The sequence below is a fragment of the Pseudorca crassidens genome, chromosome 7 (genome assembly GCF_039906515.1).
Source record: "Pseudorca crassidens isolate mPseCra1 chromosome 7, mPseCra1.hap1, whole genome shotgun sequence".
Classification (NCBI taxonomy): Eukaryota; Metazoa; Chordata; class Mammalia; order Artiodactyla; family Delphinidae; genus Pseudorca; species Pseudorca crassidens.
The window spans coordinates 103832488-104091120 of NC_090302.1; the positions used below are offsets into that span (position 1 = coordinate 103832488).

The following is a 258633-nucleotide window of genomic DNA, read 5'->3' on the forward strand; positions in this document are numbered from 1 at the left end:
TAATTGTAAAGGTAAACTTCTTAACAATATCTTAGCAAATAAAGATGGAATACAAGTATATGTAAAGAATTAAACGTTCTAATGTAAATATCAACTTTTTTTTTTTTTTTTTTTTTGCGGTACGCGGGCCTCTCACTGCTGTGGCCTCTCCCATTGCGGAGCACAGGCTCTGGACTCGCAGGCTCAGTGGCCACGGCTCACAGGCCCAGCCGCTCCGCGGCATGTGGGATCTTCCCGGACCGGGGCACGAACCCGCATCCCCTGCATCGGCAGGCAGACTCTCAACCACTGCGCCACCAGGGAAGCTCAGTAAATATCAACTTTTAATATGAAACTGACTCTGTCAGAGTCAGGGAAAAGACAAAGATACTACTATTATTTATGTTGTCACCAATGAAATAAGACAAAGAAAAAAAGGAATTGGGACATCATTATTGAAGGAAATAAATATCATTACTTGCATGTGATTTATTTGTGAACCTAGAAAACCCAATTAATTCAATAAAGGTATTTTAGAAATAGACAGTTCAGTTGGCTATCTGGTAAAAATAAATACAATAAATACATGAGAAGCTTTTCAACATCATTGGCCACTAAGGAAACACAAACTAAAACCACAATAATATACGAATCCATACCTATTAGAATGGTTAAAATTTAAACCAAAGGTTTAAAGGTTATGGTAGAACTGGAGCTCTCATTTAGCACTAGTGGGAATGTAAAATGACACGAGCATTTTGAAAATTGTTTGGAAAACTGTTGGACAGTTTGCTAAAAAAGTTAAAACACATCCCTCCCACAGGACCCAGCCATTCCATTTGTAGATATTTACTCAGGAGAAAAGAAATCACATGTCCACACAAAGACTTGTATGTAAATATTCATAGCACCTTTATGTGTAATTGCCAAAAACTGAGAACAATAAGCAAATTTCCACCTGCAGGTAAATGGATAAACAGATTGTGGTCTATCCACATGATAGAATACTAGGTAGCAATAAGAAGAAACGAACTACTGATACACAAAACAACATGGATGAATTTCCAAATAATTATGCTGAGCAGACAAGCAAGAAAGGGTACATACTGTAGGATTCCATTAATTTAAAATTCTAGAAAATGCAAACTATAGTGCCAGAAAGCAGATGAGTGGTTGCCTTGGGCCAGTGGAAGACAAACGGACATATAAGGAAGCTTTTGGGGGTGATAATTGTGGAGATGTTTTTATAAATGTATACTTATGTCAAAACTCATCTAAGCATCACTTTTTTTTTTCTTTTGGCCGTGCAACTTGTGGGATCTTAGTTCCCCGACCAGGGATTGAACTTGGGCCCTAGGCAGTGAATGCGTGGAGTCCTAACCATTGGACCATCAGTGAATTCCCATGTATCACTTTCAATACATGCAATTCATTGTGTATCAATTATGCCTCAATAAAGCTGAAAAAATATAAATAAATAAATAAATAAATACAGTAACCCATATACACTGTTTTTACACAGTAGGAATAACCAGCTAGAGAATACAATGGGAAAATGTCTCATTCAACATTCCAACACAAAATATGAAATAACCTATAATAAATGTAACAAGCAGTGTGGTGGGCAGTGTATGAAAAAAAACTGTCTTTATGATGGTTGGAATCTTTGAACATCTTTGGAAAAAAGCAGATTTGAATAAGTGAGGAGACACAGTATGTTCCCGTTTTGTTGTAGCAGATGCCATGATGTACCATCCAGGTTTCCCACTTAGGGAACAAGGCACTTATTCCCTGAGCTGCTGAGAGCATGGGCTACTGATGGCTCTTAGCTGTGCTGTTCTCCAGGAATTTCCCTCAACTGAAGAAAGCCACCTGCTCTCCCGGGGTAGTTCTCATCTAATGACTGGTCAGTGGTGAGGTAGGAAGTTTTACAAAGGCCTGGTCCACTGGTCTCAATATGGGACAACTACGAAGTTCCATCCTCGCTCCAGAGCTCCCCTGGGGTCAGCGGAGGCCTTTGTCATGACTTCATTACAGTTCAACCCCCTCCTCTGCCCAATCCCACTTCTTTCATGCCCAATAGGTACTGACCCTCAGAATACTCCCTAATAAACATACTGCACCTGCATCTCCTTCTCCAAGTTCATCTTCCCAGGAAACTTGACCTACAACAAAAGGTGAGGGTATCACTTATACCCAAGTATACATTTAATATAATTTCTCATCAGAATGATAGGGGAATAATTTTACTAAGTGAAAATAGCTGCAAAATTTTGGAGGGATAAAAGGAGCAGCAAAGTTGGACTTGAAACACCAGAAATTAAATTCTATTATAGAGCTATAGTAATTTAAACGATGTATGAATGGTAAATAGTAGAAAAGAGTCCATGAAACAGAAAATACCAAATGCAATATAAACAACCTTCAGAATGACATTATCCTTCTATAATTCTCTCTCTATGTCCTTGACTTCTTGAAGCCTGTTTCTTCCCTAAAAATATTCAATTCCTTAGAACCCTTTTTAGGTTCTATATGGACACCAGAGGTAGTACTAGCATTCTCTTAATTCTCTAATAATGTTACCAGGATATTATGTTTACCTCCTTATACCAAATCCCTTTTTTTGAAGTTCAGGCCATTTTATTAGTCCTCCTTTCACCCTTCTCATTAATAATTACTAAAGTGAGTGTCATGCTTCTACCTACATTCCTTGGGCACTCTGACCCCTGGTTGTCTTCCTCTCCACCTTAGCGCCTGCCATCACCTTAAATGAATTCAATATACACATGGGCAGCACATCTAACACCCTAGCCTCTTAATCCCTTAACCTCAATGGCAATAAACTGCCAACTCCCTTTCCCATCTGTAATCTACTCCCATGGCCAGTGGTGGCCCTTGTCATCATGAGGAACGGTTCTGCCTCTAAAACCTTAAACTCTAACACTTCGGTCTACACCCACCATCTCCTCGCCTTCCTGCTTTCCACTACCTCTCTTCTTCTAAGTCTACTCTTTTATTCTACAGAGATCCCAGGAGAGTCTCTGGAACCCTGAAGTTAGATACAGTCTCTCAAGCTCACCTGGAGCTTGTTCCTTTCCTTTTGAAATTGAACCCATCATTTTCAGCTCTGGTCCCTTTGTCCTTTCACCACATCCACCCATCAGATCCCCAATCCTGGGCCAATGCTGTAACCTGACTACAGACCATTGCTGAAGAAAGTGGCATTTCCATGGAAACGGGCTCCATGATTAATGATGGATGGTGTTTCCATTCTCAGGTGTACTCTCGGGGCAGCTGGAAAATGCTTTCCTTTTACTCATCCTGCTTCTTCTCTCTCTCCAGTTTCTCTTTGTAGCTGTCTCAGGTCATTCTCCTTACCTGTCCTTATACCTTATTAATAACCCTTTCTAGAGACACTTTCTTCCTGTAGCTTCCCAGACCTCACACTCCCCAGGTTTTCCTCCTAACTATTAATTTCTCATCACTCAGCATCATGAGCTCATTTTCCTCACTTTTCCCTTAATTCCCAGTGTTCCCAATGCTCGTCATTCTTTGTGCCCTGTTGTCAACCACAGACAAGACTTTACCATTTGTTGAAAATGCCGTAACCCATTACTCTAGCCCAGACCTCCCTCCTGAGCTCCAGAATCCTATTTTTGACTTTGTATTGTACGTAACCACCTGGATTTTCTAGAGTCATCTTAGACTCAGCATGTCAAAAATGAAACGATTATCATCTCCCTGTCCCAAGCCTATTTCTCCTTCTATATTTCTTCTCCAGGATACATAGAAAGGAAATTTTTGCCCCTTTTTTTTTTTCATTTACCTCCTACTTTTCCATCCACCCCACTCAAAGCGGAAGAGCTGTAAAACAGATTGATCTCAATCCAAGACATAGACTGAGCCACGTTTACTGGTGGCCTGAAATTACTATAAATTAAAAGTCTGTGTATTCTTCCCCTCTCTTGCTTTTCTACCTCACTTGTGCCTACGGCTGGATGGGCAAGTTGACTTGGCCAGCTTTCTCCCACATCTATATTGGGACTCCAATATTTGGATTCAGAAGAGGAGGAGAGAGACCCTCATCTGCACGCTCCATCCCCAACACTGGTTCCAACGGGAACGAGTTTGCTGCTGCTGCTTCCTTGGCAACTTCAATAGTGAGGCAGAAAGGGGTGTTTGCCCGGACCGATCTCTAACACTAATTTCCAGCACTAGGTAGCGGACCTATCAAGATCCCAATCACCCTACCCAGTAGCTCGAGGTTATCCTCAATTTCCCTCATCCTCCCCTCCGTCATCCAACCAATCATTACATTCTATTATGTTATAGTATTTACTTGATTGAGTCCATGGCTTTTTCTCACCATCAATGTCCTGTTTAGGCATTTATCACCCTGCATCTAGACTGTTTTTATCCTCTCTGGGGTCTCCCAGGCTTCACCCTCAACTCCTTCCAACTCCTTCTCTGCAATACTGTCAAAGGAACTTACCTAAAAGACAAATTTCATCAACTTACTTCTCTGCTAAGGTATCTCCCCCTCAGGATGAAACCCAAACTTGTTGGGTGGGCCTAGAAGGCCCACCATGATCAAACCACTCCTCTCCTCACTCCCTGCGTTCCAGCCACATAACGATCTTCTGCGCCTTCATGAGTCTGCATATACTGCTCCCTCCACCTAGAAGGCCCTCCCCACATTCACCTTATTCTTTCCAGACCTCCTTCCCCAGGTGGCATAGATTACTCCTGCCTAAAAAACCTTCATTGTCCTTTATACATACCCAAGGCCCCTGAATGGAAACTATCTCAACATCAGAATCCCCTACTAGACTGTCAACTCCTCGTGTTCAGGCAGATGTGAAGGAAGTATTCATCATGACATCACCACGCCTACAGCACAGCGTGTGGCCCAAAACAGATATTGGACAAACATGAGTCATAGCTGCTCTACAGGATGGTTTTAAGGAACAAACAAGATAATAGTGTGAGATGCATAAGATGGCTCCTGGCGTACAAAGGGCACTCAGACAGTTCTGTTTCCTTCTTGTCTCTCTTTCCTCCTTACCTTTTTCCCTTTCTCCTCCCCTGCTTTCTCTCCTCTTGATTCTCATCTCCTCTCCCTGTCGTCCTCATGCTTTTGAAAACAGCAACAGTGGGAAATAAATCAAATTTACTTGGACCCAACCATCGCCAGCTTCAAGGTGCTCCAACTCCCAACCTATGACTCAGCCAAGGCTCACCTCGCTGTTGCTCCACCTTAATAAATAGTTGACCTTTAGCTCACTTGACAAGGAAAGTCGGCCAGAAACAAACAGAATGTACTCATTGGGCTGTGTCCTTGAATCTTCCTAGTGAGGAACCACTGAGGGCCTAAGTGCCTCACCAACTCCATCCTCAATAAAGTCCTGACCATGACAAATAATGGTCATTGAAATCTAGATGCTACTTAACATTGTACCAATGACACATATAGGGAGTTTCAAATTATTCTAGTGATTCAGAAAAGAAGATGGGCTAGAAAGAGAGAAATCACCAGTTTACAGATTTCAGTCAGATCAAAGCCTTCGCCATGATTTTCTTGATGCTTACGAAAGAACATGATGTAACAGCATAGCCCTGAAGATCCTATCCTTATATAGAAATGAGGATGACATTGAAGGCTTAACAAGGAAGATAGAAGAAGTAGTAAAGATAGTTCCTGTGAGAGGTGAACTAGTAGAGCAGGGCAGGAAAGAAATTAAGGAAACAGAGGGAAAGGAAGAGACCTCCTTGCTGTCCTACCCAGCTCCCTCCTATTTTCTAAACTAGAAATAAAAATGATAACAGCTATGCAATTCTATTAATATAAGGAGTACACTCTAATTCCCATTTTACGTATTTGAAAACTGAGGCTCAGAGAGATTAAGCAACATGTACAATGTCACACAGGTAGACATGAGTCACATCAAGATTCCAAGCCAGGTCCATCCAACTCCAAAGCCTATGTCATTTCTAATCCTCCAGGCTGTCTCACATAAAGAATACTAAACACATATGAAATTAATCTACCAAGGTGAATGAGGTTTATCTAACTTTATTGGTCATAATGTGGCAGAGAAATATTTTAGAACCTCCAAAACCACAGTTATAGAGACTGGAAGTCCAAGGTCAAGGTGTCAGCAAGGTTAGTTCCTTCTGAGGGCCATGAAGGAAGGATCTGTTTCAGACCTCTTTCCTTGGCTTGTACATGGTCATTTTCTCCCTGTGTCTTCACATCGTCTTCCCTATGTACCGTGTCTGTGTCCAAATTTCCTCTTCCTGTGAGGACACCAGTCACATTGGACCTCATTTTAACTTAATTGCCTCCTTAAGGACCCTATCTCCAAATTCACTCACATTCTGAAGTCCCAGGAATTAGGATTTCAACATATGAATTTTGTTGGGGGGGGGGGCGGTGGTGGTGGTGTGATGAATTGGAAGATTGGGATTGACATGTATACACTAATATGTATAAAATGGATAACTAATAAGAACCTGCTGCATAAAAAAATAAATAAAATAAAATTCAAACAAAATAAATTAAATTTAAAAAATATATATGAATTTGGGGAGGACACAATTCAGCCCATAACAAGTATCAAGAGGAATGATGAGGCATTACGTGAGCAATTTACTCTCAGATGGTTCAGGGGAAACAAGTTTTCTGTACAGTATTTCCAACTTTTCTGTAAACTTGTTTTTGTTTAAAACAAAGGGAAAAAATGTACCTGAAGGTTGTTCTTATATTCTTTCTATAATATTCTAACACAAAATGAAGGCAAGAGAGTGATCATGTTTTATAAAGATTCTAATAAAAAAATGTTAATTTTACCCCTGACATGATAACCTTCAGTTATTTTGAAAACGTGCTTCAGTGGAATACTTCATGCCTTGGAGATACCGGATATGTGACATATGGTAAAACAGATCTACTTTAATGCCAAACAACACAATCACAATGGACTCGTCTGTTTCAGGTCTCTCCTGGATTTCCTTTACACAGTTAAGCTCAGGCCTTTTGCAGGATCAATGTGTTTATTCCTGAAGTGGCATCTTACATCATTTTATGGCTCCTTCCACAGGCTACCAGCTGTGTGAGCCTCCCTCAGAACCACAAAGTACATTAACTAGGAACAGAAGGAAAGGGAAGGGAAAGGGCAGTATAAAGGAGACTTTAATTTCACTTTACTGGTTTTTGCCAAATTATAGCATCATGCCATATGGCGTATGTATGATGGTATTGGATCTGGAAAAAGCCAGTAGAGTTAAAGGAAGAAGATGGGAGAGGAGACACATAGATGGGCACATAAATAAAGCAACTGGGGAGAAATGAAGTTCACTGGGGGATACCAAGATAAGACGTAGAGCCATCAATCCCTCCACAGGCCTCCTATACCTGCAGCCTCCTATACCTGCTCCCCAAACTCACACCCCTAGACAGAGACCCTCTTCAGTGCTCACTTATCCACTGTGATTATGTGCTCCAACAATGTTCCCTGGTCAAAAGTACGTTCCTTATAGGCTTCTTGCTCAAGGAATAAAATTCCACTGTAAAACAGCAATTCCAATAAGTGTGTTTTTAAAGTTTTTCTTTTCAAGATGTAGCTACACAGTCGGCCCTCCAGATCTGTGGGTTTCACAATACAGATTCAACCAAACCCATTTTGATGTGCGGTTGGTTGAATCCGTGGACACGGAACCTGCGGACACGGAGAGCTAGCTGTACTACGCCATTTTCTACAAGGGATTGGAGCATGCTCTGATTTTGGTATCCGAGGGAGATCCTAGAACCAATCTCCCGCGGATACTGAGGGACCACTGTATACAGGAAGAGTAGTGAATTAAGACGTTCTCTCTCAGGTCTGCAGGGCAGCTGCCTGAAATCAGTCAGGTCTGAGAGAAAAGCGAAGGGAAGAGGAATCCCATTTAGTAAGAGTGGAGACTGGTTCAGGCGTCCATTCTTTCCCATTCTCTCTCTCAGCGACTATGCTTCTACTCTTCCCCACACCAATGGTCAGGGAGACTGGTTTAGGCACCGTTTCTCCAGGATCCTCTGCGTTTTCCAGGTCTTATTCTCTTCCTTCCATCTGGATTTTCATTCTGCCTACAATCCCCAATTCAGGTAAGATTTTGTCTGCCCTTTAAAATCAAACTCAAATGTCATTTGATCTAAGTCTTCTACCATCCTCCCAGGCTACCTCTTTCCTACACTTCTCTGCTAGCACCTTATTCTGACATTTATTTGTGTGTTTGTCAATCCTATTATCAGATTGCAAACTCCTTTAGGGGAGGCACCATGTCTTACTCCGCTTCTATTTCCAGCTCCTACTACACTGCCTGGAACATACGAGTGTTTAATAAACATTTGCTGAATTAAGTAAGACGCAGAGTTAATGAGACCTTTGATTTTCCAGGGGCTTATTTACACATTCTTTTCACACTTCCATGTAGGAAGGCATTAAACCAAAAATGCAAGGGAACAAACCTCTTTGTGCAGTAAAATAAGTTCCAAAAACGCTAATTAAAAAGCATTTCCCATTAAAAGAACAGATTTAAGAACAGTAACTCCATCCTCACATACCTAGTTAGTTAAAACGCATATGCTTTTGTGCCATGGATTTGAAAGTCATGAACTTGAAAATCAGTTCCCCTTCGCTTTGTGAGCTCTGAATTGTGTTTCCTTCCCCGTTTGATTAACATCAATGACACCCAGAACAATGGCAGGAAGGGGTCTGGAGGTGCCCGTGATGTTATCAGTGGCTGCAGGAGGACCAACTTGGGAGCCTGAGCTGGGGCCTGGCCAGAAAAGAAAGTACCTTTCAGAGGACTGAATGTATCATTCTTATTTGTTATTTGAATACAGCTCTGAAAGGTTTGTTTCTGTATTGAAGAGATTTTCAAACCCATACAGTAGAATTTACAAATATAAATGAGTCCTCTCTCCCCTAAAGTCTATAGGCTTATTCCCTTGACATTGCCATCGCTGACAACGAATTTGGAATTCCTCCTTGGGAACTGCCTCTGATTCGAGGCATCCAAGACTTTCTTTTAAATCTAAAATGACATTCTCAAGTTGGGTCACTCACCTCCTTTTATCAGATTTCACTCCAGATTATTTGGAGCTGGTTTCAAAAATGAAATCTGCTCTGAAATGACACAGAGTTATGACCACTGAGGATATGTAAGGAACGTGCCTCTGATACTGACGGCCACAGCCATAGTCACCTCTGGAGCAAGCATGGAGAGTGCCATGCTGGTGCTGCAAAAGAGAGGATGCTCATTCAGACATACCGAATTCTGGCAGGTTTATTTAAAGGGCAGGTTCCTCGCCTTCATCTGTGATGATGAGCCTATCTGTAGAAGAACAATGATCTGCAGGGGCGCAAAATCTTAATTATGTGAGATGATGGAGGTGATAACTCACTTTATTGTGGTGATCATTTCACAATATATACGCATATCAAATCATCAGGTTGTACACCTTAAATGTACACAATGCTATCTACCTATTATATCTCAATAAAGCTGGAAAAAAATAAAGAGATGTAGGTTATTTTTTCAAAAAAGAAGGAAGGGAGGAAGGAAGGAAATGATCTACAGGGATTAAATAAGGAGAACGTAAAGAAGAACAGAGCATCATTTGTTCATTCACTCAACTGACATTTATTACGCACTGACTCTACAAAAGTGCTGCCCCAGGGGCTAAGGCTATAGATGCATGAGGCTCGGTTCTTACTCTCTCAAAATATTCATACACTGGTTGGGTTGAGAGACACGGATAATTTCCATACTATTTCAGTGCTTTCAGGAAAGCATGCACAGGCTGTGGAGAAAAGGGAACCCTTGTACACTGTTGGTGGGAATGTAAATCGGTGCAGCTGAAATGGAGCAGGACCCTGTGGTCCTTCCCCTCCACGTCCTCCACCTGCCTTTTGTCTGTGGAAAAACTTTAGCTAAAGAATTAATTAGAGAAGTGAGAAAATGCAGAAGCAAAGAAAGCAGTCCAACAAGACTAAATAATAATAGTGTAGTCATTCAGCAAAGTCAAGGACCTTTAGTTCCTCCTCAAGGGCTATAGATAATATTCTGAGCCATGTCCTTTGAGCTGTTTTGTAGATACTGAAGCCCCCACCAGGTAGAAGAAGTTAATTACATGATGACCAGACTGTAGCCATGACATAAGCTGCCACAATTCTGAGAACTGGTGTCAAAGAAATGGGAACAAACCAACCCTGGAACTAAAGACTAACCGTACTTAAAACCATCAAGACGACGCTGAGCAGACCACCACATGACCAATTTCAAGATGACTGTCAGAGCTGACTGTGCTGTTTCCCTCCATCAATAAAAGCTCTTGCCCCGATTGTCAGTAGGGGGGAGTCGGCCTTTGGACAGGAGTCCACCCTCCCCCACCCCATTGCTGGTATCCAAAATAAAGCAAACTTTCCTTTCCACCAAACTTGCCTCTTTACTGGCTTTTGAGCAGCGAGCATTTTTTGTGCCCAACGTGGGGCTGCACTCTCAGGACACCTGGCTCCCCAGGGTTTCCCTGAGTAGAGCCATGGCCGTGATAATGTGCCAAGATGGTTGCAATGAACTCACTGCTTGTGGCTCTCTGACCCTGAGAGAGGGATCTGGGCGGATGTTCTTAGCAGCTGCCAAAACCATTTGTTTTGGGGATCCTCCCTGCTTCTCCCCTGCTGGGCACTGGCTGCCAACTTACCCTTTTCCTTGGTGGAATGGAAAGGTGCATCTGAACGAGCTGGACATTTAGATTGCGTCCACATCTTGTCTATTGTAAATAATATTATTCTCTAATACTATACATGCGGTACGCAGGCCTCTCACTGCTGTGGCCTCTCCCGTTGCGGAGCACAGGCTCTGGACACGCAGGCTCAGCGGCCATGGCTCACAGGCCTAGCCGCTCTGTGGCATGTGGGATCTTCCCGGACTGGGGCATGAACCCGTGTCCCCTGCATCGGCAGGTGGACTCCCAACCACTGCGCCACCAGGGAAGCCCTAATACTATACATTTTTAAAGAACTTTAAGGAAGATGAATTCATGATGTTTCTTCATGGCCTACATTGATAGTAGATGAAGTTTCTCCTGATATATTCCCATTAATAAACAATGAAGTGATCCCTAATAAATTAATGTAGACATAAATCATCAACAACTGCTAGCATCACAAAAAAAGACAACCAGACATTATCTGCTTTTTGATGGATGAAAACACCACCACCTATAAACTTGTCAAAAAAAATCAAACCCAATTCTAATGTAGGCTCTAGGTCCAACTACCAATTTACAGGAAGAAGAGAAGAAAAAAGAACATGTTAAATGATACATAAACATGTGATCAGAAAAGTCCGGACAGTGGGAACTCTATGAACCTATACATTTAAAAGAAACATAATCTCACCACAAGAAAAATATTTATAACCACGTGTGGCAATAGGTGTTAACTAGACTTACTGTGGTGATCATTTTGCAATATATACAAAAATCAAATCATTAAGTTGTACATCTGAAACTAATATAATGTTATAAATCAATTATATCTCGATTAAAAAGATTTGACTGGATTAATAAAACAAAAAAAAGAGACAAACCTTAAATAAAGATCACTGAGAGGGCTTCCCTGGTGGCGCAGTGGTTGAGAGTCCGCCTGCCGATGCAGGGGACATGGGTTCGTGCCCCGGTTCGGGAAGATCCCACATGCCGCGGAGCGGCTGGGCCCGTGAGCCATGGCCGCTGAGCCTGTGCGTCCGGAGCCTGTGCTCCGCAACGGGAGAGGCCACAACGGTGAGAGGCCCGCGTAGCGCAAAAAAAAAAAATCACAGAGAAAGAATGAATAAATAAATAAAAGAGACATAAAAGACATATCAACCAACACAATAGGTGAGCCATTTGTAGATCTTGAGTCAAAGTCACAAAATTTGGGGAATTCCTGGTGGAACCCCTTCCACCCCAAGGGGCAGGGGTTCAATCCCTGGTCAGAGAACTAAGATCCCGCATGGCACACAGCGCAGCCAAAAAAAAAAAAAATAGTCAAAAATTTTTTTAAGTTCATGAAGTTTATAGAACTGGAAATTAAAAATGGATTGAATACTTGATATTAGGAAATTATCCTTTACTGTCCATGGTGTGATACAGTTATCATGGTTATAGGTTGTTTGTTTTGGGGTTTTTTTGCAGAGTCCTTATCTTTCGGAGATGAAATTTTTATGAATGAAAATGTATGATACCTGAGATTTGCATCAATATAACATGGGAAAGTAGAAGTGGGTAAGATTGGCCATGAATTCATGGTTGAATGGTAGGTACATCCATGTTCATTACAGTATTCTCCTTACTTCTGTGTTTAAAATATTCTATAATAAAAAATGTTTTTGAAAAAAATAATAATCTGTACATCCCTTGCCAAGTTAGCTAGCTCTCCATCATATATTACCATCAGAGAAAGGGATCCAGTAGCATCAATCCCCTAGGGCTGTTCATGTCTATTAATATTTAGAAAATGCTTTGATGTTTGAAGATGAAACCATACAATTATAAGGTATTATTACTATATTAGAATTAAATAAATTATACCGTAAATTTGGAAATCCAAACATGATCACCACCTAACTTAAAGTTTGGGTCAAAAAAAAAAAAAAAAAAGTTTGGGTCAGGTGGAGAAAGAGCTTCCTGAGAAATGCCCATATAGAGCCAATGATCAAATGTTGATTCAAATGACATTCTTTCCCATAGGGGACAACCCCCCAGGCAGAGCAAATCTGAGGCAAAATTGCTAAGAATTAAGTACCCCCCGATCTTACTGTTCAAGATACATCTTCTGCCTCTCCTATTCCCTCCTCGATGCCAATTAAGACTGTATTCATTCATTCATTTTACTCAACAAACATTGAGTTTCTACTCTGTGCTGGCAACGCAGATATGAACAAAGTTCACCCTGGCAGAGCTTATAGGCTATTAGGAAAGCAATCTAAATAAATCATTACAAGGCCACCACAGGAGGTATGGACAAAGTGGGAGCAGAAGAGAGGGAGTTACTAAGTCCCTGTGGGAGGATCTGGGAAAGTGTCACCAGGCCAGTGATATTTACCCTGCCTCGTAAAGGATGAGGTGCTTACAGGCGGAGTCAAAGGAGAAAGGGGCTTCCCTGGTGGCACAGTGGTTGAGAGTCCGCCTGCCCATGCAGGGGACACGGGTTCGTGCCGCGGTCCGGGAAGATCCTATATGCCGCGGAGCGGCTGGGCCCGTGAGCCACGGCCGCTGAGCCTGCGCGTCTGGAGCCTGTGCTCCGCAACTGGAGAGGCCACAACAGTGAGAGGCCCGCATACCGCAAAAAAAAAAAAAAAAAAAAGGAGAAAGGCACTCAAGATGTATTAGTCAGTGTTCTCCAGAGGAGCAGAACCAGTAGGATGTGTAGAGATACGTGGAAGAGGAAATTTATTCTAGGGATTGGCTCATGTGGTTATGGAGGCCAACAAGTCCCACAATTTGCCCTCTGCAAGCTGGAGACCCAGAAGAGCCAAGGGTGTAATTCAGGCCAAGTCCAAAAGCCCAAGAATCAGGACAGGCGAACACAGAGATCCCAGCTCAAGCGGGGAGAGCGGATTCGCCTTCCCTCATCTTTATGTTCTATTTGGGCCCTCAGTGGATAAGGTTCTGCCCATCCACCTTGGGGAGGGCACTCGCTTTACCCAGTCTCCTGATTCGAATGCTAGTCTCCTCTGGAAACACCCTCAGAGACACGCCCAGAAATAACGTTTTACCAGGTACCTAGGCATCCCTTAGCCCAGACAAACTGACACCTAAAATTAATCATCACACAAGCCAAAGGGAGTAACACAAAATCGTCAGAGGGTCTGTAGAAAACTTACTTGTGGATGGAGGAGATGAGTTTGGAAACCTGGGTGGATCGGTTCTTGAAAAGCCCTACAGGGAATTCCCTGGTGGTCCAGTGGTTAGGACTCGGGCTTTCAGTGCCAGGGGTCTGGGTTCAATCACCAGTCAGGGAACTAAGATTCTGCAAGCTACGCAGTGTGGCCAAAACAAAAACAAAGACAAGGGAAAAAAAAGAAAAAGAAAAGCCTTATACACTGTGCTAGAAACTTTATCCTGGGGACCCCTGGAAGCTTTCTAAGGAAAAAAAAAATGTCTTCAAATCTGTGTTAGACAGAACGTTTACTTGTCTTTGGAACCTGTGAGACTATAAATTCTTTGCCTGGGCTTGTTTTCTCTTGTAACCCCAGTTCCCAGGACAGATTTAGACCTTTTGCAAGGGTCAGACTTAAAGTCAGTCATTTCCATTTTTTTTAGACACAATAGCTACAAACAATGCTTTGGAAAGGAGCCTGTGGAAGAAAAAAATAAAAGAGGCCTCTTTCCCTTAAAATAATTCTAGCCTGGCAACAGGAGCTAGTGTGACCTTCATTCCCAGTCCAAAGTCTCTCCTCCAAAGTGTCCCTTGAAAGAAACTGAAAAGGGACTTAGAAGTCAGAGGTCACATGCCTGGCCATAAGTATTAAGGTTCCTATACAAAGGGGCAGAGAAAAATGTAGGCCCCAAGTTCCCTGAAAGGAAGGTAAAGGGAGTTCATCTTAAAAGAAGGACTTGCGTCCTCACTGTGGGACTTGCGTTAGAGAAGGAGCATAGAGCAGTATTTCCCAAGGTGCTTCCTTCCCAGTTCATGGGAATTTAGTTTCAGTCTGTGGCAAAGGTGGGTGGTTGGATATCTGAAAACTCAGGACTACCACTGGGAATTTGGAAAGAGTTGTAAACTCTCAGAGAGCTCAGGGGCTCAACTGCCCACAGCCAGCAGGGAGAAATCCCAGTTGGAGGGGTCTCCTTTGCTTGGGTGGAGAGAGCTCCGAGTCTTGGTCAGTGGGTTTTCAGGGGCCAGAGAACAGCAGTGACTTGGGGTGTAGCAGGGACTCATAAAGGGAAGCCTAGGGACCCTCAGCTTTCTAGCTGGACCTTTGGTGAGTTGCCCCTGGACTTGGTGGGAAACAGCTATAGAGGATGCCTGTGGATAAGGAAGCAGTTTCTAGGAGAGCTGGTGAAGTCTTAGCAAAATCAGGTGGGGGGACTTCCCTGGCAGTCCAGTGGTTAAGACTTTGTGCTCCCAATGCAGGGGGCATGGGTTTGATCCCTGGTTGGGGAACTAAGATCCCACATGCCCTGCGGCCATAAAAACAAGAATCAGTTGGGAATTCCACCTTGAGGATTGGATTTCCTGCCTCTGAATCACAGTCTCCTGATAGCAGTGCTCTGTGATGTCCCTGATTCTGGTCCCTGGCTAGAATTGGGACCACATAAATGCCAGCTCAGACCTCATTGGGTTATTGACACTTTTTATTTTATTTATTTATTTATTTATTTTTGCGGTACGCGGGCCTCCCACTGCTGTGGCCTCTCCCGTCGCGGAGCACAGGCTCCGGACGCACAGGCTCAGAGGCCACGGCTCACGGGCCCAGCCGCTCCGTGGCACGCGGGATCCTCCCGGACCAGGGCACAAACCCGTGTCCCCTACATCGGCAGGCGGACTCTCAACCACTGCACCACCAGGGAAGCCCTGACACTTTTTAGTCCTCTGACAATACGACTTTGTCTTAACTCACTCTTTCTCGAACAGACTGTTCTGCCTTTGGATTCATCCCCAGTGTCCAACCTTAGCATCTGAAGCTCCTGGGTTAAGCCATACATGAGCGAAGTTTTGTTTTTCCAAGACAATCTACTTAGGTCCTTTGACATTACTTGATTCCTATTTTCTGCCGTTTTCATCCTCCTTCTTATTCATAGACATTTTTAAGAATGTGTGTGACACCTTATGAATTTATTAGCAATTACTAGCCATGGATAATTCATTTTTTTCTATTGTTCCACCATTGACGGCCTGTCATCTACAACCACTGTAGCTTAGTTACCATTGTGTGTGTGACCAACTTGGACTTTTTTTTTTTTTTTTGCGGTACACGGGCCTCTCACTGCTGTGGTCTCTCCCATTGCGGAGCGCAGGCTCCGGACGCGCAGGCTCAGCGGCCATGGCTCACGGGCCCAGCCGCTCCGCGGCATGTGGGATCTTCCCGGACCGGGGCACGAACCCGTGTCCCCTGCATCGGCAGGCAGACTCTCAACCACTGCGCCAACAGGGAAGCCCCAACTTGGACTTTTTCATTGAATCTGTTTGTGGTCTAGTTGGTCTAAATATCAATCATGATGCACAATCGGGCATGGTGATCTCTCATAAGCTAAAGTCACGTTGCACAAAGTCTACAGTATCTTTAAAAATTCCTTTGTAAATATACTGGAGTATTTATTGTATTTGTCTGTGTTTTTTTTTTAAATTTTAATTTAAAAGTGAAAAGTATTGCTCAAATATTAAAGCAATGATTTTTTTTTTCTCCTCACTGGAGGAAGAGGAGAGTGAAATAGGAGAAGCCTCCACTTGACTGCCAGCACCCCGCCCAACCTTGCCCAAATATCAGCTTTTATCAAGCCTTGGCCCCCATTACAACTGATCCCTGCCTCTCAGCCATACAGGCCACTCTCCTGCCTTCCCTCCCCACACGCCTTGTTTACCCCTGTTTCCATACTGCTCCAGTCACCAGCCTGCTTCCTTGCAGCCCCAGTCCTGTCCCAGCTCCAGAACCCATCCTGACAGAGCCAGAAGGAGCAAAAAAAGACTTTTGTGGCTACAGCCCCTCAGCACAAAGAATACCTCTCATTGTGTAGGTTTGTAGTGTTTCAGGGCTAAGCAAGGCCCAGCTCACACCCTCTAGTGATGGTTTTCATCTTACACCTGAGTTCTTAGCATGATGCTGTGCTCCCCACCTGCATTCCCGATTCCTGCCTAAGCCCCCAACTCTATTAGACTGGACCATGCCTTGCTTTGGCCAGGCCCCCAGCTAGGATGTGCATCCTGGAGGGAGACAGGCTGGATCCCCCTGTGCTGCCCACCTGCTTAATTTTCAAGTGGAGTCTGCTTCCTGCATCCCCCAGTGCTGCTTGGAACAGTGTGCTTGGGACCTCCTGGGCCCACTCCTAACCCACACTTCTTACTGCTGTCCCTGGACTGACGTCTTCAGATTCCTTAACTAACCCTGTGCCCAGCCCTGCAACGAGTGAAGACTGTTTCCTCCCCTTGTGCACTGTTGGTGGGAATGTAAAATAGTACAGCCATTACAGAAAACATTATGGAGGTTCCTCCAAAAATTAAAAATAAGACTGCCTTATGATTCAACAATCTCACTTCTGGGTATATATTCAAAAGAAATGAAATCAGTATCTCAAAGAGATGTTTGAACTCTCATGTTCATGGCAGTATTGTTTACAATAGCCAAGACATGGAAATAGCCAAAGTGTTCATCAATGGATGAATGGATAAAGAAGATGTTGTATTGGGGATTCCCTGGCAGTCCAGTGGTTAGGACTCTGCGCTTTCACTGCCCAGGGCGAGGGTTCAATCCCTGGTTGGGAAACTAAGATCCCACAAGCTGCATGGTGTGGCCAAAAAGAAAAAAGAAAACATGGTCTATATACACAATGGAATATTGTTCAGCCTTTAAAAACATGGAAATCCTGCCATTTGTGACAATGTGGATGAACCTGGGGGACATACGCTAAATGAAATAAGGAAGAAAACTACTGCATGAGCTGGAGGGTAGATATGAAGTGTTCTCATCTCACACACACAAAGATAACTATATGAAGTGATGGATACGTTAATTAGCTTGATTGTGGTGATTATTTCAAACTGCAGAGGTATTTCAAAACATCCAGGGAATTCCCTGGTGGTTCAGTGGTTGGGATTCCATGCCCTCACTGCCGAGGGCCCGGGTTCAATCCTTGGTCAGGGAACTATGATCCCACAAACCACGCAGCTCGGCCAAGAAAAAAAAAAATCCAGTTGTACACCTTGAATATATACAATTTTTATTTTTCAACTGTACCTCAATAAAGCTGGGGGAAAAGACTGTTTCCTCTTTCTAAATTGCCTTCCCCCTTTCTAGTCCAAACCTACCCATCTTCCCTTGACTGTCCCCACCCACGAAAATTTCTCCTTCTCTCAACTCCTCCTACACTTAAAAGAAGAACCACAGTTTAGTACATAATTATATCCTTCCTTTATTTGTTCCCTGTTCCCATCTCACCGACTAATTTGTAAACTCATAAGTGCAGAGACTAAGTCTTTCTACGATGCCGTGTTCTTATTAGCCGACTCATTCATTAATTCAGCGGATATTTCAGTGACTACTCTGTCTCAGACTTTGCTGTTCAGGATACAGAGTTGCAGGAGGCAAGGTGGCAAAGATAAACAGGATGCCTGCTCTCAAAGCAGGAAGACAGGCCATCAAATAATCACACAAATCAGTGTAAAATTACATCAGAGAGCCACTATGGAAAACAATATGGCTGTTCCTCAAAATACTAATAAGCGAATTATCAGATAATCCAGCAATTGCACTTCTGGGTATTTAGTCACACGGACCGAAAGCGGGGGTCTCAAAAAGATATTTGTACACCTGTGTTCATAGCAGCATTATTCACAATGACCAAAAGGTGGAAGCAATCCAAGTGTCCATCAACAGAGGAATGCAAAAACAAAACGTGGTCTCTCCGTACAATGCAATATTATTCAACCTCAAAAAGGAAGGAAATTCTGACATATGCTGCAACATGGATGAATTCTGAGGACATTCTACTAAGTGAAATAAGCAAGTCCCAAAAGGACAAATACTACATGATTCTACTTATATAAGGTACCTAGAGTTGTCACACGCATAGAGACAAAGTAAAATGGTGGTTGCCAGGGGTTGAGGGGCAGGGGAGTGGAGATTTGCTCTTTGAATGAAAGATGCGAGATGAAAAGAGTTCTGGAGATGGATGCGGGTGACGGCTGCACAACAATGTGAATGTACTAACACTACTGAACCGTGCACTTAAAACTGGTTCAGATGGTAAATTTTATGTTATGTGTATTTTGGCACAATTAAATATAATTTTTAGAATGACAAACCAGGGGACTTCCCTGGTGGTCCAGTGGTTAAGACTCCATGCTCCCAATGCAGGGGGCATGGGTTTGATCCCTGGTTGGGGAACTAAGATCCTGCATGCCAAATGGTGCAGCAAATAAATAAATAAATAAAGCAGTGGCTATGTAAATCAACCATACTTCAAAAAAAATAAAAATAAATTTTTTTAAAAAACGACAAACCAAAAAAAAATTACAACCAGAGATGAGAGCAACAAAGGCAAGTCAAGGCTGCCTGGAGGAAGTGATCCTAGTGATATCAGCTAGTATGCTTTCATCCACAAATAACAGAAACCCTAAGTCAAATCCTTAGAAAATAAGTATATCTGTTTTTTCTCATGACAAGGAATCCAGTGGCAGGGTGGCTTCAGGTGGCTGGCTAATTCAGTGGCTCAAAAGTATTAGCAATAATCCAAGTTCTTTCCATCTTTCTGCCCTACCTAACTCGAGGCATTGCATCCAGCCACAATGGCCAGTGGAAGAAGGCTATTAATTTCTTTAAGCTTAGCTGTCTTTGTTTGTAAAATAGTCTTATCATCTGTATGTACTTTACAGAGCTGTTGGAATAATTAAACAAGATAAAATACATGACGTCCTTAGTAGAGCACTTGGCCTGTGTAGATGCTCAATATATAAAGATTGGATGCTCTGAATCCCAGAGTCTCTCAAGGGTTATAATTCAAGGGAGTAAGGATGTGGGCCCTGGATTTTAAGTCTACCTGGATTTTTTTTTTAGAGGAATTTATTTTTATTTATTTATTTATTTTTATTGCAGAAACAAAAATTTTTTTAAATTCTAATTGGAAAAAAAGAAAAAGGAAAATAGACTGTGGTGATGGCTGCACATACCTCTGAATATACTAAAAAAACATTGAATTGTACACTTTAAATGGGAGAATTATATGTTATGTAAATTATATTTCAATAAAGCTGTTTAAAAGACTAAATAAAACAAAATAAATTTTTTAAGCTTTTGAGTAAAAAAGAAAAAAAATCTACGTGGATCTAAAATCTGGCATCACTGCTTACTAGGTGAGTGACCTCGGACAAATTTACATAATGGTCCTAAGCCTGTTTCCTCACCTGTAGCATGAACATAACGTTGAGCCTGGTACCCAAGCAGTGCTCAGTAAATACCAACAGTTTTTACCTTTTGACAATCAGTGGGACAGCAAAGAGGGACTATGGCTTGATGAAGCAAGTTGAGCTTACTTAAGGACCCTAAAGATGCATTTGGGAGGGAATCTTGCTAGCATAAACAAGAACCTACTGTATAGAACAGGGAACTCTTCTCAATACTCTGTAATGGCCAATATGGGAAAAGAATCTAAAAAAGAGTGGATATATGTATGTGTATAACTGAGTCACTTTGCTGTACACCTGAAACTAACACAACATTGTAAAGCAACTATTCTCCAATAAAAATTTTTTAAAAACCCAAAAAACTAACAAACAAAAGTGCAGCGCCTCTGGTGAGAAGGTTAGCTAGATAAGATTGCTGAAGTGAGAACTGGTTTTTAGTGTGTCTTCAGCTGCCCAGGGGAAGATGAAGCCTTTGTTATGGAAATGAATAGGGAGGCCTCTGCAGGAATCCGGACTCCATCCCTAAGCCAGGCGGCTCCAGCGGAGGCAAGAGCAGGGAGGGAGGCTGAGTTGCCTCCGGAGCTCTGTAGGTGGCAGTGCGCGTGCAGCCACGAGGTGGGAGGCGGGCGTGGCCACCCCGGCGCCTCTACCAGTCTGAGACCGGGTCTACACCCTGCATCCGGGAAAATGGGTCCCTGCAACAATCCCGGAGGCCTTCCAGCCGCCCATTCACCGGCCTCCCCTTCTCCTTCAGTCAACCTGCTGTGCTGGAAACAAAATTTCTAGAGGCTAGCTTACAATTTAAAAAAAAAAAAAAATGCAGCATGGAAAAGCCTCCGCTGAGTTTGTAAAAAACACCCTCCCTCTCCGAATGGATTCTTAGATTTGTTTTTAAATACTTTAACTGATTCCAGCCTTTGGTCCTGAGAAAACCACTCTGCCGCTGAGAGATTTAAAGGAAAGTGTATGTGGCTTTAAGGGCTCCAGGTCAGGCTAATTCTTCCTCAGCGTGTTTGTCGGGCAAGCCGAAGTCACTGTTTTGCTCACTCCACCCCCGACCAGACGATTCTAGGGTTAGTGGTGACTTATACCCTCAGGGCACTCCACGAGTTATCTCCCGGAACCTCTGAAAAGCAATTCTTTCAGAGACTCAGGGTCCCAGCTGCCTTTGAAGAAGGCAGAGTGTCCCGTTCCTAAATTAGACATCGGTCCCCCAAAACCCAGCAGTTGGCTACATTCTTAAGAAAAAAGCACAAACAGTGGGGTTCCGAGTTCAAGTTGCCTCTCTACCATTTACCAGAGTAAATGCTGAGCTCTTTGGAATCACAATTTACAACATGGCCCTACCCCAAGGGTATAATGAGAGGATTAGCAGTGCCAGGCCCAGACATTTCGGAGCTGAGGCCAAAGAAAAAAATCACTAACACGGATATCCTGTCTTTATTTTAAATCTTGATATTTTTTTCATTAATTTTTAGTTTTAAAAATATTGCATTGAAATATTATTTATCTTGACTCCTGAGTTGGGGTGGGGTCTTTGGCACCCCCTTAAATTTTGCACAAGAGGCAAGTACCTCACTCCCTCACCCTAGTCTGTGACCCTGAGGATTAGATAAAGTAATGCATGTAAACTTGACAAGAACCCTATAGATTTTCCAAAATGTTTGAAGGGATGCATAGAAAATTGGGGGCTGAGTTTGGGGGCTGAGGGCCACATGTACATGCCATGGTGAACTCCACTGGACCCTTTGGCACAACTCTGCTATTTAATACGCGTAACTTTCAGTTAAGTGTTCATTTACCCATCTTCAGGTGAAAACGCAATACAGCGTTCAGTCTTATGCAATAGAGCGACTGCAGGAAAATGATGCTCTTTGGTTCTCCCCCGGCCCCAGTTTGCAGGCCCAATAGCCATGATGCTCTGAGTCATTTGAATTCTTCCTCCTGCAGCCCCTTTTCCACACACCCACTTACAAGGGAGACAGCAGGCAGCCTGGTGGGGCCGGCAAGCAGCCCCACTCTGGGTGAGTGCCTGGGAGCAGCCAGAGAACGCCTGCGTGGGAGGGAGCCTTAAATGAATGAAGGCAGGTCCAGATCCCACAGAACCCCCCATTCTTCACCCAGGAGATCCTCGTGTGTAGAGTGGTTACCCTTTCCTTAGAGCTGCCCCTCCTGAACAGGGTGAGATGCTCTGGTGCTACTGCTGGCAGTGAGTATGGAAGGGCCAGGTACACAATGCCCAATGATCCATTTCAGGACAACAAGCATTTGTTTGTAGTTCAGAGGGCAGTTTTTGGTTGTTATTTTATTTTATTTTATTTTAACTGAATGAGAGATTCTTTAAATTTTATAGTGCTTTACAATTTTCAAAAGTTTCACACACATGATTTCACCTAATCCCATAATAACCCTTTTTTTTGCCCTCTACCCGTAGATTAACACTCCCCCTTCCCTCTCCCCACTGGTAACCATTAGTTTGTTCTCTATACCTGTGAGTCTGCTTCTTTTTTGTTATATTCACTAGTTTGTTGTGTTTTTTAGATTCCACATATAAGTGATATCACACAGTAATTGTCTTTCTCTGTCTGACTTATTTCACTTAGCATCATGTCCAGAGGACAGTTTTAACATGAGCCCTGTCCATATATGTGGGGAAAGAGAGGCAGAGAATGAAACAACATGTGAGAAGAGCATGAGCGTGTAGGTGGAAGGATGATCCCATTTCTTTTTTCCTTTTGGCCCAGGATGAAACACAGTAGCGTCATCACTTGTTTCCTTCAGTTTCAGACATCAAGACATTAATGACGGGGGACTTCCGGGAAGATGGCGGAAGAGTAAGACGCGGAGATCACCTTCCTCCCCACAGATACACCAGAAATACATCTACACGTGAAACAACTCCTACAGAACACCTACTGAACGCTGGCAGAAGACCTCAGACCTCCCAAAAGGCAAGAAACCCCCCACGTACCTGAGTAGGGCAAAAGAAAACAGAATAAACAGAGACAAAAGAATAGGGACGGGACCTGCACCAGTGGGAGGGAGCTGTGAAGGAGGAAAGGTTTCCATACACTAGGAAGCCCCTTCGCGGGCGGAGACTGCGGGTGGCGGAGGGGGAAAGCTTCGGAGCCGCGGAGGAGAGCACAGCAACAGGGGTGCGGGGGGCAAAGCGGAGAGATTCCCACACAGAGGATCAGGGCCGACCGGCACTCACCAGTCCGGGAGGCTTGTCTGCTCACCGGCCGGGGCGGGCGGGGCCTGGAGTTGAGGCTCAGGCTTCGGTCGGAGCGCCGGGAGAGGACTGGGGTTGGCGGCATGAACACATCCTGTAGGGGGCTAGTGCGCCACGGCTAGTCGGGAGGGAGTCCGGGGAAAAGTCTGGACCTGCCGAAGAGGCAAGAGACTTTTTCTTCCCTCTTTGTTTCCTGGTGCGCGAGGAGAGGGGATTAAGAGCGCCGCTTAAAGGAGCTCCAGAGACGGGCGCGAGCCGCGGCTAAAAGCGCGGACCCCAGAGACGGACATGAGACGCTAAGGCTGCTGCTGCCGCCACCAAGAAGCCTGTGTGCGAACACAGGTCACTATCCACAACCCCCCTTCCGGGGAGCCTGTGCAGCCCGCCACTGCCAGGGTCCCGGGATCCAGGGACAACTCCCCCGGAAGAACGCGCGGCGCGCCTCAGGCTGGTGCAACGTCACGCTGGCCTCTGCCGCCGCAGGCCCGCCCCGCCCTCCGTGCCCCGCCCTCCCCCCCGGCCTGAGTGAGCCAGAGCCCCCGAATCAGCGGCTCCTTTAACCCCGTCCTGTCTGAGCGAAGAACAGACGCCCTCCCGCGACCTACACGCAGAGGCAGGGCCCAATCCAAAGCTGAGCCCCTGGGAACTGGGAGAACAAAGAAGAGAAAGGGAAATCTCTCCCAGGAGCCTCAGGAGCAGCGGATTAAAGCTCCACAATCATCCCAAATTAAGGAGGTGGACTTTGAGAGCAAGATTTATGGTTTTTTCCCCTTTTCCTCTCTTTGTGAGTGTGTATGTGTATGCTTCTGTGTGAGATTTTGTCTGTATAGCTTTGCTTCCACCATTTGTCCTAGGGTTCTATCCATCCGTTTTGTTTTAATTTTTTTTTAACAATTATTTTTTATTTTAATAACTTTATTTTATTTTACTTTATCTTCTTTCTTTTTTTCCTTCCTTCCTCCCTCTTGCCCTCCCTCCCTCCCTCCCTCCTTTCTTTCTACTTCTACTAATTCTTTCTTTCTACTTTTTCTCCCTTTTATTCTGAGCCATGTGGATGAAAGGCTCTTGGTCCTGCAGCCAGGAGTCAGTGCTGTGCCTCTGAGGTGGGAGAGCCAACTTCAGGACACTGGTCCACAAGAGACCTCCCAGCTCCACGTAATATCAAATGGTGAAAATCTCCCAGAGATCTCCATCTCAACACCAGCACCCAGCTTCACTCAACGACCAGCAAGCTACAGTGCTGGACATCCTATGCCAAACAACTAGCAAGACAGGAACACAACCCCACCCATTATCAGAGAGGCTGCCTAAAATCATAAGAAGTCCACACCACCAGACGTGGACCTGCCCACCAGAAAGACAAGATCCAGCCTCATCCACCAGAACACAGGCACTAGTCCCCTCCACCAGGAAGTCTACACAGCCCACTGAACCAACCTTAGCCACTGGGGACAGACACCAAAAACAACGGGAACTATGAACCTGCAGCCTGCAAAAAGGAGACCCCAAACACAGTAAGATAAGCAAAATGAGAAGACAGAAAAACACACAGCAGATGAAGGAGCAAGATCAAAACCCACCAGACCTAACAAATGAAGAGGAAATAGGCAGTCTACCTGAAAAAGAATTCAGAATAGTGATAGTAAAGATGATCCAAAATCTTGGAAATAGAATAGACAAGATGCAAGAAACATTTAACAAGGACCTAGAAGAACTAAAGGTGAAACAAACAATGATGAACAACACAATAAATGAAATGAAAAATACTCTAGTTGGGATCAATAGCAGAATAACTGAGGCAGAAAAACGGATAAGTGACCTGGAAGATAAAATAGTGGAAATAACTACTGCAAAGCTGAATAAAGAAAAAAGAATGAAAAGAACTGAGGACAGTCTCAGAGACCTCTGGGACAACATTAAACGCACCAACATTCGAATTATAGGGGTTCCAGAAGAAGAAGAGGAAAGAAAGGGACTGAGAAAATATTTGAAGAGATTATAGTTGAAAACTTCCCTAATATGGGAAAGGAAATAGTTAATCAAGTCCAGGAAGCACAGAGAGTCCCACACAGGATAAACCCAAGGAGAAATACACCAAGACACATATTAATCAAACTGTCAAAAATTAAATACAAAGAAAACATATTAAAAGCAGCAAGGGAAAAACAACAAATAACACACAAGGGAATCCCCATAAGGTTAACAGCTGATCTTTCAGCAGAAACTCTGCAAGCCAGAAGGGACTGGCAGGACATATTTATGTCAAAACAACATAATCCTATTTTGCTGGGAACTTTCTTTTCTCGATGTATAGGAAGAGGCCATGGCCAGAACGAGAAGCTGTGTGATGAATCTCACTTTTACTGCATTATTAAACTGTTACATTCATTCCAGAGGCCAGAACAAATGACTGAATGTATATTTACTCTGCATTATTAATGTGCCAGGCCTAGGAGAGACCCCGCCTGGGGATGTCTTCAGGGCGTCAACATTTGAGAAGCTCCCCCCTCCCTGCCTCCCCAGCACTGCAACAGAGAAGTGAAATAATCAGCTGTCACTGGCCCTGATTGGGGGATGGGGAGGTGGGGGGGAGAGGGGCAGAGTTTAAGTGACATTAATACACGCCAAGTTTTCGCATCCTCGCCCTTTTTTACATTTTGTGCCAGTCTGGAAATAGGTGTTATTTTCCTCATTTTATACATGTGTAAACTGAAACGCACAGAGGTGGATTTACTGGCCCTTCCACAGTGAATACTTGGGATACTGCTCCATAAATATATGTTGAAGGGAAGAATAAAAGCCCATGCTGCGTTCACTACCTTGCTGAGCATAGAAGTAAAAGGCATATGTAAAAGAAAAAAAAAGCTGACAGGACTTCCCTTGCCGTCCAGTAGTTGAGACTCCGCGCTTCCACTGCAGGGGGCATGAGTCAGGGGAACTAAGATCCCGCATGCCACAAGGCACAGCCAAAAAAACAAAAGTCTGACAAGTAACATCTTTGAATGAATGAATGAGAATGATTGTGGGTGCTTCCCTGGAGCCAGAATTGGATGAGAAGGTTTATCTGCTCCAGACTCCAGGCAAACAGCTTTATCTATCAATCCACTGACTACCTTCTAGAGTGACTTCCCTGGTGGTCCAGTGGTTAAGAATCCGCTTTCTAATGCCAGGGAAACGGGTTCGATCCCTGGTCAGGGAACTAAGATCCCACATGCTGTCGGGCAACTAAGCCCGTGTGCTCTAGAACCCACTCACCACAACTAGAGAGAAGCCCGTGTGCTGCAACTAAGACCCAGTGCAGCCAAATAAATCCATAAATAAATATTAAAAAAATATACATATGGCTCTATTGCCAGGTTCTTCCTGTGCTTGACCATGGGCTAACCATGGTACCAAACACTTGGGAAAGCATAAGACACATCCCATGCCCTGAAGGCTTTGCTGGCAAGAGCAAAGGCTCAACCCATGGACGCTTTGGCTTTTGGATATAATTTATCTACGAGATGTGTGACCTTAAGCAAGTCACTCAATTACTAGTTCTCAAATGCTTAATCAATAAAGAAGGAAGTTATTCAACAAATATAGAGGCTCAGCATTAGGCTAAGCGTGGAGGATGCAGAGAGAAAAGATAGACACTTGTTAAGAATCTGAGTCCGGGGAGGGAATTTACAGATAAACATAGTACATACAATGGTGCTGTGAATGCATAACCTGCTATAGTGTCCCTAAAGTCTCTAATTTTTTTTTTCTTTGAAAGGATCTTAGTTCCCCAGTTCCCCAGCCAGGGATCGAACCCAAGCCCCTCACATTGGGAGCGTGGAGTCTTAACCTCTGGACCACCAGGGAAGTCATTGAAGTCCGTAATCTGGGGGCATGAAAGCACTCCAGCCTGGCTCAGAAGCCAGGGTGCGAGTTTCTCTTCGCCGTAACCCACCCACCAGTACTACCTTCCTGCTGGATTTCCGGTCACCTAGGGGCTTATGAATCAATCTCCTGGTGTCACAGGGCAGTGCCTTCTCAAAGCGCCCTCGTTCTCTTAGCACTTAGTGGTGTCCCGACAGTGGCTCTTTTTCAGGATGCTGGTTTCCTAGCCCATGAGAGCCCAGGAATAGGGGCCAAACACCTGGCAGAGCCAGAGTCCCCTCTCCTGGTCCAGTTCCTCCAAACCATTGTGGTTTCTATGCACGGCCTAGTCAGTCCTCACTCCCCAAAGGCCTAATTGTACTTCTTTTTTCAAATGACAGGTTTGCATGGCCCATAGCAAAAGACACTAGGATAGAATCCAAACCTTCAGTAACGCGAAATGGAGAATCCAGATTTGAGAAACAGATGGTCTTACTTCCCAATAAGGGAGAGAAAATAATTTTACACAGGTTGGAGTGGAACCAGTGAAGACTTGCCACGGTAGGTAACATTCCAACTAAACTTTGAGGCTATGAGTTATTCTCAGACAAGAAGCGATTTCTAACATTTTTTTTTTTTTTTAGCAATTCCAGCAGTATGTGGCAGTCACTGAGTTAAATACTTTACAGCTAAGCACTTTAACCCTCCCTCTAACAACCCTACAATAGAACCTAGTATTAACTGCATTTTATAGATTTGAAAACAAAGCGTCACATGACTTTCCCAAGGTTGAGTTGAGTTGAGTCCAGCTCTTTTGACTCCAGGGCCCACACTCCTAACCACCATTGTAGATTCGATTATGAGCCTTTTATCTGTTGCTTTGAGGATCCAACCAGTTGCTCTTTCCTCTATTTTTTTTTTTTCCTCTGTTTAGAATGCGCTCCTGCCACCCCTTGGTCTAACCAGCCCCTACTTACTCCTTGTCCCCAAGTTGCATTAGTTTGCTCTGGCTGATGTAACAAAATACCATAGACTGGGTGACTTAAACAACAGACATTTATGTTCTCAGACTTCTGGAGGCTGCAAGTTCATGATCAAGGTGCTGGCAGGATTGGCTCTCCTTGGCTTCCAGAAGGCCATCTTCCCACTGTGTCTTCACATGGTCTTTCCTCTGTGTGCACATCCCTGGTGTTTCTGTGTGATCAAATTTCCTTTTTTTTGTTGTTTTTTTGTGGGGTTTTTTGGCCGTGTCTTGTGGCTTGTGGGAACTTAGTTCCCCAACCAGGGATTGGATCTGGGCCCTCGGCAGTGAGAGCACGGAGTCTTAAAGACTGGACCACCAGGGCATTCCCAAATTTCCTCTTCTTATAAGGACACAAGTCAGATTGAATTCGGGTCCACCCTAAAGACTCGTTTTAAAGTAATCACCTCTGTAAAGAGCTTGTCTCTAAATACAGTCACTTTCTGAAGTGCTGGGGGTTAGTGCTGTACCACATGAATTTGGGGGGAGGGAAAGGTGAGAAATTCAGCCCATAATACAGGTTAAATGTCATTTCCCAAGATAAGTCTTCTGTAATCTCCTGGGTGAGGTTCGTTTCTCCTGTAGTGCCTTATGTATGTTCCCGCTAGCAGTTAGAACTGCTATAAATTAATTACTTAAATGATTATTTGTTCAAGATCTATCTCCCCGCAATAATCCTGGGGATTATGTTGTTTTCTCATAATAATGAGATTTTGCCGGGAAAAGGTCTTTAGGAAAATTGACACTGGCACCTTGTGCTTTGTCTTTTGCTGGTTTGGTTTGGGGGAGCTGGGGTGGGGGGGGGGAGTTTCTTAAGCTTTTATTTTCTTTTAAAGCAATGCTGGAATCAGTTCATACCAGCTCACGAGAGCTGATTTTCAATCTTCAGGAATCTTTCAAGTCAGCTGTTAAGCATAGCCATTATTGCAACCACTATGGAAAACAGTATAGAGGTTCCTCAAAAACTTAAAGAATAGAACTGCCATACAATCCAGCAATTCCGCTTCTGCGTATTTTTTCCAAAGAAAACAAAAACACTATTTGGAAAAGATATATGCACTCCTGTGCTCATTGCAGCATTATTTCCAATAGCCAAGATATGGAAGCAACCTAAGTGTTCATCCATAGATGAATGGATGAAAAAGATGTGGTGTATAAATAAAGTGGTTTATGACTCAGCCTAAAAAAAAAGCATAGCCGTTATTAAAACTTAAATTTTATAAACATATAATTCAATAAATGGTATTAAAAACAAAGAAATACTCAAAATTCATTGCTTTCTAATTATTTTACCACATTCATTATGGACTGAATTGTGTCCCCTCTCAAAACTCATATACTGAAGTCCTAACCCCCAGCACCTGAGAATGTGACTGTATTTGGAAATAGGACCTTTACAGAAGTAATTAAGGTAAAATGAAGCCACTAGGGTGGGCCCTAATCCAATCTGAGTGGTGTCTCCTGCAAGGCAAGGAGAGGCCTCAGAGGAAACCAGCTCTGCTGACACCTTGATCTTGGACTTCCAGCCTCCAGGGTTATGAGACAATAAATTTCTGTTGTTGGAGCCTCCCGTCTGTGGTGTTTTATTATGGCAGCCCCATTAAACTAACACAGCATTTTCCCACTATCTATCGTCTTGAGGCCATTACTCCTGTCCTATCTGTCTGGTGGAAAGACGCTGTGATGGTACTATTGCAAATCTCTTCCCATCTTCGTGCTCAGTGGCATCACGCTGGTAGCTCGAAACCCACTGAGGTGGGAATATTTATGTCACAGAAACTGGCAAACATTATAAACCAGAGCTTTTCCCCCCAGATAGCCACATGGGAAACATGTATCAGGACACCACTGCTTTTAGGTTAGCAAGGAAAGAACAGTGGGAAGGAGGGACTGAATAGAGAGAAATGTGAGAATGGTTTTGAATTTTTTTCCTTTATTTATTCACTTCAACAGACTCTGCTAGTTTCCCACCCACTATTCATCTCTGTTTCTTCCTTACCAGCAATACCCTGATTTTGATTAGGATATCGCCCTCAACTAAAAATACTCGCCTTCCCAAACTCCCTGGTAGCTGAGAGCTGGCTTCTCTGCCGTTGACTACCTAAAGGCATTTCTTGTTTTTGTTTTAAGATTTTTTTTTATGGGGACCACATTTTTTAAAGTCTTTATTGAATTTGTTACAATATTGCTTCTGTTTTATGTTTTTTGGTTTTCTGGCCACGAGGCATGAGGGATCTTAGCTCCCCAACCAGGGACCGAACCCGCACAATCGCCTCTGCATTGGAAGGCAAAGTCTTAACCACTGGACCACCGGGGAAGTCCCTGAATGCATTTCTAAGTGCTTTATCTACACACTCACTACAGGAAACTGAAAACCACTGCCTTTGGGGGTAGTAGATAAGCACTAGGGAAAGAGAAAACATTCAAAAAGAACAAATGAACCACGCTCTGGATGCCCACAAGTCATCCTGGCTAAGCGTCAAAATCCCAGTTTTCAAGAATTGGAAAAACTTTAAAAACCCAAAACGTCTATAAGAAGGGTGAGATAGAAGTTGGAATTTGCAATATTAACCTAAGGGAGATAAATTCTTTATGCTTCTTATACCACTATAAAACCAAGGCAAATGTATACATTTGAGTCCAAACCAAACTACAAAACCGATAGTACTTACCGTCAGCAGTTTAGTGTGCTGGATCATGTTTTGCCAGATTAACTCACACATGTTGTGTTTCATAATAAGGCCCCATAGCCTCAGGTCCAGCTCTGTATTTAAACTGTTCTGTATTTCATCTTCGGTACGGCAGAGAACATCTGTTTGCACACTATGTTGTACAAAATGGCATTAGTGACTTCAAAGCTTTGTTTCAAGAGAATCCGACCCCATGCGTACCCAAAACTCTGCCAGTGGGCAGTCTTCAATGCCAATTTAATGTGGTGTCATTTGATCTCTACAAAGCAGTTTTGTTTCCTTGAACATGAAATTAATATTGCAGCTTTATTGAAATCTGCACTAAATAAGTATCTAATCCAATTATGACTGGAATTGGTTACAGAAAATTTCTTCATGGTGCACTTATGACTTACATGTATAGCTAATAAACTCCTGCCAAGCTGGCACGGTCTTGAGTGGCACGGGTGCACACAGAACATCTGAGCGCTCTGCCAATACAGGACTGATGTCAAGCCCGTGGATATTTGAGGGTGCAGGTGATGGTTTAAGCCTCTCCACTTTCCCTATTTGAACTCCTAAGTCCTGATTCTATCCAAACTGTTTCAGCTTCCTGCCCTTGGGTGTGATTTATCAATCCCTTTGTTTGGGGGACAGAAGTAGCCGTGTGTGGATTTTCTACTGTGTGTGTTGGGTGTTCGGGGGAGGTGTGGGCGCCCCTAACCCCCTCGTTGTTCAAAGGTCAACTGTATATCATCAACGGTTGAGATAATAGCTCTAGAGTCAGAATGCCTTGAGTTCCATCTTGACTCCACATCTTACTAGCGCTTTGGTCTTTAGCAAGTGACTTAACCTCCCTGTGCCTCAACCTTCTCATCTGATAAAAGGGTATGAAGAGTACGATCCTCATGAAGTTGCTATCAGAATTACACGAGATCATACGTGGGTCTAGAAGAACACCTGGCCCCTAGGATGTGCTCTGCGAAAACTTGCTGCTGCTCTTTTTGTTATCTCGGTTTGGCCTTTACTTGACCTGAATTCAATCGTAAACGCAAATTCAAACATGGACACTTCTGATGATTGAACTCCAGTGCCAGCATCTTCCTGAAGCCTTTCCTTATATATTCATTCCTGTATTGCATAGAATTAACCACTCTCCTCTGCATCCGACCGTGCTCCGTGCGATCTTCTACCACTGAAGAGGTAAACATTTATTGCCTTTCTATGTTGCTCTCCACCAGCTAAACCACAGGTTCCTACTGTCAGAGGTGAAGTCTGACTAGTCTTTGCATCCCAGCGTCTGGCACAATGTCCAGCAGAGTTGTCACGGGCAAATTCTCAAAGAGAGGAAAGTGAGAGGAAAAGGAAGAGGACGAAGGGGAGGAGAACACACCCCCAGCTTTTTCAGAGAGACTTCCCTTTTGAAGGGAGTCCAAACCTTATAAATAAGGCACTGCTGGTGGGCTAGTAGCTGCATCTGGCCGGAAGGGGCGTCTGGGGGTGGAGTGGGCGCAGCAGGCGCGTGTGTCCTGGAGCCAGCCACTCTAGATCCCAAGAGCGCACTGTACACGACTCTTCCCAACTCGTTCCCATTTGGGGAGCTTGAAAATCTTCCATGGCGCGGGAGCATTCATACCACTGAAACTTTCTCAACAGCCAACTTTCCCAGCACACCACCGGCAACAAGGTTTCTCTGTGACTCCGAAAGCAATGAAATTTTACATCCCGAGGGACAGAAGACTAGGTGGGGCACAGAGGGACTCTGAAAGCAAAGCCACCGCCTGCCAGGGCTGAGGCTGGCCTTGGGTGGGTGCCAGCCCTCTGTGCATTCCCAACATCACAGCCCTGGCCCCAGGACGCCTCTGGGGACAACATCTTTATCACTCTTATCAAAGTCATCATGGAAGCATCCAGGGAGATTTTTGTCTCATTACTGTTGATTGCTTGTAATCTGTTAACAGTCGGCTAATAATAAAATGCATCATGTTAATGACTTACTAGTCATAACACCAAACAATTGAATGGACTATTTGCTTAATATTTTCATGAGAGAATGTGCACGTGACCTTGCAGCTTGGTGCCAGTTACATTTCTATTTACATGGAGATTGGGGACAATTAGAACATTTATCTCACTTAGTCACTAGTCACCCTTTCTCCCAACTTTCCCCTCCCTCTTCCCCAAAGAAATGAAAAAACGTTTTCATTATAAACTGCTATCTGTTGGTGAAAGCAGCTATTTTAAAAAAATGATGTCACAGCTGCTAGAATGCTACATTGTTCTAGCTTCAGAAAACACTCAATGGATTCTTTAGTTCTAGCTGTTTCCACATGTTAAGTGAACATGAAGTAACCTCCCTTCCTTATCTCCTATCTTCTTTTATTTATTTTCAGAACTGTCATTTGACACCTAGGGAAACTTCTCTAAGTTTATTTTTTCCTACCCTTAAAATAATGTATGTTTTCATATATTGTATATGGACACAACCACCCCCATTCTTTATAGGACTTCAAATTTTCACCTTTATGACTCCAACTCAGAACTTTCCTGTTACATAAGCATATATTTATACATTTAAGCAGCTTTTACTTGTTCTACAAAACCTGAATAAGTCTCAAACACTGAATTATTTTCTATATGAAGTTTTCAGGAATAGAAAGTGCATTTTTAAATTTTTTACAAAAAGAAATAGAATAACCCCTGCAACCAAAAATAGACACCAACCATCTAGCAACAAATATTTCTTATCTACCTGTATAGAATTGGAAAACTGTCTTTAGAGGTCTGTTTTCTAGCTATATTCTTTCAAACAATGTGAAGAATAAATTGCACTTTTGCAATAACAATATTTTATGTGCAAAAAAATAAACTTCAAGTTTAATCTTAGCTGAGAAAATAGTCTCAGTGTCTTGAATGAGTGTGACTCAAATGCCATGTTTAACATGCAGAGCCTCAGCGTTTCTGAGACTCCAGCCATGCGCATACGATAGGCATGAACTACTGATAAATTGAATTAGTGCTGTGACAAGGACTGGAGGGATAGCCTAAAAACTCACAAGCCAGGGAATTAACCTTGCCTGAATCCTTCTGAATGTGCTTCAGCTTTAATTCACACTTCCTCCTCAGTCCTACACGCATGCGCGCACGCACACGCAAACACACACCCTTCCCTACTCCCTTTCTTCCCAAACCATTTACGGTACCACTCCGCGTTCCCACGCCATGGTTAAGGTACTTTCCTACATTTATACTCTTAGCGGCTCGCTTGAGTGGATCCCCAGCTCTTGGCTTTAAGTATAACGTAGCTACTTCCATGTCTCTCCTAAGTGCAGAGCTCATGCTGCCATACCACGAGGACCTGGAATCCAGAGACTGGGGTCCTCCTCACTAGCTTGTGTTGCTTTCAAATCATGAATCCCCCAGTTTTCTGTAAAGATTCCTGCTTGTGCCGTCTGACCCCGCCCACTGACGTCGTCTTCCCACATCCCCTGCTCATTCAAGACCTAGCCTGTGCTTCACGGTGTTTTCCTTTTTCTTTTCTTTTTTTTTTTTGCTGTGCGACGTGCGGGATCTTAGTTCCCCAACCAAGGATCAAACCCGTGCCCCCTGCAGTGGAAGCGCAGAGTCTTAACCACTGGACCCGCCAGGGAAGTTCCATAGTCTTTTTCTTTAAATTGCGTTCAGCCTTTATTTGGATAACTTCAGTACGTATTCAGATAGCCTGGCCAACATCTCAGTTTCTTGGAATTCTCAGCCTCGGTGTCCACCCTTCTCATCCCCTTCAGACATCCGTTGCGGTGAACCCCCAACCGTTCCACCTCTGAAGTCTGACACTCAAACATAGTGCTATCCTTTCTCATCCTCCTAGTTTTCAGCGACCATATCTACGGCAGCAAAACCAATTACCCAAAAACTAGCAGCTTAAAACAACACAAATGTATTGATTTACACAGTTTTTAAGAGTCAGGAATCCAGGAGCAGCTTAGTGGGGTGGTCCTGGCTTAAAGTCTCTCTGGAGGTTGCAGTCAAGATACCCAGCAGAGCTGCAGGCATCTATCTAGCTCCTCGGGAATTCACTTACTTGCCGGGCAGGTTCATGTGCGTGGTTGGCAGGGACCTCCGTTCCTCACCACGTGGCCCTCTCCATAGGGATTCTTTTTTCTTTTTCATTTTTTAAATAGCTCTTGTGTGTGTGTGTGTTTTTAAATTAATTAATTAATTTTCGGCTGTGTTGGGTCTTTGCTGCGCGCAGGGCTTTCTCTAGTTGCGGCGAGCGGGGGCTACTCTTCTGTGCGGTGCGCGGGCTTCTCATTGTGGTGGCTTCTCTTTGTTGTGGAGCACAGGCTCTAGGCGCACGGGCTTCAGTAGTTGTGGCATACGGGCTTCAGTAGTTGTGGCTCGTGGGCTCTAGAGCGCAGGCTCAGTAGTTGTGGCGCACGGGCTTAGCTGCTCTGTGGCATGTGGGACCTTCCCGGACCAGGGCTCGGACCCGTGTCCCCTACATTGGCAGATGGATTCTTAACCACTGTGCCACCAGGGAAGTCCCTCTTTTTCTTTCTTGTTTTTTCTTTTTGTTTCTTGTTTTTGTATTTGTTTTTCAATAGGGATTCTTTTCTTTTCATTCAGTGTTTTATTACAGTCACAACTTTTAGTCACACACTATTGTGTTTTTTATTACTCATTGTGGCCTTGTTATGAGTGTGTGTGTGTGTGTGTGTGTGTGTGTATAAAATGCCTTTGAGAAATTGATCTTTCTTTTAAATTTTTTATTGGAGTATAGTTGATGTAGTGTTGTGTTAGTTTCAGGTGTACAGCAAAGTGAATCAGTTATACATATACATATATCCACTCTTTTTTAGATTCTTTTCCCATATAGGTCATTACAGAGTATTGAGTAGAGTTCCCTGTGCTATATAGTAAGTCCTTATTAGTTATCTATTGTATATATAGTAGTGTGTATATGTCAATCCCAATCTCCCAATTTATCCCTCTCCAACCCCCCTTATCCCCTGGTAACCATAAGTTTTTTTCTACATCCATGACTCTACTTCTGTTTTGTAAATAAGTTCATTTGTACCCTTCAATAGGGATTTTTTTTTTTTTTTTTTTTGCAGTACGTGGGCCTCTCACTGCTGTGGCCTCTCCCGTTGCGGAGCACAGGCTCCAGATGCGCAGGCTCAGCGGCCATGGCTCACGGGCCCAGCCGCTCCGCGGCATGTGGGATCCTCCCAGACCGAGGCACGAACCTGTGTCCCCTGCATCGGCAGGCGGACTCTCAACCACTGCGCCACCAGGGAAGCCCCGTACTGAGAATTCTTGAACGAGGGACAGAGGGCTCTGCCCCTCCCCACTCCTCCCTTCCCTTCCCTTCCCTTCCGGTGCCCACTCAGCACCGCACTGACTCGGCTCGTGCAGAGGCCGCTTCCACGGTGCTGACACCATCTGCTCACCCCTTCACCTTCCTCAGGGTCCTCCCAGCACCGATACAGGTGGCCACACACCCCTAAAAAGCCTCCCCTCCTCTCCTCAGCGTCCCATGTCTTCCCGTGTCCAGCCCTGCTGCAGGCAGGCTCTTTGTCCATGGGCCTGTGGACTGGGCTTCCTCAGACTTCTGCCCACTGTCTTCTTTTCTTCTTAGCCTGCACGGCTTAGTCACCTCCGTGGCTTTAAATATAATCTCCAAGCTGAGAAGTCACAAGCCTGCATTCCCAGCTCGTATTTCTCACCTGAGCTTCAGTCTCAGGACTCCAGCTATATACCTCTGGACACACTGTCTTGGGGAGGCCGGAGGCCGGAGGCCCTGAACACTCAACATGGAAGCAATCTGGTCAGTGAATAAAAGCAAGGGCCCTGCCACAGACTGGTCCTAGTGTTAACTATGAGCTGTGGGGCTTGGATACATTATTTAATCAATCTGAAACTCAGTCTCTTCTTGGGTAAAATGGGGGATAATCATAACCCAACTCTTCTTTCTTTTTTCTTATTTAGGTATAGTTGTTTTACAATGTTGTGTTAGTTCCTACTGTACAGCGAAGTGGAGTTCCCTGTGCTATACAGCAGGTTCTTATTAGTTATCTATTTTATGCATATTAGTGTATGTATAAATCCCAATCTCCCAATTCATCCCATCCCACCACCCCCCCCACCCCCGCTTTCCCCCCTTGGTGTCCATACGTTTGTTCTCTACATCTGTGTCTCTATTTCTGCCTTGCAAACAGGTTCCTCTGTACCATTTTTCTAGATTCCACATATATGCATTAATATACGAAATTTGTTTTTCTCTTTCTGACTTACTTCACTCTGTATGACAGTCTCTAGGTCCATCCACGTCTCTACAAATGACCCAGTTTCGTTTCTTTTTATGGCTGAGTAATATTCCATTGTATATATGTACCACATCATCTTTATCCATTCATCTGTCAATGGGCATTTAGGTTGCTTCCATGACCTGGCTATTGTAAATAGTGCTGCAGTGAACATTGGGGTGCATGTGTCTTTTTGAATTATGATAACCCAACTCTTAAGGTAACCATGAATAAGTCAGTTCATTTAAAGTCCTTGGCATGGTGCCTGGTATATGGTACCAGGGCTCAGGAATGGGAGTTATTATTGTGAGGAATAAATGAGACAATACATGCACAGCATATGGTTCACAGTTAAGTGCTGTAGAAATACTATCTGGTATTATTATATCCCAACCTGAATGTATCTCTCCATCCTTCTCTGTCTCCCTCTGACAAGTCTGCCCCTCCTCTAGCAAGCATTTCCTCCCTCAGCCAATAGGGCCTTTATCTCCCATTTCCCTCCACTCCATATCCAAGCAACCACCAGTTCTAGCAGTTCCACCATATTATTCCCTAACTGCTCTCTAATCAGTCCACTTCTTCCACTCTGTTCCATCCCATCAGTGTCTCTTCTCTGGATGACTGCAAAGCCTCCCACCTGGTCTCCCTGCCTCTGGTCCTGCCCCTGGCCAATCCATTCTCCACACTGCAGCCAGAGCGATCAATCCAAGATGTGCGTCCAATCATGTAATTTCCCTGAGGGCTTTCCATTGCCCTCAGGCTAAAGTCCAAGGCTCTTAATTGGATGTACAAAGCCATTTAGAGTATGAACTTTGCTTTCCTCTCTGAAGTCAACTCCCAAGCTCCCGTGACTTTCAGTTTCTCTGCTTTCTCTAACCTCTGTGTCCTGTACTTTCTTCTAAAACCTGCTCACCTGGTGGGGCCTCTCGTGCTTGCCCTGTAGCTCTTAACGTGGATGACACTTCTCCAGGAAGTGTATCCAACTGTCCCCAAGCTAGATTAGGTGTTTGCCCCAATTTACTCTCCCAAAAGCATAGACTCTTCAAAGTTACAATTATCATACTGTTATAATTGCCTTTTCATTTTCTCCCCACCTTTAGACCACACGGGTCACCAAATAATGGTTGAATGTGTTTATGGGCAACAAACGAACAGCTGTCCTTCCTCCTGAATGGCCTGTGACACTGTTGATGACTCTCACCACAATGTGGGTGGCCCTTTTCCAACCTCTCCCTGACAACATATGTGCAACGCACCTGACAGTACAGGTGGGAAATTGGGAGACCTGAGTGTAAGTCCTGCCTGCCATTGACTAGCTATGCAATCTTGGTAAAGCCACTTAAGCATTTTGAGTATCAATTTCCTCATTTAAAAGACTGGGTCAATAATACCTTTCTCTTGTATTGCTGGGAAGCTCAAATAATGTATATTAAAGTGCTGTGTAAACTGTAAATCGCCACATGGTACCAATTCCAACTCTTTTTTTGCCGGGGGGGGGGCAGTTCTTGGTTTGCCCTCTTTCCTACCTGAGACTCTCCCTTTCCCCCACCTCCCCTTCTTCTCATTCCTGCTAGAGGCACCCAAGACCTGGTGACATGTTTCTCAGAACACCCAGGGTCAGGGGGTTACCAGCCATTGAGGGCAAGTGTAGAACTGGTGAACCAGGCACAGCCAGGATCATGTTGCCTCACTTTCCTTTACTGAGGGCCTCACTTTCCTTTACTGGGGTCCTCACTTTCCCACACCCTTTAGATACTGGGGGAGTTGCACATTGAAATCCTGGAGTGGCATATTGTTTCCCAACTATAAGTACACTGTATCATTATCCTTCAGACACTCCTACAGGTCCTTCCCCTTCTCAGAGTTAAATCCTCCAACAACTGATGAAGAATTTAAGATGAAAAAGTTAGGGATTTGGGGATTCCTATTAAGGTGAATGCAACAGCTCGTGACAAAAGAAACTAAGTGCTTTTCAACATTTAATATGTGCCAGGAGTGTTACATATTTTTATTTCATTTATGTTTTACAACAACTGTGGAGGTGCTATTATTGTCCAGAGAAATTAAGTAACTTGCCCAAGAATATGTGGTAGGTAAGTTGCGAATTCAAATCCAGTTCAGACTCCATATCCCAAGCTTCCTACGATAGAAAAAGTGCTTAGTTCGTTTACCGTCAAGTTTCTCCTTACCAGTAATGCAGAATTATTTTTTCCTCCTTCCATTGCATGTCCTAAACCCATCCCAACCCTACATAACCTGAATAAATTATAGAAATATTCTACTTAAACTGTAGGTTGACTAAGGGCTAGGGGAATTCATGCCAAGAAGCTGGAATCTTGAGAATGGTAAATATAAGCTACTAGCTCTCAGTAGCCACAGCGACTCCCCGTAACTACATCATTCTTAGAAATAGTGATATAGTGGCTAAAAAGCAAGCTGGTGGCCAGTAAGGAGAAGATGGGGGTAGAGAGGAAGATGATGAGGAAGGGTTTTTCAGTGTGGCCCAGAGCTGAGATGGTGGTCATAACTTCCCTGGTGGTCCAGTGGTTAGGACTCTGCACTTCCACTGCAAGGGGCACGGGTTCAATCCCTGGTCGGGGAACTAAGATCACGCAAGCTGCTCAGCACAGCCAAAAACAAAAAACAAAGCTGAGATGGTGGTTAGCAACGCATTCATCCACTGCTGCATAACTCACAATTCAGCTAGCCAAATGGAGCGTCTAACACCATAAATACAGTAGAAATTAAGAAAAGGGGAGGGCTTCCCTGGTGGTGCAGTGGTTGTGTGTCCGCCTGCCGATGCAGGGGACACGGGTTCGTGCCCCGGTCCGGGAGGATCCCGCATGCCGCGGAGCGGCTGGGCCCGTGAGCCATGGCCGCTGAGCCTGCGCGTCCGGAGCCTGTGCTCCGCAACGGGAGAGGCCACAACAGTGAGAGGCCCGCGTACCGCAAAAAAAAAAAAAAAAAAAAAGGGGGAGTTCAGTATAAGACAGGATAACCACAAATGCCTTCTGCTGGCCAAGCATTATGGCAGATGTTTTGAGTCTTCATCCTGCCTGGAGTGAATGCCTTGTTATGTAGCTTTGCAGGAACTCCCAGCAAGAGATAGAATCTGTTTCCTCACCTCTTGAATGTGGACTAGTGTCATGACCTGATTTGACCAAAAGAACAAAATGGGAGTGGCTGTGTACCAGTTCTGAGCCAAGGCTTCAGGAGACTCACTCTCTCACAGACATAGAAAACAAACTTATGGTTACCAAAGGGGAAAGGTAGGGTGGAGGGATAGATTAGGAGTTGGGGATTAACATATACACACTACTATATATTAAATAGTTAATAAACTAGGACCTACTCTGTAACACAAGGAACTCTACTCAGTATTCTGTAATAACCTATATGGGAAAAGAATCTGAAAGAGAATAGATATATGCATATGTATAACTGAATCACTTTGCTGTACACCTGAAACTAACACATTGTAAATCAACTATACTCCAGTATAAAATTAAAATTTAAAAAAAAGTGAGAGAGACAGAGAGAGACTAACTCTCTTGGAACCCTCCTGCTGCCATGTAAATAAGCCTGTGCTAGCCTGCTGGATGAGGAAAAGCACATTGCCCAGTTGCCCGCATCAGCCCAGCCAATGGCCAGAATACCCCACTGCTGACCAAAGATGCATAACAGAGTCCAGGTGAGGACTCCTGGAGCCTGGTGTCCCAGGTTCATCTGGGCCCAGCATAAACTGCTGATAAGCAAATTGGGAAGTAAATAACTTGGTGATTATTTTAAGCCTCTAGCTTTCGATGTGGTTCTCATGTAGATCTGAGCACTTCCGAGCTCAGTTTGAATTTTTCCTCATATGTAAAATTGGAATCATAACTTTTTCCCACAAGCATGTGGAACCACTAAGCAGATAGGGTGTCTTCAATACCTGTTGCATCAGAATAAACATAAAAACCTAGGGACTCCCCTGGCAGTCCAGTGGTTAAGACTCCCTGCTTCCACTGCAGGGGGCGCTGGTTCCATCCCTGGTCAGGGCACTAGGATCCCACGAGACATGTGGCCCGGCCAAAAAACAAAACAAAACAAAAAAACCTAAAAGATGGTAATCTTAAAATAAGTAAATAAATAAAAATAAAACCCCCCAAACAAAGAAGATTCATCTCTTCGAGGGTATCCCTCATCATCAATGCCTCTCATCTAGAGAAATACAGCCCTCCTGCTTTCACGCCTGGCGTGGCCTCAGATGTTCTGCTGGGGTTGTATGTGAACCAAATTCAGCAACCCCAATTACTAGATCTAATCAGTTCAGCAGCAGGCAGATTCTGCAGGGTTGAACCATTCAGTGTGCAAGCCCAAGTGAGTTTTAAGAATGACAGATTGATTTTTGCTTCCTGAAAACAAATTTAAATTGATGAGACCTTAATGAATTATTTTTCCCTTTCCTGGGGGGGGTTTCCCATAATGCTTTAATCACACTATGAATAAGAACAGTTTGCCAAGCTCTCTAATACTGAGAAGGCACTGGATTTCCCTTGCCGAAGAATTGTGCGCTTGTTCACTGAGAGCAGTTTCAGGGTCTAATGGAAACTGTCTGTTTCCACTTTAATTGTCAAGGACTCTCTCTCCAGCTTCTCAGAAGTCAACCAACCAACAGGGATTTGTTTAGTCTGAGTTATCTGTATCATCCTAGGTGCTTGGTGGGGAGTGAGAGTGTAGAATCCATCTTCTCTCATTCATTCATTCATTCATTCAACAAATATGTATTGAGGGCTTCCCTGGTGGCGCAGTGGTTGAGAATCTGCCTGCCAATGCAGGGGACACAGGTTCGAGCCCTGGTCTGGGAAGATCCCACATGCCGCGGAGCAACTAAGCCTGTGAACCACAACTACTGAGCCTGTGCTTCTGGAGCCTGTGCTCCGCAACAAGAGAGGCCGCGATAGTGAGAGGCCCGCGTGCCGCGATGAAGAGTGGCCCCCGCTCGCCGCAACTAGAGAAAGCCCTCGCACAGAAACAAAGACCCGACACAGCCAAAAATAAATTAATTAATTAATTTAAAAAAATGTATTGAGCACCACCTCTGTTCAAAGCACCATTCAAAGGATTTGGGGTACATTATTAAACAAAACCGAGAAACATCCCTACCCTCCCAGGGGCATTCTATTTGGAAGAGACAGAAAAGACAATAAATCTAATGAATGAATAAATTATATGAAATATATAAGAAAGTTTTAAGTGCTATGGAAAAACTAGAATGGAGTAAGGGAGCTCAGAATGTGGCAAGTACTATGAATATCAGTTTCAAATAGGGTACTTGGGTACGCACCTTGTCAAGCTCAGTTGATGAAACCAGGCATCCCACATTGGGTCAGTGGTAGCAGCCAAGATGGAGCAACCATTTATGGGTCCAAGAAATGAGGGAGGCCAAGAAAATCTGAAGAGGCACAAAGTGTATCTCTAATACACCATTGATATGTTGGAGCCAACTGGTACCGGCTCATTAGGGCCAATTATGCACCTCTCTTCCCAATTTGGTGTTGTCATGTTGGTAGCTTGCCATCGGTCATGATGAGACCTGGAAGCTGGCAAACCCTACAAATCAGGGCTTTAAAAAAACAAAATTAGAACTGGTTGTGAAGCATTTTTTAGCATACCACCAAGTAGGCACCCACCTCCAACCACATCCTAGGAGGAGTGCAGATGTTTGTCCTTTAACAGTAAGCATAGAGGGCAATTAAGTATAACACTTACAGGGAGAGATCACTATGGCTGATTTTCAGGGAAAAGCCTTTTGGAAGAAGGTCTCTTGGAGGAGGTAGAATTTGCATAATAGAGAGGAAAGAGAGGACACAGTGGTTAAAAGAGGAAGATTGCCTGGAGAAGTGGGCTGACAAGCAGACACCAAACTGACACTGAATTCAGCTTCTAACAAGGTGGGATGGGATGCTGTCCAAAATTGAACTAAAATTATCTTGTCTTTCACGCTCCCACCAAAATCATTCCTAGCTCTCTGAAAGCTTTGCAAACCTTGATGAACAGGGTCCACATGTATCTTTAGGAATAGAATGTGGGCTCAGCATCTGTTTGATCGGCGCTCTCTGAATTTTTCTCCATGGAAACACAAGCCGGTACATAGAAACTACAAAGCTGAACGTCTGGGTTCTTTTCCCATCTCTCTAAGTTCCTTGCTTGGTAACATCAGGCAAGTTAGCTCACTGCTCAATTTCCCCACTTTAAATTGATCAATTCACATTCTTCACTCATTGGTAGATAAAGATGTACAACATTATCTTTGGGAAATAGTCTAAGCTCTTTTAAGAAAGACATAAAGAGTGACATGCTTGTGAGAAGTGAAATCATTTTCTTTTTATTCCAAACATGAATAGAAACATCCTCGAAAAGCTCAAAAAGGAGAAAAATCTCTAGTAAATGTTTCCGTTGCTAGGAAAGCATTTTTCTCTCAAAGTGCTCCTCCTCCAGACCATAAATTTACAAAAGGAATTCCCACACCAGGCTGTGGTTAAACTGGCCTCCAATGGCTTGTTCAGAATATCAGGCTATGCAGTAGTAGAAATAATATGGTGTGAAGGGGGTGTCCTGCTCAGGTGCCTTGGTTCAGCGTGACATTCACTCTCTCTCAAATTCTCTCATCAACTCAGCACCATTCTTCTTCTGTGACACCCAACCCTAGATGAGTCCAGCAATGTGCTTTCTTCCAACTTACACTGGAGAAAAAATGGTGGGGAAAAGATCACACCACTTGGCAGATTGATTGCCCTTTAAATCCTTTTTCTTCCTTTCTTTTTCTTTCTTTCTTTCTTTCTTTCTTTCTTTCTTTCTTTCTTTCTTTCTTTCTTTCTTTCTTTCTCTCTTTCTCTCTTTCTCTCTTTCTCTCTTTCTCTCTTTCTTTCTTTCATTTTTGGCTGCATTGGGTCTTCGTTGCTGCATGCGGGCTTTCTCTAGTTGCGGCAAGCCGGGGCTACTGTTGGTTGCGGTGTGCGGGCTCTAGGCATGCAGGCTCAGTAGTTGTGGCTCACGGGTTCTAGAGCACAGGCTCAGTAGTTGTGGCTCGCAGGCTCTAGAGCGCAGGCTCAGTAGTTGTGTCACACAGGCTTAGTTGCTCCATGGCATGTGGGATCTTCCCGGACCAGGGCTCGAACCCATGTCCCCTGCATTGACAGGAGGATTCTTAACCACTGCGCGACTAGGGAAGCCCATGCCCTTTTAAATTCTTGATCAGCAGCAACAAACGGGCATTCAAGACCCACTCGACCAGGTTACTATGCTTTTCTAATGTGATTTTGATACTCCTCACCACAAAGACTACATCTTCTCCACATCTCCCTTCACTCTCAGCTAATAACTGTCTTAGTCAATTTGGACTGCTACAACGAAAATACCATAGACTGGGTGGCTTAAAGAGCAAATACCTATTTCTCACAGTTCTGAAGGCTGAGAAGTCCACGATCAAGGTGTTGGCAGATTCCATGTCTGGTGAGGACCCTCTTCCTGGTTTGTAGGTGGCCCTCTTCCTGGTTTGTAGGTGGCCTGGCTTGTAGGTGGCTGTGTCCCAGCACAGAGGAAAGAAAGAGGAAGCAAGCTCTGTGCTGTCCCATCTTATAAGGGCACTAATCCTATCATGAGGGCTCTATCCTCATGACTTAATCACCTCCTCAAAGCCCCATTACCTAATACCATCACACTGGGGCTTAAACTTCAACCTATGAATTTGGAGGGGACACAAACATTCAGTAAATAGCACTAACCTTGCCTTACTCCTAAGTTATAACATAGAATTCACCAGACAAAACTTACCTCACTTTCCCACTGCTAAATGCCCAGACCTACCTGCCACTACATCCACTTCTTTTCACTTTTCTTGCAAATAAGAGTCCCTTCTCCTGGAACCCAATTCCTCCAGGTAAGTCTATTCCATCTCCTCTACCCACTGGACTCCAGACCATTGTTTATTGTCTCTTTCCTTAATCTTCAATCTCTTCTCTTGACTTAATTATTCCTGTGAAGATCCTAGGATGCACTAGTAACTGCTATGCTTCATTTTTTTAACTTTTTATTTTGAAAATAATGTGTGTGAGTGAACATGTATGCGTGTGTGTGTATGGAGGGAGAAACAGAGGAGTAGAGAGAGAGAGAAAGCACGTGTGCAAAATGTTAAAAGTTGTTACATCTGTCGAGCAAAATGATCAAGTCATTTATAAGGGAGAGAAATCAGGCTGGTCTCAGAGTTCTCTACAGCAATATTCAGTGCCAGAAGATTGTGGTACAATACTTAAAGATCTCCAAGGGAAAAAAAGTGTTACCCAAATATTTTATATCCAGCCAAATTATCTTTCAACTATAAAGATTACAGATAGTCTTGAACATGAAAGAATTCAGGGAATATCCATTATATGAACCTTTCCTTGAGGAAACCACCAGAGGATGAATGTCAGGCAACCAAGAGATAATTGGGAAAATTATGAAAAAAATAAATTGGCAGCAAGCTTTGAATACATTTACTGTAGACTAAAACTAATTCTACACATTAGAGTGATTTAAAAGGATATGACAGTTATGTGTCCTGACAATATATAAATAAAGTAATTAACAACTACTGGGAAAGGAAGAGAGAAAGTAGAATATGAGAGGTAGAATATGTTTATTGATTGCTACATCTGTAATAATTGGAAGACAAAAAACATTCCTCCAAGCAGACAAACCAAGTAATAACTTAAGCATTTTTAAGATTTTTTTTTTTTAAATTTTGAATCCAGGTAAAGCGTATATTGGAGTTCTGTGCCATTCTTACAACTTTTCTCAAAATCTGAGATTATTTCAAATGCCGCTTCCTCAGAGAGGGCTTCCAAACTACCAAATCTTGTGTAGTTACCTAATATTAATTTCTCTCCTAGTAACCTGTCCTTTATAGAATTTACTATATCTTGGAATTCTGTATGTACAACAGCCATCTCAGCTGTGTTTAATCCATGACTCAGATATGATTAAATGTTTCTGAAGACTGATAGGAGTGGACCCAGGGCCAGGGCTAAGATGAGACAAGGGAGACACTCTCCTTGGGCACAGAATTTACAGGGGCACCAAAACCTCAGAAATCAAGATAAATAATGTTTTCATATAATATATTAAAAAGACAAAAAACATTGCAAAAAAAGTGATGAACAAAAATCACAGTTTTTTTTTTCGGCTGCACCACAAGGCATGTCGGATCTTAGTTCCCCCACCAGGGATCGAGCCTGTGCCCCCTGCAGTGGAAGCGTGGCGTCTTAACCACTAGACTGCCAGGGAGGTCCCACAATTTTAAATAAAGATCCAAACCTTTACTTTCATAACACTGCCTCACTCAACTTACCCTAATCCTGATGTTTCCAATAAAACTTTATTTATAAAACCAGGCAGCTGACTTATGGGCCATAATTTGCCGTTTTTTTTTTTTAATATGAATCTCAATTTCTGAAGATTTTTATGACTCCTTAAAATTTGCCTCACCCTAGTCCCGGCCCTGGGGGCACCCGTCTACCTCTGTCGTGAAGGTCTGCTAGGGAGCCTCCAGGATATGAGTGAGGGTGCACATTTGTTTGCAGATGATGAGCTAGCCTTGGAGAGGAGGCTCAGTTCTGAGCTCAGCAGAGTCTGTCACTCAGATTGTTGCTTCACCTCGTTGATTGCACCCCTCCTTTGTGGTTCCTCAGCACCGAGGTACAATTTGCAAGCTGCATATGCATGTATTACATTTCAGTGAAACTGTTTATAGGCTGTGCACTCCTTGAAGGCCAGACTGCCTCTTGATCCTTAAGTCTAGTGCCTGAGGTATTGTCGATGCCTGGGGTGCCTGGGGATTCAGAACCTCACATTTTTATCCATGTAATAGGTGGTCAACCAGTGGACTGAATGGTCTCAGTTCCACTGACTACCCCTCAGTCTGCAGAGCTATTTGGTGGTTGTTCTGGTTTGGAAGGGGGTAAGAGGAGATGAAATGAATGAATCTGCAAAGCATTCAAAGGCCCTTCTGGAGCACTGCAGCAAGCAAATGGATTCAGACCCCAATTCTTTTCTTTTCTAATTTATTATTTATTTATTTATTTATTTATCATTTTGGCTGCGCCGGGTCTTAGTTGCGGCACTTGGGATCTTTAGTTGCAGCATGCAGGCTTCTTAGTTGTGGCGCACAGGCTTCTTAGTTGCAGCATGCATGCGGGATCTAGTTCCCCAACCAGGGATCGAACCCAGGCCCCCTGCATGGGGAGCGCAGAGTCTTACCCACTGGACCACCAGGGAAGTCCCCCAATTCTTTTTGAAGTTCAGCATTATTTTTTGTTTATAAATTTATTTATTTTTGGCTGCATTGAGTCTTCGTTGCTGCACATGAGCTTTCTCTAGTTGCGGCGAGTGGGGGCTACTCTTTGTTGTGGTGCGCGGGCTTCTCATTGTGCTGGCTTCTCTTGTTGTGGGGCATGGGCTCTAGGCATCCGGGCTTCAGTAGTTGTGGCTCGTAGGCTCTAGAGCGCAGGCTCAGTAGTTGTGGCACACGGGCTTAGTTGCCCCATGGCATGCGGGATCTTCCCACACCAGGGCTCGAACCCGTGCCCCCTGCATTGGCAGGCGGATTCTTAACCACTGCACCACCAGGGAAGTCCTGAAGTTCAACATTATTAGAAACTCTCTGATGACGTGGATGCTGGCAGGAGAATCCCCAGAGATACACTGCCATAGGGAGAAGAATCTCAGCTAGTGGCCTGGACCTATGTTCCTGGGGAGAGCTGGTCCCTAGAAGGGTGGCAATGCTCTGAAATGCTTCCAGAACCAACCTCCTTGGCATCAGGGTTATGCCTGACCATGTAAGTGTGAGTTAAAAGAGTGTTAAACTTAGAGTCCAAAGTTGAAGCACCACTACCACTCATGAGGGGGTCTCAACAAGCAATACGTCATCAACATAATGGGCAAGCATCCAGAGTTGTGAATGGGACCAATTTTTAGAGCAATAGCGAGACTGTGGAAGAAGCAACATCAGCTGTACGCTGATTCATCTACTGTTCTCTGCCTGGCAGAACAAGGACTAGCCTAGCATTTGGCGCTGAATGGGTGTCTGAGGCTCTTAGACAAATCAGAGATGCCTCAAAAGGGAGAAGCTGTATTTCCTGCTAAGTTGGGCATGTGCAATCTTGAATGATTAATCAGAAAAATAGAAAAGATGTGATCACATTTGCACACCCAAGTTGCTGACCCAGGTCATGATAGCGTTAGTAGATATTCCATGGAAGTTTGACGAATGAATGCATGTTGTAGTCTCTTCTGCCCCATTGTCTGTGTCCACCTTTTACCCTAGAGGATACCAGTTATTCGAGGAGAAGGGGCTGGGTAATGAGGAGGAAGGAGATGTTCTCTTGGAACCATGATGACTCAATCCACCAGCTACTAACATCCATTTGATGAAAAAATTTCCTCTTTTTCAGTAGGGCCTATGTATTTACATACCATATTTCCTCAAATCAGCAAATATTTATTGTGAACTTATGCAAAGTGCACCTTTGCTCCAAAAAAATTTGCCTATTAAAGAGTTTGGAATTCATTCTCAGTCAAGCTTATTACTATGCAGGATGAATCATAGATCTGCATCTCTCTGTGGTATCAAGTAAAGAGGTTACAGTAGAATACAACCCACACATTTAAATATCCAGATTTTCTTCTTTGTTTAGACACACAAAGGTTCTTTCACACCAATAATATTCCTGGGACCAAAAAGATGTAAGGATCTAAGAGGGGTAGATCCAGGTTTTACGGAGTCTCAAGCTTATACAATTTAGGGGATTCAGAACTTCACATTTTAATACATGTGATAGAGAAAAACTATAGAAATAAAATTAGATATGAAAATAAATATTTAATCCAAATAAGAAAATAAATCACAACAAATAGCAGTTTTTTAAAGCTGATACACCTAGGAAAGTGAACCAAAAAAATCCAGAAAAGGTAATACAGTATTTTTATCAATTTGCTGCCTACTAGCCCTCTATAATACATTTTTCCTACATTTTTTACTGCATTATCTTTGATCACATCTTTACCTGACAATGATTTTGTAATATAATTTACAGAGAAAATAGAAAGATAAATTCCTCTTTTTTCTTAGCATGGTTCTTTGAATGTTTTTATTACTGATAATTCTAATTTCTAGAGCTGTTATTAGATTTTAAAAGTTCTTTATGAAAAAAATTTAAAAAAAGTCCTTTATGAAATTTATTTCATATAAGCAATAGAATTTGGAATAATTTTCCAGACTTAAATTTGACTCTGCCCTTCAAGGCTTGTTTCTCCTCCACCCTCCTCATGCTTTGGGCCTGGGTGTGGTGGGACACACTTATATCATAAGTCCTCTGGCCCCAAACCTGCACGTCATCACACCTGGATGGCCAGCAGTAACTTAAGTAGACATGAAAGTGGTTGTGAGCCAGAGAAATATATCCCACTCAACCCAGATTTAATTCCATTAAATCTGAAAATCAGTTTCCCTTTAACTGGATCCCCAAAATGCCCATGGCCATTCCAACATCACCAACGTGAGGGGACATTGACAGAGGGCAAGACCAAAGGAATGGACAGCAGTCCTAATCAACTGTGGTGAAGATGTCTCAATTTTGAAAATTTTACTAAAGCAGACGACCACATGAATGCATTGGGAGGGCGCACCACCCTGTCTTGGAAGGGAGCAGTGCGAGTAAGAGGCCCTGAAGCTTAAGGTCCTTTAGTTTGACTGTCAATCCTGCTCTGTGGTTCTGTACCATCAGCCCCTACTCTATCCCCAGGTCTAGGTGCTCTTTTGTGTTTTCATGACCTTAGAGACTGTTTTGCTGCCAAGTGGACCCATAGTCAATTTCCCCACCAACCTCATCTTTCCTACGTCCCTGGTCCAGTTTCTGCAAAGCTCTTGCTTTATCTCTGCTGTCTGCCTTACTTTTTCTTTTTTTAAATTAATTAATTTATTTATTTTTTGGCTGCTTTGCGTATTCGTTGCTGTGTGTGGGCTTTCTCTAGTTGTGGCGAGCAGGGGCTGCTCTTCATTGCAGTGCTCAGGGCTTCTTACTGCAGTGGCTTCTCTTGTTGCGGAGCACAGGCTCTAGGCGTGTGGGCTTCAGTAGTTGTGGCATGCAGGCTCAGTAGTTGTGGCTCGCAGGCTCTAGAGTGCAGGTTCAGTAGTTGTGGCTCAAAGGCTTAGTCACTCCGAGGCATGTGGGATCTTCCTGGACCAAGGATGGAACCCATGTCCCGTACATTGACAGGTGGATTCTTAGCCACTGCACCACCAAGGAAGTCCCATCTGCCTTACTCTTGACAGTTCTTTCTTCCTTGTTCTCACCATTAACCCTAGCATGGTGGTAGATCCACCTTCTTACAAAAAGGTCTGTCTGTCCAGGATGATCACAGCCCAACCGCTGGACTCTGAAGACCAGTGCCCCACCCCCACTCTCCCCTCAGTTGTACTTAATGTGCTGGATTATGACCCAGTTGCCTCCTCTTAGAAAAGCTTTGAACTATTGTTTATAGACCCATTATCTCAAAGGTTTCCTAATCACAACATTCAACATGTTAATTAATGACACTCAACTCATATCTTCTCAAATTTTCTGCAATACATAAACTATTGACCATCCCTTCTTAAAACTCTTCTTTTGGTTTCCATACTGCCTGCATCCTCTCCTACCTCCCCTTTCCTTTCCCTAATAATTCCTTAAATGTAGGCCTTCTTGGTCCTTGTCTTCCAAACAACCTCCCTTAGCTGTAACCACAACTCCTAAATCTACATTTGTGGCTCGGATATTTCTCCCCATCTCCTGACTGTATTTTCCAGCTGGTTTATAGGCATCTCACATGTCTATAAATGTCTATAATGTCTCACCTGGTTTCGAAGTCCACATACCAAAGCTGATCTTCACCCATCAAATGCTCTTCCTGTGTGTGGCCCCCTGTTTCCCTAAGGGCCTAACCACTCATCCTGGTCTAGACAGCTCTAATTTTCCCCCTCCATCCTTTAGCAAATCAGTTAGATCCAATCATGTCAAGTCCAACTCCACAACACCTCTCAAACCTGTCCCTGCCCATCCAGTTTCCAAGGCCATCACCTCAGTCCAGGCCATCAGTTCCTTGCATGCAGACTTTCACAGTGGTCCCCTAATTGATTTCCTTTCCTCCCAGGGCTCCTCAGTCTAATTTTTCCTGCATACTGTTGATGTTCATTATTCTACAATATAGATTAGTTCATGTCATTTTTCTGTGCAAAAAAACTTTTATACTTAAAAAGAAAGTTACTTAAAATCTCTATAATATGCCCCAACTTAACCTCCCTGCGTTATGTCCCACGTAAACCCCCATGCACGTCAAGATCCAGCCACCTGGGCTTCCCTGGTAGCGCAATGGTTAAGAATCCGCCTGCCAATGCAGGGGACACGGGTTGGAGCCCTGGTCCAGGAAGATCCCACGTGTCGTGGAGCAGCTAAGCCCATGTGCCACAACTACTGAGCCTGCGCTCTAGAACCCGGGAGCCACAACTACTGAAGCCTGTGCACCTAGAGCCCATGCTCCGCAACAAGAGAAGCCACCGCAACGAGAAGCCCGTGCACTGCAACGAAGAGTAGACCCTGCTCACCGCAACTAGAGAAAGCCCGCGCACAGCAATGAAGACCCAACACAGCCAAAAATAAAAATAAATAAAATTTAAAAAGATCCAGCCACCTAACCACACTGGCCCTCCCCATGCCTTGCCCACCCTGTCCCATCAGCCCCTCTCCTCCCGAACTACCTTTTCATCCTTCAAACCAGCCAATCTTCTTTTATTCCTTCCAGTTTTACTGAGATATAATCGACACATAGCACTGTATAAGTTTAAAGAGTACGGCATAACGATTTGACTTACATACATCATGAAATGATGACCGCAGTAAGATTAATGAACATCTATCAACTCATACAGACATAAAATAAAAGAAAAAATATATTTTTCTGTTGTGATGAGAACTCTGAGGGTCGACTCTCTTAACAACTTTTGTATGTAACATAGAGCAGTGTTAATTATATTCATCATGTTGTACATTACATCCCTAGTACTTCTTTATCTTATAACTGGAAGTTTGCAGCTTTTGACCACCTTTTTCCAATTACCCCTCCCTCTACTCCCCTCCAACCAACCCATCTTCTTAACTCCAGAAATCCTCCTCTCAAGGCTACAACATTTGTCTGGAATAATGTGAATTTGGGTGACTGTCCTATGCATCATATACATTTAGATGGAGACCTCTCTTCCCCATGAAGCAGTGAGTTTTCCAAGGCCAAGTCGTGGGTCCTCCTGCTACTTGTTTTTCTCCATCCCTGGCACTGTGCCTCTGCTCAGTAATCTCATGGTCATTGTGGAGGCTGTGGTTTAGAATCCCTGGGGACAGTGTGACCCACTGTGCCGTAGACAAACTGCTCAGGAGAAAGGGCCCTGAGTTTGCCATCAAAGAGACTCACATTCAGAACCAAACTACACCATTCTTTAATGGTACGACTTGGGGCAAACTCCTTAACGTACTTTTTTTTTTTTTTTTTCCTTCGGTACGCGGGCCTCTCACTGCTGCGGCCTCTCCCGTTGCGGAGCACAGGCTCCGGACGCGCAGGCTCAGCGGCCATGGCTCATGGGCCCAGCCGCTCCGCGGCATGCGGGATCCTCCCGGACCGGGGCACGAACCCATGTCCCCTGCATCGGCAGGCGGACTCCCAACCACTGCGCCGCCAGGGAAGCCCCCATTAACGTACTTCTGACCTCAGTTTCCTTATCAGCAAAATCGGAATAATCGTAACTTTGCAAAGCTTAAATGACATGACAGGCACAGGAGTGTTTGGACCTGGAAGCTTCTCAAATATTGATTGGACTTCATCATGCTGTCACTGCCAGGCCCACCTCGACTTTTGTGTTTTCAGCTTTTTAACCTGGGAAACGTATCACAGTCCAAAAGCTACTCTGGAATGAAAAAACACTTCAAAAATCTTAAAAAATCACAGTGAGGGATTAAAACTAGTAGCTAACACAGTAAGGTAATAATAAGTGTTACAAAACCCTTATTATAGTGCTTGCCACGTTGCACTGTAACAATTTATTGTCTGTCTCTCCCATGAGGTTCTCAAGGGAAAGGACTGTGACCTTTTGTCCCTAGCACCCAGCACAGTGCTTGGCATGGAGAAAGCTTTCAGTATATGTTTACTGTCTATCTGAAGAACAATTTCACAATCTTTTACATTAAATTACACATATCTTTGACCTGAATATTTCACTTCTAGGAATTTGTCTTACAAATAGGCTTGCACAAGTACAAACAAAGAAGTCCAAGAAAATGTGGTCTGTGGTATTGTTCATAGTAGCAAACCAAAAAAACAAACAAAAGGTACCTCAAACATCCAAAATTAGAGGTCCAGTTAAATAAATAAATACATGCACACCAAGGAGCACTATGTAACATTAAAAACTGTGAAGTAGACCTCTAGGTACTGGTGTGAAAAGGTGTCTAATATACATTGTTAAATGAAAACAGCGATATACACACACACATATACATACACACGTAGGCCTGTATATGCAAGAACAACTTCTTGAAGGATATACAGGAAACTGTTTATAGTGGTAACCTCTGCAGAGTGGGACCAAAGAATCAGGAGAAAGAGGAAGAATTTCCATGCTCACCGTTTACCCTCCAATACAATTTCAACTTTTACCATGAGCAGGAGCTAAGTTTAGATTTTTTTTTTTTTGGGCCACACCGCACAGCTTGAGAGATCTTGGTTCCTGACCAGGGATTGAACCCGGGCCCCAGCAGTGAAAACGCTGAGTCCTAACCACTGGACTCTCAGGAAATTCCCAAAATTTTAAAAGAATAAAGTAAACAAATAAATATTTGTTGAATGAGTCTGTGAGGTTGTCTGTGTAAAATCTGTCTGATTATTAATTTCCATCAGCCGGATAAAGAAAGTGATATGTGGAAGCTCCTTTCTTTTCCCTTGATGTGAGTTCAAAGACCATGGGAACAATTTCTGGAACATTCAGCTGCACAGCAGGCATCTCCAGTGGTTTATCAATGTCACTAAGAGCTCCAGATGCATTTATAATCCCACCCGTAAGAGTCAGTTGTGGCTTGTTCTCCATGATCAATTACAAGCCCCATCTTCCACCCTGTTAGCGAGAAAGCACATCCTCCCCAGGACAAAAGGGAAAATGGAGAAAAGGAGCTTTGCCGATTGTCTCTGCAGACTTCTTGCTCTTTCCCTGGAAGCCATGTGGCTGCCTTAACAGTTGTCTCAAAGCTGGCACTGCCTAAAGGAGAGGGATCTATAGCAGCAAGTGGTGGTGATTAATTTTAAGCTGTCATGGAAAATGTTTTTGCACTTTAATGTCAGAGAACTGTATTATTATTATAGGTCTGATGCTCCCTTGCCAAGGTGGCGTGTTTGCTCTCAGGCTACAAAATGAACACAGAAAGCTTCCTGGTTGGCTCCCAGGAGCATCTTTTGGAGAAAGGACAAATGGGAGTCTGCCAAGCCAGCCAGGTCTCCCCGAGCCCTCCCCCACCTGCCTGCCTCCCTGCCCCAGCTGGAGCAGCCCTAGCTGCTCCCCTCTGCCATTACGGTTATCCACAAGGGTCTCAGTTTGTCCTCTTGGGCCATTAGGAAACCCCAAATAGTGATAGACATCCCAGATAAGAAAAGGATACAGGAGGTCAAGATTCACTCTAAAGAAACGAAGGTGCTGACAGTGTAGAAGCAGGTTGAGGAGAGCGTTGGGGCCAAAATCAACCAGTACACAAACATCTAAAGGTCCCCCGCAACTGGGTCTGAATCAGAGACAAAAACTGTTTTTCGGGACTTCCTTGGTGGCGCAGGGGTTAAGAATCTGCCTGCCAATTCAGGGGACACGGGTTCTATCCCTGGTCCGGGAAGATCCCACATGCCACAGAGCAACTAAGCCCGGTGCGCCACAACTACTGAGCCTGCGCTCTAGAGCCCACAAGCCACAACCACTGAGCATGCGCCCTAGAGCCCGCGAGCCACAACTACTGAGTCCATGCACCGCAACTACTGAAGCCCGCACACCTAGAGCCCATGCTCTGCAACAAGAGAAGCCACCGCAACGAAAAGCCCGTGCACCGCGACGAAGAGTAGCCCCCGCTCGCTGCAACTAGAGAAAGCCCGCGTGCAACAAAGACCGAACGCAGCTAAAAATTAATTAATTAATTAATTTAAAAAAAAACCTGTTTCTCTCCCTTACCTACCTCCATGCCCACTATCACTCCTCACTCCCCAACTGCCCAGGGGAAGGGCGGGGGGAAAAGGGGGGAGCAAAAACTGACTAGCTTTTGCATTTCAATAAAATATATATTTCTTGCATAATCTGCCAGCAAATTAGATCAAAGAGCTGTCAGCTTATAAAATCATGCCATGTATGAAGGGAACAAACTTAAAATATACTCTGTTTAAAATAACAGTCACCAAGAGGCAAGATTGATTTTGGTAGCTAGAACAGATCTAGGAACTAGAAGAGAGTACAAAAGACAGAGACTCAGAACATTTCCTTTATAGCACTGTATCAAACACCTTTTTCAACACTTAAGAAAATCATAGTAATAATAGTAAACTTCTATTTATTGAGATCTTACCCTGTGCCAAGCCAGACACTTTACAAAGTTTTTATTTATAATCCTACTGCATGGGAAATATAGTTATTCTCATTTTTCAGATGAGAAATCTGAGAATCAGGGAACTTGCTAAGAATACACTACAAGGAAGCAGTGAGGACCACCCGGTTCCCCAGACCGGACTACTTCCTGGGATGTTCTACCAAGAGAGATACACGTCATGGCTAAACAGCCTACATTCTAAGCGAGTCTTGGATTCAAATGTTTCTTTTAATTGCACATTTATTCAAGGCATGGCAGAACCTAATTTGAGCTTAAAAAAAATATGGTCCTCTACTGTATAGCGCAGGGAACTCTGTTCAATATTATGTAACCACCTAATGGGAAAAGAATTTGAAAAAGAATAGATACATGTATAAGTATAACTGGATCACTTTGCTGTACACCTGAAACTAACACAACATTGTTAATCAACTATACTCCAATATAAAATAAAAAGTTTAAAAAAATAAAAATAAATTTAAAAAAATATGTTCCTTGAAGCTATTCGAATACAGGCTACAATAAACCAACAGGAGAAGCTGAACTTGTGCCCTGAGTCAAAAGCATCGCTATGTTTCATGTTAGGGTTTGATGGAAAGGGACTGAGAACCAACCTTGCATATAATACCTGCTACAGTATCCGTAGCTCTTTTCTTGTCCAGGGGCTTAAGCTCCCTCATAAGGTGGTAAGAGAATAAGAAGATGCTTTGTGCACCACCTCTGGACTAGCTCTCTCCTCTGGGCTCCAGATCATAACCAATGCCATTTGGATGCCCCAACTCATCTTGTCCAGAACTGAACTCATCACTTCCCCCCAAACTACCTCCTGGTTTCCTATCTGCATGAATAGCCTTTCCAGCCTCCCAAGGGCCCACGGCAGTAACTGGGGTGAGATCCCTAACTTCCCATCCCCCACTTCTGACACTCCCCAAGTCATGTCAGTTTTGTTCCTTAAAGTCTCAGACCTGTCCATTCCATTCTGTCTACCCTATGTCTCTCCCACTACTGCAACTGCCCACTAACCAGACTCACACTTTTCACCTTGCCCTGTCCTAACCATCCACTGCATCTATTCAGAGCAAAAGTTCTAGAGTAAATCTACGGAGTTCCCTGGCGGTCCAGTGGTTAGGACTCGGTGCTTTCACTGCCGGGGCCCGGGTTCCACCCCTGGTCAGGGACCTAAGATCCTCAAAGCTGCACGGTGTGCCCCCCCCCACAAAAAAAAGTAAATCTAATCGTGACATTTTTCTTCTTAAAACCAAATGACCTCCCTATTGCCCCTCTCCCAGATATTTTTTAACAGCTTCATTGAGATATAATTCCCATATCATACCCGTGTCAAGCACACAGTTCCATGGTTGCACTACACTAGCAGAGTTGTACAGCCACCACCAGGATTCACTTTAGAACATTTTCATCACGCAAAAAGGACCTCCATACCCATTAGCGGTCAGTTCACATTTTTCCTCAACCCCTGGCAATTAATAATCCACTTTCTGCCTCATTGAATTTGTCTGTTATTCTGACATTTTACATAAATGAAATCATACAGGATGTGGTCTCTTATGACTGCCTTCTTTCACTTATCATAATGTTTTCAAGGTTCATCCATGTTGTAGCAGGTATCAGAACTTCTTTCCTCTTTTACGGCTGAATAATATTCCATCCTATGGATAGACCACGTTTTGTTTACCTGTTCATCAGCTGATAGGCATTTGGGTGGTTTCACTTTGGGCTATTATGAATAGTGCTGCTATGAACATTCACTTGCAGGTCTTTGTATGGCTGTATGCTTTTGTTTCTCTTGGCTAGACATGAGTGGAATTACTGGGTCATATGGTAAGTTTATGTTTAACTTCTTAAGAAACTGCCAAGCCGTTTCCCTGTTTTCTAAAGTAACTGCACCACCCCCAGATACTGTAAAGCCAAGTTGTTTAACGCAGTTTATAAAGCCCTTCCTAACCTGGCTGCAGCCTACCTTTTCCCCTTCATCTCCATTGACACCCCAACTCAAACTGTGTACTGTATACAGTTCAAACTGTATGCTCGACTTAGCTGTCCCTAAAAAATACATATCCTCTCTCTCCTTTGGGCTTCTGTAAACACTGTTTCCCGTGCTTGGACTACTACTCTCCAGGCCAATGCCCACCAGTCCTCGGGCCTCAGTTTCTGTGACCCTTCCTTCTAGGACCCCCAACAAGACTATTGTCGCTTCCTTGTGTGTGTGACTTGAATTGACTGCTCTGGCAACACTTGTCACACTGCGTTATCGTTGCCTTTGCCATGAGCATTGCCACTGCTGGTCTCGATCCTTTGTTTTTTTAGATTCCATATATATGTGTTAGCATATGGTATTTGTTTTTCTCTTTCTGACTTACTTCACTGTGTATGATAGACTCTAGGTCCATCCACCTCACTACAAATAACTCAATTTCATTTCTTTTTATGGCTGAGTAATATTCCATTGTATATATGTGCCACATCTTAAAAATATGGAATGCTTCACGAATTTGCATGTCATCTTTCTACAGGGGCCATGCTAATCTTCTCTGTGTCGTTCCAATTTTAGTATATGTGCTGCTGAAGCGAGCACGCGATCCTCTTTTTTGGTTTTCTGTTTTTCTGGCCACGTGGCATGTGGGATCTTGGTTGCCCCACAAGGGATCGAGCCGGTGCCCTCTACAGTGGCAGCACCGAATCCTAATCATGGGACGGCCAGGGAAGTCCCCCTGGTCTCGATCATTTACTAACCAGTAAGCTCACTGAGGGTAAGGATTACACCTTTCTTCCCCAGCCTGGAATTGGTGTCTTGGAGGTCAATAAATGTTTGATAAACGTATAAAGTCCCTGGTCATCACTCTTCTTCCCTGGGAGATTAAAGCTGTGGTGCCGGGATCCAGAGCTCCCTCCTGCCAAAGGAAATCATTCGCAAACCATCTTGTAAATGCACAATCTGATTTTCAAAATAAAACATTTGTAGATCCTTCCTAATTCTGTTTTGCTCAGGCTAATAATAAAATGAGTTGGCATTTCTTGGGTATATATCAACTGACAGTAGAGGGAGCCCAGCCAAGAATGTGTTAGGTGACGGGTAGGCGTCTGTATGCGATTAAAAATAGACCATGTGTAATAATGAAGAACTGAAAATTACTCAAATGACCAACGATTAGGAAATAGTTAAATAAATTCCGAGATTAGATAGATAGATAATTAGATGAATAACACTGATATGAAAATTGTAAATAGGGAAGGGTCTTTTCGAAACAATCCTAAAAATAAAACCAGAACCCCAACTAGAATGAACACATTGATTACCACGATGCAGTACTGTGTATGTGCAATGACAAGAAATGTCACGTCATAGAACCAAGTGAATAGTGGGTGTTTTGTAATGAAACTTGGAATTTTGTTTTTTCGATGTTTTTTAGCTTTTGCTGCAAAAATCTAGAATAAATAATTGTGATGCATTGTATCCTAAGTGTGTATCATAAATTGAAGCCATTGAGCTTCTCTAAGGTACCTAAGGCACGGTTTATAATTTGTTGGAGATATATGATGCATTGCATCCCCTAAGTAAAAAATATATGTGTGCGTATGTATGTACGTGTATATACACATACCTATATGTGGTTTTCATATGCTCTCAGAGAAGGTAAAATGTTTTCACTTTATCATTGCCCCTCGCCTCCGTACTTCTGGGAGTCAGATAAACAAGCACTATGGTATTATCTCCTCTTTATCAGGTTAACATTAAACACAATATGAAACTGAGATTTATGAGGCCATTTGCTCAAAGTGACAAGCTAGGGCTTCCCTGGTGGCGCAGTGGTTGAGAGTCCGCCTGCTGATGCAGGGGACGCGGGTTCGTGCCCCGGTCCGGGAAGATCCCACGTGCCGCGGAGCGGCTGGGCCCGTGAGCCATAGCCGCTAAACCTGCGCGTCCGGAGCCTGTGCTCCGCAACGGGAGAGGCCGCAGCAGTGAGAGGCCTGCATACCGCAAAAAAAAAAAAAAAAAAAAAAAAAAGTGACAAGCTAGCAAGGATCAGAACCAAGACCAGAACCCAGGTGTCTTGGCACAAACACAAATTCTCAACTCTGCACAAAAACCTGAGGCAGGATGACCAGGATAAGAGCAGCACGGGCTCTCTTCACTTACTCAAGATCTTCAGTGTTCTTCCCTGAAGGACCTTGCACAGCATCCTACACAAGGAGATGCTCAGATAGCATTTGTTCAAGGGATTGATGCATCAGTGGATCCATCAATGGGCAGGAATTTAACAGGCGGACACTGATCGATGAGCAAAAATTCTTCGGTACCCTTGGTGGTATCAGTCTTCACCAGCCCTTCACTACTATTTAATATTTTTCCTCTACAAATATTCTATCCATTCATTTATTCGTTCAGCAATTGATTATTAGGCAACTACTATATGTAGGAAACTGTGTCACTAGCTTACAGAATTATAACAATAAGGTATTAGTCTTACCTTCAATATACTTACCATCTACTAAGAGAATGAGATTTGCATTTTAAAAATCACTATAATTCTTGGCAGAATATGAGATGAAGGGAGGATAGACAGTGTTCAGAGAGTCCAGAGGAGAGAGAAAAGGTATTTAGCTGAAAGAGTAAAGGCAAGCTTCACGGAAATGTGGCATTTTGTCAGGGCCTTGAGTGACAGGAACAATTTCACAAGAAGAGATGGGGGAGGACATTTCAGGAGAAGCAAAACACTTTTAAAAAGGCACGAGGTGAAAATTTTCACAAAGGTGAGGATCGAAGAAACACTCAGTTTCCTTAGAGAAACACATTTTGGCTAAAACATGTTCCTTTTTGTTCCCACAGTCGCTTTTTCCAGTCTCTTTGCCTAAAGGGAGCTGGAGGGTGCTTTAGCCAAAAATCTCATCTGACTTGGGCAGGTGCTAGAACTCGGGACCCAGTTATGTAGAAATGTACTGTGAGGGCTGGTTTGTGAATGTTCTCTCTTTTACGAACAAGGTAGAAGGTATTATTAGCCCTGTTTTAGAGCGAGTGTGAAACAAAGGTGCAGAGAGACTGGGAACTTTCTCAAGGTCACAGGATGAGTCAGCTGGAAAGAAACCCTAGAACAAGGGCTGCCCCCCTCCAAAGGAGCCCGCAGAGGCACGTCTGTGCCAGGGGACAACGTGTTCCCACCCAGAACCCCCGGCATCTTCAGTGCCTTTTCCTAGGAGTTCAGCACACACAGCAGACATGATTTCGTTCTCTCAGCACCCACTGAAGTCGGGTGAAGGCATCTTTACGTTCTTTTCTCAAGTAGACAAACTAAAAGTCCCCAGGGTATCCTAAGCAGTTCATCTGCGAGCAAGTAATATGTCAAAGTCACATTGATGATTGACTCAAGAGCAGTGCGCTTTTTGACTCTTGTCTTGGGACCAAAGGCCAGCTAGAGAGGTGGTGGTTTGAAGGTTGAAATGTGGCATTTTAAGACCTGAGTTCTGATCCCAGCTCTGTGCCTCACCTGCTGTTTGATTCTGGGCAATCACTCAACCCCACTGAACCTCAGTTTCGTCATCCATAAAATGGAAACAACATATCTTTGCAGGGGCTTCCCTGGCGGTCCAAAAAAAAAAAAAATCCGCCTACCAATGCAGGGGACATGGGTTCGAGCCCTGGTACGGGAGGATCCCACATGCCGTGGAGCAACTAAGCCCGTGCGCCACAACTACTGAGCCCACATGCCACAACTACTGAAGCCCGTGCTCCTAGAGCCCGTGCTTGGCAACAAGAGAAGCCACCGCAATGAGAAGCCCGCACACCGCAACGAAGAGTAGCCCCCGTTCACCACAACTAGAGAAAGCCTGTGTGCAGCAACGAAGACCCAATGCAGTCAAAAATAAATAAATAAATTTATTTAAAAAAATAATAATATATGTATATCTTTGTATCTGTTCTCAGCATGTATTTTTTTCTTTCATCTGATGGGGTTTGCATTCTAATGCCTCCACATGTATTTTTAAATGCTAAGAAAAACAGCTGAGAGAAAACCCACAAATCCATTAAAAATGGTTACTTTGCGGGGAGGAGAATGGAACTGATCAGCTTCTATTTGTAGCCAATGTACTTCTATTTCACTTGGAATTGCTTGAAATGACCCAGGCAAACAAATAAAGGATAAAAATAACAGCAACCTTATAAATTACTGTTTAAAAAGTACCTAGCACAGTGATTGCCAAAGACCTCCTTCTCGACAAAAGTTAGTTTTACATTTAAAAATTAATCATTATGTCATGTGGCAAAAAGGAGGCGGAATCAAGGAACAAGAAGAGAATAACACAAAGTTTCTAATAAGAGCTAAATTCCTTGGAAGACAATGAATGGAGAAGAAAGAGCACAGGCCCTGGCTTTGAAAAAGAGACTCGGTTTTGAATCCAATCACGGCCACACACGCATTCTGAGCCATGGGAGAAGTCCCAGCCTCTCTGGGCCTCAGTTTTCTTATCTGTAAATGGAAATAAAAATTCTCAGCTCATAGATTTACAGTGAGGATTCCATGAGACAAATACGTGAGGTGCTTTAGAAGGCACTGAAAGTTACATGTAGTGCGGGCCACAGAAATGAAAACACTGTACACACCCACAAACCTCCTGTTTTACCTGCTTCCGACAGGTGGAGTGTTCCTGTGGGCTATTATAGGACCGTATCATGAGGGAACGTCTAAACTGTTTAAGCCGCAAATTATCCTTTTAAAAATGTTTTGTGCTGTATCCTTAAAAGTTGCTATAAGGGTAAAGATTGAATGTTCCCATCATAAAAGCAACAGAATGGCAATCGTGTGAGGTAAAGGATGTGTGAACTAGCCTGACTGCGGTAACCATTTCGCAATATATATGTGTATCAATATATGTGTGTATTATACACCTTAAACTTACACAATAGTATGTGTCAATTATATCTCAATAAAGCTGGGGAAACAAGTTTTAACAGAACTGAATTAAAGCCAAGAAAGCACCTTGAAAACCAGCCAAAGTGGTTTCCATCTTTCTGATATAGATGGGCTTTTCAAGACCACATACTTGGCGGTCAAATGCTGACCTCGGGGATCCCCTGGTGCTTCCTGGACATACTGTGTTTAAACTCCTGCAGCCTTTGGTAACAGATGTGTTTAAAGAGCCATAAACTCAGCAACGATAGACAGAAACATACTTGCTTTCCTCCGGGCTTCTGGCTCGGAGTCAAATAATTTTTCCTGTGTAGGAATCTGACCTTCGTGCTCTGTTCTGTGTATCTGAGGGCTGTTTCTAGAGGAGACTCAAAATCAGGATGATTTTTTGTTCCCTTCGAATCAAAGCAGTTGGCTTTCTGTTTCTTCGCCTGTGAAATGAAGCAGCCTCCTTGTCACAATGGCATAAAATCGTGGCTTGTTGTGAGAGGTCAATGAGACACTCTACATGACAGTGCTTTGTAAACTGGAAACAGTAAACCATTCAGAAGAAAACACATGAGACAAGCTGAGGTCCCAAACACTACAAGTGCGGGATCAATTTTCTGGTCGAAGGAGAGACTTAATGAAAACTTTCCTAAAACTCCAAGGAAAAGAAGTACTTTTGCTTTTGAACTTTATGAATTTGTTTTGCCCCAAATCTCCCACTCCTTTTGTCCTTAATCTCAATTTTTGGCTTTCAATTTTGGTTCAGTGTTTCTGTGGTTTAATCATCTCTCCCACCTTCCCCTTCTTCTCTTTACTACCATGGGCATTTCCAGGCAGCACATGAGGTGGGAGAGCTGAATTTCTCAGAGAAAGCAGTGGTTGGTCCATCCAGCTCTCTTGTTAATTGCATCTCTGAATGATGCCACAAAGGACAACAACAATTTCCTAAGAACTCTTGTCTTCTCTGCTTCTTCTTCTTCTTTTTTTAATATTTATTTACTTACTTACTTATTTGTTCACGCCGGGTCTTGGTTGCGGTGAGTGGGCTCCTTAGTTGTGGCATGTGAACTCTTAGTTGAGGCGTGCCTGTGGGATCTAGTTCCCTGACCAGGGATTGAACCCGGGCCGCCTGCATTGGGAGCGCGGAGTCTTATCCACTGTGGCACCAGGGAAGCGCCTTGTCTTCTCTTCTTGATTGAGTGCTTCCGTGTGCCAGACATTGTGCCCAGTGCTTTAACCCCACCCGTCTCCCTTACAATCCTCACAACAGTCCACTAGAGAAGACTTTACTTATTTCACAGATAAGGAAAGTAAGGGTCTAAGTAAGAAATTACGTGACTTGTTCAAAGTCACACAACTAATGAATGACAGAGGTGGGATTCAACTTCAGCTACATCTGACATCAAAGCCTTTCGCCACTGGACCACACCGCCTCCTAGCCTGCTAAAACTTTTGTAGGACCTGGAGCAAATCCGACCCCACCGCTGCCCACCCTACCTCCCACAGTCAGCAGGGCTGGCGTCCATCAAGCCTGGGACATCCACGTCTCTCTCTCGAAAACCCTGGCTGACTCTTGCCTGCCCTTCAAGACTTACAGGAGATGCCTGTGCTGAGACAACCTCGCCAACATCCATCCCCAGGATGATTTCGAGACCCCCCTCTAGGTTCCCATAGCCCTAACCCTATGAATTTTTTTCTTTCTTTCTTTCTTTCTTTCTGGTCCCACTGCAGGGCACGTAGGATCTTAGTTCTCCGACCAGGGATGGAATCCATGCTCCCTGTGGTGTAAGTGTGGAGTCCTAACCTCTGGACCGCCAGGGAAGTCCCCAGTGAATTTTTATATTTCAATTGTGGGTTTATTTGTGCTTCGCCCTCACAACTTGACCAGCAACCAAAGGGCAGTGTCTGAAACTTTTTGTGCTTAACCAGTGCTTAACCAGAGCCTGGCACTGGAATGTAGTTGGCCCTCTGTACTTGTCTGTTGAATGAATAAATGGATTAATATATAATGACATGAACAGCAACAAAAGCTACAACGAAGAACAAGCCAAAGCTGCTCCTTACTGCTTGTACCCTCATCCATATCGATGCGACCAACCAAGCAGCATGAAATCAATTCAACAGAGATTTACTGAGCCGTAGGGCGGTGTAGCTGAGTGCTGGCACTGTGCATCGGAATATCTTAGAAGCGAGGACGCTGGGCACAGATTTCTTGTCTGTAAAAGAAGCATAATAATCATACTTTTATCACCAGATTGCCACGGGGCCAAATCGCAGAATGGATACAAAAGCACTTTGGAAACTGAGGCGTGATATGCAAATGTGGGTGGTCGTCATTTAATTGTTATTATGATGTACGAAGCACTGTGTCAGGTCCTGAAGGAGGACTTACAGAAGAGGAAACTACTGCCCACAGGACACCCACACATAATGAAGCACTCAAGGGACTGTGAAACTAGGCAGAAAATAATGAAAGAAGTTCAAAGACTTCGAGGGGCTCAAAGGAGGGAGAAATCAGGGGTCAGGGGTCAGGGGTTCAGATGGGCCATCATCTAAGGCTGTGGGATCTAAGGGAGGCTTAATGACATGGTCCCCACTCTCAAGCCATTTACGGTCATACGCATTGTCTGGTGGGACTGAAATGCGTGGTGTTTGAGCACAGACAGCTTTTCCAGTGTGTGGTCAGTGGAGGACATCAGAGACCTGGATCCTGCAGAGCGGGTGGGATTCAAGTTAGACGAGAGACGGGTAATGAGTTCCGTACAGGGAGGGGGTTGGAAACAAAGCAGGACTGAGCTTGGAGGGTTTAGGAGAGCAGAGGAGAGACCTCTGTGCTCCATCGCGTCCTCATTCCCTGACCCCGGGCACAGCATCAAAGTCGTCTGAAGCGCCGCGCTGGGTTAGATCAGTAGTCCATTCAGCACTCTATATTTGGACTGTAGCTCGGGGGGATATTTTGGGAGAGCCTCTGGTTGTCCTATTTGGGTAATCACTAATCTTTAGCGATTAGGAAGATAAATTATATGATAACCCATTATAGAATAATCATTCATGAATTTTTATTCACCCTGTCTGCATCTATAGGCAAAAATCCCCCCAGAAAGACCATCTCAAAGGAATGTTCTATAATATAAAGCTGTTTCCACAGGCTCTCAGATGGCTGATAGAAAAAAAAAAAATTTTTTTTTTTTTTATATAAGATGCAACCCTAAAAAGAAAAAATCCCCAAAACTTTAGAGACAGAAAGCAGATAAGTGGTTGCCTAGAGCTGCAGGTGGGAACGGGGAGTGTCTGCAAATTGGCACAAGGCGACCTTTTGGAGGATGGAAGTGCTTGAAATTTACATTACAATTTGTGGATTTCATGATATATATATATATTACGTCTCATAAAATTATTTTTAAAACCTATATAAATGCTTCCTCCAGTCCATTCCCATAAAATATTATTCTTTATAAAGGAAGATATGGCAAGGACAGACACGAGAATAGGAGGAAACTTAAACTTGTGTCACAAGAAAAGCATTTCAAGGACCTGGGATGTTCAGCCTGGGAAGGTGAGGGGAAAAGAGAAAATCTAGGGGCACCTGGTGGTACGTGAGAGAGAATGAGAGGTGCTTCCTAGAATCCCAAGGAGACTGAACCAGCTAAAACGGATGAAGGTTGCAGCTTGCTCTGAGAAGTAGGGAGCCACCTAACACTGGAAGGATTCAAGCCTAGGCCGAATGCCCCGTTGTTGGATGTTGCAGGTTTTTAAACAACGGATGAGGTCATGGAGTATCAGGGCTTTAAGGCCCTTTCTCACCCTCAGAGCCTCTGATGCTATAAACTGGATGAAATGTAGGTTTTCCCCATTCATTAGGAGAACAGAATGAACATACCAGGCTTTTGCTCCTTCCCTTCCCAAAGAGCCTGACTACAAAATTGTGCAAAAAGATCCAGTAACTAAACTGGGGATCTAGACATCGGCAGCTAATACTACCTTCCTCTCCCGCAGTTTATTATTTCTTTACAGTACCTAGAGATTGAGGGTCAGTTCTGTTGTATCTTTGCGTCTTAAACCCAGAAGCTTCAATGTTCCCCACAGCAAACCACCTGTTCCAGGCAAACCCGCCAACACACAGCCCCCCAAACACTTTTCACATGTTCCATTCTGCATCTTTCTTCAGATCATCCCCCCTGCATACAAGCCCTCCTCTGATCCCCACACTTGCCTAAGTCCTAAGCTGCCCACAAGGCCTGGGTCCGGTTGCTTCCCGCCCCTGCCCCACAGGTGAGATGGTCTTGGAGGTATGTCCTGGGAGGGCCTCACTGCCAGCCGTCCACCAGCAAAGGCCGAAGCTGGTTATGGGAGGCTGAGGCTACAAGAGGCCTGGGATGAACTCGGAAGTGGAGACCAGAAATCCAAAATAGGTCAAAGCCAAGGGGATGATGTCTTTGGCACAGGATTAGGGGATCCAAACAGAACACTGATTCCGTTTTTTTATTTCCTTTCCAAGTTTTAATTTATATATACTTTATATGTAATATTAAGAAGTCAATCTTGAAACAGAATAAATTATATTATCACCATTTAAATAGTTTACTTACATAATTGTCATTTTTATTTAAGTTCTAAGGGGAATTCTGCTTTCACTCTTAATGAAAATGATGCCCTTGGGACTTCCCTGGCGGTCCAGTGGTTAAGACTGCATGCTTCCACTGCAGGGGGCACGGGTTCAGTCCTTGGTCGGGGAACTAAGATCCCACATACCGTGTGGTGGCACGGCTAAAAAAAAAAAAACAACAAAATTAACTAATTAATAAAATAAAATGATGCCCTTGTTGAAAATGTAACGGTCACTGAAATGTCATTTCGTGATTTTAGGCAAACCAGAGAGGGGTATCTCAGTCCAAGGATTTTAGAAACTGACTTACTAAGCATTCTCCAAAATGTATCCTCTTGGCCTTCGAGTGTTTCTATGTTCAAACTTAACAAGAAAAATTGAAAATGAAGAACCTATTTGCTGGAGGTTTTCAAAATTAGAAAATATTATAAAAATTCAGTTTATATTTTTCATAATCATTAATCTATGGTCTATATAAAATTTTTATCTTCTTATCTTAAGATACCACTAAATAAAGGCATACCAGGCACAAAACCCACATGCAGTAAATATATAATAAGCGAAGTAAATTGATAAATGCCATTACTTACACCATTCCTACCAAAACCACCATTGCTTCCCAGCCTTTGGTGACACAGTTGTATAGCTTGTCAGATTCAAGTTCATTACATCCCTCGAAGAAATAAATGTGTCTTTTGGAGTAGAAGGCTGCATCAATTTTAGGTTCAATTCCTGGAAATTTCTCAGTAATCAATATGGGATAAACAAGATCCATAATTACCTTCTCTCATTTCTCCTCCAACATCGTTTATCCACAAAGAGGCTGGTCTTGTAGATGAGTGGCTTAAAACCAGCAACTTCAATCTTGTCACAGAGTCAGGGAAACCCAGATAATGTATACTTTTGGTATAGCTGGGTTGTGGTTTTTAAATCACTGCTTAACCAGTACTTGCAATCTTTAAAAAGAACAACTTGACTCCTGGTTCCAATTTCATATGTGGCTTAATAGCTCAGGAAGCTTCCACCAAAAGAACTCATCTTTAAAGAAAAAACTTTTTCTTCCAATTGTAATGATAGTATCAACAGTCACATTGGAGCCACAGGTGGCTGGTTCCATGGTCTAAGGCTGTGACACTGCCTTTATGAGTCCTCATTGAGAGACCAAATGTCACAAATGACCTCAGCAGAGAGGCAAAGTCTGTTGAGGTCAACATAATGTAGAGGAGGAACATGGTAGCCTTTGGATGTTTGGAATGGCCAAACTCATGACCAGCAACAAGAAACAAATTTGTGCTTTTGGTGTGTTTAAATCCAGATTTCAGCCCTATCAAAGTGCAAGCCTCCCCCAATACCAGCTCCAGGCCCATAAGCACAGGTGATGTTTCCATCTCTGCCATCTGAAGAATTAGAGTCTCTATGAGCTCCTTGTGGGAAATATATGATAATATCAGCCTCTTCAGGGTTCTTCTGTTTGAATTGCAGGGGGTCACATCACTCCGTACTTGAGAAGCCTGGGGATGGCATAGTCAACATCCTTCCACACCATGGAGGGTAATTCTTGATTCCGTAGGTGGCATGATGTTTTGTCCATACTGGTTTCCCCATCGTTGTGCCAAACTGGTGAACACTGGGCCTCCCACACCTTGGTGTGGACCTCATTGTCAGAGGAGAGGCATCCAACTGCCGGGTCACATTAGGCCCCAAGAAGAAATGCCATATTTTCTGGATTTTGCCCACCACAAAGTTGCTAATGATTCTCATTTGAGCATGGGAGTTGTTTCCACCAGGAGGCCATAAAAGGTGCCCAGGTACCTTTGTGCAAACAGCACATCATTTTCTTCTAGACTTGTACTATTAGACAGAGGAACAACTCCAGAAGCAGCAGCTTGAAGAACGAGAATTAAGAGGAGAAACTTCATTCCAAACTTCTCTTGAACAGTTTAACCCGATGAACTTTGTTCCGTTTTAGACTTCAGCTGGCTTTTGTTCCTGCCTTATACATATGCAGGTATTTCCACCCCCAGCATTCCTGAATGTCTCTGACACCAGATCTCAGCGAGCACTCCCTCCTCTAAATTCCTTATTATCTGTACCTCCTATTTAATGATACCTTATATTATTACTCAACTTTTCATAAAAATGGTCTGATTTACCAACTGTATTGTCAGACCCTTGAGGGAACACAAGCCAACCTGAGTGTCCAGATTTATTATTATTGTTGTTGTTGTTTATTTGTTATTTTTTTTCCTTTTATAGGCTGACATCTCCCTTCCCCCTCACTCTCTCCTTTGACCCTGAATTTTCAACTTTAGACCAAAAGTTTTCACAGGTGCACTCAGGTGAAAATGAGGTGAGGAACAGAGAGCTACTGGGGTTTTTTTTGCGGTACGCGGGCCTCTCACTGTTGTGGCCTCTCTCGTTGCGTAGCACAGGCTCTGGACGCGCAGGCTCAGCGGCCATGGCTCACGGGCCCAGCCGCTCTGCAGCATGTGGGATCTTCCCGGACCGGGGCCGAACCCGCGTCCCCTGCATCGGCAGGCGGACCCCCAACCACTGCGCCACCAGAGAAGCCCAGAGAGCTACTGTTTTACCAGAAGGAAGGAAGCCCCAGAACTCGGGATCTGTGTCCACAAGTATGGCATCACAATTATCTCAGATCAAACCTGAGTTCTAAAACTAGGACTCTATTTACAAAAGCATATTTAGAACTTCTAGACTTTTCTGGGCTTTTTGTTGTTAAAGCAAAGAAATGCTATGATGAGGTGTCCAGCCTACGTGTAAAAGGTTCCTTCAGAATAAAAAGACTTAATTGAAAACATTTTACTGGAAGTAATTCCACACTCTGAGTAGTACAGCTGTTATTGGTCTTACCCGTTAAATGGGCAGCAGCCAAACTTTTCTCCTGCCCCTTTTATTAATAGGAGGACCACAGACCTGTTTAGAAACAGCCCCAGTACAAGTGGAGGTGACTAGGACCACCTAACACACACCGCCTGCCATGAAGTCCTAGAGAGGAGATTGCTTTATCTTTTATTCCAATTATTTGCTCTTGCTTTGGGCATAGAATTGTGTTTAAAATCTTTGGGCTTTTTCCGGTTAGTGGCCTGAGGTGACCTCTAAAAATGGTTCGCTATTCACTTGACCCAGAAAATCCCACAAAATCATGCAAGTCGAGAGGTTCAAATCTTCGTGTTCACTTTAAGAACACTCGTGAAACAGCCCAGGCCATTAAGGGTATGCATATCCGAAAAGCCACCAAGTATCTGAAGGACGTCACTTTAAAGAAGCAATGTGTGCCGTGCTGTCATTACAATGGTGGAGTTGGTAGGTGTGCCCAGGCCAGACAGTGGGGCTGCACGCAGGGTCGGTGGCCCAAAAAGAGTGCTGAATTTTTACTGCACATGCTCAAAAATGCAGAGAGTAATGCTGAACTTAAGGGCTTAGATGTAGATTCTCTGGTCATTGAGCACATCCAGGTGAACAAAGCCCCCAAGATGTGGCACAGGACTTATAGAGCTCATGGTCGGATCAACCCATACATGAGCTCTCCGTGCCACATTGAGATGATCCTTACTGAAAAAGAACAGATTGTTCCTAAACCAGAAGAGGAGGTTGCCCAGAAGAAAAAGATATCCCAGAAGAAATTGAACAAACAAAAACTTATGGCCCGGGAATAAATGCTGCAAAAAATAAATGCAAATAAAAGTAAAAAAAAAAAGCTTATTGAGCTTGGGCTTCCCTGGTGGCGCAGTGGTTAACAATCCGCCTGCCAATGCAGGGGACACGGGTTCGAGCCCTGGTCCGGGAAGATCCCACGTGCCACGGAGCAACTAAGCCTGTGCGCCACAACTACTGAGCCGTGCTGCAACAAGAGAAGCCCGTGCACCACAAGGAAGAGTAGCCCCTGCTCGCCGCAACTAGAGAAAACCCGTGCGCAGCAACGAAGACCCAACGCAGCCAAAAATAAACAAATTAAATAAATAAATAAATAAATAAGATTATTGGGCTCAAACTCCCAATGAATTCTGGGATTCTCGTTTACATCTGGCCTCTGTCTGACCACTCCCAGTGTTGGCAGATGACTACCGGGTGAGGCCCTTCTGTCCAGTAATGCACAGCAAGGGTGGTCAGGAAACATCCCAAGGGCGAGATGGATCTTCCCAATATTTGTCTGATATTTCTGTCCCCCACACCAGTCTGCTTTCTCCATTGAGTGTAATGTCTTGAACTGCCAAGGCAGGTCCAGCTCTACAAGGCACAGGACCCATGTGTGTGTTATATATGACTGGGTAACAAAACCCAGCAGAGACAGTGTTGGAATTTACGCTGTAGCGTATCCTCTCTTTATTTCCTTCTTCCATTATTTCAGATAAGTTAAACTTACAGAGTTATACAATTGGTAAACTTACAAGGGACTTCCATCTACATCATGAATTCTCAACACGGGCCAAAAAATCTTACTCATTTTATATGTAAAGCACAAATGTACATACAGTTCATAAACAGATATACAGTATATCTGGTGGTATGAAAAGTTTATGGGAAAGGGCAGTTAGCAAAAATATATCTTGAAAAGGGTTCCTTAGGGGTGAGATAGTGAAAGAAACATTGAGAGACGCTGACAGACCAGTGTTTTCAGATCAAGTAAATCAGAATCTAGGCATGGGATCCAAGCAACACTATTTTTTTTTTCTTTTGGCCACGCTGCGTGGCTTGTGGGATCTTACTTCCCCAACCAGGAATTGAACCTGGGCCTCCAGCAGTGAAAGTGCCGAGTACTAACCACTGGACCGCCAGGGAATCCCCAACACTATTTTTTAAACTATTTTAAAAATTTTAATGAATGAATGAATGAATTTATTTATTGAAGTATAGTTGATTTACAATGTTGTGTTAGTTTCAGGTATACAGCAAATTGATTCAGTTATACATATACATATCTATTCTTTTCCAGATTTTTTCCCTTATAGGTTAGTACAAAATATTGAATGTAGTTCCCTGTGCCATCCTTGTTGGCTGTCTGTTTTATATATAGTAGTGTGTATATGTTAATCCCAAACTCCTAATTTATCCCTCCCTCCTAAACTATTTTTCTAATGCAGTAGAAAAATCCACAGCCGGGATTGCGAACCACTGACCCAGATCAACCCCCTCTTATTCCCTGGGGCAACTGAGAACCAAAAAAGAGAAATAACCAAACCAGACAGCCGTAAGTCCCTCTTGACAGCTATGCCAACGTTGTTTTCAACGTGCTATGGTGTCTTTTTCAACTTTGATTCTACAGTTTGATTATGCTTTATTACATAATAGCCTGTTGACAGTTTGGTCCATGTTTTACAACAAACTTTATCCTGGCAGTTTGAGTAGTGATTTATGGTTTTTTGTAAAAATTGAAAATATACTCCACGCATACGGTTTCGAAAAATTCAAATACAAAACGTACCTTATGAAAACTGAGTGTCTCTCTCTCAACCCCTACTTCAGTCTCCCAGTCACCGACCCCCTTCCCCAGATGCACGCTCTGTGCCATGTCTCTTGAGTGTCTGTCCGACAGATTTCTGTGCCTCCTTCTATCCCCTTTAAGTAATGCAAGCGCTTGATAATTATACAGGAAAAAATAACGCTCAAATCAGAGCGCCCAAGCATCTTTACTTCTAGCTCCATTGTATCTTTCTCAGGGTTTGGTAATGACAAGTACACATCCCTCTCCAGGAGTGAAAATAACATCATTTTGAACAGCGCTATGATTATACTTTCATTTTATACCGAATCTGCCTACACCAGAAATGTCCCAGCTATAAAATAGGACCACAACAGGCTGTCTCATGGTCCTGCTATAAGGCAGCAGTCGTGGTAAGTTACCCAGCATTTCACAGAACAATCGACGTATCAAGAGAAAACAAACAAACAAAAAACTTTGCCTATCACAGATTTCCTTTCCTTTCTTTTCTTTTTTGATTTTTGTTCTAAAAGCAAATTGCTTTAAGCACAGACTAATCAAATCCTGTATAATAAATGTATACAGTAAACTGTAAAGGGCATGGTGGGCTTTCAAATGCATACAAGCACATAGTATCCTTGCTGGATAATTTAGATTGTTTGACTATCGATTCCTCACTTTCATAAGGAGATTTATTTTTTTTAATAGAACATCTTTGTGTTTTCCTTACCAGGACATTCCTGTTATCCCAAAAGTGACCCGAGGCAGTGACAGGCAATCATCTATAGACTCTTATTCCAGGCTGATGACTAATCTCCAAAATCCTGCTTCTTTTCTCCACCCAGCCTCCAACTCTGAAGTGTTACCCTAAGGAGAAAAGCCATTTTATTTCTCTGGGAAGATAAATTTTAAAAAACTGTTCTCTTGAAATGTATCCCTACCCAGAACATGCTGACATAGAAGTGATAACAGTTAAATTTAGATAGCTCTTTCTCAAATCAAAGAATACTCAAGTTGAGAGGAAAAACAGAGCTCATGCTAGCCCGTTATTTCATTTTACAGAGAAGGTAGTTGAAGATGAAGGAGGTTAGCTGGTTTGTCCAAGGTTATGTGGGAAAACTCACTTCTTTTTCTTAGTAAATGGTTACTAGGTGCCTACCATGTGTCCAGCATGGCCCAAGCTCTGGGGCACAGCAACCGGTGGGTTCCATCAGGGGCATGTGAATGGCAGTGCCAAGGCTAGAGTTCAGGTTCTGTCCTCCTCCCCCCTCCATCACAGTCCCCTTGTGGGGGCCCTCTGGCCTGGCCTCCTCAGAGGATCAGCATTCAGAGTGATCAAAATAAGACAATTTCCAGGAAGATGGAGCTCATTTTTCTCAGTCCCTTCTGGCAGGAATCGAAGGACATTTGGGAGGAAGCCAGGGACATGAATGTGTCCTTGTTTGTGGTGATAATGCTGTGTCCCAGAGGCCATAGGACACAGGCCTTGGGTGATTTTAGAGAGAACCCTCCCATGGTCACGCACGCCCTTTGTGAATCAAGATGGGGGCAGGGTTAGAAGTGGCTATGTTGCCCACGGAACACACACTAAGCTGACCTACTAAGGGATTACAACCAAGACGCTGTCTCCCCTAGATCAGCGCTGGAGATAATTCAGTCACAAACAGAACAGCCCTGCAATCTGACTTTCAACCAACGACTCACTTGTTTCTGAAATGTCTATTTATTTTAGCTTCATGACTTAACAGGAATAGTGTGAGGTAAGATGACATGAATCACTTAGAGCCTTACAGATGGTGAAGTACCAGCCTTGACAAGAAAAATAAAACAAATCATACAGACAGGCACAAGGCATGCATGTAAGCGCATGCATACTCACACGTACACGCACATAGGCACACATGCACACAGACGCACACATGCTCAGCTAAAACTCATCCTTACAAAAATAAAATCTGACAAGAGGAAACTTCACGGGACATTGACTCTGGAATACCTCTATGAATGAGTATTCATTTTGTTAAAAACATTTCAAATAAAGGAATAAACCTTAAGGACATTATACTAAGAGAAATAAGCCAGTTACAAAATGACAACTACTGTATGATTCATGTATATGAAGCAACTAGATTATTCAAATTCATAGAGACAGAAAGTAGAATGGTGGTTGCCAGGGGCTGGGGGGACAGGGAAATGCGGAGCTGTTTGTTTTTTGGGTTTTTAAAATTATTTTGGCTGCGTTGGGTCTTCGTTGCTGCACGCGAGCTTTCTCTAGTTGCGGCGAGCGGGGGCTACTCTTCATTGTGGTGCACTGGCTTCTCATTGCGCTGCAGAGCACGGGCTCTAAGCGTGCGGGGGAACTGGTTTTTTTTTGGTTTTTGTTTTTTGTTTTTTTGCGGTACGCGGGCCTCTCACTGCTGTGGCCTCTCCCGTTGCAGAGCACAGGCTCCGGATGCGCAGCCTCAGCGGCCATGGCTCACAGGCCCAGCCGCTTCGCGGCATGTGGGATCCTCCCGGACCGGGGTACGACCGCGTGTCCCCTGCATCGGCAGGCGGACTCTCAACCACTGCGCCACCAGGGAAGCCCGGAACTGTTTTTTTTAATAGGTATAGAGTATCAGTTTTGCAAGGTGAAAAAGTCCTGGGGGTGAATCATACAACAATGTGAATACAGTAAGTCCCCTACATGAAGACCTTCAAGTTGCAAACTCGCAAAGATGCAAATGTGCACTGGTATGTCCAATAACATAAGTTAGTTCACGTGTCTGGTGTACATTGACACGTGCGTCCATCCTCTACAAGTGGTTGTGCTTTTGTGTACTTTACTGTACAGTACTGTATAGAGTACAGTAGTATAATAACTTTATTTCAAGCCCAGGATGTCCGGAAGCAAGCGTAAAAGCAGCAGTGGTGTAACTGGTACTACTGTACTTTTCAAGGTCCTGGACTGTAAGATTAAAAATGTTTTCTTTATTTTTTGTGTTTTTTGTTTGTTTGTTTGTTTTTGTTTTTGTGTGTGTGGTATGTGGGCCTCTCACCGCTGCGTCCTCTCCCGTTGCGGAGCACAGGCTCTGGACGCGCAGGCCCAGCGACCATGGCCCAGGGACCAGCCGCTCCGCGGCACGCGGGATCCTCCCGACCCAGGGCACGAACCCGTGTCCCCTGCATCGGCAGGCGGACCCTCAACCACTGCACCACTAGGGAAGCCCCTGTGTTTGTTTTTTTTATGTATTATTTGTGTGGGAAGTATTATAAACCTATTACAGGACAGTACTATACAGCCAACTGTGTTAATTGGATACCTAGGCTAACTTTGTTGGACCTATGAACGCACTCTCAGAACAGAACTCGTTCGTATATCAGGGACTTACTTTACACTTAATAATACTGAACTGTACTCAAAAAAAGGTTACAGTGGTAATTTTTATGTTATGAGTATTACACCACAATTAAAAAAATTTTTTTCAAATGGAAAAGAAGTAATACTTGCTCTCCATCAAGAGTTTTCTACCAAATATGAGGTACTATTAACAGGTGTCAGGGAGGTAAGTTAAGTTCTTGAGGGCCTGTGAATTAAATTGACAAAAGCCAGAATTTCAAGAGAAAAGACGATGTTTATTCACATAGGTACTCAGGAGCGCATATAGAAAGTAGCTCAGCTCAATACCTTAAGTTAGGGGTTTATTTAAATAATAGGGAAAAGGGAGGAGGGAGAAAAGGGCTCTTTTGGAAAGAACAAATGGGTTTCTTTAGGAAAAACAAATAAGCTTTTAGGAGAACAAAATGGGAGATAAGATAGTTTGTAATAATGTTTGTTTATGCACATATGAGTGGTCCTCTTCATCTTATCTGGGGGCATGAAACTCCCTCGGAGAAGGAATTTATGGGAGTTTCCTTCTAGGTCTCTTTCCTGGAGAAGAGAGGAATTATGACAGTCTCACTCCCAGAATTTTCTTTTAGTCGGATAAGGTGATGGGGAAGGGGGAGGTTGGGGGGTGGTCAGACAAAGCCTCTTGCTACATCTGTTGATCCTCCAATGTCTTCAGCTCAAAATAATTTTTATGCCACTGTGGATTACTTCACAGATGTTCTTCCAAATGTTAAAGGCAGTGCTGTTTGTAATAGTTCCCCAAACTTTAATCAATATATATGCCAAATGAACCTCTGCCCTCCTGACAAGAAGTCCCCAATTTTATATTTATTTATACCATATATATGTATATAATATATAAATTTGTCAGAACCTTATCTGTTTGTTAAACTTAGCCCACAAAAAGCTGAAGCTAAAAGCTCGAAAGATCTTTTGAGATCAGTTGTCGTTTGAGAGGAGCAGTGAAGTGAAAAAATTAGGAGCTGTATGTTGGTAGAAAATGTGATTTTGTACCTGAGGGGCACCTGTTGGGTGGCACAGAGGATTTCATTTTTGCTGTAGAGTCTAGAGCCCAGAAGAAATGAAGTTATAAGAACCTGCCCTCCTTGAGTGGGTGCTCACTGGTTCTCAGGTTCAGAGCATGTCTGAGGTGATTTTGGATGGGATGTTTATCGATTTCAGGGCATTTTTCAGGTGTTTTTTTTTTTTTTTTTTTTCGGTACGCGGGCCTCTCACTGTTGTGGCCTCTCCCGTTGCGGAGCACAGGCTCTGGACGCACAGGCTCAGCGGCCATGGCTCACGGGCCCAGCCGCTCCGCGGCATGTGGGATCTTCCCGGACCGGGGCACGAACCCGTGTCCCCTGCATCGGCAGGCGGACTCCCAACCACTGCGCCACCAGGGAAGCCCCTTCAGTGTTGTTTTGATTCTTAGAATTCTATGTGCTTCACTACTTTACTGCAAGTATTTGGAATAAGCCTCCTTTTTCTAAGGAGTTCTCCAGACAGGGTAAGAAATGTTCAAAGCCTTGCCATTCAAAGAGTGGTCCTGGACCAGCATCATGTGGGAGCTGTTTAGAAATGCAGACTCTCAGACCCCTTCCCTGACCTACTGCGTCAGAATCGGCATTGCAACAAGGTATTCCTATGCCCCTGAAAGCCTGGTGAGAAATGTGCGGTTCTGGGTCCCACCTCAATGAATCTCTCCTAAAGTCTGAGACGCCCCTGGCCTAGAAGTTTCAAGTTATTTTAAAAATTTCATGTGAAAATAAATAGGAAATTTCATATCCATGGAATGCCTATTATAACGGTGATTGCTTTCGGAGGAAAGTACTGGAAGAAACTTCCACATTATATCTTTGTTCGGCTTGAATTTTTTTTAGTATGTGCTCAGATTACCTTTACTATGTAAACATGTGTCTTTTCTGACTAATACATTCCTTAGACCACTGTAATTTACCAAGTACTTTCCTATACATGATTTCACAAATACTCTGAATATCCTTACCAAGAAGGCATACATTGAGATATTCCTATATTAGATGAAGATGTTGAACTATAGAAATAAAAGTCATGAAGAAGCACTGAAAATTAGAGCCAAAAGATAGGATCCAAGTGTTTAAAATATTTTTATTATGAAAAATTTCAAACAATACAAAATAAACAGAATATTATAATAGAACCTCATGTACCCATCACTCCCCACCCCCTACTCCATTAGTATGTACATAATTTTTTAAGGTAAAATGTACATACATTGAAATGCACAAATCTTATCAGGATCCTTTTTTTTCCCCTTAATTCCAGTCTCGTTTGCCAAAAAATCTGGCTCTATTGCCTCCCAGATGTAAATGCTATTGACGGATTTCCTGCTGTTTCCTACACTGTGTTGAATCATCCTTCCCTCGATTTAGGTTCGCTTGGAGAAGAGGAATGCCTTTGTTTTCAGTCGGAAAGCATATGGGGTACCAAGTCTGGCTGCTGCATTGTTACCCATTCACAAATGAAACCCCAGCATGCCTTCTTTAAATTGTCCTGTTGGCCAAGAGTCAAAAGCTTCCCTCCAAAATGGAAGCTCAAAGCCCCTTAGTGATGTTCCGTCCCCAGCCAGCCTTGCACCCCTCCCCTGAGCACTCACCACTCTCAGTGGGCTCTTGGAGCCACCATGAATACATTCAACAACACTCATTTATTCAGCCCTACTACGTGCCAGGCGCTGCCTATACTGGACCTCATCTCCAAGAGCCCCAAACTTGTAAGACTCCCATTGCCCTTTAACAGCTGGAAAAGAAAATATAAACGTGTCTTCCATCTCGTTGCAGGAGATGAGTCAGCAGAACAGGAAATTCTGCTTGCACAAGCCCTTCTGATCCCGTGGGCTGGGTGTGTGTTGTATCCAGCAAGGGCTGGGAAGGGAACCGGCTTCTCTCCTGGAAGCACTTTGAAAGGTGAACAATGCAAGCTGGCCGGTGAGTTTACATGTGTTGACACACACCTCGCCAATTAGAATGGTCCCAACATGTTTGGGGGAAAGCTCAGCGGCTTCCAAATAAGGAACAGGGCAAATAAGGAAGCTGGTTGTTGCCAAAGTCTAGGTGGCTTCAGAATGAAAGGTTGAAGGAGTTACCTCCCGTGAAACTCAAAAGGCACCTGAGTGGCAAGCCCAGCTTTCAGGATGTTTGAGGAGACAGCCATTTAAGGGGTTCAAGGAAGGCTCTCAAATGCCACAAAAGCTCTAGTGGTGCAATTATGCACACGTAGAGAATTACGGAAGGAAGAAGAGCTGTGGGCATCGGAAATGCCCGCCTGTCCAAGCCCCCTCTGGCCTGATCTCTAACAACAGAGCAAAGTCCACCGTGGGGACCCAGGCTGCAGCCTGGGTTCCACTCTTCACCAGCTGTGAGCCTGGGAATAAGTCATTTAATCTCTGCGGGCCCCAGTTTTCTCCTCTGCAGAAAGAAAGTTAAACACGATAAGCTCTTCCATTTCAAAATTACTGGAGCTCCTCTGCAAACGCAAATTGGTTTAGCATTAACCCTACTTTTTCCTTTCCTTTCACTACTTTTCCAATGAGATCACAAGGGAGAAATAGCTGAGTGGAGCTGTTAGCAAAACCAGGACTCTTTAAAATAGCTGTTCTGTGGGAACCAGGCACTGGGTGCCATGTCTGTGTGTGTGTGTGTGTGTCTGTGTGTGTGTGTGTGTACACATTTCTATTGGGTGGGGCTGTGGAGAAGGGGGGATGCATTCAGCCAGCTCTAAACGTTTCGGCTTTGCAGAAAAATAAATGCAGCCGAGATTGAGGAGTGAGATTTGCATATGAGGAGGAGGTCGAGGAGGAGTAACTGTGCTGAGATTCCAGCACTGAATTGAAAAAAGGATGAGGACGCAGTTAGAAGGGTAGGCCTCCCAGGAACGAAGCAGTAAGAATATGCCGTGGCTTTGAAATAGGGTGTAGCCAGAGCCGGTTAAACCCTACTCTTCCACTCGACTGGCCTTCCCCCTCACCCCGCCCGGCCCCATTCTAGATTCTTTCAAGGCTTGGCTCCTTCCCCCTCCTCCCCCACAGAGAAATGATATAGGAGCCAGGAGGAAGTGACACATTTTCCTGCTTGAATGGAGCAGGCCCCTGCAGCAGCCTCTCGGCAATCGTCAGCAGGCTTATCTCACACCGGCCATCGCCGGCGCCTGGTTCCTCAAACAATGCTTTCCTCTGGCTGAACCCTGGGTGATGTCTCCAATGCCTAGGAAAGCTGCATGCTTAGAGGTTCAGGGCACCCCGTGCATGGTTCACGTTCATTTCCAATGCAACTTCCAAGTCAATAATCCAGCACAGAGGGTTGTGCCTAGGGCTTTGTTAGACCAGTGACGGGAACCTCGGGAAATACAGGACCCTTGGGAGGTGGAATGGGAGAATCCCAAGGCTGGGAGTCCTGGAAAACCTGAATTTGCATGCCAGCTCTCTCGCTTAACAGCTGTGTGACTTTGGGAAAGTTTCTCAGCCTCTCTGAACCTCTGTATCTTCCTCTGTCAGAGGAGGGATGATTGGTAATAATAACTGCCTTGAAGGTTCCAATGAGGCTTTCATAAGGTAGCAGGTGTGATGTGCCCTGGGAGTATAATAGATATATAAATAAGTCCATTCCCCTTCCCCTCCCATCTTGGATTCCCTCCACCTACCAGTCCCACTCACACTATTTGTCTACCCCTCAATGGCACTTTTTGTCAGTACCTTACCAGTTTAGCAATTAATTTCACGCGGTTGTATTGTAGTTTAATCATACAGGCTTTAGTGACACCGAAAACTTAAATCAGCATTCCAGTCTTACATCTCATTAATAGCTCCCAAATGACTAACTGAATGCCATACTAACAGAATAATAAAACTGCATAAAAACAGAGGGTAACATTAAAAATCATCATGGGGGGGCTTTCCTGGTGGCGCAGTGGTTGAGAGTCCGCCTGCCGATGCAGGGGACACGCGTTCATGCCCCGGTCCGGGAAGATCCCACATGCCGAGGAGCGGCTGGGTCCATGAGCCATGGCCACTGAGCCTGCATGTCCGGAGCCTGTGCTCCGCAACGGGAGAGGCCACAACAGTGAAAGGCCCGCATATCGCAGAAAAAAAAAAAAAATCATCGTGGGCGTGAATGGCCTCTAGTCCTCCCTGTTTCCACTTGTTTTTGTCCTGCCTCATGTGTATCTCTACTATATAGAATTTATCTTATTGTGTTGTAATGATCTGTTTCCATACTTGTCTCTCACTAGACTAAAAGGTCCTTGAAGGCAGGGACAATGCCTCTTTTATCTTCATATTTCCAGAACTTAGCTTAAAAAAATACATGATGGGCAGGTGATAATTTAATGAATTACTTTGAACAAACAATTGAACTAGATTTGGTCCTATCCTGTCTGCTGATGTAGCCTCTGTACATGGAACAGTGCCTGGCACAAAGCAAACACTCCATAGGCACATGCTGAATAGCGGCCTGGGACCTTCCTGAGCTGCACATTCGTCATCTGTATAAGGCTGGTTCATCAGCATCCGTAGACTGAATTGGTGGGTCTCAAATCCTGGCTCTCCAATGGGTCATAGAAGAAATGCGACGGGATTTTAAAAGATAGAGATTCCTAGACTCCATTTCTGAATGATTCAGGAGGTCTCAGCTAGGACCTATAAATCTGTCGTTTAAAAATAAAAACAGAAAGAAAAGCTTTCCACATGATTCTGGTACAGAACGTGGGCCTCACTATACCCGGTATTTCTAACATTTCTCAGGTAGTATGATTTGATATATCATTTTGACTGTTTTCAAAAGACTACAGATCATCAGAGTGGTTTACCAGGCTGATATAATGTGATTATATAGAACTTGATGTAAACTAGTCGGCCTCAGGCAGACTAGTGATTTTGCACCCTTTAAACCAATGTATTTTTTTTTTTATATCATCTATTTAGCGGGGTTAAAGAGGAACTCATTTTTTTAAAAGAAATAATACATAGCGCACACCCCTTTATGTTCAAAATACTAGATTTATGAGATTTTTTTCCCCCTGAATTTCTGAACCAGACAGCTCCTTAGAAGGCAGAGAGCACAGTTTCCAATTTAAATAAAAATAAGTTGTTCCAGGTAAACAGCACAGCGTCATCCATTATTCAGACCACTGTCAGCTGGCTGCCTTCAAGGCTGGGGGAGGACCTGAATAACGTTGTACCTGGACCTTACATGCGTGTGCCACAAAATGCTAAAGGTACAAGGGAGAAGGGCTTTGTTTTTCTTCCAGGGCACACTCTTCTTTGGTGGTAGCGGGGCTGATTTACATTTCACCACTTCAGTGAAATAACTGGGTGCTCTAACTGGGTGGGATTGTTCAACTCTACTCTATTGATGGTTGAATACACCTTTTTTTTTTTTTTTGGCTGCACCGTAAGGCATGCAGGATCTTAGTTCCCCGACCAGGGATCAAACCCATGCCCTCCGCAATGGAAGCACAGATTTTTAACCACTGGACCGCCAGGGAAGTCCCCTGAATATACCTTTTAGATTGATGTCCTAGGTAGCCAGCTAGCTGGCGGGTCCATTAGTCCTCATCACATGTGAGACAGGCTCATCATATCACAAAAAGGTCCCTTCTACATCCCCACAAATATTTTTTCTCTCTCTCCCAGGTCAGTATTTTGGACTTCATCCATTATGTAATTGCAGGTGGGGAATGAGGAGTTCAGGGGCAGAGGAAGGAAGCAGGCTTATTTTGAACTTGATCAAATTCCCTCCCACTCAGTAGTCAGGGCATCCTCTCAGAAGCCAAGTAACTGGGTGGAAGAATCCAAGGAGACCTTCTGGAGATTCCGCATCTCTCAGCAGGTGGTCAAGAGAGAGTCAGAAACACGTGCACGTAGAAATGCAAAGCCTGGGGAATTCCCTGGCGGGCCAGTGGTTAGGACTCAGTGCTTTCACTGCTGGGGCTGGGTTTGATTTCTGGTGGGGGAACTAAGATCCCAGAAGCCACATGGTGCTGCCAAAGAAAAAAAAAAAAATGCAAAGCCTGTAAGCAGATACATAAACAAACATGGCGGTGACATCCAAGTGGGGATGGGACAACACAGGTACTGTGATCATCTGTTGACTTATACCAGTGTGTTTATAGCTACTCTTCATTTTTCTTTTCCATTTTGATGAAAAATCGTGCAGTTTTTACATTGTCACCGAACAACAAAAGACCTGTGACATTTCATAACACATAAGCTATTCAGTCAACTTTTGACAATTCTATTATGTTTCTGACACTTGGAGAAACACGTTCAACTCCTTTGGGAGGGTGCGGATGTCACATGTCTGCCTTTCCATATCCCTGTGCTTTGTTTGTGTCCTATGTGACTTCTGGTGGCAACACAGGCAGACAAGATCAGTAACATGGCTGCACAGTTTCCCCAGGATGTTCTGTTTGGTGACAGAGGAGAGCAAGTCCTCAGGGATACTGGCCTCCTAGAGGTCATTGGTAAAGCAAGTGCATGCCATTGAGTTGCAGAAGAAGGTTCAGGATTTCACAGTGAAATTCCGAATTGCAGAGCTTTGGCTGACCAAAAAAAGAATGCGACATGGATGAATATCATAGCATTTTCTATCAACGTTTAGGAGCTAGAGTGACATGATGGAGGTCACGGATAGTTTGCATTTGGCCCCAGAGTCGATTTCTCTAGAAGGACCTGAAGCTCACCCTGAAGGACATCCAAGTTCTTTCTCCTTCCAGGTCCAAAACTGTGAAGCACATCTCCAAGCACGACCTGGAGGCGGTAGCTCCCTGGGTAATCAGGAGGACCTGTATTTAGCGTGGAATCATTTATGGAGCGCCAGCAGATGGTGGTGGTATAAAATCACACGCTGATCATGACTATGCTCTCAGACTTTCTGCAGAGGAATTCAGTCTAGTGACAAAGAAGAGTGGGGATGACTGCCACATCAAACCAAAGCAGCCTGCTTGTCATCTTCAAGGTTTGCAGTAATCGGTCTGCCTTTCTTCAAAGGCATGTCTCTTAGGAGGCACTTAGGAGGAAGGTCATGTTCTCAGCAGCAACTGTAGAGTAGAAATTCTTGGTAAACAAATAGAAAAAGAGCGTATTTCACTGCCTTCAGTTCTCTCAACTACGGTGTTGTCATGCTAGTTGTATTATTGTCACCCTAAATCTCTAGCCTGGTAATAATGGTGATGAGGATAAAGTGAATGACTTGCTTTGCAGTAGTGAAAGCTTTTCAAAACATTTGTTAGTAGTCCAATCGGTCATTTCATTTCTGTGACACTTAGTTAAAGGTGGACCCTGGAGTCAGACAGCCTACATTTGAGTCTCAATTCTGCCACTTATTTGCTGAGAGATCTTGTTGAGCTACTTAGACTCTCTGCTTCCATTTTCTTACCTGTAAAAGGAGGATGGTGGTCCTTACCTCCTAGGGCTGTTGTGCAGCACAAATGAGTTAATGTATGTCAAGGGCTTAGATGGGTGTCTGGCACTGCTAGTAAGTGCAAGGTAAATATTTGCTGCTTCTGTTGCCTGTGTTATTCCCTCCTGAAAGCAATTCATTCACTTAGCACCAACAGCAAAACTGGCCATGCTGCTGCGTCACATGACACACCTGTGGGACAGAACAGGTGGCATTAACCCCATTTCATCAGAGTAGAGGACCTAATAAAAATACACCACAGGATATTGAATATGGTTCCCTGTGCTCTACATTAGGACGTTTTTGTTTATGCATTCTATATATAATAGTTTGCATCTACCAACCCCAAACTCCCAGTTCATCCCTCTCCCTCCCTACCTCCCTCATTCAATATCCTGTGATAAACCATATGGAAAAGAATATAAAGAAAGAATGTCGATATGTGTATAACTGAGTCACTTTGCTGTACAGCAGAAATTAATACAACATTGTAAATCAACTATACTTCAATAAAATAAAAAAAATTTTTAAATACATTACTTTATTGTGAGTGACACTTTTTTTTTTTTTTTTTTGAGGTACGCGGGCCTCTCACTGTTGCGGCCTCTCCCGTTGCGGAGCACAGGTTCCAGACGCGCAGGCTCAGCGGCCATGGCTCACGGGCCCAGCCGCTCCGCGGCATGTGGGATCTTCCCGGACCGGGGCACAAACCCGTGTCCCCTGCGTTGGCAGGTGGACTCTCAACCACTGCGCCACCAGGGAAGCCCTGAGTGACACTTTTTTTAACCAGGAGCACTGACTCCCAGGGACAATCCTTCAAGGACCAGTATTCAACCAATATAAGGATATTTGCTATCCCAAAGTAATCATCTCATATAATCTTTTTCTTTCCAATAAATAGTGGTTTTTAATATTTCAGGTCATGGTCTTCTTTAGAAATCTGATGAAAACTATGGGTCTTGTGCTCAGAACAATGCACATTCACATACGCAGAGACTATTTTGCATGCAGTATCATGGGGTTCACTGACCTCAAGTTAGGATTCTCCCATAGACATGGGAGGATTAGATAAAGAAAGTTCTGGAATGGATCTTCTTTCCAAAATTCTTTGAGGCCCGTCCCAATGGTGACTGTTTCAAATGCCGAATTCCAAGGCCACACCTTTATAAGATGAATCTCTGGATCCAGTTGTTTTCAGCGTAATTTTCAACTTCTCTTCTTGCAATGGTTCTCAGTCTTGACTATATGTTAGAATCCCAAGGGGAGTTTTAAACATCCCAAGGAGTGTCCAAATCCACGCCGCAGATCAATTAAATCAGAATTTCTGGAGGGTGGTAGCAAGGCATCAACAGTATTTAAAGTTCCCGGGTGATTTGGATGTTAAACCATGGTTGAGAAATACCATTCTACTGCCTCCCCATAATTAAGAGCATAATTCAGTTAATCTGGGCATTCCAGCCCCTCACAAACCCCTGTGTCTTCTGTGTCTTCCTGTGTGACTTTGTGTCTTTTCTGTGTGAGGTGTAACAACTTCCTCTTTAAGCTAATAATTGCCTTTCACCTCATGATATTTAGTATGTCACTAAGCAATGTATTGTTCAACCACCACTTAAGAAAGACTTCATCTGACTCAGAGCTTATAATGGGGAGAAAAAGAAGCAAAAGAAAACCAAAGCTGCCCTGGATTGTTAAACTCCATCCGATCTCATGAGCATGCTTTACCGAAAGCACAGAAGACAAAGAGGTGGGGGGGACCAAAAAAAATTTTTTAAAGCTGATTTTGAAGAAGTAGATGACTCAGTTAAATCTGCGTGAGTGAAGACGTCCAGAGACGAGGCAGAAACATATAAGGAGTGATGTTCCTTTCATCGTAGGAGGTGAAGAGTAAGGTGAAGACTGAGTAGGTGGGGTTGAGTAGGCAAAAAACAAAAGGTTTTTTCCTATAGTCATAATTTTAGAACTCAAAGAGACCACTGAGAGACTCAACTGCCGTTTCTTTCATTTTATAGATGAAAAAGCAATCCAAGTGGGTGATGTCCCTGCCTGAGGTCTCAGCTGTTAGTGGCAGGGTCAGGCACAGGACCCAGGTCTTCTGAATTCAGTGTTTTCTCATCTTCCATGATGCCAGGCTGACTGGGGCTCCTACGGCTGAGAGAGACCAGGTGAGTAGAGAAAGCTAATGTAACTCATTAATGAGGTGGCCATACACCTTATCAGCCAAACCTAGACACTTTTGAAAGAAAAAACAGCAACAAAAATAACAACAGCAGGCAAATCTGGACTTATTTCCCTCTAAAACCCATTTACCATTATCTGTTATTTAACATTATCTGTCACCATACTGATAATTCCACCATCAATGATCTTGTGTAGAGAGTGGCTATTAGTAGTTTTTCAATGCCCTTCAGCTCATCTGCCAGCTCTTCCCATTGAGAACACCAAATTGTCAATCAAAAGAAAAGCTGGCTGGTTCTAACTCTGGTTACTGCTCTTTTTCCATCTTTCATCTAGATCCTAGCATTCCAGTGGGGTAACACGTGGACTCTTGAGAGAACGGTTTCATGAACACACTTTCAGTGGTAGTAAGGTCTCAGATGTGTGTCCTGTATCTTGTACACCACTTCCTTCCTCGTGGGGTTTCCGATTATGAAACTTGCACTCTGTAGGAAGCTTCTCTGGGTTGACTTCTCTCCTTCCCAGAGATGCAGTGTTGCTTCCCAGTTGAGCACACTGGTTCCCTTACCCACCATAGGTTTCCTTTTTGGGAAGACGATGCTTTGATTTCTGCCGTCTTCTTTGCTTGTTAAAAGACAGACCCGGGACTTCCGTGGTGGCACAGTGGTTAAGAATCCGCCTGCCAATGCAGGGGACATGGGTTCGATCCCTGGTCCGGGAAGATCCCACATGCCGCAGAGCAACTAAGCCTGTGCGCCACAACTACTGAGCCTGCATGCCACAACTACTGAAGCCCACGTGCCTAGAGCCCATTCTCTGCAACAAGAGAAGCGACCGCAATGAGAAGCCCGCGCACCGCAACTAGAGAAAGCCCACGTGCAGCAACGAAGACCCAACGCAGCCAAAAATAAATAAATTAAATAAATAAATTCATTTAAAAAAAAAAAGACAGACCCGCCCTCTTTCCAAATTAGGCTCTGTGCGCTTAGGGCTGGATTTTTTTTTTCTGAATTTTTGAATTTTATTTAATTTATTTTTTTATACAGCAGGTTCTTATTAGTTACCCATTTAATACGTATTAGTGTATATATGTCAATCCCAATCTCCCAGTTCATCCCACCACCACCCTCCTCCCCCACCACCACCAAGGGCTGGATTTTAATATCTACCAAATCTTGGTCAGTGATATTAGTGGGACCTCCAGTCAGTTTTCCATAGGTGCAGCTCTTATGAGTTACCCTGTTACACTTTTATGCTTTGGGGACCTTCCAGGAACAGAGCGCCATCTCCTTATCTGAGAGGGATGCTGTTTCCAAATGGGCTAATTATATATCTCTCCTGCACCACCTGGGTTTTTCCCCAAGGGGTCGAATGTAGTTACCAGACTCTGAGATGTTTGGTAAGCCCTTTATGATCTCTCTGCATTGACATGGAGTGAACTCCTAGTATAAAACTCTTGAGATTGCCTTTTGGGTCTCCATTTCTCATCAAGATTGGGACCAGTTGGGAACAGGACTCAGTCAAGGCTACACAATCCCTTTAAAATATTTAGATCTCAGTTATCAATACTTCAACATCCACCCAACTGTTGCTGTCTCATCTTCAGATTTCCTAACATCGCATCTGGTTAATTCAATGATCTTAAATGAGTAGCTTACCAAGCACTGGGGCTCTTCAGTTAGTTTGCTGTTACTGTAGATTTTGCTAAATGGAAATAGCTTAAGCCCATTTATTCTTTTTTTTTTTTAATTTATTTTATTTATTTATTTTTGGCTGCATTGGGTCTTCGTTGCTGCCCGTGGGCTTTTCTCTAGTTGCGGTGAGCGGGGGCTGCTCTTCGCTGTGGTGCGCCGCCTTCCCACTGCAGTGGCCTCTCCTGTTGTGGAGCACGGGCCCCAATCGCCCGGGCTTCAGTAGTTGTGGCACATGGGCTCAGCAGTTGTGGCTCGCGGGCTCCAGAGCGCAGGCTCAGCAGTTGTGGCGCACGGGACTAGCCGCTCCGTGGCATGTGGGATCCTCCCAGACCAGGGCTCGAACCTGTGTCCTCTGCGTTGGCAGACAGATTCTTAACCACTGCGCCACCAGGGAAGTCCCAAGCCCATTTATTCTTTAGCTGTGGCACTGTCTTCCAACTTTGTTGGAGCTATTACTACCTTATCATGTTGTCTTGATTTTGATTAGCCTCCCTCTCCCGACACAAAGCAGTATTTCCCCCTAGATGAGTTGGTTGGGGCCATGAAACCTATAGTGATAAAAGAGGCTAAATTGTGGAGGCGGGTACTTGTGTTGGAGGTAAATCTTCATAGGTTGGAAAGGACTCTGGCAGGAGACATAGGTGGGGCACTCGATAGCATCCTCATGTGACCTTCCCAAGAACCATGTATTTTTCCTTCTGCAACATGGTGAGGATTGCGAAATTGCTGTGGTGGAGGAGGTTAGGTTCTGGAGGTGGGTACTTCAAATAGCATTTGCAGAGTGGTACCTCACCTAATTTCCCTTGCTGAAAGCAATTTTGAAGTTCATCTTTTGTCATAGCTTTATTGCCTTCCAAATTAAGAAGTTATTAAATTAACATTTTTATTGCAAAAAGCTACCAACACACCATGTCAGAGAGATTTTTGCAGGTCTATTAAGTGTAAGCTGGATTTGATTCATTAAGCTTTCAATTTTCTCTAAAGCCATCTTCAAGTGTTGGTGGAAGCATTCATAAGCATTTTGGAGGTGAGAGGAGAGTCTGTTCTAAAGATGAGGGGTACACTCATACCAGACTATTATTTTGGAGCTTCATAGGTGAGTTTACATGTTTTCCCCCCCAGGGAATTTTTACTCAGCCAGTTCTAGTTTGATTGTTTTTAAAATGTGTGTGTTTGAGGATGTATCTTCTGTTAAGTGCTCTGGGCCACAGTACGATACCAAGGAAAACACTAGAGAAACAAGCAGCTGGGTGGGATAACAGAATAAACATTAAATTGAGTGGATTGAGCCAAAAACTGGCTCTCAGCTCCCAGCCTCTCCACTAACCAGCTGGGTGACCTCAAGCAAGCTACCAGCATTTAATAACAAATGCCTTAATCTCTTAGAACCCCGATGTGAACTCATCTATCTTATGAACATCTTTGAGATAATATGCATGACAAAGCAAATATACTATCCAAATGCAGGATATTATTGTTGATTTTGTTGTCATGACTAATAATATGAGATCTGAAACCTGAATTGTGGTAAAAACTGAAAAGAGCAGGGCTTTGGCTCACTCAAAAATGCACAAGGCGAACACAGGAAGACCTGCAAAGGCATCTCTTTCCCTGTACCTTTCGGGGGCTTTCAGCGCTTGAAGCAGACTCAGTGTTGGACCAGTGTATGAATTCAGGAGTGCTATTGTTAAGGTAGGACATTGGGAAGTACATGTCAATATCAAAGGCTATTTTCTGGATGGTTACCTGACAAACTGTTGCTGAAGGGCCTAGAAGCAACTTGGACTGAACTTGGATATGGTTGAATAGGATCTAGTAATCAATATTAGAGGACCCCCCGGTTCTTGAATGTATCAGACCCAATAGCTTATCTAAATAGTGTGAAACTGATGAATAGGAGGTCTATTCATCCTACATCAAAGATCTAGGATTGGGGGTTGAATGTTCCATGACTAAGAATGTGCGTAAGTAAGGAAATGTGTTTAAGTAAGAAATCAGAGAAGTGCTGTTTCATCAGTGTTGTCAATGAGTCCAGTGGAACAATGAAGGACAGTGCCAAATCTCCCACCAGGGGCTTGGAAGAACTATTAGCGCTAAAGAATGTCTTGTGACTTAACTACAGAATAAACTGAGCTAGATATGAGTAGGGAGGGGATAATGGCAAGATACAATAAACCTAGTATAATGGATGTCCAAACTGAGGTTGAAGCACAGAAACAATAACTTAAATAAGTCCTAAAGTACATTATCAAACATTGGAGCAGAGCTGTGGACTGACTTCTGGGGGGAAATTATGGAAGCAGTATTAACTGGCAGTAGGGTTAGAAATGAATAAGTAACAGGTTCTAGCATATCCAAATCGATCTTTACTGCAACTCAAAAGCAACATTTATTTGTAAGCATTGATTTCTTTTGCTGTTGTTCGGTCAATCTTCATTCGTGACCACACATGTTCCAACATCACTATTTTGCCATCTTAGTAGAAAAAAGGTTCACATCCAATGTACAGGCATGTTTTAGTAAACATCCTAAAATTGAATTTTTTTTCAGCTGCACCAAGTGGCTTGTGGGATCTTAGTTCCCCGACCAGGGATCGAACCTGGGGCCCAGCAGTGAGAGCACAGAGTCCTAACCACTGGACTGCCAGGGAACTCCTTTAAAATTGAAATTTTAAAATAAAATGTTCAGACTTATCATGGAGATGAGGGTCATCATAACTGGAACATGTCAATGGGAGGAAACACTTTAGGGTAAAAATATGCTGATTAGGAAGGAAAGCAGAGTACAGCTGTAGGACAGAGATTTACTTATAGGGGAGAGTCACTGCCCAATGCATAGGCAATGATGTGCTGGTAAATGTTTAACAACTTTTTCCGGCTTTCTGATGTGGGATGGGAGGGGCCCTGATTTCTAGCATTTGCTTATTTCTGAGGTACAAATACTCCCATCGTGACCAGTTCCCACCACACAGTTACAATAGGTGTAAATAACCCCAAGAACCTAGTAAATAGTAAAATGTAGTAAAATAATTAAGAAGTGATGAGATTCGAGTATTTATTACCTTTGTTTATAACATACATGATCTAATTGTATGTTTACATAATTTAATTTCTAATAATGTGTGTTTTTTGACAACCAGCTCACAAAATTCCTAAAAAATTTAACAATCAGCTCTTAAGAGCCAGTACAATCTGGTTCCAGCAACCACAGTCTATGAGTGAAAGAACATCTTTAGAAAAAAAAAAAAAAAAAAAAGCATCTTTAGGGAAAGATTTAAAAATTTTTTAAAAATAAAAAGGAAAGAAAAAAAATGGAATTGCATATTTTCTTTATTTATAAGAAAATATGGAGAAATGTGGGTTTAGATTCTTCTTCATTTAAATTAATACTTCAGGGCTTTCCTGGTGGCGCAGTGGTTGGGAGTCCGCCTGCCGATGCAGGGGACGCGGCTTTGTGCCCCGGTCCGGGAAGATCCCATGTGCCACGGAGTGGCTGGGCCCGTGAGCCATGGCCGCTGGGCCTGCGCGTCCGGAGCCTGTGCTCCGCAACGGGAGAGGCCACGGCAGTGAGAGGCTCGCGTACCGCAAAATAAATAAAATAAAATAAAATAAATTAATACTTCACTATCGAATGATTATACTCAAATAACGCTGGCTAATGGATCAGTCTCTTGTCCCCTACGTTTGGGGAAGTGCTTCACGTTAGATCTCATCTGCTGCACATTCACAATGTACAGGTGACCCCTGAAAAACACAGGTTTGAACTGCGCAGCTCCACTTACAAGCAGGTTTTTTTCAATAGTAAATACTACAGTACAACACAATCTGTGATTTGTCGAATCTGTGGCTGGGAATCTCGGATTGGAGGAGTCGCAAATGCGGAGGGCCAACTACAAGTTACAAGCAGATTTTCAACTGTTCAGAGAGTGGGTGCCCCTCACCCCAGTGTTGTGCTAGGGTCAACTGTATATTTAAAAAATCACACAGTAAAGAACCCATTTACACCTCGTGTTCCCCAACATTTTTGACCATAGAATCCTTTTTTTTCCCCCCACAGAATACTTAATATCTTGTGGAAAATAGATTGAAGAACACTGCTTTGTGGGTGTGCTGTAAGTAGACTGCCCCTTAAAATTTCCTGTTAATAATTTCCATCAGACACCTTATAGCATGGTGATCAAATGTGTAGATATACTACGTCAGAGATTCTCAAATTTGACTGCACATCAGATTCATCTAGAAGATTGATTTATAAAAACTATGTATATATTTAAGGTATACAGCATGGCATTTTACACATAGAGTGAAATGATTACTACAACCAAGCTAATTAAGGTATCCATCTCCTCACAGTTACTGGTGTGTGTGTGTGTATGTGTGTGTGTGTGATGAGAGCATCTGAAATCTACTGTCTTAGCAAGTTTTTTTTTTTTGACTGCACGATGCAGCATGTGGGATCTTAGTTTCCTGACCAGGAGCTGCACCCCTGCCCTCTGCAGTGGAAGCTCAGAGTCCTAACCACTGGACCTCCAGGGAAACCTCAGCAAATTTTCAGTATATGGTAAATATGGTATTATTAATTATAGTCATCATGCTGTACATTAGATCTCCAGAACTCATTCATCCTACATAACTGCAACTTTGTACCCTTTTGATTAACATCTCCCCATTCCTCCCTCCCTCCCAGCCCCTGGCAACCACCACTCTATTCTCTGCTTCTATGAGTTTGACCCTTCTAGATTTACATAAGTGAAATCATGCAGTATTTTCTTTCTGTGTCTTGCTTATTTCACTTAGTATAATGTCCTCCAGTTTCATCTATATTGCTTCAAATGGCAGGATCTCCCTTTTTAAGGCGGAATAATATCCTTTTATATACGTCACATTTTAAAAATTAATTCTTCTGTTGACAGACTCTAAGATTTGTTTCATATCTTGGCTATTGTGAATAATGTTGCAACGAACATGAGAGCACAGATAATTCTTTGAGGTCTTACTTTCATTTCATTTGGATATATACCCAGAAATGGGATTGATGGATCATATGGTTGGAAGCTTCTTAAGGGACATAGTAAATTGAAATCTTTGGAGTTGGAGCCTGAAAGCTGTCTTTATTTTTTATTTATTTATTTATTTTTGGCCACGTGGCTTGTGGGATCTCAGTTCCACAACCAGGGATCAAACCCGGGCCATGGCAGCGAAAGCCCAGAATCCTAACCACTAGGCCACCAGGAAACTCCCTGAAAACTCTCTCTCTCTCTCTTTTTTTTTTTTTAAGATTTAAAAAAAAATTTTATTTTATTTTATTTTATTTTTGGCTGCTCTTGGTCTTCATTGCCGTGCGGGCTTTCTCTCGCTGAGGCAAGCGGGGGCTACTCTTCCGTTGCGGTTCGTGGGTGTCTCATCACGGTGGCTTCTCTTGTTGCAGAACATGGGCTCTAGGCACGTAGGCTTCAGTAGTTGTGGCTCGCGGGCTCTAGAGCGCAGGCTCAGTAGTTGGGGTGCACGGGCTTAGTTGCTCCGCAGCATGTGGGATCTTCCTCGACCAGGGCTCAAACCCATGTCCCCTGCATTGGCAGGCAGATTCTTAACCACTGCACCACCAGGGAAGCCCAGATTTTTGTTTTTGATGTGGACCATTTTTAGTCTTTATTGAATTTGTTACAATATTGCTTCTGTTTTATGTTTTGGATTTTTGGCCACGAGGCATGTGGAATCTTAGCTCCCCGACCAGGGATCGAACCCTCACCCCCTGCATTGGAAGGGGAAGTCTTAACTACTGGATCACCGGGGAAGTCCCGATAGCTGTTTTTTTTTTTTTTTTTGCTGTATGCACGCCTCTCACTGTTGTGGCCTGTCCCGTTGTGGAGCACAGACTCCGGACGCGCAGGCTCAGCGGCCATGGCTCATGGGCCCAGCCGCTCCTTGGCATGTGGGATCTTCCCGGACCGGGGCACGAGCCTGTGTCCCCTGCATCGGCAGGTGGACTCTCAACCACTGCGCCACCAGGGAAGCCCTCGAAAACTCTTTTTAAGAGGCATCCCCCGGGGAATTCCCTAGCGATCCAGTGGTTAGGGCTCAGCACTTCCACTGCCTGGGGCCAGGGTTCAATCCCTGGTTGGGGAACTGAGATCCCACAAGCCATGTGGTGGGGCCAAAAAAGAGAAAAAAAAAAGAGGCACCCCTGTCAGACATATGAGCTAGCACTAATATCTTTGGGTGTGGTAGTCCACTTTTTTCTAATAATTTGTTAATGTGTAATGTATAAATTTTTGAGCATGTAGTATGACTGATAATCATGGAATCAGGGGGCTCCAGATGTAAGAACTTATCAATACCTTAAGATAATATATTTGACATCCTTGTTTAAAAAGCATTTTGCGGGCTTCCCTGGTGGCGCAGTGGTTAAGAATCCGTCTGCCAATGCAGGGGACATGGGTTCGAGCCCTGGTCGGGGATGATCCCACATGACACAGAGCAACTAAGCCCGAGCACCACAACTACTCAAGCAAGTGCTCCACAACTACTGAAGCCCGCGTGCCTAAAGCCCGTGCTCCACAACAAGAGAAGCCACTGCACTGAGAAGCCCGTGCACCGCAATGAAGAGTAACCCCCACTGGCAGCAACTAGAGAAAGCCCACGCACAGCAACGAAGACCTAACGCAGGCAAAAATAAATAAGATGAAATAAATAAATTTAAAATATAATAAAAAAAAATTTTGCTACCAAATTTTAAGCTGACAAGTATTTGGAATAATTCTGTAGAAAGAATTATAACTACATGGCTTTTTAGGTTTTCTTACAAATTATTCATAATTTCTATGAACTGATCATCAAGTTATTACCAATAAAATCTCAATTATGAAGGAAACAATTAATAGAGAATAAGATAAAACCTTCTATTTGTTTATCCAAATATTTATCAAGTTCCTACTATGTTCCAGAGATTATGTATCAATCCAAAAAAAGAACCACTGGGAAAAAAGATTAAGGAACTTGTGTATGTGTTAACAACTATGCAGGGAAAAGGGCCCAGATCACAGTATGTGATTGTCAAATCCAGTGGACTCTTGGCTAATGGAAATATGGTTTGCAGAAGAGGGCAGGTAACAGTTTCACTCAGATGGGTAATTGTCAGGCTGTCATTATATGACGGTTTGGAACAGTTAGACTATATGCAGAGGATATTGACTGAGATAATACACTGATACATAGATCAAAGCTGGATCAAGGAAGGAAGCTTTGAAGAAGCTAAGTTAATTACTGTGGAGAAGAGAAAATTTGGAAGACATGATTATATTCCAATATCTAAACCACTTTTGTGTTCAAGTTGAAGAGGTCCCAGATGGGAGAGCCAGACTCTGCAGAATACAGCTGCAGTGAGGTACATTTCTGTACAATACAGGGAAGAATGACTTAGTGATTATAGCCATCTAAGAATAGAATAGATTTTAGTCCTTGGTTAGTTGGAAGTTTTTAAGCAAAGGCTGAATGAACACTGGAGGGCATCTTGAATAGGAAATTCAAGTATCCGTTGTGAGAACTGGGCTAGTTAGTGTGAATTTCCTTTCGACTTTCAGCCTATACGTTTCCGTTATTTAAGCGTAAAACGTGTACTGGTGCCATAGCTAAACTCAGATGCCACCTTGAAGATCTACAGCATGGAAATAGAGACACTTCAGGCAAATGGGCCTTTTGAATAATACTTTGTCTATGTTACAGAGCATTTATGATCATTTAATAAACAACACTGAAAGTAGATTTCAGAGATAATGTTTAATTTCATAAAGTTTACATTTCACACCAAGGAGATTTCAGGCTCTATATTTATAGACCGTACCTCCCATGAAAGCATAAGACAAGATTTTTGGTTGCAGTTTATAAACAGAAGGTAATGGCATGAATTGACTAATCTTTCCTTCATCTTTAAATATACATGATGTTAAAAGACCAAAACAGAAATTTCTCGGTTTTAGGGTAAAGCCGTGGATTAAATCACATCTGTGTATACAGTTATAATGGACTACAACCTTTACTTTAATGTGGGAAATCTGGAACATAGACTTTATCATCATGCTCTACTACCAGCATTAGAATGGATCTTAAAATTAAGTTTATTCTTTTCCCTAATGTATACAGATTATAGAATATTTGGAGAAATGCAAATGTCAAAGGAGAAAAAATTACTCATTGTGCCACTGCCCAGAGACATTTCTGTGAGCCCCTTGTGCATTTCCTTTGTATTTTCGACTCTGCATATCTCGTGTATGTTTGTTGTACTACTTTGATCATATTGTATCAGTATTTTGTATCCTTTTCCTAAAGCACAAGCAATTTCCTCTGTTTTCCCAAACGTTTGATGACATAATAATCCTCCTGGTGGATTCACCATTGTTTTTCTTAAACACCTGCTAGTGTAGGATATTTTGGTGATTTCATAGTGAGTTCTACACCTTGAACATTGTGGGGTGAATTGTCATTATAGTCTAGACTCTGCAGAGTCTTGGGAAACTGTCTTCCAGGCCGAATTTATAGATGTTAAGAAATTATGTAAAAAGCTGACATCTGCTTATAATATTCCCTGTAAAGCCCTTGAACCTGTTCCATATCAGAAAGCATGGCTCTGACGGGTTTGCCAGTGTTTTAAACCATATCATTTTCTCTTTTGAAAATTTATTTTATTCAAGTATAGTTGATTTATAATGTGTTAATTTCTGATATACAGCAAAGTGATTCAGCTATGCATATATATGTATTCTTTTTCATATTCTTTTCCATTATGGTTTATCACAGGATATTGAATATAGTTCCTAAACGATATCATTTTCTAATCAGGGACCTCTCTCTTTTATTTTTATTTTATTTATTTATTTTTTGGCCTCGCCACATGGCATGCAGGATATTAGTTCCCCGACCAGGGATTGAACCTGTGCCCACTGCAGAGGAAGTGCAGAGTCCTAGCCACGGGACTGCCAGGGAAGTCCCAGGGACCTCGCCTTTTACCTTTGAGTTGATGGTTTTTCCTAGACACCCCAAGTTCTAACTGCCTAGAGGAGAATCTAAGTGCCACTTCTACTTACTGTGGAGGAGGTTTGTGTTCATCTTAACTCCAAGGAAAAGAACAACTTTCAAGTGATTCTCCTCTCATCATATAACATTCTTTAAAAAGCCTTCTTGCAAAAACCCACGGGTGAGTCCCGTTAACTCCGTTCTGCTGGTGAGATTGTGGGTGTCCTTTAGTGCCTTTCAGCTCAGATTGGAAGCAAAACACCTCCAGGCCTTACAGACTGAAGGACGTCATCAGGAAAACCCAGAGGGAGTTTTCCTCTTGGTGTGCCTAAGCTGAACCCATCTCTGCTAGGAACTATTACTTTGTGCATCTGACACGTGGTCAGTTGTTGAAGTTCTGGCTCAGGCTCACATGGAAAAATGCTTGCATAATAGCACGTGGTTCATGTTGGTGAGGGAATGGTGTCCTATGGGATTCTCTTAGATAATATGTATTCGGGGACAAAGGACCAGTTGGAAGTAGTGTGGATGACTCTGCGTATAAGCAACTTACATCTTTAGCCAACTATTGCCTAACAAATATAGATCAGCGTGGCCAAGATAATTTGTAAAATGTCTCTTTCTTCCAGGATTAAGAAGGGTGAGGGAAAACACTTATGATACGGTAAGTGATAAGGAGCCAACATGTCAGTGGTTTTCTTCCCAAGCCAGAGAGATTTATTCACTCAGCCATCAATCCAACAAATTATGTGGCTTATGATATGGAGGTGAATATGACATACTTCCTACCCTCACAGAACTCAGTCTAGTAACAGACACATATTTAGATGATTCTAACATGATCTAGTAAGAGAGAAGTGCATTAGATTTTTTTAAATAAATTTATTATTTTTTAATTTATTTGGTTATTTTTGGCTGTATTGGGTCTTTTTTGCCACACACCGGCTTTCTCTAGTTGCGGCCAGCAGGGGCTACTCTTCGTTGCGGAGCACGGGCTCTAGGTACACGGGCTTCCGTAGTTGTGGCCCGTGGGCTCTAGGGCACAGGCTCAGTAGCTGTGGTGCACGGACTTAGTTGCTCCGCAGCATGTGGGATCTTCCCGGACCAGGGCTCGAACCCGTGTCCCCTGCACTGGCAGGCGGATTCCTAGCCACTGTGCCACCAGGGAAGCCCCAGTGCATTAGATTTTATGAGACTATTTTGGAAGCGCATCTAACACAGCTTAAGGTGGGTAGGGAATGGGGAAAATATCAGGGAAGGCTTCCTAGAGATAGTTACATCTACACTTTTTTGTTTGTTTTTAATATTTATTTATTTATTTTGGCTGCACTGGGTCTTAGTTGCGGCACGCGGGATCTTTCGTTGCGGCGTGCGGGCTTCTCTCTAGTTGTGGCACTCGGACTCTCTAGTTGTGGCGTGCAGGCTCAGTTGCCCCATGGCATGTGGGATCTTAGTTCCCTGACCAGGGATCAAACCCACGTCCCCTGTGTTGGAAGGTGGATTCTTAACCACTGGACCACCAGGGAAGTCCCCACGCAGGATCATTTAGTTGTGGGCGTTTGGTATCCTTTTAGTTGCGGCATGTGGACTCTTAGTTGTGAAATGCAGGATCTAGTTCCCTGACGAGGGATTGAACCCAGGCCCCCAGCAGTGGGAGCGCAGAGTCTTAACTGCTGGACCACGAGGGAAGTCTCTACATTGGTTTTAAAATAATCAGAAAGCGTTTCGTTGGCTGAGGAAGGAAAGAGGGATGGGCATGTGGGTGGGGGTGGGGTGAGTGGATGGTGATGTTCCAGGAAAGAGACAGTGTCTGCCAAGGTATTGAGGGGACACAGACTTATATTCTGGCAGTGCTTGTTTGAAATTTTTTTTAAAATAAATTTATTTAATTAATTAATTTATTTATTCTGGCTGCGTTGGGTCTTCATTGCTGTGCGCGGGCTTTCTCTAGTTGCGGCGAGCGGGGGCTACTCTTTCTTGCAGTACACGGGCTTCTCATTGCGGTGGCTTCTCTTTGTTGCTGAGTACGGGCTCTAGGTGCGCAGGCTTCAGTAGTTATGGCATGCAGGCGCAGTAGCTGTGGCTCACGGGCTCTAGAGCACAGGCTCAGAAGTTGTGGCACACGGGCTTAGTTGCTCTGCAGCATAAGGGATCCTCCTGGACCAGGGCTCGAACCCTAATCTCCTGCACTGGCAGGGTGGATTCTTAACCACTGCGCCACCAAGGAAGTCCCTTGTTTGAAATGTTTATTGGACATCTGTAGAAATGTCACGTAGGCAAGTAGAGGTGTGTATCTGCAGTTCCAAGGCAAGAACAGAGCTGGAGATCTAGATTTGGCAGTCACTGGTAAATACATGGCATTTATACCTGTAAATATCTGTAAATACTGAATGAAGTTGCCCAGAAGAGTGTGAAATTAGAGAAGAAGACCCAGAGAGACAGGATTGCCTTAATATTTAGAGGGTGGTCTGAGAGGAGGAGCCAGCAAGGAAGCTGAAAGGGGTGCCTAGAAAGTTTGGGGGGAACCAATAATGTGTCAAGAAAAAAAAGGGTCTCATTAAGCATGGGGTGATCAGCAGCTTCAAATGCTTTGGGGAAGGAGAGAAAGAGAAAACCAAGGAAGTGACCATTGCATTTGGTAACTTGAAGATCGTTAATGACCTTGACAGAAACTGTTTCCGTGAAGTAGCAGGGACAGAGCCATAGTGCAGAGGATGGAAGATAGAATGTAAGATAAGAACAGAGAGATGAACAAGAGCAACTCTTGTCTTTGGGCTAATGGGTCTTCTGCCCTCTCTTCCTAAGTGCCATTCAAAGGAAAGGGAGGGAGTTTGTGGTCCACCGAAAAGACTGCCCAGGGTCAAAAAGTGCCAGGTCACTCATACCAGGGCTCCAGAGGGCACTGATCCTTGCTTATTAGGCTCATCTCAGCTTCCACAGACATGTAGTATTTTCAAGACTCTATGTAATGTTCTTAGAACAGCACACAGCACATAGTCAGTGCTATGTGAACTTTTGTTAAAATTATCCCAGTTTCTAGGCAAGCTCTTTGGCGCCTAAGAAGAACAAATCATTTATGTAGACCAAATCATTTTTCAGGAAGTGTGAAGACACAAATCTTAACACATGGCAAAAAATGAAGCATAAAAAAGAAAAATGACTTGTGTATAGGGGTGCCAGTCCTCTAGTTTAATGATCTATTCTCTCTTTTCTGGTTAAGGTTTTTTAGAGAGCATAGGATTGAGCTATCGAACAAGGGCAGAGACATGAAAAGGAAAACAAAGAATAAAGGCATATCCAGAGAAATACATTTACGAAATCAACCAAAATAGAAGTCAGTACCACACACACTGCATTAAAGTTTTGTATCTTTCAGGTAGCTGAGAGATGACAGATACAGGGTGGATTTTTAGTTTTGGTTTGTTCATTGGTTAGATGAAAAATATTAACGTAGAAACGGAGGAATAATAATACAACGGTGCAGCTGTTCCACTGTGGAGGAATTTTGAAACCGAACTGCTCCGCAGATCAAGAATAAGGCAGAGGGTTTCTCTGGTGGCGCAGTGGCTGAGAGTCCGCCTGCCGATGCAGGGGACGCGGGTTTGTGCCCCGGTCCGGGAAGATCCCACATGCTGCGGAGCAGCTGGGCCCGTGAGCCATGGCCGCTGAGCCTGCGCTCCGCAACGGGAGAGGCCACAACAGTGACAGGCCCGCGTACCAGAAAAAAACAAAAAAACAAAAAAAAAAACAGAATAAGGCAGAAAGTGGAGATAATGGAGAGGAAGTGTAAATAATCATAAACTTCTCCTTGATCTCTGAATGCCTTATCACTCCTTTCTGCCTGAAGGTTAAATCCTGGATGTTTTCACAGTTTTCATGTGGAAATTGTGGTTCTCTATCTTACAGGAATATTGTGGAGATTAAGTGAGATATGTAAAGTGTACAGTATATAGTGACTGCATCTTTAGTGCGTCTTTGAAAGAAGTACACATCCCCTCTTGACTGATGACTGGTGTTTCCAGTTTATTTTTTTCCTTATACCCTTTAACTCCACTGAAGATGCTTTCAATACAAATCTAATAATAACTGCAGCTAACGTTTATCATGTACTCAAATTAAGTCATTTAATCTTTGAAACAATTCTATAAGGTAGGATTGTTACCCTCATCTCGTGCGTGGAGTCAGCATTTGGCATCCTGGCTTCAGAGCCTATCTTAACTACTATTTCTACACTTTTGGCCGGACAGACCTGGGCCACCCTTTCGGGCATATTCTGCTGCTAGCAAACTGAGTTTTCTTTTTTGAAACCATTCTTAACTGCCTTCCTTTGCCAAGGGCTCTCGCCTCAGTTCCAGGGCCCATGAGAAGGTCATTTAATTCACCCAGATGGCACCAGCCCAGCTACGTCCTCCTCAGATCCGCGAACTTTCACCTTGGCTGAGCAACGAGTCAGCGCTACCGTCCCTGTATTTCACTGGCCGCGGGGCCGCCCCGCAGTGTCATTATTTTAAGTAGCAATACAGTACGGGTATTCTCTGCAAAGACACAAGACCCCACCAATCTCTACGAGCGACCACGTTAACTGGACCACTGAGCCGGCCCCAGAGTCCAGGCACTGGCGCGACGGTGTGGGCGCCGATGTGCAGCAGGACCTCGGACTGGGACTGGCAGGGCGGGCAGAGGGGGAACCGCCTGAGACAGGGAGCGCGCGGGCCAGGCCGGAGGGGACGCAGCAGGCGGGGCGAGGCGGGAAGGGGCGGAGCGAGGCGGGAAGGGGCGTGGCCAGGAGCCCGCCGGGCCGCTCCCCGCCCCTCCCCCTCCGCTCCTCGCTCCAGCCCTCGCCCCGCCCCGCCCCTCCGGCCCAGGCCTGCGGCCCCGCCCTCCTGGTGACGTCACTGGCCAGGCCAGCCGGCGCCATTTTGAAAGTGGAGTCGCCTGCCCTGCCGCTGCCGCCGCCGCCGTCGCTGTCGTAGCCGCCGCCGCCGCCGCTGGAGAAAGAGCAAGAGTGGGGAAGACCAAGAGTGAAATCCACCATCCCGCCGGCTGGTTTGCCAGCCCCTCCTTCCTTCTCCCCCGACCCCCGCCCCCTCCCCCCACAGGTGCCATCCGCCGCCATCCGCCCTCTCTACCCCCCCATCCCCAGGTGAGGGGGGTGAGTTCAGGAAGCGGAGACCCCGAGGAACCCAGCAGGGTCACCATTTGCAGCGCAACATGGCAGGTAAAGGAGAAATCACCCTCTCCACTGACAAGGCACCGCTTCCTTCCTGCTCCCTCCATCACCGCCTAGCGACTGCTTGCGCCTCTTGGAGAGCCACGGGGCACCCCTGGGATTTCAGGGAATTGGTCAAGTGGGCTGGGGTGGGGGTGGGGCGGGTTCTGGAGAGGCGAGTGGTCGCTGTGGTATCGAAATGGCTTTGAACTGGAGGGCTGGAGCCTGGGCATGGGTGGGGGTGGGGTGTGTGCCGGCGAGCTGAGGGGTAAGGCGTGGGTGGGGCGGGGTAGGGGCGAGTGCCGATTCGTCCCTGCGCTTGGGAGCCCGGTGGAACCTCCGCCCCCGCCCCCCCAGGGGGCTTTTCTGCAGCTCTTCCTTCCTTTAGTTCCTATGTTTCTCTCTGCTGCAAGCCTTTTTGGGTGTTCCTACAAATATATTTTGCACTGAGAAGGAAGAGTGCTTTATAAGTTGAAATACAATGGGGACATAACGTGTATTTCTTTCCACTGTGGGTACGTATATTTTTGAGACTGTAAGCCTGAATTTTTTTTTTTGTTTGGAACCATCTCCCTTTCGTTTTTTTTTTACCCTTTAGGTCCAAAGAGTGCAAGGCCTCTAATACAGCGAGTTGCGTGAAAAATGTAATTTTAACTTTCCGTTTTGCATGTTAGCTTTTGTGCAGATGTCCTTTTCCCAAAAGGGTTTCATGGAGTTAGTTAAAATAGTTGTGGAGCTCAGAGATATAAATAGCCAAGAGGAGAGAGATTTAGGTAAAAGCTTGGGGCGGAGGGGGGGAGATGCAGAGAGAAAACCAGGTTGGAATATTTAGCAAGGAATGGAGGTGAAGGAAGAGAAAGGTAATTGCTTCGAGGATTATTTTTGTGTATTTTGGTGTTGCTGAATATCTTCCTTCATCTAGTAGAATCAGTCCTAGATCTAGATTCAGTTTCTTTCTCCATAGATCCAGGACATTGCCCCCTCCCTGCTTGGCAGTGAAATGGAAACATTCAGGGACTAAACCAGTTTTCCGTGCTTTTATCAATATTTAGATAGATAATTAAACCTGTAAAAAAGTTAACATATTGGATTGACTTAGGGTTTGCTATGCATAAGTTGCTTTTTGGCCTTGTTGAATGATTAAGTGAAATTAAAATTGTTCTGCACAAGATGATGACAAATGAGCGAAATTAATTCTTTGCCAGGTCCTTTGGATTCTGACGGATTAGGTGAAGGGAGGCAAACCAAGCTTCCTTTTGGCAATCTCTTCACCAACATTCAATTCAGTTTCTTTTCCTCTCTGGAGCCAGTGATTTGCTGGTAATGAACTGCAAAGAAATGGGTGGTGATGTTGTGTTTGCTGTATGTGCGCTGTGGTGATAGGGTTCATATGAATCATCGCTCCTCACCCAGGCAGTAATGTTCCTGAAGTTTTCTCTTCGTTCCGTGTTTTATGGTAGCTTAACCTTATTAACTCTCCTGCCGCCTTTTGTAGCCTTAAAGGAAAACTCTTTAACTTTCGGTATTTACTTTTTTCTGGTAGGTCTTGCTTGAAGTAAGGCTTTTACTGTGTTTGAGGGGAAGGGAAAATGGAAGGGAACTTTTGAACTGATGTACAGTGGTAACGATAGTACATGGCCTTTAACTATTTCAGACCTGGAATCTCTCTCTCTTTTTTAATGCAGTACCAACTATTGGGGACTAACCTTTTTCCAAATTAGTGCTGTGGGGTGGTGGTTGTATGTGTGGGCAGTACCAGGCTGTTAGTATCATGCCAACTATGGATGCCATCTCTGTTTATGAGAGTAAACATGAGTAGGACTCAGTTTTAATTGGTATGTTTTCTTTTTCCAGGAGCTGGAGGAGGGAATGATATTCAGTGGTGTTTTTCTCAGGTGAAAGGAGCAGTAGATGATGATGTAGCAGAAGGTAAGAAAGCATTTAATAATGCAGAATTTGGATATAGAATCTTTCCAAAATCTCTGTTGCTGAAGGATTTCCTTTCAGCTGAGTCTGTTCTAGTTTAAGAACATTTTATGTTTGTTGTCCAAGCAGGGAAAGAACAGTTTTAAAAGTCACCTTTCTGGAAGATAATCTTAAATCTTTTATTACTTATGCCGTGTTTTATTATTATTTTTTCCTGAATAAAATAAGGAGCACTAGATGATGATATATATAAAACCGTCACAAGAAAAATCTAAGGTCCATGCGGTAAAGGTGTCCTCGCTGTGTAAATTTCACGTACAAATAAATGGTGATGAATTTTCATGGTTGTACACTGCTTTTAGATAATTTAGTTGAACTAGGTGCCATCAATATTTAGCTCAGAAATATTCTTGATAGCATCTTCCATTTTGAGGGGAGATTTTTAGTTTTTTTGGACTTGCCTACTATGAGAGTGTGGTGTTGATTGGCATATTCTGTGAAGAAATGCTGGCTCAAATGATGCATTTAATTGTCTTATAAAGATTAACTTAGGTGGATAAGAAAATAACGGTGTTATAGATATATAGCATGTCTTCTGGAGAGCTTATTGTTGTGTATTTTGAAGCTGGATTTGATCAGTGGAAGGGCTTTAGTTTTCCCCCAGATTTGTTTATTAGTGTATTTCAAAATTCTAGTTTTGAAACTCTAGGATTTTACATTCATTTGAGATGGTCTTAGATGGAGGAAGTCTTGAGATGGAGGAGACATTATATTCAATAAACTAGTTTTATTATTTCATTGTTCAGAAATATTAAAGTTTGAATTTTAATAGTATTGTGTGTTTGAATTACAGTAGGAATTTTCTAATACTCAGATAATTAAAATATGTACTTTTAATTTTCAAAAATTTGTCTAGTGAAAATTTATAAATTATCTGTCTCTAGATTGTGTTGTCCTCATAATAAGATCCTATTTCTGACTTACGGTCAGTGTACTGTTTGTTTTGAGGGTTTTTCCAAGGCCACGGTAGGATGATGGCCTTGTGTTGAGCCAGTTGAATGCTTGGATTTGCTTGTGTCAGTATTACTCGTTTTTGGTTTTTTTTTTCATTTTAAAATTTATTTATATTTTTAAAATTTTGGCTGCGTTGGGTCTTCGTTGCTGCGCACGGGTTTTCTCTAGTTGCGGCGAGCGGGGGCTACTCTTCGTTGCGGTGCGCAGGCTTCTCATTGCGGTGGCTTCTCTTGTTGTGGAGCACGGGCTCTAGGCCCGCAGGCTTCAGTAGTTGTGGCACGCGGGCTCAGTAGTTGTGACTCGCAGGCTCTAGAGCGCAGGCTCAGTAGTTGTAGCACACGGGCATAGTTGCCCCGCGGCATGTGGGGTCTTTCTGGACCAGGGCTCGAACCCGTGTCTCCTACATTGGCAGGCTGATTCTTCACCACTGTGCCACCAGGGAAGTCCTCAATGTCATTCTTTTTTTTTTTTCAATGTCATTCTTAATTAAGTACCTGATCAGTTTGCTGAATTGTGTGGGGAGCCAACTGGCATACATTGTACTTCTGATACAGAGCACTCTCACATTTCTTTCTATTGAATCCTCATCTGTTTTTCAGATGAGAAACTGGAAGCTTAAAGCAGTTAAGAGACTCACTGATGGTCATACAAATAGTGTAAATCAGGGTCTTCTGATGAAGCCTGTGGTGTTTGGCTTGTTCAGAGAAATAAATCCTAAGTTGAAGGGAGGAGTCATGTGTTACTCATTTTGTAATTCCATTACCTATTGAACAGTAGGCACTCAGATATTGGATCATTAGTTCTGTGCTGTTGTGTAATACTCGCCAAGTTATGAAAGTGCTGTATACTTGAAAAACGTTCCTTTGTTGTTGTCCATTTATTCCCTTTATCAAAGATCTTCTAGGGGCCTCCTAAATGCTGAGCACTAGGGCTCCAAGGTGTCTAGAATACAAACCCTGTGCGTAGTTCACTGTTAAACAGGCAAAGACCACATGCATTTGATTTAATCAGAAGAAATTGATGATTCCAAACTTAACTGAACCAAATGATAGTTTGTGACATGTATGATGGATCAGTGGTAACTTTCTTCTGCTAATATTTAGTAACTGCATTTTGCAACTGATTCATTAAATAATTTTCATCTGTGGTTGTTAAATATTACTTTTAACATTCAGTGCATTCCTAGTATCTTATCCTGAAGCTTGGTATGTATATTTTAATAGAAACATGATTTATTCTAGTACCTATGTCTATACAAATGCAATAAGTATAAAAAGCACCCAATTTTCAAATTATGCAGCTTTAATTTGGGTTTTTTGCATACTGTAGTTTGCACATCATAGTCTATTATGTTTATTTTACTAAGAGAAGGTTTACTTTTCTGAAATAAAGTAAGATTAATACATTTCCCCCTTGGTTTAGATTATAATCTCTAAATGGGTTACATCTGGCTCAACCTTTAGTTTAGCTTGCCTGTTTTCTGTTAACAGTACATCCTAAGTTCTTTTCCATCAAAGGCACCAAATTGTCTTTCCCCTCCTACATGTATTCAGCTGTCATGGCATACTCTTTTTACTTCTGTAATGCTTTAATCTTCTTTCCATACCCACTTTTACCTTGGTTAAGGTTCTCAGTATCTCTCATCAGGATTGCTCTAACTTCCTAAATGATTCCCTGCTTCTTGTCATGTTTTGCTTCTAAGTTAATCTTAAATGCCGTCCCAGTTTTATTTTCCTCAGAAATCTTTAGTGGTCAGTGTATCCACAGGCTTATGAATTACATTCAGATATTTTAGTATAGAATGTGAGACTTCTCACTGGTATGGCCCCTACTTCTCTAAGTTTATTTGCTAGTGTGGTTTACGATCCAGCTAAATGGATACAGTTCTTCACACAAGTCCTGTACACTCTTACTTTGGGGACTTCGTGATTTTTTTTTTTTTTTTTTTTTTTTTTTGCTGTTCCTACCTTGGAAGGCCTGATACTCCTGCCACAGTTCTCTTATCAGAATCATACTTATCCTTCAGGTCATGCCTGTAACCCTTTTACTACTCATCTCCCTTTTTTGGGAGTATTTTAAGAATCTACCTTCGTAGCACTTTGTATTTATAATATTAGTACCCCAAACCTCTACTGTTGTACTGTAAGCTGTATGTGGGACATTCTATATATAAACTGCTAAGCTTAAGAGAAAGCCTGGAACACAGTAGGTATCCAGTATTTATTGAATGGAGGAAGAAAATTTACTATAATGAGGTTATGAAGGGGGACAAGTATGGGTGAAAGGTAGCATGACTGAGACATACTTTTGGCAATCATGAGTTTATTTACTTGGCAGCTTTGTAAGTGGACTGATGGTATATAGCCGTGTAGTAGAAAGAAGCGAGGAGGCCTTGGGTTTCTATCCTAGCGACAGACTAGTATATGTCACTTGTGGTAAGTACTCCTCTGAGTTCCAGTATGCTTAGCCTTAAGAAAACAGAACTGGATTAGGTGATTTCGGTTGTTCTTGTACTCTTAATCTTGTTAACTCTCAAAGATGTCTTAGAAAAGAGACAGCCCCACATTATTATTACTGGTAAGTTAAATTGTTTGAGATGTTAGACTTTCTGGGGGCCTTAATTTAAAAATAAGACAGTGGATTTAGTTACTCAAGGCTCAGAATTTTTCCTTAAATAACATTACAGAACTAAGACAGAATTTTGACATTTGATCAGATACTCTCATTGTCTTTTGGCCCATGTAAGCCCTTCAGGACAGTTACAGCCTGTGTTGGGGTACTTATTCTGTGCACACACGGCTCTTCAGGCACTTTAAGTAGTTTACCTTTGATGTAGCTGATTGTTTGGGAGAAGGATGAGGCACTAAAATCATTCTCATGTAGTTTTTATTTTAACCTTCATAGTTAACAGTAATAACATTTTATCATATCCTGTACTTTTAGTTTTTCCTTTATTGATAGCTATTCTCCCATGAGAAGGTAGGTCAGAGCACAAAGTCCATGGTTTGAATCCTGCCCAGTCACCTACTAGCTGTGTGATCTTGGGCAAGTTAACTCAACCTCTTTGTGCCTGTTTTCCCCCTCTGTAAAATGAGGATGACAGTAAAACTTGTCTTAGGATTTTGTTTTGATGATTAAATGAGTTAATATTCCTAAAACAGAAACCCAGCACATAATAAGGGTTTAGCTATTGTTATTACTTGAATATTTATGATGAGTAAGGGAGAGTAGGAGAATGAGGAAACTGGGCAATTGTCTTTAAAGGCTATTAAAAACTTCTCATCAGCCAAAGTGAGGAAAATGGTATGTGTATGTTTTATACATATTCTCTGATTCCACAGATACAAAGTTCAAAAACATTTAGAATTAAACCATAGATTTAGAGACACATATGAAGCTGGTAAAACTCTATAAAGAATAGCTACAAAGTAATTAACTGTAAAAGCCAGGATAGTGGTTATCGTTAAGCAGTGATAGGCAGTTGTGATTGCCAGGGGTTCTGGGAAGGCTCATGGGGTGGCAAATTGACCTGGATGGTGGTTGTACAAATGTTTGTAATAACTGATTAACCTGAAGATTGTTGTTTTGATTTTGATTTTCTGTATTTGTTAGACTTCACAATGAAAAAGGTTTTTAAAAAATCCCATACTATACTAAAGGGTTTAGAATGAAAAATGGCAATCCCTTCCACACTCACTCCCTAATCCTCCTTAGCCCTTCTCCTAAAGGCAATTATGTTGAACCCTTCTTCTAGCTGTTTCCCTTGGGCTTAATTACATTTTTTGTGAATAAAATTATATTTCTATTTCTTTCAATTTTAGACATTTTCAATTGACTTCCTTCCATGGTAGATGAAGATTAAGCTGTTGACGTTTTTGTGCGTTTGCCCCAGCGTTACATCACATGTTGTGGTTAAATTAGAAGTCAGTGCTTACATTGTTACGAGGATGCAGATGTTCTCTACTGAGCTGTACTACACTGTAGTGTTGCTCATTTCTTGTGCATCCCTTCATTTTCCCTGAAGCTAATAGTTGCCTGTTTTTTAATTTGCCTAGTTCTTTTGAATTTTTAAAAAAACTTCATTATGGAGATTTTGAACATTACAGGAAGAAGATGGAATAGTATAATGAACTCCCATCACCCAACATCAACATGTGGCCAGTGCTGTCCCATTTATAACTTGGCATGACTTGACTCCTTCCCAGTTCTTTGTTATTTACTAATAGAGATATTATTGGTTTTGTTTTTAAAATCTAGATTCAACAAACTAGAAAACCAAGTTCATCATTTTAATGTGAAACAGTAAGGAATTTTTCCTCATGATTTTTTGCGGTAGCAATTCTGATAATTTGTTAATTTGTTCAAATTTTACTTGTGAAAATAAAATTATTAAAAATTCAAATACACTTGGATAATCTGAAGTGTGTAATTTTGGGTGAAAGATAAGGAAAAATTAACCAATATTGGTTATTTTAATTATTTTAATGCAAATTTTCACTATTTAATATTAAGTATTAAATAATAAATTTTTATTATTTTCATTAATTAATGTAAGTATACTTTTCCTCATCTCCATATTTGATATTCTTAAACTTTCTTTTATAGGATATTATTTTAGGGTATGATTTTATTACATGAAGTCAGTGAAACTTGGATCCAGATGTATTGCATCTTTTTCAACACTGCTTCCTGTTTATTTTTGGACTTAGACTTGTGGACTGGTTCTTGGAAAAAAAACTTTAATTGGAGAGTCTAAATACTCCCCGAATAAGGACATAAATAAAATTTGAGAAGCAAATAATCTTTGGGGTATCACACAAAATTTGAGGGTTTTAAATCCATTCAGTATGTTTTATGCTACAATATAAATAGATTTTAAGATCATTTGTGTTCTGTGTTTCTTAGAGTAGTATGCATGTTCGATTTAGGCACTAGGGTCAATTTGTAGAAGAAAATAGTAGAACCCCATTTTTTGCAAATTTCAGAATATTGGTACATCAGCTGTATTCCAGAACGTAATGACTCATAGCAAAGGTATTAGTTAACATTCTTAACCTTGTTTCACATGTCACACATCTTTCTCTCAGCACTAGCATTACTGCTGACAGAAGTCTGGTACTAATGCAGTACCATCACTTAAAGTAGTGTAACTTCGCCCATTAAATAACATGAATGATCATATTTATCTAGTATTAGGCAGTATCCTTGTTTTCTTTTAAGATGCTAAAAATTTTTTCTTACCCCTTTATTGGTAAAAAAAAAAAAAAAATTACAAGAGATAATGGCATTTTGTCTCAGGTTACTAAAATAAACCAAAAATTACACTTAGGTATTTTTTAGTACTCTCTTTTAGTGAACTATATTTTAAAATTTTTGAAGATTGTGGAATAAGCAGAATGATGAGAGACTGAAGGAAAGAATTAATTTTATTAAATCAGTAAAAAGATTACCATATATTACGTATTTATACATCTATATTTGCCTAGTTGAGTTGCAGGAAGAAAGGTAAACTTTATTTTAAGCTTCTTATGCTGTTAAATAGGAAAATTAAAGGGTTGGAGATAGATGTTTTAGCTAATATTCTCAATTACAGTCTCTTTTCCCTTCTCTTAGGTGATAATGGAAATTAAAATTGAGTAATCAAAGGTCTGCAAGTTGCTTCCTTAGTAGAAGGAAAGAGAAGTAAAGTCTGGTAATATATAAATTAGATTTCTCAATTATGTGCCAGGTACTGTTTTAGGTGCTTTATTGATACTGTTATTAATCTTTGAAATAAATAGATGCTGTTGTTTTTCCATAGAGACAGGAAACTTGGCTAGGAAGCCTAGTTTACTAACTGTATCCTTGAGCAGGTGGTAGAGCTGGGATTCTTACCTCAAACCTTTAAATTTCCCTAATGTAATTTTATTTACTTAAAAACTTGAGCTGCTTCTTTTAGTTTAGGTGAAGGTGTTTGAGGTTGTTGAAATGTGACTTGTTTAGAGTTTATTTGTAATGCCAAGCAGATTATTGTTGTTTTGAAGTAATTAAATCCAACTTGGAGATTTACTGAATCTTCTGCTAATGGAATTCTTAAGCTAGGACATTCGATAAGGGGTTTTTGAACCTTCTGATGTTGTATGTAAAGTTGTAATGTGTGTGCTTGTACGTAGGTGCATTTTTCTGGTCACAGGGGGTCTGTAACCACTGTCAAAACAGCGATCATTTATTCCATTTTGACGTGTGGTCTGGCAACCCCTCAACTGTGTCAGAACGTCTCTGAAGTTGAAACTATTTTCATGATAATATTTGCCTTTTTCACTGTGTTGACATTTGCACCAATGGTACAAAAGTAAGGGTTGGTAAATCTGCAGGCAACTTAGCATGTATCAAGGCCTTGGCACCAAATGGTACCAGTAGTCATGGTAATCTTCATTGCCATGTACCAGCAGTTTTAAAATGCCAGTTTTACGTAATGTCTTTGATGAAACAGTAAAAATTAATTTTGTCAAGTCTCTGCTATTGAAAGTCTTGACTCTTGAGTACATGTGTGTTGAACATTCTGTTTGACAGAATGGAAAGTACACTTATACCATTCTGTTATAGACCAGACAGAGTACAGTGGTTGAAGGAAAAGTATGGGTGCAATTATTTGTTTCAAGCTGAAGTAGTTGCTCTTTTCATGGAACATTATTTTTACTAGAAGGAGCTACTGACAAACTACTCAGACTTGTATATTTGGCAGACATTTTCTTAAATGAACGGTGAATCTGTTACCTCAATGGACAGTATTTGTTGCCCGTGATAAAATCTGAGCTTTCAAGCAAAACTCAAAGTTTTGGAAAACGTGTATCTCCTGAGCTTGATAACTTCTGAATACTTACAGATATTTCAGATGAGATCAGTAGTAATATTAATGATTGTGATTTTTAATACTGTGTAATGAAATGTGTCAACATTTGGAAAATCTGCATAACTGAATGGCCAATGCTTGTGATGCTAAAAAGTTATGCATAAGTAAAAGTGCAAGATAGAGCAATGGATTCTAATATAACAGACAACTGGTATGGTTTCAGACTCCACAAACCTTTAAGAAACTATCACGTGTTGAGTTTTGCTGTAGTATCAAAGAGATATCCGTAGTACCTGAAAAGCCTATTAAACTATTCCTCCCAGGACTTCCCTGGTGGTCCAGTGGTAAAGAATCTGCCTTACAATGCCGGGGACACAGGTTGATCCCTGGTCAGGGAACTAAGATCCCACATGCCTCGGGGCAACTAAGCCCTTGCGCCAGAACTACTGAGCTAGCGAGCCTCAACTAGAGCCTGTGTGCTGCAAACTACAGAGCCCACACGCCCTGGTGCCTGTGCGCCACAACTAGAGAAGAGAAAACCCGCACGCCACAACTATAGAGAAGGCTGTGTGCTGCAACGGAAGATCCCACATGCTGCAACTAAGCCCCGACACAGCCAAAAATAAATAAAATTTAATAAATAAAGCTTAAAAAAAAAGTCAACATCTATTTAAAAAAAAAAAAAGGAAACTATTCCTCCCTTCCCAACTACATACCTAAGACTGGATTTCTTCATATATTTAACCTACACAACATAGTGTAGTATGTTGGATGCAGAAGCAATTAAGAGAACCTCAGCATCTTCTGTTAAGTCAGACATTAAAAAGATTTGCAGCAATGTAAAACAATGCTGTTCTTCTCACTGATTTTTTTTTGGGGGGGGGCAATAGTCTCTTTTTTTCTTTTTATAACTTTTTTGTTAATGTGTAGGGCTTTTTATTACATTCTTATTTTTTGGCTGCTTTGGGTCTTCGTTGCTGCATGTGGGCTTTTCTCTAGTTGCGGCGAGTGGGGGGCTACTCTTCGTTGTGGTGCATGGGCTTCTCACTGCAGTGGCTTCTCTTGTTGTGGAGCATGGGCTCTAGGCATGCGGGCTTCAGTAGTTGCCACACGTGGGCTCTAGGGCGCCCAGGCTTCAGTAGTTGTGGCGCATGGGCTTAGTTGCTTTGGGGCATGTGGGATCCTCCCGAACCAGGGATCGAACCTGTGTCCCCTGCATTGGCAGGCAGCTTCTCAACCACTGTGCCACCAGGGAAGTCCCCGCTTATTACATTTTTAAATAAGTAAGTATTTGAAAATTTAAAATATCTTTGAGGTCTTCAGATTTTAATAGTATAAGGAAATCCTGCCATCCAGAAATACCTCACAACTGTGGGCTTAGTCTGTTAATTTCATTGTTCTATTGCTTTAAAAGAATCTCATGGGGGCTTCCCTGGTGGCGCAGTGGTTGGGAGTCTGCCTGCCAACGTAGGGGACGCAGGTTTGTGCCCCGGTCTGGGAAGATCCCACATGCCGCGAAGCGGCTAGGACCGTGAACCATGGCCGCTGAGCCTGCGCGTCCGGAGCCAGTGCTCCGCAACGGGGGAGGTCACAGCAGTGAGAGGCCCGCGTACCGCAAACAAACAAAAAAAAAATCATGAACTATAAGTGATCAGAAAGAATCATAAAGTGCTGCTTTTGTGCGTGTGTATTTAAAGCTTTCCTATGACTTTAGATTGTTTCAGCCTACTTACTCCTTTGCTGTTCTTTAGGTACCAAATTAAATCTGCCTTCAGTTTTTCAGGGCTTTCCCCACTATCTCTGCTGAGGTCCAGCTATCATTAATACTTAATGTAGGAATACTAAATTCCTTAAAGCCTAGTCTAGTGCCATTTCTGGGTTGGCTGCCTGGTCATTAGAAATGAGTTGGTGGCCTTGACATTGTGTTTTATTTTGAACCCGACATGTAGTGGTTTGATGTGTTACTTTTTTCTTGTAAGAAAGTCACAGAATTGGCATGGTAACTATTTTCAACTCTTAACCACTAAAGGGAGGAAAGGAGAAGGAACGGTGTTTTTCTTTAAATTCTACTTTAAAATGCAGCATAATTCTATATTTAAATAGTTGCTGAGTTTCCCATTTGAAGAATGCAGTATCAACTATTTATTGCTTAGTATTTTCAGGTTTTTTTTGTGGCTACTTTTCTACCCTTTTAAAAAAATTGTCAAAGTATGTAGGACTTTTAAAACTAGCTTTACCAATTTTCCATCCATGTTTAAACATTTAAACATTTTTAAATAAACATTGAGTTTATTTTAAAAATAGCTAATTTTTTATTAATATGAACATTTTTAGTTAATGTTAGCTGTAGCTGATTAAAATGTCATCTAGATCTTTGCCTGTGGCATATGTGGAATTCCTGGCAATTCATTATTGAGTGCTTCTGTGTGCCACTATACCAAGGGTCAGGCTCTTGTAATTTTAGTTTCTATAGGTTGACTTTCTCTCTGAATGTTCAGATATCAACTGGAATTTTCTTTTCTGAAGTCCTTGAGTGATCTCTTTTATCCAGTTCAAGGGGGTTCATGGAACAATGACCCTGTTTAAGAACCTCTGCTTTAATCTAAAAATTTGTCTGTGATTATATGCCTATATGGTTAAGTTGGAGGAGTCAAGGATATTTTATATGGTAACGATAGTTTTTAGACAATAAAAGGGTATTCTTTCTTAGGAATCTTGTTAGTACTTACTGTTACTGATATAATATTAGAGGGATGAATCTTCTAACTGGACCTGACAGCTTAAGTGTATTCCCATCTTGATTTTTTTTTTTTAATTAAAAAACTGCTGTCTCCTTAACCATGGGTAAAAATATTACAGTGTATATTGGATTTTTATCTGATTGCTTGTTTATACTTCATTCAGAAGGAATCTAAATTCTTCTTCAGTAGTCTGTATTAAGAGAGAAACCGAAGTTGGTAAAAGGGATTGGTGGGAACATTTTTTAAATTATTTGAAAATCTGGAACAATGTTACTTTTTAGAACTTGCCATTGTAGTTTCAGGTCAGCTGCCTGTGAAAGTGGAAACAACCTTTTTGGTGTTTCCCCACGTCTGTTTTTTTTTTCTTTCCCAGTTTACCACAAGGTGAGAGTCTTGTGGGCCTGGAGTAGATGTGTTTTTAAGATAGCATAAGAGGAATCTTTAATATTTTCTGTTGGCTAATAGATTGGTAAGGCTGTATTTCAAGAAAACAAGCTGTTGTAGGCAATCAGTAACTCTTGTCAGATTCCTTATGTAGGGATGCAACATTAGAAATGGTTATAAGAATTGGTAGTGGGGAAGGGACTGCTCATAGTCTTCTTTTTTCCCCTTGACAAGAATTATTTTTGTCTAGCAGCAGATAAGTGAAGTACTTTTTAGCTCCCTAATGTTTTTATGTTTTTTTCATTGTAAAAAAACACAAAAACATAAAGTTTACCATCTTGACCATTTTTAAGTGTACAGCTCAGTAGTGCTAACTGTATTCAAATTACTGTGAAACAGGTCTCCAGAACTTCATCTTGCAAAACTGATACTGGACCCATTAAACAACAACTCCCCATTCTCTCCTCTACCCTGGTATCCACCACTGTGCCTTCTGTTTCTGTGAATTTGACTAGTTCAAATACCTCATACACGTGGAATCATACAGTATTTGCCTTTTTGTGACTGGCTTATTTCATATCCTCAAGGTTCATCCATGTTGTAGCATGTGACAGGATTTCCTTCCTTTTTAAGGTTGATTTCATTTTATGTATATACCACATTTTGTTTTTCCATTCATCTTTTGACAGACACTTAGTTTGTTTCCACCTCTTAGCTATTGTGTACTTCTAGCCTTTTTATATATAGCTGGGGTTCTGTGGGGAGGAACATCCTATAAGTACTTTCTGTAAGTGATTGGAGGTGGACAGGAAGAACCCTAAGCAGAACATGAAAGTATCAGATTAGAGGATATTAAAGAATACAGATCGGTACTGCTGTGATACAAGTCTGTTATCCCAGATTAACAGTTTGAGGACAAGAACTGGGTTACTTTATTTTGTAGGCTCTTTCAGGATAAGGTTAGGCAAAATCTAAATTTTTGACCAAAGTTTCACCTCATTTGCAGTTTCTGGTTAAAAATAGAAAATCCCATAGATTTTGTAAGTCACATTTCATTACTGTAAAACTAACAGTAAAGACAGTCAGTATGTTGTTTTGTGTGTACTTTAATTAGGCAAAGTCTTCACCATAATAGGAAAATTTGATAACTGCATTGCATTTCTTTATAATGAAATCGTAGATAAGGAATGACCAAGGTTGCGTTTCTTAACAATAGCCTTTGAGGTAGACATTATTGTCATTTTGTACACAAGGGCACTGAAGCTCCAAGAAGTTGAGCAATGTTAATCTAAGATTATGAGTTAGTAAAACTGTTCTATTTTTTAGGCTCCCACGTTGCTTCTGTGTGGTTCAGCTTAAAAAAAAATACTATTTGATTAAATCTAAATCTCTGGTTCTCATAGGGAATGGTGCTAGGGTGAGACCTTAGGTATTCATCTACAAGTCAACAAGTACTTTTTGAGTGCCCAATATTTTGGAGAATGTGAGAGAAATAGAAGACATGAGTCCATCACTTAGGTATATTAAGGAAGGTCAGTTTTATTACAATAAGCATTCTCCATAACACATTGTTGCCTTTGGTATTAACCAGTTCATGTCACCAGGAGATCCTTGACTAATCGTATGTAAAACTTTTATAGGTAATGCTGGGATATGAGTAGTAAATCATTTCCCCTTTTCCAAGTTGACTTGACTTTGCTTGATATTGAGATGGTGTTGTAGTACACTTACTTGGTTGCTCAAAGAATCACATATATCTCAAGTCTCTTTTTTTCTTTTATGAGATGTCTATATTTATGCTTTAGAGAAACTAGTAGTGTATAACATTAAGTAGTAGTGTTAATTCTGAGGGCTCATAACATGAGCATTTTCCACATTTTTGAAAGAGTTAACTGCAAATAAGCTGTTATCAGTTGGAGGGCCTTTATTCTGTGAAAGTAGATGACAGTTGTCACGAGTGTAGGTTGAAGGCATATGGAGATGTTTGTATATGTTATTTATAGCTATGATGGTAAGAAAATCCAATACCAACTAGAAAGAAAACCCCACTATAACTTTGAAGTGTTGTATTTTATTTATGTAACTGATGCCCAAGGACTCATGGAAATAAAGTGAGAGCTAATTGAAGTTATTTGGAAGTTTCTTTACTGTTAGAATTATAGTCCTTTAAGTTGGGAATGCTCAGTTCTACTCTGGGAGCATTCTGTTATTAACACATACTTGTTAAGCATGTCTCAAGTCTTTTTAAGACATAAATACGTCTTTCAGTGTTTTCAGATGGTCATGAGTTGAATTTACTAATGATTATAACTGGAGATTTCTCCAGGCAAATGTTTGTGGTAGTTTACAAGCCCTTTTGTCCCTTTCCTTTGTATCCTGTGTTTCAAAACCTTCATTTGAAATTTGGCAGTTCCTTAAAAAGTTAAACACCGATTTGCTGTGTAACCCAGCAATTCTACTCCTAGGTATATATCTAAGAGAATTGAAAACCTGTGTCTACAAAAACTTGAACACGAATGTTTATAGCAACATTATTTGTAATAGCCCAGAAGTAGAAACAAACCAAATGTCTGTCACCTGGTGATGTAGCCATACGGTAGAATATTAAACAGCCACAGAAAAGAACGAAGTACTGATACCTGCTGCAACGTGGATGAACTTTGAAAGCATGCTAAGTGAAGAAGCCAGTCACAGAATCCACATACTACATGATTCCATATATATGAAATGTCCAGAATAGGCAAATATATTGAGACAGAAAGTAAATTAGTGGTTGCTAGGGCTCGTGAAGGGTGGGAGTAAGGAGAGTGGCTGCCAACAGGTACAGCGTTTCTCTAAGGGGTGATGAAAATGTTCTGGAACTAGATAGGGGTGATGGTCACAAAATTCTGTGAATACAGTAAAAACTGCTGACTTGTACACTGAATTTGAAAAAATAATAATAGTTAATAAACTAAAAAATAAACAGGAGAGACAAGGTAGGATTCTGTTTCTTAAAAAAATTTCTAGAGGGACTTCCCTGGTGGCACAGTGGATAAGACTTCACGCTCCCAATGCAGGGGGCCGGGGTTCGATCCCTGGTCGGGGAGCTAGATCCCACATGCATGCCGCAACTAGGAGTTCACATGCCACAACTAAGAAGACTGCCTGCCGCAACTAAGACTTGGTGCAACCAAATAAATAAATAAATATTTAAAAAAAAAATTTCTAGAGCCAATTAAAAACTCCCATTTACAAAAGAAAAAACTTTCATTTTGTAGTACTTCTCATACAGACGACATCTACATCTGACTTTCTCCACTGTAGTAAGCAAATCTAGTCTGCATATCTTTTTTACAAACCAAACATAAGGCAATTATTTTTGTATTTTACTAACCAGAATTTAATGTAAACACAGACACACAGACATATACAGTGGTAAAGACAAACAGTACAAGAGGTATACCTAGAAAGCATGTCTCCCTCTTACCCCATTCTCCCAGGTTCTGTGTCCCCAGAGATACTGTCACAAATTTCTTATATGTTATTCCGGAAGTATTGCATATTTGCATGTTTTTAACTTAATGGCGCATGTTCATCATTTTAGATTTAAAAGAGGAAAATATATTCCAGAAATCCATGATAGGAAAGGTCTGTAGGCCCCCTTAGCTACCAATTTCTTTTAACTGGTCTGTGATTTCTATATCTTCAGCCTGAAGAGTTGCTGAGAAGGTTGTATATGTTTGGGATGTGCATCTAGGTGTGCAATTAGTGTGCAATAAAGCTAAGTAAAATTTATAATTATTAATGTCTAAGATATCAAAGTCTTTAAAAATAACAGTTTGGGTTCATTGATACCTGGGATCTGTGTCTTACCCCTTATTAAATTAGATCTTGAGCTTTCTGGAATTGAATCTTACTGTTCCTGGTAGAGTCTGAAGTGACCTGGTCTTTTTGGTGATTATTTAATTAAGATTATAGTAGATGTTATAGAGTAGGCTAGATCCCAAGGACCTAATTTTTTTTTCTACTGTGTCTTTCTGACTGTTCAATAAATACATAGGTCCCTTTGTTCACATATCCACCATCTCTAATTCTCAGATGAATTTCTTGGGAATTTGGTTAACATTGTTTAAAATGCTAAAATGTCCTGATTTGTATACTGCTCAGTTGATGAGAATACAGCTTTATCAGATTCTTGCTATGTGGTAATTTGCTAATGTCACAGATTTTTATTCTTTAAGGAAAAATAACTTTCTGAATATAAACATAAAATGTTGATATATTTTTAAAAAGTGCTCATTGGGCTTCCCTGGTGGCGCAGTGGTTAAGAGTCCACCTGCCAATGCAGGGGACACGGGTTCGTGCCCCAGTCTGGGAAGATCCCACATGCCGCGGAGCGGCTGGGCCCGTGAGCCATGGCCGCTGAGCCTGTGCGTCCGGAGCCTGTGCTCTGCAACGGGAGTAGGCCACAACAGTGAGAGGCCCGCGTACCGCAAAAAAAAAAAAAAAAAAAAAGTGCTCACAAAACTTAGCTGATTGCCTACTAGTGTAAGCATTTTGCATGCATTATCTCATTTAATCTCTGAGGATAGGTATTACCACTTTCATTTTATAGATGAGAAAATCAAGGATTAGATAAAGTAAATTGACCAAGGTCACACAATTGGTAAGTGGGGGAGCCAGGGGATGAACCTTGGTTTCTTCTGACTTCAAAACCATCATAAGTAAGTGAAAAAAATAAAACCACATATAACCTCACCATTTTAAAATAACGTCTATTAACATTTTGGCATAGATCTTTCCAGTGTACAGTCCTTTTTCTGCTGTGAATGTATATTTTCAAAGCTGGCATTACACGTATAGTTTTGTATTATGCCTTCTTCCCAGTTAACATTTCAGAAGATAAATGGCTGTATGTTATTTAATTGGATGTCTGGTATATTTAATTTGGACATTTCATTTGTTTATGATTTTTGCTATTATAAATTATGATGAACATCCTTGTGAGAATTTTATCATTACTTTAGGGTATATTTCTAGCAGTAGAACATAATAGTCAAAAGGTGTGATCTTTTTTTTTAAGGCTAATGATATGTATTACCAAATTGCCATAGAAAGGTGGTGTTGGGTTTCCCTTCCTCCACCAGTAAATGGGAGTGCCCATTTCCTGACCTGTTGACAATGTCTGGCACAATACTACCATTCAGAAAAATCTTTTCCACTTACTTGTTTGTGTGGGTTTAAGTGTGTAGATTCTGGCCCTGTCCTTTGTCTGTTGTTCTTTGGGGGTGCTTGTCTTTCTTATTCATATGTATTAGCACCCCCCCCATCATATTGTACCTGAGAGAGGTTGTATGGAAGCACAAAGAAGAAATAATTTGGGTCAAGAGTAGATGGGGAAAACTTTGTAAAAGAAGTGATTTTTGTTTGTTTGTTTTTGACAGGCAAAGGAAGGCCAAAGGGTAAGGAAACAAACATTTGAGAACTACTGTGTGTTTTCTTATCTGTAAATGGGGGTAATTAATAGACTTGCCTTGTCATTCAGAGTATTAAATGTATGTGCGTGCTCAGTTTTGACACATAATAAGTGCTCAGAAGATTTAGTAGGTGCAGTTATTTAGTTATGTAATGCTAGCAGATTAACAATTAACAGAAGAATAAAAGCCTATATGAGCCCGTTAAATTAAAAAAAATCTAGTTGGTTTTGAAATTTGGGGCAGGTTACAGGCACTTTCAGTAAGTATATGTTGCATTAATGACTACAACTGTAGTTTGCTTGGGTTAGGAATTTGGGAAATCCAAAGACAGAAGTGGGAAGATTAATTTCATCAGGATTGGGGTCAGGCTGGGGTTTGGCACTTTGCCCATTCATTTGACTAATTTAAAATTAATGTGTGGCAAAATAAACTCAAAATGGATTAAAGACCTAAATAAACTCAAAATGGATTAAAGACCTAAATGTAAGACCAGATACTATAAAACTCTTAGAGGAAAACATAGGCAGAACACTCTATGACATACATCACAGCAAGATCCTTTTTGACGCACCTCCTAGAGAAATGGAAATAAAAACAAAAATAAACAAATGGGACCTAATGAAACTTAAAAGCTTTTGCACAGCCAAGGAAACCATAAACAAGACGAAAAGACAACCCTCAGAATGGGAGAAAATATTTACAAACGAAGCAACTGACAAAGGCTTAATCTCCAAAATATACAAGCAGCTCATGCAGCTCAATATCAAAAAACAAACAACCCAATCCAAAAATGGGCAGAAGACCTCAATAGACATTTCTCCGAAGAAGATATACAGATGGCCGACAAACACATGAAAGGATGCTCAACATCACTAATCATTAGAGAAATGCAAATCAAAACTACAATGAGGTATCACCTCACACCGGTCAGAATGGCCATCATCAAAAAATCTACAAACGGTAAATGCTGGAGAGGTTGTGGAGAAAAGGGAACCCTCTTGCACTGTTGGTGGGAATGTAAATTGATACAGCCACTATGGAGAACAGTATGGAGGTTCCTCAAAAAAACTAAAAATAGAACTACCATATGACCCAGCAATCCCACTACTGGGCATATACCCTGAGAAAACCATAATTCAAAAAGAGTCATGTACCACAATGTTCATTGCAGCACTATTTCCAATAGCCAGGACACGGAAGCAACCTAACTGTCCATCAACAGATGAATGGATAAAGAAGATGTGGCCCATATATACAATGGAATATTACTCAGCCATAAAAAGAAATGAAATTGAGTTATTTGTAGTGAGGTGGATGGACCTAGAGTCTGTCATACAGAGTGAAGTAAGTCAGAAAGAGAAAAACAAATACCATATGCTAAGACATATATATGGAATCTAAAAAAAAAAAAAAAAAGTTTCTGAAGATCCTAGCAGCAGGACAGGAAATAAAGATGCAGACGTAGAGAATGGACTTGAGGATACGGGGAGGGAGAAGGGTAAGCTGGGACGAAGTAAGAGAGTGGCATGGACATGTATGCACTACCAAATGTAAAATAGATAGCTGGTGGGAAGCAGCCACATAGAACAGGGAGATGAGCTTGGTGCTTTGTGACCACCTAGAGGGGGTGGGATAGGGAGGGTAGGAGGGAGATGCAAGAGGGAGGGGATATAAGGATATATGTATACATACAGCTGATTCACTTTGTTGTACAGCAGAAACTAACACAACAATGTAAAGCAATTATACTCCAGTAAAGAAGTTTAAAAAAAAATGTGGGGCAACAAAATTTCAAGCTTTTTTTTTAAAATTTTTAATTTTTTGCATCTTCCCATTTTTCTCAAGTTCCTCCAGTGTTTTGTTCTTCCCTGTGATTGTATACTCTACATCTTCTCTCAGGAATAATATAATTCGGGAGTGAGGGGGAACTTGGAACAGGCAGTAGAGCCCAAAGCATCCTTCACCATTAGTTTCATTTTCCCTGAGCAGGTAAGAGTGGAGTTTGGGACACCTGAAGGTGTGATATCAGGAAAATCCCATTACAGGTATTGACCCCTAATTACTGAGGCTCTAAAAAAGCCCTATCGGGTACCCCCCGCCCCAATCTAAGGCAACATTATAAGTACATTATTCTTTTATATTATAAGTATTTTCCCACTCTTCTTTCCTCCACTTCTCAGCTGTTTCTATGATGATCTGAATGCTTTACCAAACCTTGAGTAGGCTGACGAGTATATGGATAGCTCATAAAAAAGGCGTCTGAAGAGAAAGCAAGTTTTATTGTACCAGTGAGCACCCTATTTCTCTCCTCCATTCCTTATTCAGAGGTGTGCTGTTTTGTTGTCAGAGGGTTGGTGTTAGCGCAATACAGGTACTTCTCAAGCTTTATGTGCTTACGAATTTCCTGGGAATCTTGTTAAAATGGAGATTATGATTCTGCATGTAGATCTCGGGTGGAGCCTATGATTTTGCACTTCTAACCAGCTCCAGTGACGGCCGTGTTGTTGCTGCTGCTGCTCTGGTGGTCTGTGGTCCACACTTTGAGCGCCAAGGCAGTTTATAGCCTTTTTTAGGGGAAGGGGAACAGGTACGGTAGTCTCTTAATTCTTTTACTCAGCATTTCTGACATACTGAATAGATCCATTGTGCTCTTCTCACATCAGTTAACAGTTGTTCAATAAATGAATAAACACCTCCTGGGAAGCTTTGTACTAGCTATTAAAAGAACAGCTTGCATCATAGTACACTACACTTTAGCCATCCCTAATTGTTAGGTTAAATCCATGTTTGCAAGTTCAGTTTAGCGCAGGCCAAGATCTTGCTATACTTATAGGCTTGCTTTTGCTAATTTGCTTTTATAAGTAGATTGTCCCCCAGTGCTGTGAAAAGGATGAGTTTAAGAAGTGAAATCTTAACTCCTTAATTGGTTGTTTCATAATCTCTAACACAGGTTTCAATAAGTATAAATGACTAACCTTTTAATTTTTATGTTTGTGATTCTTCTGTTTGTTTCATTAGCCTTGAGTGACCTTTTCAGTCTCCAGTAAGGCTTTCTCCCTCCCCGGCCACCTAATCTTAGTTTTGTTTTAGGCTGATTTTCATTTTATCCATATAGCTCATGTACATAATTTAACAAGTCATTAGTTTCAAAATGCTTTTGAGGAAGATTAATAGTTTTCTGTCTCTCCTCACCTATCCTCACCTTGACTCCCCTTCAAACTCTTCTTGCAGTTTCTTCTGGTATTTGTTTTCCTATTTCTAGGGAGATGCTCATACAGCTCTTTATCAATTTTAGACATCCTCAGGTATAAATAGTAGCTACGAATTGAGCTCTATTCTGCCCCTCTTACTGCTCCTGCTCTGTTTCCTCAGGATGGTTGTACCATTATTATTGTTTAAACCAATGTTAGAGTGAGTTTAAACAGGCTGAACAATGCCTCCCTCCCCCTCCCAAAAGAAGATACCCACTTTGTAACCCTGGGAATGAGTGAATATTATATGACGAAGGGATTTGAGATATGATTATATTAAGGATTTTTTTGAGACAGGGAGGTTATTTGGGCTTATCCTCCTAGGCCTTAAATGTAATCACAAGGGTACTTGTAAGGAAAAGAGGAGGAGATAAGAAGATCTGAGGAGGAAGGAGTAGATGTGACACCAGAAGCAAGAGGTTGAAGTGAAGCAAGGAAAGGATTACAAGCCAAGGAATGCAGGTGGCCTCCAGAAGCTCAAAAAAGGCAAGAAACCATATTCTTTCGTAGAGTCTCTAGAAGGAGCTAGCCTAGCCAATACCTTTAGTCCAGTGAAACTGATTTTGGACTTCTGGCTTCCAGAACTGTAAGCAAATACATTTTTGTTGTGTTAAGCCACCAAATTTATGGTAATTTGTTACAGCAGTCATAGGAAACAAATACAAAAGTAGACATTATTATGTCCATATAAATACTGTTCACACTGCCAGGTAATGAATTATGATTATATCCTTTCTGCTATAACATTGTTTTTTCTAGGGATAATAATTACCGTGTTTTTCCATCTGTTGTTGTTTTTTTGTTTTAATCTACCATCACTGTTTTCTTTCTACACCTTTCAGTAGCCTTTCAGTATAGTTTTCTACATGGTCAAAAGAATCAGGTAATCAATTATTTTCTCTCCCCTCGACCCCTGGAGTTCTCCATCATGCTGTTTCAGTCTGAAGTGATTTGCTTCATTTTCTGTGACTCTATCACTGAATCACCCTCAAATCCTCTGACAGGAGACTAGCTCTCCTGACAGTGTTTTGAAGCACATTGGATGTTCTACCAGTTTCACTTTTGCCTTGAGCTCTGTCCCTCTGATACTCTGGGTGTTTTCTAAGTTTATTGCTTAGCCTTGGGATTTTCCTTTGTTCTTATCATTTTCACATCACCATCGTGGGAACTCCTTTTGCCCTTCCTGTGTTGGATCTCCTTGTTCCTGGATGCCATGTTTTTTTCTTTCTTGGTTTACTCCCTCATTTTAGTGGTGTACAGCATCTGGTATGTCATGAGAAAGATTTCATGGGTGGTAGTTTTTGAGATCTTACCTACTTGGAAAAGATGTCTTTATTCTGCCTTCACACTTTTGGGTTTGGCTGGTTATTAGAAATCATTTTTCCTCAGAATTTGGAAGGCATTTCTTCTGTCTGCTACTGTCCAGTGTTGCATTTGAGAAGCCTGTTGCTCTTCTGTAGCACACTATTTTATTTTCCTCTCTGGACGATGTGCTATGGTGTGAGTCTTTTTCGTTAGTTGGGCCAATACTCGTTGGCCCCTTTAAACTTGCAGATTCATTTCCTTTAGTTTTTTTCTTCTCTGTTTGTTTCTGGAACCCCTAATATGTGAATCTTGGACTTTCTGCATTGATCCTCTAGTTTTTGTGGGGGTGTTTTCCCTTCTATTTTCCATCATCTTTACATTTTGTTCTTTCTGGGAGAGTTCCTCAATTTTGTTTCCAACTCTTTCACTGATTTTTCCAATTTCAGTTATTATATTTTTAAAAGCTTTTTGTGGAGTATTCCTTTTTCAGCAACCTCTGTTTTGTAGATGGAGTATCTTTGAGAAGATCAATCTAATCTTGGCATTCCATTTCCTTTGAGTTCCTTTGACAGCGAATCAGCTGGTGGGCTCACTGTAAGGTGATGAGCCGGGGATTCTCAGCGTCTCAACAGAAGGAACACTTTCAGAGGCAGGTGTGTGTGTGGGGTGTCATATCTTAAGCCTGGCTGCTGGCATCCTGAGAGCCAGGAAGGTCAGCTCATTGCTGAGTATGCATCCTTTCACTTGATCTCGTTTTCAGTTTGGTACTTTGCCTTCAGCTCCAACCGATATCTTCTCTGGCTCAGTTTCTTCAGAAACTAAATAGCTCTCTCCTCAAGAGTAGGACTTCTCTGCATCTTATGTAGATGTTTCAACCGGTAGCCTTGTTTTGAGCCCCATGTCTCACTGTTGTCCTGTGCTGGCCCCTTGCATGGTCTGCGGTCTGCGGGGTGAATCTCCTCGTCTCTCCTTGGCAACCCCCGCCACGTGCTTTTAGTTTTCAGTTTCCTTTATTTTGCTAAGTTACCTGCTTTCCATTTTCCAGCACATTTGTTATTGTCCTCTGCTGTTTCCCTACATGTTCCTTTGTTCTTATTGTCTTAAACTGTTTTTATTCATTTATTGTCATTTTAGTGGGATCTAAAGGGAAGAGTTAAATGAAGTGTTTGGAATCTCCATGTTTAACAGGTAGATCAATAAATATAGTTCTGTTTCCTTCATGTGGCAGGACACTTGGTAATCACTCTGCCATGGAACAGGAGAATTCACAGAATTCATATTTCTAATTCTTTTAATGTAAAGGTAGACTTAATTGTTTTCTCATATTTAAATTCTAACGTTGTATACTATTATTCTCCATATACTATAAACCTTGGAAAATTGTGGAATCTTTCCCTCAATTAGAACAAAAAATGAGATAAATTAAAGTAAAAGACACTATTTTCAAACCAAATTTTAGACATTAAGGAATCAGCCAAAAGGAGTGAGTTTTTTAAAAATTTACTATTATAATTTTTAAACTTTGAAGTGTATTTTGATACATTAAACTCTGCAAGGACCAGGTCTTTACTGTGCTACCTTCAGCATCTGCAGCAGTGTCTGCGTACATAGTAGAAGCTCATGAGATATTTGTTGACTGAATGCATATGTGAAATTGTTCACATCTTTAAAATGTCAGGAGAAAGCTTGAGCTTTATTAAATATTAATGACTTTTAAGGGTTTTTTTCTACTTCTAAAATCACTTTTAATTAGTTGAAATGTTTGTCCCAAAGTGAATAAAATAAGATTATAGTCAGTTACTGATTGCAGGGCAACTAAGTTCATAATTTTCTACTGGGAACATCACTTATTCCTGAAACCAAGACAGAATTAAGGGAGTAATAATTTTTCTCTCTTTTTATCAGGAGCACTCATCCCCTGATATTAGTACTATACCATTTGTATACTTAGTTACCAGGCTGCCTCTGCCTACCTCTGAGATCTTTTCTGTCGTCTCCTCTTTGTGTTCCATGAACATACACATACACAGTCTTGTTCTTGTTGAAGGCTTTCAACTTGCCTTTTTAACCTGGAATGTACATTACCCAAATTTTCGCATGGCCTTACTACCAGTGTAAGTTAACTCAAGTCCCCTCCCAACCCCAAAGTACACTCAGTGTTATCTGCTTTTATTCCTCTTTTTCACCCGCATTATTATTTGAAATAATCTTATTTATTGTTTGCTTGCTTATTATAGGCTTTCTCTCAAGTTTAAAGTTTTCACGCATGAGGCATTGAACTCTATTTCTACCACTTTATTCTTAGCATCTTGAATAATCTCAGGCACGTAACAGTATTTGGCACACTCAGTGGGCATTTTGTAATTATTTGTTGAAAGGGTATATAAATTGTGCAGCGTTGGGCTTCCCTGGTGGCGCAGTGGTTGAGAGTCCGCCTGCCGATGCAGGGGACACGGGTTCGTGCCCCGGTCTGGGAAGATCCCACATGCCGCGGAGCAGCTGGGCCCGTGAGCCACGGCCGCTGAGCCTGCGCGTCCGGAGCCTGTGGTCCACAACGGGAGAGGCCACAACAGTGAGAGGCCCACGTACAGCCAAAAAAAAAAAAAAAAACCCAATAAATAAATAAATCGTGCAGCGTGTTTTCACGTCATCCCATTTATTTAAACATATATAAAACTTCAGTGTTTTATTTTACTAAATGTATATACTAGTTTTTTAAAACAAAAGAAAATAACAGCCAGCTAAAGAAGTTAATAGCGTTCATATCATTCTTCTCAGTTTTGTGAACCAGTAAAATGAGGCCCAGAAAAGTACCCTGAGTCACACAAGCTATTATAGACCAAGCTGCTGTAAAAGATCCAAATACCCTGTGGTTCCCCAAATTGGAAGCTTATTTCTCTCACGTAAGCCACCAGTGGTAGAGAGGAGTCGGAAATGGATAAGCTGCTTTTTTCCTGGGATTATCCAGCACCCCAGGTTTTTTATGTCTTCGTCTTTACTCTTCCGTAGCATATTGCTCTTATCTGCATGGCCAGATCTGGTTCACATCTGTGTTCAGCCCTTGGGAGGGAGACAAAGAGAGGAGGACAAGGAGCTGCTTTTTAAGGATGTGCCGTGGAAACTTTACACTCGTATCCCCGTTGTTCAGAACTTGGTCACATGGCCTTAGAAGAGCCCAAGAAATGTAACCTCTGCTTTCCTGTTAAAACTGTGTGCGTGGTTTTGCTGGGGGTGCGGATGGAGGGCCCCCCAGTGGGGAGTATCAGGGTGTTTTGTTACTAAAAGGAGAAAGGCGGAAATGGCCACTTGCAGGGTCAGTCTTAGAACTTTTTACTCAGGCCTGATGATTCCTTAGTTCAGTGCTCTTCGTACCTCATCTGCACCTAACATTAGATATCTTCTTCAAAAAATTAAAAAATAAAAAATGCTACTGTAACTTTCATTGTCAGATAAAATGTTGGTTAATGCAGAATGGAGTAGGTTCTAGAGTAGTAACAGTTAAAATCTTCAAATTTGATTGTGTCTTGTTTGAAGTGGGGTGGAGTAGGCCTACATCTCCTTTGTAAGAGGCATGAATCCCTCTCCCCCAGTCATCGGTGCCCTATATAGATAGCTTGGTTAGAATAGGGGAGATTATCTGTTTTAGTGATGATTTGGGGGAAACATGCCAGCTTAGATCTTGGTTTTCACACTGGTTAGATAGGAAAAGGCCAGTCTGGCTTTTTTTTTTTTTTTTTTTCCCATTATAGGTGGCTTTATAGTTGTAGGACTAAGCTAAATGTGAAATGAGGTCAGACAGATAATATTAGATCTATACAATGAAATATGATGAGCTCTCTGCTGGGGGCAGGAACCAGAGGGGTGGTTCCCTGAAAGGCTTTGCAACCCATTTGAAAAGAAACCCAGAGAGGAGAGAGCTTCCTTTTTTGTTGCCATTGTACAAGAATGTATCTGGATTGCTATATTCCCTCTATCCCTTCCTTTTCCAACTTCTATTTTGAAAAATTTTAAGCCCACAAAGAAATTGAAAAATAAATATGATGATGACCATTCTTTATTTCACTTATATTCACCAGTTGTAAACATTTTGCCACATTTGCTTTATCTATACCTGTACTCCGGCCTCTAAATTTTTTGAAAGTAAATTGGAAGCAGCATGATGCTTTACTCCTAAATAACTCAGCTTTTCTCTCTTAAGAACAAGAATATTCTCTTACACAGCCACAGTACCATTATGATACCCAAGTAATTTAGCATTAATTCAGAAATGTTCTCTATTACACTGTCCATTTTTAAACTTCCCCAACTGACACAAAAACTGTCCTTAAAAAATATATATATATATATATTTTTTTCAATTCAGGATCCAACCAAAGCATTCTGTTAATTTTGAAGAGTCAAAGCTTGTTATAAAATATCTCACTTTCTGGATTTCACCAGTTGTTTCCTCATAATTAAATCCATGTTAAACATTTTTGACAAGACATATTACATAAGAGTACATAGAGTGTGCTTCCTGGTGCATCACATCATGTAATAAATTTGTCCTGTTATTGATGATTGATCTCTTGGTCATATAGTATATACTAGATCTCTCAAAAAAGGACCTTTTCCCTCCTTTGTAATTAATAAGTGAATCACTGATGGTCCTTGCCTGAGGCAGTTATTACATTGGTGGATGCAGAATGGTGATCTTCTAATTTCCCAACTCTTTTCCTTTTTAGTGTCAATATGGACTTGTAGGTTCTTTTTTGTTCCATGTATTAACAATCTATTAATGCCACCCAATCTGCTAATGCCACCATTTCTTTTGATGCTCAAATTGTCCTAAATTTGGCCAGTGAGAGACCCATCAAGTCTCTTCCCTTTACGTGTCCCAGTCAGTCTTTTAATATTCCCTATTCTTTTGACACAAGATGTTTCCAGTTGTACTTTTTCCCCCACCATACTAGGAATTATTTTTCTAAGAAATTTTGTGTTCTTTTAGTAGAGAATGGTATTTGGAAACCATCATATGTACTAAGTGTATTCTTTACTGCTGGAATATCTTTATTCCTAGGCCCTGTCATTTTTTTTCTAGACAGAACTAGGAAATTAAAAGGCGTATTTGTTTTGGCCACACTGTGAGGCATTCGAGATCTTAGTTCCCCAACCAGGGATCAAACCCGTGCCCCCTGCGTTGGGAGTGCGGAGTCTTAACCACTGGACCTCCAGGGAAGTCCTGGGTTTTGTTTTTAAATCGTGAGTTCATATAGGATGAACTACAGTACGTTGTTTTATCAAGAGATAAACTGCAAGAAAAAAAATAGAGGGGGAACCTATAGATTAAAAAAACTTAAAGGATGTATCAATCCTTTGTAGTTTGAAAACCGTATTGGATCATAATTCAGGTAGTTAAACTTTTTTTTTTGACGCAAGACAATTGGAAATTTGAACATATACTGGATATTTGATATTTGTAATACTGATTATTTTTAGGTGTGATAAAGTATTATTGATTTTTTTCAGGTATGGTGTATGGCTATATTCAAAGTGGTGGTCTTATCTTTTAGAGATAACTTCTGAAATATTTAAGGGTGAAATAATTTGATATCTGGGATGTGCAAAAAATAATATGGGATGACTTTATGGATGAAACAAGATTGGCCATGAGTTTGTGATTGCTGAAGCTGGGTACGTGGGAATTTGTTATACTATGCTCCTCTACCTACTTTCATATATGATTGAAATACTCTCATAAGATTTTTAAAATACCAGTTTATACTGATCGGCCAATTTCGATGGACTACCACAGAGTTCTTCCTTACCTCTCCCATTCCATATTTATATCTTTCTTCTCCCACACTGAGAACTCTAGATCCCAACCCTGTAGCTATCTTTTGTCAGAATGTAAAGATGAAAAGAACCTGGATCTTTAATTAAATAAGCTGGTGAATTAACTAACATTGGATTTAATTGCCCTACCTTGGAATTTCTTATGGGAGATAACTAATTTATTGTGATAAAATATACATAAGTTTACTGTTTTAACCATTTTTCTGTATAGAGTTCAGTGGCATTAAGTACATGACACATTATGGTGCAACCTTCGCCACCATCCATCTCCAGAACTTTTTTTCATCTTACCAGACTGAAACTCCATACCTATTAAATGGTAACTCCCCAGTTCTCTCCTTTCCCAGCCCCTGGTAACTCCCATTCTACTTTCTGTCTCTATGAATCTGACTACTCTAGGTACCTAATAAGAGTGGAATTATACAGTGTTTGTTCTTTTGTGACTGGCTTATTTCACTTAACATGCCCCTCTTCTTTGTCTATTCAGGCTGCCGTAACAAACTACCAGAGACTGGGTGGCTTAAATAACAATTTATTTCTCACAGTTCTTAGAAGTCCAAGATGAAGGCACCAGCAGATTCTGTGTCTGGTCACAGATTGCTGTCTTCTCACTGTGTCCTCACATGGCACAAGGGGAGAGAGAGCTCTTTGGGGCCTCTTTTATAAGGGCACACTAATCCCATCCATGAAGGCCCTACCCTCATGACCTAATCACCTCCCAGAGATCTCATCTCCTAGTGATCATCACACTGAGGGTTAGGATTTCAACATACGAATTTTGGGGGCTGGGGGGACAGAAACGTTCCATCTATAACAGTCCTCAGAGCTCATCCATGTTGTATGTCGCATGTGTCAGAATTTCTTTCCTTTTTAAAGGGTGAATAGTCATTGTATGTATATACCATTTTGTTTATCCAGTTCATCTGTCATGCACGTTTGGGTTGTTTCTACCTTTTGGCTCTTGTAAATAGCACTGCTTTGCGCACTGGTGTTCAAATATCTGTTCAAGTCTGTGCTTTGAATTCGTTCGAGTATATACCCAGAATTGCAATTGCTGGATCATAAGATAATTCTGTTTTTAACTTTTGAGGAATTACCGTACTGTTTTCCATAGTGGCTGCACCATTTTAATTCCCAACAGCAATGTTGTACAGGGTTTCAATTTCTCCATATCCTTACTTACACTAGTGATTTTCTGTTTTTGTTTTTGATAATAATAGCCATCCTCATGGATGTCAAGTGGATTTTATTTACACTGTGGTTTTGATTTACATGTCCATGATGATTACTTATACCGAGCAAATCTTCATGTGTTTATTGACCACTTGTATATCTTTAGAGAAATGTCTTTTCAGGTCCTTTGCCTGTCTTAAAATTGGGGATTTTTTTTGTTGTTTATCTGTAGGAATTCTTAATATATGCTGGATATTAATCCCTTATATGATTATGATTTGCACGTTTTTCTCTCATTCCATGTGTTGCCTTTTCACTCTGTTACTTGTGTCCTTTGCACCAAAGGTTTTAATTTTGGTGAACTTCAATTTATTTTTTCTTTTTTTGCCTGTTTTTCAGTGTCATATTCAAGAAATTGCCAAATCCAGTGCCATGATGCTTTTTCCCCTGTGTTTCTTCTAAGAGTTTTATAGTTTTAGGTGTTTTGAAAAATTTATTTATTTAATTTATTTTTGGTTGTGTTGGGTCTTCCTTGCTGCGCGCGGGCTTTTTCTAGTTGCGGCGAGTGGGGGCTACTCTTTGTGGCGGTGCCTGGGCTTCTCACTGCGGTGGTTTCTCTTGTTGCAGAGCACGGGCTCTAGGCCCGCAGGCTTCAGTAGTTGTGGCATGTGGGCTCAGTAGTTGTGGCCCACGGGCTCTAGAGCGCAGGCTCAGTAGTTGTGGTGCATGGGCTTCGTTGCTCCGTGGCACGTGGGATCTTCCCGGACCAGTGCTCGAATCCGTGTTCCCTGCATTGGCAGGCAGATTCTTAACCACTGCGCCACCAGGGAAGTCCTAGTTTTAGGTCTTACGTTGAGGTCTTTGATCCATTTTAAGTCAGTTTTTGTAAATGGTATAAGGTATGAGTCCAACTTCATTCTTTTACACGAGGATACCCAATTTTTCCAACACCATGTGTTGAAAAGACCTTGTCAGAAAGCATTTCACCATGTGTGGAAGGGTCACGTGTGATCAGATGTGGAGTAGAATAGTGTTTATTTCTGGGCTCTCTATTCCATTGGACTATATGTCTGCATTTATGCCAGTCCCATACTGTTGATTTCTTAGCTTCATAGTAACTTTTGAAATCAGGAAGTGTAAGACTTCCAACTTTGTTCTTTTTCAAGATTGGTCTGGCTTTTCAGGTCCCTTGACATTTCACATGAATTTTAGGATGAATTTTTTTATTTCTGCAAAAAACATCATCAGGATATTGATAGGGATTACATCGAGTCTGTAGAACGCTTTGGGTAATATTGAACAATACTAACTATTAACTCTCCCAATCCATGAACATGGGATGTCTTTCCAGTTATGTTTTTAATTTCTTTCAGTAACGTTTTGTAGTTTTCCTTGTGTAAGTCTTTCACCTCATTTATTAAGTTTATTCTTAAATATTTTATTCTTTTTGATACTATTGTAAAAGGAATTTCCTTTTTGTATTGCTCGTTTTTAATATATAGAAATGCCACCGATTTTTGTGCATTGGTTTTGTATCCTACAACTTTGCTAACAAGTAATTTTATTCCTTAAATGAAGTGCTAAAATGTTTGAAAATGCCGTTTGACTCAGAATATATCACCTAGAAATCTGTTGAGATCAGATACAGGGTTAAGCCTCAGGCACTGTGCCTTTTGTGTCTGTACAGGATGGTTGCTTGTGTAGTTTAGATCCTGTGCAGCAGTATGTGGTGGCCTTGTGTCTACTTAAGGTATTTCTTAATTCTGTTTTCCACATATTCATCAGCAGAAGACAAAGAACCTGAATTCCGATTATCCAGTACCAGAGTATCGCATCAGAAAATTTGTTGACATCTGATTGAGTTTTTGTTGATTCTCTTCCTACCCACTTTATTAGTATGCTAAGGAAATAGGGTGAATAAATTATCTTCCTGGGAATGAGGGTGGGGTATAGGAATAATACAGTATAGGAAAATATTTTTTTATTGTTAAACCAAAAATGGATATTTTCGTTTGTGAGTGAGGATGCTGTTGGTGTTTTTTACTTCAGATTTGTCTTTTAAGTGTTATGTCCATCTCATAGTGCTAGGTGCCCCCTGCTGGACACATAGTGGTAGAGGCTTCTTTACAACGCTCTGATTAGTTCATCCTGCTGAGCAGCTGTGTGTGTGATTCCTCTAAAGATAATGTTAAAACGTTTCTGTGTTAAGTTTTCTAATTAGTCACATCTTAAACTGAACTAAGTTTGGTGACACTGCATTTTTTAGAAATCATCAAAATTTAGTTATTTAAATTACCATAGTAGAATATATCTTGGGAACTGGTGTAGATTGAAACGTCTTTGTTTTATCCAACAACAGGATTGAATTATATGACTAAGAAAACCAACAAGTATTTCCTGTCATATTTATCAAAACAGAGTCTTTGAAGGAGTGTGTAAAGTGCTTTACTTAAACAAATCGCTGTGTTGACTTCCAGTGGAGGATGATGATCTAAGCCCATGTGTTAAAACAAACAGACAAACACACTGAAATGACCAAGAAGCATAATGGGGAGAGTTCAGTTTCCTTGGAAACCCTGGAAGAGTGCCGTAACAAAACTAAAAAGAATTTTGGCAGGAGACGGTACAGATGAGAAACATAGTGAGGGAAGTCCTTATTAGCTGACTTGGATTCATTTATGTGGTTGAGAATCCCTCCTGGGGTGTGACTAAAGGAACCTACCTTGAGCAGCCAGAGCTAGAATTGAAGGTGGTTCATGGGGCAGTTCATTGGTAAGGTATCTGGTGCTTTGAAGCAGGGTTAAACGCTGAATGACTCAGCGTGGTTCTTACCAAGGGGAATGTGACCAGTTGAGAAGGACTGGCTACCCAAGGTTGTAGGAGAGAGACTAACCATGAAGCACAATGTTAAAACTCCCTGCTCTAAAGCTTCCTTCTCTGGCCTTGTAGTCCTGCTTCCTGACCACATATTGCTGAATTGATAAGCTGACTAAGGGTAATGTGTGGCAGACAGCCTCTAAGATGGTCCCCAGTGACCCCTGCCCCCCACTCATGTCCTTGTGTACTCATGTCCCTCCCCTTGAGTATGGCCGGACCTAGTGACTTGCTTCCACAAGTGTGGCAAAAGTGATGGGATGTCACTTTCAAGGTTAGGTTACAACAAAGCTTTGGCTTCCACCAAAGCCTTTTGGGCGGCCCTGTCATTTGCTCTGAGGGAAGCCATCTCCCACTTTGTGAGCTTCCCTGTGGAGCTCATGTGGGCCAGCGGCCCTTGAAGACCCGATGCCTGCCAGCAGCCATGTGCGTGAGCTTGGTTTGCAAGCAAACCCTCCCCCACGTGTGTGAGCTTGGTTTGCAAGCAAACCCTCCCCCACCAGCCCTCATCAAGTTTGGAGATGGCAGGTGCCCTGTCTGACACATTGCTGCCTTTTGAGAGATCCTGAGTGAGATGCACCCAGCTAAGCCACACTCAGATTCCTGATCCACGGGAACTGTGAGATAATACTTGTTCACTGTTTTAAGCTGCTAAATTTGGGGTAATTTGTTAGGCAGCAGTTGAGAACTAATACAGGAAGTAACAATGTAAACATCTCCCTATCCCCAAAGATTTGAACTTGGTTCTAAATGTTTTTTGATTGAACCCAACACAGTTCCCAATATTGCATAAACATAGACCTTTCTCTTTAAAGTTGAATACACAAAAAGATAGACACAGATGCAGTCTAAGAGAAGGTGACAGACTTACTGCAAGAAACAAGAGAAGACATTGAAATTTAAAGAACTAATTAATATTCTCAAGGAGACTCTTGAGCATTTGAAGAAAAAGTATCAGAGAGCAGAAAAAGGAATTCTTAAGTGAAATATGTGATTCTTTTTTTTTTTTTTTTGCGGTACGCGGGCCTCTCACTGCTGCGGTCTCTCCCATCACGGAGCACAGGCTCCAGACGCGCAGGCCCAGTGGCCATGGCTCACGGGGCCCAGCCGCTCCGCGGCATGTGGGATCTTCCCGGACCAGGGCACGAACCCGTGTCCCCTGCATCGGCAGGCAGACTCTCAACCACTGCGCCACCAGGGAAGCCCGAAATATGTGATTCTTAACTATTGACTCTTTGGAGGCAGGAAGCAGCAGGGCTGTAGAAATACTCCTGCAATTCAGAGGAAAATATAAGATGAATATTATAGACAAAAATACAAGAAATACAAATAATAGATTCCATGTAGAGTAAAAGTGCAGAGTGAGAGGTCAGAGAGAACAGATCAAAAGGGCTCAGGGAATATATTTAACATTTATTGAGCACTTACTATGTGCCACGTGTTTGGCAAGTTGAAACTCATTTAAAAACCTCTATACAACTTCCATGTGGAAGGGTCTGTTAATACTCTTCTTTTACAGATAACTTAAGTGCATACCAAGCAAAATAAATGGGATCCACACCTAGAAATAGCCTAGTGGATTTCTAAATTTTAAGATGTGGAAATAAGTAGTACAAATATTGAGACAAGAAACAGGTTACTGGCAAAGGAAGGTATATCAAATAGTCATTGTGTTTGTCTTCTGTATGCTAGAGCTGTCCAGTTAGTGGTAGCCACTAGCCATGTGTAGCTGTTAAACTTAATTAAAATAAATTCGTCCTCTCACTGCTGGCCGTTCAAGTGCTCAGTAAATAGCTACATGTGGCTAGTGGCTACCGTATTGAACAGTGCAGAATAGAACATTTCTGTGATCACAGAAGGTTTTGTTGAACCATGCTGTGCTAAAAGACAGTGAGTGGAGTGCCATGTAGAAAACTTTGAGGAAAAAACTGTGTAAACTGAGAATCTTAAATTGGTGAAACTATCCTTCACATAGGGCAATAGAATAGCATTTTTCAGGCTTGGAATGACCCAGCGTATCAGTCAAGTGGTTTCCTTGAAAAAACACTACACTCAGTATACCCAGCCCCCTGAGAAGTCAACAACTCTGGAGCATGATGAATCAGCTTCAGTGTTTGCTTAACCCTCTGCTTCCCAGAATCATCCAAGACATATAAAAGTAAGGGAAAATCTTCATCAGTGTCAGACGTAAAGAGGATGCCCTTCACAAGCCAAATTTCCAACTGCCAGAGCAGTGATTTCAACCTAGACAGCTCAGTGCCAGAGCTGCTTCTCCTGATAACTGTAAAATAAAGCCACAGAAAATAACTTTTATTTTAAGGACACCAACCCCCTGAAACCACTTTTGTCAAAATCACCCCCAAAATCTGCATGTCACCAGATCCAAGTTTAATTCTCAGCATTCCCTTGATTTCTCTACACTTTCGGACACAGTTCATCACTGCCACCTTTTATTTATTCATTTATTTATTTTATTTTTTTCTGGATGCGCTGCGTGGCATGTGGGGTCTTAGTTCCCCGACCAGGGATCGAACCCCTGCCCCCTGCAGTGGCAGCGCAGAGTCCTAACCACTGGACCACCAGGGAATTCCCCATCACTGCCTCTTTTTAGAAAGACTGTCTTTGCCTGGCTTCCAGAAAAGCTCTTCTTACCTCACCAGTAGTACCGGTGCAATCTCCTTTCCTATTCAGCTAATGGTGGGAGAGCCTGAAGGCTCAGTCCTCAGACCAGACCTTGTTTTCTTATCTGTGCTTGCTCACTAGGAAATCACATTTAGTCCTTAAATGCCTCTACTAATTGATGACACTCTAATTTATATCTTCTCTTCCTCCCGTAAGCTGTCAAATCTGTCTAGCTGCCTGGATGACATTTCTACATGTGTGTCTGGTCGAAATCAACACCAAAGATGTGAAAATGGAATTTTTGGCTCTTTTCTTACCCCAAACCTGCTCTTTCTTGGTGTGTCTCTCCTCAGTAAATGGCACTGACTTTCCTCCATTGGACGTAGTTCTAAAACCTTGGAATCATCCTTTGACACCTCCTGTGACACCTCTTTTGAAACCTCAGCAAGTTCTGCAGTGCTGTCTTCAGATTGTATTCTGAATTCATCCATTTCTCTGGCTGCCACCTGAGTTCAGACCATCATCATCTCTTACTCAGGCTACTGCAATAACTTATGAACCAGATGAGCACTTGAAAACATAAATTAAAAACTCTCCAATGGCTTCTTATCACTTATGACAAATCCACAGTCCTACCATGGCTTACAAGGCTGAATATGGTTTGGCCTCTGTTAAATGCTCCATCTTTTCTAGCACGTTATCCTGCATTCATCTTATCAAGTTTGGCAAACTCATTTCTACTTAGGTCCTCTGCTTGGATGACTAATTCCCTGTTCATTTTGGTTTCTGCCTAAGTCGTCTCCTCAGGGAGGCTTTCTTTGACTACCCTACTGTATTTGTATAGTACTTATTAGCACTACCAGGTACATTTTATATTTATCATTCATTTGTTTATCATATGCCCTCATCACTAGAATGTATGATCCATGAGGGCAGGGATTTTTTGGTCTGTCTTATGAACTCCCATATCCCTAGCACCTAGAAATGCTGGCATAACCTGGAGTGTCTTAACATGTATTAGATGCTCAGTAAAATATTTGTTAAAGGAATGACTCTCTTAAGAATTTGTTGAAGGAATGAGCAAAACAACAAAAATATGCAGGATTTATAAAAAATAAGATCAGTTGTCAGAGGAATGAACTTTTAGTTCAAGTAAGTGGAGAAAAACTTTAATTCTTTTTGAGTAAGATTCATGAAAGAAATTGCATCTTTGAAACTGGAATCGTGAAATTAATTTCAAATTATTTGAAAAATACGATTATAATTGTTTAAAAAGTATAGCAGAAACAATGAGTTGCAGTGTAAATACAATTGAAACAAGGTCAGAGATCTATCACCTAGAGCAAACTAACCTACCAGAACCGAGAAGAAAAGGATAAAAAAGGAAAAGATGAGGAAAAAGAATGTTCTGAACGAAATTACTTTTTTTATAGTAATGTATGATGTATTCCTTTTGGTTAAGAGTTTTGGTGAAATCATTCATGACATGCTCTTTTGAACTTAGCCAATGGTGCTTAGCTTTTTTCTTTTACCTGAAGTTGGACCTGCCATTTAGATGCTATTAAAGAATACCTAAAGTAAGGTAAAATATCTGTCCATTGATGGTAATAAGTACATTCAGCCAGCATGAGAACCTGGACATTATTCTTGCTTTCATCTTCAGCTCTCCACAGCTTATTAATTATCAAGCCTTGCTTTATATACTTCATACATGAATTTTAAAGTCTGTACACTTCTGTTCCCTCTTTTGCTTCCATGCTTTAGTTTCTTCATCTGTTACATGGATATATTAATACCACCAGCTTCATAGATTTGTTATGAAGATTAAATCCCTAACATACTGTAAGTGAATTTTAAATGTTGGCTACTTATAATATTGTTACTACACTAATACTGATTCACTCAGGTCACTTTCATTGCTTAGCAGGATTTCTGGAGTAACTCTACGTTTGTCTCCAGACTTCTCTTTACTTAACCTTCTCCCAATTCCCAGTCCACTTCAGCCTGAGTAATCTAAGGTACATGTCTAATTGGATTACTCATATTTAAAACTCCCCAGTGGGCTTCCTTTTGTCATCAGAATAAATTCGATAACATTATTTGTATCGTATCTTAAAGTCCTCTAACCTCTTTTTCTAAGTATTCTGCCTCTTTGTACCCAGTTTGTAGGTGAGCTGAAGGAATTCTATCAGAAAACAAATTTGCACTGGTTGGTCAGTGAAGTGCTTTCAGGTTCTTATAGCGTGGCCATAATAATCCTAGTTTGAAAGATTTTAGGTAGATAGTAATAACCAGATACCCATCTGGTTATAAAAATATTTTAATAAGCATGCATAGATGCAGGAGCTTTGTGCAGTACTGCTTGTTTGTATAATCTCCACGAGAAACTATTTGCATTTTATTTCGATAAGGCAACCTAATGAGATGATTTGTTTAGTGGACTTAATTATGGGTCCGTTAAAAGTTGGTGAACATCTAATGAAGATGCTAACTAGGCTTAGAATGGTCAATTTAGAACTCTACTTTCTAACATTACATATAACATTAATACACCAAGGCTTGTTTGTTAAATCACCCCTGTAGACTAAATGTATTAGCAACTGTTTATCTTTCTGTTCTTTGTTGCAGGAGGGTATTGTTCCATTCCATTTTATCCAAACATGATATCAGATTATCCAGGAACAAGTAAAAAAGAAGGGAGGCTGGTTCCAGAACACATCTCTGGAAATCACCTTATGGACCCTGACTCTCATGGCAACATTACAATGTAGGTTCTGTATGAGCATCAATAGCCAGCGGTCTTTGTTGAGCTTATCTCATAATGTGTTCCCGGTCACTGAGTCAGAGGTTGAGAAAAGGTTATGATGAAGGCTGTGAGCACTTACTTTGTTCTTGGAAATCATGGTAAAATCGAGGTGATATTTTGACCAAGAGACAGAAGTACAGGATCCTATCCTCAACCAGTTGTGCTTCATTTCAACCTGAGGCCTCTTGAGTGTATCTACAAAGAAGCAGCAAGCCCGGCAGCTGCAATACTTTGTTCCTAGTTTGGGCTTTAGCCTCAGGCTCCTGGGAGCTCAGCTGGACCATTTGGGGAACTTTTTTTTACCTAGGCTAGGTTGATTCACTGGAATAGTCTAGAAACAAGGGAAACTGCTTGTTTCTGCTTTGTGCAACAGAGCCCAAACCCCAGCCCATATCTTCTTTTAACCAGTGTGCCTACTGTGTGCCTCATTCAGGGATCATTTCTTTGCATTTATGGCTTGTTTAGCCCTAAAAGCGACTCTGAGGTAGGTATTTAAAGATGAGGAAGTTAAGTCTTCAGGGGGCTGAGTTACTTCTTTAGGGTCATACAGACAGAAGAAATGGCAATTTGACAGTGGGGAAATGACCGGTCTGACTTCTGGTCATTTCCTGCACAAGTTCCCTGCCCCAAGAATGTGGTAGAGGTGTGCTAAGGTAATGATCCCTCAGTCCTTGGAGCAGACGCGAGCAGCCTCCCCTCACCTCCATGCCAGTGTGCCCTGGCGGGAGGAAGGTGGAGGTGCACTGGCTGCTACTATCAGCAGGAGTGCCACCCTCCCTGCAGCCTTTCAGGCTACAGTGATCTGCCCTAGCCAATGCAAAGTAGGAAAGAGGAGTCGGGAAGGGAGAGAGGCAGAAGTGGTTGGGGCCTGCTCACCGTAGGAGCAGGTGAGCAGGTCACGTCTTACTCACTTCTGCTGGGCAAGAAATTGCTAAAGGGATGGCACACACTTAACTTCCTTTTTGGGGTGCTGAAATAAAATGTTCTTAAGTTTTGACCGCAGCAAACTTGTGGGAGGAGTGTCCTGACCTTTGGGAAGAAGTAACAAGAACTCTGAGCTCCCTCTAGAGGTCAACAGTGACAAAGGAACATCATAGCGGTCCGCAGGGAAATAACTATACCTTCAGCTTGCCTACCCTTTATCAAAAAACTAGCATTTTATAGCTACATTATCCAGCAAAGTATTTTCTGTGCTAGGGAGTAATTAGTTACCTTTGAGAAGAAATTTGGGTGAATCATATTCTGCTTAGCTGTGTGGGGCAATCCTGAAGTTCAGTGTTCTCCGCATAGGGTATACTAAATTAAGAGAGGAGAAAAGACTGTGAAAATGGTCATGTGTCCGAACAAGGGTAACGTGCTGCTTTTTTTTTTTACATTTATTTTATTTTTTAATGTCTTTATTAAACGTTATTTGCTTTACAAGATAACAGGCTTCTTAATGAGAACTCTTAAGTGTTGAAACAAACTGGATCAAAATGAGAATTAATTTCTGTGCTGTTATGTGCCAGGATGGTTTGACAGCAGTCCCTTGACTATAACGGAGAGTAGTTTGCCTGCTGTGTTCTCACCCCACTTCCCCAACATCTGAAAAGAAAAAAAAGCAGTGAGTACAGGAAGATTAGAATTATGAAATCCAAGTTGTAGGCATGTGCTAAGACTTCTAAGAAGGCTAACACACACAGTGTCTTAACTGTTAGAACCTCAGCTGACCAAATGAGAATCTATTCCAGGATAGAAATTTCAGTCATGGTCAGATAATCCAAGGATGAGAGTTAGTTACGGTGCTCTAGTTATTCCTTTTGTTCTCAGTATATTTATACTTCTCTTCAGAACTGAGAGAATTCAGTTCTTAAAACTTAGTATGTAACTATAGAATGAGTTAGAAGTCATCTTTAATTTGTGGTAATATTAATACCTGAAAGTTACACATTAAAAAAAATATTCCAGAAGTGCTCAAAAAAACCAGAAGGATGAGAATATGTCAGAAGGACCCAGGAGCCAGTCTGAAAGAGTTCTCAGTGGCCAAATCAGGAACAGTTTGAGCAGTACAATAATTACATATTATTAGATTATAACCCAAAGTATGACATTAATGCCTGTGAGTTCCTACTGATAAATGATTGACTGGATAAACAAATGAGGGAGAAGAGACAAATTTCCTATACAGAAGAATTCCAAATAAGTTAACTAGCTATTCCCCCTCAAAGGGATGGAGCTTAACATACACGCACTCCCTCTCCCTCTCTCTCTCTGTCCCTTTAGTGATTTCTTCCGGAGTACATTCTAGGGGGGTGGAGTGACTGGAGGAACTTGGCAGACAGTACCTTGGCCAGGTCATCCAGTTGTCATCAATAAGTCATACTGGTAGGATGTACCCTTGATGTGATGTGAAAAGAATGGCACCTCCTCTCTGTGATCTTCCTGCCAGTAACCCATAATTGCAGACTGGCTGTGAGGAAAACACAGTCCCAAATGGAGAGACATGCTGCAAAGTACCTGACCAGTACTCTTCAAAGCTGTCAAGGTCATCAGAAACGAGAAAAGCCTGAGAAATTGTCACAGACCATAGGAAGCTAATGTGGTATCCTGGAACTGAAAAAGAACAGTAGGGAAAAACTAGTGAAATCTGAACAAAACTGTGGAGTTTAGTTAGTAATCATATTCAAGTGTTAATCCCTTAGTTGTGACAAATGTACCATAGTAATGTAAGATGTAAACAATAGGAGTATCTAGGTGAGTGTAGATGGGAACTCTCTGTACTGTCCTTGTAACTCTTCTGTAAGTCCAAAATTATGATAAAATAAACTTATAGAAGACGAAAAGATCCAGCTCAGTTAACTCTTGTGTTATGTAGATTTTGTTCCATGACGCTTGAAAAATGGGGAACTTTTCTGTTATGTGTACATGTATTAAGTAGTTTCTGACTTGTGTATAAAAGCGAGGAAGATACCATCTCATGAAGGTGTGCGAGTTAACGACAGATGACATGAGGATCTCTGGTGCTTTGCTGCAGCAGTGGCTGAAGTTGAGCAGAGCAGCCTCATTGTCTGGGTTCCATTCCTATTTCATCACTGATTAGCTTAAAACTAACTGGAAGTAACTTTCATTAAATCACTATTGTTGATGAGTTCCATGTTAAGAAATAAATCTGGGATCCATTTTTGTCAGAGTGAGATCTCTCGCAGAGATCCGTGGTCACGGGTAGAGTTATGCAACTGTTGCAGATGTGTTGTTCTTTTAAGTCTTCAATTTTTGCATATTAGAAGTTTATGCATCCTAACAAAAGCATGTTAATTTTCTCCAGCCATTATTCTGTTTTCTTCCTCCCTTAGATGTGTTGAGTTTAAGTGTCTGAGTATATGTTGTGTACATGCTCTGTGCAAGACAAATCCTCTGAAGAGATCATCTGTCAGTGTTTCTTTGCAGATGAGGAATTTGAAGTTCATGAAGATTAATCGACTTACTCACTGTAAAATTATTACTTAATAGCAGAGCTGAGGCTGTTTGCCCAGTTGTCTTGTTGCTCTTCCCTAATGGTTAATGAAGAGCCAGGGCTTGTAGGGAAAGGGTGAAAAGAGAGGAGGATTTCAGGGAAAATGAGAGCAGAATGTGAAAGGATATTGGCAGGATAAGCACATTGATGTTTCTCTTATATTCTCTAACATTTTAGATATTTTAAAGACATTAGTATCTTTATGCATTAAAATTTTTTTTGGATTATTTCAGTATGATGACTTATGACATGAAGTGACGCGAAGTTCCAAGGGAATGAATGCTTTGTGGCTTCTGATATAAATTATGAAGTAGTTTTCTACAGTAATAATATATACTTCTATATACAGTGTAGGCAAATACCAGCCTTATGAACAATTAGTATTTTCCCTCTAGTTTAGGAGATAGAAAATGGTGTCTTGTTAAAAATTTTATTTAATTTGATTTGACTGGCTCGTTCCTTATGTTTTACTCGTATTTCCCCTTCTGTGAATTGTTCTCCTATGTTATATGAACTGTTTCTAGAAATACAAGTATTTTTCCTAGTCCACTTGTCTTCTATTTAGTTATTGTGTAAAAATCACATTTTTATTTTATTACATCTATAGATTTTAATCTTCTGGTGTAGTTCTACCTCTCCAGAAATCTTATATGAATTAATTCTGTTTGTTTGTTTTTTTCCCCTGATGGAGCACATACAGAAGGGCTGAAGGAAGGGGGAGAGGAAAGAAGGTATTTCAGGCAAGGTAGACAATATATCCAAGCTAAAGAAGGAGTAGTTGAGGGTGGGCAAAAGTATGTATGTGGGAGGTGTAAAAACCTCAGTTTCACTAGAGAATTTGGTGAGTGCTATGGTACTAGGAAGTAGGATGGTATACCTAAGGGAGGTCTTCATACTATGGAGGAGATTGAATGCCAGGCAGTACTTCAAAAATCTTCTGTAATCCTTAGAGGACCTTGAAGGTTTTAGAGCAGGAAAGCATCTTGTAACCAGTAAGTAAAACATAAGAGACAGATTTTGGCATGTCTGAGATGAGATTCCAGTAGTTGGATTTTGTTCTTGTTTTCTTATGGTATAATTTACATACAGTGAAATTTCTCCTTTTATGTATAGTTCTTCAAGCTTTGATAAAAACCGTACAGTCACTACCATAGTCAACATAAAAAGCAGGTCCGTCACTCCAAAAAGTTTCATGTCCCCTTGTAGTCAACCTCTACCCCACGCCTATCCCTGTAGTTATACCTTTTCCAGAATGTCAGATAAATGGAATGATGTAGTGTGTAGCCTTTTGAATCTGGCTTCTATCGCTTAGCATAATGCGTTTTGAATTTTATCCATGTTACTGCTTCTATTGGTAGTTTGTTCCTTTTTCTTTTTTGCTGAGTGGTGCTTCATTGCATGGATATATACCTCATTTTGTTTATTCATTCACCAGTTGAGGATCATTTGGTTTGTGTCCAGTTTTTGGTGATTACAAATAAAGCTGCTATAAACATTTGCATTCAGATTTTTGTGTGAATATAAGTTTTCATTTGACTTGGGTAAACATCTAGTAATGTGGTTGTTGGGTTGCATGGTGTTTGTTTTTAGCTTTATGAGAAACTGCCAAATTTTTCCCCCCAAGTGGGTTGCATTCCTACCAACTGTATGTGAGGGCTCCAGTTGCTCAATACCAGCACCAGCCATTGTCAATTTTTAGATAAAAGTTTAGTCATTTGAGTGGTGTGTAGTGCTACCTCATTACTTTTTTTTACTTTGTAGAGATTCGTCTGTCATTCGTGTATCTGTTACAGGTCTCCCTGTCTACGCTCTGGTCACCAATTCCGTAATGCTCTGATCGTTTTGTTTCTGTTCAGTAGGATCAAATATGATTTGTAACTTTTTTTTAACTCAGCGATATAATGTAGATAACATTCTTTCTCAGCACAATAGATATTTTTTTGTACTGAGCATGGGAAGTACGTGTGGACAAACTATGGAAGGATATACTATACTGAAATTCTCTCAAAAGAGGGGTTAAGAGTAGATGACTGTAGTTTTTTACAAAGTAGTTATTTGTGTGATCAAAAAAAAAGAGTAAAGTTAATTTTAATTCCATTACTGAAATTGGTCTTACAGAAGTCATAACATATATAAATATCAATACATCTCATACAAATTTTGCAATTTGCATGAGTTTGCTTAAAAGATTGTTCATTCATTACCTATGGTTATCCCTTGTGGTGGGATTTCAGGTTTTTTATTCTTTCAGTTTTTATAAGTTGGTTTGTTTTATAGTGATCGTTGTATCTCTTTTTTTAAAAAAGAACAATACTATCTTAAATATTTATATACTTATGTTCCTATAAATCTTTTAAAATATTTTTATTGCAGTACTGATTTTTATCTTTGCCCTTAGAGTTTTAAGGTTACTAAGTGGTTGATTAGAACCAGTGGTTATTAATCTTTAGCTAATTTTATTGTGATTGAGAATGTGGTCTTTATAAGTAAAATTTTTTAAGGGGCTCTGTCGCTGCACCTGAGTTTTTTAAATTGCAAAGCTCTTTGGAAGAAATACGTATTTTTATATTGGTATGAAGGGGTGTGTGTGTGTGTGTGTGTGTGTGTGTGTGTGTGTGTGTGTGTGTGTGTGTGTGTGTGTGTGTGTGTGTCAATTATATTTTTCAAGTGTCTGTCCTTTCTCCCTTCCCTGCCTCCCTACTTATTTTTTTATTTTTTTTTTGTGGTATGCGGGCCTCTCACTGTTGTAGCCTCTCCCGTTGCGGAGCACAGGCTCCGGACACACAGGCTCAGCAGCCACGGTTCACGGGCCCAGCCGCTCCGTGGCATGTGGGATCTTCCCGGACCGGGGCACGAACCCGTGTCCCCTGCATCGGCAGGCAGACTCTCAACCACTGCGCCGCCAGGGAAGCCCTCCCTACCTATTTTTAATCTGTCAGGTGTGGGAAAGGATTTGTCCACCTTCTCTAATTATTGTCAACTCTTCTATTCCTAATAACTCTGAAGTATATGAAGTATAAAGTAAAAATCTTTGAGTATGAAGATTTATGACCATTATATCTTCACCATACCTTTTATCAAATATATACATATTAGTAGACTCTAGTCCTATTGAATTCTTTTTTTTACCTAATTTTACCAATGATTAAAGGCATTATTGGCACTTACTAGGCATGGGCTGAGTATGCTAGCTATTCTGCAGTTTGCAGGACAGTCTTGAACAGGAAGAAGTTGTTCCATGGTCTGCATGATTTAGAATATTCTGCCAAATGTTCTTGGTGCTGAAAAAGACTTTATTTTCTAAGCCTAAAACCCAACTCTATTTGGTACTTTTAGTATGTGTTTAATGTGTATACTAAAGTTTACTTTGTAAATCAGGGGAAGATTATGCTTTGAAATGTTGGAATTCTTCATGATTTTGCAGTCACATCACTAACAAAAAACTAATGAAGTTTATTGAGTTGCCACTACTGTATACCTTTGTAAGTCTGCATTTATCCCTTGGTTGGATTATTCTACATATACTGTCATCATGCTTGAGCACTGGTCATTTTTCCAAATATTCCCCACCTTTTTTCCTGGGACTGCAGTGATACGTATGTTAGAACACTTGATATTGTCCTACAAATCAAGACTTTGTTCTCTTTCTCCCCCCACTCTGCGTCATTTTGTTTTGATTCTGTTACTAGGCCTTCAAGTTCTTGACCTTTTCTACTGCAGCATCTAATCTGTTAATCCTATCTGGTGTATCTTTCATTTCAAATTGTGTACTTTTCATTTTCACATGTTCCTTCTTTGTCTTGAGCACGTGGAGCATATTTACAACAGCTATTTTTTTTTTTTTTACAACAGCTATTTTAAGGCCCTTGTCTTCTAAAAATGATTCTTCCATCATTTTTGTCATTTCTGGTTCTGTTTCTATTGGTTTGTTTTTCTTCTGGTTATGGGTCATATTTTCCTGCTTCCTTACATTCCTGGTGATTTTAGATGCCAGACGTGAATTTACGTTGTTGTCGGATTCCGTCCTTGCACGTGTTTAAGTTACTTGAGATCAGTTTTTCAATGTTTGCTTTTAAGCTTTGTCAGGACAAATTCAATATGGTGCTGACTTAGTCTCACCACTAAGGTGATACCCTTCTGAGGACTCTACCTCATGCCTTATTAATTATGAGGTTTCTTTACTCTGACTGAGTGGGAGACCTCTTTATTCTGAACACTTGTAAACTTTCTGATGGTTCTTTTCTAGGCCTTGTGGAGTGGCACACCACATGTCTTCAGATCAGTACTAAACCAAAGATTTTTAGTGATCTCTGTAGATCCCTTGAACTTTCTCTTTGTACTCTATCCACAAAAATCTAGCTGCTTTGGCTTTCCCTAACCCCCAGTTTCTGACTCCACAACTCGGTGAGGTTGCTGGCCTATGTTTGGATTCTTCCTGACTCACTGCACTGTCCAGGTGGTAAGTTAGGGCAAATACAGGGCTCACTTACTCTTCTCTAAGGGTTCACAGTCCTAAACTCCATGTTGTCCATTGTCTGAAAACAGTTTCATATATTTTGTTCCGTTTTCTAGTCATTCATAGCTAGAGGTTGAATCCAGATTGTCTTACTCCCGCATGGCCAGAAGCGGAAGACCAATTACAGATTTTTAATTTTGACTTCTGTCTTTCACTTCAGCCTTTTGAAAGAGGAAGTGCAAAGTTAACTTCACATTTTTATTGGTACTTTTTTGGGACATCTTCGTTTATGCAGTTAGCTGTAGTGTTCTTTGTTAACCTTTGTTTTTACTGAAATGTAACAAAAAGGAAAGGAGACTGATTACCTAGTAGAGTTTTGTGGGAAATTAAATATTATTTGCAAAAAGGCAAGATTCAGTATAGTCAACTTGCTAATAAGCTCATTTTCTTCCAGGTGTGAAAGTTTCATTTGATACCTAGAAGGCCACGCTGGCAGGTGCTCTTGCAGCAAGTCTTCGCAGACGCTTGCTTTTTTCGTCAGAGCGGTCCCTTTTGAGATAATATCAAAAATGTAGAATTTTAAGAAACAGTGGTTATTCATAGAATTTTTGTGAACCTCTTGTCATGAGATTTATGCTATCTTGTGATGCATAAAGTAGCTACGCCTGAATTTTTTAGAATTATTTGCTGCAGCAATGTTTATAGTATTTTATGAATTTTAACCTTTAAAATTTTCTTCTATGTTACTTAGCTTTAAAGACTAATCATATTGAGGGGTACTTAGCACAGTACCCAGCACTGTGTAAGTGTGAGCTGCTCTTATGGGGGGGCTCTTAATACTGATGTCTCAGTGATAGCACAGTAAGTGCTCAGTAATGTTTTTGTGAGCAAGTGAATTTGCGACACGGGTTAAAGTATATGCATTTTTTTCTGGGAGGAATAAGAATAAATAACAGGTTGGACCAGGTTAAGTTAAATTTAGGATTAAGTAAAAATATTTGTGATCTGACATAATTTTATTGAAAAAATACTGCACATTCTTGTTTCATTAAAAAGTGTATCTGTATTTAACAATAAAAATTCTCTTAGGTCAGTAAAAAAATTTTTTTTAAATAAAGACTAATCATATTGAGAAAAATACAGCATCAGGTTTGTCAGCATTCAGTGGATGCTATGTTAACTGTTTCAAGTGAAACTTTTGGGAATCTATAATCCAGATGGGTAAAAATATGTAAGCAGCTTATTCTAGTTGATTCCTCCCCATTTATTTTTAAAATGAAGGGAGCATCTTTATATATTTACTCAGTCTTTATGCTTAGAATTCATTTTATAATTGTTTATTTTGCCTTACAATATTCCTTCTTTGGTTCTCTTAAACATTTACTAAATCTTTTCTTGGTTAACTGTTTATCTGTTGTGATTACATTCTGCTTTAAGCCCCTTTAGACGGTAGAATTTCGACTGGATCACCCAGCCCCTTGAATATAGCAGGTGCTGAAAAAAATGCTCAGTTTTATGGTAGGGCTACAAGTAACTGTAATGTGGTCATTAGTAAATAGTATAAAGGTGATGTAGTTTGACTCTAAATGTTTTATTGAACACGGACATTTTGGCAATGAAAAAGAAGCAGTAAACTGAACACATATATTATTTCTTTATTCATCATCCAGTGATTTATAGGATTCTGTGCTGCCACCTTATCCATATGATTGTTCACACCTGCTAAATTTGAATCTTGGCTCTGACACTTGACAGAGGTGTGATAGGCAAGTTACTTAATCTCTCCGTGCTTTCGTACACTCCTATTAATTGAAGATGATGTCTATATCATAGTGGTATTAGAAGGATAAAATGAGGATATATGTAAATGCTCACTTAGTATAGTGCTTGGCACATTATAGTTGTACCTGTCTGTAGACAGTGTGTGCTTTGACATTAGTTTGTTGTGTCTCTGTACCCACATAAGTCATATTTGTTCATTTAATGTTAATATCCAATTATATTAATATTCTAGAGCAGGGGTTGAGGAGCATTTTTTGTAAAGGGCCAGATAGTAAATATTTTCAGTCTGTCTCTACTGTTCAACCCTGCTGTTGTCAAGTGAAAGCAGCCAAAGACAATATATAAACAAATGGTCATGGCTGGGTTCCAATAAAACATTATTTACATAAACAGCTGGTGGGCAATAATTTTCCAACCTGTGTACTAGAGGTTACTTTTATATTTCCTCATTATCGGATGTTTGAAATACGTTCAGCTTATTTCATAACAGGCACATCTCAGATATTGAGGGTTTGGCTCCAGATGACTGCAGTAAATAGAGTCACATGAAATTTTTTGGTTTCCCAACGCATATAAAAGTTGTTTGCACTACACTGTAGTCTGTTAAGTGTGTGATAGCATTTATGTCTAAAAAAAAATGTACATACCTTAATTGAAAAAACACTTTATTTAAAAAAACTGCTGTCATAATCTTTTTGCAATAGTAGTATCAAAGATCACTGATCACAGATCACTGTTAAAAATAAAATAATAATAATAATGAAAAAGTTTGGCATATTGAGAGAATAACCAAAATGTGACACAGAAAGGAAGTGAGCAAATGCTGTTGGAAAAATAGTGCTGATAGATTTCGTCCTTGCAGGGCTGCCACAAACCTCCAATTTGTAAAAAAACGCAGTACCTGCGAAGAATGGTAAAGGGAAGTGCAATAAAATGAAGTATGCCTGTATGTAAATAATTCACCTATAACCGTGTTGGTACTAATTTTAATTGGTTTCTTTCAAATTATTTATTTGGACTGTAGTCCTGAAATGGAATTATAAAATCAATGAGTAACCCCATAAAGTGTCTTACAGTGCAGGAGTTGAAGTATTTAGAGAATGTCAGAGCTAATAATAATTTGATCACTTAATATTTAGTCATTATTGTTAATTACTACCATTTATAGATACTATCTATTAATTTTCCCTCATCTGATTTTTATGCTGAGCGTGTTATACTTTTGAACCTTCGGTTGTCTGATTGATTGTGTCCTATTCTGTTTATTAGAGTACATAAGAAATAGAGAAGGTAGGTAACAAGGGGATGGTGTGGTGTGCCTGATGAAGTGAAAAAAGACCAGTAACACTGCTGTTGTCATTCCCACCACCACCAATTACCGTTCCACCCCCAAAAGAAAGTGATTATTTCACCTTCTTAGGAGGAAACCTGGGCGCTGACAGTCTAGAACGAAGAGGTTGGAAGACATTAGAGTTCCATTTTGTGTAACACATTATAAATTCCTTGGTTTTTATTAATAGTATATAGAATATCATAACAAAGGTCAAAAACATTGTGTTAAGTTTTCTTACCAAAAATCAGATTGTGCCTTTTAAATCTTGCTTTAGTGTGTGCCTAAAATGGCTGTGTGTTGACTTAAGGCACAGTAGGACCGTTGTCTGATGTTCTGATAGAGTCCTTCCTTTTTATTAACTGTATTAGAATGTTCTTTAGATGATTAACACAGGTGTTTTTTTCCATTGTGAAATAACATTTTTATTGGTCATAGGAAAGATTCTTATTTTTCTCTTTAGAAGAGGAAGTTTTTTGTTGGTTTATGAGAACAGACCTAGTTGATGTGTTATACCGGACCCTGCCTTGAGTTCAGTAATATGACTCTTAACAGTGAGGTTAATGTCTTTGCCTTTTTAAAGTATATGATAGTGACTTTAATCTCAAGAGTAAAGTGTTCTCAAGTTTTTGAGGCTTTCATTAACAGTTTGTTTTAAAAATAGTATCCAGGAATCTAAATTTTCATGAAATGCATTTATATTTTCAGCCTGCTCCTTGAGGTAACAATCTGGGTGTGTGTGTGCACGGTAGTTCTGTTTTACCCATAGTGCACTGTTTAAAGGTTCAAAATTCTCCTAGTTCCAGCATTCTTGGCTTTGCAGTAGAAGTCAGTGTCCACTCTGTAATGTTTTAGACCTAGGCTGTCCAGTATGATAGCCCCTAGACACATGGCTAAAGTTAAAAATTCAGGAGCCACATGTGGCTAGTGATTACTGTATTGAACAGCGCAGATATAGGACACCTCCATGGGAACGAGAGAGTTCTGTCGAACAGTGCTGTTGTAGACTTCCTGCAGTCATCTACTCTGTAATATTTTTCAATGGCATAGGAATCAGAACATTAGAAGAATATTTTCTAGGAGCAGAATTACTGTTACTTTCAAATACATAGATAGCAGTATTTGACCAACCTCATTTGGGTATCAGTGCACATGATGTGGGAGCACTATTTTTAGAGCCATGCATCCTCATCTTTTACACATCCTGGCACACTTGAAAACAGAAATGTTTGTATGGCACACTGAGGTAAACTGAGGTAAAGAGCTTTCTCAGAACTGGAGGTTACAGGTTTGGGTGCTTGCCGTATCCAGGCAAACCCATATCCCCTTCTTGGCACGCCAGGGTGTAGAAGCACATACAGCTCAAAGCTCAGTTTCATAGCATACTCCATAACGGATTCCTGGATATTTTTCTTGGTCTACAAAGCAGAATTTGATCTTATTCTCCCTTTCATTCATCATTTTTATATGTCATATTCTCAGTGAGACCTTGTGAGATCTAGGCATTTTACAACTCAAAAAAACTTTAAAAGCAGTCGTACACTTGGAGATTTAATAGGTGCTTGTGTATATGGTGGCTCTCTCACACATGTGTGGATGGCCAGGCATCCAGAAATCATGGTGTTTCTTTTCTCCCCTTTCTTTTATTGTGGGGAAGGAGGAGGGAACACCATGGCGTAGTACCTATTTAACTTCATCATACAAGGCAGGAAAATAATTTACTTATCTGAAATATGGCTGTATTAAATATATGCAGTATAAAAATCACAGCAAGGAGGCCATGAGTCTGCCTGCCCACCCCTCCCCCAAATAAAATTCCTCTACACTACTCACTAAGCGTCAGTGGCTTGGTTAGCTATTTCTAAAATTTTCTGTTTGTTCATTGGCTTTTGGCAAGATAGTCACAAACAGTAGTGTCTTAAAAATATCTAAAATGAGAAAATTGTATGTCTTTCACTCAATATTTCTCTCCCTCAAGGATTTAAAGTGGGTTGACTTTTATGGTATAGATCTTTGTTTCTTGTCGTTTCCTGACGTTCAGCCTCTCACTGTGTAGGCCATTTGTTTCTAGGGTTCCTCAGCCTGTCTCAAGTGTACCTCTTAGAGTTTTGTACCCTTGCTGCAAAGCTGGTTTGGTACTAAACACGTATCATTTCACTTTACTCTGCAGTTCTTGTTGTAAAATAACCATTCTTAGCATAAGAAGTGACACATTGTAAGGGCAGATGTCTTACTATTCCTGTTGCATCCTGCACTAAATTATTGGTCTTTTCCTCTTCTCCTTCCTCCCCTCCACACCCCATGCATGTGCTCCCCCCATGCACGTGCACACACGTCTCCTTCCCTTCCCCATCCGATGTTCAGTGACCTCATTATAACCAGCTATGTGAGTCAGTAACGTCTTCAGTACTTGGGGGTATTGTGCCTGCTGTTTTATTTCTTGATTCTTGTTCTGTCTCTAAGAATAATACAGGTGTGGAATCCCTACTGCCACCACCCCCATCCCAGATCTCCTCAATCCTCTTATTATAATGATCTCCTTACTGACTTAATCACCTCTAGATTTCCCCCTGTCCAGTTCACCTAAGGAAGATCGACATTTCTCCCCATTAGAAATGGAGCCCATCCTGCAGCATTCTGTCCTCCCTGCTTTTTACTACTGCCCAACAGAGAGGCCAGCCAGGCTGGTCATACCGTGATCACTGACATATGCCCTGTTAAGTCTTATCTGTAATAGTTCATCTACCTAACAAGGAATTAATTTAGGTGGTTGCAACAATTTGGACCTGGGGAAAGAGGAAATAATTTAAATACTGAGCCTACTCTTCCTGTTATTCCATTGAGTGAAAAGGAGAATGAATCTGGAGTTGGTATCGGGTGTGAGCATTTCACCAAGCCAAGAGCATACACTACAGTCGAGAGATAAGGTGTTTTTGGTGAAGCATGACTTTATATTCATATTAACTAGTTCATTTGATGAGTTAGCCAAAGAAACCACAAGCTATCAATGCTGTAGGGAAAATTGGCTGAGTTGGACTTAAAAGAACAAGAGAAAGAGTTTACATTTCCAAAGTGGTGTCTGTCTGAGGGATTTGAATTTAAAGATAATTTTTACTATGTATGGCTTTTACCTTATTCCCTGATTTTAGAATCTAACCTTCAAATAAGATGTAACTATTTGTTCTGATATTGTTAGCTCCTACTTACTTTCTCTCTGTAACTATACTATAATGTGCTTTAAGTGCAGGGACTATGTATGTTTTTAATCCTTTATTATATTTACTACAGAGGTAAATACAGTACAGAGCACCTAATAGAATGGCTTTTAAGTATTTAGATGTTGGGCTTTACAGAATAGTACAGTATATTCAGTTTTACACCGTGGTGTTGCATTTGCATGTAGTGTAAACACTAGATTTATTCTTTCCTCCTGATACCACCGGCCACGGTGAGTTGTCTGGGCTAAAGGTTTTAACCTGGAGGTGGGATGCTGTCCAAACCTTTTGAAATTATATGCAAATTTTTGTGTGGACTTAAATATGTACAGTTTCTTGGGAGAGCATGTGAACTTTCAGTAGGTTCTCAGAGTGTTCCAAAAAGGTAAGGTGCCTTGGACCTAGACAATGGAGGAGGCAAAGAAAGCTTTCTAAAATCAAGCTGAACTTGGAAAAATCACTAAAATGAAAAAATGGTAGAATGCTGTGCTGGACAGGTTATTGATATGATACAATACATTGGTCAGTAAGTTTTAAAATTTAAAGTATACAGTGTTCTTTACTATATAAAGTTACATTTTAAAATTCTTACGGTTAGCTAATATAGGCAAGAAAATGACCCTTCTCTTATGGTAAAAGTTTGATTGTTTATGTAACATGCGTATGATAGGGTCTTTCCTAATATGGCATAATGCTTGTGAAAATGGTGAATTGTTTAGTGTAATTGCTTTATCTTAATGCCCAATTCTGTAACTTAGATTTTTTTCTTTAGGAAAATGGCTCTGGTGTCAAAAAGCAAGGAAAAAAACCCTGATAATTTTATTTGAACTTGACTGTGAAGTTAGCACCGACTTTGGGTGTAACATGACTGATTCTAGTAGCCCCTGCTGTGTTTGGGAGCCACAAGAAGAGCTGTGCATGTTGAAGGTGCATAGCACAAAGCATTGCTGGTATAAGTGTGTTCTATTTGCAAACATTTGTTTAAGAAGCCATAATTTTAATTTATATATTTATGATTGTTAAATTTCCACCTGCAATTATTTTTACATTTTAAAAATTTCCCCATTTTATTTATATCTGTCTTAATTTTATAGACCATTTTTGGGTTTGCATAAAGAAGCTTATCAAAAGTATATCAGAAAGAAAATTAGCACAATAATTATCGATATTAATGTTTAATGGTGCTGTCATAGAATGTTTCACAAATTGTTGATTTCCTTACATTCATGAATTTAGTGAAATATTAATAAAGTGCTTGTGTTTATTATTTGTCGTGTTTCTGTTTGTTAAAATAGTGTCACTGGTTTACTCTGGGGAGTTTTTTTTCTTCTGGGTGAAGCAAAATATTCATGAAAGAACTTTAGATTTACTTTATTTCTGATGGCAGGTTGATATATAGACTTGGAATATATTAGGAAAAACATGCTAAGTTCTCATTAAGAAACTCTATAGTGAGTTGAGAAAGAACTAATGTCTTTTTTTCATTTTTGTTTCACTTATACAGCAGATATAATTTCTACAGTAGAATTTAATCATTCTGGAGAATTACTAGCAACCGGAGATAAAGGTGGTAGAGTCGTCATCTTTCAACAGGAGCAGGAGGTAAGTATTTAAAGTTTAATATCTAAATTTCAGTTTGCTCTTGGGACTGGAGCTTATGCTGGAGAATCTCATCAGAGGATGTTGGCAGATTTGTAAAGTGTGTTTATCGAGCAGAGTATCCAATGTATAGATGGCTCTGATTCTCTTAGCTCTGTGTGTGTGTATGTGTACGTGTGTGTGTTGTTTTGATTTAATTGTGAGAAGATTTGGTTAGAGAAAGGGGTGGGAAGTGTGGAATAAAAGATTTTAACTGGTTTTAAAGCCTTGGCCCTCTTTTTTTTTTCCTCTTAAAATTCCATAAAAGCAAAATTGCTTTGACCTCTTTTCAGTGCATAGTTTGCTTTGTGTAATTGAGGGTGGGAGCGTAGTTTAAAGAAAAAGCTGCTTAATTATTTTGACATCAGTTTATACTAATACTATTACTGTGATTTAAGTATAAAGGTTTTAAATGACAGTTGCATGTATACGCATGTAACGTAATTTATAAGCTCAGTACCCCTCTTAAAGTGGAGTTGATTTGAAAATTGTTTCCCTTTCTCTTTGAAGAAAGGAATTTCTCATTACAGAATCTGTGATTAAAGTAGGGTTTGGTTTTGTTTTGGGTACAACTTAGGCACACTTCTAAATCTGATTGACAAGATTTCTCACTAAAATTTTATGCTGAACAAAATTTGTCACAATGGATTTTCCCTTAGTCTCTCCCTCCATTTGTAGATCAAAGTTAAACCTTTATCATTTGTTTCCAAACATTCTGCCCCTGTCTATCTATAAGATATTCAAGAAGAGTTAAAAGTAATGTGGATAAAATGCAGGGTTTTACAAATAGATGTCTAAATCATAACACAGAGTTAGCTTTTAAAGGATTGTGAAATTCCTTAAATAAGCAAGAATCTAGTAATAATACTACTACTTTGCACTTCTATAGCGCCTTTGACCTGAGGATCTCAAAGTGCTTTACAAACACTAATGAATTAATCCTCACAACACCCAGTGAGGTAGGTAATTTAATTTTAAAAGAAATGATTAATAGTGTCTGATTCGAAGATGCACAAACACTAAATATGTCTCCTTTTATTTATTATTTTTTTTTTGGTTGGAAGAAAATATGAAAATAAGACTCAAGCTTTTCTTGACAGAGAATGATCATGTGGGAAGGGGGGCAAAATCAGTTTTCTGTTCCTGTTTTCAAGCAGCTAAAAAATGTGACCATAAGAATTTTGAAATACTTAAGAGTCGAAATGGAACCTTACAGGTCATTACCATTTCCCTTTATTTACAAATGAGAAAGCCAGGCTATTAAGAGATCACTTGATTTCTTCGTGGCAGAGCTAACAACCAGAACCCAGAACTTCCAACATGTTATCTCTCAGTGCGCTCTAATGTCTTTCATGTTAGGTAACCAAAATGTGAGTGTTAATTTTGTTATGCAGAATTTAGAGCTGGCTTTCCCGTAGGCATTTTCTGCCCTTCCGTGTATTTTTTTTTTTTAACTGAAAATTAATGGCAGTCTACACTTTTGTTTTAAAGAAGGGTGTTTGGAGAAAAGCATTTAAAATTAAGTTTGCTTCCTAGGCACTTCCATCTTGAAGGGCTTTACATTGAGGGTTTCTGAGAGAGCCTACATTTCAAATGGGGGCTTTGTGTTATTTAAAAGTGTAAGTTGTCTGTCATTCTTAACTGCATTTAAGAGTTAAAGACAAAAATTAATTATCTGGAAACTCAGATTAGTAGCGTGTCTTTTGAAAATTATTTAATGTAAATATCAGTGTATTTTTTAAGGGATAGATTAAATAACAAAGATGGTAATTATTGGCTTTCCCTCTTGAAACTTGATCTTGTTAATATTAATCTGATGCACTTTACCTAATATATTTTCCACATTTTTAAGCCCCGTCTTATACTGGAGCTTCTAATATAATGCTGTCTTCAGGACATTCAGCGTCTATGTCGTTGGTTATAAATGTGTGTACCTTACATTTATATCAATACCTAATATATTTAGGTTAGATTTTATGAGTTCATAGCTATACGTCTGTAAAATAGTGTTACAGTTTAAAAACTGGAAGAAAGCCTAGAGATAGTCTTTTCCTAATATTTAGGTAAATCCTAGCAAAAGTTTACATAACAAAGTTATATTGCTTAGTTTAATAGCAAAGCTCTGGGATTAGAACTTGGATCTCTAAATTTTAATCCAGCCTTTTCTAACAACCACAGCTATTATACATCCATTCCAAGGTACACTGGCGCTTAACAAGTGAGCATTTCTTAGACCCTGATGATGATGCTAGCTCTCTTTGCAAAGCACAATGATGCTTGAACTATCGCGTCTGCAGTGTCAGCGTTCCTGGCTAAAACTCACTTGACTGGAGATTTACGTATTTCCACTCACTCTTTTTATTGCCCTTAATTAAGAAGAAAAGATCATACTGTAGCAGCAGTGAACCTTGCACATCAAACTTTGACATCTTTAACCCACCTTTCTGTCTCACTTTTACCCTTCAGGTGTGGCAGGTCCCCTTCCTGTCATCCTGTCAGGCACACTTTGCTGCCTGTCCATCTGTTTCCCAGGCAGAGAAACTGGGTGGTCAATAAACAGGGTCTTCATTCAGTTCGAGTATATTTCAGCCTGGTGTTCCTGTAACATTTTCTGCTGTTATTTAATAGTATTTTTATAACTAACACGTTTGAATAGTTTTCTATTTGACAGAATCTCTGTGATAGAAGCAGGGTGTGTAGGGAAATTGAGGCACAAGGGTAAATCGATTTTAGGCATCATGTGCATCACATGGTCAGAGTCCAAAATTTCGAGTCTAATCCAGTGTTCTTTATAGCATGTCCTGAAATAACTGACCCATCTTACTAATTTTCACAGCTTGTATATAATGGCTTTTGACAACAAAGTGGATGGTGGGATACATTCCTTCTGATAATGATAATTTGGAGGGAGATTCCATGCAGCTGTTACGTTGTGGTGTTCCGTAGTTTTTAAGGGATCTTTGTTTCTGTGGGTGCTCATATTAGGTGATCAGTAGTTGTTGAGGTAGTTGATTTCCTGTTGGCTTTGGATTGCTCAGAACTTCTTCTCGTTCCTCTGAGGCTTTTTGATATACATGATAAGCTAAAGTGTTGGGGGAGGGTTGATATTTTTAAGGGACAGTTAAGGATAAAAGTGAGCAGAGAGGTGGTTCCTTTCTGATTTCTTTCTGGATCGTTATGCAGCATTTGTTTTCTGTTTTCTGTGGCTGCTGGTTACTTTCTAGGATTTCTTTCTCATTTTTTTGTTCTTAATGTGGTATTCCCAAAACTCCTTAACAGAGTACAGAAGAAAGCTTAGTGTGCTTATCTCAAAAGATGGATAGTATTGTTAATATGTTTGTATTCCCTTTCTGAATTATTTAGAAAGACTGGAATGGGACTCAAAATCAAGATGTGGTGTAACAGAATTCAATATCGTTTATAGAAAGGGCTTGGTTTAGTCAGTTGTTTAAGTGAAGGGACAGATCCTACTGTTTTAGAGTGATGTGGCACTGTTCACTTAACATAGTACTTCCCGTGCGCCAAGCAGAATAGCAGATTTAGAGACATTGGAGAGTGATGGTTGAAGGGACTAAGGCTGTAAAGCCAGGAGAAGAAGAGACTACGAAGAGTCTTGTAACTTAGGGGTTCATGTGGAAGAAGAGATTAGTTTATTTTGTGTATGGAAATAAGTACACAAGAATTGGATGCCCATCTGTCAGGAATATTGTGGAAAGAATATGAGAAGTTCAAGAAAATACTACCACTGTGGTTTCTTCCAAATCAAAATATCTATAAAATAAGCTTCCTTTTCTAAGCTACCGGGCTTTACCTGTCTTCATTTTTCATTCAATTTTTTAATCTAAGGTTGTGCTTTCAGAGTACAAAATGTTAGAATCACCTAAAAGTGCAGCTAACCACCTAAAAATTTTAACCAGAATGTTAAAATGCAGATTCCTAGATTGCACTTCAAAACCACTAAGTCAGAATTTCTGGAAGCCAGAGAGACACCATCACTTTTCCTCTTTTTATTTATTTATTTATTTATTCATTCATTTACTTACTTACTTTTAATAAACTCCTTTGGGGACTTAACCTGTTAGAAAATTAAAATTAAAATTGACTGCATTCCAATACCAGGATAATGAAGCTCCAAAATACAGCTTCAAGTCTATCTTTTCTAAAAATATGTTTAAACTGTTTTTCCAAGATAGATCATGCATATAGAAAAATGCATAGAATTATATGTGTACAGTTCTATGGATTTTCACAACAAATACATTTGTGTAACTATCATCTGGGTCAAGAAATGGGATATTACTGGCACTCCAGAAGCCTCTCTATCCTGTCACTACTAGCCCCTATCCCGAACTAACCGTGAATTTGTTTTGCCTGTTTTGAACTTTATATGTATATGGTGTGTTCATAGAAATTAAGAGCTAAAATTTATAGGGTTTGCAGGGGTTCTTAATCCTTTCTGTGCCGTAGCTTCCTTCAGTAGCCTGGTAAAGTCTGTGGACTTCTCAAGAATGTTTTAATTGCATAAAATACATAGGATTGTGAAGGAAACTATTGAAATATATTTTTCAATTTATTAAAAATACTTATTTTTGAGCAATATGTGTTTTTTTGTGACTAACAGCTGAAGTGTGATTTTAAAACATGTCATTTCTATAGTGACAAAGTCATGGTATTGCTAATACTGTGGCCTGCTGCTACATCCATAATTGAAAGAAATGCTGAATTTCAGCTAGAGATTAGTAAAAGTAACATGTAAATTTCTACCACATCCGAGTTTATAAAATCCCATGGACCCTTGGGAGTTGAGTAGTCTGTGGGCCCCAAATTTGTAACCTCTGGTAATGCAATCTCTTTTTACCAATAAAGAAACTGGGGGGCTCAGACAGCAGGTTTACTCGTGGAAAGTTGTACAGTTAACAAAGAAGTGAACCCTTGCTCTAGAACCCTTATATCCCAATTCCCTGTCCATTGCTTTTCCCATTCTGACATGGGTATAGCAACAACAGTTTATATGCCAGACCCTCTGCCAAGCTCCCTAAATCTTATTAATCTTCATAGTAAAATAACGAAGATGTTATGCACACTTACTATGTCTCAATTTATTACAGATTTATAAATGAATTGAGATTTAGCGAAGATAAATGTCTTCTCTAAGATCACACAGCTAGTCAAGTAGGTAAAAAAAAAGCTAATTCTGTATAAATTGGGATGAACATCCACAATGAAAAAAAATCTTACTCCTCTAAGTAATGAGCCTAAGTGGTATAAATCACACAAGAAAATCAGTTTCATTAACTTTATAGTAATGAGAAAAGTACTTATCAGACTTTTTAATAGTAGCCATTAAGGTATGATGTTTTCTCTATAGAGGCTTAGAGAAGGAAAAGTTGGAACGAGTTTGAAAGACCTGCACGTTTAAAGACCTGGGTTCTAGTCCTCATTTGTATTTACTCATCCAGCCAGCCACCCCTCTTGTTCAGCCATCTGTTATCCAGATTGCTAGTCTCAGTTTACCTCGTAATATTCCCAGTAATTAAAATTTTTTGCCCTATGCCCTGCTCTTATTCTGTGTCATGCTTTAGAAATAAATTATCCTGGGTAGTTAGATAATCTGAATAATAGCAGATTGACTATTTTAGATTTTGGCACCCATAACCCCCATGTTGTTCAAGGGTCAACTACATTTTGAAATATAAAACAAATGGTTGTCTCTAACAAGTAATAGAATTAAAGGAGCATTAAAAAACAGTAAGTTTTCTTAGTGCTCTATTTGGAAGCTTAAAAATGTCCTTTTTGGGGGGTTTCCCTGGTGGCGCAGTGGTTGAGAGTCCGCCTGCTGATGCAGGGGACACGGGTTTGTGCCCCTGTCCGGGAAGATGCCACATGCCGTGGGGCGGCTGGGCCCGTGAGCCATGGCTGCTGAGCCTGCGCGTCTGAAGCCTGTGCTCCGCAACAGGAGAGGCCACAACAGTGAGGCCTGCGTACCGCAAAAAAAAAAAAAAAAAAAAAATGTCCTTTTTTTTTCTCATTTTTATGTGATCAAAGGAAAATACATTTAATGTTTCCTAAAATTTTTTATGTTTTGGTCTAGGAGCAAAGTAAATATTTTCTGTATTTTCACAGAGTTTCATTTAAGGCAGAGGAAGTTAGTAAAAACACAAGGCAGTTTTTTATATATTTAGAATTAGCTGTTATAGAACATAAAGTGATGTTCCTTCAAAGAAGTCATTTTTAACTCTTGATTATTCTTAATATGTTTATCGTGGAAAATATGAAAACTGTGTATCATTTCCACAAAGAATAAGATAAAAATCCAAAATCATCCCATCACATGAATAGAGATCAATTTATGTATCTGTGTTTATTCTGGGGCTCTACTTTGTTTTGTAGAAAAAGTATCATGTTGTATGTATCATTCTGTAACTTCTAATGTTTTCTTGCATTAATCTCAGTCTCAGTCAGGGAAGTGAAGAGACTATTGCAAACCCTGAGTGGAAACAAGTGCATGTGTCATTTGGAAGAATCATAGTCTGTCTTTATAACTTAAATGACACAGTTTAACAAACATGTAGCTTTTGGAATCTGCAGAAGGTATTAATTAGCAAGGAAGCATTGCGCATAAATTAACATGGTTGAGAAACATTGATCTCCGTATGAATTTAATTGGCTCTATAGCATTTCATAATTTACTTGACTTAGGTTGTTTATGCATTAAGTTGTTCATACATCTTTGCATCATTGTTTTTCATTAGGTTATACTTTGAAGTGGAATTGTTCAGTACCTTTTTAAGGCTTTCAATAAGTATGGACAAATTATCCTCCAGAAAAGCTGTGTAAATTTATACTTCTCTCAGTAGTGTATGACTTTGTCCATATTCTCATCATTAAAACAGTGGTCATTATCATGTTTTTTTATTCTTCATCAGTTTAAAGGCAAAACATTATTCCTTAATTTTTAATACTAATGATGATGAGTAGTTACACATATATTTATTTACTGATCATTTTTTAGGTAAATGACCTTTTCATCTTTCAGAGGAGGGTGTTAATATTTTTCCTACTTATTTTTAAGGACCTTTTACACATGAAAGGTAGTAACCTGTTGTCTTAAGATGCACTTTTCCCCCAGTATACTTTTTTTAACCTTTAAATATTCTTCCTAGTCGGACAGACGTCCACCTTTCTCTGCTCTTTGTTTTCATTTTTATACTTAGAAGCTCTTTTTCACTTCAGAATTATATAGAAATTTGCCATTGTACTTTCTTTTGGCTGCTTTTATTTACTTTTAATTATTCTCTCTGGAATTTATTTTTGTGTAAGAAATGAAGTTCTAATTCTCTTTCCAAATGTTTGTTTGGCTCAAACATCATTGGATTTTACTGCTGTTTTATATTCTGTTTTGGCTTGTCTGAACCTCAGAGGCATACTTGAGGTCATGACACTACCATTATAGATCATGGCGAGGCCCTTTCTTTAAGTAAACAAACACGTGCACGCATGTGTGTAGTCACACGTACGTTAACTTATTTGCATAATGTGCTCCCATTCTCCCATGCACCTCTCCCTTCATAGATAACCATTTGAATGTGTTCTTATAATTTGTATTTTGTTTTTGTGTGCTGTTTGTTATTTAATTGTGGCAAAATATCCATGTGTACAATACAATTTTGCCAACCACATATACATTGTTATGCAACAGAACCCCCAGTTCTGCATAACTGAAACTCTGTACCCACCGAACAGCAACTTCCTTCTTCCTCCCTCCAGTCCCTGGCAGTCACCATTCTTTCTGTTTCTATGAGGTTGACTACTTTAGATACCCCGTATAAGTGAAATTATGCAGTACTTGTCATTTTTGACTGGCTTATTTCACTTGGCATAATGTCCTTAAGGCTCATCCATGTTGTAGCCTATGACAGGAGTTCCTTTTTTTTTTTAAGGATGAATAATATTCCATTAAATGTATATTATACACACACACACCACATTTTCTTTATTCATTTATCAGTTGATGGACATTTAGGTTGTTTCCACTTCTTAGCTATTGTGAATAATCTCATTTGAGATTCTGTTTTCAATTATTTTGGATATATACCAGATTGCTGGATCATATGGTAGTTGTTTTTTTTTTTTTTTCCCCATCTGTGCCTTGTGGCATGCAGGATCTTAGTTCCCTGACAGGGGATCGAACCTGTGCCCCCTGTAGTGGAAACGTGGAGTCTTAACCACTGGAACGCTAGGGAAGTACTTTTTTTTTTTTTTTAATAAATTTATTTATTTTTGGCTGCGCTGGGTCTTTGTTGCTATGTGTGGGCTTTCTCTACTTGCGGTGAGCGGGGGCTATTCTTTGTTGCATTGTGCAGGCGTCTCATTGTGGTGGCTTCTCTTGTTGCGGAGCACGGGCTCTGGGCACACGGGCTTCAGTAGTTGTGGTGCACGGGCTTAGTTGCTCCGTGGCAGGTGGGATCTTCCCGGACCAGGGCTCGAACCTGTGTCCCCTGCATTGGCAGGCGGATTCTTAACCACTGCGTCACCAGAGAAACACTATTTTTTTATTTTTTTGAGGAACGCCCATACAGTTTTCAAAGTGGCTGCACAGTTTCTATGCTGTATTTTTTTAAAAGCTGTATTGAAATATACACAGAAAAGTGCACAAAACACTAGTGGATTATCACACACAGAACTTCCCATCCTTCCTTTAACCTTTCTCATTCCCCTTCCCAGTCATTCCTTTCTCTTTCCTCCCCTTGTAAACCTGTCTTCTAACACTTAGTTTGGCTTGTAGTTATAGAACTTTTTATAAATGGAATCTACAGTAAGTATTTTATGTCTGGCCTTTTTGCTCAGTTTATGTTTGTGTAATAATTTGCTCACTTTCGTTGCTATATAATGTTCTTTTGTAAAACTGTACAATTTGTCCATTCTGTTACAAATAGATGCAGACATTGTGGTTGTTTCAGTTCATGGCTTAATAATGCTGCTGCGAACACTCTTGAGCAGATTTTTTGGTGCACGTTGCCATGCATGAAATTATCATGTCATGGGGGGGTAGGCATTTAGTTTTAGTAGACAACACAGTAAAAAGTGGTTCTGCCAATTTTATTCTCATGAACAATATATGAAAATTCTGGCTGTTCCACATCTTTGCCAATGCTTTGTATTGTCAGTAATTTTAAAATTTAAATATTGGGAGGTTATGAGGGTATCTTATGGTGGTTTTAATTTGTACCTTTCTTGATTAACGCCAAGGTTCAGCATCTTTTTATGTGTTTATTGGCCATTGGATATCATCTTTTGTGAAGTGCCTACTGAAATCTCTTGCACTTGTTTTCTGCTGGGTTGTTTGTCATTTTTCTTATTGATTTGTAGGCTTTTTGCACTTTTTGAATATATGAACCCTTTGTCAGTTGTATTTGTTGGAAGTATCTTCCATTCTGTGACTTACCTTTTCATTTTTTCTGAATGGTATCTTTTGACAAATAGAGGTTATTAATATTAATATAATTCAGTTTATCAATGTTTTCTCTAGACTTAACTGCTTTTTCTGTCCTGTATAAGAAATACTTCTCTACCCCAAGGTCCAGGAAGATCTACATTTCTGTTATCTTTTAGATCTGTGCTCTCTAGTATGGTAGTTAGTAGATCCCTGTGGCTATTTAAATTTTAATTAATTAAAATGAAGTAAAATTTAAAGTTCACTTCCTTAGTCACAGTAGCTACATTTCAGGTGCTCAGTAACCACGTGCGGCTGGTGGCTACCATATTGGACAGCACAGATACAGGCTATTTGCGGAAAGCTCTCTTGGACAGTGTTGTACTAGACATATTCACATTTATATTTCTGATTCACCTGGAATCAGTTTACATGAGTGGCTTGTGGTGTAGTAGGGGTCAGGGTTTGTTTTATTATATATGAATAGCCAATTAACCAAACACTATTTAGTGAGAAGACCATCCTGGCTCAGCAGTGCCACTTTTGTCCAAATTCAGGCCTGTTTCTGGGCCATCTGTTCTATTCCATTGGTATATTTGTCAGTTCTCATGTGAGCACCACACTGTCTTCATTGTGGCTTTAAAACTTGATCATGATATAGTATCCTTTATGTATTTGTGGCTTCTGTTTCTGTCCATGTTGAAGTATGTGATTTTGTTTTTGTGGACTGTGTTTTTTTAATGTATGTGAAGAATACTCTGTCTTGCACCTCATTCTGTGTCCTACTTTATCACTAAGAGCTGTGTTTCCGAGAACCTTCTGTCTTGCTGTGTGTGCATCTAACCCATTCTTCGTAATTTCTGCACCATACTCCATTTGCCAGGTTAATTCCAGCTTCCCTTTACCATACTAGTGCCACCTTTTATTCATACTTTTTGCTTTTATTTTTGTTCATTTAGAAAATTTTTATTGAATGCCTGTTATATGCCAGATACTATTACAGGTGTTGGGATGAAGCGTTTCTAAATTCATTAAGAAGATTTCACATAGATAGATTGTGGGGTTAAGAAAATAGACTCTGGAAAGCTGTGCAAGAAAAACCCAAATATTGAAGCATTCTAGAATGTATCATGATTCTCTCTGATTGTAGGAGAGTTTTTAAAACAAAAATAAAATAGCCTTCTTTGACTTTGATGCATTCTTGTTCGAGTGGCACAGTGTTGGAGGACATGGGATTATGTTCCTTTTTTTTGTTTGCTCAGTGTACTTAGTTCATGCAGAGAACAGTGCTGTCGTAACCATTATAATGTAAACATCCCTCCCCACGTTTTAGGGAAAATCCCACTGTCTGCTAGGGTCCGGCTCTGCAGTTCGTTAAGTCAGTCATTGTTTTATGGCATCTGTTTTATGACATCTTTCATTTGTTACTGCTGCTGTCATCTCTCCTGTTATTTTTTGTTCTTATCCATTGTCTTTAAAAATTCACTGTAATTTTAGCATAGTTTCAGGAGAGAGTGCACATGCGTCATGTATCTTTAACTTGTCAGCTGTAACTTTCTCCTTGTGTGGTGTGTGTGTGTATATATATATACGTGTATATATATATATATATTTTTTTTATTTTTTATTTTTTCCTGTCGGAAAGAAACAGTGCTTCTTGCAATCCATTGAGACGGCCAAACACCTCCAATGATTTTGTTTCTGAATCATGTAATAGATCATGTTTAGACCCATTTGGTTATTCCTGAGTCTTAAGGATGATGTTATTTTTCTGTTGTAGAAAATATTTTTATATGGTTGTGCTTTTCTTTTCCTTATCATCAAATACAGACCCTGATAAACCTAGTTTCTGCATATACCTTGGCCTTGCTTACCTTGGCTCTTTGTTTTGCTTACCTGAATTATATGGACCTTAGTTTCTACTTTTGACTAAAGTTTCACACACACAAGTTACAAGAAATTAGAGATTCTGTGTTATTAAATTTCTCTGTACCTCTGGGACCTAGTGTACGTAGTACTGTAGTCTCTAGCTTAAGTTAAAAACACTGCATTATATTGTAGCTTTTTTTGGAGAGTAACATGACAAACGTTTAGAGACTGAGTAACTTTCAATGGAAGACTTACAGAATTTCTTCTGGTGAGATATTAGCATGTACATATTAAATGGGTTAGGTTATCAGATTTGGTGTAAGAGTATGGTAATGAGACCAAGGTTCTGAGTTTGATTTTTACCCTTTCCATATCCCCAGTGTGGATTATGTTCTGTGGTATGCTCTGCATTCTCAGTATTGGCAAACCCACTCAGTAATAATTGATACTACTGTCAGAGGACCCACATACAACTGTAACCATGAATGATCGATCCAGATAATCAAGCTACTGGAAAAAAACAACCCAAAACATACACTTCCAAGATGATGATTCAATAAAGTTTTCTTTTTATAAGGAGAAATAATAATAGTGACTAACAGGTCATTCTTATTATCAAGTAATCTTAAACGTTTCATTTGCTAATTCACTTTTACTTAAAACAGTTCATTATAAATAATATCTTTTAAACTATTTTTCCATTGGTTTTTTGAACTAGACATTTAATGTTTTTGGTGGAAAGGTTTTTGATTATGTGATGATGGATTAAAAGGTAAAATTCTGAACATGGTTATAATTCTCATTTTTGCTAAGGTAGTGTTAACTGAAGAAGTTCACAGGTAGTCTCTTTATCCAATAGCTTAAATTATATTCACTCACACTGATACTAAGTGAAATAAATCGTTGGTGCGTGCTAGGCTCATAATATAAGAAAGATAATTCAAGGAGGGTACGCAGTTGTTGATGGGGTGAGGCCTGCTGGGTATTGCTGAATGTGGGCTCAGTGGGTAATAGAGCCCTGTAACTCTGGTCTTGGGTGTGGGGGGGTCGGGGTCAGATGTGCTGTTGCATTTATGAGAGCTCTTCTCTTAAAGAGTTTTTCAGCAGTGAATTGACCTAAAGGCAGGCATGAGAAAGGGAAAGGAAGAGGACAATACATCATGTTAAGTAACAGATAGAGAATTGATCCTTAAAACAGTGGGCAGAGAAAGAAGGTGTGCCTCAGCCAGCTGTTCCTGATGAGCTTTTCTTATTTAATCTTTACTTTTTGTCATGTATGCTCAGTAGTCCTCTGTACTATGTCATATACAAAGGTAAAGTAAGCAGCAAAATGATCTGTATTTTAATAACACTTTTCCTCATGAATTGGGCCTAATTATTAGGCTTTATTTAGCTTTTCCTTTTTTTTCTTTTAAGCATTTGTATTTATTCCTTGAAAGCCTTTAAATATAAAAAACAATATAATGTATATAAGATTCAGGGTCTGTTGGAATTGATATATATGTTTGATTAATTTGAAATATTTCTCAACTGGTCCAAATATTTTTGTTTCCATTTTAGAACAAAATCCAGTCTCATAGCAGAGGAGAATATAATGTTTACAGCACCTTTCAGAGCCATGAACCAGAGTTTGACTACTTGAAAAGTTTAGAAATAGAAGAAAAGATCAACAAAATTAGGTGGTTACCCCAGAAAAATGCTGCTCAGTTTTTATTGTCTACCAATGGTAAGTGTAAATTTTTTCTTTTCATATGCCCAGTATGTACACATAAGCCTGTAGGATGCTTTTCCCTTTTCAAAGAGGAGTAGTTGTTAAGAGATCTCCGCAAATAGACATTTGGAAATATTTTTTCCCTATATAGAATGTAAACTCTTCTTTTTTGTCTTCCCTTTTTTATTGTCTTTTAGTTTTTAAATTCTATGAAAGAGATCCTCAGGCGTCCACTTCTTTTAGTCCACACAGTTTGTAGTGAGAAGAATGAGCTTTACCATTCGGTTTGGGTCAGATCCTGTTTCTGCCACTTCTTGGCTTAGTCGCCTTGGGCAGGTTACTAACACTGAATCAAGTTTCTCTCATCTGCAAACTGGAGATGGTAATATCTGTGTTACAGTACGGCTGTGAGGAGCAGATGTGGTGACTCCTAGTGTCCATAGTGAGTGCTCAGTAAATATTAATTGCGTTTCCTCTTCCTTTTTAAGTGTGCCTAACTCTCCAAAGAGTATTTCAAACTGTAAATACAAAACACTCTGTCAAAGGACGGCCCCCATTCCAGGATACTCTCTAGGAGAACGCTCTTCTTACTTGATCCCCATCCAAGAAGGACACAAACCGGAGTTGACTCATTGCCTTCTTCCCAGCGAGCCTTATGGCTGTAAGAAGATGCTTCTTATACTGCTTTGTTTGTTCAGGAAACGTTATTAAGTGAGGGTTAGAATTATATAATGACTCTACCAGGATTTAAAGTCCTTTATGACAGGTTAAGAAGTGGGTCATTTCTTTTGTTCTTCTAAATTTTTTTCATATGAGTTGTTGTGACCTGGTTTATCCCTGTGGATAAAGAGAAGCATTAGAGTGATTGAGGGTTACGTCCAGGTGTTCTGGGTAGCTATAATCTGTAAAAATTTAGATTAAAAGTTTTTTGAGGCTGGCACAAGGATTGGGGAAAACCTCTCATTTTCTCATCCCCTCGGTGTTAATAAAATCAGATTTTAGCACCTAGACCTCACCATTCTTTAGCACTTGCAGAATGTAAACTCAAGTGACTTCGGGGGTGACCCGGTAGACAGCATTAAGTGCTGCCCTCATCCACCTTAGTCCTTATCACCCATTGTATCCAATTATTGGAAATGCATTCCCCAGAATGATGCCACTAGCTGACAACATAAATGTTCGCTTCCTCTTAGATGCCAATTTTTCTGATTGTCAAAGCTCTCCCTAACAAGTCCATTGAAATCTGTACCATCTACCCCCTCTCTTTTCACATAAATTGCATTCTCCTCTCTTCTTACTAAAAGAAAAATAAATAGAAATAATGATTTAAAGCTTGTAACTTAGAGCATCCTAGATGGAGGTTATATGTTTACTCATGTCGCATGTTGGCTTCTAATCTTGGTTCAGTTTTAATTTACATAGGTAACTAAGTTATTTCAAATAGCACTTCAGATACTGCTCTTTGACACAAATAATATGTAATTATACCATTTACGTAGTTTCTTCTTTGGAAGTAAATGTTCCAGGAAGTGTGTTTGCTCTTAGTAATTTTGGCGGTTCACTTTTTTTAAAAAATTAACTGATTAATTAATTTTTGGCCGCGTAGGGTCTTCGTTGCTGTATGTGGGCTTTCTCTAGTTGCGGCAAGCAGGGGCTACTCTTCGTTGCAGTGTGCGGGCTTCTCATTACGGTGGCTTCTCTTGTTGCAGAGCACGGGCTGTAGACACGCGGACTCAGTAGTTGTGGCTCACAGGCTCAGTAGTTGTGGCGCACGGGTTTAGTTGCTCCGTGGCATGTGGGATCTTCCCAGACCAGGGCACGAACCCGTGTCCCCTGCATCAGCAGGCGGACTCTCAACCACTGCGCCACCAGGGAAGCCCTAGAGGGGAATTTTTAAAGTACAAGCTGAAGCAGAATAATGAAGCCCCATATACCCAACACCCAGCTTCAGTAGTTCTCAGTTCATCACCAGCTGTTTCTCAGGTACTTCTCCTCCCCCTCCTTCTCAGTATTATTTGGAAGCAAATCCCACTTCAGTTCACTTATGGATTAAATCTTAAATCTCTTTCAGTTCTTATTTATATCCACACGTGTCTTCCATGCAGGTTTCCATGTGCTTCTCTGTGATTTGAGATAAGGCATCATTTAACCAGGCGAGCCTTTCTAGACACTAAACCCTACAAAAGCTCAGTGGAAGGAGAAACCATTGGAAATTGCAGTGGTTGGGTCGGGTTATGTGAATCTATGTAATATTTTTCTGTGGACAGAATCAACAGTGTTTCCCAAATAGGATTCCTGTGTAAATTTGAAAAATCATTGATTAATAATACAAATTATTTTAAAGGACACTACACAATGCATTGTAGGTTTTTGTCTTTTTGTTGTTAATGAATACTAAGTAAAATACAAATTTGGCGGTGGGGGCTGTATTTTTTGTGCTAAAAGTAGAGTCCATTGTGGAAGGCTAGAACAAGTATGGACATTTTACAAACTGCTGTGTCTGGGTATGGTGAGATAGGAAAAAGGATGAGAGGAGTAGGACTTAAAAATCTGTATCTGAAAAGCTTTATTCTTTTTTTTTTTTTTTTTGCGGTACGCGGGCCTCTCACTGTTGTGGCCTCTCCCATTGCGGAGCACAGGCTCCGCACGCGCAGGCTCAGTGGCCATGGCGCACGTGCCCAGCTACTCCATGGCATGTGGGATCTTCCCAGACCGGGGCACGAACTCGTGTCCCCTGCCTCGGCAGGCGGACTCTCAACCACTGCACCACCAGGGAAGCCCTCCCAGATTGTTTTTACTTAAATAACTTAATAGTCACCTTCTTATAACTTATTCACAATGTTTCTTCAAGTGGTCTCTTTCTCTTTCTCTTTAGCGTTCTTTTGCCTTTCTCTGAATTCTCTTCAGTTTCTCTACATTGCAAAAACATCCAGCTCTAATCTGTTGACCCGGGTCCTTGAATATATGAATAATACAAAGTTCACTCGTAAACAGGTTGTGTTTTAACAGCTTATTATTAAGAAGCTTTTTGGATTTTATGTAAAAGCTGCACACCCACAGAGGAGAGTTGGTGGCATGGTTCTCCCTGGTCTGACCCTCTGGTGAGGGGGGTGCTGGGGTTGTGGACTTCTTTAGTTATCAGTGTTCACAGTGCAGGGAAACACTGCAGAGCAGTGGTTCTTAACTTTTTGGAAGCAACAGTTCTCTTTGAGGAATCTAATAATCCCCTTCACAGAAAATGAGTATATTCACATAATCTTGCACGCAGTTTTATGGAGTTTGATTATTCTCATGTACCTCTAACTGTGGACCAAAAACTCCAGATAAAAAGGTCACTACTGTAGAGCATAAGAATTTTGATTTCTTTTAAATTCCGGACCTGCCTTGTTCCCAGGCACTGCACTAAAATTGTGTAGTACTTCTGGATCCTTTGTTTATGCCATTAAAGGTTGTAAAAAGTCTCTTAAGTTACAAATTTTATCACTTTAAAATTTTTGTTTTGAAGTTTAATTTGCTTTAAAAATCTGTTTACCCAAGTTATCTTCTTTCATTTTTCTTTTTTTTTTTTTTAGAATTTTCTTCTTATAACACTACTAGGAACCACAAACACTAATTATGTCTTATTTCAAATGATAAGTATATCGTGATTTATTTGGATCTTTAGTAAGGATGAAGAATTTGAACAGGCCATAAGATAATCATGGGGACGTGTATGTGCCCGGGGGTGTGTGTGTGTCATCCTTATCATATTTAGGTGATAATTTCTCCCAAAATGTAGAATTCAGGCCTTGGCTCATTTATATTACAGATTTGGGGACAGGTTAAATATTCTAAAATATATCATTCTTTACCTAAATTATATAAATATATATAAACTAAATAGCACACAGAAAACACATATAACTTAACTGCAATATAACTGAAAAACAAGATCACAGAGGGTTCAGATGAAATACTAGGTTACAAGTTAGTAAACTTAGCAGTTTTTCTCTGTGTACACTTCATCTCTGCCAAGGGCACCCACAGGGGCAGCATAGCATGCTCTTCTGCACCAGGCAGAGCGGGGTGGCCAGGCTGGAGGAGTCCCTGCTACCTCTCTATGACAGAGTTCTACGGTACCTTTATGCACTGCTTTTTCAAATTGTGTTATACCCATTTGCTTATGAAGGGCCATTAAGAATGTGACACCTGGACTTCCCTGGTGGCACAGTGGTTAAGAATCTGCCTGCGGATGCAGGGGTCACAGGTTCGAGCCCTGGTCCGGGAAGATCCCACATGCCGCGGAGCAACTAAGCCCGTGCGCCACAACTACTGAGCCTGCGCTCTACAGCCCGTGAGCCACAACTACTGAGTCCACATGCCACAACTACTGAAGCCCGTGCACCTAGAGCCCATGCTCCTCAACAAGAGAAGCCACCGCAATGAGAAACCCACGCACCGCAACAAAGAGTAGCCCCCGCTGGCCGCAACTAGGGAAAGCCCGTGCACAGCAACCAAGACCCAACACAGCCATAAACAAATAAATTAAGAAAAAAAAAAAAGTTAAAAAAAAAAAAAAAAAAAAGAATGTGACACCTTTATAAGTGTAGTTTCAGGATTGTAACACAAAGTATAATATTAAATAAACGTGCTTGAGTCCATAGTGATATAAATGGTTGATTGAATAAATAAATAAGTGGGGAGAAGGAACGCTTGTTACAAAGGAGAATTACAAATAATATGTGGACAGATATTCCTCCGTGCAGGGACTGTAACTTAATTGTCCTTTTAAGTGTAGACTGGACTTAGTGACTCACTTCCAAAGAATAGAGTATGGCAATGGGGAAGTAGTGAAACCTGGCAGTTACTGCCTTAACCAAGTGATCAAATCTAACATCACCAGTGGAAAAGTCACGTTGGTGCTATGTATACACTCGCTTCGCCTCTGGGCTCCTAAAAACCCATGATCCCAGTCTGATCATGAGGAAAGAGCAGACATACCCAGTTCAGGGACATTCTACACAATACCTCGCCACTGCTTCTCAGAACTGTCAGGGTGAAGAAAACTAAGGAAGGTCTGAGAAATTGGTAAAGTCAGAGAGACTAAGGAAGCTTGACAGCTAATACAGTGTTATTTGGATCCTGGAACAGAAAAGAGGCATTAGTGGAAAACCTGGTGAAATCAGAGTCAAGTCTGGAGTTTAGTTAATCGTAATGTAGAATGTTAATTTCTTAGTTTTAACAAATGTACTGAGGTTGCATAAGATGCTGACATTAGAAAAAACTGGGTGAAGGGTATATGGAAACACTCTGCAACTTCTCTGTAACTCTAAACTTACTTCAGAATTAAAGCTTATTGGGCTTCCCTGGTGGCACAGTGGTTAAGAGTCCACCTGCCGATGCAGGGGACACAGGTTCGTGCCCTGGTCTGGGAAGATCCCACATGCCGCGGAGCGGCTGGGCCCGTGAGCCATGGCCACTGAGCCTGCATCGGCAGGCAGACTCTCAACCACTGCGCCACCAGGGAGGCCCCTGTCTTTCTCTTTATGACTTACTTCACTCTGTATGACAGACTCTAGGTCCATCCACTTCATTACAAATAGCTCAATTTCGTTTGTTTATGGCTGAGTAATATTCCATTGTATATATGTGCCACATCTTCTTTATCCATTCATCCAATGATGGACACTTAGGTTATTTCCATCTCCTGGCAAAATTAAATATTAAGCATTATATATGTATATGTTTGTATATATGTATAGACATATATGTGTTTATATGTACATAAATATACAATTTTTTCCCTTTAGGTTTAATTATTTTTGAAGGATAAGGACCTGGCTGTGACTTGATTTTAATATCAAATGGAATTTTACAAGTGCCAGTAACATAAATATGCGATTTCTGTACTGTTTTTCTGTGTATGGATGTTTTTATTCATCTGGTAGTAGGAAATTTGTTTTCTATTAAGTCAGATCACGGATTTTATTCTTGGGATACGAAATGGTGTGTTTAAATATATCTTAAAGTGTTCTTCTTCTATCAGTTTTAATCTTTTTTTTTGAGGACTTTCTTTATTTTCTCCCCAGATAAAACAATAAAATTATGGAAAATCAGTGAAAGGGACAAAAGACCAGAAGGGTATAACTTGAAAGAGGAAGATGGAAGGTATAGAGATCCTACTACAGTCACTACACTACGTGTAAGTACATTAAAAAAAAGGTTCTAATTCTGATGAATTACATTTTGTATTCCTGTTATATATTATAGATAGTCAGCAGAACATCAGTAGGAATAATTACAGTCTGCTCTTTCCCAAGATTCGGTAACCAGATAGAACATTAATAACTCAAATATTAAACAGACCCTGATCTACAGAGAGGTTTCACTGTGGTCAGGGGCTGAACCAGGACTCAGCACAAGCCTGTGTTTTATACTGTGCCACCATACTCTCTTTTGCTCTCATGGTTTGATTGTCAGCTGTTAGAAGGTTAAGTTTCAAGGTTAACTTTCTTTGGAGATCAAAAAAAGTAGAAATGGACTAAATCTTTTAGTTGCAATTAAAAAAATACCAAGAATTAGATGCTTTGGGCTAATTTCCTTTTTAGCCACTTTAAATTATAAACATTTATTAGCTTTGCAAGTCTTTCAAGCAAAAGATTGAAACTGGGAAAAACTGCAAATTCTCATAGTACTGCTCTCTGTAAAAGAAGGTAAATTTTTCCAGATTTTTCATTTTTCTTCCCATTTTAACACTTTAAATAAGCAGTCAAACATCAGTTGCTTTATAAAACTAAATCTGTGTAATATTATACTGTTTTATGTTCCCTCAAAAACTGGAGTAATGAAGTATTCTGGACCTTCAGTGCTTTTGTAAACAATAAACATTTTGTAATCAACGGTTTTTCATGTGTCTTGTTGACAGGTGCCGGTCTTTAGGCCCATGGATCTAATGGTTGAGGCCAGTCCACGACGAATATTTGCCAATGCTCATACATATCACATCAACTCAATTTCTATTAATAGTGATTACGAAACGTATTTATCTGCAGATGATTTGCGGATTAATCTTTGGCACCTGGAAATTACAGACAGGAGTTTTAGTATCCATTTGGTTTCTTTTTTTTGGTGTTTGGTAAAGAACGCATGTTGTGCCCATACTGGATTTATTTTCATCTCTCCTTAGTGTGTTTTGATTCTTTTTACAGTAGCTTCTTATTTTATACCATTTTTTCTTTGTGTTTAAGTGATTAAACACTGGCTGAAGTTATTTGATAAAAAGTATAACGTATCCATTTAAAAATTAGATTCTTAGAATTTTAAGGAATTCATCTGTTTGTACCTATGAAAATAGAAAATTTTTTAAATAGCTGTTTCTTGTAACAGAAACAAATATGTGGAGTATATTCTTTTTTTTTTTTTTGCAGTACGTGGGCCTCTCACTGTTGTGGCCTCTCCCGTTGCGGAGCACAGGCTCCGGACGCGCAGGCTCAGCGGCCATGGCTCATGGGCCCAGCCGCTCCGCGGCATGTGGGATCTTCCCGGACCGGGGCACAAACCCGTGTCCCCTGCATCGGCAGGCAGACTCTCAACCACTGCACCACCAGGGAAGCCCTGGAGTATTATTCTTAAAAAATGTTTTTAATTATAAAAATAAGATTGGAAAAAGAAATTCATACAAGTCATGATGCATGGCAGTATAAATACTTTCCCAAACCTCATTTTCATTGTTTATGTTATCCTCCTGAAATTTTTCTGTGCATATACAAGTGTGTGATATATCAGATATATACACACACATATACTATATACATATAAATATAGAAACGTATATATGTTTGTTTTTAATTTCTTGATAAATGTTAGTTATTATAACTGGTATTAATGTATGTCTTTCCAAATAGGTATCATTTGAAAAATTAACACACTACTATTATTCATACTCTACCAATACAGGCATACCTGTAGTGGTGGCTGCTGAAGGGTGGAGGAGCTGTGGCAACTTCTTTGAAATAAGACAACAGCGAAGTTGTTGTCTGAAGTTTGCCACGTCAGTTTTGACTCTTCCTTTCATGAATGATTTCTCTGTAGTCTGCAGTGCTGTTTGACAGCATTTCACCCACAGTAGAACTTCCCTTCAGAACTGGAGTCAGTACCCTCAAACCTTGCTGCTGCTTTATCAACTAAGTTTATGTAATGTTCTAAGCCCTTGGTTGTCCTTTCAACAATTGACTAAATTCACCATCTTGTGGGCACAGTTCATGGCACCCCAAAACAATTACAATAGTGACATCAAAGATCACAGATCACCATAACAAATGTAATAATAATGTAAAAGTCTGAAATATTGTGATAATAACCAAAATGTGACAGACACAAAGTGAGCAAATGCAGTTGGAAAAATGGCGCTGATAGACTTGCTAGATGCAGGGTTGCTACAAAACTTCAATTTATAAAAAAATGCAGTATCTGTGAAGCTCAATAAAAGCGAAGCACAATGAAATGAGGTATGTTTATAGTGTATAAAAGAGCCTGTTTTCCTATACCTTTAGCAGTCTAGTTAGTGAAAACTTCTCGTTTTGATTCGCTTCTTTCATCCTGAGTAGATTTATTTATCAACCATTTATATTTCTTTTGTTCTTTTCCATATTTTTTCGTTGGATTTGCCTATATTCTTATTGGAATTTCTTTGTTTTTAAAGCACCTTTTCGACATCAAGTAAATCAGCTCCATTGTTTGTGTGTGAACAGTTTCCCTTTTTTGCCGCCGTACAGATTTTTCCTTTTGTTTTGTTTGGAGTATACACTAAGTTCTTAATATTTAGGAAGATGGTGTGTCAGTCTTTTTCTTATGGCTTCTTTTTCTTATGGCTTATCATACTCAGAAAAAAAAGACCTCTACATGCTAAGGTGATTTAAAATTCGCCCGTGTTTTCGTCTCAGACTTTTTTTCAAGCATTAAGAGTTTTGATCCCTCTGGGATTTATACCCATGTAAGTAGTAATATGCAGTTTAGAATTAATAGTTGTGCTTAAGTCTATGAATGAATTTTAGATTTGAAAAACATAAAATTATGCTTGACCTTTTTTCTAAGTGGAAATTCCTTAATAAAATGCTGTCCAGATATTGTGGATATCAAGCCTGCCAATATGGAGGAGCTGACAGAGGTGATTACAGCAGCAGAATTCCATCCAAACAGTTGTAACACATTTGTATACAGCAGCAGTAAAGGAACTATTCGGTTATGTGACATGAGGGCATCCGCCCTCTGTGATAGGCATTCTAAACGTAAGTTTATTGCATCTTGTTTTCAAATGATAACATTTTCTGTTTGTCTTCAGACATGGTAACTACATTTACATAGGTTTACAAGTCTTAAACCTCCTGTTCCCTTTGGTAAGCTGTCTGACTCAACATGAGGGATTATAGGTTATTCTACTGGAAGAGCATAGAAGGCTGTCTTGGGGGCATGTCTGTTGAGTCCCAGTGGATGTATTTTTAATGGAATGCTATTCCTTGGGAACTTGAGTTGGGTTCTCCAGTCGTGTATTCAAGTAGAGCAGTTCCTTTCTTCCCTGCCTCCCTTCTCTCTTTTGTTCCCTCCCTTCCTTTCTTCCTTTATGTTTTGAGCTTCCTAGGAAGATTTCTTCTGAGATGAGGTTTCTTTGGCTTAAACAAGTTTGAAAAGTACCAGGTTAAAAAAATTAAAGGATTGCATTATTCTTATCTTCAAGTTGTTGAAGATTTTAAAAACTCATGAAGATTGGTACATGCTGCTTATCAAAATAATTTTACCAGGCCACTAAAAAAATAAAATGCGGGTATGAGTTGGAATGGTGAGGATGGTGTGTTTCTCATGGTGACAGTACAGGCAAAGTCAGTGAGGTATATGCAGGACCTCAGATTGGTGCACTGAAGTCAGACATCTTGAGTGGGTATGGTTCTGCTGAATTAGCCAAATGACTCTGGAAGGTGCTGTGCTACATACGTCCTTTTGCATCTTCAACTTCAGTACTAAGTCACTCTCATTCTCTTAAGAAACTCTCAGGGAGGGTATGTTCTTACAGCCAGAGAGATGTTTTTCGGTTCTTTATTTACTCTGCCATTTTTAGCTCACTCTTAGGAAGTTGATGAATGGTGTTTTGAGTAAATGCTTTGTCCAAGCCAGAATATTTACAAATTGCCCTCAGCCCTCCTATTTTGCTTGTTTTTAGTGTTTGAAGAACCTGAAGATCCGAGTAACAGGTCTTTTTTTTCTGAAATCATCTCTTCAATTTCTGATGTAAAATTCAGCCATAGTGGTCGATATATGATGACTAGAGACTATTTGTCAGTCAAAATTTGGGACTTAAATATGGAAAACAGGCCTGTGGAAACATACCAGGTATTTGCAATTTTTTCTTTCAGTGAGTATATAACCTGTTTACTTACTTTTAAGTGTTCATAGAAAAGGATTTTGTACTATGTGTTAATCCCAGTACAGTGCAGTGCGTGTTCACCATTAGGCTTTTTCCTTCAGAGATCCATGAGTACACTGCCTTTGCTTATGTTAAATTTATATATATTTTTATAGGTTGTGTTTGTGTATTCAGTTTTAAAGTGTAAAGCTACCAATTTGGTCCGGTAATAACTTTTTTCCCCTGTTATCTACATTTAAAGTGAGGATGGAATTACGGTCTCTATCAAGGTCTGGGGGAAGAGGATTGGGGAGAATGGTCAGTCCTAGTCGAGGTGTCCTGGATGGAGTCTGGATCGTGCTAGTTGAACTAGAGCTTAACTTTGGTGTGCCCAGTCAAGTGAACTGGCATTCTCCTTTTGGCTAATAACTGTTGTCTTAACCTAAAGGAGAAGGACTTGTGAGAACCCAGCAGACAGCTTTAGGAGCTGCCTTTCTGTTGTAGGATGTCAGTTTGGATTCTCTTCTTGTCAGCCAAGCCACTACCGTGGATCCCTTTCTTCTGGAGAAGAGAATGAAGATGTGCACAGCTGGGAACAGGGTTGGGGGGCCAGTAGAAACCTGTGTTATGCCTTAAGCTGCAGTGTAGAAAACATTTAACACTGCTTTAGGAACACAGAATTTATAAATGGTACCTTCTTTACATTGTATGTTCTCAGTAAAATTAGAAGGATGTTTCTCAAACTTTTTAATCCTCTTTGACAAACATGAACCACTTAAGAGTCTCCTTAATGGTATTTGAAATTTCAAAATAAATGCTACATTGAAACAAGAAAGGGATACAATACTGCTTTGTTTTTAAATTACATTTGTGTAACTGCCGAGATTCTGATCTATCTCCTAGTGATCCGCACCACCATCAGTGTCACCACCACCACCCCATTCCCACTGAGAATAATTGGTCTGAACCTTAACTTCATTCTCTTACATTGTTTGGTGAGAAACCCTGTATGTGCACTCTAAAACTTGGCTGAATTATCATGATTTACCTGTTTTACCTGATTTGCAGTTTTCTACCTATGCTGTACTAGATTAGTGATTGGGAGTAGAGTCACATCATGCTCAAATGTAGCATATGCAGATTCAGCTATTATTGAATATGTGTAATTGAAATGGACAGTTAAAATGACTTTAGGTTGTTTCATAGAGAATTCTAAGCATTGAGAAGGTACCTACTCTTTAAAAAATTTATTTATTTATTTATGGCTGCATTGGGTCTTCGTTGCTGCACGTGGGTTTTCTCTAGTTGGCGGCGAGAGGGGGCTACTCTTTGTTGCGATGCGTGGGCTTCTCATTGCGGTGGCTTCTCTTGTTGCGGAGCATGGGCTCTAGGCGTGCGGGCTTCAGTAGTTGTGGCACGTGGGCTCAGTAGTTGTGCCTTGTGGGCTCTAGAGTGCAGGCTCAGTAGTTGTGGCTCATGGGCTTAGTTGCTCCGCAGCATGTGGGATCTTCCTGGACCAGGGCTTGAACCCGTGTCCCCTGCATTGGCAGGTGGATTCTTAACCACTGTGCCATCAGGGAAGTCCCAATGTACCTACTCTTTTCTATCATTACTTCTTTTTAAGGTTCCCTTTAAGTAAAAAAGAATAGTGAGACAGAAACTTGTTCTTTTTCCTTATGATCACAACAAATACTTTGGAACTGTCCTTTGTAATTTAGTAATATTAATATAGAATTGTATCATTTCTCAGAATACTTTTTATGTAACTAATTTATTTTCTAGTTGATCCCTTTGTGAAATACTAGTGAGTAAACATAGAATTATACTTCAAAAAACAGAGCTACATTTTCATTATCTTTGGATATTGTATAAGTAATAACAAGTATATCAAATATTTCCATAACACATACCTGGAATAACCATATAATTTATCACCAAACTAGGGCAGGGTCATGCAATGCATAACGTATGCACTTAATAAGGTATTGTAGGCTTCAGTTATTTATGCCCCAAAAATGGTAGTGAAAAAGGAAGTAAAGCCACAGTATTGCATGTTTTTTATCAACAATTAATGGGCTGAAAATCAAGTGTTAGCAAATTCAAATATTGCTATAATATTCTTTAATTAGTCTCTTATCTGTGCCAGTTTTAAATGTTTTCTGGCCTAAATATTTCAGTCAAGCTTGTAAAGAGTACATGTGCTATGCCCAGAAGGGTATTTTTCTCTATTGTATGAGAGGAAAATGTGTGTTCATGGAAGGCGGATCAGATGTCTGTGAAAGGATAAAATACCTTTACTGTTTCTCAGAGAACTGAGTTTTTTTGTTTGTTTGTTTTGAGAATTGAGTTTTAATGAGACTAAAAGGTATGTATACATGTTTGTATATGCCTTAAAAATATATAGATTTGTTAAACCATTTTCTAATTTCAAGAGCAGCAGATCTTAAGGTGTAAGCTAAGTATACATATATATTTATTTTTTCCCCAGGTGCATGAATACCTCAGAAGTAAACTTTGTTCACTATATGAAAATGACTGCATATTTGACAAATTTGAATGTTGTTGGAATGGATCTGACAGGTAAATTGATTTTAATTTGAACTGAACCCCTTATTCAAATTGAATTTCATTAGAGGAGAGAAATTTACTATTTCACTCCTAGTATGGTTGCTACATTTACTAACGGCCAACCTGTCTTTAAACTGACATAAATTACATTTACCAACTTCATTTTCCCTAGGGTTTCCTTGAAATAAATTTAGTAATCTTACAGCAGTATTGGCAGATAAAAATTAAACATTATGTTTCACTAGTAAATGTGAAAGTATCCCCAAAAATTCTAGATATATTACGATATAAATTTTAAACTTTACCTTTTATGAACCAGATCAATCACATTTTTGACATGCCAGTGGTTAAAATGGTGAAATTTCAGTTTGGTTGTTACTTTGCTATTAAATTGTTTTTAGAAATATTTAGGCAGTAGATACTTCATTTGCAGCGTTACACACTGGTTTTTCCAGGTACTACATTAATACCTCATAGAAGAGAAGAGGTAATTACCATGTATTATTTTAACCATATTACCATGAGTAATTAAGCTTTTTATAATCCACAACTTCATCAAAATGTGTACCATTATTTCGAAGGATAAATAAGTCTTAATCATTCCGTTTTTAAATGTCAGTATTTATTTATTATGTTCCAACAGAACAGACAATAGTAAAAGAAAACATAATTCTGGAATTATTAACTTGCTTTCAAGGTACTCATTAATGAGTATTCAACAATAGTTTTATTGCTGAAGCTTAATAAGAGTCAGGTTCATGGTGCTTTTGAATATAATAGAACTTGGATAATTTATCTTTTGTCTGATTCTTAAAATTGTTTTTATCTGATTATAATATGAGGCCCTGTAGGCTGGCCACAGCACACCTGGAGTAGGAGCAAGCAGGCTTCGAATCTGAATGCCACTGCTCACCCGAGGCGTCAAGGAGACAGGAAAGGGAAGGCGACACTGGTGGAGCAGGATATGGTGCAGTGCTACGGCCAGCTCGTCCTCATAGTGTTTAAACGAAAAATTGTTTATTTCCCTTAACATAAAAAAAATTTTTTTGAAAGACTCTCCTATATAATGACAGTATAGGCATCTAAAGCAGAAAAATTTGCATTGATGCAGTACTGCTGTCTAATCCACAGATCCCCATAAATAACACGAGTTCTCTCAATGATGTCCTTTCTAGCAGAGAAAAAAAATCTGGTATCCAGTCCAAAAGTATATGTTTCATTTAATTTTCACATCTCATTAGTCTCCTTTAATCTGGAAAAGTTCTTCATTCTTCCCTTGTCTTTCATGACCTTGCTTTTTTGAAAACCACAGGCAATTTATTTTGTAGAATTTTCCTTAATTTGAGTGTTGTCTAATATTCTGTCGTGTTTAGATTCCAGTTACACATTTTTGGCAAGAATACCACAGAAATGCTGGCTAACAACACCTTTTAAAATAGCATAGACTAGGTGCCCTAATCCATTAAAACCTCACAAGTTCAGCTAACATGGGGATGCCAGTCTAAACTACAGAAATTATTTTAAAAGAAATACAGTTTTATTACCTTCAGGAATATGCACCGACCTGAGTTTGGTTAAAATGTTGTGAAGTGTCCTTCGGGAGAATTGACATTAATGAATAGGTCATGATCATTTGTATTTAATATGTGACCCTGTATAATATATAATATTTGTAAGTATTCAGAGATGTTTTCAAGCATTACCTTAAACAGTTCCCGGTGTCCTATAATCTTATTTACAATAATAATTTAAACCATGTGGGAAGGATGTAAGTAATTTATTAATGGTTTCAAACATGTGAAGTTTTGCTCATTGGGCTGCTTAGCAGATGTTGAGCCGTGATGGATGGCGAGTAGGACTGACAGAGAAATCGTCTTAGGGTTAATAGGCAAGAATGTGGTGCCCCTGTAAAATGATACTATTAAAAATATTTGTCAAAAAATGCTTAAAATATATTTAGTGTTATAGGTTAAACAATTTTCTGTTAATAATAGTTGTATATGCTACTTTCTTTATATACTCTGAAGCAGATTTCTTATAAGCATACATAAGATGTTATTGTCTGAACCAGACAGTGTCCTGGGGACATAAATAGCTTATAATGTAAATCATAAAATAAAGCATTGGTTTCTTACAGAAAGCTGTATACCATTGTTTTGGTTTTTTTGTTGTTGGTTGGTAGAAGCTGGCTGGTCTAGTTGGTTGCATAGACTGAAGTTGCAAAAATATTCAACTGATAATTCAGTACTACTTACAAGCTTTACTTGAGGATGCTTTCAACTTTGCTGACAGTTTTGGTAGTCATGAAAAGGAGTCATTAATAGAAAATCAAGTTTACTAATACTATATTCCTAGTTTATTCCAGTGATTGTTCCCTGGGTTGGTGTCAGCCGCCCCCTCCTTAAATCCAAATCTGCTTGAAGTAGCTCTTTCTTTGGAGTACTAGGCAAGGTTTCACCATTGAAAACTAATGTTCATTATTTGACTGAGTGCTCTGTCTACTTTTACAGTGTTGTCATGACTGGATCTTACAATAATTTCTTCAGAATGTTTGACCGGAACACAAAGCGAGACATAACCCTAGAAGCATCACGGGAAAACAATAAACCTCGCACAGTTCTGAAGCCACGCAAAGTGTGTGCAAGTGGCAAGCGAAAGAAAGATGAAATAAGCGTTGACAGCCTAGACTTCAACAAGAAAATACTTCATACAGCCTGGCACCCCAAGGAAAATATCATTGCTGTAGCTACTACAAACAATCTGTATATATTTCAAGACAAAGTGAATTAGGGTTGGCATTCCTAGCAGAAGAGCCCACTTCCTGCTTAGTTGAGATAGTTGAATCTAGCATTCATACTTAAAAAAGAGAGGTCCATTGTGGCGCCCCTTTTCCAGTGTTTGACAATGTGCCATTCGACAACACATTTTTAATAGCTACATGGAGAAAGCTCTGTGGATTCCTCACTGTGGTGTTCTCCATGTCTGCTAGCCATTTAGGTAAGGGTAGGGCACTTTTAATTTAAATGACTTCTTGCACCATCTTGCCTAATGGACTAGATTGGACTGTATCAACATTGATTTACTCCACTTTTTATGCCTTCCATTGTGATGACGTCAAACACAAGTGAAAGCCTTCAGTCATGCTTATGGGATTTAATTGTGTATCCTCATTACTGTATCATTTGTGGGGTACACCCCTCCCCCCTTTTTTAAATTAAATACAGCTCATTCTTACTGTGGCTTGTAGCATTCCTCCTCTTCTGGCCTCCTGGACTCTTCCCCTTCATCTCTCTTACCCTTGCCCCTCCACCCAGTCTTGGTGGTGGTATAAAAAAGGAAAGAACGAAAGCACACAAAACGAGTCAGTTTGGGGTCAGTGGTAAAGGGGGTATATGTTGCGAACAAATGTTTTAATAACAGTTGGCTGTAATCACTCCTTGCCATGTCTGGCACTGAAAATAAGGAAAAAAAAAAACTACTACTGAATAAACGTGACAAAGAATGGAGAATCTGGTTTTCTTTTTCTTTTTAATCTACCCCTTTAAGCCAATATTTTGTGTCATAGCTTTGGGTGCAGTGAAATGAAATGAGGTTCCATTGTTTTATGGGTATTTTTGTTAATTATTTTTAACAAGTGTTCTTTTACATGGAGGAGAGGTATTGGTTCTGTATGAACATGTTTTGACTATATATTGATATTACTAAGGATATCATGATCTATACATGCTACTAGATTTTTTTTTTTTACTGTAGTTATAAGGGTATTGGATACATTGTATCTACACTTAATTCATTATCTGTTAATGAAACTGTTGTAAATGGGAACCAAATTTGTAGAACTTCATTTTTAAAGACTTTACAGTGCTTAATTTCATTTTTGTGTTACTAAATACTAAGTTAAAGTCTTAAAGTTTTTAAACAAGTTAAAACTTTTTATCAGTCATAAAACTATAACATAAAACTATCCTCAAGTGATTTACATAGATAAAATGGACACTGCACTAAATTTTTCTTTTTGTATTTTACTGCTATCAAATCTGAATGAAATGTACTTTGTCATAGATGTTTTTCTTTTCTTTTTGGTTTTCCAAAGCTATTAATGTTAAAGACAAACTTTAAAGGTACAGTGTTCCAAAAGTGCTTAATGGATTCCAACAGCTGCCTCAAATAAAAATTTAGTAATATGTATATGACTACATTTTCCCTAAATGGTGATACCTTATCCAAAGATGAAGAGTACCCCTATTTTTAATAGGTAGAATGAACCTTTGTGTCAATCTTGCAGAAGCTTTAATGGAGAAAGAATGACCTTTATTTTTCAAAGATAAATGAGTAGGCATTTATTTAGAGAATGGTAGTATGTTTTGGTTGAGCAGTAATATACAACCTTGAATTTTAGAGGACTCTGAGTGCTTCTTATTATTTGTCCACTACCTTATTGTTCTCTTCTCACCAATGAAAAATGATTAAAGAATTCCACCGTAATTCCCTCTACACTTATACAGATACTATGTCTTGTAAGTCAACATTTTTAGCACACAGGAGAAATTATATGTAATAAAATTACTGTATCTTTTGGACTGAACAAATTTGAATTTGTGTTTAAACACTTTGATTATATGTCTGATAATTCTTAAAATAATGGCACTTTTACTAATTTATTTGGGGATCTTGGGTACATTCATAACTTGTGTTTTTCTTCATGCTTGACTTGGAAGTGGGCTATTCCCCTGCCATGAGCAGATCAGGCAGTTTTCCAGAAGATCTTCTTGGGAGATTGCTTCCCTAAAGTTTGGGTGTAGGTATTAAAATAACACCATCAAACAGCTCTTGGAAATTGTTCTTTCATTTAGCAGTAGCTATGACGATTCTCATCCATGACACTAAGGGTTAGTTTTATATATTTAAGAGAGAAACATTGCTTAAATTAAAATGCCTCTATAAAGGAATGCTATTATAAATTATTATAACAATATTCTCAAGTATCAATTTTTAATTTCTTTGGTGTAGCAAACTATAAGCCCAGCCACTCATGGTCGTGGTTAATCTTTTATAGAATACACTTAGTCTTGTCAAGTTGCTTGTATTCTCCTATTCTCTTGACACCTACAAATATATACATATTCTATCCCTCTGTCTTAACCTTTTTGAAAAGTTATGGTAGGAAAAAAACCTTTCATTCTGTTAATCTCTTGATCTTGATTTAGTGGCTGGGCAATAGTTATATAAATCTGTATCTGTATAAACTCATGTTTATATAACTTAACTACTGGATATTAAGCTTTCTTCTGTGAAGCTCTGAGACTTTGGAATAGAAAAGTACATTCACACACTCTTTTTCCTTTCAAATTAAGTGAGGATTTAAAAAACAACCTTCAATGTGAGGATTATTCTGTTCACAGACATTCCTAAGGAAAACTAAAAATAATAAAACTGAGGTTCTTTTAGTTTGTAACAGTATTTATACAAGTAACATGTTGGTTCTTGGAAAATTATTTGTGAAAGCTAAACAGTTACTGATAGAAGTATTTTAGTGAAATTTAAACCATTACCTTGTTGGGGAACACTGCTTCAGCATCTTCTTTCTACCGCATAAAAATTCAAGGGGGGATAGTAATGTGCACTTCTGGAAGAACAAAGCCAAGCCCAACCCCCACCCCTAAAAAAGAAAGAAAAGACAGGTTTATGCTAGGTAATAAAGAATCGAGTCAATTTTACTGTAGTATTTGAGAGCATTACTATTTTAGATACTTATCTGTTCAGACGGTTGATAATTAAAGCTTTGTGTGTGTGTAAGAGAGACACCATGGTTAAAAGAGGTTTTTTACACACCCCTCCTCTCCAGAAAGCCTTGGAAACTTGTTCCGCTTCATCTTGTAACTGTGCATATAAGGTCAAGACATTATGTCTCACTCTTTGGTGTTAATCAAAAGCTTAGAGAATTTACAAAGTCTTGAGGTTCTCAGATGCTGGTTTTAAGTGTAATGATAAATTGAGTTTTGTCTCCTTGACATGTTATTGCATAATGGTATTGAACTTTGTGACCTACTGTGTAAGAAATGAACGCCCACCTTGCAGGCTTAAAGTTAATAATACGTATGAAAAGGCCCACCTTAGCACCTACCTATAAAAAGGAAGGCACTACAAAATTTAGTTTCCTGCAAAAGGAGCAATTTGGCAAACAAAAATAATTAAACTGGCCTAAAGGGAGAAAGCTAGTATTTATTTACCTTTTAAAAATGTTCTGCACTTACATGAACAGCAGCCAGTTATTTGAGGACTTTCCCACTAGGGGACACCAGTTAAGCCTTGACCAACACAATTTTTGTATTTTTGAGAATGCATAAATGAGATTCTGTTTCTATATTGAAAGAGCTTCATTATTAAAAACCAAATTTGGGAACCAGATAAAGGGAAAGTCCGAAGTGTATTTATGCCCAAATAAAACCGCTATTCAACATGATCCTGGAGTGAGTGATGGAGGGGGAACCCAAATATCAACTATGCTGTCATGGTCATACCTTACGGGAGAAGTAGCAAAAATGAAACTGGAAGAGAATTATGAACTGCCCTTTCAGTCATAGATAACTCAGTCTGCCCCCTTCCCCTTGCAAAATCAGATCCTTATGTACCATGTTCACTTTCTCCTTAACAAGGAGACCAGGACTTTCATGTTGCACGCTTATGCTGATTTAACTCTGGAATGTCTAAATTCCTTTAAAAAAAAGTAACTTCTGCCTTCTGAATACATGTTCTTCAGATAGACCAAAAAAAGAAAAATACCCCAGCAGTTAATCATGCAGAGAAAACTCCCATTCACATTTGTATGAATTCTTTTGTTCTCTCTCTTCTGGGCATACTTTAAGCCAGATTTCCCCTCTGAATAGCCTCATAATCTGTGGCTGATCCTTTATTTATTTAACTAGTGCCTGTTACCAAGATTGATGTTTATTTTCATTTTTGCAAGTGGAAATATTGGAATAGTGACCATACATACCAGCCTTGGTGTGTAAGATTTTTAGGATACACTCCTAGAACTGTAATTACTGTATTAAAGGATATGGGTGTATTTAAGATTTGGTACATATTGTCAAATTTCTGTTCCAAAAATGGAAGTTCCATCACAAATACACCCCTATCTTCACACTCTCAATAATGGACAAAAACCTCGTGTTTTATCTTGGTCAATCAGAAAAAGTCAAAAATGGTAACCCAATTTGTGTTTACATGTTTCTAGTCAGATATTATTTTCTATAATCTGGATACCAGACTTTATCACATATGCTTTATAAATATTTTCTCCCAGTATGAGGTTTGTCTTTGCACAGAGCTTTTTGAAGAGCAGAAATTCTTAATTTTCACAGAAGTCCACTTTTTCAACTTTTTCTTTAATGGGTTATGCTTTTGGTGTCATATCTAAGAAATCTGCCTAACTTAAGGTGACAAAATTTTTAATATTTTTAGAAGTTTAATAGTTTTCAGTTTTTATATTTACGTCTGATTGATTTGAGTTGGTTTTTGTATATGTTTACATATAAAAATTATATATGTACCATATATAGATTGAGGTTCATTTTTCTTTGCACCTTTGTTGAAAATCAGTTGACACAGCATTAGCCTATTTCTGAACTATTCCATTAGTTTATACGTCTGAGCTTTCACCCATACTACACTGCGTGATCACTGTAGCTTTGCATAAGTAATGCAACTATGTTCTTTTTGAAAACTGCTTTGCTAATTTTAGTTCCTTTGCCTTGCTATGTACATTTTAGAATCAGCCTGCTGACAAGAACAAAACCACCTGCTTGGATTTTGATAATGATTGCATTGAATCCATAGACCAGTTCAGGGAGAGTGGACCTCTTAATATTCGTCCTCCAATCCATGAATGCAGCATGTTGCTCCATTTATATAGGTCTTTGATTTCTTTTATCAGTGTTTTTAGATTTTAGCATACAGATCTTGCACATATATTGTTAGTACTTTATGGGTTTTTTTGTGTGTGCTTTTGTAAATGGTACTTTAAAAATTTTCAATTTCCAAAATGTTCATTGCTAATATCTAGATATACGATTGATTTTTGTATTTTGACCTTGTATCCTGACACCTTGCCAGATTCACTTATGTAGATTTTTTAAAAGTTTTCTACGTAGTCATGTCTGCAGATTATTATTTATAATAAATGTTTTATTTTTTTCCAGTCTTTCCAGTTTTCCTTTCCAACGCCTTTTATTTCTTTTTCTTGTCTTGCTGCACTGGTTAGACCTTCCAGTATGATGGTGAAAGGAGTGGTGATATCAGACACATCCTTGCCTTGTCACCAGTATTAGGGGGCAAGCATGCAGTCTTTTACCATTAAGTGTATCAGGTGTAGATTTTTGTAGATGGTCTTTATCAGGTTGAGGAAATTCCCTTTTACTCCTAGTTTTCTGAGAGTTCTTAATTATGAATGGATGTTGGATTTTGTCAGATGTTTTTTCTGCATCTATTAAAATGATCATTCTTCGTAAGGTTGACATGGTGAATTACACTGATTTTTAATTGTGGAACCAGTATTTTTGCTTCAAGTTTCATGAGAGATATTGATCTCTAGTTTCCTTACTTTTTAATGTCATTGGTCAGTGTAATGCCTCATAAAATGTTTCTCTCCTCACCTATATTATTGAAGATTGTAGATAGAATTCATATAATTTCTTCCTTAAATGTTGGGTAGAATTCACCAGTGATGCCACTTGGGCCTCCTTATTGAAAGGTTGTTATCTGAAGTCAATTGTTTTGAAGACATAAAATTACACAAATTATCTATCATTTCTTAAATGAGTTTTGGCAGTTTGCCCTTCAAGGAAATTGTCCATTTCACCTAAGCTGTCACATTTATGAGCACAGTTATTCATAACATTCTCTTATCTTTTGTCTTAGTCTGCTCAGACTACTTTAACAAAATACCATAAACTGGGTTTTCATTTATTATTTCATAGTCAAACCAAAGAGTTATTTATAGTTAGAAAGTCCTTCTCCAACTTAAAATGAGAAAAAGTTATTTTATGTTCATTTTTATGTTTGATGGTTTTATTATGAATCATTTTATTCCTTCATTGCATTCTCATTTCTATTAGTGGTGTTCTAATTCTGAACTCCATTAAGGTTATAAGAGGGAAAAATTGTTATAGGTGAAGTATTCAGTCCAAAATATCAAATAATGTGCCCCATTAGCATTAATTAATCTTGATCTATATACATCAATAATTATTGCTTAAAGGGAACTCAAATGTCATTAAACCAAACTCCTCATTTGAAAGATGACACAATATAAAATTGTTCTGTCAAGGGTCACATTAGCTGTGAGTCACTCTACAAAGAGAACTGTAATATATGTCCCTTTTGAGAACTGAAATGTATTATTTTATTATTCTCTGAATCTCTCAGCAGAGTCCGCGGAATGAAGCACCATAATTTGAAGTTTTCCAAGTGACATTTTGCTTCCTCACAGTATCTTTGAAAATGTTAATTTATTAGCCCCAACCTAGATCAAACTCTTGCTGCCCACAGTTTACTTAGTAACGCCTGAAAGAATCCACTGATCAGGTTATGTAGTTGTTACCTTAAGTGGCAAAGAACAAGGTGGTTAGGATGTGGTGTAATGCCACACCTGGAACCCTGCCAGTCTAAGAAAATATTATAAAGTTCTTTCCGCCTCTTAGCCTCCCTTCACTCTCAACTGGCAGCAAATGATGACCGATCTTGCAGAAAAGTTGATTTGGTCACTGGATGAGAAGGCCTCTCAACAGCTCATTCTTCAATTTATTCTACCATGTTTACTTACTTCTCTTCCTTCTGAAACTACTAAGTTTACACCTCTGCTTTAGACTTAGGGCCAAAACAAGGCAAAATTATTTGTAATTGGGTATGATATGGAATTCATACTCAATATAATTAATAATTATCAAATAGTTTGCAGAGTACATCATGGTTTATGTAGCGCTCTTAGAAACATTCCATTTGATCCCTACTATATCCCTGAGATAGTGAGAGAGGGTTACTATCCCTGTTCGACCCTTGATTAGGCTCAGAGAGGATGTAACTCGCCCAGTGTCTCACCACGGGTAAGCCTGGACATGGGACCCAGTTTTTCTTACTCCGGGTCCCATGGTTTTTTGCGCTACATTACACACAATGCCTCTCTGAGGTTAAAGACATCTGTATTTTTACTTAATTTCCATTTTATAATGGTAATGACGATGATGATAATTGCACTGTACTAAGGATTTTACATAAATTAATTTTCTCAAAGTAACCTGCCTAGAGCTACACAGCTAGTAAATACTGCCCAGTTGGTCATCTCCAGAGCCCACAGTCTTACCACTACTTTAGACTGCCAGTAAAGAGAAAAAAAAGTCCATCCACAGTTCTACCTCTCAGAGATCATTTGTTTTGCTTTCATATATACAAAACATGGAGTGCTATTCATACTGTTCTGTAAACTATTTTCACATTATGGCCCACATTTTCCCATCACTGATAAACATTTTCATTTTTAATGACTGTATTACAAGGATATACCATTGCATATTAAACTGACTTTATTGGCCACATCTAGTTTTTTTTTCCTAAATTTTTTGTTGCTAATAATGCTGCAATGACTATCCATGTACAGACTCTTTGATTATTTTGTTAGGCCAATTTCCTGAAAGTGAAAGTTCTAGATCAATAGACTACATTTAAAATTTGAATACACAGTATCCACCAGAAAGGGTGTAGACAAAGCTTTGTTAGTGCCACAAGCTTAAGATCCTAATTTATTTTTGTTTGTTTCTTTTGGCCCTGCACCGCATGGCTTGTGGGATCTTAGTTCCCCCACCAGGGATCGAACCCAGGCCCTTAGCAGTGAAAGCTCGGATTCTTAACCACTGGACCTCCAGGGAATTCCCTTAAGATCCTAATTTAGATATCAATATTACAGGTGCCAAAGCAGTTCCCAAAATTGTGGATCAGTACGTCCATTTCCTGACTGATTTATATCATTTGGTCCTTATTTTTCCAAAAGCAATAACACTGCAGAGTTCTCAAACTCGATGAAACTTCAGGGATCAAGGCAAAATATTTTCTGCATGATAACAACTGTGGCTCTTTCTCTTGACAGGAAAGTAAAACTATAATTTCAGAGAAATCATTCCCCGGATGAATGCACGGGCAGCCAGCTTTTTTTTTTTTTTTTTTTTTTTGAGCATTTGAAAGGAAACCAATCCTTTCCTACAAGTCAAATGCTAAATAATTACACCTCATAGACTAAACTTCGCATAACCCCATAACTAATAAGTAGGAACTCTGGGATTAGTAAAAAGTTCTGAAGGAAGGATGCCTGGCAGTGCAGCTGGTGTGTCCAGGTGGGATCTCTGTAAATCCGGGGAAAGAAGAATCTGGCCCAACTGGAGCCATTTTTCTAGACAGTGCCTTGGAGGCCAAGAAACTAGATAACAACCAGAATACACTGGCCACTTCATTCACATATGTGTGAAAATGAAAAGGGAGCATAGTAGCAGTGAGTTTGTACTTTGCAGTCAAATGGTTCTGGGTTCGAGTACTAGTTCTATCACTGTCATCTTGTGTATGGTACTTCGCAAGTGTCTCAGTTTTCTCATTTGTAAAATAGTAATAATACCTAACTTGTAAGATTGTTGAGAGAACTAAATAGAAAATTATCTATATGAGGTACCTATAAAGCCTGGCTCATATTAAGTACACAATAACGTTAGCTGCTATTGTAAATGTGTGACGCCACCTTCTACCTGATGTGTTAGCTAACTGGGTTTGGATGAAGGCAACGTGTATACATCCACGACATTTGTATCTACAAACTCTTCGGCATCTAGACCCAGCTTAACTCACACGTAATTCACAAATGTCCCCTCATGGTAAATAACGTTTTATGGTACAGACTCATCTTCAGGCCTTCCCCCAAAGTGGCCCCGGCTAGACCACATGTCCTGCCCCCCTAACTAGGAACTCACTTGCATGTGGCTTTTCTCATCATAATAAATATGGGAAAGGGACATTTACCAGGGCAGTTGGGAGTGATTCAGGCTTTCCTCAGTAATGTACTTTGCCTTCACTGAAATCTGCTTCCCTACATCAAGGAAACCCTAATGCAGTTTACCAAGTGCTAAAGAACAGGCCGTTGTCTCTCGCCCCCTTTTCTTCTTCTAGGGCTCCCGTCTGGGCCTTCTGCTGCCATTCTCAGGCCTCCTGCCTGTGCTCTGAGCATGCCAAGTTTCTGGTCATCACAAGGCTGCTCCTTTATGTCTTTGTTCAAATGTCTACTCCTCAGAGAGTTTTCTGCAGACTAAATCTAGTCCACATCCTTCAGTTAGTCTTAATCACCAACCGCTGACCTTCTATTTACGTCTTGGTGCTTGTTACTATCTGAAGTTATTTCAATCACACACTTGATAATTACCTGTCTCGCTACTGAGATAGGAAGCTACAATAAAGAGGCCGCCTTAACTGCAGTGATCGGGATGCCAAAACATGCCTGGCACTTGAGAAGTGCTCAAAGAATATTTTATTGAATGATTGAGTGAATACATCCTGGCTTTTTGATTAGTCCTCTATAACCTTGCTGAAGCTACTCAATGTATCTAAGCTTCAGATTCCTCACTGGTAAAATGATACTGATAATGATACTTAAACTCACAGGGTGTGGTGAGGATCAACTGAAGTAATTTACGTGGCAAACTTCCTGGCGTTTAAACAGTAGCTATTATGATGTTGGCATATTTAATGATGATGTGATATCTTGTATTTATTAAAGGAAATTTTCATTGGATATAGATTCTAGGTAGACTTTTTGCTTTTAGCACTTTTAAGAAATTCCAATACTTTCTGCCTTCCATAGTTTTCAATGAGGAGTTTGCTGTTTTCTTATCTTTGTCTCTCTGTAAGTCGTGTGTCGTTTTTTAGCTATCACTTTTAAGATTTTCTCTTTATCACTTTTTTTTTTGGCCACATAATTAGGATGTGCCTTGCTATGATTTCCTTCATCGTTTTCCCATTTAGGGAACCTACAAAAGAACTGTAGGAGAACTACAAAAGGTGTAACATACACAGTTTATAACAGAAGGAGAAAAAAGGAGAAAAAGGAAAAAAGATATTTGAAAAAAATAATGACTAAGAGTTTTCCCCTAAATGAACGTCAAATACCAAATCACTGGTACAAAAAACGCAGAACACCAAGCAGGATAAAAGCAAAACAAGGGCTTCCCTGGTGGTGCAGTGGTTGAGAGTCCACCTGCCGATGCAGGGGACGCGGGTTCGTGCCCTGGTCCGGGAAGATCCCACGTGCCGCGGGGCGGCTGGGCCCGTGAGCCATGGCCGCTGAGCCTGCGCGTCTGGAGCCTGTGCTCCGCAACGGGACAGGCCACAACAGTGAGAGGCCCGCATACCGCAAAAAAAAAAAATAATAATAATACTAGAGAAGGGATGGAGGAATTAGGATTATTTTGTTATTATAAGTCGCTCATACTACCTGGGAAGCAGTACAGTGTTATTTGAAAGTAGATCTGAATTAATTGTAAATGTATATTGCAAACTCTAGGGCAACCACTGAAAAAAGAGGGAAAAAGGTATAAATGATATGCTAAGAAAGAAGACAAAATGGAATCATATAAACTGTCCAATAAAATTACATAAGACAGGGCTTCCCTGGTGGCGCAGTGGTTGAGAATCTGCCTGCCAATGCAGGGGAAACGGGTTTGAGCCCTGGTCTGGGAGCCTGCGCGTCTGGAGCCTGTGCTCCGCCACAACAGAAGCCACGATAGTGACAGGCCTGCGCACCGCGATGAAGAGTGACCCCTGCTTGCCACAACTAGAGAAAGCCCATGCACAGAAACGAAGACCCAACACAGCCATAAATAAATAAATAAATAAATACATTTGGAAAAAGAGTTATTCAGGTATTTACACATTACTTAAAAAAAAAAATTACATAAGACAGGAAAAGAGTGGAAGACAAAAATAGGAAGAACCTGGGCAAAAAACAGAAAACAGTAACAAGCAACAGCAATAATAAACAATGAAATCATGCCATTTGCCACAACATGGATGTATCTTGAAGGCATTATGCTAATTGAAATAAGTCAGACAGAGAAAGACAATTACCATATGATCTCTCTTTTATGTAGAATCAAATAAATAAATAAATAAATAAATAAAACCAAGCTCATAGATACAGAGAAGAGACTGGTGGTCACCAGAGGCACAATATAGGGGTAGGAGAAATGGGTAAACTGTTTTTATTTCTTTAGTTTAAATAAACTGAATAAAAAGAAAAGAAAATGGTGATAAATGTGGTAAATATTAATCGAACTATGTTAATAATCACTTTGAACATAAATGGCCTAAATGTGCCAAATAAAAGACAGAGATTTTCAGAGTGAATCAAAAAACAGCACCCACCTACATGTTACCTACAAAAAAGTTTATTTTAAACAGAAAAACAAACATAGATTAAAAGTAAAGGAATGGGGACTTCCCTGGTGGCATAGAGGCTAAGAATCTGCCTGCCAATGCAGGGGACGTGGGTTCGAGCCCTGGTCCAGGAAGATCCCACATGCCGTGCAGCAACTAAGCCCGTGCGCCACAACTACTGAGCCCACTCTCCTAGAGCCCGTGTTCCGCAACAGGAGAAGCCACCCCAATGAGAAACCTGTTCACTGCAATGAAGAGTAGCCCCCGCTCGTTGCAACTAAAGAAAGCCCGTGTGCAGCAACAAAGACCCAACACAGCCAAAAATAAAAAATAAATTAATTAATTAATTTCAAAAAAAGCTTTTCACTTTACAGCTAGAACTGCAAGGAGAAATAGATGAATCTATTATTATGGTCAGAGATGTCAACACACCTCTGTAAGAAATGGACAGATTAGACTGGCAGAAAACCATTAAAGACATAGTGGAAATCAACAGCACCATTGTTCAACTGGATATAAACTGCTTCATGCAAAACCACAGAATACACATTTTTCTCAAATTCACATGAAACATTCACCAAGCTAGATTACATTCTGGCCCTAAAACATACCTTTACAAATTTAAAAGAACAGAAGTCATATAATAACTGCTCTCAGTCCACAGTGGAATTAAATAGCATTCAATAACAGAAAGAAGCCGGAAAATCACAAAAGACTCAGAGATTAAACAACAAACTTCTAAATAACACACGGGTCAACAAATAAATTTCAAGAGAAATATAAAAATATTTGACCTAAATGAAAATTAAAGCATAAGTAATCACAATCTGTGGAAGGCAGTGAAAGCAATGCTTTAGAGACATTTATACTATTGAATGCATGTATTAAAATAAGAAGAAAGATCTAAAATAAATAATGTAGGGTCCCATCTTAGGAAACTAGAAAAAGAAGAACAAATTAAGTCAAAACTACACAGAAGAAAATTAATAAAAACTAAAAGAAAAATCAATGAAATAGAAAACAGAAAATTGATAGAAAAAATAAAAGAAACAAATAGCTAGTTCTTTTCAAAGATCAATGAAATCAATCAACCACTCACTAGGCTAATTAAGAATAAAAGAGAAAGGACACAAATTATTAATATAAGAAATGAACGGGGAACATCAATACAGATCCCATGAACATTAAAAGGAAAATAAAGGAATGCTATGAATAACTCTCTACTTACAAATTTGACAGTCTACACGAAACGGATGAATTTCTTGAAAGATAAGATGTGCAGGGGCTTCCCTGGTGGCGCAGTGGTTGGGAGTCCGCCTGCTGACGCAGGGGACACGGGTTCGTGCCCTGGTCCAGGAGGATCCCACATGCCGCAGAGCGGCTGGGCCTGTGAGCCATGGCTGCTAGGCCTGCGCATCCGGAGCCTGTGCTCCGCAGCAGGAGAGGCCACAACGGTGAGAGGCCCGTGTACTGCAAAAAAAAAAAGATGTGCAAAAATTCACACGAGAAGCAACAGGCCATTTAAACAGGCCTATATCTATTAACGAAATTGAATTAATAATTAAAAATCTTCCAAAAGATAAAGCACTAGGCCACGATGGGTTCACTGGTGAATTATAACAACCATTTAATAAAGAAATCATATTAATTCTCTAGAATCTGTTTCAGAGGATAGAAGCAGAGAGGATTCTTCTTAATGCATTCCATGAGGCCAGCATACCATAATACCAAATACCAAACTTGGGGTATCAAATACCAAAACCAGACTAAGACATTATAAGAAAACTGCAAACCAATATCTCCCATGAACATAAACTTAAAAATCCTCAAAAGTTATTAGCAAATCAAATCCAACAATGTATTAAAAAAAGTATATACCACAAATAAGTGGGACTTATCCCAGGTATGCAAGGCCAGTTCATTACAAGGCCATTACATTAACAGAAAATCAATTAATGTAAACCATCACATCAATAGGCTAAAGAAGAAAAATGAATCTAGACACAGACTTTACATCCTTCACAAAAATTAGCTCAAAATAGATCACAGATCTAAATGTAAAACATAAAACTATAAAACTGTTAGATGACATAGGAAAAAAAATCTAGAAGACCTTGCTTTTGGCAATGACTTTTTCATTGCAACACCAAGGGCACAATCTGTGAAAGAAATAATTGATAAGGTGAATTTCATTAAAATAAAAAACTTCAGCTCTTTGAAAGACACTGACAAGAGAAAGAAAAGACAATTTACAGACTGGGAAAAGATATTTGTAAAAGACATATCTCATAAAGGACTGTTATGCAAAATATACAAAGAACTTTTAAAATTCAACAAAAAAAACAAACGATCTAATTTTTTAAAAATGGGCCAAAGACCTTAACAGATACCTTCCCAAAGAAACTATAAAAAGAAGTAAACTGTCACTATTTGCAGATGACAGACATTGCACAGAGAAAAAGCTAAAATCTCCACCAAAAAGCTATTGGAGAAGTAATAAATGAATTCACAAAGTTGCAGGATACAAGCTTAATATACAGAAATCTGGTGCTTTTTTGTACACTAATAACTACCAGAAAGAGAAAGCAAGAAAATAATCCTATTTAAATCTCATAAAAAATAAAATAACTAGGAATAAACTTAACTACGGAGCTGAAAGAGCTATACTCAGAAAACCATAAAATACTGATGAAGGAAACTGAAGATGGTACAAAGATGGAAAGATATCCTGTGTTCTTGGATTAAAATAATTAATATTTTTTAAATGTCCATACTACCTAAAGCAATCTGCAGATTTAATGCAATCCCTATCAAAATACCCATGACATTTTTCACAGACCTAGAACAACTAATCCTAAAATTTATATGGAACCACGAAAGACCCTAAATTGCCAAAACAGTCTTAAGAAGAAAAGAACAAAGCTGGAGTTATCATGCTTCCTGACTTCAGACTATACTACAAAGCTACAATAATCAAACCATCATGGTACTGGCATAAAAAGAGACACATAGATGAAAGGAACAGAACAGAGAGCCCAGAAATAAACCCACATACTTATGCTCAATTAACCTACGACAAAGGAGGAAAGAATATAAAATTGAGAAAACACAGTATCTTCAATAAGTGGTGCCAGGAAAACAGGACAGCTATATGTAAAAGAATGAAATTAGTACATTTCCTCACATCATATATAAAAAACAAAAAAACTGGAGAGGATTGGTTCAAGATGGCGGAGTAGAAGGACATGCTCTCACTCCCTCTTGCAAGAACACCAGAATCACAACTAACTGCTGAACAATCATCGACAGGAAGAAACTGGAACTCATCAAAAAAGATACCCCACACCCAAAGACAAAGGAGAAGCCACAATGAGATGGTAGGAGGGGCGCAAATACAATAAAATCAAATCCCATAACTGGTAGGTGGGTGACACACAAACTGGAGAACCCTTATACCACAGAAGTCCACCCACTGGAGTGAAGGTTCTGAGCCCCACATCAGGCTCCCCAATCTGGGGGTCTGGCAACGGGAGGAAGAATTCCTAAAGAATCAGACTTGAAGGCTAGCGGGATTTGATTGCAGGACTTCGACAGAACTCAGGGAAACAGAGACTCCACTCCTGGAGGGCACACACAAAGTAGTGTGTGCACTGGGACCCAGGGGAAGGAGCAGTGACGCCATAGGAGACTGAACCAGACCTACCTGCTACTGTTGGAGGGTCTCCTGCAAAGGCAGGGGGTGGCTGTGTCTCACTGTGAAGACAAGGATACTGACAGCAGAAGTTCTGGGAAGTACTCCTTGGCGTGAGCCCTCCCAGAGACCGCCATTAGCCCCACCAAAGAGCCCAGGTAGGCTCCAGTGTTGAGTCGACACAGGCCAAACAACCAACAGGGAGGGAACCCAGCCCCACCCATCAGCAGACAAGTGGATTAAAGTTTTACTGAGCTCTGCCCACGAAAGCAACAACCAGCTCTACTCACCACCAGTGCCTCCCATCAGGAAACTTGCACAAGCCTCTTAGACAGCCTCATCCACCAGAAGGCAGACAGCAGAAGCAGGAAGAACTACAATCCTGCAGCCTGTGGAACAAAAACCACATTCACAGAAAGACAGACAAGATGAAAAGGCAGAGGGCTATGTACCAGATGAAGGAACACAATAAAACCCCAGAAAAACAACTAAATGAAGTGGAGATAGGAAACCTTCCAGAAAAAGAATTCAGAAGAATGATAGTGAAGATGATCCAGGACCTTGGAAAAAGAATGGAGGTAAAGATCAAGAAGACTCAAGAAATGTTTAACAAAGATCTAGAAGAATTAAAGAACAAACACAGATGAACAACACAATAACTGAAATGAAAACTACATTAGAAGGAATCAATAGCAGAATAACGGAGGCAGAAGAACGGATAAGTGACCTGGAAGACAGAATGCTGGAATTCACTGCTGCAGAACAGAATAAAGAAAAAAGAATGAAAAGAAATGAAGACAGCCTAAGAGACCTCTGGGACAACACTAAACGCAACAACGTTTGCATTATAGGGGTCCCAAAAGGAGAAGAGAGAGAGAAAGGACCCGAGAAAATATTTGAAGGATTATAGTCGAAAACTTCCCTAACATGGGAAAGGAAAGAGCCACCCAAGTCCAGGAAGTGCAGAAAGTCCCATACAGGATAAACCCAAGAACAAACACACCTAGACACATAGTAATCAAACTGGCAAAACTTAAAGACAAAGAAAAATTATTGAAAGCAGCAAAAGAAAAACAACAAATAATATACAAGGGAACTTCCGTAAGGTTAACAGCTGATTTCTCAGCAGAAACTCTACAAGCCAGAAGGTAGTGGCATGATATACTTAAAGTGATGAAAGGGAAGAACCTACAACCAAGATTACTCTACCCCGCAAGGATCTCATTCAGATTCGATGGAGAAATCAAAAGCTTTACAGACAAGCAAAAGCTAAGAGAATTCAGCACCATCAAACCAGCTCTACAACAAATGCTAAAGGAATTCCTCTAAGTGCGAAACACAAGAGAAGAAAAGGACCTACAAAAACAAACCCAAAACAGTTAAAAAAATGGTAATAGGAACATACATATCGATAATTACCTTAAACATGAATGGAATAAATCCTCCAACCAAAAGACACAGGCTTGCTGAATGGATCCAAAAACAAGACCCATATACATGCTGTCTACAAGAGACCCACTTCAGACCTAGGGACACATTCAGACTGAAAGTGAGGGGATAGAAAAAGATGTTCCATACAAATGGAAATCAGAAGAAAGCTGGAGTAGCAATACTCATATCACCTAAAATAGACTTTAAAATAAAGAATGTTACAAGAGACAAAGAAAGATACTACATAATGATCAAGGGACCAATCCAAGAAGAAGATATAACAATTATAAATATATATGCACGCAACATAGGAGCACCTCAATACATAAGGCAACTGCTAACACCTATAAAAGAGGAAATCGACAGTAACACAATAATAGTGGGGGACTTTAACACCTCACTTACACCAATGGACAGATCATCCAAAATGAAAATAAATAAGGAAACACAAGCTTTAAATGACACAATAGACCAGATAGATTTAATTGATATTTATAGGACATTCCGTCCAAAAACAGCAGATTACACTTTCTTCTCAAGTGTGCACAAAACATTCTCCAAGACAGATCACATCTTGTCACACAAATCAAGCCTCAGTAAATTTAAGAAAATTGAAATCATATCAAGCATCTTCTCTGACCACAATGCTATGAGATTAGAAATGAATTACAGGGAAAAAATCGTAAAAAACACAAACACATGGAGGCTAAACAATACGTTACTAAATAACCAAGAGATCACTGAAGAAATCAAAGAGGAAATCAAAAAATACCTAGAGACAAATGACAATGAAAACGCGACTATCCAAAACCTATGGGATGCAGCAAAGGCAGTTCTAAGAGGGAAGTTTATAGCTATACAAGCCTACCTCAAGAAACAAGAAAAATCTCAAATAAACAATCTAACCTTACACCTAAAGGAACTAGAGAAAGAAGAACAAACACAACACAAAGTTAGCAGAAGGAAAGAAATCGTAAAGATCAGAGCAGAAATAAATGAAACAGAAACAAAGAAAACAATAGCAAAGATCAATAAAACTAAAAGTTGGTTCTTTGAGAAGATAAACAAAGTTGATAAACCATTAGCCAGACTCATCAAGAAAAAGAGGGAGAAGACTCAAATCAATAAAATTAGAAATGAAAAAGAAGAAGTTACAACAGACACCACAGAAATACAAAGCATCCTAAGAGACTACTACAAGCAACTCTATGCCAATAAAATGGACAACCTGGAAGAAATGGACAAATTCTTAGAAGGTATAACTTTCCAAGACTGAACCACGAAGAAACAGAAAATATGAACAGACCAATCACAAGTAATGAAATTGAAACTGTGATGAAACATCTTCTAACAAACAAAAGTCCAGGACCAGATGGCTTCACAGGTGAATTCTATCAAACATTTAGCGAAGAGCTAACACCCATTCTTCTCAAACTGTTCCAAAAAATTGCAGATGAGGAACACTCCCAAACTTATTCTATGAGGCCACCATCATCCTGATACCAAAACCAGACAAAGATACTATAAAAAAAGAAAATTACAGACCAATATCACTGATGAACATAGATGCAAAAATCCTGAACAAAATACTAGCAAACAGAATCCAACAGCACATTAAAAGGATCATACACCATGATCAAGTGGGATTTACCCCAGAAATGCAAGGATTCTTCAGTATATGCAAATCAATCAATGTGATACAACACATTAACAAATTAAGGAATAAAAACCATATGATCATCTCAATAGATGCAGAAAAAGCTTTTGACAAAATTCAACACCGTTTATGATAAAAACTCTCCAGAAAGTGGGCATAGAGGGAACCTACCTCAACATAATAAAGGCCATATATGACAAACCCACAGCCAACATCATTCTCAATGGTGAAAAACTGAAAGCATTTCCTCTAAGATCAGGAACAAGACAAGGATGTCCACTCTTGCCACTATTATTCAACATAGTTTTGGAAGTCCTAGCCACAGCAATCAGAGAAGAAAAAGAAATAAAAATTGGAAAAGAAGAAGTAAAACTGTCATTGTTTGCAGATGACATGATACTATGCATAGAGAATCCTAAAGATGCAACCAGAAAAGTACCAGAACTAATCAATGAATTTGGTAAAGTTGCAGGACACAAAATTAAGGCACAGAAATCTCTTGCATACCTATATAGTAATGATGAAAAATCTGAAAGAGACATTAAGGAAACACTCCCATTTACCACTGCAACAAAAAGAACAAAATACCTAGGAATAAACCTACCTAAGCAGACAAAAGACCTGTATGCAGAAAACTATAAGACACTTAATTATAAGAAATTAGAAGAACTTAAAGATGATATCAACAGATGTAGAGATATACCATGTTCTTGGATTGGAAAATCAATATTGTGAAAATGACTATACTACCCAAAGCAATCTACAGATTCAATGCAATCCCTATCAGATTACCAATGGCATTTTCTACAGAACTAAAACAAAAAATCTTAAAATTTGTATGGAGACACAAAAGACTCCAAATAGCCAAAGCAGTCTTGAGGGAAAAAAACAGAGCTAGAGGAATCAGATTCCCTGACTTCAGATTATACTACAAAGGTACCTTAATCAAGACAATATGGTACTGGCACAAAAACAGAAACATAGATCAATGAAACAGGACAGAAAGCCCAGAGATAAACCCACGCACCTACAGTCAACTAATCTACGACAAAGGAAGCAAGGATATACAATGCAGAAAAGACAGTCTCTTCAATAAGTGGTGCTGAGAAAACTGGACAGCTACATGTAAAAGAATGAAATTAGGACACTCCCTAACACCATACACAAAAATAAACTCAAAATGGATTAAAGACCTAAATGTAAGACCAGACACTATAAAACTCTTAGAGGAAAACATAGGAAGAACACTCTATGATATAAATCACAGCAAGATATTTTTTGATCCACCTCCTAGAGTAATGGAAATAAAAACAAAAATAAACGAATGGGACCTAATGAAACTTAAGAGCTTTTGCAAAGCAAAGGAAACTACAAACAAGACGAAAAGACAACCCTCAGAATGGGAGAAAATATTTGCAAATGAAGCTACGGACAAAGGATTAATCTCCAAAATATATAAACAGCTCATGCAGCTCGATATTAAAAAAACAAACAACCCAGTCAAAAAATGGGCATAAGACCTAAATAGACATTTCTCCAAAGAAGACATACAGATGGCCAAGAAGCACATGAAAAGCTGCTCAACGTCACTAATTATTAGAGAAATGCAAATCAAAACTACAATGAGGTATCACCTCATGCCAGTTAGAGTAGACATCATCAGAAAATCTACAAACAACAAATGCTGGCAAGGGTGTGGAGAAAAGGGAACCCTCAAGCACTGTTGGTGGGAATGTAAATTGATACAGCCACTATGGAGAACAGTATGGAGGTTCCTTAAAAACTAAAAATAGTGGACTTCCTTGGTGGCATGGTGGTTGGGAGTCTGCCTGCCAATGCAGGGGACACGGGTTCTAAGCCCTGGCCTGGGAAGATCCCACATGTCCTGGCAACGAACAGTAGCTTCTGCTTTCCGCGGCTAGAGAAAGCCCGCATGCAGCAGGGAAGGCCCAGCACAGCCATAAATAAATAAATAAATTTAAAAAAAAAAAAAAACTAAAAATAGAATTACCATATGACCCAGCAATCCCACTACTGGGCATATACCCAGAGGAAACCGTAATTCAAAAAGAGACATGAGGGGGCTTCCCTGGTGGTGCAGTGGTTGAGAGTCCGCCTGCCGATGCAGGGGACACAGGTTCGTGCCCCGGTCTGGGAAGATCCCACATGCCGCGGAGCGGCTGGGCCTGTGAGCCATGGCTGCTGAGCCTGCGCGTCTGGAGCCTGTGCTCCTTAACGGGAGAGGCCACAACAGTGAGAGGCCCGCGTACAGGAAAAAAAAAAAAAAGACACATGCACCCCAATGTTCATTGCAGCACTATTTACAATAGCCAGGTCATGGAAGCAACCTAAATGCCCATAGACAGACGAATGGATAAAGAAGATGTGGTACATATATACAATGGAATATTACTCAGCCATAAAAAGAAATGAAATTGGGTCATTTGTAGAAACATGGATGAATCTAGAGATTGTCATACAGAGTGAAGTAAGTCAGAAAGAGAAAAACAAATATCACATATTAATGCATATATGTGGAACCTAGAAAAATGGTACAGATGAACCAGTTTGCAGGGCAGAAATTGAGACACAGATGTAGAGAACAAACGTATGGACACCAAGGGGGGAAAGCGGCAAGGGGGTGGGGGTGGTGTGATGAATTGGGAGATTGGGATTGACATGTATACACTGATGTGTATAAAATGGATGACTGATAAGAACCTGCTGTATAAAAAAATAAATAAAATTCAAAAAAAGACCCCAAATGGATTAAAGACCTAGATGTAAGACTAGAAATCATACAACTCCTAGAAGAAAACACAGGCAGAACACTATTTGACATAAATGGTAGCAATATTGTTTTGGACCTGTCTCCTAAGGCAAAAGAAACAAAGCAAATTAAACAAATGGTACCTAATTAAGCTTAAAAGCTTTTTCACAGCAAAGGAAATCATAGACAAAACAAAAAGACAACCTCCTGAATGGGAGAAAATATTTGCAAATGATATGACCAATAAGGGGTTAATATCCAAAATACATAAACAGCTCATACAACTTAGCATCAGAAAACAAGCAAAAAACCAAACAACCTAATTAAAAAATGGGCAGAAGACCTGAATAGACATTTTTTCCAAAGAAGATATACAGACGGCCAACAGGCACGTGAAAAAATGTTCAACATTGCTAATCATCAGAGAAGTGCAAATCAAAACCACAGTGAGATATCACCTCACACCTATCAAAATGGCTGTCATCAAAAAGTCTACAAAGAACAAATGTTGGCAAGGATGTAGAGAAAAGGGAACCCTAGTACACTGTCAGTGGGATTGTAAATTGGTGCAGCCACTACTGAAAACAATATGAAGGTTCCTCAAAAAACAGAAAATAGAAATACCATATGATCCGGTAATTCTACTCCTGGGTATGTATCTGAAGAAAACGAAAACACTAATTTGCAAAGATACATGACCCCAATGTTCACAGTAGAATTACTTACAATAGCCAAGATATGGAAGCATCCTAAGTGTTCATCAATAGATGAATGGATAAAGAATATGTAATGTACACACATATATTACTCAGCCATAAAAAAGAATGAAATTCTGCCATTCGCAACAGTGTGGATAGACCTAGAGAGTATTTATGCTTAGTGAAATAAGTCAGACAGAGAAAGACAAATACTGTATGTTATATTACTGTATGTTATCACTTATATGTGGAATCTAAAAGATAAAACAAACGAATTTCTGAAGAGCTGATTTCTCATCAGAAACTACAGAGGTAAGAAGATAGTAGGAAAATACTGAAAAAAGTGCTGAAAGAAAGAACTACCAACCAAGAATTCTATATCTGGCAAAACTATCCTTCAAAAATGAAGATGGAATTAAGATATTCCCAGCTAAGGAATGAGGGAGTTCATCACTAGTAGACTTTCAGTACATGAAATGCTTAAAAATAAATAAATAAATCCTCAGGCTGAAATGAAAGGTAACTCAAAGACTTATGAACCCCAGTAAAGGTAAGTACATAGGTAAACATAAAACCACTGTTACCGTGGTTTTGGTCTGTTAACTCCTCTTTTTGTTTCCTATATGATTTAAAAGAATAATGCATAAAATAGTAATTATAAGTCTAGGTTAAAGGGCATACAATGTATCAAGACATAATTTGCAGCAATAACAACATAAAAGGGAGCGAAGCTATACAGGAACAGAGTTTTTCTATGTCAGTGAAGCTATGTTGGTATCAATTCCAACTTCACTTGACCCTTCAACAACATGGGGGTTATGGGCACAGTTGAAAATCCATGTATAACTTTACAGTGGGCCCTCTGTATCTGAGGTTCCACACCTGCGGATTCAACCAACCACGGATCATGTATTATTATAGTCGTGCTTATTGAAAAAAAAAAAACACATACAAATGGACCCATGCAGTTCAATCCCATGTTATTCAAGGGTCAACTGTACATTGCTATAAACTTAGGATGCTAAATGTAAACTTCATGGTAACCACTGAGAAATTATAATTTGTTGCCACATAATTCTTCACAGTATTCTCTTATTCATAGTTCTGTCAAGTTGGTAGTAAGGTCCCCACTTTCACTTTTGATTCTAGCTATTTGCTTCTTCTCTTTTTCTTGTCAGTCTAGCTAAAGGCTGGTCAATTCTGTTGATATTTTCAAAGAGCCAACTTTTGGTTTTGTTGATTCTCTCTGTCGTTTTACTATTTGCCTATTATGTTTATCTCTGCTATAATATTTATTATTTATTTCCTTCTGCTAGCCTTTGGTTTAGTTTGGTCATTTTTCAGTTCCTTAACTCATAAAGTTAGGCTATGGACATGCAGGTAAATATTAAGAGAGAACATGATCTTCTAAAAAAGTGGGTAGGAGAGGGAAAGGAGGAAGAAGGGGCATTACACTAATTTCACTATTGTTCCTTTCTGAGCATTAAATGAAACCATATAAAGAAATGACCGAATTATATAAATATGCAGTTATAAAGGCTACTAATTGAAGAAAAATTAAAATTTCTAGGTTATATGATGAAATACATTGGAAAACAAATAGGGCCATAGTGAAAGATATTTTAAGATATTAACTGGAAAGCACGATGTAAAATAACAATATTAAATCCAATTACATGTAAACTATCAATAAATGTAAATGTGTTAAACTGCCCTATTAAAAGAAAAAGAAATTCTGATTACATCCTAATGCAAAGGCTGCTTTTCTGCAGTTAACAGGTGACACACCTAATAGAAAGTGATTCAGAAAAGTAGGAAATTAAAAGAGTGGGTAGAAGTACATCAAAATGTTGCAACTGAACAAAAACAACAATAATAACAATAATAAAAACCAGAATCATGATTTCAATAACAGACAAGGTTGGCCTGAGGACACAATTACGACCAATTCATAATGATAAAGACACAGTTATGAGCATCTATGCATCAAATAATGAAGCCTCAACGACAAAAGAGATAGAAGAAATAGAAACATATCAGAGTGGGAAATATTAATTGACCTCTTGAAATCCATAAGACATAGAGAGGGAGGAAATATAAAAAGCTTAAATGACATTATTACTAAGGTAGTACAACAGATACATCAGACCTGCTGCCCTGAACACAGAAACCATACCTTCTTTTCAAATACTCATGGAACATTCCCCAAAAGGAACGATGTATTACGCTTCAAAGAAAACCTAAGAAAAATCTCCAAACTAAAAATAGTACAAAAACATACTCTGACCAGGGAAAAATTCTTAAATACCCAAATAAAGAAAGAAGGAATGAAATAAGCATCAAATGTAAGAAGTTAGGAAAAATGAGACATAACTAATAAGCATAGGGTTTCTTTTGGGGGCGACAAAAGTCCAAAATTAGACTGTAGTGATGGCTGCACAACTCTGAATATAACAAAAAACAGTGAACTGTGAACTTTAAATGGATTAACTGTATAGTATGTGAATTATATCTCAAGCTGATAAAAAAGGATTTAAGAATCATACAATTAGGAAGAAGGAACTGGGTTTAAAAGAGCCAATAAAATAGATTAACCATTAGGTAATATAATCATGAGAAAATAAAGTCCAAATAACACAACATAAGAAATAAAGGTAACATCCTACAGAAACAGAGCTACCCGCTCCTGCAAAAAACAACCCCACTAGGTCTGGATGTTTCCTTAAGGGAAACAGAAAATTAATTTCAATTTTACCTACTTAAGAACATAGAAAAGGAAACTTTCTATGTTTCTTTAAAAAAATGAGTATAAGATTATACTAAAACTCAAAAAAGTTTATGAAATGTTTAAGATCTTTTTAAAGAACACCTTTTAAAATTTTTAATAAAAATAGAATGAGGGATATGTCTGAATGGAAGACAACTTTGTATGTCAGTCATCCCCCCCAAATTCATCTGAAGAGTAATTAAACAGTCAAAGAAAAATTTTAAACAAACTTTCTCTAATAGTTATCTAATAGAGCTACTGTAGAGAAACCTGAAATGAACTCCCATTTTTGTGGGAATTTAGAATGTGATAAGGGTGCAATTTCAAATCAGGGTGGAAAGGACAACTTAAAAATTAATAAATACTGTTGGGTCAGTTGGGAAGAATTGAAATTAAGCAATTTACACATACAAGAATAAGTTTCAGATGGATTAGGGGTATAAATATAAAAATTACACCTATAAGAAAACTAGGAAAAAATTATAGGGAGTAGATTCAAAATCAAGGTGTGAGGGTATTCCCAAGCCATATAAAAATAATAGATCTCATTGCCTGAAAACTTTAACTTCAGCAAAGTGAAACAGGTTAAAAGACAAATGAGAAAAATAGATGTCACACATAAACGAAACCAAGGAAACGATAAAGACATGGAGAGAGGAAGTAGGTGGAATGTTTAGGAACATAGTTTACTGTCACCCATGTAAACGAAACATGGCTTGCCATGTCAAGTCCCAGAAATGGGTTAAGTGATGGGATGTGGGTGATTATTTTCTTCTCTATGTTTTCCTGAAATTCTCCTTTTTTTTTTTAACAATGATTGCGTGTTGTTTGTAATTAATTTTTTTAAAAATTGTTTAACAACGAAAAAGTCTGGCCTGCCTTACATTGTTCACTGGCGTGTCAGCGTTCCACCAGCTTTATTTCAGTTTTATGACGGAGAGGCACGGGGACTTTTGCTTACTTTGTGTCACCACGATACCTATTACAGACTGAGTCCTTACAGATATTAAAAAAGAAATGCTCACGTATTGGATAAATAACGTTGGTCCTGTAGGTGTGGGAGACCTGCGTGCCAGCACCTGAGGGCCTTGCACTTCCTCATTACAGACGTCTCCCCATCCTCTACCCCACTTCCAGCCACATACCTCACTCCATCCGGCCGGTACAAATGACAGGCAGGAATTCATTCCTGGCGCGCGCGTCAGCGTGACTCCCGCGTCTCCACGTCTGTCGCTCGCCTGGGAACGCCCCCGCCCCGCCCCGCCGCTTGTTGTGTTGTCATCACGTGGCCGGGGCGGGTCCTGACGTCAGGGCCAGGGGAGGGACTGCGCAGGCGCAGAAAAGGGGGCGGGGGACTCGGCTTGTTGTGTTGCTGCCCAAGAACCAGAGACGGTCCTGCTGCGGTCGCACCTCTTCCAGCCGCCCGACAATGTCGTCTCACTTAGTAGAGCAGCCGCCGCCCCCGCACAACAACAACAACAACTGTGAGGAAGGTGAACAGTCTCTTCCCCCACCAGCCGGCCTCAACAGTGAGTACTGGGCCGGCGGGCTCGGTAAAGGGGATGGGGGAGGAGGAGCTGCTCGGGCCGCTGCCGCCAGCTCCGCGCGGGGAGCGGGAGGAGAAGGCAGCCCATTGGTCAAGGCCTAGGATGTGCGGATGACTGACAGCTCCCGTCACCTGTCAGGAGGAGTTGCTCCTGTCTTCCTCCAGACCTGGCTCAGCTCCTTCCTGGGGTCTTGGGTGGGGGGCTGCTTGGGTTCGCCGTTGGGAAGGGTAGGTGGGTGGGAAGACGAGGGCGTCGAGCGGATCCCACCTGTGGTGGGCCCCTGAGCGGAGCCAATCGGGGCGTGGAGGGGCGGGCCTTGGGGCGCGGGGGGGGAGGGTGGGCGGAGCGGGCCGCCAAGTGGACGTGGGCAGGGATGGGGACGTGCGGCGGGGACGCCAGGGGATGGACGCGGGCGGCGGACTGAGAGGAGGGCGCGGGCGAGGGACGGGCGGGAGGTCAAGTGTGCGGCACGCCTTGGGCCAAGCCCGGCTGACCCCACCTCACTGGGTCGGCCTTCCCCCAGGGCTCAAAATGTGAGACCTCTGGTTGCGTTCCTTTGTTAGCACGAGCTGGCCTGGAGAATTATTTGGTAATTTAGTGGTTACTTGTATCACGTGACGGGGGGTGGGTGTGAGGAGGCTATACTACTTTTTTTTAAAGATGTTTCAGAGTTGCTCAAGTAATTTTTTTTTTTTTTTTTAACATTGGGGTTGTGTGTCCTGTAAACCTGCTTACGAACAGCTTCTTGAACCATCCAAGATTGCACAGATCACGGAGTCTGGGGCAATGAATTTTCAGAAACGGGATTAAAAATACATTGGTACACTGGGGCGGTTGAAAGTTAATGGCAGTATCAAATTACGACCAACTACAGTTGCTTTTGCTAACATTCTGGTGCTTAGACATCTTGTTCTAAGGTGATTCCCTGTTGTCTTTAAAGCTCGCTGGAAGCCTTGGAAAGGTTCTTGCCTTAACCTTCCTGTAATTTACCTTTTGAAAGAGGTGATTGGGACAGTTAGCGTATGGCCAGATGAAGTCGTTTAAAAATCAGTTGGATGCTTAAATGACATTTAAAGGCACTCTAAGATCTTTCAACAGAGGGAGGTGTTCCAGCGTGGCCTAACAATTACTTTAGGGAAGAGAGTTCCTGTCCTCACAAGATGTTTTCATTGCTTATTCTTTTTGCTCCATCTTTTGATTAGGTGATTCTTTAAATGTTGACCTTTAAAAACTTTTAAGTGTCTTATGTTCTAGAATGTAAGATTTAGATATTATTTCCCACAGTAAATTAAGATTAATTTCTGTGTGTTTTAATGTTCTTTGCTTCACATATTAATATGCATTTTAAAATTAATTACCTGTATTTAGAACCATGTGATTTTAGAACGGGAAGAAACTTTAGCGATAACTGTCCACTTTTATTTACTGGTAGAGAAACAGGTCTATTTAGAATGGATAAAAAACAAGGTTCTACTGTATAGCACAGGGAACTATAGCCAATCTCCTGGGATAAACCATAATTGAAAAGATACAGAAAAAAAGAATGGGTATATGTGTATAACTGAGTCACTTTGCTCTACAGCAGGAATTAGCACAATTGTAAATTAACTCTACTCCAATAGAAAAAACAAACAGGTCTAGAGTGAAGTGTGTTGTCCAAGTTCATGGCAGGCTAGGTCCTAGAGCTGAGGTTTTACTTTCACCCGACTAGTGTTGCTTTCAGGACACTTCTTTTCATTGGCCCACAATCCCCTGATTATGTGTGTTTCTTATTCTCTCAGTGTATGCCACCTAATGTATAGAGGTGACCTGCCTATTGATCTCTTTTTAATGTACTGTTTCTTAATTGTATTCCAGTTTTCTGTGATACTTACAAGTTGGCTGTTTGGTTACTATGTGTACCCGACTTCACAGAAAGCAAAGGAATTTTTCTTTTCCTTTGACCATGTAACAGAAAAATGGGGTTGAGCTCTGTGTGATGGTTTTCCTCCGTGTCCTGACAGACCTCTGAGGTCTTTGATGTCCTTGGCCAATCAGGTACTGCTACGTTTGTATTAGCTCTTACAGAAGTGCAAGAATGCTCAGCCTGTGTGTGATATCAAAATGTTGCTTTGGGAAATCTGCTAGATAGAAAGTATTTTATTTGAGCTAGGGTGAGCTGCTTTTAAATGTTACTGAAAAGCTTTCAGATAAGTGCCATGTTTCATTACGCTCCTTTCGCCTTTTACTCTTTTTTAGCTCATTATACAACACTGGACTGAACAAAACAAGAAGTCTTATTGATTCCTTCAAGTGATTTTTGGGCACTGAGCAAAACAACTTATTCGGGCATCTAATACTATCCAAATTGCTGATAAGTTGAAGTTGTTTGTTGCATAAAGTTGCACAACTCTGAAAAACAGGAGATGAACTCATTGTACAGATTATCTCTGGCTTGGGATTTTATCTTTAGTTCAGGGGTCAAAGTTTTAATAGAAAATTATTGAAATATTTGGAATAATGAAACCGTTCTCTGATTTTTTTTTAAGTTTATCCTTGTATGGGGACTGTTTGCTTTCATTACAAATTAGTGGACAAATATCTGAACTACTTCCAAAGTTAAAAGGATATTTTCCAGTTGATAGTTTTATTCTAGAGAAAACTATCAAGTTACTTAAGAATATTGGACATTTATGTCATAAAATTCAGTAGGTAATATGAGGAAAATTATGGTAGTAATAAAATTCTTGTTATTGTTTCATGTAGGAAGTGCAGCCTTTTTTTTTCTTTTTCTTTTTTTTTAGTACAGCCTTTTTTATCTTTTTAAATATCTACAGCTATGATGTACTTGCTTCCTCAGTTATGGCAAGAAGGCTTTTAAGGCTATGACACGTGAAACTCCAATGCCTTATAATACTGTTTTTTTTTTAGAAAAATGTTAGTGAATGTTCTCAGTCTGGATTCCAGCATCAGGTACTTGAAATAAAATACATGTTTTGAGGAAAGAAAATAAGACATGATGAAATGTGTTAGCCCCGGTTATGATGAGTTACACATGGAATTGAGAAGTTGGGGAAAGAATGAGAAATACTCTTTTTCCTTTTCTCTCTTCCCTCATTCCCTCACTGTCCTTGCAAGAGGATTAAACTGGTGATTATAAAATTATAAAGAGTAAATACAGCATACAGTCATGAATGCAAATCACAATTATTGGACCAACCTTCACGAAGAACTGTATTACAGAATGTAGAAGCATGCATCTCTGAATCCTCTTAGCAGTTCTCAGACTTAAACTAGAAAATAGCTCCTGTAGTGTGTATATGTATCACCTGGCTTAAGAGAACGATTGTTAGTTTGTAAGTAGTCTTTTAATATAATGGAGCCTCCAGTTTTTAATTTTAAAGGCTTAATTATTAGGAAGGGAATTCACTCAGATTTTTTTCCTGCATTGTATTGCTTGGACAGCACAGTCCTCATGTCTTATTTCCTTTCCAAGTAAAAAGGGACTTCGTGAGGATTGGTAGTGTTAGAACGTCAAGAAATTCTGAGGCTATAAATCAGAAATGAACTAGGAGATGAGAAAAAGGTATGTGCAGTTCAACTATTGAGAAAGATAAGTTTGATTTTTTCCACTTTACTCAAAAGATAAAGCTAGTATATACACATTTTTTTTTCAGATCTAAATTTTTTTTAATTCTTTATTGGAGTATAATTGCTTTAAGTATGTAAACATTTAATGGATATCTATGTCCTGACTTTCTCTGCAGAACTGATTATTTCCATAGATGATATTACTGGAACAGAATTAAGAGTTAAAGGAAATCTACCATTTTAAGGCTTTTAATGGGTATTGCCAGATTACCCAGCAGAATGTTCATGGAAGTCCTGGTTGTAATAACAGAATATTAGAAGCAATCATTTGGGTGATGATTAACCATTGCCATTTGGATAATGGTTAAAGCATGGTATATCTTTATGATGGGATGCAGTGCAGTTCCGAAGAACAAAGTAAGGCAATATATATTGACATTGAAAGACATCAACGAGTTGTTAGGTAAGAAACACTATTTACAGAAAAATATATACAGTACAATTCCATTGTTTTTATTTGTAATAACAAAAGCAAAACACAAAAGTATTCTCTGGAAGTCTACATATGAAACTGTTAAAAGCAGTTTCCTTTAGGAGTAGGAATGAGAGGTTGGGAGGAGAGGTATCAATTTTTTTCCTTCACATACTGATGTTTACATTTTCAAGGAATGCATTAATTTTGTAGTAAGAAATGTTTTTAAAAGATACTGAGTATAATTATAATAGTAACTAACACATAGCACTTGTTATGTACTCGGAACTTTTCGTTGTGTTTTATTCCTGTCATCCTCCCAACAGCCCTATGAGGTAGATGTGGTGTTTTGTGGTTTTTTTTCCACTATGTGCAGGCAACCATTCAGTGTGTGTTTTTTTTAAATTGAGGTGTGACATATAACATTAGTTTCAGGTGTACAAAATAATGATTTTATTTATTTTTTCATTCATTTTGAAATGACCACCACAGTAAGCCTAGTTAACATTCATCACCACACAGTTACGAAAAAATTTTTTTCTTATGATGAGAACTTCTAAGATCTACTCTTTTCTTTCAAATATACAATACAGTTATTAACTGTAGTCACCATGCTGTAAATTACATACATCCCCAGGACTTATTTCTCTCCTGACTGGAAGTTTGTACCTTTTGATCACCTTCAGGTAGACACAGTTATTATCCCTATTTTACAGATGAGAAAACTGGAACACAGAGAGGTTACTGGAACACAGAGAGGTTAAGTGACCTGTCTAGGCTGTGACAATCTGATGTGATAGAAGGGGAGTCTGGGACAACTGGACATGATAGAAGGTAGAAGGAGAGTCTGGCTTCAGTCTGTGGTCTGAGCCACTATGCTAATACATGCCCGATAGGTACTGTCTGCCTTGAGTAGAGGTGCCTTCAGTTATGTTACAGAGTAAGGCAATTACAGGTCCTTTTCACTAAGCTTTTCTGGGTGGGTCTCCTCAAGTTCCTACATTGTGATTACTTACATATATTTAATGTAGAAGGTAGAATTTAGATATGGGTTTGGAAGTCCTTCAAAAAAGCAAGGTTTTGAAAACCTGACATTGTTACAGCCTTTTTTCTCTCTGATCAGCTGCTTCAAGTGAATGTTAATTGTATTTTAGAGAAGACTGGCTTCCACGGAGACCCATCTAGAACTCCTGGTTCCTTAGTTCTGCTTCTGCCAGAGCACCTGCAGCCTTTTATTTTTTTCACATTGGGCTTCTGTACAAGAACTGGTCCCATTGGTGTAGAATAAATTGGACAGTCCTAGAAAGAGTGGGAGTAGGAAAAAAACAGTTTGTTCATCATATACCTCTCTCTCTGTCGCTCTTTTCAGTTACAATATTTTGTAGAGCTCTAAATTTAGGGATGCTTGTGGTATATTTCTTATGCATTCCAGAGGCACTCCACAAGTATTTAGTTAAATGACCTTCAGTGTTAGATCTATCTTATTAGCTTTGCTAGTTGAATTTCTTCATCCATTTTGAATACTGCCTAGCCTGTGTCCATTTTTGTGTGTGGACGGAATGAGACCGTGGAGATGTCATGGAGTTGTGTTGTTTGGCAGTACAGTCCCAAAGAATGGGGGGTGATGATGGGACTCTGACAGCCACTGGGACCACCTTGGAGGGGAAGGAGGGAAAGGGTAACTTCACTTCTATGGAGCAAATGCTGTTCTAAGTACGTTACAAATATCAACTCTTTTAACTAGTGTATTGATGAGTATCTTCTGTTTACTAGGCATTTTACCTGTGTTACTCTATTTAATCGTCACAGCAACCCTGGGGGGAAGGTACTATGTAATCATCTCTGTTTTACAAATGAGGAAACTGAAGCTCAGAATGTCATAGTAAGTGGGAGAGTCAGATTTCCAACCAGGGCTACCTTTGAGCTTTTCCTTTGTAGACGGGTGATGTTGAGTTCACTTCTGGGTCTGGATTAGCGGTAATCTCATTTTAGGGTTTGGGCCTGTTATTCTGATTTACGGATGGAAGACTGTTCTGCCACAGAACTCTCTCTAACACTTCTGCTTGGAGTTTAGAGAAATGGCTCCACCAACCTGCTTGGTTATGTTTTCTAAAACAAAATTTGTTGTAAGGAATGGAAATTAGAAAAAACATACACCACTCTCTTTTTGTTATGAAGTTGTTTTATTGGCTACTGTTGTCAATGCTTATTAGAATGAAAGGACCTTCATGTAGTCAGCAAACTCATGGAGCCAGTATTTTCAAGACCAGTCCAAATTACCAGGGCCCCATCCTTTCCTGTGGCTCCACCCTCTTTGACTGTTCGCCTGAGGCAACGTCAGTGTTGCCCGTAGCAGATGCCTGGTTTTCTGCCCCAAACCAACGAGGCTTCATGAAAACCCTAGAAAGTGTGAACTTGTGGGAGAGAAGAGAGAAAAGGCCAGCTTGCAAGGTATGTTTAGTGCATAGAGAAAGGAGAAGTAGAAAGAGGGAGGCATAAAGGAAGGGAAGAAGCTAATGTGTGGGATAGGGATAAAGCTTTTTTTAGGGTTTTTAAGCATTCTCACCTGATTTAGTTAAGAGCCAGCTGCATTCATTTTATGCTCCAGACTTGCACACAAACTGAAATGTTGATGATTGGATTTAAGTTCCCTCTCCAGGAACCTCTCAATTGTTTGTGCTAATTAAGGCACAGTTGTTAACATACTTAGATGACCTTTACGACGTTTCTAAATACAGGTGGAGAGGACACAACTAAATAGCTGAGGTAGATGGAGAAGATACAACTAAATAGCTGAGGTAGACTGGAAAAATATATATATGTAATTAAAATATTAAACGTAAGTACCCTGTCTAGTAATAAAGTAGCTGTTTATTTTTTGAAAAGCAACCAAAAATTTTCAGTAAAGTATTTATTGTATGTAAATTAAGTTTTAACCAGAGAGGAAACTGGCTGAAAGACACATCTTCTAAGATACTCATTTTAGAGGTCCAACTTCTTCTAAATCAGTTGATTGCACGAGCTCCTTCAGGAACAGCACTATATAGCTTTTCAGACTTTTATTGCTCCTTGTTTATTTTCTTCAGAATACTTTGGCATTTGCTTTGAGGCGAGCCAGAATTCTTATCTGAATTCACCATATTCACATGCTGTGTGCACACGAGAGACTCCTGTTCTGCTGTGGTTAACTGCAGTTATCTGACTTGTCCAACAGGTTCCTGGGTGGAGCTCCCCATGAATAGCAGCAATGGCAATGATAATGGCAATGGGAAAAATGGGGGTCTAGAACACGTACCCTCCTCATCCTCTATCCACAATGGAGACATGGAGAAGATTCTTTTGGATGCACAACATGAATCCGGACAGAGCAGTTCAAGAGGCAGTTCTCACTGCGACAGGTAAGTGAGATCCACGTTTTGGTGGAATTCTGGAAATGGAAGGGTTGCAAGGTTACTTCCCACTAGAAAAAATAAATTGCTTACATCTTCATGTGACAAAATTTACAACTCCCTTGCAAGGTTACTTCCCACTAGAAAAAATAAATTGCTTACATCTTCATGTGACAAAATTTACAACTCCCGATTTCTTGCAGCATGTGTGTTTAAATCAGATAGCCAATTGACAAGGACATGAGTGCCCACTTTCTCCTCAGATTAAATCAGTTTCCTTAGATTGTGTCGTTTTCAGATGTTTACTAGTTTAAAAGTCAGCGGTATAAATGTTTACTTACAGAATTAATCTAACTTTCTCCCGTTTTCCTTTGTCCTTTCACAGCTCTCTTTCTGCCTCCAATATAGTTACCTCTGTAATCTCTGTCCTCCCTTCTAGATTGTGAGGCTTTAGAAGGCAGGGATCCTGTTTCATCTCCTCTGTACCCTTGACAGTCATGATGCTGGCATACAGTAGACATTCAGGAAATGTTTGAGTCGCAGGAGGTACAAGTTGATTCAGCTTGTTGTATAGCAGTATTTGCACGGTAGAAGCACCAACTAAGGTCTGTAAAGATAGTTAATTTTGAAGGCGGCCATTGCATTTCCTTAGAGCTCAGAGGAAGTTTTGTTTCAGACCTCGTTTTTCTATATTTGGCTTGGGGAGACATTCTTCAATTAAGGACTGCATGTGGTGAAAGAGTTAAGGATACAGACACGTATGAGGAGAATGAAACTGCGTTGTTAGTTTATATTTCAGTACAAGCTTCTCTTTTTCCAGAGGGACTAGGTATTACATGACATAGTGGTATATTGAACATTCTTAGACCAGTGACAGCCATAGTATTAGCATTCTGGGGTACTGGATGATCTTCTGGCTAATTAAGAGTTCACTGTTATTGGCCATGTAGAAAATGCAGATACACAGGAAATAGACTAAGGGGACATCTAAAAATGTAAACAGTGATTATCTCTAGGGGATGGAATGATGGCCATTTTTCTTCTTCCAAATTTTTATACTTGGTAAAAATTGTGTGTGTGGTACATATTATTTCTCATCAGAAAAAGCAGAAAAGGAGAATCAAGAGTTAAATCATGTTCGAAGTGCCTGCGTGACTTATGATCCACCGTTGTCACCAGGGCCGCAGAGGACGGGTCTGACGGCTCTCTGGCACACCCACCTCCCAGTCACATCACTCATGTGTCCCTGTGCTTCGGAAGAGCCGGGATGGCTCTTGTCATGAGCAGAAGCAGAGCAGATGGCTCTTCTCTGAGCAGCTTGCCACCAATTCTGGGAGCTACGACATTAGTCTGTTTTTTGAGAATCACGTTTATATTATGTTACATTTATGTTATGAGGCTCACGGGTGGGTTTTCTGAAGTTTTCTGCTGCTTATGGGCTTGTTGATAAGCCTTTTATTACATGTTCAAGTACTGGTGAGTCCCTTAACCTGCCGTTCACTTGGTGCTGTCATTGAGCAGAGATAAGATCACCTGCCCGGCCTTCTGGTCATCTTATGTCATTTCTGGTTGCAGTTATACTTGTGGTCGAACACGAATTCATCTTCCCGTGATCACGTTTCAGTTAGGTTTCTGAACATGTAAATCGAGATGTGGCGGGTGCCCTGGGACACTTTCCTGTTCTCCACTTACACATCTTCAGGCTCTGGGTCACTGGTCACGTCTCAAGGGAGGCCTGGAACTCTAGCTCAGTAATGCTCTCCTGGGATACCTAACACTTGAACATTTAAGAATGTCTTCACAGTTCACGTCATCTGAATTGCCAGCATCTCTAGATTTGAGGTTGTTAAGCAGTGCTTCTTGTAGGCGGAAATGGTTTAGGATCGTTGGCTATTCGTCCCCAAGCTAATTTATGTATATTTTCATACATATTTAAAAATTTAAAAATTATTCCACCAGTATATTTTTGTCACTGTGGTGGTGGTTAGAAGAGATGCCCCTATGTGTTTTGCTTTGTGCTCCAGCCTATTGTAGGAGTTTCCAACCTATTGTAGGAGTTTCCAACCTACACACTATATTCCCACAGGGAGCTTTTAAAAATACCAGTACACAGACCCCATCCCTAGAGGATCTCGTTCTGTTGTCGAGACATGAGAAAAATTTTTTTTTTAAAGAAGATGTTGGGGTAGGAGGTTTTATTTATTTATTTATTTATTTTTGCTGTGTTGAGTCTTCGTTTCTGTGCGAGGGCTTTCTCTAGTTGCGGCAAGCGGGGGCCACTCTTCATCGTGGTGCGCGGGCCTCTCACTGTCGTGGCCTCTCTTGTTGCGGAGCACAGGCTCCAGACGCGCAGGCTCAGTAGTTGTGGCTCACGGGCCTAGTTGCTCCGCGGCATGTGGGATCCTCCCAGACCAGGGCTCGAACCCGTGTGCCCTGCATTAGCAGGCAGATTCTCAACCACTGCGCCACCAGGGAAGCCCAACGTGAGAAAATTGTAAAAGCTCCCCAGCGGATCCTAACATGAGCCAGGATGATAATGCATCCCAAATGGATCAGTCTACCAGTGAGATGTTGAGTATTTGTCTAAGCGAGCTTGGTGCCAGTGGTAAGAAGAGTGTAAAGCAGAGCTGTGCTTCTCTTGGCTTTTTGACTTGGTCATTCTGCTGCCTTGACCTGGTCATGGTTCTGTAAGGCTGGTCCTTAACTTGACCTCTGGCTGTGAATCCAACAGTGTTATGAGCATAATAACAGTATACTGAAGACAACCAGAGTCCCTCGTTCTACTTGGTTCCTGTGCTATAGCCTGAGATTTCTCGTTGAAGACAAAAATTTTCTAAATACAATAATATGGTGGTTTGGTATGGAACCAGTTTTTCACTTTTCCTTCCCCCACTTCAGAATCTCCTACATCAGTTATAATCGTCAAAGACTGGTGATCTTACTTACTTTCCAGTCAGTCTCACCAGCATCTCTATGTATTACCATTGGACACATGCTCTTGACAGCGTTGATAGTTAATATCTATTCCTTTGAGCAAGTTAAGCCTGGAGCATCCTTCATGCCCACTTGAGTTTACATTTGGGGAGCTGGGGTGTATAGTGAAAGGTCTAGTGACTCACTGTGGTTACACAAGGAATCATTGATAAAGCTAAGAATAGCACTTAGCAGATTGTATTCACCTCTTGTATCAGGTACAGCTTGTGACCATGTATCTTTGTCTAAAACTGTATCTGTAAATTTTTATAGTTCTGGGAATATATCTTGTACTTGTGAAAGGTTATCACTTGCTATAAGTTTATATAATTCACTCTGAAATATCTCAAAGTCAGTATTTCAAAAGTAAGTAAAATAGTGGTTCTCAAACTGTTTGGGCTCAGTACTCCTTTACACTTGTAGTAACTATTGGGGACCCCAAAGATCTTTTGTTTATGTGGGTTATATATTTTTATATTTACTATATTAGAAATTAAAACGGAGAACATTAAAAAGATTTGTATTCCTTCATTCAACAAGAAGCCTATTACATGTTAACATAAGTAACTTTTTTAAACAAAATTTACCTGTTGTCCATAACCAAAAAAATTAGTAAGAATAGTGGCATTGTCTTACGTTTATGCAAATCTCTTTAATATCTGGCTTAATAGAAAACAGCTGGACTCTCACCTGCTTTTACATTCTTTCTATGTGTATATGCTATTACACAAAATTTAGCCTTTGGAAATTTTCACTGTACACACATGGCAAAATGAGAATGAAAAAGGCAAATAAATCCTGATAGTATTATGAAAACAATTTTAACCTCAAAGACCCTTTGAAAGAGTCGTTAAGAGCCGCTTTCACACTTTGAAGATAGCTGGTGAATTGTTTAACGATGAAACAACTTTGAGAAAAAGAACCCCAAACTAGAGTTTCTGAATTTGAAGATCATTTTACATTTATTGGAAAAAGAGTAAAAATAAGAAAATGTGACAGTCTTGTGTCTTTAGGTAGTATTTCCGTTGCAGATTTATCATTGCAAAGGAATTTATCACCACTGAAAAATTCTAGAACATTTGGGAGTAAGGGTGCTCAATTTCATTTTTTCTTACATGGGGTTGTGGTATACTTTCTGATTTGCTGCTTTTTCAAAGACATACCACTATAACTTTTAATTTTCTAATTTCCAGTAGAGGCTAATTTATTTGACAAAATGAGAATTAAAACTAATGGCTATAAATGTGTCTTTTTCTTCTAGCCCTTCCCCACAAGAAGATGGGCAGATCATGTTTGATGTGGAAATGCACACCAGCAGGGACCATAGTTCTCAGGTGTGTGTGTATGTTTGTTTATCTTTCTGATTTGCATTAGATAATTAGGAAAAATGCAAATCTCTAAGTCTGTTTTGCTGAAATATAGTAAAGAATATGAAGACTTTAAAAAATTGTTTGAACAATGGAATATTACTCAGCCGTAAAAAAGAACGAAATAATGTCATTTGTAGCAACGTAGACAGACCTAGACATTGTCATACTGAGTGAAGTAAGTCAGAGAAAGACAAATATATGATATTGTTTATTTGTGGAATCTAAAAAAATGGTATAAATGAACTTATTTACAAAACAGAAATAGAGTCACAGATGTAGAAAACAAACTTATGGTTACCAGGGGGAAAGGGATAAATTGGGAGATTGGGATTGAGATATACACACAACTGTATATAAAATAGATAACTAATAAGGACCTACTGTAGAGCACAGGGAACTCTTCTCGGTACTCTACAATGACCTATATGGGAAAAGAATCTAAAAAAGAGTGGATACATGTTTATGTATAACTGATTCATTTTGCTGTACACCTGAAACTAACACAACATTCACAACATTTTAAATCAACTATACTCCAATAAAAAATTTAGAAAAATACTTTGAAGCCATTTTAAGTTATTCAGTTTCTGATGTTGGAATTTATGCTGCTGTGGTCGTCGTCATGCTCCTTTACAACTAAGAATTTGGGGTCCTAAAAGAATTGGGAAATTCTTGTCTATAATGTGTCATTCCAGTATTCCAGGCTAGTTTCTTGAGTTTATAAATAGAAAACTGAGGCACATGTCTTATTTAAGGTCACAGAATAAATGAAACGGAAGGTTGTTGTAGAACCAGGTGTGAAAGCTTTTTTGCGTCTGAAATCAAATCAAGCTAGAGACAAAATTCACCTAAATTATGCAGGATTCCTTAAGGTAAAGAAGTTAAATATAGTTTCACAAGGAGTTGACATGTTGGAAATATAGATGGATATAGTATTGAAAGCTTACAAAGGTTTTTATTGTAAAACTTGGGATAAATAAATAATTGTCGTTAATGATTTAGAATGTTCATAGCCAGCCCTTGACTTTATTGATCTGTCAGATCACCTGCAAGTGTCAGAGTGCAAATTTTTTTTATATATAAATTTATTTTATTTATTTATTTTTGGCTGTGTTGGGTCTTCGTTGCTGCGCCTGGGCTTTCCCTAGTTGTGGCGAGCGGGGGCTACTCTTCGTTGCGGTGCGCGGGCTTCTCATTGCAGTGGCTTCTCTTGTTGTGGAGCCCATACTGGCTCTAGGCATGCGGGCTTCAGTAGTTGTGGCATGTGGCCTCAGTAGTTGTGGCTTGCGGGCTCTAGAGCGCAGGCTCAGTAGTTGTGGCGCACGGGCTTAGTTGCTCCGCGGCATGTGGGATCTTCCCGGACCAGGGCTCGAACCCGTGTCCTCTGCATTGGCAGGCAGATTCTTAACCACTGAGCCACCAGGGAAGCCCAAGAATGCAAATTCTTGAGAACAGGAGGCGTTGTTTTTTTCTCCCATGTTAAGGTACTTGAAGAATATATGTTGAGTGAATGTTTGAATGAATGCTAACAAAAACTTTGTTTTGCGGAGTTCTCACTGTGCAGTGTCCTGGCTCCCTTTGCACTGGAAATATTTTGCATGTTACCTTGGTTCCACCCAGTATTCTTTCTGTTTAGGAAGCTGCACACTTTCTCCCTACGTTGACTGTGCTTTATTTGTGCTGTTTTCTGAAACCTAGAAACACTATGGGACGGAATACTAATTTATTTTATGATGAACTTTATACCGTAGAGAAACTTGTAGTAGCAAGGCTACTACAGTCAATTTAAACCAGGTTACGTTTTTGAAAATGCAATCTAACTCCTATAAGAAAAACATTATATCCTGTAGAGGAAGACTTTTAGTAAGAGAGAAATCAATAGGAATAATATACTTGAACTTCCAAAAAGCCTTTTGCATTGCTTGTTTCTAATTGAAGAAATGCTAATTCAAAAATTAGTTACTTTAGGGTTTGGGAAGGTGGATTTCTTTTTCATGAATTAGAAGGAAGCTTAGGGTTAGGAAACAGTTAAAAACAGTTAATAAAGGACTTAATGGTACTTGCTCTTATTGAATTTTTTAGATTGTCTACATGAGGAATATATGACATTTTTAGCCTTTTTAAGAGGAGGAAGGAAAGAAGCTAATATTTACTAGATACATTCCAGGTGCAAAATTTTTTTTTTTAATTTTTTCCCACTGTAATGTTCTCAGCCCAGTGAAAGAGGTGACATAATGCCCATGAATGAATTGGAAAAAATGAAGCTGTGTCTTAATTAAGTTACTTACCTAAGATCAAAAGCAAGTAAGTGATAGAGTCAGGACTGAAACCAGGGCTGTCTGGGCCTGTGGCCCCTGTTCTACTAAAATAAGTCGATGAATGGGATTGATTTCAGAAGAGCTCACAAGGTCGTGAGAATGAACTAAAACACATGTCTGGTGAGTCATGGTACAAGGAAGCCTAAGGTGTAATGCCTTTAGGAAAAAGTTGTTCAAACTGGACTTTTAGGATAATGGTCCTCAAGAGTCAGTTTTGTAGCAGAAAATAGACGGTAGATTGTCTCTCAGAGGCGTTTTTCAGTGTGTTTCTGGGACCAAATAGGCCAGCACAGGGTCGGGTGTCATTGGAAGATGATACAAAGTGAAAATGTCTTCCTTTTCCCTCCTGTAAAACTGTGGTTTATCTGTTCTGTGCTATGTAGTTTAATATCCACATTTAGAGACCTAAGAGAGCTTGAGGTGTGGCAGAGAAGGAAAATGTAAGTGATTAGAAGGTAAGGGACTGCCCATGATAATAGGCTGAAATGATCAGAATCTTCTGTCTGAATAGTTGTAGCTGTGGAGCGAGGGTTATTGATTTGGATAAAGGCATGAATATTACTTCATTAGACTAAGTGCATTTTTACCATATTCTGAAATTCCAAGAATCAGAAGGCAATTTAAAGCCTAAAGCTGGCAAATGTAAGATTAATAAAAGGAAGCACAGGGCAGTAGTGAATGAGGAGAGCTTACAATCCTTATTCTTAAGGTAAGCATTCTAAACTGATCTGGGAAGTTTTTGTGTTTTTTTTTTTTTTAATAATAGCCCAAAGATCATCATCTTTAAAAATTAGAATAAAATCTTATTATATTTTCATTCTTTTGGAAAGTATGAAATACTAGCTTGTTCACACATTTAAACCTGAATCTTTGAGCAGTTTTAGAAGCGACATTTAAGACCAATGTTGGAAACTGAACAGAAGTGACCTGCAGTGTGTTGAATGAGGTATTGTGTGGCACAGGCTGATCTATAAGTAAATTGTAACAATTTATCGTTTTTGATTTAGGGTATTTTCAGATTTACTCCAGAGAGCCAACTCATGATTCTGAGTAATCTTAATACTCAGTGGAACAAGCTTAATCCTAAAGGCTACATTATGTCATTCAGTGGTATTTGCCAAGTCCAGCAGAACTAAATAAGAATGATAGTACCAGAGTAGCAAAAATCCACAGGGATTTTACTTTCTGTTTGATAGCAAAAGGGACCATCTATATCTAGAGAGTCTCTGAAGCTACCTTCCTGGAGCAGCTGTTTCATAGAGAATTTTCATAACTACCTACAAAAAAGAATGAAAGTTTGAATTCTATCCAAACAAAATAACAAATCAAAATAATGCTTAGCTTTGAGACCCTTTGGTTTGAGGTCATAGCATTATATTCCTTAAAACTGAATAAATAATGCTGTGTCATTTTTTTAGGAATTTCTCGTCCCTGTGGGGTCTGGAAAGAGAAGCTATTGGAAATTTTGATTGTTCTTACCCTGAAACTTTAGGTTATTATCATTAGCAAGGAGAAGGACTTTTTAAATTTATTTGATGTGAAAGATGTCCAGTTCTTGCTCTGTATTAAATAAATTACTCTTAAAACTTTTGGCTTAAGTAGTTTTGTTTGTTTGTTTGCGGTACACGGGCCTCTCACTGTTGTGGCCTCTCCCGTTGCGGAGCACAGGCTCCGGACGCGCAGGCTCAGCAGCCATGGCTCACGGGCCCAGCCGCTCCGCGGCATGTGGGATCTTCCCGAACCGGGGCACGAACCCGTATCCCCTGCATCGGCAGGCAGACTCTCAACCACTGCGCCACCAGGGAAGCTCTGGCTTAAGTAGTTTTGACTAAACCTTGGAAAATGTTTGGATAGCAATTTGTCTAAAAATCTCCTTGTAGGGAGTAAAACTTAATGCCTAAGAGTAGGGGCTATAGAGACCATTTGCCTGGGTTTGAATACTGGCCCTGCTACTTACCGCATATAGAAACTTGGGCAGTCACTTAATTTATGTCTCGGATTCCTCATCTGTAGAATGGAATAGTAATAGTTCCTTTTCTTACAGGATTGTTGTAAGGTAAAGGTTAATGCATGTAAAGTGCATAGACTGATGCTTGTCTCTTGATAAATGCTTAATAAATACTAGTTATTTTAAGTTATTATAAATCATTTACTTCCTCAGCCCAACTCCCAGTTATTTATTTTCTCATTACTTTATATTTGTTAGCATATACTTTTTGATGTTCCCCTTTGTTTTTAATTATGAAAAATTTTGAATGCATACAAAAGTAAAGAGGATATTACAATGGCCCTTCATACACGTATCACCCAGATTCAATGATTATCAATGTTTCCACACTTTAGTTACACTGTATCCCCTAATATACTTTTTCAGATTCATATTCTTTTTTTTTTTAATTGAGGAATAATTCAAATCTCAGGTTTATATTGCTGTGTTTAGACATAACAGTGAAACTCACTCAAGTTTTTTTTAAGATGTTAAATACTCTGATCTTAGATCATTTTGTCAGCCTTTTTGGAAAAATGACATCTTTCTTACATAAAAATTATTGATGCACAAGCTTATGATTTTTGTATATTTTCTGTCTAGATTTGTCTTCTGTAGTAGGAAGGATCAGTCTTCTTTTTCTCCTTTTTTAAAATGTGAATTCTCCTTTACAGTCAGAAGAGGAAGTTGCAGAAGGAGAGAAAGAAGTGGATGCTTTGAAGAAAAGTGTAGACTGGGTGTCCGACTGGTCCAGTAGACCTGAAAACATTCCACCTAAGTAAGTCAGTACATGGTTCTTTTCAGTGGACACAGTGCATGTAGTGTGGGCCTGCTAATTCCTGAGATATTTTCAGCAAATGCATTTCTGACACCTGCCTCTGCATTTCTTCCCCCAGGGAGTTCCACTTCAGACACCCTAAACGTTCCGTTTCCTTAAGCATGAGAAAAAGTGGAGCCATGAAGAAAGGGGGGATTTTCTCTGCAGAATTTCTTAAGGTGTTCATTCCATCTCTCTTCCTTTCCCATGTTTTGGCTTTGGGGCTAGGGTAAGTATTGGTCAGTACCTGAAGTTTCTTCCATTCATTTTATTCACAGATTTTATTTCCAGCTGTAAGAAATATACGTGAAAGCAGTTTGTGTTGTTGTCCTTTTAATGTTTCAGCACAAGTGGGATGAACTCAAAAGAATTATTGAAGTCGATTCACTTTTGGTGTATAGGGTTCCCCCGCTCTCTGAAAGTAGAGCATGTCTATGAAACCTTCCGTAAGCTGAAATGGTGTAAAGCGAAGAAGCAATTACCTTAGGACACATCTTGCTAACTGATGCACAACATACATCGAGATAAAGCACAGATGCTCACAGATGCAGTTCAAAGCTATGGGAGCTGGATGCTGAGGTGCTGAGTGTGGTTCCTGGGAAGGAGGCGCTCTCACTGCTCGGAGTGCGCTTCCTCTGTAACAGCTCGCTGCAGAACCATCGCTGAACACTGTTCACTTTTTGCCTTTTTTTATAAATGTGAAAATCCTCTTCGAATTCCTTTCAGTTATCGAAAACAGGTACTAACATAGGTCTAACCTACATAGTGAAGTAATGAAAAGCAAACTTTCGAAAAACGGGGGATACCTATCCAATAAGTATTTTTAAGAGTAGAGTTTTTTCTTATTTGAAAATAAGTTGTTCATATGATTTACTACCCTAAAGGTTCATTTTAAAGTGAGCTCTTCTATATTTGATTTTTCTTTTTGGGTCTTGTTGTTGTTGTTTATAAATTTCTCAAGATAAGCTGAGTTTTAAAGTAAATTAATCATTAGTGTATAAAGTTGGTGTTGATGTGAGCATTTCTCTTTCCCAAATGGGAAAATATACCATTTTATCGAGTAGTCCTTGAGTGCAACTGGAAAGCTGGTTGGGGTTAGTACTGTTTTCTCTTTGTATTGACAGCATTTTTCTTTCCTTCTAAAATTGACCCCACATTTACCTGCAATTCATTAATTTTTCAGGGATTTCTTTTTTTTTTAAATAGATCTTTATTGGAGTATAATTGCTTCACAGTACTGTGTTAGTTTTGGTTGTACAACAAAGCGCATCAGCCATATGCATACACATGTCGCCATATCCCCTCCCTCTTGAGCCTCCCTCCCACCCTCCCTATCCTACGCCTCTAGGTCATCGCAAAGCACGGATCCCGTCTCCCTGTGCTGTGCTGCTGCTTCCCACCAACCAACTATTTTACATTCGGTAGTGTATATATGTCGACACTACTCTCACTTTGCCCCAGCTTCACCCTCCCACCCCATGTCCTCAAGTGCATTTTCTATGTCTACCTCCTTATTCTGCCCTGCAACTAGGTTCATCAGTAACATTTTCTTTTTTTTTACATTCCATATACGTGCGTTAGCATACGGTATTTGTTTTTCTCTTTCTGATGTACTTCACTCTTCAGACTCTCAGGTCCATCCACCTCATTACAAATAACTCAATTTCGTTTCTTTTTATGGCTGAGTAATATTCCATTGTATATATGTGCCACACATCTTCTTTATCCATTCATCCGATGATGGACACTTAGGTTGTTTCCATCTCCAGGCTGTTGTAAATAGAGCTGCAATGAACATTTTGGTACATGACTCTTTTTGAATTATGGTTTTCTCACAGTATATGTCCAGCAGTGAGATTGCTGGGTCATATGGTAGTTCTATTTTTAGTTTTTTAAGGAACCTCCGTACTGTTTTCCATAGTGATTGTATCAATTTACATTCCCACCAACAGTGCAGGAGGGTTCCCTTTTCTCCACACCCTCTCCAGCATTTATTGTTTGTAAATTTTTTGATGGTGGCTATTCTGACTGGCGTGAGGTGATACCTCATTGTAGTTTTGATTTGCATTTCTCTAATAATTAGTGATGTTGAGCATCTTTTCATGTGCCTCTTGGCTATCTGTTTGTCTTCCTTGGTGAAATGTCTGTTTAGGTCTTCCACCCATTTTTTAACTAGATTGTTTCTTTTTTTGATATTGAGCTCCATGAGCTCCAAGAAATCTTTGATTTCTTTCATCAGTGTTTTATAGTTTTCTGAGTAAAAGTCTTTCACCTCCTTAGGCAGGTTTATTCCTAGGTATTTTATTCTTCTTGTTGCAGTGGTAAATGGGAGTGTTTCCTTAATTTCTCTTTCTGATTTTTTGTTGTTGGTGTATAGGAAAGCCAGAGACTTCTGTGCATTAATTTTGTATTCTGCAACCTTACCAAATTCATTGATGAGTTATAGTAGTTTTCTGGTGGCATCTTTAGGATCTTCTATGTATAGTATCATGTCATCAGCAAACAGTGACAGCTTTACTTCTTCTCTTCCAATTTTGTATTCCTTTTATTTCTTTTTCTTCTTTGATTGCCATGGCTAGGACTTCCAAAACTATGTTGAATAAGAGTGGCGAGAGGGATTCCTTCTCTTGTTCCTGATCTTAGTGGAAATGCTTTCAGTTTTTCACTGTTGAGTATGATGCTTGCTGTGGGTTTGTCATATATGGCCTTTATTATGTTGAGGTAGGTTCCCTCTATGCCCATTTTCTGAAGAGCTTCTATCATAAATGGGTGTTGAATTTTGTCAAATGCTTTTTCTGCATCTATTGAGATAATCATATGGTTTTTATTCCTTAATTTGTTAATGTGATGTATCACGTTGATTGATTTGCATATACTGAAGAATCCTTGCATTTCTGGGGTAAATCCCACTTGATCATGGTGTATGATCCTTTTAATGTGCTGTTGGATTCTGTGCTAGTATTTTGTTCAGGATTTTTGCATCTATGTTCATCAGTGATATTGATCTGTAATTTTCTTTTTTTGTGATATCTTTTTCTGGTTTTGGTATCAGGGTGATGGTCACTTCGTAGAATGAATTTGGGAGTGTTTCTCCCTCTGCACTTTTTTGGAACAGTTTGAGAAGGATCAGTGTTAGCTCTTCTCTAAATGTTTGACAGAATTCACCTGTGAAGCCATCTGATCCTGGACTTCTGTTTCTTGGAAGATTTTTAATTATGGTTTCAATGTCATTACTTTTGATAGGTCTGTTCATATTTTCTAATTTTTCCTGATTCAGTCTTGGAAAATTGTACCTGTCCAAGAATTTGTCCATTTCTTTATGGTTGTCCATTTTATTGGCATAGAGTTGTTTGTAGTAGTCTCTTATAATCCTTTGTATTTCTGCAGTGTCAGTTGTGATTTCTCCTTTTTCATTTCTAATTTTATTGATTTGCATCCTCTCCCTTTTTTTCTTGATGAGTCTGGCTAAGGGTTTATCAGTTTCATTCATCTTCTCAAAGAACCATCTTTTCGTTTTATTGATCTTTGCTATTGTTTTCTTCATTTCTATTTATTTCTGCTCTGATCTTTATGATTTCTTTCCTTCTACAGACTTCGGGTTTTCTTTGTTCTTTCGCTAGTTGTTTTAAGTGTAGGGTTAGATTGTTTATTTGAGATTTTTCTTGTTTCTTGAGGTGAGATTGTATTGCTATAAACTTCCCTCTTAGAACTGCTTTTGCTGCTTCCCATAGGTTTTGGGTCGTTGTGTTTTCATTGTCATTTGTTTCTATGTATTTTTAAATTTTCTCTTTGATTTCTTCAGTGGTGTCTTGGTTATTTACTAGCACACTGTTTAGCCTCCATGTATTTGTATTTTTTACGGTTTTTTTCCTGTAATTGATTTCCAGTCTCATAGCGTTGTGGTCAGAAAAGATGCTTGATATGATTTCAATTTTCTTAAATTTTCTGAGGCTTGATTAGTGACCCAAGGTGTGATCTATCCTGGAGAATGTTCCATGTGCACTTGAGAAGAAAGTGTATTCTGCCACTTTTGGGTGGAATGTTCTATAAATATCAATTAGATCTGTCTGGTCTGTTGTGTCATTTAAAGCTTGTGTTTCTGTATTTATTTTCTGCTTGGATGATCTGTCCATTGGTGTAAGTGGGGTGTTAAAGTCCCCTACTATTATTGTGTTACTGTCAATTTCTCCTTTCATGGTTGTTAGCATTTGCCTTATGTATTGAGGTGCTCCTGTGTTGTGTGCATAAACATTTATAATTGTTATATCTTCTTGGATTGATCCTTTGATCATTATGTAGTGTCCCTCCTTAACTCTTGTAACAGTCTTTATTTTAAAGTCTTATTTTATCTGATACGAGTGTTGCTACTCCAGCTTTCTTTTGATTTCCATTTGCATGGAATATCTTTTTCCATCCCTTCACTTTCAGTCTGTATGTGTTCCTAGGTCTGAAGTGGGTCTCCTGTAGACAGCATATATATGGGTCTTGTTTTTGTATCCATTCAGCCAGTCTGTGTCTTTTGATTGGGCCATTTAATCCATTTACATTCAAGGTTATTATCGATATGTATGTTCCTCTTACCATTTTCTTAATTGCTTTGGGTTTCTTTTTGTGGGTCTTTTTCTTTTTTGTGTGTTTCTCGCTTAGAGAAGTTTCTTCAGCATTTGTTGTAAAGCTGGTTTGGTGGTGCTGAATCCTCTTAGCTTTTGCTTATCTGAAAAGCTTTTGACTTCTCCATCGAATCTGAATGAGATCCTTGCTGGGTAGAGTAATCTTGGTTGTAGGTTTTTCTCTTTCATCACTTTAAGTATATCCTGCCACTACCTTCTGGCCTGCAGAGTTTCCGCTGAAAAATCAGCTGATAACATTATGGGGATTCCTTTGTATGCTATTTTTTGTTTTTCCCTTGCTGCTTTTAATATTTTTTCTTTGGATTTAATTTTTGTTAGTTTGATTAATATGTGTCTTGGTGTGTTTTTCCTAGGGTTTATCCTGTATGGGATTCTCTGTGCTTCCTTGACTTGGGTGACTGTTTCCTTTCCCGTGTTAGGGAAGTTTTCAACTATAATCTCTTCAAATATTTTCGCAGACCCTCTCTTTTTCTCTTCTTCTTCTGGGACCCCTGTAATTCAAATGTTGGTGAGTTTAGTGTTGTCCCAGAGGTCTCTGAGACTGTCTTCAATTCCTTTCATTCTTTTTTCTTTATTCTGCTCCTCAGCAGTTATTTCCACCATTTTGTCTTCCAGCTCACTTATTCGTTCTTCTGCCTCAGTTATTCTGTTATTGATTCCTTCTAGTGTATTTTTCATTTCAGTTATTGTGTTGTTCATCTCTGTTTGTTCTTTAGTTCTTCTAGATCTTTGTTAAACACTTCTTGAATTTTCTCAATCCATGCCTCCATTCTATTTCTGAGATTCTGGATGATCTTAACTATCATTACTCTGAATTCTTTTTTCACGTAGATTGCCCATTTCCTCTTCATTTATTTGGTCTTGTAGGTTTTTACCTTGCTCCTTCATCTGTGACATATTTTTTTGCCATCTCATTTTTTTTTTTTTTTTTTTTTAATGAGTGGGATTGTGTTCCTGCCTTACTGGTTGTTTGGCCTGAGGCTTCCAACACTGGAGTTTGTAGGCTGTTGGGTAGAGCTGGGTCTTGGTGCTGAGATGAGGAACTCCATGAGACCTCACTCCGATGACTATTCCCTGGGGTCTGAGGTTCTCTGTTAGTTCAGTGGTTTGGACTCGGATCTCCCACCACAAGAGCTTCGGCCTGACCCCAGGCTCGTGAACCAAGATCCCGCAAGCCGCCGGTTCACTTTGTGCTTCTCCTGTCTCCTTGGGCATCAGAGTCCCCCACCAGCGGCCGGCAGGCGCCCTAGTTGGGGGGAGACTCCAACTCCGCATCTTCCCACACCACCATCTTGACTCCTCCAGGGATGTCTTTTAAATTCTTCTTTTTTTCTGGATTTGAACAATTGAGGAAATACACTTTTGAAATATTTTAGGAGTTAAACACTTGTGGTTAAATATTTTTAAGACATATCTGCTCTTCTCTTTGAGCATGCCCAGTGGGTCCTCTTCTGTATATAATGTGCAGAAGAAGTACAGCATCTCTTATCTTTCCTCTAAGGAGCTCAGCATATGGGAGAGGTGTTCACAGTAATGAACTTGGAAACGTACGTGACTTTCCCACACACACCTCCTGCCTTTCTGGGTGCCTGATCTGCTTTTGTGAGGGTGAGCACAGTGATGGCACGCAGCAGAACGGGGGGTATGTGAGAATGCTGTGTGGGGTAGGAGTTCACATTCCCCGGCAGCATTGACTGCACACTAGTTCATCTGCCCTCAACAGGCTGGTCGGCTTTTGTACCTTGGAGGAACTCCTCCTTTTATGAATCTTCAGACTGTTTCTCTTGCTGGTGTAAGTGTAACAGTTGTTATAGATGAATGTAGAAAACAAAAGGATTCTAAAAAGTAAAGTTGGTTTTATTACGTTGGCGTGTGGGGCTGGTTCCATCTTTTCCTTAACTTCCCTTCTGCTTCTGTTATATAAGGGTCAAACACTTGCTTGGCATGGGAAAGTAATATAAGGCCCTAATCCTTAAGAGTTAAACTGTTAATAAGAGCATTTTAAAGCACTGGCAGCTTTGTAATTTGGTATATTACTGTATTTTGTGTCTGAAATATCAGTAGAATTTTTTTTTCACCACAGCGGACCGTCTCAAAGGAGGTTAGCTCTGCTTTACTCTTTGAAGGGATCTGTTCTCTCTGGCTTTGCTTTGTCTAATCACTGCCCCAGTGATGTCCAGTCCTGCCCAATGAGTAAACATAATCATATAAAACCAGTTTAGCTGGCTGATGACTAGCTTTAAGTAAGTCAGTGATGATTTCAGGGTGTTAGGGAACTGTACACACAGACCTTTAGAGCCTTGTACAATGGCTGAAAATTCTCATTTGTAAGTACAGTTCAGCCTGTGGGCAAGTTGGTATAGAGCTGTTGAAACAGATGAAACATGATATACTGTGTTTCCTTTCAGCATCTACATTGGAAAACGACTCAGCACGCCTTCTGCCAGCACCTACTAAGGGAAAAGAAGAGCCCCTGGGAAAGCGTGTGACTTGTGAAGTGGTGTATTGTCACAGTAGTTTATTTGAACTTGAGACCATTGTAAGCATGACCCAACCTACACCCTATTTTTACATATCCAAGTTCCAGTAACTCTCAAATCCAGTATTTTATTCAAACTCTGTTGAGGCATTTTACTAACCTCATTCCCTTTTTGGCCTGTAAAACACTTTAGAATTTCCTAACAGAGTTTACTGTTGTTTAGAAATTTGCAAGGGCTTCTTTTCTGCAAATGCCACCAGCAGATTATAATTTTGTCAACAATGCTGTTGTCTCCTTTTAGGTACCACCAGACTTAGACCTGCATCATTCATGGTATAAATTTTACTCTTGCAAGATAACTCCCATCTTTCTCTTAAAGCAAGACCAGGTTAGCAAATGATATAAAAGCTTTGTTGTTGGTTGTTTTTTTTTTTTTTTTTCCAAGACAAAGGCAAGCTTCCCTAAGCTTGAATTTATAGTTATTAAAAAAGAAAAAAACAAACAAAATAAGACACAAGAAAAAAAAATATCCTGGGCAATAAAAACTTATTTTAAACCAGCTTTGGAGCCACTTTTTGTCTAAGCCTCTTAATGGCGCCTTTTAATTTGTAGGAGGCAAGCTATGTAAATGATAGGTATAAAATAGAAGAACTCGAATACATCAGCAGATTTTAATACTAGTATGTTATAATGCTGTCTTTTCTATGGTATAGAATCTTTATTTCTGGTAAGGAATGTCTCAGGCCTAGAAATCTATGAAATTGCTTTGGGGACTTCTGTGTGTGTGTTTGGTATTTTTATGTTTATTAGCTGCATGTGAATTTTTCGTGGCTTTGATTTTTTTTTTTCTTTTTTTCTTTTTTCCTAAGAGGCTTTGGAGTGAGTTCCAATTTGTGGTATAAATACAGGCTTCTTGTTTTAGGAAGCATCACTTACACTCTGAAGCCTTTAAACTCTGAAGATAACTGTTTCAGAGTTATTTCAAGCACTTGGGCAACTTTGAAGACCAGACTTGGGTTGTGGGAACAGTTGACAGAGTTCTGAAGAGATGCCATTGGTTTTCTTCTGCTCTCTCCCTTTCTCATGTTTACTGTACAACCTGCCCAAGGCGATTCCTGTGATTGTGCAGGCGCCAGCCATTTCCTTCTCCTGTAGCCATCTTTTCAGTTACGTTCAACTCCTGAAGTTCCAGAACACTCAACAACTTCCTCTAATGATATACCTTTTGGTTCCTTTCTCAAATGTGAAGCTTTAGGACCAAATTGTTAGAAAGCAACAGATTTACCCATCATTTCAAGTAGGTTTATTGACTTTCTGAACACACAGCATGATTCTGAAGGATGCTATTATATGTTTTATATATAAATAATTACTGTTTATGGTATAGGCATTGAATATTTAGAGAACCATTGTTAATTTGAAGGCTAGCCATCTATTTAGTAAATAAGGAGCATCAGGTTGACTTGAATAAAAGCACTCTGACCAGCAGGTTTGCTAGTTTGCAGAAACTACCTGAGTCTTTTCTCTCTCACATGAAGTTTTGTAAAGTTGATGTGTTATAGTGGAAAATAACATACAGATTAAACAAAAAAATTAATTTCTGACTCTTTTTTCAAGAATGTAGCTGGCTGTCTTTAAGAAAGATGAGATATCCAGATAGTCTTCTGAATTCTTTGACTTTGTTTTTCTTTCTAGATTTTGGTGTCTAAATCATTTTGGACATTTTTGATTATTCCTTGTTTCTATCTTATTCACACATCTGATAACGCTTGATTTGCCTTCTGTAACCTATTTATTTCAAGTCTTCATATTTCTTTGGGAAGAAAGTAAATCTGCTGGCCCGCTGACTTTGAAAAGTCTGAATAAAATTGGAAAGGCCGGTAAAGTTAGGAGAACTAAAGAGCTAAACCGTTCTAATATACAATTTGTATTACAGTTGGTATCATGGGAGGAAAAAGTAAAATTATACTTAAAGAAAAGCAGCTTTTTACAGGCAACACATTACTCTCTTTTGAAATTCAGTAGTGATCTTGTCAGGTGTGTGGCTGAATTTGGGTATATTTGTGGGTTTTTTCCAACATTGAAAATAAATTTAGTCCTGCCCTTTTTCTTAAAATAGCTCTGAAATTTTGGACTATTACTTAAAACATGAATACATGATCACAGTAGAACTTAATCGTAAGATGAAATCATGCAGTATTTATTGATAACCCTAACATCTGGGATAAATGTTTATGCTCCTACCCAGATTTGTGTTGAATGGAAACAGATTGTGTGATTGGAAAGGAGAATTCGACAACTAACAGTTGACATTTTTAAGATTAATGTTTAGAAAGCTTTACACCTGTTTACAATTTGAGGACGAAAAGGCAGTCTTCATTTTTCTTATGTTTGATGAAAACTGGCTTAAGATATTTGTAAATATAATCAAGAGCAAAACTGCACAAACTTGCACATGGAAAAGGGTGGCAAGTTACTTTGATTGCAGTAAAAACATCTACTGTTCTAAAACGTGAAAACTGAAGACTTAGATGATGAATTGTCAAGTGAACCAGTCGTTGAAATTATCGGAATTAACTGAGCCAAAGTGATTATGCATTCTTCATCTATTTAGTTAGCACTTTGTATCATTATATACAGTTTACAATCCATGTATAACTTGTAGCTACAAACATTTTGTGCCATTAAAGCTCTCACAGAACTCTTTCTGTCAGTACGTTATTTTATGTCCCGTGTGTTGCCTGGGAGTTCAGGGGAAAGGAGGCCTTACCTGTCTACATACACGTTTTCCATAGTTGAGTTCCTCAGATCCTAGAGGGACTGCCAGTGTGCCGATCACGTAGGAGCGGACGATATTCCTGCCCTCCTGAGGCCGCTACACTCGGGAGACAGCCACCACGTGATGTAATTATTTATCATGTATGAGGTACAATGGGGCCATGACCGTCAGAGCATTTGTTCTGCCAGAGGGCGTCAGGGCTCACGGAGGAGGGGGTCTATTGTAGGATGAGTTAAGTGTTCAACAAATGCAAAAGGGAATTACAAGCATGCCTGCGGCTGACACATGTGAAAATACATTCCGGAAATAACGAAGCTCCCTGTGGCTGGAAAACGTGGTAGGTAGAAGGACACTGAAAATGTAGTGAAGTGTGGAACCAAACTGAAGTTTACGTGCCCTCGGTGGTTGAACTTATTTGGATAGTCATTGGGTTACTTTTGAGGGGTTTATTTAAAGCAGGGAAATGCTTGAAGATTTAAGTTGTAGATGGTTATGAAAGAGTGAAGCAAAGAGAACCAGAGGCCAGGAGACCTGTGAGTTCTCTGAGGAAGGAATAGGCGCCTGCCCTCAGCTGTAACCCTAGGGATGGGAAAGGTGGGCTGGGGTAGATTCGGGAGACAAAGCCGAGTCAGTGGTAAGGAGATGGTTGAGAAAGGAAGAAGGCATGTGACATCAATGTGACGGTGCCATTAACTGAGAAAGTGAGGACCAGAGGAGGAATGGTGTGGTAGGGGGAGAGAAAGATGATTTCAACTTTGAATACATTTGACCTGGTTTGAACATAACCAGCAGACACTTCTTAAATAGAACTAGAACTCAGGAGAAAAGTCTGGAGTGGAAATGGAAACACACGCTGAGACACGCATGTGTATGTTTGAAGATTTGGCCATGAGGACAGATGAGAGAAGTTGGCAAAGTCGTGGGGAAGGGCAGCATTTGAAGACTGAGCAGAAGAGAGTGATGTAAATAGGTGAGTGATGTAAATAGTGCGGTAGGAGAACCACCCCTCACCAAAAAGAGGTGGTAACCAAGCCTGTCCAATTTAGTGGTTAAAGAGGGTGAACTGAAGGGTAGCTTTTGAACTGGGCAGTTGAATCACTGCTGATCTTTGCAAGAGCATTTCTGTTGGAGCAAAAGAGGGGTCCCAGGTTAAACTGAATTGGGTCGATGAATGAATAGCAACTAAGGAGTGTTGACTTTTCTTAGTCAATTTGGAGATGAAGAAAGTGAAGGGGAAGATTTCCCAGAGGAGACCGGATGGTAGGATTGTTTGCTTAGGTTGGGATATAGAGAGAGGAGGAATGAGTTTGTAGGCTAAGGAGGAAGTGCAAAGGGAAATATTGAAGACGCGGGGGAGCCGATAAAAAAGTCCTGGAGGGAGTAGGCAGGATATGTTAAGGACTCAGAGGGGAGATTTACCTTGGAAAGGGGGAGAGGGACTTTTGGAATCACTCAAAATTCACAAGACCCAAATACTTAGAATAGGAAATAAAGAGGTAGGTGAGAAGAGGTGGAGATCTGTGAAGAGGTGAAGGAGCAGTAAATTGGAATCCACATCTGACGGGCTCCGTTCTCTCCATGAACACTAGGTCTTTGAAGATGAGGATGGTGGTGGAGGCTGAAGGAGGATGGAACTGTTTTCCGTCAATATCTCCTGATCTAAAAGGAGCCGGAACTAAAGCTGAGACTCCTGGAGCCTTTTAATTGCTCTTGGCATCTTTTCCCAGTGTACCTTGATGTTGAGCAGGCTGGAAGCCCAGACCGGGCTCTGCCACCTTTCAGCCTAGTCAGTGCTTTAGAGATTTCAGCTGTCGTGGATTAAACTAAATGATCTCTTGGGACTTTTTAATCCTATAATTGCTGTCAGTAAATTACAGTTCAGTCTAAAAAGCAGGATTGAGAATGGCTGAATGACGAATAGGCATTATGAACATCTTATAAGTGTTACTTTATATTTGTTAGTGGAACAAGAAAGCGTGTTTTTCTGAGCGTCTCCTTTATGCCTCTTGGTAAATGGACAAGATAACAAACCAGAATGCAGAGGAAAAGCTATAAATTCTGGGTGCAGATGAGTGAGGATTCCAAATCCCAAATGATTTACATCTTTAATCAGTAAGCCCCATTCCTGACATTTAAACTTCCATGTATTAGCCCTGGGATGATTTATTGTACCTCTGCTCTACGAGGGGTATGAAGTTCAAAGTCATAATCACTTTTCTAGATTAATTATAAAATTTAATGAAGTTTTTGGAGTGGGGAGAAAAATTTGTAAAGATTACCATGTCATCGACTTCATTTATTATTATTTCTCACTTAGAAACACAAATATAAAGGTCATGAAATGAGCCAGTTTATAAATTCAAATCAAGGGAAAAATAGTTTCCGACAAAGGCCTCATTTCTCCGGCTAAGACAGAAAGCGCTCAGTCATAAGTCAATGGACAGGGCTTCCCTGGTGGTGCAGTGGTTAGGAATCTGCCTGCCAACGCAGGGGACAAGGGTTCGAGCCCTGGTCTGGGAAGATCCCACATGCTGCGGAGCAACTAAGCCTGTGCATCACAACTACTGAGCCTGCGCTCTAGAGCCTGTGAGCCACAGCTACTGAGTCTGCGAGCCACAACTACTGAAGCCCGCGTGCCTAGAGCCTGTGCTCCACAATGAGAGGAGCCACCACAATGAGAAGCCGGAGCACCGCAACGAAGAGTAGCCCCCGCTCGCCGCAGCTAGAGAAAGCCGCGCGCAGCAACAAAGATCCAACACAGCCAAAAATAAGTAAATTAAATAAATTTAAAAAAAAGAAGTCAGTGGACAATGACGAGTCCTATAAATAACTGGAAAGAGCTTTTGAGCTGTTTTCAAGGGTTTTGAATAAGAGCTAATGGATGGTGAAGCTGCTGGCCTATTCTTAGATTTTGAAATGCAAATTTGAAGTTTGCCTAAGTGAAATGAGGCTGGAAACTTGGGGTGAGGGGAGAAGGGTTACAGATCACATCAGAAATCATTAGCTTACCACTTAGTAAAAGATACACCCCTGCAGTTCCTAGCATTTTTTGAAATGCTCAACAAACAAAAACGTCTTTACTTCCTCAACCTCGATGAATTTGACTTCCACTTAATATCCTGTCCTCTACTTTCACTACTAGCATGAATATGGAAAAACTGTGGATATATTGAATAAGGAAAGAAACCACAGGTTTTTTTTAAAAAGAGCTCCAAAAGCGATTCTGTTGCACAGCCAAGATGTGGACTCACTGACCCACAGGTACAGGGGAAGGATGCCCACAGCTGCAGATCTCTACTGGACTTCAGGCCTATGTATCCAGCTACCACGGGCATTTTAAACTTATGTCCTAAACTCATCTTACCCATCTTCCCTGCTGTGTACCCATCTTCTTATGTTGTCTGGGAATCACACGAGTATCCCTTCAGTTGCCCAAACCAGAAACTTGCCAATTATTTTCCTTCCCCACTTCTCCAGTCATTCACCATGGCCTGTTAATTCCACCTTCAAAATAGCCCCAGCTACTCCTCCCCACTTTCCCCTACCTTAATCCAGGCCTCCCCCCAACCCCCTTTGTTGGGTCACTGCAAGAGCTTCCTGACTGGTCTCCATGGCAGCCAGAGTAATTGTTCTAAAATACAAATCCGATCAGACCACGGTGTCACCCTTAAATGGTTCCCCGTTGTCTTGAGGGCAAAGTTAAAGTTCTCTGAGGTTGCTGCCAGGCCCTTCTTCATCAGGCTCTGCCCGTCTCAGCCTCACGTCTCCCGTGGCTGTCCTCCACTCCCTCCCGCAACACAGGTCAGACTGAACAGATCTTCACGCTTTTCTAACTCCTGGTCTTTGTGAGTATGGTTTCCTCTGCCAGGATAGCCCTTTCCCCACCCCTCCCTCTCACGCTTCATTTTTCAGGGCAGCTCAGCGTTCATTTCCTCTGAGAAATCTTCTTTGACGCCTGTCACACACACTCCACACCCAAGTGGACTGAGTGCCTCTCCTGTAACCTCCCAGAACAGTTGGCATTTACCTCCATTGTGGCACAGTTCACCCTGAAATATGATCGTCTTTTTCCATGTCTTCCGCCCTCATAGACCTTGAAGCCCTCTAAGTTAAGCCCTGTATCTGGCTTGTTTTCCACCATGTCCCAGAACTGACGGTGCTTGTCGCCGCATGCATGCTAAACATAGTGAAAATTACCGAATTTTGTTTTCCACACACACACACAGCTAGTTTCAGGCTAGTTTTATTGAATTTACCTGAAGTGGAATAGCAAGTATTTGGAGATAACTTAAGAATTCGGAAGGATTGTACTCTAGGGAAGTTGCATAGAATGGCAGCAGATTTTTGAAAAACTTCATTTTGGAGAGAGAAGAGGAAAATGTTTAAAAAACACTTAAGGGAAAGAGCAGAGCTTGTGGAAACCCGAAATCTGAAGCAACAGGGATCCAACTGATTATTTAAACATCTGGTTAAACCTAGAATCTTCTCTTGTATCCTAGCTAGGTTGCCTTGTGAGTTCTCTGTTAGAACTGTCACATGCAAAAGCAGCTGCGTGTCATCACTGGTTTTAAAAATGGGATTAGAGCTACCACAGGGTTGGCTTGCGTCATGTTAAACGTGAGACTTATTACTTTTCACCTTGTAACATTGTTTATGGCCTGGGATTGCATTAGATGGCTTGAAATGAGATGGCTGGCCATCGGAGGTGTTCAGACTAAAATTCAGCCTACAGAAAATGGTGTGGTAAGTTTGAGACTTTTTTTTGGTAAAGGTTGTACCCCATTTACAGTTATTATAAAATATTGTCTATATTCCCCGTGTTGTACAATATATCCTTGTAGCTTATTTTGTACATGATAGTTTGTACCTCTTCCTCCCCTACCCCTATATTGCCCCTCCCCTGCCACTGGTACCCACTAGTTTGTCCTTTCTCTCTGTGAGTCTCTTTCTTTTCTGTTATATTCACTAGTTCGTTGTATTGTTTAGATTCCACATATGAGTGATATCGTACAGTATTTGTCTCTCTCTGTTTGACTTATTTCACTTAGCATAATGCCCTCCAAGTCCATCCATGTTGCTGCAGGTGGCAAAATTTCACAAGACTTTTAAAAAATCAGTGTTTCTAACAAGTTATCTCCACTGCCTGTTGAGGAAAACTGCATCTGGTAAGGATTTTCTTTTTGCTGGGCATTGTGGTTGCTGTTACTTCATAGAGTCCTATAATAGGTGATTTTATAGATGAAGGAACCAGGGCTCAGAGGTCTTAGATAATTTGCCCATATCACACCATTAATAAATTACAACACTGAGATGCCAATTTAAAGCAAAATCACTTTCCAGGGCTCTTTTTAAATCAAGCATCTGGGGTTTCTTAGTTTTTCTGAAATAATTCTGAAGTGTCCATTTATATCCTGAAAATCACAGCTTCTAACCAAAACATTAGACTTCTGCAATAATTAAATTTTCTTGAAAATACTTGTCAACGTTTCTAATGGTAGATCTAGGAAATAACAGAATCAGATCAAACCCTGGGCAGTATTATCTGAGTGAGTGGCATATTTTGTTATATTTGGCAGCACTAACAATCCTTGTGCAAAGATAGATTTTAAGCTTCAAGCCATCCATTTGGGCACCACCAAGTTCTGCTTCATGAATAAATCTGAAAAAGGAAACCCATACCCATTTCAACCATTTCTGAAAGTTAATTTTCATATCATCTGTGCCTTTATCCATGTTATAACGTTCCTGCCAAAGAATCTATATTTTGGGTGGGTTGTAATTCAGGCTGAGAACAGTGTGAAGAAAGATGGGTGGGATGCGGGAGATGGGGGGGAGGTCCAAGAGGAAAGGGATATATGTATGCATATAGCTGATTCACTTCGTTGTATAGCAGAAACTAACACAACATTGTAAAGCAGCTATACTCCAAAAGAAAGAAAGAAAGAAACTCAGTATCACTGGCTTCTGAAACATTGCCGTGTTAGCTATGTGATTTCATATACAAATCACTGTTTGGGGTGAGTAGTAAGGGGCAAGGGAAGGATAGGTTGGAAGGAAATATGAAAACTTTGGGGGAACATTTAGCAAGGGCCAGAAATGGAATCTTGAGCTCTTACATTCTTTAATCCTCACAACAGCTCATGTGTTGTTCTTGTGATCTTACAGAAGAGAAAATCTAGGTTCAATAAATGACCCAGATCTCACCTACGTTTTTGCTCATAGAACAACTGCTGAATCCCTTTGGGTTTTAGTCTCTAGCCTGGTGACCCTTAGCTCCAGGTGAACTGTCCTTCCCGTAATGCACACTCCCCGGTTGCTGAGTCAACTTTTATCCTTTGGTGGATGTGATTTTTTTTTTTTTCTAGTGGGAAAATCAGGTATTCATGCGGTGAGCACAGTCGTAAAGGAATTTCCAATATCAACAAATGCAGTGTTTTCCAAACTTTGGTTTAACCTTGGTGATTTTTGCCATTTAAATGTAAGGTGAATGTGAATTTTAAAAATCATTCTCTGTAAGAATAAAGGCTCTTCAGTCCACAAAGGCACCTATGACCCTTTTGTTTCATGCATTCTTTTAACCAGAGAATATTCATGGTGTACGTGCTCCGTGCCAGGGACTGTTCTGGGACGCCAGATTAATAGCTACTGCATTCATTAATCACCTCTGACTAGTGGATGCTGGTATAGTCTGATGCACATGGCGTCTATTAACAAGCTCATTACAAGTGACAGAATCATTGAGAGGACTGGAGAGCCATTCCTCTGAACTAATGAAACTGCTGAACCCCCAGGCACTACATTTTTCTTTTGTTTTCTTTTTAACGGATGGTCATTTATTTTATTTTTTAAGATTTTTATTGGAGTATAGTTGATTTACAATGTTGTATTAGTTTCTGTTGTACAGCAGAGACATTTTTCTTTCTTTTTCTTCTTTTTTTTTTTCCCAGCCACGGCCCCATGGTATTCGGGATCCTAGTTCCCCAACCAGGGATTCAACCTGCACCCCGTGTAGTGGAAGCGCAGAGTCTTAAACACTGGGCCGCCAGGGAAGTCCCTATAGTGGCTTAAAACAAAATCTGTGGTTGTGGAGATGGGGGAAAAGTGGATTTGAGGAATATCCAGGAAGTAAAATCAATAGGATGGAATGCATGATGGGCTATGTCACCCAAAGATGAAAAGGGTTACTCTTAGGTTGCTACCAGGTGATGGTTCCATTTCCTTAGGGACAGCAAGGCTAGTGGTTCAGAATGGGATTGAGGGCTTGTCAGATAACCCAGCAGACATGTGCACCAGGTCACTGGATAGATGAGTCTGGAACTCAGAGGAAAGAGCTGGGCTGCGGACACAGAGTTTGGTCTTAAACAGCAAAAGGATGGTAGATGGAGCCGTGGAGTAGGTGCTATGATCTAGAGGGATAGAGTGAAAGAGAAGAAGGAAGGTCTAGAAAGAGCCCCAGAAAATGGCAACACTGAAAGATTTGGACAGAGGAGAAGCTAAAAAAGAGGTTGAGGGGCTTCCCTGGTGGCGCAGTGGTTGAGAGTCCGCCTGCCGACGCAGGGGACACGGGTTCGTGCCCCGGTCCGGGAAGATCCCACATGCCGCGGAGCGGTTGGGCCCGTGAGCCATGGCCGCTGAGCCTGCGCGTCCGGAGCCTGTGCTCCACAACGGGAGAGGCCACAGCAGTGAGAGGCCCGCGTACCGCAAAAAAAAAAAAAAAAAGAGGTTGAAAAGGAAGAGCCAGGGAGGAGGAGGAAAGCCAGGAGTGGGAACCGAGAGGGGAGCGTACTTATAGAGCCGCGATGCCAAATGTTGTTTCAAGTCAGTTTACATGAGGGACTGCAGAGCATTTGCTGGTTTCATCAACATGGAAACATTGATTGGATCCACAGCCCCACTGGAAGATGGCTGGTGTTGGGGGCTGGACTAGAGAGCTTTGCAGAGCAGGAGGAGGAATGGGGACAGCCCTTTAGGGGACACGTGGCCACGGAGGAGAAGAAAGAGATGGGATGATGACTGGGGGATAGGGACTTGAGGGAGGTTTTTTTTTTTTTTTTAAGCTGAACAGGTTTGAGCATATTTAAATAGTAGGAGAAGGATGGAGTAGAAAAAGAAGTGGAAGGTGAAGGAGAGATACAAGTGGGCAGGGTTTTGCTCTAGTCTCTTTTTGCTCCATTAAGATCAATGGCCCTGAAAAGGAGGAAGCTGCCTCGGAAAGTCTCCCTGAGACCCTCTCCTCCAAGCCCCTATCGCATAAGGCCAACGCGTTCCCCGCCTTGGGGGGTGGGGCACTTTTCCTGAGCCCAGTGATGCGCTTACCTTCAACACCATTAAACCAATAAATATTACTTGTAAAGCGATTTTTGGGGGAAGGTCGCACCTTGCAGCATGTGAGCGTGGAGCCCTAACCACTGGACCGCCAGGGAAGTCCCTAAAGCGATTTTTTCAAGGCATGTGTGAAACTACATCCAACCTTGCAATCACACCTGGTGTGTAAGTTTGAGAGCACAAGGCAGAAAACTAAACTGGTCTTCATAATCCAGGCAGAGGAATTTGGGGTGAGTGTAGAGGTCAGATCCCTAGGGGATGGAGGAGGAGGAAAGAGGCCACAGATATTCTCTAGCTGAGAGGGACTTTGGAATGTAAATCTCTTTTTCCCAAACAAAATCTCCAGTGAAGTCTGCCCTGCTTGTTCCAGAGACTAAGTGGATTATTTGGGGGGGCACTCAAAGAGATGTTGTATTTCACAACTAGGTCAAAATTGTAATTCAGAGAAAGCTGTACTTACCGGATAACTTGTTTTTCTCCATTAAAAAAAATTAGGCTTCATTTACATAAAGTAAAACTTTTTAGTATACGGTTCTTCAAGTTTTGACAAATGCACAGTTATATAACTCCCATCATAACCAAGATACCCGACAGTTCCATCACCCATCCCCCAAATTCACACATCCTCATACTATTCATATTATCCTCATGTTAAGAACAAATCCTGATTGGAAAACTGGAAACACCCTCAGTCAATGGTAGTTCTGATTGCTTATCCCCAAAATGATGGGAACAGGCAAAGAAAGTTAACACGGATTTAAAAGTTATACTGGGGTAATTGCAAGTGTTGAATGGAGTTGCAAACATGCCTTTAAAAATCACTTTACAAGCAATATTTATTGGCTTAAGTGATATTATAAGGAGCTCTTTCCAACCTGTTCTAAGCAAATCAAATAGATATATATATATATATATATATATATTTTTTTTTTTTTTTTTAAAGAAAGGAAAGCTATATCCACTCTCAAAACAGGATAACATACAGAGACCCATGCAGAGGTGGAAACTGCGGGGCCTTCTGGGCTCTAGTTCAAAAGCAGGCAGTGGAGCGGGAGATGGGGAGTCGCAACCCTCACAGGGGGTGCATGCAGGGCCAAGGTCAGCCAGCTCTGGAAAGCTGGTGTCTGCGGGGCAGAGAACGCAGAGGACGGCCCCTGCGGACACTGCATCATCAGCCCCGGCTGGTAGGAAGCTGAGGCCGTGGGAGGAGGAGCCAGCCTCGCAGCCGAGCTGCAGCAGAGGAAGCCGAGCGGGCACCGCCAAGGTCACAGTGGAGGAGACTCCGCAAAATACGCAGGCGCGGAGGCCCCTGTGCTGCGTGCCCAGTAAAGACCTCCGGCCTTGCGGGAGCCTCCAGACCGTGCAAAACGCCAAGATACCTAACGCTAAAATCACGGGGCCAACACAGGCAGCCCTCAGATGATGGGTTCCAGAGCGAATGCAAATGAAAGACAGTGTTTTAAGAACTGCGGTTAAATATACATTAATTTTAAGTGCACATTTCATTAATTTTAAGTGCACATTAATTTTAAGTGCACATTTCAGTGGCATTAAATGCATTCCCATTGCTGTGCAACCATCACCCCCATCCATCTCCAGAACTTTTCCATCGTCCCAAACTGAAACGCTGTACCCATCAAACACTAACTTCCCATTCTCACCTCCCTGTCCCTCCCCCTACCAACCACTATTCTACTTTCTATCTCTATTAATTTGGTAATATTTGTCATATGTCACTTAGCATAATGTTTTCTAGGTTTATCCATGGCGTAGCATGTGTCAATTTCCTTCCTTTTCAAGACTGAATAGTATTCCATTGTTTGTTGACGGATGCTTGGGTTGCTTCCACCTTTTGGCCCTTGGATAATACTGCTATGAATGTGGGTGTACAAATCTCTGTAAACAGCAGGGTTTTGTTTGTTTGTTTTTAAAGCGGCAGCATAGCATAATGATTACAAGCCAGACTGGAGCCAGACAGCTTGGGTTTGATACATGTTATCTGTGGACTTCGGTCGATTTACCTGACTTCCCTTCCTGTGCCTGGGTCCCCTCACCTGTACAATAGGGTGATAACGATATCTTCCTTAGAGGGTTGTTGTAATTACATGAGATTTTATATATACTTAAAATGCTTAGAACAATGCCTGGCACACAGGGCCATGTAAGTATTTATGAGTTTACCTTGAATTACTTATGTTTAGGATCCCCAAGGAGATAAATGAAGGAATAACAGCCATTAAAAATTCTAAAATAAAATATGCAGAAATGAAACAAAATCAAATGGATATGAGAAAAAAACACTTTGAGAGTGAATTACACAGTCACTGAAAAAAGACACGGGATGAATGATAAACTAGAATTAAGGAGAGAATTACTAAGTTGGAAGATGCTGCTATAATATTCACCACAATGCATCACTAAGCGTCAGAGAGCTTTCTCTGTGATGCTCAAATATCTCTTATTTAAAGGCGGGGAGAACTTCACATCTCCTTTCAGCCTTTCTTTACAGCACACATCCTTGGAAAAGTGGAACAGTTTTTCACTTCCTCTCTTTTGCTCTTAAACTCCCTCGGTCAGGCTTCTCCATCACCCCAGCAAAACATCCCTTGTCAAGGTCACCTATGACCTCCATGGTGCCAGATTCAATAGTTCCTGCTCAGTCCTTGTCCCCTGTAACATCCGATCAGCACTTGATGCCGTGGATCACACACTTTCATCTCTTGGCTTCCAGGATCTTGCCTTCTTGTGTTTTCCCCTCCTACATCCCGGGAGCAGCTTCTCAGGCTTCCTCGCTGGACGCCCCTCCTCTCTTGCCTCTTAATTCCAGCGCACCCTAGAGTGATCCCTGGACATGAGCACCCAGCATCTCATGGCATCTAGTTACTGAAGACTCCCAAGTTATGTCTGTAGCTGCAATCTGGCCCCTGGACTCCAGGTTCATACATCCGTCTGCTTCCCACTTCCACTTGGACAGCTATTAGGCATCTCAAATTTATTGTGTCCAAAATACATTTCCACTCCACACACAGACACAGACCACTCATTTCTCCTGCATTTTCTTCCATCTGATTAAATGGCAACGTGGTCCATTCAGTGGCTTAGGTCACCTCGTCCTCCCTCTCCGCCCATGTCTCTGTAACACCCCCATATTCAACCCATCAGCAAATCTTAGCCTCTACGTTCAAAATACATCCCAAATCTAACTTCCACCACTACCACCTTAGTCCAAGGCTCCAAACAGTCATTGCTCTGCTCACTGCCCCACCTTCTCCCAGCAGTGACTTCTTATTTCCTTCTGGATAAAATTTAGAAGTCCTGACCATGACCTCGCAGGTCCTACCTTGCTACCGTGATGCAATGCTCCCCTCCTACGTGCTCACTGCAGCCCACACTCACTGACCTCCTTGACATGCATCCTGCAAGCTGGCTCCCACCTCTCGACCTTCTCATCATGGGTTCCCGGGACTGTGTTGGGAGTAAAATGATTCTTTTCACTGTTGCCTCTCCTTTCTCCACTGGGCCACACATTCCTCACCATCTTGGGCAGGTTCCATAACTTCACACTGGCCTTGGCGATTAGAAGGCCAATCTGATCCCCTTGAAAAACACCCATCTCGGGGAATTCCCTGGCAGTCCGGTGGTTAGGACTCCGCGCTTTCACTGCCATGTGAAAACTGTTTTTATTGTTGTTGTTTGACAGTAGCCGTCCTAAATGGGTGTAAGGTGATCATGACTTAAATTTTCAATTTTTATCTGGAAATGATTTACGTTAAGTTAGATATATACAACATAGTTAACAATCACTTGTATGTGTGTGTGTGTGACGGAGAGAGAGAGAGAGAGACTGCATAGGTATAAACTGCCTATTTTTGCTAATTAGCACAGAGAATACAATTGGAATTATTTGAGAAGGAAGGATTCAGTGTCACGTGGTAGCCAAAGCCCAGGCAGGAATTCTTGTCTTTTTGCCATTGACTTGGGTTTCGTGAGAGATCATGTAAGTTCTCTGGGTCTCAGTCTCTTCATAGTGAGGATTAAAAGAAATATACATGTAAAAGAACAGGGGCTGACACGTATCAAACACTTAATCACGAGGCCATCTAGAATAAACAAAGGGAAACAACCAAAAGGTACTGGGCTAGATAACAGCCAAGTTCAGCCCATAGCTGAGTTCTTCACATTATAGATATTGCTGGAAATGGATGGTTTTCTCTATTTTGAAATACAGATAAAATTCACTTTATACATGGGACTTCCCTGGTGGTCCAGTGGTTAAGACTCTGTGCTCCCACTGCAGGGGGCAGGGGTTTGATCTCTGTTTGAGGAACTAAGTATCCTGCATGCTGCATGGCCAAAAAAAACTTCACTTTACACAGCAGACATGTTGAAGAGATACTGTGCCTATCGGGAATTGTTGTTTAATAAAGCAAATGAAAATGTAAATATTTTCAGAGAACTCTACATGAAGGAGTCCCATGGTGAAGTTAAATGTACTTTGGTAATGTAAATAATTAAGCATCAGAGAGCTTAGTACGATTGCTAAGTACATATTTTGGGAGAACTGTCTCTCCCTCTCTTTTCCATTTCTTTCTCTTCTTCATTCTTTTCTTTCCCACCCCCTTTCAAAAAGGACTCGATATGCCATTATCAAAGATGAGTATAAGATTAAAAGATGGGACTTCCCTGGTGGCACAATGGTTAAGAATCCGCCTGCCAATGCAGGGGACACAGGTTCGAGCCCTGGTCCGGGAAGACCCCACATGCTGCAGAGCAACTAAGCCCGTGAGCCACAACTACTGAGCCCATGTGCCACAGCTACTGAAGCCCGCGCGCCTAGAACCTGTGCTCCTCAACAAGAGAAGCCACTGCAATGAGATGCCCGCGCACCACAACGAAAAGTAGACCCTGCTCCACACAACTAGAGAAAGCCCACGCACAGCAATGAAGACCCAATGCAGCCAAAAATAAATAAATTAGTTAATTAATTTTGATAAATTGGAAGGAAGATAAAGAAAAGAAAGGAGAAAAATTTAAAGTCAGAGCAAATATTAATTCCCCAAACACATGCTTTGTGAAGATATACTTTTTATTAAAGGAAGTGTGAAAAAAAATTGGATCTGAGCATCCTAGCACCCAGTGTAAAGGGGGAAACATAATCCAATACGTCACGCACGGTCCAAGAAATTAAAACAAGCCCATCGTGTAATTCTGATTACTGATGCCTGAAAGACCTTTCCCCCCGGGAAGTATTAAAAAAGGACACAGTGTCCTATCAATACCTGCATACTCAACAGTTATCTCCAGAATAAATACAATACTGAATTTTAAAAAATCAACGAAGCAGCAAACCATAGCCTGGCTTGTGTCGAAGAGCCCTTTCCTTAGATATTGCTGATCTTGTCTTTGTGAGCTCTTAGTTTTTTAATAATCTTCAGAACTGACTCATAAGAAACAAAGGAAAAAGGCTGTGTTGAACTTTTGGAGCCCCAGACTTAACCTCAAAAATCCTAAGGAAAATATTTGATGACTTAAAGTTGATCATCGAAAACATGTAAACTTGTGTATTAAAAATACCATAAACAAAGTCAGCAGATAAATGAGAAACCTGGAAAAGGCTGTTCAACAAATATGACAAAAAGAAAAATTGCCTCTTCTTCTAAGGCAGCCCCCCTCCCCTGTTCCCATTTACATGTAAGTGGATACAGTGGGAAGAAGGGAGGAGCCAGGATTGGGGAAGGGCCATTAAGGAAGATGCTGTATGATAAAGTTTGTAGTTCACAAAATCTTTGTGAAACCCTTCTCTCAGAATCAGCCTTGTGCGGGGACAGTGCTCAACTTCCATGGTGTTTCTCCATCATGCAACCTGTAACACCCCCCAGGTTCTGGCAGCCCCCTGACCCTGCCTGGCTTTCTTGCTTGAGGACCCTAGAGGTTGGAGATGGGTGGACAGGTCTTGGGTAGTCTTTTTCTTTTTTTTAATATTTATTTATTTATTTAGGCTGCGCTGGGTCTTAGTTGCAGCACACGGGATCTTCGTTGCAGCATACGAAATCTTTTAGTCATGGCATTCGGACTCTTAGTTGCGGCATGCACGCGAGATCTATTTCCCTGACCAGGGATCGAACCTGGGCCCCCTGCATTGGGAGCCCAGAGTGTTACCCACTGGACACCAGGGAAGTCCCAGTCCTGGGTAGTCTTCACACCCATACCTGGGTGATCTCATCCCAACTATAGGTTTTGGTTTCCAGTTTGACTTTATGTATATAATATCTTTATATGTACTGCCTCCTGGGACTTCTCCATGCGGAGATCTCCTAGTACTTCAAATCCAACATGTCGTGGGCTTCCCCGGTGGCGCAGTGGTTGAGAGTCCACCTGCCGATGCAGGGGACACGGGTTCGTGCCCCGGTCTGGGAAGATCTCACATGCCGCGGAGCGGCTAGGCCCGTGAGCCATGGCCGCAGAGCCTGCGCGTCCGGAGCCTATGCTCCACAATGGGAGAGGCCACAACAGTGAGAGGCCCGCGTACTGCAAAAAACTTAATTAATTAATTAAAAAATGAGCAGAAGACCTAAATAGACATTTCTCCAAAGAAGACATACAGATGGCCAACAAACACATGAAAGAATGCTCAACATCACTAATTATTAGAGAAATGCAAATCAAAACTACAATGAGGTATCACCTCACACCAGTTAGGATGGGCATCATCAGAAAATCTACAAACAACAAATGCTGGAGAGGGTATGGAGAAAAGGGAACCCTCTTGCACTGTTGGTGGGAATGTAAATTGATACAGCCACTATGGAGAAGAGTATGGAGGTTCCTTAGAAAACTAAAAATAGAACTACCATATGACCCATCAATCCCACTACTGGGCATATATCCAGAGAAAACCATAATTCAAAAAGACACATGCACCCCAATGTTCATTGCAGCACTATTTACAATAGCCAGGTCATGGAAGCAACCTAAATGCCCATTGACAGACGAATGGATAAAGAAGATGTGGCACATATACACAATGGAATATTAGCCATAGAAAGGAACAAAATTGGGTCATTTGTTGAGATGTGATATGGACCTAGAGACTGTCAGACAGAGTGAAGTAAGTCAGAAAGAGAAAAACAAATATCGTATGTTAACGCATATATGTGGAACCTAGAAAAATGGTACAGATGAACCGGTTTGCAGGGCAGAAATAGAGACACAGATGTAGAGAACAAACATATGGACACCAAGAGGGGAAAGCGGCAGTGGGGCGGGGGGGGAGTTGGGATGAACTGGGAGATTGTGATTGACGTGTATACACTGCTGTGTATAAAATTGATGACTAATAAGAATCTGCTGTATAAAAAAAAATAAAACAAAATTCAAAAAATAAAAAAGTAAATAAATTTTAAAAATAAACAAACAGGGCTTCCCTGGTGGCGCAGTGGTTGGGAGTCCGCCTGCCGATGCAGTGGACACGGGTTCGTGCCCTGGTCCGGGAAGATCCCACATGCTGTGGAGCGGCTGGGCCCGTGAGCCGTGGCCGCTGGACCTGCGTGTCCGGAGCCTTGCTCCGCAGCGGGAGAGGCCACAACAGTGAGAGGCCCGCATACCGCAAAAAAATAAATAAATAAAATAAACCAACAGATGTTTAAATAAATTGTATTAAAAAGGCCATTTTACGTAACAATAAGTGCAACAGGAAAAGAAAGCAGAGTGATGCACTAGATGTGAACGTAGATGTTGGTAGAGGTGTGATTTGGGGAGGAAGATGACATTGGTGTTGATCTTGGTCTATGAGGGACAGGGTAATCAGGCACCTCCATTCCCTACTCTTCCACGTCTTTGAAGGCACCGTGTTTCCTGACTTCTAGGCCTTCACACAAACTGTTATCTCTGCCTCATTTGCTCCCTTCTCCCCCTTCACTTGACTAAGACCTACCTTTCAGATCACTTCTTTAAGGAAGTCTGCTCACCCTTCAGAACACTGTACTTTGCAAAGTACGTCATGCTAAGCTGCTTTGCAGAAGCTGTGTTCCAAGTACACCCTCACGAGCAAGACATCAAAGGGCAAGTTCCCTGTCCACACGCCTACAGGTGGCCATTGTCTATTCTTCTTAATCTTAGCCATTTTGCTGTTGTCCATTCTTTTTAGCCTTGGCTGTCTTGACAGGCAAATGATAGTATCTCCTTGTTGTCTTAATTTGTGTTTCTTTGATTCTAGTGAGATCAGACATATTTTTATGTGTTTCCTGTCCGTTGGAGTTTTTCTTTCCGATTTTCCAGTTTGTCTCCTTCGTTTGTTTTTCATTGCCATTCTTATAGTTATGGGCTGAATTTTGTCCTCTTGAAATCCACATGTTGAAGCCTCCAGTACCTCAGAAATGGACTGTATTTGAAGATAGGCCCTTTAAAGAAATAATTAAGGTAAAATGAAGTCATGTGGATGGGCCCTAATCCAACATCACTGGTGTCCTTATAAGAAGAAGGGACCGGAGCACAGACACACACAAAGGGAAGACCGTGTGAGGACTCAGGGGAAGATGGTATCTACAAGGAAAGAAAACAGGCCTCAGAAGAAACCAACCCTGCCAACACCTTGATCTTGGGCTTCCAGCCTCCAGAACTGTGAGAAAATATATATCCACGGTTTAAGCCCCCCAGTCTGTGGTATTTTGTTGTGGTAGCCCTAGGAAACTAACACAGCAGTGCTCTGGGCCCTGGCATTTAAACATTTGAATAAGACAAAGTCCTTGCTCGTATGAATTAGAGCAGGAAGAAATAAATAAGATACATAAATTTATTGTATATCATCTTCTATTATATATGTGTCTTGTTATAACTGCCGTATAAGCTAAATAAATAACATTTAGTGCTATGAAGAAAATAAATAGGGTGATGTAATAACAAGTGATGAGGGCCTATCAGGAAAGGCTGTAGGAGTTGGAGAAGGTCTCTCGGAGGAACTAAGACCTAAACTGTGCTGAGACCTGAAGACGGGAAAGAGCTGGCCACACACAGGTCAGATGGAGAGGGTCAGCACATGCAGTGCAAAGGCTCAGAGGCACCATGAGTTTGGCTTGCACATTAGTTTCCTGTGGCTGATGTAACAACTCCCCACACATTTAAAGGCTTAAAACCACAGAAACATATCGTCTCCCAGTTCTGGAGTCTGAAATCACATTGCTGGCAGGGCAGTGCACCCTCCATTAGCTGCAGGAGAGGAGCCCTCCTTGCCTCTTCCAGTTTCTGGAAGTTCCAGGCATTCACAGGCCCTCTCCCCCATGTGTGCACCTACCTAATCTCCCCCGATTCTCTCTTATCAGGACACTCGTGGTAGCCTCTAGGGCCCACTGGGTAATCCAAGACAAGCGCCTCATCTCAAAATTCTTAACCACGTCTGCCAAGACCCTTTAGTAGGTAACGTTGACAAGTTCCAGGGCTTAGGATCTTGTATCTTTGGGTGGTGGTTAGTTAGCCTACTATGGCTTGATTGAGGACAAGGGAGAAGGTCTGCTCTGCCCCAGGGAGTGAGGTCTATTGTAAGGGCCATGGGACCCAATGGCAGGTTCTAGCTGGGGAGGGAATGAACCGATTTAAGTCTGAAGGCCATCACCCTAGCTGCTGTGGGAAGAATGCATCACTCAGGGGAAAGAAGGGAAGCAGGAGGATGAGTTAGGAGGTTATTGTAGTCGTCCTGGAAGGAGATGGTGATAGAGATGGAGAATGGAGTCATTTGGGATGCACTTTGGAGACAGAGCCAGCAAGACATACTGATGGGTTTAACATGCGTGTGGAGCGGAAGGAGGAATCAAAGATAACTTCTAGGTTTCCAGCTTGAGCCAGAGTGCATGATGGTCCCATTTACTGAGGGAGAAGTCTGGGCAAAGAGCAAATAAGGCGGCTGTGGGAAGGGAAGTTCTTTTTTTCTTAATATTTATTTAGTTTATGTATAAATATTTGTTTGTGAGTATTTATAAGTATAGTTGATGTTGTACATTATATATATTATATAATATGTGTTGTATATTATGTACATGTATATTATGTAAGTTACAGGTGCACAATATAGTGATTCACAATATTTAAAGGTTATACTCCATTTATAATTATAATTATTACAAAATATTGGCTATACTCCCCGTGTTGTACAATATATCCTTGTAGCTTATTTTATACATAATAGTTTGTACCTCTTACTCCCCTACCCCTATCTTACCCCTCCCCCCTTCCCTCTCCCCCCTGGTTTGTTCTCTATACCTGTGAGTCTGTTTCTTTTTTGTTATATTCACTAATTTGTTGTATTTTTTAAATTCCACATATAAGTGATATCATATAGTATTTGTCTTTCTCTGTCTGACTTATTTCACTTAGCGTGATACCCTCTAAGTCCATCCATCTTGTTGCAAATGGCATTATTTCATTCATTTTTATGGCTGAGTAGTATTCCATTGTGTGTGTGTGTGTGTATATATATATATATATATATATATATATATATATATATATATATCTCACATCTTATTTATCCGTTCATCTGATGGACACTTATGTTGCTTCCATATCTTGGCAACTGTACACAATGATACTATGAACATTGGGGTGGAGAAGTTCTTTTTGGACTGTTTGGAACTTGAAATGCCCATTGGATATCCAGTGGAGAAGTCAACAAGTAGTTGAAAATACAGGTCTGGAGATGTAAGTCTGGGAGTCATCTATGGTAGATGGTACGTACAGCTGTTGCTCTGGATGAGGTGCCCTCCCTAGAGACCATGGCTTAAGAAGAGAAGAGGGCCCGGGTTTGGACCCTCAGATGTTCCAAAACTTAGCCAACAGCCAAAGAGATGGACCACTGTCACCAACACACATCTGTCCTGTTTGAGGGACTGCCTGGTAAGCGCTCATACAAGAACCAGTCAAAGCAAGTAGTTTAACTTACACTCAGATACGGGCAGAGAAGAACCTGGAATGTCCAACCTCTGGAGGAGATTTTGTCATGTCAGTCTGGGGTTCTGGAAGCCTATGGTAGGAGGGGTGTGGAGTCAGGGAATACGGGGGGCATGGGAGGCCCATGCCCATCCTTCCTCTGGTCAGTATAGCCAGGCTTTGTAACCTTCTAGGTGTGGTTGTATCAGAATATAAGAGTCACGGGTGAGAGGCAGTGCAGTGTGGCGGCCAAGAGCTTGGATACCGGAGTCAGCCTGCTTGGGGAGAATCCTTGTTCTGACACTTAGCTGCGTAGACGTAGGCAAGATAAGTAATCTTTCTGCACCCGATTTATTCTTCTTTAAAAGGGAATAATATCAATCGATTCCACTTCTGGTTATATGTCCTAAAGAACTGCAAGAAGGGACTCAAAGAGATATTTGTACATTCATGTTCACAGCGGCATTATTCCCTATAGCCAAAAGGCAGAAGCAACCCAAGCATTCATCAAAAGATGAATGAATTAAAAATGTGATATATACATATAACAAAATATCGTTCAGCCTTGAAAAGAAAGGAAATTCTGACATGGGGTACAACATGGATGAACCTTGTAGATATTATGTTAAGTGGGATAAACCAGCCACGAAAGGACAAATACCGTATGATTCCACTGATATGAGGGCCTAGAGTAGTCAAACTCATGGAGACAGAAAGTAGATGGTGGTTGCCAGGG

At 40.5% G+C, this 258633-nt stretch overlaps 3 protein-coding genes, 2 long non-coding RNA genes and 1 other non-coding gene across 10 annotated transcripts; 4 read left to right on the forward strand and 2 right to left on the reverse strand.

Annotated features, from left to right (window-relative positions):
* Positions 1-58392: 58392 nt before the first annotated feature.
* LOC137228479 (U6 spliceosomal RNA) lies at positions 58393-58499 on the reverse strand. The gene has a single exon (XR_010945269.1). It is a non-coding gene; the product is annotated as a U6 spliceosomal RNA (small nuclear RNA).
* Positions 58500-70512: 12013 nt separating this feature from the next.
* LOC137227143 (large ribosomal subunit protein uL22-like) lies at positions 70513-71141 on the forward strand. Its single transcript, XM_067742459.1, has one exon. It carries the CDS (start codon positions 70546-70548, stop codon positions 71098-71100), a length of 555 nt encoding a protein of 184 aa, XP_067598560.1. The 5' UTR covers positions 70513-70545; the 3' UTR covers positions 71101-71141.
* Positions 71142-79091: 7950 nt separating this feature from the next.
* Positions 79092-92709, forward strand: LOC137228150 (uncharacterized). 2 transcript variants are annotated; one of them, XR_010945159.1, is made up of 3 exons: positions 79092-79199; positions 86678-86830; positions 92594-92709. It is a non-coding gene; the product is annotated as an uncharacterized lncRNA (long non-coding RNA). The 2 variants fall into 2 exon arrangements; XR_010945158.1 differs by lacking the exon at positions 92594-92709 and adding an exon at positions 87479-87713.
* Positions 92710-102459: 9750 nt separating this feature from the next.
* Positions 102460-186355, forward strand: PPP2R2A (protein phosphatase 2 regulatory subunit Balpha). Of its 2 annotated transcripts, XM_067745189.1 has the most exons (11): positions 103115-103269; positions 104609-104683; positions 140799-140937; positions 156757-156854; positions 169753-169918; positions 175972-176084; positions 176808-176985; positions 179005-179169; positions 180096-180265; positions 182767-182858; positions 185357-186355. In XM_067745189.1, the coding sequence occupies exons 3-11, from the start codon at positions 140922-140924 to the stop codon at positions 185634-185636; spliced, it is 1278 nt and encodes a 425-aa protein (XP_067601290.1). In that variant the 5' UTR covers positions 103115-103269; positions 104609-104683; positions 140799-140921; the 3' UTR covers positions 185637-186355. The 2 variants fall into 2 exon arrangements, with proteins under 2 accessions (XP_067601289.1, XP_067601290.1); XM_067745188.1 differs by lacking the exons at positions 103115-103269; positions 140799-140937 and adding an exon at positions 102460-102763.
* Positions 186356-186739: 384 nt separating this feature from the next.
* Positions 186740-211710, reverse strand: LOC137228151 (uncharacterized). The gene is made up of 2 exons (XR_010945160.1): positions 211469-211710; positions 186740-188505 (listed from the first exon to the last, which is right to left on the reverse strand). It is a non-coding gene; the product is annotated as an uncharacterized lncRNA (long non-coding RNA).
* Positions 211642-236435, forward strand: BNIP3L (BCL2 interacting protein 3 like). Of its 3 annotated transcripts, none has more exons than XM_067745193.1 (6): positions 211642-211852; positions 219127-219310; positions 223536-223608; positions 228624-228727; positions 228846-228995; positions 235806-236435. In XM_067745193.1, exons 1-6 carry the CDS (start codon positions 211753-211755, stop codon positions 235852-235854), a joined length of 660 nt encoding a protein of 219 aa, XP_067601294.1. In that variant the 5' UTR covers positions 211642-211752; the 3' UTR covers positions 235855-236435. The 3 variants fall into 3 exon arrangements, with proteins under 3 accessions (XP_067601294.1, XP_067601295.1, XP_067601296.1); XM_067745194.1 differs by lacking the exon at positions 211642-211852 and adding an exon at positions 212330-212459; XM_067745195.1 differs by lacking the exon at positions 211642-211852 and adding an exon at positions 218345-218363.
* The last annotated feature ends 22198 nt before the right edge of the window (positions 236436-258633 follow it).

Excerpts from the sequence above, each read along its gene's own strand:
- LOC137227143 (XM_067742459.1), top strand. The coding sequence starts at position 70,546 with ATGGTTCGCTATTCACTTGACCCAGAAAATCCCACAAAATCATGCAAG.
- PPP2R2A (XM_067745188.1), top strand. Across the intron at positions 104,684-156,756 it reads AGATGATGATGTAGCAGAAG|CAGATATAATTTCTACAGTA; the intron begins GTAAGAAAGCAT and ends TCACTTATACAG. Across the intron at positions 176,085-176,807 it reads CTACAGTCACTACACTACGT|GTGCCGGTCTTTAGGCCCAT; the intron begins GTAAGTACATTA and ends TCTTGTTGACAG.
- BNIP3L (XM_067745193.1), top strand. The coding sequence starts at position 211,753 with ATGTCGTCTCACTTAGTAGAGCAGCCGCCGCCCCCGCACAACAACAAC. Across the intron at positions 211,853-219,126 it reads CCCACCAGCCGGCCTCAACA|GTTCCTGGGTGGAGCTCCCC; the intron begins GTGAGTACTGGG and ends CTTGTCCAACAG. Across the intron at positions 223,609-228,623 it reads GCAGGGACCATAGTTCTCAG|TCAGAAGAGGAAGTTGCAGA; the intron begins GTGTGTGTGTAT and ends TCTCCTTTACAG.